Source organism: Neofelis nebulosa, chromosome 9 (genome assembly GCF_028018385.1).
Source record: "Neofelis nebulosa isolate mNeoNeb1 chromosome 9, mNeoNeb1.pri, whole genome shotgun sequence".
NCBI lineage: Eukaryota > Metazoa > Chordata > Mammalia > Carnivora > Felidae > Neofelis > Neofelis nebulosa.
Genome location: NC_080790.1, coordinates 15,683,825 through 15,972,182, shown reverse-complemented (window position 1 = coordinate 15,972,182; position 288,358 = coordinate 15,683,825). Strand labels below are relative to the sequence as shown.

General features: G+C 44.6%; 4 protein-coding genes and 2 long non-coding RNA genes across 29 annotated transcripts in view; 2 read left to right on the top strand and 4 right to left on the bottom strand.

The window, feature by feature from the left end:
• RHOB (ras homolog family member B) overlaps positions 1-219 on the bottom strand; it is a 2,365-nt gene extending 2,146 nt beyond the window's left edge. Inside the window, exon 1 of the mRNA XM_058682633.1 lies at positions 1-219. This exon is cut by the window's left edge and continues 2,146 nt beyond it. The gene's annotated coding sequence lies outside the window, so the exon portion shown is untranslated.
• A 25,319-nt stretch (positions 220-25,538) lies between these two features.
• Positions 25,539-37,972, bottom strand: LOC131484433 (b(0,+)-type amino acid transporter 1-like). Of its 12 annotated transcripts, none has more exons than XM_058682621.1 (6): positions 37,075-37,953; positions 32,375-32,508; positions 32,073-32,244; positions 30,578-30,702; positions 28,832-28,919; positions 27,963-28,322 (listed from the first exon to the last, which is right to left on the bottom strand). In XM_058682621.1, exons 1-6 carry the CDS (start codon positions 37,825-37,827, stop codon positions 28,089-28,091), a joined length of 1,506 nt encoding a protein of 501 aa, XP_058538604.1. In that variant the 5' UTR covers positions 37,828-37,953; the 3' UTR covers positions 27,963-28,088. The 12 variants fall into 12 exon arrangements, with proteins under 12 accessions (XP_058538603.1, XP_058538611.1, XP_058538605.1 ...); XM_058682624.1 differs by having other exon boundaries at positions 32,073-32,202; positions 37,075-37,949; XM_058682625.1 differs by having other exon boundaries at positions 28,114-28,341; positions 37,075-37,964.
• A 43,295-nt stretch (positions 37,973-81,267) lies between these two features.
• PUM2 (pumilio RNA binding family member 2) lies at positions 81,268-183,228 on the top strand. 12 transcript variants are annotated; one of them, XM_058682615.1, is made up of 23 exons: positions 81,527-81,595; positions 104,565-104,633; positions 105,567-105,691; positions 106,583-106,656; positions 112,253-112,374; positions 117,761-117,948; positions 118,508-118,677; positions 121,759-122,029; positions 122,269-122,362; positions 129,011-129,136; positions 131,935-132,077; positions 133,271-133,400; positions 144,096-144,239; positions 144,356-144,646; positions 148,816-149,052; positions 165,381-165,648; positions 166,738-166,867; positions 169,255-169,389; positions 175,900-176,037; positions 176,836-176,961; positions 177,447-177,568; positions 178,104-178,296; positions 179,982-183,228. In XM_058682615.1, the coding sequence occupies exons 5-23, from the start codon at positions 112,284-112,286 to the stop codon at positions 180,111-180,113; spliced, it is 3,129 nt and encodes a 1,042-aa protein (XP_058538598.1). In that variant the 5' UTR covers positions 81,527-81,595; positions 104,565-104,633; positions 105,567-105,691; positions 106,583-106,656; positions 112,253-112,283; the 3' UTR covers positions 180,114-183,228. The 12 variants fall into 12 exon arrangements, with proteins under 12 accessions (XP_058538595.1, XP_058538593.1, XP_058538591.1 ...); XM_058682610.1 differs by lacking the exon at positions 105,567-105,691 and having other exon boundaries at positions 81,462-81,595; positions 131,989-132,077; XM_058682608.1 differs by lacking the exon at positions 105,567-105,691 and having other exon boundaries at positions 81,462-81,595; positions 144,359-144,646.
• A 14,376-nt stretch (positions 183,229-197,604) lies between these two features.
• On the top strand, positions 197,605-220,967 carry SDC1 (syndecan 1). Its single transcript, XM_058682606.1, has 5 exons — positions 197,605-197,965; positions 216,444-216,525; positions 217,507-217,985; positions 218,573-218,708; positions 218,870-220,967. Exons 1-5 carry the CDS (start codon positions 197,900-197,902, stop codon positions 219,037-219,039), a joined length of 933 nt encoding a protein of 310 aa, XP_058538589.1. The 5' UTR covers positions 197,605-197,899; the 3' UTR covers positions 219,040-220,967.
• Positions 220,968-224,699: 3,732 nt separating this feature from the next.
• Positions 224,700-225,652, bottom strand: LOC131486168 (uncharacterized). The gene is made up of 2 exons (XR_009249214.1): positions 225,586-225,652; positions 224,700-224,928 (listed from the first exon to the last, which is right to left on the bottom strand). It is a non-coding gene; the product is annotated as an uncharacterized LOC131486168 (long non-coding RNA).
• A 26,635-nt stretch (positions 225,653-252,287) lies between these two features.
• LOC131484428 (uncharacterized) lies at positions 252,288-255,909 on the bottom strand. Of its 2 annotated transcripts, none has more exons than XR_009248245.1 (3): positions 254,822-255,909; positions 254,062-254,200; positions 252,288-252,635 (listed from the first exon to the last, which is right to left on the bottom strand). It is a non-coding gene; the product is annotated as an uncharacterized LOC131484428 (long non-coding RNA). The 2 variants fall into 2 exon arrangements; XR_009248244.1 differs by having other exon boundaries at positions 254,062-254,163.
• Between the last annotated feature and the right edge of the window lie 32,449 nt (positions 255,910-288,358).

The window sequence follows — 288,358 nt, the reverse complement described above, 5'->3', positions numbered from 1 at the left end:
GCGGGGGCATAGGGCGCGCCGTGGGTCTCCGCGCTGCTCCGGGGCGGTGGCCGCTCTTCTCGCCCCGGGCCCGGGGTCGGTGCCTTTGTGCGCAAACGGTGGCTCGAGCAGCGGAGCCAGCCGGGTCCCTTCCCCAGTTTCTATAGGTGTCGCCCGGGATACAAGAGAGCACTGACTACAGGCAGACTGCGGTGGCAGATGCGGGCTGCGGCCCTAGCGCCCGCTATTTAAAGAGTTCGGCCACTTTCTTAATATAGCCGCCCAATGGGAAGCGAGCCGACTGAGCTCATCGCTGCGGAGCTTGGCTCTGATTGGCCACCCGCCGCAGCCCAGGGGCGGGGCCGGCCGAGCTTGATTGACGGCCCAGGCCGCGGGGCTGGGAGAGGCGGCGACTGGGGAGTCTGCGCCTCCGCTGTCGCTGCGGGGCTCTGGCCGCACCAGGGTTCCCCCCTCCTCTTTCCCGCGTCCTGTTCGCAGCCAGCGCGGGCCCGGAGCTGGCGGCCGGGAGCCTGCGGGGCCTGGGCGAGCGGATCCGAGAGAGGCTGCACTTTGTGGGGCGTTGGCTCAAAATTGTCCCGCTTCCTTGCAAACTCCCAGCGGTGGCCGGCCCTGTGGGGGAGGGAGCGGCTCCTTTAAGCGGTTTTGTTTTTAAATAAACACACGCGCGCTCACACACACACACGTTTGTTTCCGAGCAAGGTTTTTTTCTTTTCCCTTAGAAGCGGCCCTTTCCCTAACCTACTCCGCCACTCCCAACTCCCCCCACCCTGGTACTCTTCCCTGGGACAGCCCTAGGTTTGGACCCAGAGACCAAAAGCTGACTGTGAGCTGGATGGTCCTGGGCCTAGCTTCTAGCTCTTCAAGTCCTATCGCCTACCCTCTTCCTGCCCCACCCTCTACACACACACCCCCATCTCTAGGTGAGGATTAGGGAAGGAGAGACCCGTGAAAAAGGAAGATTGAGGCTGGGTGCAGGACTTTATCTCCACTTGGAGGAAGTTACCAGGCAGCAAAAGGCAGCCTCAGCCAGGGGTTGCATGATGAATTAGGGTCCTGGTAGTAAGGCTGAGAACTGTCAGAAGTAAACAGTACAATAAAATCCAACAACCTCCCACCCCATTAGGCAAGAAGAGGATGAGGCCTGAGACAGGGGACAGAGAGGGGCAGACAGGGGACAGAGAGGAGCGGACAGAGGACTTGCAGGTGAGGACCCAGCAAGTTAGTCTCTGGTAGGGTGCTAGGTCTACACACCAGGACTTGATTCATCTATCCCGAACTCTGATCTAAAAGGACCTAAGGCAAAGAATTTCACAGGACAGAAGAGGGAGGGGTGGGAACAGAGGGAGGGCTTCCTCGAAGGAGGCAAAGCCTTAAAAAAGGAGAGAGGTAGGAAGGAGGAAGACATACTCTAAGAACAGGGAATAGCTTAGTGCGACTGCACTTGATGGAGAGAGAGAGTTGAAACTCAGGTGGAGGCTAATCATGGAGGGCTAAAGTACCAACTGAACAGATTGGGGCATATCCATTTTAGAGGCAGTGGGATGCTTATTGGTTTTTCAGCAAAGGAGAGACCCACACATCAGGACGAAGTTATGGCCTCAGGTTTCTGCCTCCCTGTCTAAGACTGGAAGCTGGTAGAGAGCCAAAATTCCATCTTCTCTCAGCATCTTGAAGACCTACCACAATGCCTGGCCCTATGCAAGAATCACTAAATGACTGTTGAGAATTCACCCAAATGCTCAGAATTTTCTGGGGGTCTCCTACCTCAGACTCCAGACTCCCCCTTAACAACCATCCAACCGAACCCATGCAGCCAGCTGTCACCAAGCTGTGGTATTTTCTCCTATGATTCATATTTTGAGGTCTGGGTCTCTACATGAACACCACAGATACAACAAGTCAAATAAGACAGTAGTGCCCTAACCCCTAGAGCCTGTCCCATAGGGAATATATTCAAATGCCCCAAAGGGCTTCCCTCATACTGGATAAGCTCCACTGTTCTTGTTTTCCAGATTTAAGGGACTAAATTGCCAACAAGTAATTTTTGCTCAGTAGGATCCCACGGGAGAAAAGAAGGGGTTTTTTGATCATTGGTTTAGGGCTCCCATCTGCAAATTTTTCTTCTTCCTTTCTTTCTTTTGCCTATTAAAAAAATCTTATTTTTTCTTCTTTTAGTCAAAACCGTTTATAGCTGTATTGTTTACATGGCTTTTCTTTGTCTTAATATAGCTTGGGAACCTTGGCTATGCTCTTAAGCTTCAAATATTAAGAAAATATCAAACAATTAAAGCTTTGTGCCATGTATTTTTTAAAAAACTGAAATACAAAGAATCAGGAAGAAGGATTCAATTCACTCATTTCCTGATTCTCAGACATAATATATGAGTGTTCCAAGCCTGAATTTCAATATCGCAATAATTTCTAAAAATACTCAGTTGGTAAATATGCCAAAGTAAACAAATAGAAAAATCCGCGCTCTGCAGCTACTTCTCTTCGTGGTATTCATTTTTACGTCCCGGAGACGTCGACAAATTCTGTGGAGACTGACTATTTCAAAGACTCCACCACTCACAAGATAAACTTTTCCAAACTAGGTGATGTGTCAAACTGACTCCTCCCTGCCTCCCTTCTCCCTTCACCGGACACTCCCATTGCCGGCAAGGGCGAGGATTCCTCCAGAAGAAGAATTCATTTTAAAAATTAGTTTTATTAACATATAGATCCACTGTATGGCAGATACCACACCAGTGAGAGAGGGAAATTATCCCTCAGACAAAGGGAGATGTTAATCTTTCTCCAATCTTCAGTTTAATTTGTTTGGTTTTCTTTTTTGTCCAGCATTTCCTACAGATCCTTTAAATCACCCCCCAACTGCTCTCAGACAAGACCAGAGACTGGAATGTTCATTAGATTTTAGTGCCACCTTGTGGCAATCTTAATGGGTTTTTTTTTTCCCCCTTAAAGAACCTTACATGTGTATATAGTACTATATATGTGTATATCTATGGTATGTGTTTTACAAGTAGATTCTTTAAGAATTCATCACAGATATATTTATACACACATATTAACTATTGTCATATACACTTAAGAAATTAATTCCTTCCATGGGGTGCCTGGGTCAGTTAAACATCGAATTTTTGATTTTGGTTCAGGTCATGACCCCAGGGTCCTGGGATTGCATCCTGTGGCTGGCTCTGTGCTGAGCATGAAGCCTGCTTAAGATTGTCTCTCTCTCCCTCTGCCCCTCTCCCCCGCTCACACGTGCTCTCTCTCTCTCTCTCTAAAACAAGCAAACAATAAATTTTTAATGTAAAAAAAGAAATTAATTCCTTCCTAAATAAACTTTTTTTTTTTTTTAGAGAGTGAGAAAGACAGCGCACATGTGTGAACAGGGGAGAGGGATGGGGGAAAGAGGCAGACAGAGACAGACAGAGAGAGAGAATCTTGAGCAGACTCCATGCTGTCCTACGCTGCTGAGCCCCACATGAGTCTCGATCCTGCAAGCCTAGAATTATGACCTGAGCTAAATCAAGAGTGGGACACTTAACCGCTTAACCAACTGAGCCACCCAGGAGCCCCATAAATAGTAACTTCTGAAAGAGATTCCAAGAAGGGCACCTAGGTGGCTCAGTCAGTTAAGTGTCCCACTCTTGATTTTGGCCTGGGTCATGATCTCATGGTTCGAGGGATGGCGCCCACATCGAGCTCCACACAGAGTTCTCAGAGCCTGCTTGGGATCCTCTCTTTCTCTTTGCCCCTCTCCTGCACTTGCTCATACTCTCTCTCTCTCTTGCTCTCTCTCTCTCTCTCTCTCTCTCTCTGTCTCTTTCTCTCACACACACACACACAGAATTAAAAATAAGCTTTAAAAAAAACTTTAAAGGAGATTCAAAGAAAGAGACATAAAGCTATGGAATTTTGCTAATTTACATAAAAAACGAATCTCTTTTGCCCTACATGTAATACACAGAAATGTAAAACAACTTCAACCACAAAAACCATCTTCTTTTTTCCCCCTAGTTAAGAAAGCAGTTGTTGGATATTCTGGTGTAATTAGAAGTTATGCTTATTTGCCAGCAAACATTTACTGGGAATCAACAATGCCATAGACATTCCTGACAGCATTTGATTTTTTATTTTTTTTTCCAACTTGAGGAGTACCTTCAAGTCTCTAGAAAAATTGTCAACCTTCCATCTCAGTGCAATGAGTTCTGAAAAGGGAAAGGCTCTTCTAGAACTACACATGCTATTGCAATATGGGAAAACCAAAGTGGTCCCGTCTGGTCCTTTTGAGCACATTCAGCCATGAATTACAGAGCTGAGCCTTCGAGCCGCTTTCTGAGGTCTCAGGTAAAAGCAACAGCAGGTAAAACATCCCAGTCCTGCCCTGGGATTGTGACCCAGTGCGACCCAGGCCTAACACAGGGAAGGCTGGGCTCACAGAACCACCATAGCTAAACTGTTAAACTTCAGAATGTGGCCATTGAACTCTGATAAGACACCCATCTGTCTAGCCTAGGGCCAGGTCAAGGCGAGTAGGCAGTGGGCAATGGACCACCTCCTAATCACCCTTAAACTGCACCGTCCAATCCAGTAGCCACTAGCCACATGTGGCTGTTGGACACTTGAAATGGTGCTCATGCTGCTGCGCTAAGTTTTTAATGTTATCTGATTTTAATTAATTGAAATTGAAATTGAAAAACTGATATTCAGGGTGGAGGAAATGGGTAGATGTTGGTCAGACAGTACAAACTTCCAGTTACTAGATGAGTAAGTTCCAGGGATCTAAGGCACGTGGTAACTGTAGTTAAAAATACAGCATTAATACTTGAAAGTTGCTAAGAGAGTAGATAATAAATGCCATCACCACAAAAAAGAAATGGTAATTATGTGACATGATGGAGGTGTGGCTATGGTGGTAATCATTTTGCAATATGGAAGTATATCACATCAACACTTTAAACGTGAACACCTAAAACTTACCCAATGTTTTGTGTCAATTATAGCTCAATAATGAAAAAGAAAGAATTAAGTGAGTTCTCATATGGACCACAAAAAAATAAAAAGATAAAACTGATATTTAATTCAGCTACTGGGAAACTTTTACATATGTTTGAAACAACTTAGCTATGTGAATCTACTTTTCCCTACTGGAAATTTTATAAACTCTAAATACAGACTGAGTATTTTCAATGAAAATTTAGCACCTGAATTAAGATGGGCTGTAACTATAAAATAAAAACTAGAATTTGAAGTCTCAGATTGAAAAACATGTAAAGTAGTCCATTAATAATTTTTATATTAATTACATATTGAAATGATATATTTTAGATAACTGAATATATTTTTAATATATTAGATTTAATATGTTGGATATACTTGGATATATAATTCAAATTAATTTACCTCTTTTTTATGGTTTTTTAATGTGACAACCAGAACATTTCAAATCTTTATTTAAATTTATTTATTTATTTATTTTGAGAGAGAAAGAGACAGAGAGCACGAGCAAGGGAGAGGCAGAGAGAGCAGGAGACAGAGAATCCCGAGCCGGCCCTGCACTGTCAGCGCAGAGCCCAATGCGGGGCCCGATCTCACAAACCGTGAGGTTATGACCTGAGCTGAAACCAAGAATCAGACACCCAACTGACTGAGCCACTCAGGCACCCCTAATTTTTTTTAATGTTTATTTATTTTGGGGAGACAGAGTGCAAGCAGGGGAAGGGCAGAGAGACAGACACAGAATCTGAAGCAGGCTCCAGGCTCTGAGCTGTCAGCACAGAGCCCGATGCGGGGCCCGAACCCACGAAGCTCAGGATCATGACCTGAGACGAAGTCAGATGCTTACCCGACTGAGCCACCCAGGTGCTCCATAATGTTTATTTATTTTTGAGAGAGAAACAGAGCACAAGTGAGGGAGGGGTGGAAAGAGGGGAGACACAGAATCCGAAGCAGGCTCCAGGCTCCGAGCTGTCAGTGCAAGACTGGTGCAGGGCTCGAACTCACAAACCGTGAGATCATGACCGGAGCTGAAGTTGGATGCTTAATTGACGGAACCACCCAGGCGCCCCACAGAAAATTCTAAATGACACGTGTGGCTCACGTTACACATGTATTGGATGGCTCTGCTCTAAAATGTCTACAAGTCCATGTGTCTCCCTAGCTACTCCCTCATGCATCATCTCAGGGAGTCACTTTTGTATGAGCCCCCTGAAACCTGTTAATCTTCCTATGGGTATACTTTCCTTTTATTTGTGCTAAACCCACTGCTGAGTTTTGTTTCATAGGGCCCAGACAGCTGAACACTGTGGTTGGGACAATCTGGAGCCTCCCTGTCCCCCTCTCTGTCACTGCTCTCCAGGCCAGGCACCCCCAGTGCCTTTCATCTACCCCCTGTAAATCAGCAGCCCCCTCCCTAATGTGTCCAACTCTCATCCCAACACTGGGAGGTGCTTTCTTGAACAATAGATGTGTTTGGCCTTTCTGCATGATGACATATTTTCCTTTCCAACAAAGAGAATCAACATCTAGTTCTTTTCCAATTTTGGTAGTAAAATAGAGGCTGTAGATTATTCTCTGGAACTCTCCTATCAAACCTCAATCCTCTCAGTTCAATTCAGCAAGCACGGATTGAAGAGGGGACTACAGAAGGGTAAGGAAGGACACAAAGGATAAGTAGGGCACAGAACCAACATGTAAAGATACACACACACCCCACTGGGGGTTGAGATATCACTAATACCTAATTGAAAGGTAGAGGTGACTTCACACAGGAAGTCACATTTGAGCAGGGCCTTGACAACCAAGTAGGATTTTTCCAGAAGAAAGAAATACCTCTTTGCACCAGCTAAAACATTGACTGTGTAACTATTGTGCAGACAAAGTTTCTAATCAGAGCCATTTGAGGAGAAGGGGGAAGTAGCAACAGGACAAGTAGAAACATGTTCCTCCTTCTATGCATGAGATTTGCCTGATAGTAACAGCATTGTGAGGTTTGCCTCACCCTGAAAAAGGGAGGGCAGAAAGGAAGGAGGAAGGTCAGGAGAACTTGCCATTATCTACTGCCCACATGACAAAATCCACCCTGGCAAATGCTGGCCAGGTCTGTGGCCTATGCTGGGAGGGCACATACATTGTTACATTAGCAAAAGCACATACATACATTGTTACTTTAGCAAAACCTATGGGAAAGTGGTGTGGCCACTCGGAGACTCAGTAAACCAAAGGGAGGGGAGCCTCACACCAGGAGGCTGGAGACCTGCTTTTCCCGGCTCCCAGTTCCTAGCTGCTCAGCTTGGGGCAGACCCTCCTTTCTGGGTCTCAGTTTCCCCATAAGATGCAAAACTGCAAGACTGGAAACTCAGGTGTCCACAGGGGTCCAGCAGGTCACATAACTGTGTGTAAGACACTGGGCAGTGGTGGGGCCTGGGGGGGCACCCGGAGAACGTGCTGTACTAAGTTATCAAAGTCCAGAATTGAAAAGCAAACCACTGCATTGCCCAGAAAAGGCACAAGCAAAGCAGGCTGGATTTGGCCAGAACCAGTTTGTGAGTCCCGACTAGATACATTTCATTTTTAATGAATCAAAGGAGCTCACCTAAAGAAAATAATATCATTAATCCTTTCATAAAGTGGAAAAAAAATGTATAAAGCAAAAACTCATTTTTATTTAATTTTATTATCCAAGACCTTTTCTTTGAATTGCTTAAACTGAGGTCCAAACGACAAAATATGCCGAAGTATAGAATCTAGGGAAATGTGGTCTTACATAAGAATAGTTATTCTAGGGAAGCCTGGGTGGCTCAGTTGGTTAAGCGTCCAGCTTCAGCTCAAGTCATGATCTCACAGTCTGTGAGTTTGAGCCCCAGGCCGGGCTCTATGCTGACAGCTCAGAGCCTGGAGTCTGCTTCAGATTCTGTGTCTCCCTCTCTCTCTGCCTCTCCCCCCCACTCACACTCTGTCTCTCAAAATAAAATAAAGACATAAATTTTTTTTTTTTTAAATAACAAGTTATTCTAGGAGCACCTGGGTGGCTTAGTCGGTTAAGCATCTGACTCTTGATCTCAGCTCAAGTTACGATCCCAGGATCGTGGGACCGAGCTCCACATCAGGCTCCACGCTGAGCCTGCTTCTGATTCTGTGTCTCCCTCTCTGTGACCCTCCTCCATTCATGCTCTGTCTCTCTCTGTCTCAAAAATAAATAAACATTGGGGCGCCTGGGTGGCTCAGTCGGTTAAGCGTCCGACTTCAGCTCAGGTCACGATCTCGCGATCCGTGAGTTCGAGCCCCGCGTCAGGCTCTGGGCTGATGGCTCAGAGCCTGGAGCCTGCTTCCGGTTCTGTGTCTCCCTCTCTCTGACCCTCCCCCGTCCATGCTCTGTCTCTCTCTGTCTCAAAAATAAATAAACATTAAAAAAATTTTTTTAAATAAATAAATAAATAAATAAACATTTAAAAAATTTTAAAAAAAAGAATAAGTTATTCTACGGGGCGCCTGGGTGGCTCAGTCAGTTAAGCATCATCTGACTTCGGGTGAAGTCATGACCTCAGGGCTCATAGGTTCAAGCCCTGCATAGGGCTCTGTGCTGACAGCTCAGAGCCTGGAGCCTGCTTCAGATTCTGTGTCTCCCTCTCTCTCTGCCCGTCCCCCACTCGTACTCTATCTCTCTCAAAAATAAACATTAAAAAAATTTTTTTAAAGAGGAATAAGTTGCTCTCACAACTGAGGGGTAATTAGCATTCAGTTGGGGGAGGAGGGAATGTTACCCTTTTGTAACATCCAGAGGACAATAACACCAAGTTTTTTCTCTTCCCTGTTTCCAGTCTTGAAAGCAAATGATCTAATCGAAGTATTTATACAGAGATGATTCACTTCTTGTGTTATCTTATGATGTCAGAATTTTGCAATAGGGAGGAGTTCAGTTCACAATGGCTTTCCACACTCCGACGTGGCTCCAGTGAAGATGTGCCTGCGGCTCTTCATAGCATGAGACAGAGCCTATATTAGGAGCCCCTGCTCAGAACCAGACTCTGGGGAGCAGACAATACAATCGTGAGGAGGCAGTGATGGATATGTTTCATCCCGCCATCCCTGGGCCTCTGCTTCCTCTCTAGCCACAAACAAAGCTGTTCCTCTTTAAGGATCCTCAATCAGAAAGGAGAGCATGGAGGGGTGCCCAGGAGGCTCAGTCGGTTAAGGGTATGGCTCTTGATTTTGGCTCAGGTCACAATCTCAGGGTTCATGAGATTGAGCCCCGCATCAGGCTCTGCCCTGACAGCCTGGAGGTTGCCTGGGATTCTGTCTCTCCTCTCTCTCTGCCCCTCCCCTGCTCCTGCTCGCTCTCTCTCTCTCAAAATAAATAAACTTTAAAAAAAAAAAAGGAGAGCATGGGAAAAATCTCTCTTTTAGACAACTCTCTTGGAACTGCTTCATCTTTGAAGTGTGGAGTTGTGTGATTGCTACTCTGCTTGGTCACAACATATGCTGAAGAAAGAAGTTGATCCATCTATAGTTTGGAAATCTCAGTGATATGCCTACAAAGTTCAATCCCTCATTCACTCCTTCATTAATTCCACTAACATGTGTTAGTTGCTTCCTGTGTGCCAGGATCTTGGTTTAGGACATAGCTGCCATACTTTATGGAGCTTACTTAGGGACTTAGCATATGTGACATCTTACAGCTGTTGAACCTCCGATGTCTCTATGAGGTAGAGGCAGGGCCTGAATCTGGCAGCTATGAAGTAATGGCAGCCGCCACTCTCATTCGATCATTTATTCTGCAAACATACTGGGTGCCAGCAGTGGGATACAGGAGGAATCAGGTAGATTGCCTGTTCTCAAAGGAGCCCCAGTCCATAAATATGAGTGGCAATACAGTACAACAGTCAGTCTAGTGTGGTAAGTGCTACAACAACTGGGCACAGGGGAGGGCCCTGAGGAGTTCAGAGAAGGCTTGAACTAAGTGGTATGTTGGCACTTTGGTGGCCTTCTATAAACCACGCCCCCTAGTGTTCACCTGCTTGTATGGTCCCCTCCCATGAGGAATCTGAGTTTGGCCATGTGACTAGATTAAGCCAATGGGACATCAGCAAGAATGATGCAGGTTGCAGCTTGGTGAGCGATTTTACACTGGGGCTTGCTTCTTCTTGGAAGCTTCTTCTTGGAACCTGGCTGCCATGTTTTCAGGATATTCAGTCTGCCATGTAGACAAATCCATATGGAAGAGAACTGGACTCCTGACCAACAGTCTCAGCCACATAAAGTATTTTTTTAATTTTATTTATTTTATTTATTTATAATTTATTTTTGAATTGGTTAACATACAGTGTCGTCTTGGCTTCAGGAGTAGAACCCAATGATTCATCTGCTACATAGAACACCCAGTGCCCATCCCAAAAAGTGCCCTCCTTAATGCTTGTCACCCATTTAACGCCCCTCCAGCAACCCTCAGTTTGTTCTCTGTATCAAAGAGTCTCTCATGGTTTGCCTCCCTCTCTGTTTTTATCTTATTTTTCTGTCCCTTCCCCTATGTTCATCTGTTCAGTTTCTCAAATTCCACATATGAGTGAAAGCATATAAGCATATGATATCTGTCTTTCTCTGACTGACTTATGGCACTTAGCATAATACCCTCCAGTTCCATCCTTGTTGTTGGAAATGGCAAGATTTTATTCTCTTTTATGGCCAAGTAGTATTCCATTGTATATATGCACCACATCTTCTTTATCCATTTGTCAGCTGATGGACATTTGGCTATTGTTGATAGCACTGCTATAGACATTGGGGTGCATGGTGCCTGACACATGCTACGTATTGGAAAACCGTTAGCTGACCTTCCTGAGGGGTCATCCAGCTTCTGCTTGTCCCGCCCCCTCCTATGAGCACATGCACACACAGTCCTCCACTGACAGGGCAGGAGAACAACAATTCCTCACTTAGACTGCCCTGAGGGGAGAAAACCCCTCTCGTAGCTCCTGGAAGCTGTGTCTAAAGTAACACAGGATCTGCTCCCTTGTCATAGGACAGCCCTTCAGTTCTTGGAAAATGACTCCCTCTCCAAGTCTGCTCGTATCTAGGTAGTTCTGGTCCCTATAACCCATCTCCGCAGGCTCTGGCTGCCTTCCTGGGAGCCTGGCTCTGACACACAGTGCTCTGCTGAGGCCCTTCTTAAGGGACATTCCTGAGGTCAGGTCACTACTCCAGGGATGGTCTCACCTTGCCCTTGCAGGCCTGCCAGTTCTTCAGGACGGAACAGTCAGATGGCCGAAGGATGAGGCCCCTCTGCAGAGGCACCGCCACCAAGGTATTCCAGGTGGAGTGGATTGTGAGCTGCCCCGGGGAGGCCATAGGGAGCAGAGAATGTGGAACACCCTGGATTCTGGCCAGCACCTAAGGGGAGGCCTGGGGAAGGTCAGGGCCCTTCGGTGGGCTCCCAGAGTCATGAGAGGACTGCCCAACAGTCCCTCCCATCTCTGAATCAACTACAGCAATGTCCCCGGTCACAGGTAGGAGAGGTGCTTGTGGGGGCACATCTCACGTGGGGAATGCCCTGCAACCTCTTGACCACAGTTGAACTCAGAATTTCCTTTTGAACTTTTGCCCCATGTTCTTGAAATTTAAACAAAGTAAAGAAGTCCCTAGGAATAATGACGCCAATGGTGACTATAACAGTCAGTATCATAAGGAATGGTTTGGGGACTTTGCATCGGTTACTGTTAAATTCTTGATGTGCATTATTTCATCTAATCTTACGACAAGCCTGAGCAAGATGCTATTGTGACAGGGACAAAAGGCATCAATATTCACAGCCTATTCAGTTGGCACTTCCCATTCACCCCTTTCTAGAGGATTCTGGGTTTGCCTGCTGGACCACAGGCTCTTTCCTATGATCGTTAGCGGGAAGGAGAATCAAAAGGACTGAAAGGCTGAGTTGACTTATATTTTTGAAGGCCTGGAAGCTTCTCTCAGAAAAAAAAGCAAGTTGTCCAAAAGGCCAAAGAAGTGGTCAAGAGAGAAGTGGAGATGAGAGAGAATTTGGGGAGAGGCAGCCATGAGGACAGAGCTCCGGGGAATTTGCTGGGTAAAGAAGATGTTTAGGAATTTCTAATTACATGTTTTGTACTATAGCTCCCCTTTGTCACTTTGGGAGATTTATATACATATTTACATTACTTTTCAAAAAAATTTTTGAGCAGGAACTATGTATCTTCTAGAAGCAACCCAGAACCGAGCTAGAACTGAGCCAGCCAGTTTTATTTGTGTTGCACTATTATTATCCCCACCATGTCGAGATAAGGAAACAGAGATTAGAGAGTTTAGATAACCTGCCTGGGGTTGCACTGCCAGTAAATGTCAAAACCAAATTCCATCGAGCAGTCTGTGCTGGTGGCCAGCTACCAGCTACCACAGTGGTTTAGAGGAGCATGAAATCTCATTGCTATTTCTAGGCTCGTCCAGGTCAAGGGTTTTACAGTTGCCCAGACCACACACAGAAGTGGCTCTGGAACTCTTGGGCTGCAAATACCATTTTGTTCACTCCCTTCCCCAAAGTATGTTTCCCAAATGTCCCCTCATCCTCCTTTCCCTCCTCAGTGACCCACACCCTCCCTTCCAGAAGCAGGCCTCTGGATGAGCTTCTCCACCCAGGCAGTGTCTGCTCAAGTAGACACTTCCTGATGTCTCCATCAAGCTTTGACCTTGTACTTTATATCCCGTGGCTGCCATGGCTCATGAGAGGCTGGCAGGACTCGCAGACAGGAAGTCCTGTCCAAACCAGTCACCCTTCTGTAAACATTTCTTGAGCCCACACTGGGAAAACAGCCCTCCCTGGAGGCAATTCTCTTTCTCTCTGAAACTTGCCCTGACTTAAAGCTCTATTGTCATAAAATAAAACTAAGCATGCCATGGGCCTCTTTATGCTGTATTACTTTGCCCCACGTGGTGGCAGGAGTGCTGCCGGGAAGCCCATGTGGAAGAGATCGGACTACGGTAAAGATAGAACCGGCTGGTCAGGAGAGTGAAGGAAGGAGGCTTTTATATTTTTATTGCATAATGGTTCAAGCATAAGAAAAATATAAAGACGGGGGCGCCTGGGTGGCGCAGTCGGTTGAGCGGCCGACTTCAGCCAGGTCACGATCTCGCGTCTGTGAGTTCGAGCCCCGCGTCGGGCTCTGTGCTGACAGCTCGGAGCCTGGAGCCTGTTTCCAATTCTGTGTCTCACTCTCTCTCTGCCCCTCCCCCGTTCATGCTCTGTGTCTCTCTGTCCCAAAAATAAATAAAAAACATTGAAAAAAAAAATTTAAAAAAAAAAAGAAAAATATAAAGACGAATACCTGCCACCCAGCCTTGCCAATCTTTGTATTTCCCACATACATTTTAAATCATTTTGGTACAGAAGAAACTACTGTGCACCCCTCCCCAATCCTGCTCCATAGCCTCCCTCTCTCATATATGTTGTTTAGTATCTCCATGAATACATTTATTCATTTATGACACGTGAATGTGTCCTAAAGATATATGGGAGTGTTTCACATGTTTTAAGCTTTTATACAAATAATGTTGTACTTTGCATAACTTCTGCAACTTGCTGAGGTTTTTCTGTTTTTTAAGTTTATTTATTTTGAGAGAGAGGGAGAGAGAGTCGGGGAGAGCGGCACAGAGAGAATTCCAAGCAGGCTCCATGCTGTCGGCACAGAGCCTGACGTGGGGCTCGATCCCACAAACTGCGAGATCATGACCTGAGCCAAAATCGAGAGTCAGACGCTTAACTAACTGAGCCACCCAGGCACTCCTGCAACTTGCTGTTTTTACTCGATGATTTGGTTTTTGAGATTTGAGATTTTTTTTTTTTTTCAAGTAGGCTCCACACCCACTGTGGGGCTTGAACTCACAACCCTGAGGTGAAGAGTCACATGCTTTACCTACTGAGCCAGCAGGTGCCCAGTACATGTAGTTCTTGCTCATTCACATTATCTATGTGGTATTCCATTTTGTGAATATTTATGCATCCTCTGTTCTTGGGCATTTGGGTTATTTCCAAGGTTTTTCTGATACAATTATTCAAAAGAGAGAGACAACAGCCCCAAATGGAGTCACTTGTGCTAAGCCTCATGTCAGCACATCAACACTTAACAACTAACCTAAATGTAGTTTCAGCCTCTCCCAGGAATGTAACCTTTAAGTTGTTCTGGAATTACCTGGTTAGCACTAGTGAAGTAATCTGCTCCACAGACCCTTTCCATCCCCCATAGGGAGGTCACCTTGCCCGAAACAATCCACTCTTTGCTAGAAACTTCCTTTTCCTGCCCCCTTATGCCTATAAAAGCCTTTCATTTTTGTGCAGCCTTTCAGAGCCGTTTCCTGTTTGCCAGATGGGATGCCGCCCAATTCGTGAACTGTTTTTTTGTTTTTGTTTTTTTATATTAAAAAAGTTTTTTTAAGTTTATTTATTTATTTTGAGAGAAAGAGAGTACAAGCAAGTGAGGGACAGAGAGAGAGGGAGAGAGAATCCCAAGCAGTCTTCACACTGTCAGCATAGAGCCTGATGCGGGGCTCAAGCCCACAAGCCATGAGATCGTGACCTGAGCTGAAACCAAGAGTTGGATGCTTAAACTTACTGAGCCACACAAGCACCTCTGGGTTTTTTTTTAAATATTTATTTATTTTTGAAAGAGAGAGAGAGAGGGTACACGCATGCCTGAGTGGGGGAGGGGCAGAGAAAGAGGGGGACAAAGGATCTGAAGCAGGCTCTGCACTGACAGCAGCCAGCCTGATGTGAGGCTCAAACTCATGAACCATGAGATCATGACCTGAGCCGAAGTCGGATGCTCAAATCGACTGAGCCACCCAGGTGCCTCTCAACTCATGAACTGTCGAAAAAACAAATTAGATCTTTAAATTTACTCAGTTGAGGGGCACCTGAGTAGCTCAGTCGCTTAAGCGTCCGGCTTCAGCTCAGGTCATGATCTCACAGCTCCTGAGTTCAAGCCTCGCATCAGGCTCAGAGCCTGGAGCCAGCTTCAGATCCTGTGTGTGTGTCTCTCTCTCTGCCCCTCCCCTGCTTGTGCTCTGTCTCTCTCTCTCTCAAAATAAACAAACAAAAATTTTTTAATTTATTCCGTTGAATTTTTTTTAAGAGAGAGAGAGTGTGTACATGAGCAGGGGAGGGGGGCAGAGGGAGAGAGAGAGAGAGGTTCCACACTCGTGGCAGAGCTGGACGTGGGGCTCAATCCCATGACTGTGGGATCATGGCCTGGGCCAAAATCAAGAATCGGAGGCTCAACCAGCTGAACCACCCAGGAGCCCCATCAGTTGATTTTTTTTTTTCAACACCAGCAATGCTGCAATGACCAATGCACTGGCCAACGGGATAGGCCAGTGTGTACACACAGAAGAGTTTCTAAGATATGGACCTTTGTCACAGGAAGGAGCTTTTCATATGACAAAAAACCTAGGTTGCATTTCAAGTTTAGAAATTGTAGCCAAGGGCATGTGAAATGGGCACGACGACTCTGCCTCCAGCTTCCACCTTGGGAGCCCCACGTCCTAGGTGAGTGAAAGTGGCCATCTTTCCAAGAATATGGTTCCTGACAACGCCCTTTCATCTGGACTCCATGAAAGACACACATATAGATGCTGCTATGAATCACTTATCTTGTCTGTTTTCGCTTTTGGATTTATAGTTGGAAATAGTGACATTCTGGAGTGTTCTCATGACTCACACTGAGTGTGACAGTGAGAGAGTCAGGAGGGAGGGCATGACTGTTTAGAGAAAAGGAAATGGGATCAACATGTGGAAGTCAGGAGGGCTGATGTTCCACTCGGCCATTTCTGGGTAATAAGCCACCCAGTAAAGATTTGTTGTTCTCCCAATCACGTGGGTTCCTCTGCTGGTCTCTCCTGGGCTTGCTCAGGCAGTTAGTGTCAGGTAAAGGATCAGCTGGGCAGGAAGTAGGCTTAAGAGGGTCCTACTCACATGTCTGGAAGTTGGTGCTGGCTGTCAGCTGGGTCCCCTTGATTCCCCTCCACTTGGTCTCTCGGCCTCCAATAGGCTAACCCAGCTTCCGTACATGGTGGGTTGGGCAGCATTCCAGGAGAGTCAAAGTGGATGCTGTAAGGACTCTTGCAGGCAAGGCCGACAATAACATCACTTCTGCCCAGTTCTATTGGCCAAAGCAAGTCATAAGGCCAGTCCAGAGTTAAGGGGAGGACAGGTTGACACTCTTGTTAGAAGGGCCTGCGAAGTCCTGGGCCATTGGAAAGGAGCATGGGATGAATTCTTCAGCCATCTTCGAAAACAATCTCCCATAACTGGGCAACTTGGGCAGAGATGGAAACGTAACAATGACCACAGAGATTTTAGCTAGAGTCTTGTGTGCAATTTCCACAGTAGGTCAGCACGATGCAATTCCCATCAGCCTGGCTTTCCTGGCTAGAAACAGGTTCACAGAGGAATAGAGTTTTAAAATTACTGATGTTGCTGATTCTTCTCTTCACCTGAAGGTCCGATAAGGAGTCTACCTTTAACTTTTGTGAATTAGTTCTTTGAATGACTATTTTTTAAGCACCTCGTGGGTACAGTGCATTATGCTAGCTGCTGGGGATATGACAGTGAATGGGATATGTCTGTTGCCTATTCTCTCAGAGCTTTGATTCTGTAGAAAGGAAAGAGGCATCAAACAATGAATTATGCAGTCAGAGATTTAATTACGATGGTACTAAGTGCCACAGGAGAAGCAAGGCGTGCAGGGAGAAAACGTAAGTGGGGGCCCTCACCAGGACCAAGTCGGAAGGAAGTCCTTGAGGAAGACACGTGAGCTAGTTTTTGAGGACTAAGGAGATTACATAGGCTAAGGGTGGGGAAGGGTGGCAGAAGGATATTTCAAGCAGAAGAAACAGTGTGTACTAAGGTCCTAGAGAAGGAACTGAGAAATACACAGGGAACAGGGAAAGGGGGACAGCTGAGCAGATAGGACTGGAGAACAAGCAAAAGCCAGACCACATGGGACCTTCTAGACCGTGTAGAGAGCTTTGGTCTGTCCCGGACTGAACTTGTTTCCCCTGCAAATTCGTATGTTGCAGCTTTACCCACACAATATGACTGTATTTGGAGACAGGGCCTGAGGAGGTAATTAAGGGTGAATGAGGTCATTCCGGTGGAGCCCCAATCCGACAGAACTGGTGATCTTATACAAGGAGGAAGGGACACCAGGAGAGCACATGACCAGAGGAGAGGCCACATGAGATACGCAGCAAGTCAAGGGGACAATCCTCCCCAGAAACCAAACCTGCCAAGATCTTGATCCAGGACTATGAAAAAAACACACTTCTGTTGTTTAAGCCACTCGGTCTGTGGTGTTTTGTAACAGCAGCTCTGGCACACTAATGCAGCGTGTGAAATACTGAGATTTATGCTCTTAAAAGATCATCCCGGTCACTATGTGCAGATGGATCCAAGGAACAAAAATTGTTACTTGAAAAGAAGTTGGAAATAAGGAAAGAAAGAGAGAGAGAAAGAGAGAGAGAGAGAAAGAATGAGAGAGAGAGAAAGAGGGAAAGAGAGAGAAAGAGAGAGAAAGAATGAGAGAGAGAAAGAAAGAGGGAAAGAGAGAGAAAGAAAAAGGAAGAGAGAGAAAGAAAGAAAGAAAGAAAGGAAGGAAGGAAGGAAGGAAGGAAGAAAGAAAGAAAGAAAGAAAGAAAGAAAGAAAGAAAGAAAGAAAGAAGAAAAGAAGTTGGGAGGCTATCACAGAGCTCAGGAAGGAGGTGAGGGTGGCCTGCATCAGGCTGTGGCAGGGACACAGATAGAAGCGACATGACCGGCATGACTGAGTGACAGAGTGACAGCCATGGAGGCCTGGCTTGAGGGGCACCAGGGAGATGAGAAACTGAGACAGCAGGTGTCCATTCTTTTAAGAAGTCTGTCTGTAAGGAAGGGAAGAGAGACAAGAAACAGATACTGGGAGAAGTGGAGTTCTGTTTTCTCTTTTTTTGTTGTTTTCTTTTTTTCTTCTGGGAACGTTTAAGTAAGATGAAAGAGACAAGCATTTTTTTTAATTCTTTTTTTTTAGTATTTATTTATTTTTGAGAGAGAGAGAGACAGAGTGTGAGCAGGGAAGGGGCAGGCAGAGAGAGAGGGAGACAGAATCCAAAGCAGGCTCCGGACTCTGAGCTGTCAGCCCAGAGCCCCACACAGGTCTCGAACTCACAAACTGCAAGATCATGACCTGAGCCAAAGTCAGACGTTTACGGACTGAGCCAACCCAGGCGCCCTGAGATGTTAGCATTTTTCAATGCTGATGGGAAGGGTCTGGTGTAAAGAGAATGCTGGAGAAGCGCTAGAGAGAAGACAGATAAAAGTGTCAAGTCCTACTGGAAGAGGCAGAGGGATCAGGGCCAAACCACAGATGTTTTATGAGAGAGACGATGAATGGATGAAATTTGTGTACAGGGGCACCTGGGTGGCTCAGTCAGTTAAGTGTCCGACTCCTGGTTTCAGCTCAGGTCATGAGTTCACGGCTCATGAGTTCAAGCCCCACATCAGTGCAGAGCCTGCTTAGAGTTCTCTCTGTCTCTGTCCCTCTCCTATTCACGTGCTCTGTCTCTTTCTGTCTCTCTCTCTCTCAAAATAAATAAATAAACTTAAAAAAAAAAAAAGGAAAAAAAAAGGTAGGGGGGCGCCTGGGTGGCTAGTTAGTTAAGCGTCCGACTTCGGCTCAGGTCATGATCTTGTGGTTTGTGGGTTTGAGCCCTGCCTTGGGCTCTGTGCTGACAGCTCAGAGCCTGGAGCCTGCTTCAAATTCTGTGTCTCCCTCTCTCTCTACCTCTCCCCCACTCACCTCTGTCTCTCTGTTTTTCAAAAATAAATAAACGTTAAAATTTTTTTTAATTAAAAAAAAGAAATTAAAAAAAACAAATGAGAAAATGAATGAATGAAAAGCTATTTCCTTTATGCTGTAAACTGATTGTTTAGAGGTTGGAGTGCAGCCGCCATCCATTTTCAGCTTACACCCAAAGAACCAAGGGAACCTACCCATGCAGCGAGCTTGGGCCACTTCGTCTTCCCTCCGAGGGTTGAGCGTCACTTAGAACCCTCCCTACAGCCATGAGCGGTTGGTGAGGGAGGGCACTGGTGCACCGCGGTAGGGGCCATGGGGTTTCTGGGTTCCCTGCTTGCTGTGCCCTCTGGTGCTGCTCACACTTAGTGCCACACGCACCTCTTCCATCCCACCGTGGATTGTTATGGGGCCTCTTCCACCTTACAAATGGTGGCTCTGACAGGACTCGGTTCATGACAGGTAGTTGGGCTGCATGGTCACTTGGTGTCCTGTGCTCAGGCATTCCATCTGTTCCGGGGCCCAGAAGCATGCCAGAAATTGTTTTTCAAAAGGCATTTAGTTCTTGGCCCCAGAGGGCATGGCGTTGCTCCAGAGTCCCAAAGGTCTGCACCGTGATCTTGCCTTCTGAGACCGGCCACAAACCCTACATGGCGTCTTTTCCCCCCACAGATCCCTTCATCACAATAGCATCTACTGGACCATACAGCCCTCGGGGCAGGGATGCCTGTGGCTGCAGCCAGCGTCTGCTCGGCCCAGCCGGCCTTCCCCACCCCTCTGCTGAGACATGATGCCCTGATGGAAGTGGCCAGCAGAATGGAGTGAACATGTACTCAGTCCCCAGAAGCCTTCTAAACACTTACACAGTCCCCCCCTTACCAGTGCCCTGTGGAGCAAGACTTAACCTCCTTGTCTTATAGATGAGGAAACTGAGTCACAGAAGGTGAAGACACTTGTTCAAAAAAGCTCCACAGTGTGAGATAGAACCAACAGGAATACGAGGTTCCTGCAAGAAGGCGATGGAAACTTTCAGAAACAGGGTAAACGGAGTAGAGAGGAGCACAGCCCAGCAGTGGGTGCCCATGATAATTCATTTTATGTGTCAACTTGCCTGGGCTAAGGGACATCCAGAAGCTGGTAAAACAGTATTTCTGAATGTGTCTGTGAGGGTGTTTCCAGAAGAGATTAGCATTTGAATCAGTGACTGAGTGAAGGAGATCCTCCTCACCAATGTGGCAGCTTCCAATCTGTCCAGAGTTTATTTTACTTATTTTTTTTTAACTAGGCTCCATGCCCAACATGGGACTTGAACTCACAACCCTGAGATCAAGAGTTGCTTGCTCTATGGGGCGCCTGGGTGGCGCAGTCGGTTAAGCGTCCGACTTCAGCCAGGTCACGATCTCGCGGTCCGTGAGTTCGAGCCCCGCGTCAGGCTCTGGGCTGATGGCTCAGAGCCTGGAGCCTGTTTCAGATTCTGTGTCTCCCTCTCTCTCTGTCCCTCCCCCGTTCATGCTCTGTCTCTCTCTGTCCCAAAAATAAATAAACGTTGAAAAAAAAAAAATTAAAAAAAAAAAAAAAAAAAGAGTTGCTTGCTCTAACCGACTGAGTCAGCCAGGCACCCCTATCAAGGGTTTAAATGGAACAAAAGCATGGAGGAGAGGCAAATTTGCTCTTTTCTGGAGCTGAGACAGACATCTTCTTCTGTAGACATCACCTGGTTCTCAGGACTCTGGACTTGAACTAGGATTTCCTGTTGCTCAGACCTTCAGGTCTGGACTAGCACTGCACCACTGGCTTCCCTGGGCCTCCAGATTGCAGTGAGCTGATGGTTAGCCTTCTCTGCCTTTGCCAATCTGGGATATTTGTAAGCCCAAATGTCTCAGACCCACTTCTAGGATAATCAAGCCAAACTGAATGTCCAGTGGAACCCACAAGGAACCCAGGAGCACATGAAAGAAGTCAGTCAAGGGCCTGGAGCACTGTCTTCTGCCCCCAGTGTTTGTTTTTAGATCAACAGCTTTCAACCTTTGATGACCATCTTGAACTTCCTGGAGGGTTTGTTAAAATCCAGACTGATGAGCCCCACTCCAAGAGCTATGATCCAATTGGTTTCATTAGGGCCCAAGAAAATGTGCATTTCTCATAAGGTCCAAGGTGACATGGTATCAGTCAGGGTTCTCCAGACAGGAACAAATAGGAGATACATATATCTGCAACAAATATCTATATGACAAATACGAGAAGGGTGCCTGGGTGGCTCAGTTGGTTAAGCATCCAACTTTGGCTCAGGTCATGATCTCACAGTTCGTGGGTTCAAGCCCCACATTGGGCTCTGTGCTGACAGCCCAGAACCTGGGGCCTGCTTTGGATTCTGTCTCTCTCTCTCTCTCTCTCTCTCTCTCTCTCTCTTTCTCTCTCTCTGCCCCTCCCCCACTCACACTCTGTCTCTCTCTCTCTCTTTCTCAAAAATAAACATTCAAAAAATTTTTAATTAAAAAAAAAAACAAATGGGAGATATACATTTCCTATATGTTCTAATAAGTCTCTCTCTCATATATATGTGAATATATATAAAGAATAATAATAAATATATATGCTGAGAAGTTCCCAAATCTGTAGTCAGCAAGCTGGAGACCCAGGAGAACAATGATGATTTGGGAACAAAGAGGGTGTCTGTTTCTGGATCATCACTTTCTTATATAGCAAGGTGGTCCTTCTAGCTTTACTTGTAATATGATAAAGTAGAAACAACTGAATATCCATGAACATTAGGCCAATAATACTAAACATCTATTAAAAAGAAATGTGTTAAGGGGGTGCTTGGGTGGCTCGGTTGATCGAATACCCGACTCTTGATTTCAGCTCAGGTCATGATCCCAAGGTCTTGGGATCGAGCCCCACATTAGGCTCTGCACTGAGATGGAGACTGCTTAAGATTCTCTCCCTCACTCTCTCTTCTGAAGCCCCTCTCCCCTGCTCACACACACACTCTCTCTCTCTCTCTCTCTCTCAAATTAAAAAAAAAATTGGGGCTCCTGGGTGGCTCAGTCAGTTAAATGTCCAACTTCGGTTCAGGTCATGATCTCATGGCTCAGTTCGAGCCCCGCATCAGGCTCTGTGCTGACAGCTCAGGGCCTGGAACCTGCTTTGAATTCTGTGTCTCCATCTATCTGTCTGCTCCTCCCCATTTCGTGCTCTCTCATTCTGTCTCTCTCTTTCTCTCTCTGTCTCACAAAAATAACATTTTTAAAAATGTTTTAATAAAAAAAACAAGGGGCACCTGTGTGGCTCAGCCGCTTAAGCTTCTGACTTCAGCTCAGGTCATGATCTCACAATTCATGAGTTTGAACTCCACATCAGGCTCTGTGCTGACAGCTCAGAGCCTGGAGCCTGCTTCAGATGCTGTGTCTCCCTCTCTCTCTCGCCCTTCCCCTCTTGAGCTCTGTCTCTCTCTCTCTCTCCCTCTCTCAAAAATAAATAAACATTAAAAATTTTTTTTTAAACAAGAAAGAGATATATTAATATAAAAAGTATTATGTAAAATATTTCTCCTACATTAACTGTTAAGGAATTTTTAGAAAAATCTATAGTACCCATTGCTATTTTTTTTTTTTTAATTTATTTTTGAGACAGAGAGAGACAGAGCATGAACGGGGGAGGGGCAGAGAGAGAGGGAGACACAGAATTGGAAGCAGGCTCCAGGCTCTGAGCCATCAGCCCAGAGCCCGACGCGGGGCTCAAACTCACGGAGTGTGATATCGTGACCTGAGCTGAAGTCGGACGGACGCTTAACCGACTGAGCCACCCAGGCGCCCCCCCATTGCTATTTTAAAAGGGATGGTGTTAGCATGTGCTTATCTGTGTGCATGGGGCCTATATCTCAAAGAAATAATCTGCTGGCTTTTGCATGTGTATTTATCTCCTTCTGTTTTTATTACAGGTACCCAAGGGCTGGGCTGGACAGTTTTTTCTTTCTTCAGTGCACACCTAAGCAGGAACAAAGATTCAAAAGCCCTCACAAGACAAAATTTCTTTTAGGTGTATTTGCAGAACCAGCTTTTCTTCCCCCAGAGGCAAAATAAGACTGTGACTATGGGAAGAAAGGGACAAAACAAGGGCAAGGGGTGCGGGGGGGGTAGCCAGGAGGAAAAGGACTGGGAAGACAGATGAGGAATCACTGACATGAGAGGGAGAAAGAGAGATGTCCAGGAGGCCAGGGAAAGGATGAGTTCACATCAAGTGTGGTTTCCTTGGCACCTCTCAAATTGAGATGCATCTTAATTGGTCAGCAGTCCCGGGTACTCGTACGACTCATGAACAGAGGAGGGATAAACAGTTAGTATGGGCTAGGTTATGCTGCAGTAATAAACATCCCCCAATCTCAGTAGTTTAAACAATAAAAGTTAACTATGCACACACTACATGCCCACATAGGGTTGGCTGGGGGCTGGCCCTCCTCCATATCGTTGTTATATCAGGACCCAGGCTAACAGAACACTTCCAGTTACCAAAACAGAAATGGAAATGGAAAATGCAGGAAATTGTGCACTGGCTCTTGAAGCTTTACCCTAGAAGGAACATACATCATTTCAACCCACATTTTATTGGCCAACACAAGTGCTGTGGTCACATCTAATTCCAAGGGGACAGGAAAATGCAGTCCACCATGTGGTCACAAGGAGAGCTAGCAATAGATAGTGAACAGTAGGCATGACTACCATAGTAAAGGACTTGGACCCCTGGTCTGGGGATGGAGATATGAGAAGAGAACTGCTTCCCATCAACAGGTAGAACTGAACAGGTTGTGATTTCTCTGATGAGCAAAGCAGCAGTGGACTCCACCATGTGCAGAAGCTTTCTAGAAGTAAACAAAGAAACTGATTCCACTGGAAATGGGGAGTGTGGAGTAAGAAATGTTGACTTTCACTTTATACCCTTTGTAATGTTTGAAGTTTTAACCACAGCTTTCATTTGTATGGGTTATTCTATGAGATTCAGGTTCCCCCATTCCCAATATTCAGCAGAAGACAGTGTAAATGGCCAAAAGGAAGTTCAAAGAATTGAGTGCTTATGATGGGGAGTAGCCATGCTCTGCCCCAAACTGAAACATCCAGATGTTTTTGGGTTGACCTAGGGTTAAAGAACACTGCCCTGTCTCCACCCCACCCCCACCCCCACCCCCCAGGAACTCAGCCAACATCTGCCCCACACATTTCCTGGAACTTATTGCTTCTCTAGAGGGAACAGCAAGGACTCTGACCCTGGGCCCCAAGACTCAGAACATTTTTTTTCCCAATCCAAAGGCCAGCATCATGACAATTACTATGCCATCTCTGATTATAGAAGGTAAGTAACAACGGAAGAAATCATGCTCATGACTCAGAGCAAGGAAGTCCAATATTCTCATCTCTAAAGAAATCTCAGATTTCCAGAGCACTTGGGTGGCTCAGTCAGTTGGGCGTCTGACTTCGGCTCAGGTCATGATCTCACAGTTCATGAGTTCGAGTCCCAAGTAGGACTCTGTGCTGACAACTCAGAGCTTGAAGCCTGCTTTGGATTTTGTATCTCCCTCTCTCTCTGCCCCTCCCTCTCTCTCTCTCTCTCAAAAATAAATAAACATTAAAAAAAAAATTTTAATTACAAAAAAAAAAAAAAGAAATCTCCTATTTCCATCTAAGATCATTCCCCTATTATTCTGGGGGCCCAGGAAGGGGTCCAGGGCAGAACAGAAGCTCAGGGAAGAAGTCCTGGGAAATTGCAAGGAGAAGGAAGCTGCCTTCTCAGACTCTGGCTTTGAGGACCCTTTGCACCATCACAACAGGACTGTGAGCCAAAAGCCAGTTGATTGGGGGAAGGATGGGAAGACTGAGTCACAAACTGAGACGTGGCCTAACTGGAGTGCACGACCCAAGGGCAAGCCTGTGGTAGTTCAGCCCCTTCTCTGCTTTCCACCCCTAGGCATTCATCCACTTCCAGGTGGACAGGACTTCTCCAGACTTGGGAGGTATCCTTCCTCCTTAGAGAACCTTCCCAGGACAGGGTCTGGGAGCCCAGGGCAGAGCAGGCACTATGGGGAAGACAGCCATGCATGCAAATGCTAAAAAACAGAAATGTCATACACGTCCTCATCATTCAACAGCTATTTCATTATTTTGATTCACCAAACGTTATTGGTCAGCAAGGAGCCCAGGAGCATGAGAGGAAACGAGGGATGGACAAACATGTCTAAGAACTAACCTTTACCCTCACCAAACCCAAAGCCCAGGAAAGAGCACAATACACAACCAAGCACTAGGGTGCATGGCCCAGTGAGGTTCATGAGAGACAAAGACACAGTTTGATGGGACCCAGAAGAGGAAAGTGATATGGAGAACAAAGGCAAAAGAAGTATGGGGCAAAAGTTAAATTTCCTTACAACTTGCAGCCCATTGACAATTACCTGGGACAGACAGAGTGACCTTCCTCTAGGAACTCAGCTGCTTCAATGTTAATACTTTGCTAGAGGCTAAAGGAAACCTTAGCAGGGCGCCTGGGTGGCTTAGTCCGTTGAGCATCTGACTTCGGCTCAGGTCATGATCTCGCGGTCCGTGAGTCCGAGCCCTGTGTCGGGCTCTGTGCTGACAGCTCAGAGCCTGGAGCCTGTTTCGGATTCTGTGTCTCCCTCTCTCTCTGACCCTCCCCCGTTCATGCTCTGTCTCTCTGTCTCAAAAATAAATAAATGTTTAAAAAAAATTTTTTTTTAAGGAAACCTTAGCTTGACATTAGCCTGAAGTTCAGGATCCTGTAAGTCTTCTTTAACATAGGAAAATCCCTTGGAAACTTCCTTTATCTCTAACTCTCCACTCCCTCTACCAATCCCACCCCCACCCCACAAGATATGTGTTAACAATCATCCTCCAAATATATGGCCCACTGATATACATCTGAAGTCTAAGTTTTTACTAAACAGTAGTAAATGACCCCTCAAGGTCTTGGAAACCTTGCTTCCAAATTCCTTAGAGACTTACACTATCCCTAACCCCCTCCCAACTTGAAAGTATATAATCAATCATTCTTCATAACCCCAGTGCAGCTCTTTCTGCCCGTGGGTCCTGTCCCTGTGCTTTAATACAACCAACCACCTTTTTTGCACCAAAGACATCTTAAGAATTCTTTCTGGACCATTTGCTTCTGGAGCCCAGTGTTTCATATCAGAAAGAACTAATACCTGTTCAAGGTGTTCAGTACTTTCCCTGGGGACTTTCAGCCTTATCCATGGCCTCCTTTAACAAGGAATGGGATAAAACCAACTTCTCGTAATTTTCTTTTCTCTAAAGTAGGCTGTGCTGCTGGGGGGAAGGATATGAAGATTCTCCTAGAATTTCAAGAACAGCACTGATAAAGAGTTCACAATTCAGAAGTGTGGTATCACAAAAAATAAATATTAAGTCTTTGTCCCCAGTTCCTGGCACACAACTCCCAAAGCCTTGGAATCTCTGGAGTGATGGGTATCTTTTGTATGCTAATGAGATGACTGGTGAGTGGGGACCCCAGAGAGATTCTGGAAGGGGGCTGATCTCCAGAAAATCCAAGACAGATGAGAGGGTTGGGACTTTCAACTCCACCTCCACCCCTGACTTTTGGGGAGGGCCAAGGGGCTACAGATTTAATTCAATCATCAGGGTCAATGATTAATCCACCTACCTCATGGAACCTCCATAAAAACCTCTAAATGACAGATTTTAGAGAATTTCCAGGTTGGCAAACACATCAAGGTGTCAGGAGGGTGACACACCCAAAGAGACCATAGTACAGAAGTGCCACACGCCTTCCCCCATGCCTTGCCCTATGCATGTCTCCCACTGGACCCTCCTGAGTTATGTCCTTTGTAATGAACTACTGATAGTAAAGTGTTTTCCAGAGTCCAGTGGGTCATTCTAGCAAGTGATCGACCATAAAGGGAGGGACTGTAACCAAGTTGGGCAGAAGCATGGGTGACTGAGGGACCCAATGGTGGTGACTGGTGTCTGCACCTTGTGCCTGAGCCCTTTAGCTTTGGGGATCTGCATTAACTGTGTCAGAAATGAACGGAATCATTGGATACCCAGTTGGTGTCAGAAAAAAGGAGAATTGGTTGATGGGAAAAGAAAACTTAACAGAAAGAGCTTGTGGGATCCTATTCTATGTCTGTGCAATAAAAGGAAAGCCCTACACAGTTGTCTAGGTGCAGCTGCAAGAGGAGAGGTGCTGAGCAGTGTTCCCTGCCCTCCTCTTTTCCAGTCCCTCCCCCATGGACTCACGAACTGCACCCCCAGCCTTTCTAGGCATTGTCGTCATCCTTCCTATCCCACATTCTCACCTGGGCAGCCAGCTCTCTCTGCCCCCTTGCCTCTATGTAGTCCTGGAACCACATTAGCCTTCCGGGGTCTGTTCTAACTTTTCATCCTTTCTTCTAGAAATTTGACTGCCCTCCCTTTTACCCAAAGCCAATAAAATCCCTCCCTCCCAGGAATCTGTCTCTTACTTCTTTCCCTGTTCAAGCCAGTTGGTGGTTTTAAACAGGAACTAAAGTATCATATTTCCCTGAACAAGGTTTGTCAGACCCAAAGGTTTTCCATTTGCAGGAAATGAGAACTCACTCAAACTCACCTGAGCCGAAATTGGAAATTTATTATAAGGCATCAGGTTGTCCTTGATGACCAAAAAGGAGGAAGGACCGGTAGATGGCAGTTGGGCTACAGAAGGTCAGAGACCAGAACTATAAAACAGCCAGGGACCCAGGCTGCTGTCTACTCAGGTCGTTCCCCCAGCTCTCAGGGACCACATAATTCTCACACCATTTCACTGTGTATCTTCATCCTTCTCTGCACGGGAGCTTTCTCTGCTTCTCTGCCCCCATAATGGAAGATGGTTCCACATACAGCCCAGGACTTACAATTCCTCAGATTAGGCAACCATCAGAATTCTAAATCCAAAATCCCCAAAGGAGAATGTATTTCATGCTCCTCACCTGGAATATCAAAAAACCACACCCAGAGAGGCAGCCATGTAATACCAATGTGGCTGTGAGATCCACCTTCACTGAAGGAGCAGTTCTTAGAGAAGGAGGGATGCTGTACTGGCTGGATACCCCCAAAACTTCACAACAGCTGTATTTAGCATTCCAGTTGCTCATTAAAATTATGCAGAGTCAGCCTATAGAGAAACTCGCAAGGCCACTTGTGTGGGGATAGAGGTGTCTGCAGCAAGGAGGGGAGTGCACAACAGTCCAGTCCTTTAGTCAACATTTTTAGTGGTTGGAGCAACTTCCAGGAGCAGCTGGAGATACAGGGTGGCCATCTGCAAACACCTGGGCTGGCAGTGGAAATAGACAAACAGGAAATAGACCGGGATGCCACTGAGCAGGAACAGGAAGATGTACAGGAACTCAATCTGGGGGTGGTCGATGATGGGTGCCAGCACCAGGTAGAGAGAAGCAAGGAGCATGATGACAGGGATGATGGTGGGGACCTGCAATGGACACAGGGACCTGGATGATGGAGAGGCACGGGATGTTGTGTGTGGCCCTTGGGCTCTGTCCCTCTTGCCTGCCTGCCTGTTGCTTTCACCTGGCACCAGCTCCTCTCTTCCAGTCACTGCCATCCTACCTTGCCTGGCCAGGGAAGCCGCCTGCCAGGTTACAAGGGGCCATCCAAGGATCAGGGGCTTTGGGACCCAGGCTAATCCTCTCTATGCTATGTGAGGATTAATCCTCCTACTATATGTGTGCATCCTCTCTGCATTTGTCTCCTGTTGTTCTCCCTCAGGGTCCTCCAGAGGAGAAATGAGTCCCCAGTAAGCAGAATCAATGCCTTGTGATCCAGATGTCCTCACCCCCAGGAAATATAGAAATTGTCTACCAAATATGACATCCTTTCTTACATTCTTTCTCCAGGCCCCAAACGGGGCTGTGGTCCAACGATCTGCTTCATGCAACAGCCTAGGGTTGCAAAAAGCCCAATGTTTATTCCAGACTCTACCTTGTAAGGTCGAGGAAGATTCTTCTTTTTTATCCGCAAGTACAAGAGACAGCCAATGGTGGTTCCATAGGTGATCCAGCCAAGGAAGCTAAGAGGCAAACATGAGCCACTTACTCCGAGGCCCTTCCCTGGGTGGGCCTGCAAGAGGGGCTGGCCTACTAGGTGTAAACCTGGGACAGAAGTGCAAGCTCATCAGGAGCCTTTCAGCTACCCCCAATTGTCCTTGTCTATGCAGACTTAGGAAAGAAGAAGGCAAGGCTGGGGCACCAAGAACAGGAATGCAATGGAGGGTATTCTTGCCTCCTTCATCTCCAGTCACAAAGTGACTCACACATACAAGCCCAGGCACCCACTTGGCTTCATATTGGGCCTTGTTTGACTGCCCCTGACTGGACAGAAAAGGACAATTTTCAAAGAGAGGGAGGAGCATTTGTGTGTCTAAAAACAGGAGTCTGGTGAAATGTCAAGGAAGCCTGTGCTCTCCTCAGGGACCAGCACACTCATAGCAGATGCTCCTACTTTAGAGTCGGTGACAGGATAGGTCACTGAACACCCAGACAAGTGCCTGGCCTCTGCCTTCCCCAGTGTGGTTAGTTGAGTGGCTGATATAGGTCCGATGGAAGCCTCATCTGACCCAGGAGATGGGATCCAGACCAGGCCATCTCTTGAGGCAGTCAAGACTGGGAGACATGGGGTCCTTGTTGGGATAGATCATCCCCAACATTCTCACTCTGTGCCAGAACACTCTCAGTTACATTCCCCAATCTCAGCCCAAAGAAACCCTGGGTTCACCACGGTTTGATATTATTCTCATCATATAATGATTTTATCCTTTCTCATGGGAAAAAGATAAAAAGAAAACCAGATCTGTTACTTAATGTTCTGAAGAAAGTCACATCAAGCATTGTATATCCTGTTCCAGAAGATTAATTATACTTATGACAACGAAGAAGAGAACACGCAATGCCTGAGAAATTGCTCTGAGAGCTCCCTCGGCATCCAGACGCCACACTTGCCTGTAAGTGTAAGGATGTGCCCACGAAACCTGTTTCAGATGAGGTCATAAAACCACAGCTGGATGGCACGACAGTCCATCATTTCTGCCCCAGGCAAGGTAATAAAGGGGGTCAGAATATGTCTCCATTTTGATGCAATCTCTGATTATACCTACCCAGCTTGGTTGTGGGTCTGCCCTAGGTTCAATAAAGATATGCTGGGTCAGAGTCCTGAGCACAGATCAGACTACAAAGGGAAAATCACACCACAGCCAAGGGCTATAAGTCGTGGTGAGTAAAGCCTGAAGATAGCTTTAATGTGATCTCAGCGACAGAATAAAGGAACAAGGAAGAATAAAAAATGACAAAGACAACACAAGCCTTTAACTTGTCTGCCTCTTGGTGAAACATTTGTCTCATTGAATTTTTGGAAATAGGACAAGAGAGGAGGGAGCCACTTTTAATTTTGGAAACATAACTGGGAGAGAATGGCTGAAATGTGTGTGCATGTGCAAGAGCCCTGAGCTCAGGTTTCCAGAAGTGTGCATGCATATCTTTATGTATATAAACAGGCATATATGTGATAGTTACACATAGGGGCTTCCAGAAGTGTGCACACACGTATTTATATACACACATGCATGTGTGTGAGTGTGCACACATAGGGGGCTTCTATATACATATGAGTGTATGTGAGTGTACGCACAAAGGGGCCATGAGATACCCAGCACGGGAGGACAGTCTCACTTGCCTCAAGAAGTTCACGATGGTGCTGAAGCTTCCTGGGATGACCAGGACCAAAGCCACTGCCGTGGTAAACATCAGGGCCGGAGTTGGTGTGAGGCGATGCACATGAACCATGGACAGAAGTTGGGGCTGGGAGCAAAGCCAGCTGTCAGGCAGCCGCCCCGCTAAGGGAGGCGCAGTAGGTTTCTGCCCTGCGAAGTTCCCAGCCCTCTTCCCCTGCCAAACTCACTCCGGACACCAGTGCGCCAACCTAATAGTCCCCAGTCCCCACAGCTTCAAGATGCAGGTCTCTGTGGCTCACCTGGGGTGAAAGCAGGCCCAGCGTACAGCTTGGGAGGCCGATCACTCCAGAGACCCAAAAAGCTTAGGACGTGGGCTAGAGTGTAGGGAGCTGACCCACGTGCCTGGCCAGGTTGTCCAACTTTCTATTGCTCATCCCCAAGACAGGAAGAGGGACCAGGGGTGGGAAGACAGAGGATGGGGGAGAAGAGGGTGGGATGGTTATGGATGGAGCATGGAATAGGATCATGGATTATGGTAGTAGACTGTATAAGCACTCAGCAAATAGTCCTCCCTCTCCCACCTCTGTAGGAGAAATACTAGGTACTTCCCCATCCATTGACTCTGGGCTTGGCCAATGAAATGTGAGCAGGGGTAACACAGCAGAGGCTCGAAATATACCTGTGTGGCTTGGCTTGGTCTCTTGAACCCCTGCCACCTGCTTTAGGCAAAAACATGCTTTGGCCTGGGTCCCTGAGACAAGAACAGACTCAGAGACCTGAATGAGAAAATCTGAACACGAACCCCAGGCTGAAGCAGAGCCACGACAGACCCAGGGACCGATGAGCAACATGAAGCATTTGCTGTTGTCAGCCCCGTAGATCTTGGAGTTGTTGTTCAGCATCATTGCTGCGAAAGCTACCAGAGGGACAGAGTCCCCAGGGGGAGGGGCCCTGAACGTACTCACCAGCTCGGCTCTGCTCCTGTGGCTCTGCCCCACTGCCCCCACACCATTTGCCCTACACAAACATCCCTATCACCTACAGACTCCACAGTGTGATCCAGTATGGTGACTCCCAAAACCTGGAAGTCAAAGGACTGGAGTTTAAATGGACATACTTGGGATGCTTGAGTCTCATTCTTAGAAGAAAAGAGGGTTAAGGTGCCTGGGTGGCTCAGTCAGTTAAACGTCTGACTTCAGCTCAGGTCATGATCTCACAGTTCGTGAGTTCAAGCCCTGCATTAGGCTTTGTGCTGACAGCTCAGAGCCTGGAGCCTGCTTCAGAGTCTCTCTCTGCCCCTCCCCAACTCATGCTGTCTCTCTGTCTCAAAAATAAATAAACACTAAAAAAAAAAATTTTTTTTTTTTTTAAGAAGAGAAGAAGGCTATGTCTTGTAGGGGGAGTCCTGGCTTGGGCTAAGTGCTAAGCTCAGGCAGGAGAAAGCTTAGCCCTCCTGCAGCCCCCACCACCTTGGCCAGCCCAGACCCCATCTCTCACCATGTGGCCTTCTCTCGCAGCCACATAGCACACGCGACTTCCACCGAAGAACATCCCATTGGCAGAGCCAAATGTCGAGAGTACGACAGCCAACGGTACCAGCCAGGCCCAGGCCCCCAGCACCTGGTTCCTAGGACAACAGAGGGTCAAGGGAAGGAACTCCAGCAGCAAACTGGAAGACAACAGCAAGGAAACAGAGCAAGCGAAACATCTAGAGGCAACTTGAAATATACACGGGACACTATCCTTCCCTAAACCTGATGTCTGCCCGGTGCCCGGAACACATCACTTGACTCACTCACCCCCAGCTCACAGCCATAGCATCAGAGGAAAGGATCTCGTTGGGCGACAACACTAGCAGGTAACTGATGTTGACCAGGAGGTACAAGCTGGTGACCAGGGGGATGGCGATCATCACTGCCCACACCAGGTTCTGCTGCAGAGTCCGGAAGAAGAAGCCACGTGTTAGGTGGTGAGTTCCTTCTCAGGCCCCCAGAACAGGCTCGTCAGTGCAGTGCTGAGCTCATCCTGGCCTCAGGGAGTATGTCAGGCCCTGGGGGCCACTCAGGCTGTGTGCCCCTCCTCCACGTGCTCACAGTCCATGGCCTGGATCCACAAACAACAGATGTGCTGGGAGGCCACGAGGGGCACGAACCAGTCTGAGCAGTGGAGATACAGAGGGCCTGAGAGGAGTGGGGGCACCCACGAGAACAGAGCACAGAGAAGGGACAAGGAAGTTAAAGATCTTCATTCTTGGCTATTCATCAATCTTTCCAGCTGTAATATTCCAAGACCACCATGACAACTCTGCCTATTTTCTGGGTCTCCAGGACTCAGGCCCACCCAGACTGAAGGCCATTTCTGCCAGGGGTTCCACTCTGACCCTCAGGCTCCTCAACTGGAAATTGGGGGTCATTGGGGATCTGTAAAATGGGACTTCCCACTGCTCTGCCTCCCTGCAAGGTATGAGGGTCAGCACAGAGGAGGGAAAAGGAAGGGCCTGGACATAAGGGCTGTGGGCACACAGAGCAGCTTATCCTATGGAGGCATTGTGCCACTCTGACCCTCGGTCTTTCAATAAAGGTACTGAGCAGGCGTCCAATAAAAATGGAGGAATAAATGAAAACTGGGTAAAACAGAGTGTACTCCCTCCCACTTCACCTCCTGGCCACCCTCCCACCGCCCCCCCCCCCCCATGCCCTGGACATCATTCTGGAGCCAGGAGCAAATAGAAGGAAGGAGTCTCCCTCTGAACCCACAGAACTCCATTCAACATTCCCCAAAGGAACACCTGGGTGGCTCAGTAGGTTAAGCGTCCGGCTTCAGCTCAGGTCATGATCTTGCAGGTCGTGGGTTCGAGCCCCACATCGGGCTCTGTGCTAACAGCTCAGAGCCTGGAGCCTGCTTCAGATTCTGTCTCCCTCTCTCTCCACCCTTCCTCTGCTCACATTCTCTCTCTCTCTCTGTCTCTCTCTCTCTCTCTCTCAAAAATAAATAAACATTAAAAAATTCAAAACAAAAACAAAAAACATTTCCCAGGCTTGGGCCACCCTGGATAGACATCTACACCTCAAAGCAGTAAACGCATGTCCACGACACCCCCGGCCTCACGCAGGACTTTCTCTAGATGTCCTTTGGCTTACCTCTTGAGGGGCAGGCAAGCACTGATGAGCCCAGAGCCTCTCCCCTCAGTACCAAACGGGACCCCAGAACCTGGTATTGCTGCTACTGACACTTACAACATGAAATGAAGCACAGAAGAGGTCATTCTGTTGGCAGGGAGGTCTTCTCCAGACTTGGCACAGAGCTGTCCCTGGGAGGGCTGAACCACAGTCCCACACACACCTCCTGGCCCACCACTAGGTAGGACCCTCCCCCATTTTAGCGTCTGCCTGGTTAGCACATCTTCTCTTCTTCAACATTATATAAAAAGCAATTTCCAAGGGTACCTGGGTGTCTCAGTCGGTTAAGGATCCAACTACTGAGCTCAGCTCAGGTCATGATCTCGCAGTTTGTGAGTTCAAGCCCCACATCAGGCTCTGCACTAAAGTGCAGAGCCTGCTTGGGATTCTCTCTCTCCCTTTCTCTCTGCCCCCACCCCGGCTCGCTCTTACTCTCTCTCAAACATAAATAAATATTTAAAAAATAATAATAAGGCAATTTCCAGAGCTTTCTGCCAGCCTGAGATCTGCCACAGAAAACTCTGGAGGCAAGCACAGGAGGAAGGGGGTACTGAGGGCAGAGTATTGACCTCAGGGCCTGTCTTCTGCCCTACTCAAACTTCCTTGAGACACAGAGATGCCCAGTTCTTTCTGGTCTCTGCGTTCCTGTTCACACTGCCTCTAAATGGCTGTTTTGCCACAAACCACATTAGCCCTTCAAGGGTCAGCTCCAGCCCTCCTCTCACAGGACTGCTGGACTGTTCTGCCTCATGAGTTCCAGCAGCAAGTGGAGACAGCACCTCAGCCAGCTTTATTATATCCTAGCCTCTGTCCCATCCTGTCCTGTCCTCTAAGGGCAGGGGCCGGGGAGGGTGACCAATTCGCCCCAGCTTGCCTGAGACTTTCCCGCTTTTCACACCAGAAGCCCTGCATCCCTAGGAAGTCTCCAGTCCTGGGCAACCTGGTCAGCAGACCTAGCAGGTCATGTGACAAATGCGTGCAAGTGAAGCCAGTAGGACAGCAATGGACTCTCATAGACAGTAGGTCCTCTCAGGTCCCCTCCAGCTCTCAAATCTGAGGATCTAGAGGCAAAGGAAATGGCCCCAACCACTGTTTCAGCGTGGCAGCTAATTCCTCATCTTCCCAGTCCTGAAAGTGTGTTCTGCCTGGGCCGAGAAGAGGCCACATGTAGCAAAGATGGGCAATGGAGCAGAGTCCTGGGTTCCCCCTACTGCAGGCCTTGCTGTGGGGTGCCCTCAGCAGGCAAGCACCCACTGTGCATGACCCAGCCACATGCCAAGTCACAGGAAAGGGATCTGACATGCTTTTGAATTCGACTCCTCTTGGACAGCCCACCGGCCAGCTAATGAGCTATGACAGCCAAGCCCCAGGTTGTGCCACAAGAACAGCGAGATTTCCTGGTTTCATTCTCAAACACCTTAACTCTTTACTCAAATTCCAGGGCACATGGGCATAACGCTGGCCCAGGTTTGGCATAGGATCTCCCGTTTCTTGAAAAAGAGTGTGAAACAAAGATACACTTAACATGTGCTTCAGAGCTCAGACTTAGAGCCAGAATTTCAATTGTCCATCATTCAGAGGCATGGCTTTGTTTTTGCTTGAAACCCACATTTGTTGGGGCTCCTGGGTGGCTCAGTTGATTAAGCCACCGACTTCGGCTCAGGTCATGATCTCACAGTTTGTGAGTTCGAGCCCTGCGTCGGGCTCTGTGCTGACAGCTCAGAGCCTGGAGCCTACTTCAGATTCTGTCTCCCCCTCTCTCTACCCCTCCCCTGCTCACGCTCTGTGTCTCTCTCTCAATAATAAATAAACATTAAAAAAAAAAAAGAAAGAAACCCACATTTGTCAAAAATGCAGGGGTGCCTGGGTGGCTCAGTCGGTTAAGTGTCGGACTTCGGTTCAGGTCGTGATATCAACAGCTCGTGAGTTCAAGCCCCTTGTCAGGCTCTATACTGACAGCTTGGAGCCTGGAGCCTGCTTTGGATTCTGTGTCTCCCTCTGTCTCTGCCCCTCCCCCATTCACGCACTCTCTCTCTTTCTCTCTCTCTCTCACTCAAATATAAATAAACATTAAAAAAAATGTTTAAAAAAATGCAGAGGTCAGCAAACTACAGCCTGTGGACCAAATCCAGCCACTGCTTGTTTTTGTAAATAAACTCTTATGGAGGCACAGCCACCCTCATTTGTGGCCTATGGCTATTTGCAACAGAGTTGAGTGATCGTGACAGAGGACTTGTGACCCACAAAACCTAAAATGTTAGCTCTTTAATCCTTTATGGAAAAAAATTTGCTAATCCATGCTCTATGGCATGGGAGCTTGTCTCACTCACCTTTGGACCCCCTTGCTCTTTCCCTGGACCAGCTCCGAGCCCAGAGCCTGGATTCAAAGAGAGAGGAGTCTAGCCCTGTGAACTGAATGAGCCCGTGCCCGAGCCCGTGCCCCTGCCCGGCAGCCCCAGCCCCACCCAGAGCCACCATGGACACACAGTAACCATTCACCTGAAATTACAGCTGTTTATGGCACTCCATACACAAGTGATTACGCCAGTTAATAACAGTTAATACCTTCAAGCCCTGCGAGGTAGATGGGACAGCTATTATGATCCCGTTGATAGGGAGGAACTAAAGCACGAGGAATTACATGCAAGAATAAAAACTAGGTCCCAGGACTTCTGGCTCTCACCCCGGTCTCTCTGTGCTCTGGGACTTCAGTCTCCAAGCTCCTCTTCTCCCCCCAGATTCTCCCAAACCCCCCTCCAGGGAGCCTCTGCTGAGAGGTGAGACATGTAATGGCCCCTGAGCCAGCCCCGAGGATGTAGAGGAAAAGACTCAGTTCTCACCCTCTGAAAATTAAAGGCTCCTGCAGGAAAAAAAGAAAACAAATAGCAACCTAAGCAAATATATTTATAGCAAAGAGTTAATTTCCATAGTAACTGAAGAGTCCAAATGTTCCAGCTATCAAGACAGATAACAAGCTGGGTCATCAAGCACGGCCTCTTGCTAGTGGTATGACCTCATAATCACTTCCCCCTTTCTAAGCCTCAGTTTTCCCATGTGAAAAATGGTGTTGATAATACCGACCTTGCCAGGCAAATGAGACCATGAGTGTGATCCTATAAAGTTCTGTGCTCACTTGGGAAGTTATTATTCCTCTAATTCCATAAATTACTTAAGGTAGACAGTGGGCTGGCATTCATGACTTCAAAAAGGGTACCCCCATTTTCAGCTGATTCCTCATGGTTTTAGCCAGTTCAAATAACAATAATTGGAACAGCTAATGTTTGGAGATTTCACCCTCTGAAGAAGTATTATGGACTCACCTTTGGATTCTTGAGCTCTTCCACCACATAGTTGACGTTATTCCAGCCATCGAAGGACCACATGCCCTGGTAAAAGGCCATGCCAATGCGCCCAGCCTGCTGTGTTGTGTTGTGGAAGGCAAGCAAAAAGGTTTCCGTGTGGCCCCGGCCCTGGCCCAGCACCACGGCCCCACCCACCACGATGACCAGCAACGAGAACACTTTGGCGACCGCGCACACGTTCACCAGCATGGTGGCCAGCCGTGAGCTCCAACAGTTGACCAGCGTCAGCAGCAGGATGCAGGAGGCAGCCACGCCCTTCAGCACAGCCTGGGGCATCAAGGAGCAGCCAGGGTAAAAGGGGGTCACGGCATACTCAGCGAAGCTCAGGGAGATGGCAGCAATGGCAGCTGGTCTGACCAGCAACACAAATGTATAGATAACCAGGAAGGCTGGCAAGGAGCCAAAGATTTGCAGGATGTAGGCATACTCCCCTCCAGATTTGGGAACCAGGGCACTCAGCTCAGCATAGCACAGGGCACCCATCATGGCCAGGAGGCCACAGCCTGCCCAGACCATAAGACTGGCTCCAGGGCTGCCCATGTAGACCAAGACCCCCTGTGGTGACATGAAGACACCAGAGCCAATCATACAGCCAGCCATCAGGGACACGGCACTCCACAAACCAATCTCCCTCCTCAGCCTTAGCCCCTCACCACCTGGCTCCCGTCCTGCCACCCCCTCACCACCATTTCTTTCCTGACTTCTCTCCATCTCAGGGCTTCAACAGTCGCTGTGTCTAGCTGAGCAGAAGCAGATACTCTCGTCTGTCTTGCGGGCTTCCTGCAGGGGTTAATGATTACAGCACTTGATGAAGTCTGAACCGGAAACCAGACAGCCAGGGCATGGCATTCAGCAGGCACAGAGCCTTCACTGATCGACCGGTCCCTGTCCAACTCAAACTCCAGTATAGGCAGTATACAGGAGCTGTTTGCCAGTGTAACCCAGGGATCAAGGAAAAGATCAAGGAAAGAGGGATTTTAGTAGAAATCTCTGCTGCCCAATTCCACAGCACTATGTGAGGAATAACAGTTGAACGGGTGTTCTGTGCCAACAATAAGAATGCGGAGCAATTACACATCAGGAACCTAAAAAAGTCTCTGCAATAGTTTTATCAGCCAAGCAATAAAACCCCTGTTTTATCAGGATTCCAATTAAAATTGCATGAGCGCTGCTTTAAGGAAGAATCAAGACAGTCAAAGAAGAAGATTCAAATAGTTCAGAACAGAGCTTTACCCCTACAAGGAAAGGACCACGTGGTTAGAAGCACAGTACAGGGTGTGGAATGGGATCCTGCATTCAAATCCCAGGTTTAGTCCCTCATAGTTGTGTGACGTTGGACAATATCTCTGAACTTCACCCTACTCATCTGTCAGTTAATTACAATACCCACCACATAGTGTTACTGTAAAGATTAAATAGCACAGTCCAATCAAAGTAGCTAGAATAGTAGGTGAAATGTAGTAGGCTTTCCTTAAACATTAGCCAATACTATCTGGCTAAGAGTTTCATTAGTTCCCTAGTTTTATATATATATACATATATATATGAATATATATTTTAAATATATATTTCATTGATTTATGAATAATGTTCATTTTAGGATATAGTTTATAACTTTTTTGTTAACTCTCCCTTATATTTTGATTTTGATTTATTTTTTTATATTTTAGATAGATAATGTGCATGAGCAGGAGAGAGGGGCAAAGGGAGAAAGAGAGAGAGGGAATCTTAAACAGGCTCCATGCTCAGTGCAGAGCCTGAGACAGGGCTTGATCCCATGAACCCAGGATCATGACCTGAGCTGAAATCAAGAATCAGATGCTCAATTGATCCACCTAGGCACCCCTTTCCCTTACACTTTCAAAATCTTGGGTTATAGAACCTTTACTAGGATTGTTATAGAAAGGTCAGTGGAACTCACTAGCATTTAGAGTAAAGATGCTGACACCCAAAGTGAGCAGAAAGGCACCTGTGATCTCCCAGACTGACCTAGCTCAAGTCAGCCATATGGGCTACTTGGATCTCATGTGCGTGTGTATTAATAAAGCCCTTGACAGATGTCACTGGTTCCTGGGGTGTCCATCTTACCTCCTCCCTTTGATTCATGGAAGCCTACTTGACATAGGTCCTCAGAAAATGTAGAGACATCTTCTTGAGAAAATCCCTGAAGAGGGGGCCCTCCAAAATTCAGAAGGAGGTCCTCCAAGATTCCTACACAGTACAAAGAGAGAGAAAAGGACAGAGAAGTAATTAAGGGCAGTGGGGGGGAACGGAGCTACAAGAATTGGAGGGAATGAAGATAAAAAAGGATAGAGTCCTGGAATCTCAGGAAAGAAAATCAGCTTCCTTCCTGGCAATAGCTAAGTAGTAACTAAGACACTTAAATGTCAATCCTCTTCTTCTCCAGGGGCTGTTGCTAGTGGATGCCAACTGCAATGTCTGAGAACAGTCCACAAGACCACCCTGACCTCTAACACTAATAGCAAGTTTGCAGGGTTCCAAGACTATCCTTACGTCCAATAATTTGCTAGGAAGACTCACAGAACACACCAAAAGCTTTTACACTCAGGTTATGTTTTATTACACTTACAGGTCCAGATTAAGGTCACTCAAGGGAGAAAAGACATAGGGAAGAATCCAACAGAATTCCAAACACAGAGCTTCCAGTTCTCTTCTCCCCGAGGAGTCAGGACATTGTTATTCTCCAGGCATCAATGTGTGACAATAAGCATATCATATTGCCAACCAGGGAAGCTCACCTGAGCCTTGGTGTCCACTCTTTATTGGGGTTCTATCATATAGACATGGTTGACTGCTCATGTGGCTGAATTCAGTTTCCAGCCCCTCAGGAGATCAAGCTGATATTTTATGACCCAAAGCCTCCATCCAAAAATCACATTGTTACTATATGGCTGGCCCAAGGCCCCCAGGCAAATGAAGACCCTGCAATCAAGCATAACATTCCAAGGGCTTGGAGATTACCTCCCAGAAGCTGAGGGCAAGGGCCAGACCTCTCTTTGGGCAAAGTTAAATTCTTTACTACAAAGATATGGATGTACCTGTGAGCTGAAGAACATTATGAGAACATAAAGATTGTTTTGAATGACTCATCTTGTCAAGTAGGGTGTCTAAAGAGGAGGACCCTAAAATTCCAGGCTAAGGAGCTGAGACCAGCCAGGAATGGGAGGGAAGAGGATGATGAGTAGGAATGAGTAGGGAAGGGCTCACCTCAAAGCTCTTCCTGAATGGAACTAGAGACTCTGAAGTTCTTTGGGCTTCAATTAGCAAATCCAACTGCCCTCCCAGAATCTGACAAGTGTGGTCTTCAGGTCCAAGGTTGGGCCTGCCTGTGAGGAAGGAATCTCTGAAGCAGAGTTGAGCCTATATGACATCCCTGTGCTGCGTCAGAAGTGATGGGGTAGCTGATGGACCCAGTCTGAAGCTCAGCCAAATGGATGTCTTAGGAAGAAATTCAGCACCCAAGAACCAGAGAGTCATGTTTTATACCACTGTGCATTCAATGGAATCTTTATTGGTTCCATTTCCCATGAGGAAAATGGGGCTGATGATTCTCCCACAAAAGTGTTCATGAAAATAAGCCAAAAGCCCTCATGTCCCATCATCCTATGGAGATGAATGAAGTTATGTTAACTTCTATTTGAAGAAATAATGGCTGGAAATTTCCCAAATTTGATCATTTATTTACATAACCAAGAAATTCAACTCCAAATGGAATAAACTCAAAGAAATACCCAGACACCTCATAATCAAATGATCAAGTCAGACCATGAGAGAATCTTGAAAACAGCAAGAAAGAAGCAATTCATCTTTTATAAGTATTCCTCAACAAGATTAACAGCTGATTTGTCATCAAAAACCATGGAGGCCAGAAGACAGTGACATGGCATCTTCAAGTGCTGGGGGGGGGCGGGGGGGCGGTGGGAAGGTAATGTCATCCAAGAATTCTATTTCCAGTAAAACTCTCTTCAAAATTTAAAAAAAAAAAAAAAAAATGAAGACATTCCGAGATAAGCAAAGGCTAAGATTATTCATCACTAGCAGACCTGCCCTCCAAGAAATGCTAAAGGGAGTCCTTCAGGCTGAATAGAAAGGGCACTAAGCAGTAACTTAAATCCACACAAAAAAATAAAGAACACTGGTAAAAGTATCAACATAGACAAATATAACACAATATTAATGATGTATTTTTTGTTTTTACCTCCACATTTTTCCTAATCTAATTTAAAAGACAACCACAAATGCTGCTAGGGCATGGGATATCTACATGAAAAAGAATTAATTTGCACCTCTATTTCACATTATATATAAAAATTAATTCAGAATGGATTGAAGACCTAAATGTGAGAGCTCAAACTATAAAACTCTTAGCAGGAAACTTAGTTGCAAATCTTCATGACCTTGGACTAGACAATGATTTCTTAAATATGCCACCAAAAGCGTAAGCTACAAAGGAAAAAGAGATAAATTGGACTTCATCAAAATTTAAAACTTGTGTGCATCAGATAGTGTCAAAAAAGTGAAAAGACAACCCACAGAATGAGAAAAAATATTTGCCAAACTTATACCTGACAAGAGTCTAGTATTCAGAATATATAAAGAACTCTTACAACTCAACGACAACCACAAAAACCCACAAACAATCCAATTTAAAAATGGGCAAAGGATTTAAATATACATTTCTCCAAAGAAGATAGTCAAATAGCCACCAACCACATGAAAAGATGTCCAACATCATTAGTCAATGGGGAAATGCAAATCAAAACCACAATGGGATAGCTTTTCACACTTGCTAAGATGGCTATAATTGAAAAACAGAAAATAAGAAATGTCAATGAGGATGCGGAGGAATGTAAACCCTCACACACAGTTGTTAGGAATATAAAATAGTGTGGCTACTGTGGAAACAATGAACAACTTCTCAAAAATTTACACATAAAGTTACCATATGACCCAGCAATTCCATTTGCAGGTATATACCCATAAGAATTAAAAACAGACATTCACCCAAAAACCTGTACACAATCTTTTTTTTTTTTTTTTTTGTACACAATCTTTTATAGCAACATTGTTCTTAATAGCCAAAAGGTGAAAGCAACCCAAATGTCCATCAATTGATGAATGGATAAATTCATCAATTTATGAATTGGTACATTCATACAATGGAATATTATTCAACCATTAGAAGAATGGAGTACTAATATATGCTATTACATGGATGAGCCTTGAAAGCATTATGCTAAGTGAAAGTAGCCAGACACAGAAGGCCACATATTATCATGTGACTGCATTTCTTTAATGTTTATTCATTTATTTTGAGAGACAGCACACATGCACACATGCCAGCTGAGAGAGAGAGAGAGAGAGAGAGAGAGAGAATCCCAGCAGGCCCCATGCTATCAACTGTCAGCACAGAGCCCGATGCAGGGGCTTGATCTCATGAATCATGAGATCACGAGCTGATATCAAGAGTCAGATGCTTAACCTACTGAGCCACTCAGGCACTGCATTTCTATGAAATGTCCGGAATAGGTCAATCCAAGGGACAGAAAGTGAATTAGTGGTTGCCAGGGGTTGATGGGAAGAGTTAATGGGGAATCACTGATTAATGGGAATGAAGCTTCTTTCTGGGGCAATGAAAACATTCTAGAATAATATAATACTGATGGTTGCCCAATATTATAGATATACTAAAAACCACTGAATTGTACCTTTAAAATAGTGAAAATGGCAAATTTTATATTATGTTAATTTTACCTTGATTTTTTTTATTTAAAAAAACAATTCACTGCACAGCTCTGGAAAGACTTTCCAAGTGAGGGTCAATCCCAAAGCCTGAGTTCAGTTGCCTTTAAGGGAAATCTGTCTCCGTCCTCCCAACACCAAGAAGTTCAATCTTCCCCTGTGTTTCTTTTTCCCCCAAATCCCCAAGGCGCCCACGGGTGCTTACACTGCTCTGTGAGCCAGCCTTCCTGTCAATCCTCTGCTCTGCTGGGAGAGCCAAAGAGCAAACGTGCCACTTGAAACCAGATCCAATGATTCCTCGCTTCCAGAGAGCCCCATCTGCTGGCCTTGGCTTTCTTCGCTGCATAATGTGCACTGACTGAGTGCCCAGAAAATACCATGCTGTGGATATGTAAAAGACTGTTCATAAATGCAAAGTTTTTATCCAAAACTAGCTAAATATTAACCTATCCCCCATGAGACACAACTGTACCCCGCACTGAGCCACTGAAGTCATGGGCCCTAGAGATGAGCTGATCCAATACCACCCTGCTCCCTGGTGAGGACACTGAAGTGCAAAGTGGGGCAGCACGGGGCCCAGGCCCCAGAGTCAGCTGGTTTCTCCAGCCATGCTGAGTGATGACCCCAGTCTCCATGCACATCAGGGAACCTCGCTCCCAGTAGAGCAGGTCAAGACCGAAGCAGCCATATCGGTGGCCCTTCCAGAGATTCCTCTCTTCTGAGCTTCAGTTACCTCTGTATCCTCTATGGCACTTATCACCTTCTCTCTCATTTTCCAATTGTTTACTTGCTTTTCTATCTCCCCCTCTGACCAGGTGAGCCCCGAGAAGGTCAGAAAAAGTCTCATTTGTTTCTATACGTTTTACCGTTGAGCCTAGCAAGAACGGTCAGGAAATGTTTTCCGGAGGGATGAGAGAATGAGGGAGCGAGTGAGTAAGTGAGTGAATAAATGAACGAGCAAATAAATAAATAGATTAGAGATAAGCTAATAAATGAGTAAAAGTCTGAACAAGAGAGTGTGTGAATGAACAAACTCCCGCTCTAAGCTCTGAATCCAGAGGTCAGTCTAAGGGCCGAGGGATTGGTCCCCGTGATCAGGCTGGGATTTCACAAGAGGGTCCCCTGGGCTGGTGGCGTGTGACTTGGAAAGAGCTTGTAGCGCTACACAGAACTGGAGAAGAGTCCAGGAGAAGCTGGGAGTCGAATGAGTCCCTGGGCAGAGCCCCCAAGGCTGCTGCCGGAAACAGTTTAGAAGAGGCTCGGCTAGACATTCTGATGACTGATTAAACCCTGGGATCTCATCAGAGGCTCACTGCACTGTCCCTGGTCTAGGCAGGATGGTTGCCCTTCCCACTCTGCCCATCCGTGAGCTCAGAAGGGCCCATGCCCAATGGGAAGTGTAAACAAGGTTCTCACTAGGTCCTTGCACACAGCACAGACCTTTCTTGCCTCCTATCAGTGGTCCTGATCACTGCTTCTCATAGCCTCCAGATGGCCCCACCCCTCTTCTCTTTCATATCTGACCCCAGCTACACAGAACCCCTAACCTGACCTGATTGAGAGAACAAGTCCTCAACCTTCTGACTGCCCAGCCCCCTGTCTATCCATTCCAGCCCCAGCCTAACCCTTCTGCACAGCTCTGGCTTGTGCTTTGGACCTTCCCAGAAGGAGCATAAGAAAGAACAGGTAAGAAAGATGCTAAAGCTATCCTATCTCTTCCACTTGATCAGAGCGTGGTTGCAGCTATGAAGCTGGCCTATGTGCTGTATGTGAGGGGTGACAGGAGGAGGCAGGGGTTTCAGATGGGGTCTGACTCTGGGCAAGCTCTCTAGTCCTCAACCTACTATTGTAGGGGCCGCTTCCCAGGTCATTCCATTTTTGTTCTCCTCACTTGGAAGAACCAGTTTTTCTTGACCTAAACGTGTCTTTAGAAATGCAGGTCCGGGCACACTGCTCAGATACAGTCTCTCTGAGCTGTGGTCACAAGGAACCTTTCAGGAATCCATGGGCCTCACAGACTCGGGCAACCAGGCCCCAGGCGAGGCTTCCAGGTGAGGCGGAATACAGCAGCCCAGGGACCAGCACTGCGCTTTGGACACCCTGCACAGTATTAGAGCCTGTTATTTCCAGGAAAAATCCTTTCAAAAACACCCTAGGACACAACCAGTAGGAACAAGATCCAGCCCCAATTTCTTAAGGCTCTGTGGACCTATAGCCCCATGATAGGGGAAGGGGATGTGATTGGCAATTCTGAGATCTAGAGGAGGTCCTGGCCTTTCTCTGGGCCTGGATGCCCCCATCTGTCCAAAGCAGGTACAGATGGCACCAGGACTTTATGCTTCAGCAAAGCAGGGCAAAGAAGCAGTTCCTGCCCTACCTACTATTGAACATGGTGTTTCCCACAGGACCTGTGAGTGCAAGCCTGACCCAGGAGAGGGACCCCAGGGCCTGAGAGTAATTGAGGTGCTTACTCTGCCCACCACCACCAGAAGGCAGAATTCAGGCAAAGGCTTGGAGGGTGGACACCAGGGTCTGGATTGCCAGCTGCCGCCCTCTAGTGGTCCAGGGGCAGAGAAGGAGAGACCGGGACAGAGGGAGGAGGAGAGAAGGGGAGAGGAAAGCCTCAAAAGATGGGCAGAGGGAGATAGAGAAGGGAAGGCATGGGAGATGGGGTGAGCTGAAGGGGAGAATGACCCCAGGGGAGCATCCTGCCTTCTGGGCTCCCCAAGCAGTCCATATTGCCCCCCCCTGATTTGTACATCAGCATGGAGAGCTCTATCCCAGTGAGTGTGACCAGGGCTCTCACTCAACCCCAAGACCTCGGAGTTGGGAATTCCTGAACTCACTGGTTTTTGCTGATCTTATCCAGATGACTCCTCCTGTGAGGCCCCCGTGAGCACCAGCTGCCAGATGGTGATCTCAGGTTTCATCTCTCCCTGACTTGGAATGCCCCACTGATTCCTCTGTTTTCCACTCCACTTTTCTGGTTTTGCTGAATCTGTATTTCTCCCTTGACCTTCCTCCAGAGCTGTGGACCCTATACACCTATACACCCCTCCTGCCTATCCCTTAAACACTGAAAACCCAACATGTCCAAAATGGGACTCATCACCTCCCCCAGACCTGTTGTTCTTCTGAGCCCTACCACATTTCCTTGACGTGGTAGACCTGGTTGATGGCCCGCCCAGATCCCCCTCCGGAGTGATGGGATTAGTTCCCCAACTACCAGGAGTGCTGGTGCCAGAAAGCCCTCAGCTATCAGTCTCCAGAGATTTCTTCTGCAGTCTGCAGGGAGCCACCCCACATAAGGCCACTCTTTTCCCAGGGAGGTCCTCATCCAAAGACGGAACAGCGTGAGGACATAAAGCCCAGCCCCGTTGCCTAAATCGGCACAGCTCTGCAGGATCATCCATGTAGGGTCAGATGGACTCTCTGCTGAGGCTGCATCCAGGCTCAGCCTTGCCCTCTTCCAGATCCTTCTCATCTTCCCTCCCTCAGGCGTTGCTCCCATAAGAACCTCCTAGTCAGCCTCTGGAATGAATCTGTACCTCGGAGACTTCCGCCCGGGGAACCCAGGCTGCAACACCTGCTCACGAGGACTCCAGCTCTGAGCTGTGGCTGACATCCATCCCCTTCCCCTGACCCACAACCCAGAATACCCGGCCAGTCCTCCCCTGCTGTGCCTCTCAGACCCATCCATATCCCTCACACCTACTGCTGCCACCCCAGGTCCTCTGCAGAGCCACTGTCCTTCTCAAATCCTTTCAGCACTAGGAGCTAGATGCATCTCTGGAGCACCAGTCTCCTCTCCAAAGCTGCATTTGAACTCAAGCCCGAACGCCTCACTTAGGCCCCCTCACCTGAGCCAGAGGCCCCGCTGCCTTTCCCTCTCTGGGCTCCACACTTGCTCCCTGGGTGGCCCGGTCAGGCCCCTCCAGATTCCCGGAGCAACGTGGGCGAAGTTTCTGTGTTATTGTCTCCCCTCTGAGGCTGGATTGTCTCCCCTCTGACGCTGCACTCATGAGGCCACTCCCTGGGCTGTGACAATTAACAGTCATGAGTAGCGCCAGGATGAATGAATCCCAGGCAGAGATGGGGCTCCTGCAGCAGAGTCACCAAACAAAAGCAGTAACTCAGGGTCACCCAGCCTCTTCTGTCCCTCTAACAGCCCCCAGGGCCCCAGGGAGCGCCCATGATGTGCCTGGGAGGCCCAGTGACAAGTGAGGATAAGACTGGCCGTCTCTGCCAAGTGGTTATCTTTCCACCCGGTCCCTGCCTCACCATCTAGACTTCTCTCTGTCTTTTACCAATGATTCAGTGACATTGACTAGGTGACATATTAATCCAATTAGCCCTTATGTGAAAGCAGGCCCATGGGTGCCAGTTACTCTCAGATTCAGAGGTTTTTCTTTCTTTTCATGTATTTTAGGTTTTCTTAGTTTCTAGCTTTTGGAAGTTTTAAAAACTTCGCTTTTAGTTTTGCTCCTTACGCTGCATTTTTAAAAGAACATGTGTTTGTTTGCTCTTTGCTCTGTACATTTTAAAATAGCATTTAGGCAAAAGTGTAAAACTCTGCCCTCTAAAAAAAATATGAATGGGGCACCTGGGGGGCTCAGTCATCAAGCGTCCAATTCTTGGTTTTGGCTCAGATCACAATCTCGCAGGTTCAGGAGTTCGAGCCTTGTGTCAGGCTCTGAGCTGACAGTGTGAAACCTGCTTGGAATTCTCTCTCTCTGCCTCTTACTCTGCTCCTACTCTGCTCATGCGCTCACTCTCTTGCTGTCTCTCTCTCAAAATAAAGAAATAAACTTTAAAAAAATAAAATAAAATAAAATAAAATAAGAAATTAATGACTATATGTTTTCACCTTCATAAATTACAGAAAATCTTGTTTTTAAAATTTTTTTTTTTCAACATTTTTTATTTATTTTTTTGGGACAGAGAGAGACAGAGCATGAACGGGGGAGGGGCAGAGAGAGAGGGAGACACAGAATCCGAAACAGGCTCCAGGCTCCGAGCCATCAGCCCAGAGCCTGACGCGGGGCTCGAACTCACGGACCGCGAGATCGTGACCTGGCTGAAGTCGGACGCTTAACCGACTGCGCCACCCAGGCGCCCCTTAAAATTTTTTTTTTTCAACATTTTTTATTTGAAAATCTTGTTTTTAAATGAAAAAGATGTCTATTTACAGATCCAAACTTTACTTTCAAAAGAATGCTTCATTTTGAAGTGATTTTCAAAGAGTTGTATGCTTCCCCCATTATTCATTTAATTCTTAGTGTTGCTCCTAAATATTTTACATTTATTCCCAAGGATCCTGGTGCCATGTTAAAATTAGGGATTAGAGTGATTTGCTTAAGAAACCTGGCTGCATTCTTTCATCCTTCACTTAGGAAAGGCATCCAAATAGAGGTCCTTTATATCAGTGAGCAACCAGACCAACATTTGGTGTGATCCTATTTGTTTCCGCCCGGGGAACCCAGGCTGCAACACACATGTACCTAACGCACACACAAACATATATACTTGTTTATGCTTGGAAATTTTCTGGAAGGATACAGAAGAAAATGGTAACTACTATTGCATCTGAAGCATGAGATTGGGAAGTGCACAGATGCTTCTGTGGCTGCTGACCATCTACTCGCAAGCATAGTCAAGGAGATATTTGGTTTCTATGTGGATACAGAATCAAATCTCAGTGACTGGTGCCAGCTTTGTGGTTGCAAAGATGCAGAGCATGGGGCATCCAGGTTTTTTTTTTTTTACGTGAATCACAGTTGAGTGGTCTATCCTCAAGCCAGCAGCTAGAATATTGATTTCCTTGGCAGGCCAGCTGTGTAGTGTTGTTATAGGGGAAACATTCCTGGGAGTTCAGCCTCCAGGCTGCCCCTCCTGCCCTTCCAACAATTTTGTAAATCACTCAACTCCCTGTATTAAGTCTGTTTCCACACCAGTTGTCTGGAGTCATTTCCGCTATCTGCAACCATGCATTGAAGTGACACAGAGAGAAAAATTACAAATTGCAGAGGAGCTCTTCATATAATATTTCCAGCACCACCACCCCCTTGTTTATTTCACCACCTGGGGAGGAACACAATGGCCCGACACAGATCTTGTCTCTGCACAGCAATACCGACCCCTTCCTTGTCCTGGTTTCTCTGCCTCTTCAACAAACTATTTTTATTCCTGTCTTAGGACTATTTGATTGCAAGTGACAAAAACTGTTCATTCAACCTCTTCAGGAAAAAAATATATATATATATTTATATATGTAAATTACATATAATATGTAAGTTTACATATATAATGTATAAATTAAATATATAAATTATATAAATTATATATTATATATTATATATTATATATTATATATTATATAATATAATTATATATAATAATATATAATTATATGTTATTTATATATTATATTATTATATATATATATATAATATTAGACACAACCAAAAAATAAGAAGGGCTGGGATGAATTCGTCTTTTCTCCTCTCTCTCTCCCTGTGTCTCTTTCATGCAAATCTCTGTATGTTAGCTTTTCCCTCTTAGACTGGGTGCCCCCACAATTGTGTGATTATGGCTGCTGGCAGCTCTTGGCTCATCCCATCACAATTTGTAAGAGAAAAGAGAGTGACTTTCCTCTCCTAACTTCAGTTTGAAAAAACCCTGGGGAATAATTCTGACTAAATTGGTTTGGTTCCTGGGTTTGTCCTTTAGATAAATCACTATGTCAAGAGAACGGACTAGCTGGATTCGAGCAGGGACTATTACTAGAAAAGACTAAAGGATGCTTTTTTTTAAGAAGTTTTTAAGAACCACTGCAAAGTGAACCATTGACTTCTAAACACATATACAACCCTGTGTGTGTGTGTGCGTGTGTGTGTGCGTATAAATAATGGTTATGCTTAAAAACCATGACTCTCAAATTAAAAAAAAGTTCACTCTGATGGATTCTTTCAAAAACAGCTGCAGTAATTCCTCCCTGTGTAGCCATGTTCTCAAATGGTCCTAGTGACACACTGGTAAACGCTTTTCTGAAAAGCGGGGGGTGGGGGGAGTGCTGGCTTGTAGCACTTGTCAATTTCTATGGTATAAATATTCCCATGATGGGGCCAATTTCAAGCTAGGAGCAGTTTTTAACAGCTGGCTTGCAAAATTCCTGGAAATTTAACAGCTGACTCTCAAGCTCTTATACCGCTGTGCCCTCCCATAGTAGTCCAGAGTGTGGCCGCATGTCCCTTCATGAGACAATAGCAAACTTGGAGTAAGCAGAGCCTTTAAAAGTGCTTGCATATCGAAGCTTACCCTCTCTCACTCCACCTGGGACTGACATCAACCAGGCGAATGCGCTGCATGGGGAGAAACACATAACCAAATGCCTTGTTTGCCCTGCCAGCAGCTAGAAATGAGAGAGGGACCACTGACTGAAGCGTTCCCAAACTGGAGGAAGGCCACAGAAATTTGAGTGAGCCCAGCCAAGAGCAGAGGAGCTGTCCTGGGGATCCAGCACAAATTGCTGACCTGCAGAATCATTGACTAATAAATGATTACTACGATCAGCCACTGCATGGTAAGGTGATTTGTTACCAGGCCAAAGCCACCTGATACACTTATCCTATTGCCCAAAGGGAAGCAACCGGGACTATATGCAGTCACTACATTCCACTGAGTTCAGGATCTCTTAGTGATCTCTGTTCTTTTCTGAAAGTTTAAGCTGTGGTTCATCATCACACAGCAACCTGTACAGTGAGAAATTTGATCACCTCCAAAACAATACTGGAGAAAAAACAAGATGTAAAGTCCCTTTCAGATAGGAGAAAAAGAAAAAGAAGATATCTGTATAACAACATTGTCATTCATTTTGGCTGCCCAGCATTTGAATTCCTTTTTATGTACAAGGAGTCCCTCCCTTTATGAAGCAGAGTTTGTATCCCACCATAGAAGCTACAGAATGTTCCTCATGGAACATTCCAGCATGGGTATGGGCACCCAGACATGGTTCCGCCAATCAGAAGCATTTACATTTTGAGTCAGAAACTTTGAAGCAGAAAACCCATACGGTTAGTAAGTGGTGACAGTGGTGGCAGTTCTAGGGACAGTGACCAAAGACAACATCAGTGGTGTAAGCAGCACAAGCCTCAGGATTTCTCCCTGAGGAGAATATCTGGAATATTGTTTCTGATTTAATATCCTTCAGGCTTTGTTTTTTAGTCCTTCCCCGTCCCCGACACACATAGCACTTTTACCCCCAGTTCCACAGAGCGAGCAAGCCACAGAGAAGCTCTGGGATCCAACTGCTGGGGTTTAAACCCGGGCTTTGTCATCCGTGAGTTATGGGACTTGGGTAAGTCCCTTACCTTCTCTGTGCCATTTCCCTATCCAAAATGTGTAGTTAATCATAGTACCAATCTCAGAGGTACTATTATGTTGTTATAAAGGTTGTGAAACGATTACGTGAATGTCATACTCAAAGAATTGCAAAGAATGCTTGGCAAAGTGTAAAGGTTTAATAAATGTTAGCTATTGTTATTGTTATTTAATATCATATTAATAAATTCCTTTTTCTGCGTAAATCAGTTCCTGTTGCTTGCAGCTAAGATCCCTGCCAGATACACTTAGTCACCAATCCAGAGTTTATGCCATATCTTGCTGAATAGGGACTATAACATACATGGAATTATTACATTTCAAATGAGCCACTGGTTACTTAAGAGTCCGTTGACCATGGGGATCCACTTTGTACAGGTCATCCATGGCCATTGTTGGGGTCTATACCACCTTAACAACAAGTTTGCTTTTGGTACAGGTGAGGGAACATGGCGAATGCTCTGATAGTCTGGGCAACATTCTGGAGCCACAAGAAGCCAGAGAGGATGTCTTGAGACACTTTGTCTAAAGATGCCATACCATCATGTCCACATTTCTTTAAAGGTCTTATTTATTTATTTATTTATTTATTTTTAATTTTTTGTATTTTTTAAGTAATCTTTACACCCAACATAGGGCTTGAACCTACAAGCTTGAGATCGAGTTGCACACTCTACCGACTGAGCCAGCCAGGCGCCCCTCCACACTTCCATGCTGGATCATGCTACCTTGCATGATAGCAAGGTTCTGCCTTGCATAATGGGGAAATTCTAGTACCTGACATGTTTCCCTGGGTCTTTCCCTTGGAAGATCCCCAAACCTATCTGGAGGCTCTCTTGACTCTACATGACTCTTGTTCTCACACATGTACACCTCTCACCACATGAATATTACTATGGGCTTTCCAAGGAGCAGACACCAAGACAATATTAATTGTGCAAAGAATGTATTAGGAGAAACCCTAGGGAAGGAAAATGGGGAAGGAGTCAAGAAAACCTGGAAGATACATCAGCCCATGCTGCAGGTCTGGCCTTGAGTGGAGGAGAAAGGCAAGGATAGAAGGAAAGTTGTGTGGAAGCAGCTTTGAGGTGCAGCTAGAAGGCAAGTGGACCAAGGATGTTGAGGAGTCCCTGAGCCAAGGTCACCTTCAAAGGAGTTGCACATCTCCTAGGAATGGACCTGCCTTGGTATCCCTGCCACACTCAGTAACTGGCTGGGAACAGCTGGGAGCATCACAGGCTTAGCAGAAATGCAGAGATGGGTTTCTGTGGGGAAAAAACAAATGTCCTTACCTTATGTCATTAGAAATTTAAATGATTTTTTTGCATGAGAGATCATGTGAAAAACAAAATGATCGAAAATGTGAAGAAAATAGGAACGAACCAAGAGACAAAAAAGTACTCATGTAGAAATAAAAAGTCTAAATGCCAGAAGGAAAAAGAGAAAGGGGTACCTTCTGGGAGAGAAGAAAGAGTGGGAAAGAGTGGAACTGGAATCCATAATATTTTGGCTTTTTAAACAATTAAATACAAATAAAGAAAAAATATGCCAATGAAGATAATTCAAAAAAAAAGAGTAAGAGAACACTATATACTACTTTTTGTACAAATCTGAAACTTAGGAAAAAATGGAGGACTTCTTTGCTACTATAACTTAAATAAATTAAATCAGAAGCTAAAAATCTTACAAGAAAAGGAGGGAAAAAAACCCCAACAGATCCAAGTGGCTTTACAGGAACATTCTGCCAAATGTCAAAGAAGAGATCATTTTTTTATGTTGTTGTTTTTTTTTAATGTTTATTTGTTTTTGAGACAGAGAGAGTCAGAGACAGACTAGGAGCGGGGGAAGGGCAGAGAGCAAGGGAGACACAGAATCCCTTTGAAGCAGGCTCCAGGCTCTGAGAGGTCAGCACAGAGCCTGACGCGTGACTCAAACCCACGAACCATGAGATCATGACCTGAGCTAAAGTCGGATGCTTAACAGACAGAGGTACCCAGGCTCCCCAAGAGATAATTCCAATATAGTGCAAATTTCTCAAAAAAAAAAAAAGGGGGGGGGGGAACATTGCCTCAATTGTTTTATGAGCTTAGGATAGTCTTACTACCAGCAGACAATAGAACAACAAAGAAAAAGTTTACAAACATGGATGCAGAATTTCTGAACATAGTACTAGAAAATTGAGTCTAACATTGTATTTCTTTATTCTTTCATGGCAAAATTAGCTTATCTCACCCATGCTTATTTCTAAATTTCAGAAAATCTCTTAATATAAATTATTTGCCATGTTAACAAATTAAGGGAGAAAAACATATTATCTCAACAGCTACAGAAAAAAAATATTTCCTACACTGTAATACTAATGCGAGAAAAATTGAAAGTAACTGAAGAGATCTGCTTTAGTCTCGTAATGTAAGCCTACAAAAACACCACAGTAGACAATGTACTTAATAACTAAATTAATGTACTTAATAACTAAATTCTTTCCAAGTCAGGAAGGAGACAAGAATGACTATGATCCCTGCGTCTATCAAGCATTGCACTGGAAATCTAACCATTGGAGCAAGGCAAAAATAAAAATAAAATTATAATAACTGAAAATGGAAAAACAAAATTGCCGTTATTCACAGGCAAGATGATTGTCTATATAGTGATGTGGGAAACAAAGGCAGAAGGAAATGGCAGATCAAATTAAATTTCCTTATAACCTGCAGCCCATTGACAAATATTTGAGGCAGGCAGCATACCACATTCCTCCAGGAACCCCCTCCCATCTTAATGTTAATGCTTTGCTAGAGGGAAAAACACCCTTAGCTTGACAATAGCTAGGCCTCCAAGATCCTCCAAGATCTTTAGCATATGAAAGTCCTTTCCGAAACTTCCTCTTGCCTCTACCTCCCCCAACTCCCAAGTATATAATCAGTCACTCCTCAAGATGCCGGGCAGCTCTTCCTGACGACGGGTTCCTCCCCATGCTTTCATAAAACCACCTTTTTGTACCGAAGATGTCTCAAGAATTCTTTCTTTGGCCGTTGGCTCCGGACCCCCACCGCTCCAAAACTTCATCATGTAGAATCAACAATTATTAGAACGAAGAGGGTTCAACTTAGAAAAAAAATCACTTTCTAACACACTAACACCAAGAAGTTAGAAAGTGTCATTTTGTTGCAGGATTTTTAACCTCAGTACCCAGGATTCGTTGTCCCACCGCTTTGAAAAATGAGGAGGTGGACACAAAATGAGCAGCAGGCAAAAGTTTATTAGTAAGAAACTAAGAAAGTAAGGGCAGCATGAAATCTCTCTTTACAGAGAGGGGACATTTGACCTGTAGGCAAGGGGCCTTGTTTTATAAGGTTCTGGTCATCTCCCCTTCCCTTCCCCCTCATTCCTTCTCAGATTCTGCCCTTACTGGCTGGATAATTCTAGATGCTGGGTGTCCTTTCCAGATTGGCTCTTTTCTATTGTGTGAGGAGTCCGACTATGGTCACATTGTCCCTCATATAACATAAGTTTTAAGGTTTACTTTTTTTAGTTAGGTATTTTGATTGTCAAATTCTTAAGGAGAACCTGAGGGGGAGTGGGTGGTGTCTGTTACATTCTTAAGAGGGACCTTCCACCTGAAGGGGTTTGCTGTAGTCAGCCGCTCCCAGCATTGTTCCAAAATATGTGTTCTTCCCCACCCAGGGGCCTCAGGTCCCAACCCTTCCCTCTCTGCCCATTTTGCCCTATCTTTTCCCAATCATTATTTGATAAAACACACCAATTGTCTCAGTAACTATTGCTGCAGTAATGCTATGTGACTAATCGTCTCAAACTCAGGCACTTGAAACAATGACCGTGCATTCTTGCTTGCACACCTAAAGGCAGGTGGAGTTCAGCAGATGCCCCCGGCCTGGCTGTGGGCTGGGGTTTGGCTGGGGCAGCTCTGCTCCTCTCTCTCTCACTCTTCAGAGACCAGTGGGCCACACCTGCGTTATAAGAGCATCCCTAAGACACAAGCACAAGAAGGCAAGCAGGAACTCACAATTCACCGCAAGACCCTGTCTCTATATTCACAATATTTTCTGTATTGTCGATGCTCTGACATTTGAGGGCCTTCCAGACTTGAGACACTGCTTCTGCTGGAGCTAGCTAATTCCTAAAGACAGTAAACACGTTGCCTGGGGGCACGCATCTCAAATGCAGGGTGACAACTTCCCTTATCTAAATCACCCTGGGGCCAGATACCAGGCAACTAGACACGCACCCATAGCCCAAAGGCTGCCAGAATTATTCCAACTAGCTAATCCTAAACTGTTTATTTACCCTGCCCTGCCTCGCCTTCATGGGGAAACCCCAATAAAGGCATGATCTGTGCCTTCCCCTCACTCTTTTCTGCCTCCTGACCAACACTGGTGCTTTTCCCTGCGGCCCTAAGTGGCATGACAGGCCCCCCTCTCCTGGCAAATGTAACTAATGCATTCTTCTTTCAATGGCATTGGTCTCTCCATGTCACTCAGTCACCTCCATAATTTAAAGTCCCATGGGTACAAATGAGATAGTGTCAACACTGGCACATTGTGACCTCTACCCAAGTCCAACATCAGTACCGAGGGTAGATTTTACTCCTCTTTTGAGAAAAACTGCAAAAACACAAAGCAAAAGTTTTGCTTAAGGGGAAGGATAAAGAGTGGGTCCGACTTTCGCTCAGGTCATGATCTCGCGGTTCATGGGTTTGGACTCCCCATTGGGCTCGGCACTGACAGTGTGGAGACAGCTTGGGATCCTCTCTTTCCCTCTTTCTCTCTGTACTCCCCTGCTCACTCTCTCAAAAATTAAAACTTTTTTCATGATGTTTACAGAGAAATGCATGCAAATTTATTCAAGGTATTTTAGAACTAGATAAATGGAGAAATATACCATGTTATTATAAACATTCAAAGGTATAAAAATGTCCATTTTCCCCAAATTAATCTATAATCCAATGCAATTTCAATCCACTCCAATTTGGGGAGAAAAAGAACAGGGTAAGGAGTCTGAAAAGCAAGACTTGCAGTAATTAAAACAGTGTGGTATTGGCATAGGGAAAGAAAGAACACAAAGAGCCACCCTGAGAGCCCAGAGAGGTACATATATGCACCTGTACAAACTTTGGACATCTGGGTGGCTCAGTCCATTAAGCGTCTGACTTTGGCTCCGGTCACGATCTCACGGCTCATGGGTCCCAGCTACGCATCGGGCTCTGCTGTCAGCGCAGACCCGCTTCAGATCCTCTGTCCCCTCTCTCTCTGCCCCTCCCCTGCTCACAATCTGTCTCTGTCTCTCTCTGTCTCTCTGTCTCTCTCTCTCTCAAAAATAAATAAATAAACATAAAAATAATCTTTAAAACAACAACAAACTTAATCTATGTCAGAAGTACATTTTAAGTTATTGGTGCTGGCAAATGGCTTAGCCATATTCAAAAATAAAATTTAAACATACCTCATAACATCACTTCTATCACATAAACATCACATCACATAAACATCACTTCTACATGGAAAGCACTGTGAAAAACTAACTTTTAAAATAAGAAAAAAAAAAGCATAGAAAAAAATCTTTCTGACCCTAAGTTAGGAAAATATTTTTCTTCCTTTCTTTTTTTTAAAGAGTCCCAAGCAGTCACCCACACTGTCAGCGCAGAACCCTGATGAGGGAGCGTAAGGCAAGGAGGCACGCCACAACCCCCACCCGGTGGGATGCTTGTGATATCCCTCAGGCACTCCTGGCTGCCCAAGGGTTACAGCAAGTACTCGGCGCCCAGGAAGAGATGAGCAAGGTGCACTCGGGGAATCAGAAAGGACACTATTTTGCACTGGGGCCAGCCAGCGCCGGGCCAGAGGAGTCACGTCCAAAGGCTGAGCCCTAAGCCCTGGTACGGGCCTTCTTCTATGCCTGGCTAGCTTCCGGATACTTGGAAACATTCTCTTGGCTGCACCGGGAGGCACTATCGGTTGTGCTTTGCAGGCAGCTGGCTGATGTGAGACGCAAGCAGGATTACAGAAGCCAAAAACATGCAAAGGAAGTATCCTGCCTCTGACATCTGGCTGGCACTTTTTTTTATCTGCTTTTGCTGGCTTTCCTTCTCACAAGGACAAAGGAAAGGGAAAGAAAACCAAAGGTTAACAGATACACTTCACAGTCATGCAGGACATGAGTCTCCATAGGTTTACAAATACCTTAGTAAATTAAAAGAAAAAGGCAATCTTATCAATAGCCTAACCTCCAGAAACCTATAGCCCTATCACCCTCCCCTCCATAGTGATGTGGGGAACAAAGACCAGAAGGAAATGCAGGTAAAATTAAATTTCCTTAAAACCTGCAGCCTATTGATAAATGCTTGAGGCAAATAAAGAGTATAACATTTCTCCCGGAACTCCCCACTGTCGCAATGTTAATGCTTTGCTAGAGGGAAAAACAACCTTAGCTTGACAAAAGCTAGACCTCCAGTAATCTGTGAGTCTTCTTTACCATATGAAAATCCTTTTAAGAAACCTTCCCTAGGGGCGCCTGGGTGGCTCTGTTGGTTAAGCCACAGACTTCACCTCAGGTCATGATCTCGCAGTTTGTGAGTTTGAGCCCCTGACAGGCTCTGTGCTGACAGCTTGGAGTCTGGAGCCTGCTCCGGATTCTGTGTCTCCTTCTCTCTCTGTCCCTCCCCAACTTGTGCTTTCTCTATGTCTCTCAAAAAATAGATAAATGTGTAAAAAAAAAAAAAAAAAAATTAAAAAAAAATTTTTTTAAACATTTATTTATCTCTGAGACAGAGAGAGACAGAGCATGAACAGGGGAGGGGCAGAGGGAGAGGGAGACACAGAATCTGAAACAGGCTCCAGGCTCTGAGCTGTCAGCCCAGAGCCCGACGCGGGGCTCGAACTCACGGACCGCGAGATCATGACCTGAGCCGAAGTTGGCCGCCCAACTGACCAAGCCACCCAGGCGCCCCCCCCCCCAAAAAAATTTTTTTTAAGAAACTTTCTCTTGACTTTATCTCCGCAAACTCCATAGTATATAACCAGTCACTCTTTACAACTCCAGTGCGGCTCTTTCTGCCCATAGGTCCTGTCCCTGTGCTTTAATAAAATCACCATTTTGTACCAAAGATGTCTGAAGAATTCTTTCTTGGTCCTTGGGTCCGGACCCCACCATCACCCCAAAACTCCATAAAGCCCGACACGGGGCTCAACCCCACAAACTGAAATCATGACTTGAGCCGAAATGAAGAGTCGGATGCTTAACCAACTGAGCCACCCAGGTACCCTGGAAAATATTTCTTTATAAAATAAGATCCCAAGTGTATTGATAAATGTTATTATATTTAAAAACTAAATTTTAAAAAATCAAATGGCACTACTGAAGAACAAGCCACAGACCGGGAGAAAATATTTCCAGTTCATCTGCCTGGCAACAAATTAGTTTCCAGATTACATAACATCTTTAAGTCAACATTTATAAATGAACAAAAGGAAAATAACCCCTGTAAACTTTGGCAGTAAATTCTAATTAAACAAAACAGGCAATTTGCAAAATAAGGGAGAGAAAATAAGTGGCCAATTAAAATGCTCTCCTTTAACAATGATAATGGAAACGCAAATTAAACTTTAATAAGAAAGATTCATTTAAAAAGTTTTTAAACTCTCTTGATGGAGACAGTAGAAAAAACAATCCTAGAACCAATGGAAAGTCCAACCGAGGTCTAGGTTTGGAGATTAATTTTTCATTAATCAGTTAAACATGCTGATTCTAAAGTTCTTATAGAAAACAGTTAAAGAAAAGAAGAATGGCCAGGTAAATTCAGAAATAAGAGTATGAGAAAAGATTAGCCCTACAGGATATGAAAATATAAAGTTAAAGTAACTAAAAGTATAGGAGCGTCTGGGTGGCTCAGTCGGTTGAGCTTCTGACTCCGGCTCAGGTCATGATCTCACAGTCTGTTGAGTTCGAGCCCCACGTGGGGCTCTATGCTGACAGTTCAGAGCCTGGAGCCTGCTTCAGATTCTGTGTCTCCCACTGTCTCTGACCCTCCCCTGTTCATGCTCTGTCTCTCTCTGTCTCAAAAATAAACATTAAACAAAATTTTTTTTAAATAACTAAAAGTATATTACTGGTAGAGGGACAGACATGTAGAACAATGGAACAAAATTAAAAATCCAGAAATAGACCCACATGTGGATAGAAATTTGATGATAAAGGTCTTCAGATCAAAGAAGGGAAAGATGGACTATTTAATAAATGCAGTTGAAACATCTAGGTAGTCATCTGGAAAAAAAACATTAACAAATATCTGTATTCTGTCCCTTATACCAAGATAAATAACAAATTAATCAAGTATTTAAATGTAGATAGAAAAATCCTAAAAGGAACACAAGAAGAATGGAAAAACTTGTTTTCATACCACAAAACCCAAAAGCCATATACATACATCTGTCTGAATCTAATCAGGTGACAAAAACCACACAGCAATTTTATTAACAGGAGGAAGTTAATAAAAAGAATTGTCAGCTACACAAAAGCATTGAAATGGCAAAAGAATAATGATTTGTGTGGAATAATAAGAAATATCTATATTGGTGTCTGCCCTCAGTTCCTGATAATATTTAGTCTTTGACCCTGGTTCCTTAAAATCACAAAATTCTTGTGATTTCCTAAGTGACAGGGTGATAGGAGTCTTACCAAGAGCTCCTAAATCCTTATCTTTTGTTCCACTGGGATGACCCTGGGGCCTCTGGCTGGGGACAGGTCACCAGAAAGACTAAGAGGATTAGAAGCTTGGAACTTCCAACCCCACCCTCATCTTCCCAGGAGAGGGTAGGGGCTAGAGATTGAGTTAATAATTAAACACACCTATGTGATGAAGTCTCCATAAAAATCCCTGAAGTATGAGATTCAGAGAGCTTCTGGAATGGTGGACACATCAACAAGCCAAGAGAGTGGAACACTCCAACTCCAAGCATATAGAAGTTCCTGCACTCAGAACCCTTCTGGATCTTGCCTTATGTACCTCTCCATTTAGCTGTTCATTTGTACACTTTATTCAACCTTTTATTATAAGCCAGTAAACATAAAGTGTTTTCCTCTCTCCTGTGAGCTGTTCTAGCAAATTATTAAATACCAGGAGAGGATCATGGAAACCTCCAATTTATAGCCAGTCCGAAGTATAGGTGACTTCCAACTGGCATTTGAAATGAGGACAGCTTTGCAGGACTGAGCCTGTGACCTGTGTAGCTTGTGTTAACTCCAGGCAGTTAGTGTCGGAAGTAAGTTAAATTGTAGGAACCTACTTGGTATCCTCCAAAAATCGGAGAATTATTTGGTGTAGAAAGTCCCCATAGGTATGGTGTCAGAAGTTGTGTGTGTGTTAGTAGAGGAAGCAGGAGTTTTATAAATAACGGGAAATATACAAACTTCTAGGAGACATACGATCCATAGACTCCAAATATGCATAAAGGCTACCAAAAGCTGATGAGTTCCCTTCATAATCTTTGCAAAGGGAATAAATTGTGGAAGTCCCTCCAGGTAGAGGGTAGAATAAGGAAGTAAAATGTAAAACAGCCCAGGGGCAACAGATTTAAGAAAACGCCAGCATGAAGATTTCCTTTAGGTAAGAGGCCCAGCCTGAGATGATAAATCAATATCCCTTGCATACAGTAAGGGCTGTGGCAGGAAGAAGGACAGCAAAGACATCTCATTGGGGAAATAAAACAACCAGTAACAATCAATGGAAGAAAAACAACAGAGCAAAACTCTGGCCTGTGGAGCAACCTCTGACAATAAGGTAAACCAGGGAAATTCAAAGGCAGCCAGCATTAATACAAAGGGAAAAGGAAGGAAGGGAGGGAGGGAGGGAGGAAGGAAGGAAGGGAGGGAGGAAGAAAGGGAGGAAAGAAAGAAAGAAAGAAAGAAAGAAAGAAAGAAAGAAAGAAAGAAAGAAAGAAAGAAAGAAAGGAGGGAGGAAGAAAGAAAATTGCAGCAAAATTTACCAGGTACGAGGAATCACCTGACAAAGCTGCCATGAAATAGATGAAAATTCTGACCACATATTTGGTCATGTGACTTAAAGAGGCTTCATGAAAAAAGACTTAATGAAGAAAAAAAAAATACAAAAGAGAAATATATAGTCCCAGAAAAGACATCGTGAGAAAACAAGACAAGATAAAACTTGATCTTACACATTTGTAGAACTCAGAGCAACACAGGTACAAGGACAAAAAGAAACATCACAGAATTCAAAGCAAAAGTGGAGGAGCACTGGGGGGGTATTAACATGGCTGAAAACGCAGTAAAAAACAAAACAAAACAAAAAACTAGAGCACTGAAATGGAACTGTGTTGATAGTGAAATGAAAATACCATTTTAAAATAAATCATAAAGGCAGGGGCACCTGGGTGGCTCCGTTGGTTAAGTGTCTGACTTCGGCTCAGGTCATGATCTTTTGTGGTTTGTGGGTTCGAGCCCTGCATCGGGCTCTGTGCTGACAGTTCAGAGCCTGGAGCCTGCTTCGGATTCTGTGTCTCCCTCTCTCTCTGCCCCTCACACACTTGTGCTCTGTCCCTTTCTCCTCTCAAAATCAGACGAACATTAAACAAAAATTTTTTTACAAAAATTTTTTAATCAGATAAAATAAATCATAAAGACATTGATAGATGAGAAGACAGGCAGTGGCGATGCAAGAAGTACGTAAGTGGAATCCCCTCAAAAAGGAAAACAAACCCAAGGAACTAGACAAGAAGTACAAGAAGAAGCAACGTGACATACTGTGTACCAAGGGGAATGGACACAACATGGTCCCTGCAAAGACATACCGGATGTTAAAAATAAAGGAACAGTCCCTCTTCCTCTTTCACTTCCTCTTTGTCCCCTCCCTTCTAATCAGTTCAGACAAAGCCATTTGGCGGCACCAGGCAAAATCGGCCTGCATCAGGGACGGAGAGAAAGGGCGCTGGCAACCCCAGAAGTAACGGTGCTGGAGCCTGCACAGAGAAAGGAGGACATGTGGGCACAAGAATACAATGGACTGGGGCGCTTGGGTGGCTCAGTTGGTTGGGCGTCCGACTTCGGCTCAGGTCATGATCTCACGGTCCGTGAGTTCGAGCCCTGCGTTGGGATCTGTGCTGACAGCTCAGAGCCTGGAGCCTGTTTCAGATTCTGTGTCTCCCTCTCTCTCTGCTCCTCCCCCGCTCATGCTCTGTCTCTGTCTCTCTCAGTAAATAAACATTAAAAATTAAAAAAAAAAAAAAAACAATGGACTGAAGGTTTGTGTCCCCTCCTCCCCCCAGATTCTTATGTTGAAATTCTAACCCCCAATGTGATAGTATTAGGAAGGTGGGGCTTTTAGAGATGATTGGGTCACCAGGGGGAAGCTTTCATGAATGGGATGAGTGCCCTGGTAAACAGGGAACTTCAGAGCTCCCTCACTCTCTTTCCACCATGTGAGGACACAAGGAGAGAGAACCCTGGGAGAGGGTCTCACCACACTGGACCATGTTTGCACCGTGATCTCAGATGTCTGGTCTCCAGAACTGTGGGAAATAAATTTTTATCATTTATACACCACCTCATCTGTGGTACTTGGTTATAGCAGCCTGAAGTGACTAAGACAAAGGGTGACCTGTCCTGGGATGCCACAGCTTCAGTAGGGTAAGGAGGGTACTACATGGGGAAGAGCTGGCTGGCACAGGGCGTCACAACCCAAGCTGGGTAAGGAGTGTCCATGCTGGAGGGCAGCTGCACCTGGGGTGTTGGAGCCTAAGTGGGTGGGGAGCGCTTCTATATGGAGGGGCAGCTGGGCACAGGGCGTTAGAGCCCAGGCAGTGTGCAGATGACGTCAGTGCAAGAAGGGAGGCTGTCCAGCATGAAGTGTAGCATCCTGACCGACCGTGACCTGCGGCCACAAGAAGCAGCCAGAGCAAAGGGGTCAGTGCATACTCGCACGGCTCAGGAGAGTGCAGACTATCAGGACAAACATGTAGGTGACAAGAAAGGCAGGCACCGCCCTTGGACTCAGGAACCAGTGCTAGGTCCACATAGCACACTGTGCCCAGCGTGACCAGCCTGCCCACACCATGAGGCTGGCCTCAGAGCTGGCCGTGGGGAGCACCGTGACAACAAACACATGAAGGTATCAGAGCAGATCGGGGACACGCCACTATGCAGGCCATCTCCATCCCTCCCCACTGCCCCACCACCAGATTCTTGGCCTGACCTTCTCTTACTTCCATTTCTTTCTTTACTTCTCCCATCTCAGGACTTCAATAGAAGCGGTTGATCAGAGGCAGATCAGAGGGAGCCTCCGGCAAGAGTTAATGATTACAGCAGCCCAAGAGCATTCAAACCAAAGGACAAGCAGAGTGCTCTAAAGACCTTGGTTCTGTCCTTGGCCCTGTGTCTGGTATCTTACTGACTCAGGCGTGCTTCAATGCAGAGACACCCACTCCCAGGACAACTCAGCCCCACGCCAATAACGAGAGGTTTCAATGCAATCTCCTGGCACCCACTCTTTAGGTTGGTGTAGAACTAGCAGAGGAAGATTCTGTACTTAAAATGTAAACTCCAAGCAATCGCAGATGAGAAGGCAGAATTCTTTTAATAGGCAGATCAGCAAAGATATCAAAGATATCCTTCCAGGTCAGACAGGATGCAGTGAGGGACACTGATAAGAAAGCCTCGGAATCAAGGATGAGGGAGATACAGACAGGAACAGAGAGGGATGTTTCCATCAGGCCAGGCACACCTGCATAAGGGTCTCACCAATTCCACAGTGTGAAGAGGTTGGATTTAATGCCAGAAGGACACTCTAGAAGACAGCTGCAGTAAAACTTTTGACCATGGTGGAAACATTCTTTACCCGTGCTGATGAATACAGCGGCACTAACTACCTGTGGCCAGAAGGCACTGGAGATGTGGCTAGTGCAACAGAAGAACTGCGTTTTTAATTTTACCTGATTGTCATTAATTAAAATATTTTGAAAGGCACTAGTGGCTAGTGGCTCCCATGCTGAGCAGTGCATTTGTATGGAACTTATGATCAGTGTATAACTGACTGCTGGTGTACTATGTGCTATTTTGAGAGAGAGCATGAGCAGGGGAGGGGCAGAGACAGGGGAAGAAAATCCTAATCAGGCTCTGTGCTGTCAGTGAGGAGCCCGATGCAGGGCTCGAACTCATGAACCCTAAGATCAGGACCTGAGCCAAAATCAAGGGTCAGAAGCTTAACCGACTGAGACACTCGGGCGCCCCAAGTCTGGCAGTTTTCAACTGTCTCAAATGATCAAAAAGAATTATTTTTTGTATCCATAAAATGCCGAGTTAAAGAACCCTTCTTAATTCATGTAAGTCAAATTTGCAGGGCTCTGGACTCATGTTTAGGCAAGTTAAGTGAACTCAGCTGCTAATTGTGGTCCAGATAGTGTGTCCAGAGTGGGCCAGGCACTCCCAGACAGGCATTACCAGAGCATGATAATGACCAGTTGCTATCTCGGTGTTTGCTCCTGGTGTGATGAAGGGGTTTGCAAATGGGTAAAGTGCCATGTAGACTTTGCAGTGGGGGGAGGATTCCTCAGTGGTCCCCTTCCTACCTAAATCTCCTCCACAAAACCCTATCGGACACATGCCAGAAAAAGCAGCGTGGTTTCCTATGAGTGGGAGGTAACACAGGGAGGGTAACAAAGATGGGGAAAGAAGGAAATAGATGGGAAATAAGGGGATAGAATGGGGTCACCAAGAAGGGTAAACTATCTTCTGTCTGAGGTAAGAAACCAGCTATTTTTAAGACCCCTTGGTGTTGGGGCACCTGGGTGGCTCTGTCGGTTAAGCATCAGACTTAGGCTCAGGTCACGATCTCACAGTTTGTGGGTTCGAGCCCCACGTCGGGCTCTGTGCTGACAGCTCAGAGCCTGGAGCCTGCTTCAGATTCTCTCTCTCTGCCTCTCTCTCTGCCTCTGCCTTGCTCACACTCTGTCTCTCTGTGTCTCAAAAATAAATAAACATTTTAAAAAAAAGACCCCTTGGTGAGGATTTATTAATGTGTAAACAACATGGTCCCCTTTGAACCCCAAAGGCTCAGAAGTCTTCTGGGACCTGTAAGCCCACAGAAAGATGGGGCTTTGAGGTGGGCTGAGCCCATAGGCCAGTAGGGCTGTTCCCCGAAGAGGCAGAGAGAAAGTAAGGTTAGAATGGCCAAGAAAATAATGGGGAAGGGGAAGGAGCCAGCTCAGGGTTTTCTTGGTGGAAAGGGACTGGGAAGGCCGAGGCTTAATCCCCCACCGTCTCCCACCTGTCATACCTAAGTTATTCTGCAGCTGCCGTGGGGGTCCTGTGAGGCATTGCAGGGTCCCCATCACTTGTGTGTGTTTGTCGGTGGGGGGGTGGGGGTGGTGGGGGCAGACCCTGCCTGTGGCCCTGTCTGCTCTCAGCAGTGGGAAGAGCAGCACCCACTCTGATGTGGGAGCACCTGAGGGTGCCTTATGGCTGTTTCCCCTCTGTAACAGAAACCCCAAGTGCCTCCCAGGAATCTTGTAAGTGCAACCCCAACATCCACATATCTGTCAGCCTATGGATGCAAACACAGTTACATTTGCATCAGTGAGTCGCATTTCCTGCTCTTGTTCCCACTTGCCCACTCTAGGCTCCAGGGCCCAACAAATTTCCCTCAAGTACTCTGGGCAGGTCTCAGGAGGTGTGTCCTGTGTGCTCAGAAACCCATCTGTCAGCTACAGTCAGCCATCAGGTGCTTTCGCGCTGTCCTCCCTCCTGCCCTGCGCCTCTCTGCCAGCGTCCCCGTTCACAGTCCTGCCGTGAGGGCACCTCATCTCTGCCTCATCATGAGTGCCGTTTGTGCAAATGCAGTGTCTGTCCCGGGAATGCCCTCTCCTGTTTCCAGAGCTGTGATGAAAGGTGCTCAGCTCTAGGCAGCAATTTCTCGGATTTTGTGAAATACTTTACTGCCTCCGTCCTGAAACAGCGCTGTTTGTTTCACCCAAATGACCAGACCTCAGCAAACTGTGGCTGCCAGATAAGGTCATTGAAGGAAGAAGAAGGAGGAGGAGGAGGAGGAGGACAGGGGGGAGGAGGAGGAGGAGGAGGGGAGGGGAGGGGAGGGGAGGGGAGGAAGAGGAGGAGGTGGGAGAAGAAGAAGGAGGAGGAGAAGAAGGAGGAAAAACACTTTAATGTTTATTTTTTTAATTAAAAAAATTTTTTTTGAGGGAGAGAGAGACAGACAGAGTGTGAGCCAGAGAAGGGCAGAGAGAGAGAGGGAGACACAGAATTTGAAGCAGGCTCCAAGCTCCCAGCTGTCAGCACAGAGCTCAATGCAGGGCTCAAACTCACAAACCATGAGACATGACCTGAGCCAAAGTCGGACGTTTAACCAACTGAGCCACCCAGACACCCACAACCTTAATTTTGAATACTAATAATAAATGAGGTCCCCTTCGGTCTGCCACCTCCCTTTTTCTGAGGTGGAAGGCCAGTTCAGCAGCACCTCACCCCAGGTGTTTTGAGGCCTTCGGGAATGCTCATGCTGTATGCGATTTACTCTTCCTGTCACTCGCTGGCTTCCCCTGCCTGGGGAACTGATGTTCAGTCACATCCCCAGTGTCCAGACTCTGCAAATGCTCTGGCCAGCCCTGAGGCAGGTCTGGGTTCTCTTGGAAGTGTCTTGTAATGAATACGCCCTGAAAAATACAAAGTGCTGTACAGACTCAGAGTTTGGAGTATTCTTATATAAAACCCGAAAAATCTATGAGCCCATAAGCTACATCTCTTCTCTGAATCAGACAACAGCAGTGCTGGAAGCACCCCTAGAGATGACCCAGAGTCGTTATACTTGTGAGGACAGCCCCAGTGCCACCACCTGGTCATGACCAGAACTCCCTGAATGGGCCAGACAGGGAGTGCCAAATTCTGGAAACCGGGTCACGTCAGCCTTTGCGTGTTCTTAGCCTCACCCAGCTGTTTCAGATGTACACCCGAGTGTTTACAGGTGACTTCACCCCCTCCAGCTGGCAGGGAGAAGACATCAGCAGGCTGGCCACTCCCAGAGTCCCAGAGGAAATCTGAACTGGCCCTGCAGCCGGTGCCTAGAGGTGAATGGGTTAGGCCAGCCGGTAAGACTTTGGGGTTAGCATGTCCCACAGAGTATTGGGTGGATCTCCCGATGCCCCCAGGCCTTGGCAGGGTCAGAACTGGCCCTGGGTATCAGAGCCTAGGGGCCAGCGTCCAGGACTGGGGTCCATTCTAAACTTGCAACATGACCGACTGGCTTAGAGTTTGGCCCTCTCTCGGCCGTCTCTTATCTCCACCTGATACCTCCTCACCCACAGCCCTGACCAACATCCCTGAAGAAACACCCCTGAAGATATGCCCTGAAGAAACGTATCTTGCTCCATTTCCTGCTTCTTCACCAGGCACAGCTGGCTTCCTTGCCCCCAGCAAGTCACAAAGCCAGTGCCAGGGGCAGGCTCCAGGGCAGCTGGGGGAGGGAGTCCATTAGCAGATGGAGCTACAGGTCTCCAGCACCAAACAGCAGGTGGTGGACAGGACTTTCTGACCCTTGGGGAGTTGGCAGCAGTTAGGAGAAGGGGCCGGGAACCCTCATAGTGAGGAGCCTCCAGAGGTGGTGGGAACCTCCAGAGGCTGCCAGTGCTTCCCCGGGTCACCAGCAGCCTTGGTGACACAGGTGGCACTGATCCCTAATGGAGTTGAAGAGGCGGCCCAGCGTCAGCATCCAGGAGGGAAAAGGAAGGCTCTGCACTGAAGGGGAGACCGTGGCACTCTCCTGAGCCAACGTGGGCCCCTCCCTGTGGCCTGTGGCCCAGCTCCCGGGCACCTTCAGCTCCTAGAACTGTCCTCTAAGACCTAAAATTGTGCTTGGCACCCAGCGCATGCTCAGCACACATGTGCCAAATGAATGGATGAATCAGGAAGTGAGGCCTGCTTTCCTGCAGTAGCTGGTTTCATGACAACACAAGTTGCCTGTGTGCGGTGGGACGATGCCCTGTCCCCCTCACTGTCTCAGCCCCTGTTCCTCTGCGAGAGCTCCACAGGACTGCCACAGTGCCCTCTTTGCCAGTCTCACTCGACATGGGCAGGATCAGGGCTTGGGAGGCCCCCACGATTCTCTCTTTTACTAGTCTGGGCAGAATCCTGCCCTCACTCCTGTCGGACTGGTTTGGAAGGCTCCATTTCACAGAGCCTGCCCTCCTAAAAAACAGCATCACAAACACCTCACAATGTCAACTCTTTCACAGTCCAACCTCACTGTCCTGGGGCACAACCAGAGCACATGGGAGGGGCAGTGCCCTCCTTGACCACATCTCCTCAGGAGTTCTGGAGGAAACCCTCATAAAAGCTTTTGGGTGGTGGTGCCCGGGGGGGCTCAGTTGGTTAAGCGTCTGACTTCAGCTCAGGTCACGATCTCAAGGTTTGTGAGTTCGAGCCTGCATCAGGCTCTGAGCTACAGCTCAGAGCCTGGAGCCTGCTTTGGATTCTGTGCCTCCCTTTCTCTCTGCCCCTCCCCTGCTCACGTTCTGTCTTTCTCTCCTTCAGAAATAAATAAACATTAAAAAAATGTAAAAAATACATACATACATACATACATAATGTTCCCCCCCCCCCCGCCCCGCCCTCCAAAAAATAACTTAGGCAAGTGTAAGTAGTTCCCTCCTGTGAAGAGTAGATCCCACTCTACCCGTATTTCTCACCTTACCTTCCCCCTGTCAGGCACTGCCTAGGAGCTGGGGTAGAGCAGAGAGCACAATAAAGTCCCTACCCTCCTGGAGCTTACATTCTAATGAGGTAAGAGGGACAATAGACAAATGAATAATACCTCAGTGTGGTGCTAAGTGGCAAGAAGAAAACTCCATCAGAGTAAAGGGATAGATACAGAATGGCTGGGAAGACATGAGTGTTTATCTGAGGAAGAGTCTCCAGAGAAGCTCTTCCTGATAAAGTGAATTTGAGCAGAGACCTGGAGGAAGTGAGGACGTGAGTGTGCGGGTGTATCTGGGAGGAAATGGTCTAGGCAGAGGAATTAAAAACACAAAGACCCTGAAGCAAGAGTGTCTGTTTTGTGTGAGGAACAGCATCCAGTGTGGCTTAAGAGAGGGCAAGAGGGGTAGATTTGAGAGGAAGCAGAGAGCCAAGACATAAATGTCATGGTAAAGGTTTTAGATTTATTCCATGTGACAAGGGAAGGCCTTACAGGGTTCCGAGCAGAGCAGAGACATGATCCAACTTGAATTGTAAAAGGAACACACTCACTGGCTGCTGGCTACAGAGTAAATCAGAGCTGGGTGAGGATGGGGGGCAGGGAGACAAGGCTATCCAGTGGTCCAGTTAAGGGATGATCATAGCCCAGACTACAGTGGGCATGGTGGAAAGGGTAGAAAATGGGCAGAATCTGGATATTTCCAAACGAACAGCCAACAGGATTTTCTGATGGATTGTATGTGCAGTATTAGAGAAAGATGAAAGTCAAAGATGACTTCAGGGGTGACTCAGAATGTTGATTTGAACAAACAGGAAGAATGAAGCTACCACTAGGAAGTGCTTTTAACTCTGGGATTTTGTACTTCTCTGAAAAGAAAATGAAAATCAGGAATCAAGAAAGGGACATGCCGAGGACCCGGATGCAATACTCATAGTCCACTAAAGAGGGTGACCCTGCAAATGTGCATGCTGATGGATATATAAAGATATGACATTGATGGTGAGCATGTGGGTGCAAATGCAGTGAGCCCAGGGCACATGTGGAGGGCATTAGTTGTGCATTGGGATATTTGTGTATCATAAGGTAAACCCAGACCGAATCTTGCTAAAGTAGCAGCTGGAAGCACAGTTATTCACCTTGTTTTGACTTCGTACTAGACCTTGGACTTGAATAATCCAAGAAGATTTATCCAGCTCTAATATCATCTATAGAAAAGCCTTGAGGCTTTATTTGGGACTTTGTGTAGACGTCAAAAGGACTAGTTTAGAATAAGGAGCACATACTCTAATGAGAACTATAATCAGTTTACTCTAAATTCTTGTAGACAACACAATATAAATGCTGTGCAGAAAGTTCTGATCTAGGTTTCTCCTCATTTAAAAGCTGGTGAAGATCCATAACTACTATAGCCAGGAGAATAGTCTCTTCCCCTCAGGTTTCCCCTGTCCAAGGATTCTTCCATATCTTCCTTTGTGGTAACCACACTGAGATTGTCCCACATGGTGTAGTTTGCTCTGGGATGTTTACTTCTTGTTTCATACATTTGTTACCATTCATGGCCTAGGATTCATAGTTTTTGCTTATGTCTGTATTTCAAGGGAGGATTTGCTTCTCTCTAATATGCTCTATAAAATGCTAAATGTTGGCTTTACTTGTCAACCCAAGAAGGCTACGTGATGGGGCAGCTCTCTTTTCTCTGTCATGCTATATTTTCTCTCTAGAATCAACTTTCTCTGTGAACTTCTGCAATGGGAGGGGTATTTTAAAGCCCTTTGACACACGCAGCATACCAGAGACCATGAACACCAGGATGAGTGAGTAGGAAATATTCATTTCCTCTTCTACATCAGCTAGAGGAAAAAACTCTGTTTCTTCATCTACTGCTCTCAATATTTCATTCTGGTCACCAAATGTGAGGGGAGAGGGGTTCCCACACCAAGCAATTCTCCAATTCTCTGTAGACAACAACTGGGTGTCTTACAATTCAATTTTGACACGATCTACCTGGGATTAGAGCAGACCCCACTGGTTAAGGACTAGTCCTACAAGACTTCACCCCCTCTCCCACTTCAGACACCAATTACAAGTCCAAGATGTCACATGTGCTTGTGATCTACTGGATATAACTCAGAGGTTCCTAGGTTCCCACGACACCCACCTCACATGAGATAATTTGCTAGAGCAGCTCACAGAATTCACGACAATAGTTTACTTACTAGATTACTGGTTTGTTATAAAAGGACACAACTTAGGGGCATGTGGCTGGCTCAGTCGGTAGAGTATCTGACTCTTGAACCCAGAGTCATGAGTTCAAGCCCCACGTTGAACATGGAACCTACTTAACAACAACAACAAAACAAAAGTGTACAATTCAGAATAGCCAGATGGAAGCGATGCACAAGACAAGGTATGGGAGATGAGATGTGGAGTTTCTCTCCTCTCTCAAACACCTCCACGTGTTCACCAGCCGAGAAGCTCTCTGAATCCCATTGTCTAGGGTGCTTATGAAGGCTTCATTATGTAGGCATGATTGATTAAATCATTGGCCACTGGTGATTAGATCGGCCTCCAACCCTCTCCCTGTCCTCTCCCCCAGAAGTCGGGGGATGGGCTGAAAGTTCCAACCCTCTAATTACCTGAATGGTTCTCCTGGCAACCAGCTCCCAGGTTAGAGGCTTTCCCAAAGTCACCTCATTAACATAAACTTAGATAGGGTCGAATGGGACTTGTTATGAATAACAAAAGATACTTCTATCTCTCATCTCTTCCGAAATTCCAAGGATTTTAGGAGCTCTGTGCCAGGAATGCGGATGAAGACCAAAAATAAATGTCTTATCATAAATCACTGTATTGCACTAAGCCTGCTGTACCACCAGGTTTTCAATAATATTTTGCAGATATTTCTCCTGTGGGAATGCATCTCTAGTTTAAGGACGAATGAGAAACTATAATCTACTTTCAAAATCTCTATTCCTGGCAGTCTATAAAGCAGAAGATACCAGTAGATTTTCCTTGACATCATGGACTGGTGGTAATTTATTTTTGAATTTATGAGCATTATTTGGCTCCCTGACTCACCGTGCAGCCTCAGAATCACCCCAATGGCATGCAAATTATTCTCTGGGAATTATGGAGGTGTGGCGTGTTTGTGATAATACCAAGTCTCCTGGTCCAGTTCTGCTCTCGCCTAACAGACACAGGACAAAGTCCTAGATTTCCCTGTGTCCAGGACCTACCCTTCTTATTTTAAGTCAAGGAAAGTCCTACTTACTGTCTCCTATGCCCAAATGGAAGAACTAGTCAGGTTTTCCCCCCTGAGAAACTGTAACAACCTGGGAAAACCCCATTCCCGTTCAGGGAAATGCCTTTGGCTCTTCTGCTACTATTCAGTAGGCTTCTCCTTCAGGGGGAATAGAACATACAAGGCTGTGACAGCACTGGCCTCATGCACAAACATTCAGAGAATATAAGCAAACAAACCCACAGCTACCACAGCTTCCTAGAACAAAACCCCAAATATACTGTGATTCAGATCCCCGCTGTTTTATTGCCTCTCATGGGACAACAATAAGTAGTTAAGGTTTAGCTAACAGCGGGGCCTTATTTTGTATAGGCTTTAGGAAAAAGGTGGGGATTCAAGCCTGCACTAGCAGTGTTGTTTATGACAATACTACCAGAATGACAGAAAGTACATTTGGAAACTATTTTGAGATGAGAAATAGAAGCTTTGGAGAAATGCTCTATTTGAGACTGGATGCCTCATTTGGAGAACAAGAGATTCTTTCATGTTTTGCAAGGTATCAGCTAAGAATATCTAAGAAAACCTTCCTCATAATTTTGAAAATGCACAATTGATATAAACCAATCTTCTACAAATTTATAATTTAAGAAATTGGGCTATGTCTAGGGATGCCTGGGTGGCTCAGTCAGTTAAGCGTCCGACTTCGGCTCAGGTCACGATCTCGTGGTTTGTGGGTTTGAGTCCTGCAATGGGCTCTGTGCTGACAGTCAGAGCCTAGAACCTGCTTGGATTCTGTGTCTCCCTCTCTCTGCCCCTACCCTGCTCACGCTGTGTGTGTGTGTGTGTGTGTGTGTGTGTGTGTGTGTGTGTATGTGTGTGTGTCTTTCTCAAAATAAATAAACACTAAAAAAAAAAAAAAAAAAAAAGAAAGAAATTGGGCTCTGTCCTGGAAAGGGAAAAGGAAGGAAAGGAAGCTTACCGTAGCTATGCACAAGCTGGTCAGGGCTCCTGCCTGGCTTTAGTACTGAGATAGGGCTCTCACAGACCAGACTGCTAGGATGGAACAGGACAGGAAGCAAAGTGGATGTCACCATGGTTAGCCACCTTCCAGGACACTCTTAGTTGACAGAACAAGCTGAACCCCATGAGAGTGGAATAAATCCTTGAGTGAGTAGCATGAGCCCTGGCAAAGAATGTTCAGGAGGATCTCTACTGAGCAGCCAGAACCTAGGTCCTCCAGCAAGCATCTAATTTAGTGCCGGATATGCTTGTTGCCTCCTCCACCAGGGTTTTCTCAGGCTACAGAAAAGTGGCTTAAAACTATACCTCGTACTCACACAATAGCTCTGAAGGGAAGACACATTGGTCCCAGAGAAGAGAGAAAGGTCACACTTGCTCATAGCAAAAGAAAGTGTGCCAGCTGTGCCTGTGGTAACCTTGAGGAACAAGGAAAAAAAAAAAAAGGCCTTTCCACTAGGCAATTAGGCAAACAAACTACAAGGGTCAAATAAAACAAACAAACAAACCACACCTCATACAAAAGACAGAGAACCCAGTCTGAGGAAAACCACAGTCAAAACGATATTCTACCCAAAAACTTGACCACCAATGTTCACAGCAGCATTATTCATAATAGGTAGCATTACCTTTTACCTTTATGAATAAAGCAGCATTATTCTTAAAGGTAAAAGGAAACATCCCAAATGCCCATTATTTGATGAATGGGTAAACAAAATTCAGTATATACATGCAATGGAATATATTTGGCCATAAAAAGCAATGAGGGACCAATGCATGCTATAGCATAGATGGAACTTGAAAGCATTATGCTAGGTGCAAGAAGCCATCACAAAAGACACATGTTATATGATTCCATTTATATGAAATGTCCAGAATAGGCAAACCATCTATACAGACAAAAAGTCTATTAGTGGGGCTCCCGGGTGGCTCAGTGGGTTAAGGGTCCAACTCCTGATTTCAACTAAGGTCATAATCTCATGGCCATGAGACTGAGCTCCAAGTTGGGCTCTGCACTGTCAGTACAGAGCCTGCTTGGGATTTTCTCTCCCTCTCTTTCTTTCTCTCTCCCTCTCTCTCTCTGCCCCTTCCCTCTCTCAAAACAAATAAATAAACAAACATTTTTTTAAGTGGACTAGTGGCTGTTTAGGGGTAGGATGACAGCAGAGTACTACCCTAAGGGAATGTGATCTTTTTTTGAAATGATGAAAATATTCTAAAATTGACTGTGCTGATGGTGTACACATCTCTGGATATCCTAAAACCCACTGAACTGTATACGTTAAATGCGTAAGTTGTGGGGTACCAGGTGGCTCAGTTGGTTAAGCGTCCGACTTTGGCTCAGGTCGTGATCTCACAGTTTGTGAGTTGGAGCCCCGCGTCAGGCTCTGTGCTGACAGCTCAGAGTCTGGAGCCTGCTTCGGATTCTGTGTCTCCTTCTGTCTCTGCCCCTCCCCGACTTGTGCTCTGTCGCTGTCTCTCAAAAATAAATAAGTATAAAAACAAAAAAATTTAAATGGGTAAGTTGTATGGCATGTGAATTATAGCTTAATAAACCTGTTTAAAAAATAAAAGCCAGCAATGTTGTCTAAGAGACTCATTTAAACAAAACAAAACAATAGACATAGAAAAAGTGACAATAAAGGTATGGGAAAATATTTTTTTTAAGTCACATTTTCTGCAAATACTTATGCTATAATATTTAATAACATAACTTCAATAAGTTCTAGAAGATGATGCATCGGTTCAGGACCAGTCAGGAAAATATTGGTTATTTAAATGGAGAGAATGTGGGGAATTGGTTAAGCTGACTGAAGGAGAAACATGATGAGGCAGTATAGAGTTAGTAACTGCAGGTACCACCCCTGGGGAAATAAAGAAAAGAGGGGGACATCAGCCAAACTTAGAAGCAAAAGAAGAGCCCCACAGAATTGGGACTTGGCCGTCTGGGGGAGGGGCACCCTGGTTGCTCTTATGACCTCAGGGGTTTGGAGAAGAGTCTCCAGAGGAACAAGGTCTTACTTCTCTGAGAAGGGGTGCTGTCCAGCCACTGCTTATTCCTTCAAGCAGGCTGATTCTTGGAGTGTGCAAGAAGTTAGAAACTGGAGCCACTGCTACCGTCGAGCTGAAGTGCTGCCTCGGGATCATTCTGACAGGAGTTAAAAGTGGAAAGACCAAGAGGCTTCTCCTGTCTCCCACCTTCCTGTCTCTTTCCAGGTGCCCACTACTGACAATGTCTAGCAGGTAGCCCGCTGGTGAGGAAGTATCATTTGCAGGGTCCCAATCTCAGCACCACAAAGTTTGGAGTTGGGACACAATAGATTAATAGCACAGCTGGTGAGAAAACATCAAAATGAGATGAAAAGGATGATTGAAGAGCTAAGGAATCATCGAAACTAACGGTGACACTGCACCATTGGCAATTTGGCTGAAAATTGAATTAATAACATGTAGAAAAGGCTTGATTTCATCGTCATGAATTCAGAAGAAAAAGACAAAGATATTAAAGCAATTAACAAGGAGAGGGTACATGTGAAGGACAAAGATGTCTCTTTCTTTTTTTTCAAAAATTTATTTATTTTTGAATGTTTACTTTTGAGACAGAGAGAGAGAGAACAGCAGAGGATCTGAAGCCAGCTCTGTGCTGATGTCAGAAAGCCTAGGATTCAAACTCGCGAACCGTGAGATCATGACCTGAGCTGAAGTCAGATGCTTAATCAACTGAGCCACCCAGACGCTCCCCAAAAACTTCTTTTTAATAGTGATCTTCTCATTAGCTTTAAGTTGTGCAAGGTGTTTCAAATAAGAATAATTCTTGCCCCTGAAGTAGAAAATCTATTCAAGGTCACAGAAAAAGGGGCACCTGGGTGGCCCTCTCTCTCTCTCTCAAAAATAAATAAACATTTTTTTTTTAATTTTTTTTTTTCTTTTCAACGTTTTTTATTTATTTTTGGGACAGAGAGAGACAGAGCATGAACAGGGGAGGGGCAGAGAGAGAGGGAGACACAGAATCAGAAACAAGCTCCAGGCTCCGAGCCATCAGCCCAGAGCCTGACGCGGGGCTCGAACTCACGGACCGTGAGATCGTGACCTGGCTGAAGTCGGACGCTTAACCGACTGCGCCACCCAGGCGCCCCCAAAAATAAATAAACATTTTTAAAAAATGGTCACAGAAAAAATATTCAGGGCTGTTATACAGAAAAATTTCCCAAAATGATTAAAGAACTTAATTTCAAATATTATATTGTAATACCAGGAAAATCTGTTAGAAACTGATGGACAGTGAGATATATTGTGGTTAAGACCTCAAACTTCAAAAGGCAAGAAAAAATTCTTAAGTAGGTTAAAATCAAATCAGCCTCAGACTTTTCCAGACTCTTTCCTATGAGCAGTATCAACAAACTCCTGGGACATGGCAGGGGTGCAGGACGGCAAGACTCAAGAACACTTGTTTAAGTTTAAATAAAATAGGAAGACATTTTCAAAACTTAAGGAATATGAGGCTGTTGAAAGACTGAGAATACACACAGATTCTTCCTACCTTCTGCCATCAAAAGATAGTCTGTTTCTTCATCTTTTAAATATGGGCTGGCCTCCTGACTCGCTTTGGCCAATGACTTGCAGCAGAAGGGACATTACTTGAATTCCAAGCCTGCAGCTTCCACTCTCACGCTGCCACCTGTGAACAAGACAAAGCAAACCTGCTGGAGGGGCTTCGAGTGCCTAGGCTGACCACCAGAACTGACAGATGCAGCCCTAGGCTCAATACCGGATGGCCAATTTGCACAGGTAAGTCCAGGAGAGATCAGCTGAACCTCCCAGTTAAACCCAGCCCAACTGACCACCCCCAGAACTGGGAGCTAGGAAATGATCCCTGCGGGTGGTTTGTAATCCACATAAACAAAGGCTAACTGAGACATGATGAAATCTACACAACCAAACCAAAATGAAGCTGGAAATGAAGCAGTGCACGATAAATACATTTAAATACTGGTTAAGAAAAATCGATAGGAAATGATGGATAAAAATAGAATATAAATATTATAAACCCTGACAAAGTGAAAAATAACGTGCACCAAAAATTAGGAAGTATGGGGAAGAGACAGGAGGAAGTGAAAGAGTGTTAATCTGTCTCTCATAGCAGGGAACTCAGTATGGCCAATAATGAAGCACATAGTTTTAAAAAGTTGCTCTGTCCTATTATGATTTTTTATCATTTTGTTTACCCTTTGAGAAACTTTTTATGAATCAATCTCTCTTACAATGAGGAAACATGCATCTGAGCAGTTCCTTCAGTTCTTTTGTTAAATTCAAGTAAGACCAGGTTCAACACTGTATTTTAAGAAAAATAGCATGTCCAGATTGAGTCTATTCCTGTCCATTACTCTATGTAGCTCTCTATCCATCCTTCTATATGTATTCATGCTTGTAATAACGGTATTCACATATGGATGTTAGTATTCTGTGATATTAAAATTGGGATGGTTTGAACTTTTCTTTATTTCTTGGACTTTTTATAAAGGGTTTATATTTTTATAAAAACAACAAAGTTGTAAAAAGATTTTATAAGAAGTTTCGTTAGTAGTCCCAGTGGAAAGGGGCATTTTCATAGGGAATGTTAAAATGGCATTATGCTCTAGATGTGGTGTATCTAAACTGGTGGTTCTCAATGGCTACACACTATAACCGCCGAGGAACATTTTTAAAAATTTCAATATCTAGGCTTCAGCCAGACCAGAGCCATTCAGTTAAAATCTCTGGGATGGGGACTGAGAATGATATGGTTCAAATGTTCCCCCAGGTGATTCTGATGTGCAACTCTGGCTGAGAACCACTGGTTTCAACAGGCCAGACAGCACATTCCTAAAATGTAATGCATGTTGCTGAAAAGTCCGGCCACTCATTCCACCCTATGCCTCTTCCAGAACCATAGGTACATTCAGAGGATCTGCTACTGAAGAAGACAGGAAGAATGAATACTCTGGGTAGGCTACTAGTGGCATAGGAAGCCTGTTGGCAGGAACAGGGGGCAAGATGCTTTCTTGTTTACCTCCAGGAGAGAGAACCTGGATTTCCCCTCCCCCCCCCCCAGATGCTGAGTTGGCACCTCTTGGTGTCTCACAGGTTTTAAATGAATGACACACCCACTATGGAACCAGTTCCTAACAAGTGAGATGGAATTATTGTGATTGGTTTACCAATGCTTTTTAAACTTTATTATATAGAGGAATTGCCCTGGAACCATGTTAAAATGCAGATTCTGATTCAGTAGGTCTGGAGTGGGGCCAAGATTCTGCATCTCTAACAAGATTCCAGGTGATTAGAATGGCTGTCAGGCATCAATTACATCGTCCACCTTAACTATCAAACACACCTGATATTTACAGTAGCTGAGGAGTGCATTCTTTCCTTGTAGGTGAATATACAGGAGAAGCCAATTATAATCAGAAGGTGCTTAATGAGCAAAGCCAGATTGCAAAGCATATGTGAAGGCACAGAAGCAAGAAACTGCTCACGTGCATGGTGAATCAGAAGCTGGAGGTGGGCGGAGTCAGATCACTAAAGGGCTGGGCTTTGATCTGTGTTCTGCTGAGCACAAAGCCTCTACAAGATTTTCCATGGGGAAAAAAAAAAGTCTTCTAGAGTCAATCATTTTGGGGAAGTATTGCACTCTATGCCCCTCACTTTGTTATTTACAATGCATAATTTGATTTTAAAGATGCTAAGAAGCCTTTGTCAAATAGAGATAATACCTCATAGGCAGTACTGGTTATATAATTTGTGGAGCCCAGTGCGAAATGAAAATTTGTCTTTTCCAAGAACTGTTAAGATTTTCTAGATGGCAGTGACAGAGCATTAAACCAGTTGTGGAAATCTTCAGACCTTTTGGGACTATGAAGTTCACATGCCCATGAAGTTGCCCTAGTCATGGAGATATTGGGAGCATTAAATGAAACAAGGAATGAAAAGTGGTTTAATGCTTGCATCCTGTATGCACTAAATAAATAATAACTATGGTGAACACACAGCTTTTAGTTAAAACCCTTGGTTGTAACAGAAACTCACTTTATCTAACTTAAGCAAAAAAAAAAGCAGAATTTATTGTAAGGATCCAGGCAGGTGTTTCAGAATCCAAGGGGAAAAGCAGCCAGCAAGGTACAGGAACAAAGGGGAAGAGAAGCATTATCAGGACTCTCTTTTTCTCTCTCAACTCATCTTCTCTGTGGGTTCCCTGTCCACACCGTGGGACAAATCAGCCCAGATTTACAGGTTCAAGAGACTTCCCAGAGGGAGATTGGGGTCTCTTAGTCCCAATTCCGCGTTCCGAGGAAGGGCTTCTGATGAGTCCATCTAGTTTTGCCTGGATTAAGCAACTATATATAACAGCTCTTCAACTAGTATTGGCTCAATGGAGGGGGGGAAGAAGGCAACATATGTCCATCCCAGTGTCTCCCATACTTAATTGATCATGAGACATTTCTTGAAGGAACGCCTGTTAGTAGTGACAGAACATACTTGAGAAATGCAGTTGTGGGTAACATGAAGCAATGAAATGGCCAAAGGAGAGGCATGAGAGCCAGGAATCAGATTTTCATTGCAGATGGCAGGGAGCAGAACTGACTGGAGGGAACAAGACTGAACACAAGAAGGCTAATTAAGACCCTGCTACAGAAATTCAGACCTGGGAAGCAAGGCTAGTATTAATGGGGAAACGGGGAAAAACTGTCTCCAGAAATATTTGGGCAGTGAAAATCTGAAAGGATTGGCAAGTTACTTATATAGGGGGAGGTGTATGAGAGACAAGAATGGTTCAAAGGATGAACTTAGGGATACTGAATAGGTCGTGGCACCGCCATCTATGGAGATAATATACGAATTGGGGGTGGCGGGTGGGTGTGAATTGTTTTTGATACGTTTGGTACCAGGAAGAATATTCAGGTGGAAATATCTAGAAGCCTGAAATTTGGGCCACAGGTGAAGGCTTGAGACGGATTTAAATCTCACACCTTGTTGGTAATTAAAAAACTGAAAAGCTCATGCATTCAGTACACGACTGTTAAACAGTCTCTCATGGCCCAGGCGCTGGGGGACACAACACACATGCATGGACAAGATACCCATGGTCCTTGCAGCCTCTCGTGTAGCTTACAGTCGTCCAGGAAGATAAAGTTCTTACAAGGCGCTCCGTTTCCGAAGTACAGAACGTCAGAGGGTTGTGCAAACAATGGAGAACAAATTGGACACAGTGCCTGTGCCTCTACCACATTACAGCTGTGTGCCAGGGGCAGACTCCGGGCGGGTTTCAAGCCTGGGATCACCACTACCAAAGCCAGGAGCCAGGATGATGGCACGGGTTTGGTCTCTAACTGCGAGAGGGAGGGAGGTGCGCTTGGAGAGCGCGGTTGATGAAAACTGGCGATAAGTGAGAATCACTGCCCCAGCAGAACGACCTGAGTCTCTTTTGTGTTTTCTCCGGCCAAGCGTTGCAGGCCGGCAATGTGCTGAGCTGGTTCCACTTGCCCAGGAGGAAACGACTAGAATGACAGTCCACGTAAGGGGTTCACTTTTCCATCCAAACTGCGTCTCCGTCGTCTTGCTGCGGGGAGTGGGTGAGGATGGAACTCAAGGGCCTGGGTTACTGTCCAGCTCCTGTGGGTGTCAGCACCCCAGAAGCTAAGTGCGGGGAGTACCGCGCGGTCGGAAGCTCTAACACCAGCACAGGCGGTTGGCGGAGAACAATGAGCTACCGGGGAGGAAGCGGAGGGTAAGCGAATTCGGAAGTCGAGGCCCCACGCGGGAAGACAGACGCGAACGCGGCGCTGGGCAACACGCCTGCGCCGCCCGAGGTTGGGAGCGCGTCCCCGCCTGGTGCCACCTCGGAGTCCAGAACCAGCTGCGAGCTCGCAAGGTGAGGGCGGGGGAGTGAACGCCTGAGGGACGGCCGAAACGCGCGAGCGCTGAGAGCGTGCGCACGCGCAGAGCTCCCGCCGGCCGGCGCCCAGAGCGCGGGAGAAGCGACGGAAGCCACAGAAAGGAGGCGCACCTCGGTGAGTGCTCCCCCTCCCCTTTCTCCCGGAGTGCCTTGCGCTCGCCCGGTGGGCGGGGGGGGGAGGGGAGGGGAGGCGGCGGTGGCAGCCATGTTGTTGTGAGTCTCTGTGTCTCACCCTCGGTACTTCGGTGGTTCGGAGGAGGAGGGGGAGGAGAAGGAGGAGGTGGGGTGGGGGGGAGGGAGGTAGGTGGAGAAAGAAGATATTGCCGCCACCGAAGGCGGAGGAGGGAAGGACGGCCAAGAGCGACACCGCCGTGTGCCCAACGGTCGGTGTCCCCGGCTGAGGCAGCGCGGCCGCAGCAGCCCCGTAAGTCAGCCCGCGCTTGCTTCTTTTCCCCGTGCTCTGGCACCGCAGGGGCTGGCTCCCCGGGCTTTGTGTGGCGGCCTCGGCTGGGGCAGCCCGCAGGCGGGAGGGCGGACGGGGCCTGCGGGCAGCCCGGGACGGCAGCGGCCTGAGGCCCGCTCGCACAATGCGGGGGGAGGGGTGCCGGAAGGGGGTGTGCGCCCGGCGGCGGCGGCAGCGGCGGCGGGGGGGGGGTGGGGGGGCTCGGCTCTCCTGCTTCCTTTCCTTCCCCACGCCGCAGCCTCGCGGCGTTGGGGTGCTGGTGTCCTCGGTTTCTCGGCGTTTGGGGTTAGGGACTGAGCTGTCCTCTCAGCCCTTGGATTCGGAAAGAGGGCAGAGGCCGGTGGATCCAGAGAAGTGTGCGAGTTGGAAGTGGGCGAAGAGGAAGGAGTGGGTTTATAAAAACAAGTGTGGGAATTCTCGTGGGCCCGAGTGTATCCAGGAAAAGCTTGCAGCAGACAGGTGTGGGTATGAAAGAGCGACTTGGGTTAGGCTGGTTAGGTGCCATTATTAAGGAACGTTGTGTTTTTGTTACTGAAACAGATTTCGACACTCAAAAAGATACATACATTAAAACGAAAGGAAAGATTAGATGCTTCAGACATTTTAGCAATAGTTTTGTGTCTGAATTGGGCCAGATTTTGGGAAAATGAATTGTTCCCAAACGCGTGTAAAAGTTGTGCTACTTCCGAAAACATACCTAGGGAAAACCCAATTTCCTTAACTTAGTCTTTTATTAAGACACATTTAAACATTTTGTGGGTTAGTATTACGGACACATTAGGTGTAATAGGACAAGCATGTTAAAGTCAGGTCTTAGGACTTTGTGAGATTTTTAACTTAAAACTGGTGACAGGGTTTTTTTGGTAAAGTTTTTTAGGGAAAGCTTTATTAGATGACTGTTTTAAACGCTTAAGAGAAATGTAGTATCTGTAAAGGTATATCGAAACAATTATAATAAAGGAAGTTACCTAAGGATTTTAAAGGCTTGTTTACTGCTTAGATTTCATGTTTAATAGGTGACTCTTCACCATGTGACTGGGAGTATCAGAGGATGATTTAAGGAATTCTGGCTAGGAATCCTGTTTAAAACACAAGGACAGATATTTTTAATTGGCTTAAGTTTCTGTCCTTAGTCTTTTAATATCCTGCTTTTTAAAGATAATTTGCTTCATCTGCATAGGCATCATAGTGCCTATTTTTGCATGAATGTCGTTTCAAGTCAAATTTTTGGTGAAATAAGTTATTTAGGATTGTCTTTTGGTGTCCCAAGGACAGTTTTTGTACCCACTAAAGGTTCACACGGATTTTAAAAAGTTAGTATTTCAGAATCTTGGGTCTTCAGCTTTTAAGTTCTTTTTTCTTGTTTGTACAAGTCTGGCTATTTAATCTTCAGGTTAGATTTGCTATTAAACATCTTCAAGAGAATTTAAACCTTAATTTTTATACATTTGAAAAAATTTGAGTGCAAGGTTCTTTTAGATGTTTCCATATTTAGTAAAATTTCAACTTAAAAGTCTAAATTACTACCATATTTAATTTGGTCATGCAAGGCTGTCTGCTTTAATAGGCCAATAATCTTAAGTGTTACAAGTATACAAACCAAACTATGCAGTCCTAAAGGTAATATTATGATTTTGTTTCTCCTAAACCTTCCATACTTGTTTATAAATCTTTCTGGTATTGTCTTCCTGTGTAGGTACTTATCCTAGTTAACAGAAGTAACTATGATCGGAGCTTTGGGCCAGGTGTGACCTCCAAAGCCAGTCTGGTCAGTGACCAGACTCTGTCTGCTTTTTATAGACATTGACAAGATCTTCATAATTTTTTTAAGTTTATTTTTGAGAGACAGCAAGCTCGCAGGCACAAGTGAGGGAGGGGCAGAGAGAGAGAAAATCCCCAGGCAGGCTCCTCGCTCTCAGCAGAGCCCAGTGCAGGCCTCCAGCTCAGGAACCTTTTGAGATCATGACTGGAGTCGAAATCAAGAGTCAGACACTTAACCAATTGAGCCACCCATGCGCCCCCAAGATCTTCATAATTTTAAGTGGAAGTTGGTTCCTGTCTCCTGAATTATTTCATAATTCAATGACCTTTAAACTTGTCGGTTTCTAACATAAGGGAAATACTCTATTTTTTTCATGTTCTTAAGTTTATGACTATTTTAAATATTTGAATGTATCTCATATGCCTTTGACTTGCATTCAGGTTGTGGCTGTTGTACTGATAGGTGTGTGATTAGTATAAAAATTGTTCTTGTAACTGGGTAAATTGGTTGGTGATGTATTAGATTTGCTGTTTTTACGAAGGCATAAAAACAGTCTGACTTGCTTCTGTTGTCCTAATTCTTCACTGTTGCTTTTGATGAACTTATAAGAAGGAACTGATCAAGTATGGCTTGTAGCCTCCTTCCTCTCTTTCTTTCTGGAAGTCTGCCCCCTGCAGAAAGCTCATTATTCTGCTGCTTCTTGAGGTGACCATGATAGATAGACTCTGCATCTTTTTGGAGGACCATCAGTTGTCCAGTGCTGCCTGTAACTGGGTCAGGATAATTAAGGGGTGTGGTGGTAGAAGCCCCACTGGCTTAGGTCTAAATTATGCTTTCCATTGTAGCTTGATCAGATATTGGATTGCTATCAGTCTCGTTCCTGTGTCTCACTTCTGAATTCTGATGTGGTGGAAAAAGGTTTCCTTCAAAAACCTTTCCTTCAAAAACCTAAACCTTCATTTAGAAGCTAATATTTTAATAATAATTTTTATATTTAGCAATATAGATAGAAGACATTTATCACTTAAAATGTATTACTTTTGTAGTGGGAAAAGTGAATTTTCAGAGCTGTTATTTTCGAGCCTTTCCAATGAAACTATTATATAGGTAGGTTCTTCTTTTTAGTTTCAGGTAGCAGTATGTTTATATACGTAAGGTTAATGTATTTTTGTCTTGGTGACTTTTTCGTCCAACAACTCAAAAGATCCAACTTTATAAATGAAAAAATTAAGACTTGCCTAATTAAACACAGTATCACCTTCCAGAGAGTCATTTTAATTCTTAATAAAATTGTGGAAATTTTTGTCTTTTGTTAACCTTTTTCTTAAAAATTTTATTTGACCTTTGCCTGGCTTCTTTCTGTACTTTAGAATTCTAAAGTGCTTTAAAGAATTGAAAAAGTATTGGTTATTCAAGCATGTTGGCAAAATCATAGTTTAGTGTATTTCACCTCTGCAAATTTAGCTGCTGTAATCCCATCCATTTTTAGTTCACAGATTTTCACTTATTCACTTCTCTTTGTAGAGAAAAGACGTTGGAGTAGAGTACTAGAAAACATACAAGTGTGTACACCTTATGTACATATCCCAGCATTTCACTAAAGGGAAAGTGTGAAGGGAGAATGGGTAGTTGGAATGTAAGAATACTTTTGACTATAAATGGGACAGAAAAAAAAAAAAGGCAGCCATTATCAGCTACCTGAGGCAAGTATTTGAACCACAAAGCCTCCAAAAATCTGCTTCCTGGAAGGGATTTGGTGAAATTGACTATAAAATGACACTGCAAAACCACCTATTCAATACCTGCTTAGGAGAATAAAACCTGCAACTGACTGCCAGAGTACATAAAAAATGGTGTGTGGCAGGGGAAGGGGGGAGAGAAGGCATTTTTTTTTTCACACTTTTTTGTAGTCGTTAAAAAAAAAATACCTATAAATATAGAGAACGTAATTTGAGGATAGATCTTTATGATTTCTATTAGAGTGGACATCTCATACTAAGAGTGCCAGTTTTAGATCTCAAAGTGGTGATCTGTGGTTTTAAGCACTATTGCTGAAAGACTTATGGATCAGTGGAATATTGTTTTGATTGTGTAAGATGCAACTGGTTGTATGCATTCAGACATTAGGGTAAATGAGTGGTAGAGTCAAGCTGACCCTAAGTGTAGGTCTTTGCTAGGTAGTCAAATAAGGTAAATTGTAGGTAGAGAAAAATATGGATAGTATTGTCTGGTTTTGTCAAATACCAAGAATTATATACACATAGGAGCTATTTATGTCTTCCATTTTGGTGACCAGGTCATTTATTAACATCTATGCAGTATTTTATCAACACTTTTAGCTTGACTAAATGTAATAAGTTTTTTGTAGTAATATCTAAGTCTTTAAGATTGATTTAACATAAGCAACATTAAGATTTGAAGTTTTGAGAAGATGATAACTGTCAGTTTTGTCTGTAGATGTTTTCTTGGACCTCCCTACGGTTGAAGTGTAATTGCTGAAAAGGGATCAAAGGGAATGTCTTTGGTACCTTCATTTAATCTCTAAATTATGTGGTTCCTATACTAGTAGGAATGGGAGTACTCTAGGAACTTGCCAAAGATAAATTGTTTGCTAATTTTTATTTTGAGTCTGCTTGAGAAGATACTCATGGAGTATTATTTGAGGAACATTCAATCCCATTTGTTACTCTGAATATTCTAGGTTGTATCCTGTCATCAAGCTAGACTACCAGAAACCTGAATACATTTTGAGATTTGCAGGCCTTTGATAATGCCAGACTTTATTTAGACATTGGTGGTATCAGATCCTTGTTATTAGGGAGTTTATAATACAGTGAAGAGGGGGGCGCCTGCGTGACTCAGTCGGTTAAAGTGTCTGACTCTTGATTTTGGCTCACGTCATCTCAAGGTTCATGGGTTTGAACACTGCCTCAGGCTCCCTGCTGACAGAATGGGGCCTGCTTGGGATTCTCTCTCCCTTACTCTGCTCCTACCCGCATGTGTGCTTTCGCTTGCGTGCCCTCCTCCTTCCCTCCTCTCTCTCTCTCTCACTCTAAGTAAATAAATTTTAAAAATAAAGTGAAGAGGAAGTTGATTAAACTGGTGATTACAGTGCAGTATACTAAGTGTACTGAGTAACACACGCGAGTGATGTCACAAAAGTGTAATGGGCTTACATAGGTCAGGAATAGCTGACACAGGGGTCAGGAATAAATAGCTTTCTATGCGAGGTTAAGTTGAGTTTAAAAAAAAACTGGAGAGGGGCACCTGGCTGAGTCAGTCAGTCAGTAGAGCATGCAATTCTGGATCTCAGGGTCATGAGTTCAAGCCCCATGTTGGGCTTGGAGCCTACTTAAAATTTAAAAATGAAAAAAAGACCTGGAGAAATTAGTCAAGATATGGGTAAATGGCATTCAGCCAGAGGGATTAGTATGGGTAGTGACCCTGATAGGGGAGAATAGCAGAACTTAAAGTGGAGGTAGGGAACATTGAAAAGATAGGACCTGGAGAGATAAGTAGGGGCTCATCAGATTTAAAGGCTTTTTTAAATTTGGTCATTCTGAAAGACTTTGGAAATCCAAGATTGTAAACTGGGAAGATTTAGACCATATTGTTTGGAACCTTTAAAGTATTGCTGTGGAATTGCATTCCCTGGATTGTGTTACAAATTAGGTACATGGTTTTCCTGGAGGAAAGCTGACTATAAAAAATGAGATTATGAAACCTGCATCTATTAAGAGAATGTTGTTGAGATTTTCTGTTACACTTCTGTGTCCTTGATATAATGTTCCATATAAGAAATTTCTTTGAAAACTTAGTGCTAGAAATAAGGTTGTCTATGAGGAATTGGTATGATTTTTTTTTCATGGATAATGAGAATCATATGTAATTTATTGTGTTTTCTCCCCTTTTATCTTTGTATCTTCAGAAGTTACATTTTACTTACTAATTCGCTACTAATATTTGCTTTGTTATTTTCCTAAGATTAGTTTTTGCTTTATTGTCTATATTTCTTCCTATGAGATACTTCATGCAGCTTTCAACACATTTTTATTTACCTAGCTACAGAGCAAATTTCATTTAAATTATGCTCAAGAATATTTCTATACAGACCCTTTTTTGGTATGTAACTTAATAGTCCTGGAAACTAACAGATTTCGTTTCTCTTTTCAGCCACTGCAGCAGTGTAGGCATTTGTGGTGGTGGTGGTGGTGGTGGTGGTGGTATGTGTGTGTGTGTGTTTTAAGTTTTTAATTATTATTTTTTTTTTTAGTAATCTCTACACCTAATGTGGGGCTCGAACTCCCAACCCAGAGATGAAGAGTCCCATGCTGTTCGGAGCCGCCCAGGGGCACCATAGGCAGTTGTTTTTTTGTTGTTTTTTTCTAAGCAACTTACAGAAGGTTTTTTACAACATCTTTAAGAAATTGGTTGGGTCATTTCACTTAAAGTTACTGAGATACAAGTGATCATCCACTCAAAGCTTGTTCTTGAATATTTGAGGAATTTAAAAAATCACAATTCATACTTAATCACCTAAGAGATTCCTATTTATTTGAAAGGTTTGTACAGCTCATATATTTTTTCTTTTACTATTCAGAGTAGTCATAGTAAACCAAATGTGTTTTAAAACTTAACTGTCATAAGTTGTGGCTTTTCCTAGACAAAAGTTTAAAAAGTTGAAATATGTTGTATAATTGGCTAAGCTTTCTTTTCTTGGAAATTACTAGAAATACTGCTTAAAATAAATTATTTTTTTTAACATATTTCCAGAAAAAAGTTATGATAATACTGGCGTAAAACTAAGCAGTTTTAACTGTAGGACTTACTATGTGACAATGAATTCTGGATTGACTGTATGCTCAGCTTGCAAAAGAACAAATGAGTACCAGGGAGCAGCATATCCCAAATGTAATGGACAGGGAACTTCTTATTTCAAATAACACTGTGAGTTGGTGGTTAAGGAAAACACTGGAAAATTCTAGTCTAAAGAAAAAAAATCCTTTTAAAATTGCATTAGAGTTTGCTGCTTAAAATGGTTTTTATTTTTCCTCAGTTGTCTCAGACCATGCATTGAAATGACTTCCTTTAGTTCTGTTACAACCTAACATTTAAGTTATTTCTCCTTGGTGCTATATTGATTCCAATTGATTATGTGTAACAATTGAAAATTACTAGATAATCATTTGAGACAAGTCTTCAGTTGTTGGGCATTCAACCTAGTACTAAAATGAACTGAAAATAGCACAGGATCACTTGTACTATATTCTGTGATAAAGTCTCTAAACTAATGCATTTAAACTATGTTAACATAGGACCTTTTAGGGTGGCTGGGTGGCTCATTTGATTAAGCATCCAACTAATGATGTCATCTCAGGTCTTGATCTTAGAGTCATAAGTTCAAGCCCCGTATAGGGCTCTGCACAGTGTGTGAAGCATATATATGTGTGTGTGTATATATGTATATATATATGTGCACGTATAAATATATGTGTGTGTATACATGCACGTATACATATATATATCTATACGTGCATGTATATGAGCACGCACACACACCTTTAAAGAAAAAACAATTTTGCTAGCTTCAGTGAGCCTTACAACACAAACCAAAAAAGCAAAGATAAAGCCAGTAGTAGTACCTCCTCTCCTACCAGAGTTAGGTGTTTATTTGGTCATACTGCACACAAATATATGGTCATATATATATTGCTCCTCTATTTTAAACTAAAATGGGATTGTGTGATACACCTTAGCCAACTTGGTATTTTTATTTAATATGGACATTTGACTATATTACTTATCAACTTGTAACATTCAGTGCATAGATTTTTAATTTGCTATACCATTTTTCTGTTGTTGAGTTTATGTTTAATTCTTATTTTTGAACCACTAGAAGTGGTGCTGCAGTAAATGTTATGCAGTTTATTTTTTTCTTGTTGGTGCTGTTTATGTAAGGTAAATTCCCAGAAAAATTCTTGTATTAGAGGATTTTATATTGATTTTTTTAAGTAAGAAAATCATCCACTCATACTAGGTCATTAATACTCTAGAAAACACTTATATTTTAATTTTATATATTATCTAATTTATTCTTCACAATAATCCTGTGAGGGGGGCATATTCTGATTTGCAAATGGGGAAACAGGACTAGAGTATTCAAGTGTTCTGAGTTCATTCAGCTAGTTCGGGACAAACGTGGAACTATATTCTAGATCTTTTAATTCATATTTATCTGTTACATCATGATGAATGATCCAAATTTTTTATTTTTTTATTTTTTATTTGGAAAACCATTAGGGTGTTTGTAGGTGTATTCCTTAGCTATAGGTGATATGGTGACGTGTAAGGGTCTCAGTTGTATCTGCACAGGGAAACATCATCTGGAGAACTTGCAAAAATACTAATAACAATCTATCCCTGTTTCTCTGCCCAGACTAATTTAAGGTTTAGATAAGTGGGAACTGAGAGAGAAACAGACAGATGGAGCATGAGCAGGGGAAGGGCAGAGAGAGACAGACAGACAGACAGACAGAAAGACAGAATCTGAAGCAGGCTCCAGGCTCCAAGCTGTCAGTACAGAGCCTGATGTGGGGCTCCCACCCACGAACCGTGAGATCATGACCTGAGCCAAAGTCAGATGCTTAACTGACAGAGCCACCCAAGTACCCCTTGGATTTTTTTCTATATATGCATAAATGCATTTATCTCATGCTTTTGAATGGATTCATACTTGATAACGTTATGAGTTTCCCTCTCTCCTTATTACATTATCCTGATCCTCTCCCTCATAACTGTTAACATTTCATGGAACACTGGTGTAACCAGAATAGCTTGCATGATTGTGTTGTGTTTTTTCTATCCTAATTATGATTTAGAGAAGTTTTCAAGTCTAACAGTTAATGTGATATTAATACACTGAAAATACCAATTAAATGCGATGGAAATTAAGAAAAAGATTGCTTGGGGATAGGTTTTGATGAAGAAAGTGGCATTTGAGCCAAATTTTGAGTTTGTAGAATTTGCATGTGAAGAGTTAGATGGCAAAGAGCTGTCCAGGGAACTGGAATAGTATAAGCAAAAGGATGATTGGGGAAAGCTTTTAGTTGTATAATTTACATACAAACTGAGGTTTATGCTTGGTTGGTATGGAAAAGAGCAGCATGGAGCCTTTGGAGTCTTGACAGTATCAAATCCTCTGCCATTTTAGTAGTTTTTTGTCTATTAGGATATGGAAATTGGTACAGTTTCCTTATTGTAAAGAATCCTGCTTTTCTGGATTGTAGTAAGAATTAGATACAATGTGCCTAGTATGATCTGTGGCATGACATTGAGTGTTAAGTAAATTTTGTTCTCTTTAGGGGGTGGTGTCTGATAAAAATAAGGCCAAAGACATTTATGCTTATTTGGAAATCCATTTTTTGGGAGAAAATTTTTATGTGTCCTTTGTCAAAAATATGGTTGAGGAAGTAATAAGTTATACTAAGTTTATACAGTAGCTTGGACCCTGAGTCAGTTAGCCTTGTGTAGGGTAACTCCCTTTACAAGCTGCAGTTTATAAACTTTTTTTTTTTTTTAAAGGGGGATGGATTCAAATTGTACCAATCCTTCAGGCCCAGCTTGAATACTACCTGCTTCCCATGGCCTTCTGTCGTGTTGTTATGTATATTAAACTTTATTATGGAGATTTTCTAACACAGAAGTAGAATAATGCATTGTATCCTCAGGTATCTGTCATCCATATTCAACCTTGGGTGAAATTTAACTTTTATTAATTTTTAAAAATATTTTTATTTAGTTTTGAGACAGAGACAGAGCATGAGCAGGGGAGGGGCAGAGAGAGAGGGAGACACAGAATCTGAAGCAGGCTCCAGGCTCTGAGCTGTCAGCACAGAGCCCGACGCGGGGCTCGAACTCACGTACCATGAGATCATGACCTGAGCTGAAGTGGATGCTTAACCAACTGAGTCCCCCAGGTGCCCCTGAAATTTAACTTTTAAACGAATATTTCAAAGCAAATCCCAGACAGCAGACCAGTTTAAGCATAAATTCTCTCACTGATGAGGACTTATTAAAATATACAATCCTCTCGGGGTGCCTGGGTGGCTCAGTCAGTGAAGCATATGACTTTGGCTCAGGGTCATGATCTCACAGTTAGTGAGTTCTGCCTGCTTAGGGCTCTGTGCTGACAGCTCAGAGCCTGGAGCCTGCTTCAGATTCTGTCTCCCTCTCTCTGCCCTTCCCCCGCTCACCCTGTGTGTGTGTGTGTGTCTGTCTGTCTCTCTCTCTCTCTCTCTCTCTCTCTCCAAAAATAAGTTAACATTTAAAAATATAAAAAAAGTAAACATTTAAGTACACACACACACAGTCCTCTTATATTATCACTAACAAAATTCCTGTGTATCATATAATACTCATTCCATATTTAGATTTCCCTGATTTTCTCAAAAAAGTCTTTTTTATAGTTGGTTTGTTAAAATCATGATTCAGACAGGGTTTACACAATATATTTGACCTTTAAGCTTCTGAATAATATTCTTCCTTTTGTCCTCCCCTTTAAAATTTCACGTCATAGATAATGTTAGTGAAACCAGGTGGTTTTTCCTTTTTTCCATATTCTCGATTAGACAATTACTTTCTTGTGTTATCTATTGACTCTTCTTTTATGTTGTGCATATTTCTGATAAACTAATATTTGGATCTAGCACATTTATTAAATTGAAGTTTAATGGTTTTTGTTTTTGAGGCAATAAAATTTCATAGGGTGGTGCTTTTTCATATTTCATTTTATTATGGGGCATATAATGTTTGCTTGTTCTACTTTTAAGATGATAGCATATTAAATCACAAATTAATGTTAATTTATAAATACTCCTTTTGGAGGGGGCTCATTCCATAATGTATCTTTGATATTTCACATGTCTCAGATTCATTAGTCATTTTGCATTGTCTGTTTTTATTCAAGTATGTCATTTTCATTTCCATCTGTTATTTGACCTCTCAAGTGTTATGTAAAAGTATCAGAAACTAGGATTGATTGAGGTTGATTGTGAAGATCTTCTGTAGGCAATATTTTGTTTTTCAAAATAAAAGAATTTCCTTAAGCAGTATTTTATTTCCCAAATGAATTGAGAAGACTTCATAAGGACTCAAATATATGGTGATTCTCCTGTGAGAGAATTTTAAGGAAAAAATATCTTGCCTCATATTTGCATATTTGTAAGTTAAATATTTATCCTATTTTGCCCCTTTGTGAGATTTATCCTCAAAGAGCTAAAGCAGTCTTGCACAGAAATATTTGGTAAATTTGTATTTAATGTCTAAATGCTGTAATTTAATTTCTAAACTTATTAGAAGATTCGAGGTAGGGTCTTTGAAGATTTCTGGTTTCTGGGAATCTATATTGATTTTTTTTTTTTGGCCAAGTTTCATGCAAAACTAAAACTTGACTTTTCCTTAGTATAGTTGAGTGAGAAATAATGTTCTTTTTTTCTTTTTAATTTTTTTTTTTAACGTTTATTTATTTTTGAGACAGAAAGAGACAGAGCATGAACGGGGGAGGGTGAGAGAAAGAGGGAGACACAGAATCTGAAACGGGCTCCAGGCTCTGAAATGTCAGCACAGAGCCTGACGCGGGGCTCGAACTCACGGACCGCGAGATCATGACCTGAGCCGAGGTCGGCCGCTCAACCGACTGAGCCACCCAGGCGCCCTGAGAAATACTGTTCTTGATGCTGGTAAAACAAGCACGTATAGTTATCCCGTGAAGTATGTGGACAAATAAGTATTAAATATCCAAAAAGGTTCTTGTGGTTCTTGGCTCAACTGCTAGCTAAGTGACTTGTCCAACATCACTAGAAAAGTATATGATTAAATTTATGCCCCCAGGAAAAATAAATTACTAGGTGTTGACAGTGATTAGTAGAAACTTGTAATGTTCAATCTTTGAAGACTAATGGTCTACTACAAATACTTAAGCCTGGATTTAGGTTTACCTTTGTCATGGATAAGAAAAGGCATTGCTGGAGTGCTTGGGTGGCTCAGTTGGTTAAACATCCAACTCTTGATTTCGGCTCAGGTCATGATATAGCATTGGACTCTGCCTGCCTAAGCATGGGAAGGGTATAGAGTGGGGGAAGAGAGGATTGGAAAGTGGGCTCTGAGCTGACAGCAGCAAGCCCAGTATGGAGCTGGAACTCAGGAACTGCAAGATCATGCATGACCTGAACTGAAGTCAGACACTCAACCACACACGTGCCCCAAAATGAAGATATTCTTAAGGACTTTAGCTCCTGTGTGTTTGCAGTAAATACCACTAATGTTCAGTGATTATGTTCATTAAAAACTATCCAAGGTGGGGCGCCTGGGTGGCTCAGTCGGTTAAGCGTCCGACTTCAGCTCAGGTTACTGTCTCGCGGTCCGTGAGTTCGAGCCCCGCATCGGGCTCTGGGCTGATGGCTCAGAGCCTGGAGCCTGTTTCAGATTCTGTGTCTCCCTCTCTCTGCCCCTCCCCCGTTCATGCTCTGTCTCTGTCTCAAAAATAAATAAACGTTAAAAAAATATTAAAAAAACAAACAACTATCCAAGGAGGATCACTACCAAGAATATTTCATCAACAGCCTAAGTTACTTTTTATATTGGCTTATATTTAATTTGGTTTTCAGGGTTTTTTTTGTTTGTTTTTTTTGTAATTGATGCACAAGATCACAATAGCCATCAGGTATTATAGGACTAATATGGAAAAGTAGTACCAGTGGGAAGTTGCTATCAGTTATTTTATGTTGAATGTCTTCATTGGTATAGAAAGTCTGAGGAAGTTCTTGTTCTCTGTCTCTCCATTAAAATTAGCATTATGTATTAATATGTATGAAGGCATTTATATACAGTTACTATCCAGATATTAGTTGATTTCATGATTTGAATTTATATTTCATCCAATACAAAATCTTTTTCATTCAATATATATTGAGCATTCAGATAGCTAAGACACAGTTCCTGGTCCCTTAGACCCCAGAGCTTAATTTCTACTATGGCCTTTAAGTAGAACTAATTATGATACTATGAATTAGTGTCATATCATAGTAGAAAGTGCTTTAGTACCATTTATTGTGGCTCTAAATGGTTTTCCCTCCAACTTATTTTTTATAGTAGACATATGGTGAGGAATTAGATCAGATGTCTGAGAAAAATTAGTATATATTTTTTTAATGTTTATTTTTGAGAGAGAACACAAGTGGGGAAGGGGCAGAGAGAGAGAGAGACACACACACACACACACACACACACACACACACACAGAATCCAAAGCAGGCTCCAGGCTCTGAGCTGTCAGCACAGAGCCCAATGTAGGGCTCGATCCCATGAACCGTGAGATCATGGCCTGAGCTGAAGTCAGACACTTAACTGACTGAGCCACCCAGGCACCCTGAAAAATTAATATTAATGACATAAATGTACTTATCAATGCATATTCTTGGTTCTTTACACAAACTTGTTAAACTTTTGAGTTATGTGCTAGTAAATATAAAAACTTAGAACTTAACCAGTATATCGTTTGAGGTTCTTTATCTGTTTTTCTCATGTAATTAGCAATAATGTTGCCTACAAAAAGTTGGTAATGCTGTTAGTTTTTTTTTTTAAGTTTATTTTGAGAGCGCGCATGCGTGTGCACGCATTGGGGGAGGGACAGAGAGAGAGGGAGAATGTGAGAATCCCAGGTTCCTCACTGACAGTGCCAGCCCAGTGCTGGGCTCCGGAGCCATGAGATCATGAGCTGAACCAAAAACAAGAGTCAGACCCTTAACCAACTGAGCCACTCAGGTCCTCCTAATGCTGTTAAATTTTAGAATTTGATGACACTGTTGTTTCCTTTTGTTAGGAAACAAAAGAACCTCAAAAACTTTAGTTCACACCTCAGTATTTCGCAAGGTCTTGGCCATAGAGAAGTTTCTATTATGTATCTTCTATCTGAGCCGATTCCAGTTGTTTATTAAAGGAAACAGTTTTGGGAGAGTTTCATGGCTTAATAATGCAAACAAAATTTGAAGAACCCCAAGCAGTACTGTGTACCATAACTCTTGGATGCACTTTCTTCAAGTTAACATAGTCAATTCAATATTCTGTAAATGCATGCTAGATACTCTGTTGCTTGTTAGAAGAAAATACTGTTTTTTTCTCCTATGATCTAACCATTCTGGATAAAATTGTTAAATTTATGTCCAGATTCTTTTCCCTTGCCACCAGATGGTATCAGCATTTGTAACTGTGTAGGACAGTAGATTCGCATTTTGCAAAAATTTTGGCATCCCACTTACTGATATTCATGTGACCCCTGCCCCCTCAACTTTATTATTATTAAAAGGAGATTATTGGTTTGAGAATTTAACAGTGTTTCTGTTCTGTTCTGTTGTTTTGCCCACTTTCTCCTCTCTTCGTGATTGAGATAAATGGTAACACCCTAAACTGAAAAGCTGAGTTTGATTTTGTTTGTTTTTTTATTTTTTATTTTTTTATTTTTATTTTTTTTGTTTTTTATTTATTTTTGGGACAGAGAGAGACAGAGCATGAACGGGGGAGGGGCAGAGAGAGAGGGAGACACAGAATCGGAAACAGGCTCCAGGCTCCAAGCCATCAGCCCAGAGCCTGACGCGGGGCTCAAACTCACGGACCGCGAGATCGTGACCTGGCTGAAGTCGGACGCTTAACCGACTGCGCCACCCAGGCGCCCCTGATTTTGTTTGTTTTTTTAAAGGCTTTTCCTCTTCTCCTATCTAATCCCCTTCATTTAAATGTAACCTGAAATACCATTCATTTTAAGAACAAAATATGCCTGGGGAATAGTATGAATGAAAAGGTTGAAGGCAAAGCTCTGATGCTTAACTTTTGGCTTGCTCATATTTTAGAGTGAATTATCTGCATTTGATTTTTTGTGGAGCAGTCAAGAAAGTAAATCCACTAGAGCAGAGGTCGGCAAACTATGGCCTATACTCCAGATCTAGCCCACTACCTATGTTTGTTTGGCTCACTCTCCAGGATTGGTATTTAGATTTGTAAATGGTTGGAGAAAAATTAAAAGAATAATATAACACAAATACTTGAAATTCAGGTTTCACTGTTCATAAATAAAGTTTTATTAGGACACATTCATGCTTACTTACTTTGATATCATCTATGGCTGCTTTTTGTGCTACAAAGGCATATTTGAGAACAGAGACCATATGACCTGCAAAGTGTAAAATGTTTACCATCTGGCTTTTTACTAAAAAAATTTATTGACCTCTGCACTGGGGCATAATTCACCACAAAAGTAAGAATGGATCCAAGAGACTTCCCACATTTATCTGGAGGTTCTTTAACTTATTGACCTCATCTATTTGGATGACAAATAAAGCCTGGAAGTAAGCAAAGAAGGGCTTCAGTAAAGCTTCAGTGCTTTAGTCTTGAGAACATTGCTTCTATGTTCCTTTTATTTTCTTAATAAAAATCTCCCTTTTTATTCATAGATTATACAGATATATTGTAGAAAGGTAATTAAATAGATAAATAGATGGGGAAAATGGTGTATTCTGATCACTTAAGGATGGTATGAATTTTGGGTGATTTCCTTTCAGTCTTTTTTCATTAAAAAAGTTTTTTTTTAATGTTTATTTTTGAGAGAGAGGGGCAGAGAGAGGGGGAAACACAGAATCCGAAGCAGGCTCCAGGCTCAGAGCTGTCAGCATACAGCCTGACGTGGGCCTAGAGCTCACTGACTGTGAGATCATGACCTGAGCCAAAGTCAGACGCTTAACCAACTGAGCCACCCAGGCGCCCCCCACCCCCCCACCCCAATTTTTAATGTTTATTTTTGAGAGAGAGAGAGAGAGAGAGAGACAGATGAGCGGAGGAGGGGCAGAGAGAGAGAAGGAGACACAGAATCTGAAGTACTCTCCAGGCTCTGAGCTGTCAGCACAGAGCCTGTCGTGGGGCCCGAACTCACAGACCATGAGATCATGAATTGAGCCAAAGTCAGACAGACGCTCAACTGACTGAGCCACCCAGGCGCCCCTGTCTAAGCATTTTCTTAATTGCAAACTCAAATATTTTTAATAGTTACGTGTTATTTCATTTTATAGATGTGTCACTTAACTATTATACGGCAATTATGCAGTTTATAATTTTGGAAGTCAGTAATCTGCAAGCAAAAATACTGCAAGCATGTTTATACATAGCTTTTATATATTTATATTTATTCTTAGGATTGATTCCCAAAGTTGGGGAAACTGGTTCAAGAGATATGACTCTCCCGACACCTGGGTGGCTCAGTTGAGCGGATCAACTTCAGCTCAGGTCATGATCTCACGACTCATGGGTTGGAGCCCAACATTGGGCTCTTTGCTGACAGCTCAGAACCTGGAGCCTGCTTTGGATTCTGGGTCTTCCTCTCTCTCTGCCCCTCCCCTGCTTGTGCTCTGTCTCTCAAAAATAAATTTAAAAAAATTTTTTAAAAATATGAATCTGTGTGTATGTTAAATTTTAAATTGCTTTCCTAAGAAAGGATTGTAACTATTTTTTTAATTAAAAAATTTTTTATGTTTATTCATTTTTGACACAGAGACAGTGCGAGTAGGGAAGGGCAAAGGGAGAGGGTAACACAGAATCTGAAGCAGGCTCCAGGTTCCGAGCTGTCAGTACAGAGCCCCATATGTGACTTCAACTCACAAACTGTGACATCATGACCTAAATCGAAGTCGGATGCTTAACAGACTGAGCCACCCAGGAGGTCATTGAAACTTTTTAGAATACGTTTTTGTGCGTGTGTGTTACAGGTAGTTTCCTTCTTAAAGCATGTTTTTACTGTTGTTAGTCTACCATACCTGGATATCTGAGGCTAACGGATCACTGCAAATTAAAAGCAACCTAATTAAAAAGGTCGGAAATAGCACCACTATGTTCAAGTCAAGTGATATTTATTTAGTTATTTTAATTTTTTTAAAGGTTATTTATTTTTGAAAGACAGAGCGACAGAGCATGAGCAGGGGAGAGTCAGAGAGAGAGGGAGATACAGAATCCGAAGCAGGCTCCAGACTCCGCGTTGTCGAGCTGTCGGCACAGAGCCTGATGCGGATCATGACCTGAGCCTAACTCAGATGCTTAACCAACTGAGGCCACCCAGGTGCCCCTCAAGTCAAGTAATACTTAAACTGACAGCAAGGCAGGAAATGCTAACAAAAGCAGCCACAAGAGACCTAAACACTGAGTTGCACAAGAGCCTCAGAAAGTATTCTTTCTAGAGTAGTCTGTTGTGGTGCTGGTAATGGATATTTGTTGAGTACTTTTTATTAATAGTTTACAAAACATTTTTGGATACATTATCTCATTTGATCTTCACAATAGATTAAGTAAGCTAAGGTTTAGAGGTTAGACAACTTGCAAAAGTCAAAATGTGAACTCACATTCTGTACCTAATCACATGCTATTTCTATTGTACCACATTGTCCGATATAAAATGTGTCCATTGTGCTTTCTTTAGGAAAGCAGAATAAGAAAGAATCAACTTTAAGGCCATTTCCATATCCTAAATAATAAGAATTTTAAGGTTTTGGCCCTAATGGAATAATTACTTTAATAAGGACAGTGTGTTCTCAGAGGATACAGATAAATAAGATGTTCCATGGAAGAGTGTTTTACAAAAAAAAATTTTTTTTTTTACATATTTTTTTTTTTTGGGGAGAGAGAGAGCGCGTGCGCAGTGGGGGAGGGGCAGAGAGAGAGGGAGACATGGAATCCAAAGCAGGCTCCAGGTTCTGAGCTGCCAGCACAGAGCCCAACGCGGGGCTCAAACTCAAACTGTGAGATCGTGACCTGAGCCGAAGTCAGATGCTTAACCAACTGAGCCACCCAGGCACCCCTGGAAGTGTTTTAATGACTGCAGTTGGTATGATCTTTGTACGTTGAGCCCTTCAGTGCTTAATATCATTTAATGCATTTAATGTATAAGTTGATTTAAAAGGCACATATTGTTAAGCTTGTAAAGCATATATTGATTTAAATTTGAAGCATACTTAAAAACTTAGCTGCATAATATTAGGAAGCCACTTTAGATGATTGAAAATATGATTCCTAATAACACATTGGCAATATTCTGTAGCTTCCAGATGATTGGCCATTAGACTTGGGAAACAGTTAATGCTTGGAAGAAGTTGAAGCTGTAATGGAATGAGAGATCTAGAAGATACAATGTAAAATACAAGGTTTAAGAGAAGGATCACATGTGAATCTAAGAAAAAGAATATAAAGGACGTATTTAGAGCAATATGCGAAATCCTATGAAATATTTATAGAATAATGAAATTGACTATATCTAAATTTAGGGAATTTTAAAGAAACATTTAGAAATCAAAGATGATTTAAGCAGACTAGACATTAGAACAAATTGTTTTGTGTTAAGATGGAGAACTTTGTGTGAATGAGAAGTGTGGAACACATTTGGACCAAGATTCCTTTATTTGTCTTGATAATTATATACATGTGCAAAATGTATATAAGTATATGTAACATCGTATTATATATATGGCTACAGAATTTTATATGTCTATGTATATATATTGTGTGTAAAACAATATTTTGATCTCAGTGAGTTTGTTTTAAAACCAAGAGCCATGGGGGCAACTGGGTGGCTCAGTCGTTTTGGCTCAGGTCATTATCTTGCAGTTTGTGGGTTCGAGCCCTGCATCACTGCACCAGTGCAGAGCCTGCTTGGGATTCTCTCTCCTCCTCTCTATGTCCATCCCCCACTCATTCACTCTCTCAAAATAAATAAACTTAAAAAAAAAAAATCAGTGTCTTGATGATAGGGCTAGAGTTCTTATAGTAAGTAATGGATGTGCAGGTAAATTGGTTCATCTACATATGTAATAAAACCTATAATGTTGAAATTTTTACTTTAAATGGGCATATGAATTTGAGAGAAATTAAGAGGAAAAAACAGTCCTTTATACTTAAGCACATACTTAGCATTTCTGGTGCCCTTCATTCCTTGAAGATCTGAATTTCCATCTGTTATTTCCCTTTAGCTTGAAAAAATTTTTTTAAGTATTTCTTGAGGTGGAAGTCTGTTCTAACAAATGTTTTTATCTAAAAATATCTTTTTTTTTTTTTTAAGCCAAAGCATATTTCTACCAGGTAAAAACTTCTAAGTTGGCATTTTTATTTCTTGTTTCAGCACTTTACAGTCTCTTCCTTTGTATTCTGGTCCCCATTGTTTGAAGTGCAAAATCAGTGGGCACTCATATTATCTTTTCCCCTTTAGGTAACCTTTTTCTTCTAGCTGTTTTCAGGATTTTCTCTTTGATTTTTATTATGGGTATGGGTTTTATTTTCTTTTTTCCCATTTTGCCTTGGGTTCACTGAATATCTTAAATCTATGAATTTTGCTTTCATCAAACTTGAAAGAATTTCTTTCTGGCCGTTGTTTCAGCAAGTAATTTTCCCACCTCATTTTCTCCTTTATTATTTTTTTTTCTCCTCTCTCTAGATTGGAAATCTCGGTTGATCTATCTTTAAATTCACTGACCTTTTATCTCCAATCTGTTACTAGATGCATCCAGTGAAAAATTTTTAAATATATATATTTTTAAATGTTCATTTTTTGAGAAAGAGAAACAGACAGAGTATGAGTGGGGGAGGGGCAGAGAGTGAGACACAGAATCTGAAGCAGGGTCCAGGCTCTGATCTGTCAGCACAGAGCCTGACGGCGGGGCTCAAACTCCTGAACCATGAGGTCATGACCTGAGCTGAAGTCAGATGCTTAACCAACTGAGCCAGGAACCCCTAAAGATATTTTTTAGTTATAGAATTTCCATTTGGTTATTTTTATAGTTTGCTTTCTTTGTTGTAATTTTGTATTTTTTAATTTGTTAGCATATTTTTTCTTTCATGTTTGTGTACAGTTACGGTAGTTGTTTTAAGATCCTTGCTAATTCTAACCGTTGGGTCAGCTTGGGCTTGGTCTTTATTAATTGATTTTTCCCTTTAGTCTAGGTCTCATTTTCCTGTTTGTACATGTCTAGTACTTTTAGATTGTGTTCCAGACTTTATGATTGGTACATTGAAAGTACTCTAGGTTCTGTTATGTTCCTATTGAGAAGGTTTTTTGTTTTTGTTTAATGGGGCTCAAACTCCAAATTCCTGTGACTTCTGTGGTAGTCTGTAGCAGACATTACAGACATAAGTCTGTAGCCTTAATTAGGCTGCTCAAAGTCTGCTCCACAGATATATAGTTCAGGGATTGTCTAAAAATCTGAGTAGAATTTATATACGGAATTTGGTTGTCTCTTTCCTGAGACTTCCATCTTCAGTTTCTAGCATCTTTGGTTGCTCCAAACTGTCCTTTGGTTCTTCAAGCTTTTAAGACTAGATTCTCTGTAGGAATTTTGGTGCCCACCTCCAATCCCAGGCCTGTTCTCAGGAGAAAAAGCCATTTAAAAAACTCACTCTTTGCCAGTCTTTTCTTTTAAGTGTAGATGATCTTCCAGTTTGGGTTTTTGGTTTCCATTGCCTTCAAATTGTTTTGTATTTGCCCAGAATTTGTAGTTATCTGCCGGAGTGTTTAGGTTAATAAGAGCTATACCTCTAATTACCAGGAAGTGCCTGTGACTCATTTAAACTCTTTGAGAACAGTGACTGTATTTTAACTCGTTTTTTCCTCAACAAAATCCAACACATTGAAGATATCTAGTAAAAGGTTCCTAAGTTAATGAAAGGATGAAATGACCTGTTCACTTTGTGAGAACTGTTAATGAATCCAGCTTTTCTAACAGGTTAAGAGAAATAGCTTATTTGCTATCCATATAGTTTTTTGATAATAGTATCTGTTCAGATTTGTTGCTCATTTTTAGATTGGGTTGTTTGTTCTTTTGTTATTTTGTTAGAGTTTTTTAATATATTTGGATACAAGTCCTGTATTGGATCTGTGATTTCCAAATATTTTTCTCCTAGTCTGTGGTTTTTTCATTATCATCAGTGTCTTTTGTTCAGCCTGTTTTATTGACGAAGTCAGATTTTTTTACACATTGGTTTTTCTTTTATGGACTCTGCTTTTGATGTTGATCTTACCTCATAAACACTAGGTCACATAGCTGTTCTGTTTTTCTAGAAGTCTTATAATACTACATTTAGATGTATGATCCATTAGTTTTTTAATTAAAGTGTAAGGTATGTGTTGAGGTTCACTTTTTTGCATATGGATATCTTATTTTTCAAGTATCATTTGATGAAAAGATTGAAGAGCTTTTTTTAATAGCTGACTTTTTTAAAGATTTTATTTTTAAGTAAGGTCTACACTCAGTGTGGGGCTCAAACTTACAACCCTGAGATCAAGAGTTGCATGCTCAGGGCACCTGGGTAACTCAGTCAGTTGAGCATCTGACTTCACCTCAGATCATGATCTTGTGATTCATGAGTTCAAGTCCCACGTTGGGGTAGCTGCTGTCAGAGTAGAGGCCACTTCAGATTATCCCCCTCTCTCTGCCCCTCCCCCACTTGTGCTCTCTCAAAATAAAGAAAAATATTTTAAAAAAGATTGCATACTTTACCAACTGAACCAGCCAGGTGCCCTTTTATTAGCTAAGTTTTGAATACTTACGTACCCTGTTCTCTAATTCACAGTAAGCCATGTGGCAGATGCTCCAGTTACCATCCCATGAAGAAATTGAGAGAAAACAGTTTAGGGTACTTGTTCAGAGTTATAGAGCTACTTACTAAGCTGCCAGACTATAATTTGAATCTAATTCTATTTCCTTGTAAACCACCTTAAGGAGTTTGAGCTTTATCTTTAAGTCAAGGATTAAGATGTAGGAATCACATGGACAAAGTACAGTTCAGAAAGATGACTGACTACATTTGGAGATTAGAGTGTATGATGGGAAGACAGAATTACAGTCATTTTAGGTAAGAGATGGTGGTAGTGTAAACAACCAAACAGCTGGAAAATGGTTAGATTTAAGTGAGGTAGGAGGTTGACATTAGTGATTGGATATTGGTGTAAGAAAGGAAAGAATTAAGCTGTAAATGGGGAAGAAGAATAAAGTTGGAATTTTGCCCAGGGAATGGGAAGGAGATATTTGGAAATTTTTAAGAGAGAAATTTGGCTTATAAATACAAATGTTTGAGTGAGAGTCCTAAGCATATATATAGTTTTCAAAGTGATGAGAGTGGATGAGATTGCTCAGGATAAGGGGTAGAGAGGATACCACCTTGGATAGAGGACTAAAGGAACACTAGAGTTGAAGAGACAAGGGGATCTGTGAAGGCTGAGAAAAAGCAACTGGACACGTTGGAAAGTAGAAGGAAAAATGATGAGAGAGAAAGTGGCAACGGAGAACATTATTACAGCAAGGGAGGGGTGCTTTGTAATGTCCAATACTATGGAGTCTTAAAGAGAGAGAACCTATTGGGGAAATTAATAGGATTGTATTGCAAGGCCTAAGAGCTGAAGGCTGTGAATTTGTAGTGGCTTCAGTGTTGAATGGTGTTCTCCAGCAGTACTTAACATTCGAAGGCAAAGGACCTTCTGACTCAACACATTGTCCCATGAATGATAATTTAAACTGTTAGAAATGAAAAGATAAGAAACATACACTTTAGTTTTAGTAGAAGGCAAAGTGAAAGGAGTTACTACTCTTAAGGAAATTTCAATATTTAATCGCTCCCACAGCTGATTAATTTATGTGTTTCTTTGAGATTGAACTGGATCATCACTTACATATTTTGAGGGAAAGTTTTAAATCAGTGGTAGAAGACCTACAAATAAGGAAGTGTTGAGAAATTTTGAAAAATATTAACTAAAGTAATGTAAAATAGTAATGTTATAATTGGAACAACATAAAAAACAGGCTAACTATACTTTAGTATTTGAGCTTGCTTCCTTTGTTACCTTCTATTTTGCTCAGCCATTAGTGGTTTTTCTTGGCACACAGAATAACCCACGAACCTTTGACCTCAGGGTTTTAATTTTAATGTAGATTGCTGTTAAGTGCTCTATTTAGGGAAATCTATCTTCATAGAGAAATCGGTTTTTGTCTATCTCTGCTCATGCTAATTGCAGTAATAGCAGCAATATAATATAAAAATACTTGATACAGTCTATTTAAATTTTTCTTTCTACTGATTTTTGTTTTTGTTCAACAGGTTTGATCTGTGGATGAAATGAATCATGATTTTCAAGCTCTTGCATTAGAATCTCGGGGAATGGGAGAGGTAAATACTTACGAATACTAAGAATGTATATACCTCACTTTGAGCCCTTAACACTTTTTTTTTAAACCATAAATATTCTTGAAAATAGTGTTTATGTCTTCCACATCATGTGGGTTTTTTAAATCTCAGATGATACACTTCTGTAGTTGTGGTGATTTTCACTTTTTTTTTTTTTAAACCTCTAGTAGTAATTTTTAGTGAGATTGTATCTAATTGATTTGATTGACTTGGTTTAGATAATGTTTTATATTTTGATAATGAACCATAATTACTTTGCTCAGAAAAGAGCCTTTCTTGATCCTTGTCCTGCTGTTTTATATATGTATGACGTTTGCTTTAGCCACACTTGATTGTTCACTATTCTCTCTTCCAAAAATCTCTCCTTGTTCACTGCTTAATAAACTTCTAATCCTCTACAAGACTGTACTGAGAAAGATTCTTATCTGTTGTCCCATTGCTATCTGCAGTAAAATTAATTACTTCCTCTTCTGACTTCTCCTAGATCTTTATACATACTTTATTACTTGTTACAGTTTGTTTTATATTAATCTTTTCTGTAGATTGTTAGCTTTGAATAAGTGGCACACAGTTAGCACTCTGAATTTAATAGATTTTATCAGTCCTGTTAATATATGATTTTTGTTGGGGCATCCCATTTAACTACACCATCACATAAATTAAGGAATAAAAAATGCTTGAGTTTTCCATATATCTAAAGAATATTTAGAAAACTAATTGATTATGAAAACCCTTGTGGTCACATCTTTATTTTGTCGTGTTCTGTAGTACTAACATAGTGTGGACTTTGGTAATAGAACATAACAGTGAACAGACATGAGATGTGTAATTAACTGCTTGCTCCCGGAGATTATTTTACTTTGGTAGATTAGCGACCTTCATGAGACTCACTCCATCCAATGCTGTGCTCTTCAGATGCAGAAAAAGAGTCCAGTCACTCCTCTGGGCCACAAGAGGGCACCCTGCAGCTAGCTAACCCTTCCCTTCTCCAGAACAGCGTTTTCCAAAGAGTTTGTCATTTTCAGAGGACTGATTTAAGGGTGAGTTAAGGTGCTTAAGCATAAGTATTGCCAAAGTACACTTGTTAGTCTAGTGTATAAGGTAAAATTCTGGTCCCTAAGAAAGGTTTGAAAGAAGGAATAATTTTTTAGTTAAACAACAACAAAAAAAACCCCTACACCTTCACTGCAGTGGCTACTTAGGCATTATTTACACTGTGGGTGTATAAAAAGAAATAGTTGAAAAAGGCTTCTGTTTTGTTCCCTGCTACTTGTTTTCTTTGGTCTTTAGAAAGCAAAATAATCCAAGTTTGAACAGTGTTTCAGCCTGATCTGTGACAAACTTGAACTCAGTGATTTCTTTAAGGGCAAGTAAAGCCACACCATTAACTTAATTCTCTTTAGACCCCGAGCACTTTACTCCTAGATCTACATTGTATATATGTTTACAGATTGGCTCATTTCCCCACTCCCCTTCTAAATAACACTTGATAAATGCAAAGACATCTTTGCAGTTAAACAAAAATGTCATGATCAGAAACAGTAGTTGGAAGAGTTTGGTTAGTTATTTGAGGGTGGAGGAGGTATATTTGAGGTTTTTGGAAAAGAGACAAGCTGGGTTGAACAGTATGTTAATCTAAACTTAAATCTAGGCCTTCTTAATGGAAATTTTAGATAACGCAGAATGAAAGTGGCTAGGGTTTAGACTGCCTGCTCTTTTGGGCAGATAACAGTAGGTCAGTGCTTCTATGACCTTCACTCAGTAGAAATGTATTTTTAAATAAGCTGTTATTCACTAATTAAGTTTTTTTTCTTAACAGTTTACCAACTAATTAATTCTGTTACCTCTAAGAGATAGCTAAGAAACCTACTCAGGTTTCTGCCTCTGGGTTCTCTCTCCCACAAGCCTTTCTATCTTTCCTCATCTCACAGGCAGCAGGGAACCTTCTGGGATTTCCTTCTTTGCCTGTCTCTCTCTCACCAGTCTTCTCCTCCTTTCCTGACAGGTGAGGTTTTTTGTTTTTGTTTTATCCCAGAATTCATTTTAATAAATTAAAAGTAGCCCTGAGTTTTTGGCTCTTGAGTTTTCTAAAATTGCTTGTTTATTTTTTAATGTGACATCCTTTTTTAATGGATTGCCCTATTCTTGACTTTTTCTTCAAAAATCAAATTTTCTTTATTATGTCTTAAGTTGTTGTAAATTTCTCATGTACAAATATTGCATTACATATAGGACTATTTTCAAATGTACTGGGTTTTGTAGGTCATGATGTCTTTACTGACCCACCATCAGAAGGGCAGTCTTTTCTACTTGGTCATCCAGAAATGGGAACAGATCTGTATTCATCCATTCATAAACTCATTCTTTCCATATTTTTCCATAGCATGTTTTTGTTAAAAGACTTACTGATTTGTATTGTGTCATATGGCTTTAAAAAGAACAAAGCTAATTCATAAGCGGTTGGACTCAGCTTCATTAATATAGTGTTTTAAAACTATAGTGCAAAGGCACAAATCTATTATATACACACACAGTATGTTCCTGTTTATTTTTTAAATAGGGGGAAAGATACCCCTGCCTGAAATTCTTTAGGGAACCTAGAATTTAATTTTAAATCCCTGCATTAATGTGTATTATTTAGGGAATAGTCAAAGCTTAGTATGATAAATAATGCCCCCTCCTTTCTTTTCTGACACAGTAATATTTAAAGAATGTTATGCAGTAAGATCCCAGGTGGTATGGTGAAGTGGAATGCTGGATACGGGAGGAGACTTCTGTTTTCTCTCCAATCTATCACTATCACTATGACTCTGAGTAAGATTGACTTCTTTGAAGACAGTATTAGGAATAACCTTTGTATGAGTTACATATATCTCTCAAATGTTCTAGCTCTGATCTGAGCTGTTAGGGATAACTGGAATAGAAGCCAGCTATTTGAAATAGTGTTTAAATAACAATCATAGTTTTATCTACAGAAATCTTTACCTTAATTCTTAAACTTTATCCACCATAATGAATGCCCATGTTATATGGGGTGAATATCATGATAATATAAACTTTTTAAAATGCTTACTTATTTTTGAGAGAAAGCATGCCATGCGTGTGCCTGCGGGGGAGGGGCAGAGAGAGGGAGAGAGAGAATCCCAAGTAGGCTCTGCAGTGTTAGTGCAGAGCCCAATGCGGGCTCGATCCCGTGAACTGTGAGATCATGACCTGAGCTGATACCAGGATTCGGGCGGTTAACCAATGAGCCACCCAGGCACCCCTAAGCTTTTTTATTATATCTAGTCGTGGTCTAATGCTGGTAATTTTCAGAAATATTGATGAATTAGACTATGATTGAAAAGAACCATCTTCCATGGCAGGTATAAAGAGAATGGGCTTTAGAATTATACAGGCGATGTGTTCAAATCCTATTGCTGCCATTTATTAGCCATGTGTGTAACCTTGGTTCTGATTCCTTGTGCAGGATGGGACGGTATTAGGCATCTATTCTTTGTTTCATGTCCCTCCTATGATACTCAAATGAATTGGAAAAAGAAGGCAAATAACTATAGATAAGACTTTTGTATTGAATAGTAATATCAGAGTCCTTTAAAATAATCAGCCAGTTAAATGTTGCTGGCCAGTTTGTTATGTTTTATAATAAATATTAAAAGGTTCCTATTTTTGTAGCAAAGAGATCTAATTTGTGTCTGCTATATGCTTGGTACTATTCTAAGCAGTTTACTTACGCTATTTCATTTTAGCCTCATTTCTATGAAATATGAAATATACTATAAAAGTATCGTTATTATTCTTACAGATGAGGAGATTGAAGCTCAGAATGGTTAACTGGCCCAAGATGGTATATAGTAGTGATTGAATAGCATAAACTGATGAGCGCCTTGACTATTTACAGTACTGCTTCCTATTGGAAGTGATGACATCTAATGGTTGTGGTGATTAAAGTATTAGAAATGGAGAAGATCTGGGGAAGTGGTATGATTTGAAAAAATGAAGAAGTATTGCTGTCTTTTATTAATAGAAAAAATTAAAGTCTGGAAAAGCGCCATTGTGGGGTTCAAGGGAATTACCTTGTCTTTTGTTTTCTACATACACATTTAGTTATTAGCATCTATGCCTGTCTTTGAAGAGAGTCACCTTAACATCGTAATTTGACCAGATAGTCCAGATACATATCTGGTGTCATGGCATAATTATTAATAGCACCCCCTTCCTCAGAAGTGTCCCAGTTTGGATATTACATGAACATCTTAATTTAAAACACCATATTGTAGACATAAAGCCTTTACATCCTATTAATTCTTGGGATTATGTTAATTTGGTTGGTTTTGTGATTTTTATGTAGTAATTGGTATTAATCTGAAATGTAAGTGTACCTCATAGTATAGATTCTTGTAGGAATTTATTACTTATTTTGAGGCAGTATGTGAAAGTGTTGACTGCTTTATTTATTTATTTATTTATTTATTTATTTATTTTTAATGTTTATTTTTGAGAGAGACAGGGACAGACAGGGGAGGAACAGAGAGACAGGGAGACACAGAATCAGAAGCAGGCTCCAGGCTCCAAGCACAGAGCCTGACGCGGGGCTCCAACTGACAAACCGCAAGATTGTGACCTGGGCCGAAGTCGGACGCTCACCCGACTGAGCCACCCAGGCTCCCCGTACTGCTATTTTTGAAGATGGAGAGGGCAAGCCATAAATGCTTCTTGAAGGAAAGAACTAGTAAAATGGTGGACAGTTTGGGGGATGAATTTGTATGTTCACCCAATCATTTCTGAGTTGGAAAGACAGAGGTGTAGGTTAACAAGATATACTGAGTTGCTTGACCTTGGTTTAAAGTTTTTGTGAAATTGGGAACGAATATGAAGTAGTACTGGATAATATATCTTGCAGATCTTTAAGATCTCTTAACCCTTGTTTTCTATAATATGCTTCCCCCTTTCTACTACCGTAAAAGAGTCTCCAGGGGCAAATCTCTAATTTTATTGCTATTGCAGCCAGTGTACTGCCTACATTTTTTTCCCCCTAAATGGTCTATCTTGAATTGTTGCCTTCCCCTGTATTCAGTTCATTTTAACTTTTCTTGGTTACAAGCTAGTAGTTTCTCTGAAAGTATTTCAAATCAGTGTCTAAACTGTCACAGAACGTTGTTTGTAGAATGTTGGTATAGGCCTTTGTTAGGAGAGGTATTAATTTTACTAACTCCTGTGCATGATAACTTAATAAATGTTTGCAAAATGAAGATATTCATAGCACAGTGTTTGGCAAAAAGTAGGCACATTGGATAAGTGCTTAATACAGTTTTTGTTTTTAATTTTTTTTAAATGTTTATATTTGAGAGAGACAAAGCACGAGCAGGGGAGGGGCAGAGAGAGAGGGGGAGACCCAAATCTGAAGCAGGCTCCAGCCTCCCAAGTGTTGGCACAGAATCTGACGTGGGGCTCGAACTCAGGAGCTGTGATATCATGACCTGAGCTGAAGTCGGATGCCCAACCGACTGAGCCACCCGGGCACCCCCTCTAGTTGTGTTTTAAAGCAGTAATTTATGAGCTTCTCTACTAAAGCACTACACAGAACTTTATCACAAAGACTTCCTCAAAGGGATTGTTATTTCTGTTACTTTAGGTTAGTTTCAGCCATTTCTGTGACTGTTTCTATTAAGTTTCTAAAACTTTACCCTCAGTTTCTTTGTTACTATTATTTTGATATTGAAACTTTTTTTCATGATGTATGGATAAAACATTTCTTTATTCTCTCAGAAACCAATTTTTAATGACATTTTAAAGTATTAACTTGGGTTTTGCTATGCATACATGTTCAATTATTTAAATATATCAAGTTGCAGTGTTTTAGTATTATCAACTTTACATTTTGTTTGAATATTTACATGAACCTTTTATAGTGATTTTTAAAAAAAGCGTATGAAGGAACAGAGGTTGCATTTTGCTGGATCTTTGTTAGAGCAGATTATTGTTTAAAATGTGCTTTAAGTAAAAATCATTTGCAGCCCAGGGTGATCCTAACATGGAAAAACTTTTCTTTTTAAAATTAGTAGAAGCTGGTTTCCTTTAAAATTAAATATATTTAGCAAAAAAAAAAAAAATCTGTAGATTGGGAACATGCCCAAATTGGACTTTTCCTCCTGCCTTCAGAGCTGCTTCTGGCTTTTTGTTTTAGTTAATAGTGCTACCATTTAGCTTATTATCCAAATTTAAAAAGTGTATCCTTTTTATTAATCCCTTCCCCATTTGTAATCATACTCATACTGACTGTGCTAAATGTCTCTCAAACCATGTTGTTTTTTCAGTTCTTTGGGTTAGTACCACCTGTTTTACTTCTACCATCTTGGCCCTGCTGTAATTCTGCTAAACTGGTTTCCTTGCCTGTCGTCTAGACTATCCATTATTCTTAAAGCTTATAACTTGAGTTGTTTTCTAAAACATAATGTCACTCTTAACCTCTCTGAATTCCCTTTACGTTGGTGAAATGTGCAATTTCTTAGCTTATCTTTAAGGCTTCTGAGAATCTGACCTAGAAAGTTTTACCAGCATTAGCTTTGACATTCCCACATCTGTTCATCCATCTCATACCTTGTTGTACACACAGTGCAGTTTATCAGGTTGTGCCTTTGTTCATGATTTACTGTATCTTCCTCCCCTTCTACTCACACTTTCAACCCTCCCCCCCCCCCCCCGTTTTATTTTATTTCTCAGACTCAATTCAGGTTTTACTACGTTCATTTTATTACATTTAGTTTGTATGTTTGTGAACTCTCTAAAAATAAGGTTACTATGCCTTAAGGAGACAAACACAGGTAAAAGCTTAGTGATAGAAGTATATACAGGTTTAATTATGAGCCCTGGAACACTGGGTACCTAATTATGGGCTGAGAGGGAGGAGATCTTAGGAGTACTTAACTTAAAATGCCACGTACAGAAAAACAAAACGGTCTGTACTTTTCAAACATCTCCCCAGTCCATCTTCTCTGAGTGTCAGGGAAAGTAGAGAGGAGAGGCTTGGATGAGTAATAAAGTATCATTAGGAATTAGCCAAAATGTACATATTGAATAATTTGTGAATCATTGTGTCAACACAGTTTTTATGTGCTATATATGTCACATACTTCCATTGAATAAGTGAAGTAAAAGTGAAAATATATTTTCTGCCATGGAAGCTGTGGGATAAGAGGTGATCCAAGGGCAGTATTTGGAAGTAAAGGAAAAGTTTTCCTTTTTTGTATAGATGTTTTTATTGTATTATCTATATTGAATAAGAAACATAGTAAGTTTTTTGAAAAAATTTATAAAGAAAATCACATGATGGTAAAACCTTTTAAAAAAGTATAGAAAAGTCCAAAGTGGATTTTGATTAGTGTTCAGGTCTAGAATTATTAGAGCCAGTACCCAAACATAAGTGAGGAGTTATTTTATCATTAACAATACAAATTAGAAAATAGTTCACCCTGAATTTTCCTTAGCATTGAAAACTAACTTGTACATGCCAGTGGTAAGTTGCTTTCACCTATGTAGAATTAGAATAAATTTGTAATCAGAATGATACTTAAATTAATCATTTTTTCCCTCCCAAATAGCTTTTGCCTACCAAAAAGTTTTGGGAACCTGATGATTCAACAAAAGATGGACAAAAAGGCATATTTCTTGGGGATGATGAATGGAGAGAGACTGCATGGGGAACTTCTCGTAAGTTATTGGTGTATGTGTAAGAATTATGAGTTTACTTGAAATTTTCAAAACCCTGTTAACCCCCAGACAATATTTGGAGCAAATTTGTGAAGTCTTTGTTGAAGATTTTGTAAGTCATTGTAATGCACATTTTTTGTTAATGCGCATTTTTTATTAGCCCTTATCTAATGATCTACTTAACAATTAGAAGTGTTTGTCACGGTGAAGTATGTTACAAAGTTTTTATTTGAAGTTAACTCTGGGGTGCCTGGTTGGCTTAGTCTGTGGAATGTGCAACTCATGATCTCAGGGTTGTGAGTTTGTTGGGTATAGAGATTGCTTAAAGATGAGATCTTTAAAAAAAATGAAGTTAACTCTGATTATAAAATTCTGAGTTCCCATTAAAAGACAACACATTAACAATAGGGATTTTCAATCATAAATTGTATTAGAGGACAGCGACTGATTTATCTAATTGCAGCTCAGTCTAGCTTTATTAGACATTTGCCATACCCAGAAAGGAAGTAAACTCTCTGAGTAAGGTAAATCCACAGAAAGGAAGCAGACTTTGAATGTTTTTGATATCCACAAGTAATGGAGAGAGACTTAGAAACCAAGAAACTGTTAAGGGAGAAGGAACTGGTATGAAGGAGTACAGTTCACGGAAGTAACTGTATTGATGGGTAAATTACAGAGCATGGCCTTATTCTTAAAGTAGTACTGATTATATTTTGAAATGTTTCTCATTAGTAAAATTTGAGATATATACACATGCAACTGTCAACATGTATTTTACAAATAAGTTTTCTCTTTTTATAACAATTCATTGCAGCTTGTGAAAGCTACACAAAATTACCAAATTAAGATCAAAACAAATTTCTGAACAAATTTCTGGATAATTATCAAATTAACCTTAAATTTTGAGTGTAAATTACCAGGTGTTTATTCTACAAATCATTAAAATACATTAAAAGGTTTAAAGTCTTTTATATTGGGAATGCAAGCTGGTGCAGCCACTCTGGAAAACACTATGGAGGTTCCTCAAAAAATTAAAAATAGAACTACCGTAGCAATTGCACTACTAGGTATTTATCCAAGGGATAAAGGCTAGCTGTTTCGAAGGGACACATGCACCCCAGTGTTTATAGCAGCACTATCAACAATAACCAAAGTATGGAAGGGCCCAAATGTCCATTGATGGATGAATGGATAAAAACGATGTGGTATATATGTGTATATGTATGTATATATATATGTGTGTGTGTGTGTGTGCGTGCGTGTATACACATACACACATATATATATAACATTACGTATATTTTATACACACACACACACACACACACAGTGGAGTATTACTCGGCAATCAAAAAGAATGAAATCTTGCCATTTGCAGCTACATGGATGGAACTGGAGGGTATTATGCTAAGTGAAATTAGAGAAAGACAAAAATCATATGACTTCACTCATATGAGGACTTTAAGAGACAAAACAGATGAACCCAAGGGAAAGGAAACAAAAATAATATAAAAACAGGGAGGGGGACAAAACAGAAGAGACTCATAAATATGGAGAACAAACAGAGGGTTACTGGAGGGGGTATAGGATGGGGGATGGGCTAAATGGGTAAGGGGCATTAAGGAATCTACCCTTGAAATCATTGTTGCACTGTATGCTAACTAATTTGGATGTAAATTAAAAAAAAATTATTAGTTGAAAAACTTTCATATTTAAATTTGTTTATTCAACTAAAATAATTGCTGAAAAGTTAGGTAGTACTAGATAATTTTAGTGATTAATAAATACTCTTATAGTAAAAATTGAGAAAGTTTGAAAACTTTAGCTATTAATTTATAGTGAAATTTTCTTAAAATACTGGGAATTTTCGGGGCGCCTGGGTGGCGCAGTTGGTTAGGCAGCCGACTTCAGCCAGGTCACGATCTCGCGGTCCGTGAGTTCGAGCCCCGCGTCGGGCTCTGTGCTGACAGCTCGGAGCCTGGAGCCTGTTTCCGATTCTGTGTCTCCCTCTCTCTCTGCCCCTCCCCCGTTCATGCTCTGTCTCTCTCTGTCCCAAAAATAAATAAAAAACCTTGAAAAAAAAATTAAAAAAAAAAAATACTGGGAATTTTCTTTGAAGTTTGTCGGTATGTAATATAATATGCCAGGTTTGGAGAATATGAAGGTAAATAAGATATTGCCCTCAAAGAATTTTTTTTTTTTTCTGGATTTGAATTAACCCATATTACATGGGTCTCATAATTTAAAGTATTCCATTATTTAGACTGGGACACATTTTTCCCACAAAAGACACTTTCCTTGCTAAAATTACATGTGCTTGAAAAGTTGAATGGTAGACATGTTTTGATTTTTGTTGTAAAGGTTGAGTGGTTAATTACTTTAGTTACCAGAACCAAATATTTTTTTAAAGCATTCCAAAGGAAAACATCTTGAGCACAACATGGTAATGAAAGATTATTTTCAAGATGGGTGGTTGGGAAATATTTTTGGTATGTTATATTTGGAGGATAGCTTGTACCAGAAGTAAAACATGTAAGCCACAAATTTATATATTTCTTTTAGTGTCAGATTTATATTTTGAATTTCTTATATCATTTCCTCTTGAAATTTTTTTTTTTTTTACGCTGTATGGATAAAATTCTGAAGATGAATGTTAGTCTTTACCTGGAGACATGTGAAAATTAGAAATGAATGAAAAATTTAGAAATTATTTTGTTTATAGAACATTTATTGGGGGGCGCTCAGGTGGCTCAGCCGGTTAAGCATCCAACTTCAGCTCAGGTTATGATCTCATGGTTCCTGAGTTTGAGTCTGCTTCTGGCTCTGTGCTGACAGCTCAGAGCCTGGAGCCTGCTTCAGATTCTGTGTCTCCCTCTCTCTCTCTGCCCCTCCCCTCGCTCACGTTCTGTTTCTGTCTCTCAAAAATAAACATTGAAAAAAAATAAAAAAACATTTATTGAATGCCAAGTATGTACAAATATGAATAAAGGAATTGCAGGAATAATGTCCTAAAGGAATTGTCAATCTAAAGATTCTTTCCATGACTGTAGGAGACTTTACCATATGCTTGGTTTCTCTAACTGAAACTGTCTTTTCCACCTTCATGTTTCCCTATTTTTTTTGCTCACTTTAACTCTTTACTCTTCATATCACTTCTTCTGGGATTCACTCTAAGATTGAGAAGGATTGATGCCCTTTCTTTATTTTTGCATAGTATCCTTGATTATTTTTACTGCTGCTCTTTTACTCTATTATGATTACCTTCTATTAAAACTATAATCTCTTTGAGGGCAGGTACTGCCATGTTTGTTCTAAGCACAATGCCTAATATGCAAGAGGCCATAAATCAACATTAGAACTAGTGAATGAATGGGTGAATGATTGAATGAAAAAAAATATAATGACTAATCTCTTGTGGATAAAGATACTGTAATGGAAGTGTTTTTATATGCTTTAACAAAAGTAGCAATCAAACCTACAGTTAATGAAGTGATGACTGAGTTCCTCCATTACAGTTCAGCCCTTTAAGGACTAGACCTCATACTGAATATTGTATATGATCACAAATGAACCAGAGGCAGCTCATTGGTTCCTTCTACAATTTTTTTTTTTGGCAGATCTAAAAAGTTGCCTCAACTGTTTAATTATAGTTGTATCCCATTTGTTCTCTAATCTTAAATACTGCTTTTCCTTTTTGTCCTAAAAACAATGTAGAAAGGGCACTCATATCAGGTGAATGTTTTTTTGTTAAAAATAAATGGGAAAGTTTTAAACTAGAAGGGATTTTTAAAAATAATCTTCAGGCGACAGGTTTTACACCAAGAGAAAATTCTGTGATATTAACTGATTTTTTTCTTTTTTTTAAGTTTTATTTATTTGAGAGAGACAGAGACAGCGTGAGCAGGAGAGGGTTAGAGAGGAAGAGAGAGAATCCCAAGGAGACTCTGCACTGTCAGGGCAGAGTTGGATACAGGGCTCAAACCCATGAAACCATGAGATCATGACCTGAGCTGAAACCGAGAGACCGACTGAGCCACCCAGGGGCCCCTGAACTGATTTTTTCAAACTTATTTGTTTGTGTTTATAGTGGTACAGCCTTGTGTTCTGAAATCTGTCCAGTACATAACTGAGCTTGAGGAGTGCCTCTGCCAATTTAGGAGTTATTTTTATTCTTCTAGGTTTTACTTTTAAAGGTTTTTGTTTTGAATTAGTATGAATCACAAAGAGAGCTTTAACATTTTAGTGAGATGCTTACAGGCAGCTGAGCCTTCACTTCAATGTTTGTCTCCCTTGACCTTTCTGGTTTGACTGGCTTCACATCAGCTTTTACTTATTTTTATTTTTATTTTTATTTTTATTTTTTACCAAATGGCTCTATCTGTATTCCCAAGAAATGTGCCTAGGCCAGTGAATATGAAGAGCCTTTAAAAAAAAATTTTTTTTAAATGTTTGTTTAATTTTAGGGGAGCGAGACAGAGTGTGAGTGGGAGTGAGGAGGGGCAGAGAGAGACCATGAGAGGGAGACATAGAATCTGAAGCAGGCCCCAGGCTCTGAGCTGTCAGCACAGAGCCCAACTAGGGGCTCGAACTCAAAAACTAGAGATCATGACCTGAGGCACCTAGGCACCCCTGAAGAGCTTTTTGTAAAGATTATAAAAACAATATGCTGAGGGGTTTTGTTTTGTTTTTTAATTTTTTTTTAACGTTTATTTATTTTTGAGACAGAGAGAGGCAGAGCATGTACAGGGGAGGGGCAGAGAGAGAGGGAGACACAGAATATGAAACAGGCTCCAGGCTCCGAGCTGTCAGCACAGAGCCCGACGCAGGGCTCGAACTCACGGACTGTGAGATCGTGACCTGAGCCGAAGTGGGACGCTTAACCGACCGAGCCACCCAGGCGCCCTTTGTTTTGTTTTTTTAAGGTAGAGCCAATAACCTTTTATTTATTTATTTATTTTTCCTGGGTTCTTTTTAAATTTAATTTAATTTTTTAAATTTACATCCAAATTAGTTAACATACAGTGCAACAATGATTTCAGGAATAGATTCCTTAATGCCCCTTACACATTTAGCCCATCCCGCCTCCCGCACCCCTTCCAGTAACCTTCTGTTTGTTCTCCATATTTATGAGTCTCTTATGCTTTGTCCCCCTCCCTGTTTTTATATTATTTTTGTTTCCCTTCCCTTATGTTCATCTGTTTTGTCTGTTAAAGTCCTCATATGAGTGAAGTCCTATGATTTTTGTCTTTGACTAACTTCACTTAGCATAATAACCCTCCAGTTCCATCCACATAGTTGCAAATTCTATGCTGAGTTTTTGTACTTCAATATATTAATGTAAATAAATTTTGGTTAGCTTAAAAGTACAAACGTGTAATTGTGTTCTTTCTTCCAAACAGACCATTCAATGTCCCAGCCTATTATGGTACAGAGAAGATCTGGACAGGGTTTTCATGGAAACAGTGAAGTAAATGCAATACTGTCTCCGCGATCAGAAAGTGGAGGCCTTGGTGTGAGCATGGTAGAATATGTATTAAGTTCTTCTCCTGCTGATAAATTGGATTCTCGATTTAGGAAGGGAACTTTTGTAAGTATTTTGAATAAAGAAATATTTAATAATTACTCAGTGGTTTTTTGGTTATCTTTAAGTCAGTTTATTTTTCTGTTTTTTCCCAAGAGCTAAAGGAAATTTTATAACTTATTGGAGCTCTTGTTTTCTTTTTTTGGCCACTTCCTGAAATAGATGAAATAGTAGAACCACTGGGAATATAATCTTAGCCATGTTACAAAAATCAAATTATATGAATTAAAAAACATAATTTGCAAGATTAAAATTGCTTACTTATGGTAGTGCTTGATGTGAATGTAACCGAACAAAATTATGCATTAAGTAAAATATTATCTCTTCTGTGGTGTTACTGCTCTTCCAGCCCCGCTATAGTTAAGGTTGCCTTAGCTCTTCTGTTATAAATCACTGTTTTGTGCTCAGTTTTTTGGCCTTTGATAAATTAGTTGATTATGAAAGTAAAATAAGGTTCAATGTTTTTGTTGTTTATGTGCACTATAGTGTAGTTTTAGGTCACCTTATGGTGCCTTTTTTTGTGTTCTATTACATATTCAGAATCAAACAGATTCTTTTTCTTCAGGGCACTAGAGATGCTGAAACAGATGGACCTGAGAAAGGAGATCAAAAAGGCAAGGCTTCTCCATTTGAGGAGGACCAAAACAGAGATCTTAAACAAGGAGATGATGATGATTCTAAAATAAATGGCAGAGGTTTGCCAAATGGAATGGATGCCGATTGCAAAGATTTTAAGTAAGACTTTAACTTTCTCAAGAAGAAAAGCATATCTCTTTAGGGATGATTACTGTTAGCTGATGTGGTTGATTTAGACACTTTTCCAATTTTGGTTTACTTTATTTCCCTTTGTACCTTGCGTTAATCCGGAAAAAGATTTAATTTTTTTATAAGGAATATTGATTATGAACCATTTTTTAAAAAATAGTTCAATAGAATAGTCTCTAAAACCGTGCCTTCCATTAAAGGAGTGATGTTAGACATTGCTGTTACCTTTCTGCTAATATGGTAGTCTAAATTTTAACTTTTTCCTGCCTGCTAAAATTTAGTGAATTTTAGGTTTAATCTGTGATTTTTCTTGGCATACTCCTCTTGGGGTTGCTCTTGAGCACCTTTTTTGTGGAGTTTTCTTTTTCTTCTATCCCTGTATTGTATCCCCCACCCCCCACTTAACTCTTAATCTTGGAAATGAGAAAACATAATTAGCTTAGGAGCTGTGACCTTTCTTGTTCATAAATACGAATTTGTGCTAATACTTAATATTCCTGAAATTAGGAAGTAGGGAACATATTAGAGATCTCAAAAAGTTAGTTTTAAGCTTAGAAGTCTTTAAGTTGTAACTTAGTTGTTTCTTGATGGCAATTAAATATTTTCTTCTAGCCTGTCTCAAATTAGCCAGTGTACCTTTACCTAGATATTAGAGAGTTGTTTTTTCATACTGAATTCCTATAACTTTATATTTCACTAATGAGATGCTGAAAATGAGCTGTTTTCTTTGAGGTCTTGTGAGCCACAGAATCTCCCTTAACTGAGTGTAATCATATATGTGGGTGGTATGCATTTACATTTATTATTGCCTTTAATTGTCAAAAGCAGAGTAACAATGTTTCCTAAAAACAGTGCCATTTGTATCTGTTCTAAGTGCAAAAAAGCATCCAAAACCAGTAAACCTCTTTGACGAGAAGTACATTTCATGCTTTTCAGTTTATTTTAGAGCCTTATCCTGATTGTGCTTTTCTGCAATTACCTAATCTGCGATTTAGCAAGGGTGTATATTTAAAACTGAGTTGATTATGAGCCCTTCAGAGTATGCATTTATAATTGAAGTGTTAATACACCATTAACTATAGCAAGAAAATAGCACCACTTGATAGCGTAATTCCCTTTTCTATTATATTCTCTATCACTATATTAGAGTTGTGTGTATGAAAGGCTATGCGTCTCCATATTAATACGGACTTGTACATTTATTAAAATTATAATTTTATTCCATTAAGGTTGGGGTATGTATTTAAAATCACTTACAAAATATTTTAGATACAGTATTGTATTTGATAGTATAAAAATGTGTCAGACATATGGCTGTGGCCATACAGTCACTATGCTCACACATCATTAATATGTACATTCATTGATACATCATCAGTATATAACCACTAGAGTGTAGAACTGAAAGGAAGGAGAGAACTATACCAGGCTTTATTTTTTTCCAGCTGATTTTTTTTTTTAAATATTCTTTAAAGAAAAAAAAATTTTTTTTTTAAGTTTATTCATTTTTGAGAGAGAGCGAGAGGGGCGGGGCAGAGAGAGAGGGAGGTGCAGAATCCGAAGCAGGCTCCAGGCTCTGAGCTATCGGCAGAGAGACCGATGCAGGGCTTGAACCCACAAACCGTGCTCAACTGACTGAGCCACCCAACCGCCCCTTTCTAGCTGATTTTAAAGAAGACCCTTTCAGTTTTATTTTTTTTCTTCCCATATATTCTGAAAGAAAAGCAAACCTTTGTGGAATATTCACATGAAAAATTATGTATGGTTAAAGGAGTTGCATTTAAATAAAATGCAAGTTCACCTAAGTATCTGGAAACAAATTCTTATAAGTAATTACTTGTAAAATGCTCTGTGTATGTTAGCAAATTTATCTCAATGTGAAGCTCCTGAAGTTGGGGGCAGAGTTACATAGATGTTAACAATTGGCAACGAAAGCCAGGTAAAATAGTTATTACCATTTATTTAATGTACTTATGGTTGAATATACTATGAACTCAAGCTTTCTAAGAACAAACTTACTTCTTGTGTGGGAAAGGATCTTGCGTAAAATAATTCTGTAGAAGAAAAGACATTGGTAAATGAGAATAGATTATATATAGAAATAAAGTTTAGATCATGAAAGATGTTGATAAAAGAGTCGATCCTTAATATTTAATCTTAATACATTTTTTTGGGAAAATTAAAGACGCTAGTTAGTAGAGGAAGTTGCTTTTTTGTATGTGGAAGTTTACTTTTCATTGAAGGGCATATTTAGTTTTTGGTAAATATGTTACATGTTTCCATTTCTTTCTGATGACTTAAACTGAAGCAATTTAGTGTGATAAAGATGGGTTTTTGAGAGCGGTCATAGAGGCTTTTCATAATTCCTTTTTTGTCCTCATTTGGAAAAATAAGTATAAGAAGATTATGTCTTTGGTCTCCTCCCTTAAGGAATTGAGGCCTGGAAGATGAAGTGATTTGCTCAAAATCATATTTAAAGTCGGAGTCCAGAGTCAGCCTTTGTCTTGGTTCATGTCCTTTTTTGTTATATCCCACATTTTACACTCTGAAGTCATGAAGGCCATCCTTTCTGGCCAGTCCCCTCCCCCCACCCTCCCCCAAATAGCAAGCAAGATTTTACGGGAAAATTCTGTACTCTTGGGCAAGACAGGAATATGGTAGGTGGATTTTGGTTTTGAGACTTCCCATGTTTGTCACTTGATAGGCTGCTATTCGTACTTATTTTGTCTGTGATTTGAGACAAAAGTTTCAGGTAGTCTAAGCCTGAATTGTGATATTGGGCAATTTCTTATCTGTAAAATTGAGTTATAGCTTTATGCTATTCACCGTGGAGAAAATAATCATTAGTAATATGAAAAAATGAAACTGTGTCAGTTCTTAAGACATTAAACTGGGGGGGGGGGTTGTAATAAAGTGGAATAATTAGTGACCTGGGGTGCCTGATTTGCTTTCTGTATTTTGCCGCCATTTGTTTTTCATGATTTTCCTACTTTCCATTCAGATTTGACTTACTACTTTTACTCATAATGCCTTTCTGTTTTCTTTATGTAGTCGTACTCCTGGAAGTCGTCAAGCCTCTCCAACTGAAGTAGTTGAGCGCCTGGGCCCCAATACTAATCCCTCAGAAGGATTGGGGCCTCTTCCTAATCCTACAGCTAATAAACCACTTGTTGAAGAGTTTTCAAATCCTGAAACCCAGAATCTGGATGCCATGGAACAAGTTGGTCTGGATTCCTTGCAGTTTGACTATCCTGGTAATCAGGTACCCATGGACTCTTCAGGAGCTACTGTAGGCCTTTTTGACTACAATCCCCAGCAGCAGGTAAAGCATGCCCCTTCAGTGAAGCTTCTCTGAATTATGTACCGGTGTAGCCTCTGGTGCTGTGAGGCATGGACATGAATAATAGGAGTGTTCTTAAATACTTAATGTTTTATAAATAAAATGTTTTTGTAGTTGAGAAAGTGATTGAAATATGTGTTTAAAATAATCTATTCTCAGCTTTCTAAATAGAAATTAAATGCTTTGAGACTAATCTTTGTTTTAAATATTTTCCCTAATAGCTCTTTCAGAGGACTAATGCACTAACAGTTCAGCAGTTAACTGCAGCTCAACAGCAGCAATATGCATTAGCTGCAGCTCAGCAGCCACATATAGGTGAGTCTTTATAAGTTACCATTTTGATTAGACTGTTAGCAACTCTTGTGTTAGTATTTATTAGAATGTTTTATTTTTCTATAATTGTATGGGGTTCTTGTTTTAAAACGTCTTCTTAAAAGAGTAATAGATTACATGGCAGGAGTAAAGATTAACTAGGGAAGAACTGTTTCTGATTTTTGTATCGTTAAATAAAAATGTATAATAATGATGAAAGCTGTCAGCACATAAGGTCAGTGTAAAGTTAAGAGAGTCAAACACTTGGAAATTCAAATGTAGTTATTTGTGTCTTTTGTCAAGTAAAAATGCTTATTTAAAAAAATGGTTTGGGAATCAATTCCAAGAAAATTCCTTAAAATATTTTCTTCTTCACTTCATTAAGTTATTTGGACTTTGACCTTTAGCCTTTAACATGAATTATTATTATACCTTTGTTATTGCTAGAGTCAAAGCATTGGTACATGTTGTCCATGTTGGGGTTTTTTATTTTTAACTTTTCAATTTGAAGTAATTCTAAATTTACATGGAGTTGCAAAGAGAGTACAGAGAGGTTCCCCACACAGCTTTCCCTAAATGGTTACATCTTACATAATCATAGTACACTACCACAATCCGGAATATGATATTGGTAAATGTATATGTATAGTATTACATCATTGTATCACATGTGTAGATTTATATAACCACGTTTATGCCTGGTTTTAGCTAACCTTGATTTATTTCTTGGTTGGAAAAGTTGTGAATATTCTCAACATCATAATCAGTGGAAGGGGGAGATATTTATTAAGTTGTTTCTCTTCCCTTACATTTGTATTGTTCTTTGTCAATCCAAGAAGGACATCTAGGTCCCAAATTTTATTTTTGGTTTTTATCCAAGATGACCACACATTTCTAGGTGACTTCTAATAGCACCATGCATTCTTTGCCTCCAACTTTCTTTATTCCTATACTTAATCCTTCCTTCTCATTGTTAGAAACATAGTGATTCCTGTCTACTAATGGACTAGTGTAACGCTTTTATTTATTTCTTTATGGTATGGTTTAATATATGACAGGCTAATAGTATGCCCCTTATTGCTCTTCCTTTTTGAAGTTTTCTCTTCTTATAAGCTTTTTTATATAAACTTTAGACTTCATTTATTTACTACCAGAACATTGGGTTAAAATTTTAAATTAACTTTGGGAAAATTGACATCTTTATGATATTAAGTATTCTAATCAGGACATGGTGTATTTTTATTTTTGTTGACATCTGCTTATGTGTTGTTTATGAGTGCTTTAAAGTTTTTATCATATAAGTTTGCATATTTCTTAATAAGTATATTCTTAGATATTTTATCTTTTACTATCATTGTAAATGGCTTTTATATATCTTTTAATTGGTATCTGTGAAAGCTCTTGATTGTAAATGCTAACTTCTATGAATACTTTCTAATAATTGAATCATTCTTGTGTTCATGGAATAAAAATGTATATATAATTCTCTTGATGAGCTCTTTCAATTGGCTAGTGTTTTATTTAGGGTGTTTGCATCAATAATGTGTATATGAAATTAGTGTTTACATTTGTATGTATGTTTGTTTTTTCATTTTTTTGGTCAGATTTGTCATAAAAAGAATTTAGAAATATCTCCCTTTGTAGTACCCTGGAGTATTTCAAGTAACATTGGACTTATATGGTCTTTTAAGAGACCATAAGGCAGAATTTCTTTGTGAAGCCATCTGGAAGACTATGCAATTAAATTTGAAAACCTGAATAAAATGGAAATATTTCTAAGCGTAATTTACCAAAATTGATCCCATCTTTTAAAAACATTTATTTTGAGAAAGAGAAGGCACATGAGCAAGGGAGGGGCAGAGAGAGGGTGGGGGTGGGGGAGAGAATTCCAAGCAGGCTCAACACAGCACAGAGCCTGACACAGGGCTCAAACTCGCAAACCAGATCATGACGTGAGCTGACACCAAGAGCCAGATGCTTAATGCACTGAGTCACCCAGATATAAGAATCCTACCTTTTAACCTTTGTTCCACAGTTAAATGTATTTATTGTTGACCATCACTCTTTTTATCCAAGTTTGACTAGTAATTTCATGGGTGTCTGATAGCCTACTTTAGAACAGCACTTTACAACAGAAATATAGTATGTGCCACATAGAGTTTTAAATTCTTTTGTAGCCACATTAAAAAAAAATTTTTTTTTAATGTTTATTATTTGAGAGACAGAGAGCAAACAGGGGAGGGGAAGAGAAAGACAAGGAGACACAGAATCGGAAGCAGGCTCCAGGCTCTGAGCTGCCAGCACAGAGCCCATCGCGGGCCTCAAACCCAAAGACTGTGAGATCATGACCTGAGCCGAAGTCAGCCACCCAACTGACTGAGCCACCCAGGTGGTGCAGCGGCGGAGTGGGTTCTAACCTTAATTGGGATTTCAAATTAACAATAAAAGCATGTATTTGGAAAATAGCTCCGAGATAATTGGGTCCTATTCCTAATGTATCAAAATTTTAAATGAGAAAAAGTTTTGCAAGATATTTTGCCTCTTTGATAGACAAAGAACCATAGATTAAAACAAAATATTTTTAATGCTTTATTTTACCAATGCTTTATTTACCAAGAGATTGACAACTCTTTAACAGTTTAGTAGGGGCACCTGGGCAGTTCAGTCTGTTAAGTATCCAACTCCTGATTTCACCTGAGGTTATGATCTCATGGTTCATGAGTTTAAGCCCCATGTTGGGCTCTGGGCTGACAGTGGGAAGCCTGCTTGGGATTCTCTCATGCCCCTGCCCCTCTCCCACTTGTGCTTGCCCACCACCCCCTCAAAATAAATAAACTTAAAAAAAAAAATTTAAATGGTTGGGTAATGTCCAAATTTGACAGGAGTGTGAATGGCATATTCATATATTCCTGATGGAAATTGGCACAACTTTCCTGGGGAGTAATATGGACATATTGGCCAAGAATTGGTGTATATTTTCCCATTTAAGTGAATTAAAAAAATTTTTTTAATCTTTATTTATTTTTGAGAGAGAGGGAGAGAGAACGCGCTTGAGCAGGGAAGGGGTAGAGAGAGAGGGAGACCCAGAATCTGAAGCAGGCTCCAGCCCGTGAGCTATCAGCACAGAGGCTGATGCAGGGCTCGAACTCACGAACTATGAGATCAAGACCTGAGAGAAGTCAGACAGTCAACCGACTGAGCCACCCAGGCGCCCCTCATTTAAGTGAATTTTTAAATTTTTAAATGTTTATTTACTTTTGAGAGAGAGACAGACAGACACACACACACACACACACACACACTGAGTGGGGGTGGGGCAGTGAGAGAGGGAGACACAGAATTCAAAGCAGGCTCCAGGCTCTAATCTGCCAGCCTAGAGCCTGACATGGTACTTGAACCTTAACTGAATTTTTATAAAGATAGGATGATAATGCAGAGACCTTGCATACTAAAAGAATAGTAAGATTATTATAACAAAAGATTGTGGACCATCTGACTATATATCCTTAATAGACTGGTTAAATCATGTATGTTCCTTCTGTATATTAGAAAGAATGACTTGATAGGTTACCTGTTGACATAGAAAAGGACCTATGGTTAATTGGAAAGTGAAAAATACATATTAAAGTGCCATTATAGCCTACAGTATATAAAATGTGTGACTGTGTGTGTGTTCATTTCAAAATTGAAAATGATGTATATACCTACGTGTATGTATAAACATAAATATATAAACACATTTGTATACACGTGCAAACATAAATATATATATGTAAAGTGTATTTGCTGTCTAGTAAGTTGTAAATATTTCTAAATTAATCATGAACTTAATAAAAACACATGAAAAACATTTTTTCAATAAGTTTCAGTATGTATCCATTAGGCTAAACTAATTCCTTTCCCCCCCCACATACCTGAAACTTTACTTCATATCTGCTTTATATCTCATATTTGTTTTATAACAAATATGGAGAAAACTATATTAAAATCCTCTCTAAAATTGAATAATTCAGTAGAATATAAGCCAACAGTCAGTAAAGATTACATGAGGACTTTGACTTTCCGTTTTGTAAACTCCACTAGTATTGGAGATCTTAAAAGCAAGCTTTTTAAATCATAAAATATGGAACATAAAAAAATTATATCCTGGCTTTGAGATTTTGTAGGGGTATGAGTAGGACATGAATACCACAACATCCATCATTTTCTTTGTGACAAAGACAATTTATGATAGAGGAAACAGGGAAATCTTGAAACCTTTCCCCTAGGGCTTAGTTAAGAATGCAACTCTGAGCAAATGATTTTTTAAATAGTGCAAGGATATTATTTAACTCTCTCTCTCTCTTTTTTTTTTTTTTCTAGTTTATTTATTTTGAGAGAGAGCCTAAGCAGGGGAGGGGCACAGAGGTAGGGAGGAGAGAGAGAATCCCAAGCCGACTCCCCACTTTCAGCACAGGGCCCAAGACAGAGCTCCATCCTAGGAACCGTGAGCTCATAGCCTGAACTGAAATCAAGAGTCAGACACTTAATCTAATGGGCCACTCAGGTGCCCCTGAACCCTCTTTTAGTCTTCCTTTATTAAAAGCAGAGTTTTGGGAGCTCCTGGGGAGCTTAGTTTGTAGAGTGTCTGACTGTTGATTTTGGATCGGTTCATGATCCTAGTATCAAGCCCCATGTTGGGGTCCATGCTGAGTGTGGAGCTTGCTTAAGATCCTCTCTCTGCCCCTCTCCCGCTTGTGCGTGCGCATGTGTGTATTCTCTTTTCTTTCTCAAATAAAATTTTTAAAAACTCATTTTTCAAATGGTTGTGCCTGTACATGAAATCAGTGTTGTGGGGTATGGCCACTAGTTTTAGAAATTAAATAGATTGTAGAAATTAATAAATTTAGTAGAAAATACTAAGTTACATGGAACTTTATAAAGATAAATTTTTTTTGATATTTTTGTTTGTGGCATGTATATGTATATATGGTCACTAGGTTGATGTGAAATATATTTCATATTATGGGTCACATTCAGAACATTTAAAAACTGCTATAATATAGTTAGAATGGAGTTTCTGAACCTTGATTTCAAGGTTTAGAGTAAGTGTTCCTTTTGAATTCTTTCTTTTAAGTCATTTATACCCACATGCTTTTATTCTCCTATTCTCCCCCTTAATCATGTTTTTATTTATTTTTAAATATTTTTAAGTAACCTCTACACCCATGTGGGGCTTGAACTCTCAACCCCAAAATCAAGAAATCATGTGCTCTACTGACATAACCAGCCAGGCGCCCTATTAATCATCTTGTAAATTGAATTTTTCTGAGCTCTTGTAACTTTTTTTTTTAATTTTTTTTAACGTTTATTTATTTTTGAGACAGAGAGAGACAGAGCATGAATGGGGGAGGGTCAGAGAGAGAGGGAGACACAGAATCTGAAACAGGCTCCAGGCTCTGAGCAGTCAGCACAGAGCCTGACGCGGGGCTCGAACTCACGGACCGCGAGATCGTGACCTGAGCCGAAGTCGGACGCTTAACCGACTGAGCCACCCAGGCGCCCCTCTTGTAACTTTTAAAACACCTCCTTTCCCATTATTTCCTCACCTTCCACTTGTTTTCCAGAAGAGACAACTCAAGTCCATACCTTACAGTGACTTGTATACACAGTACTTTCTTGATACCAGCAGTTTTCTTTAATAAGTACTGCAAACGAATATTTAAAAAATCTTCTTCCCTGCCTTTTACCGAATTCACGTTAGCAGTCATTAGATGCAGAAGTGGCCTTAAAGTCACAGTTCTGCCTAAAGCTCTTCATTGTTATTCTGTTGCTTTCTGGGTAAAGTCCAAACTTAACATGACCCAGGAAGGTGTTCACAGGTCTTCATTCTGATTGTAACTCCAATTTTGTCTTGTCTTGCCCTGCCCTACAACCCCACATCATCCTACCCACACTTTCTGAAGCTCACTAGGTACCCCTTCTCTCTGTGCCTATAGCTCCTACTATACTGTATTCTAATTTTCAATTTGTTTTTCTCATTAGATGGATTGATTTGTGAGGGCAGATCATGCCTTCCTCACTATTGAATTCTTAGCTCACAGTATAGCTTAATAAAGATTAAATTAAAAAATACTGGGGCGCCTGGGTGGGTCAGTTGGGCATCTGACTTTGTCTCAGGCCATGATCTCGCAGTTGATCAGTTTGAGCCAGGCTTCAGGCTCTGTGCTGACAGCTTGAGCCTGGAGCCTGCTTCTGATTCTGTGTCTCCTCCTCTCTCTGCCCCTCCCCTGCTTGTGCTTTGTTTCTCAAAAATAAGTAATAAGCATTAGAAAAACAAAAGAGAAACTACCGTTGAACAATAGTAGTTCTAACTCTAAACATTCATTGTGTGTCTGTTTTGCTAGTTCTACACAGTCCTTTCATATTTGGTATCATGTTTTAACTCTCACAAAAATCCTCTAAGATAAGTGGTGATACATCTATTTCCTAAATGAAGAATCTTAGAGTCAGGTGATGTTACATGCCCAAAGTCACTCAGTTAATCAGAGTTTGAACCACTATACGCACTCTGCTTCCCCACTCCAAATTCAGTGTAGAAATTATTTTACCTAATGAAGAAAATTATACTTTACATCTTCATTCATTATTTCTCCCCTTTTTAAAATACAGCTGGTGTATTCTCAGCAGGCCTTGCTCCAGCTGCATTTGTGCCAAATCCGTATATTATTAGTGCTGCTCCTCCAGGGACTGATCCATATACTGCAGCAGGGTTGGCTGCAGCAGCAACATTAGCAGGTAACTTATTGTTCATTCTCGTTGCTAATTATGGATTTAGTTTTAATTTTCTTACAAGTTGTGTTTTTGTCTATTTGGTGGGCAATTTGAAGTTCCTAAGAAAATCTGAAACACTTATCTAGAATCAAGTGACGTTTCCAGAGAGTTAGTTTACTATTTGTCCAGTTTTAATGCTGTAGGAAAAAGCCGAAGCTTGAGAACTTTTTCCTTTTGTACATAGTTGGTTTCCAATTCAATTTTGTAGTTTCAGAAATCTTACATTGCCAACCACAGATCTTTTTTCTGACCAGTTCCATCACCCACAGAGACAGTGCAAAAGTAAAGTTACTTCTAATGCAGTAAACTGGGGTAGGTACCATAGATACCCAGGTCAGGGAGAGTATGAGGTAAGGAGCTTCAGCAGTCTTGAGAGAATGAGTATCTAAAAAGTAAAGTTTATTTAGCAGTGTTAAAATATGCAAGCCGACTGAGGGGCAAAAAGGTGGCATGGAGTTGGAAAGCACTTAACTGTCAAAACCAGAAACTGCCACTCAAAGTCTAAAATGAAAACCAAAACTATACAAATGTTATGTATCAGTAATATGGCAGTAATACTGGGGAAAAATGTTTTTAAACCCAAAGCTGTATTTCTTGCTTATTTAAGTAGTAAGGACAGTTGTGTGCTGGTCAGGCACCATCCTATTGAGCCAAGCAAACAATTTGCTGATCTTCTGTGTAGGGTTTTGAAGAAGAGGTTGTTTTAGGTTGAGTTGGTTATAGAGACAAATGAATTAGTCTTAGGCATGGGTTAATGTTGGTTACAGAGGCAGGAACAGGGTCATGTCAGCCATAATAAATGTGTGTTCACTGGAGTGAGCCTGCCAACTGACTGACTTTCATAACTCCAGACTATCATGATTTTTAAACTTTGTTCAATGATATGAATTGTCACTGATGAATTTGACAATTTTAAACTCCACTTCTGGCAGTTATTATCCTGACTGTAGAACAGTCAGTCTTTTCCTGGGAGTTAGGGGACTTGTTTTTTATACTCAAGACTGTTTTAAGAAGTGAAAAAATAAATGTTAATTTCAAATTTAGTTTGATAGCTTATTTAGGAGACTGAAACCAACCTATCACATTCAGTAGATTTTAGTATTAGTATAGATCTGCACGTAATTCCATAAGGAGGGGATGAGCTTTCTTGGTGCCATTTAACTGGATGTTAGTATGTAAAATTCTGGTATATCATACAATCTATGGACTTTAAGGAAACCTTAAGAAATGGTTAGTTTTCAGATTAAGCATTCTAGGCATTTTGGATTCAGGCTTTCTAAGACCAGTGGTGTCCAATAGAAATATAATGTGAGCCAGATAATGCAATTAAAATTTTCTAGTATCTACATTATAAAAGCAAAAAACAGATGATATTAATTTAAATGTTTGATTTATCCCAACACAACCAAATATTTTAATATAATTAATATTTTTTTAATTACTAATAGATATTTTACTTTTTTTTTCATGCAAAGTCTTCAAAATCCTGTGTATATCATACTTAAGACCATATCTCAGTTCGGGCTGTCTAACTTTTTAATTCTTCAGTAGTCACAGGTGGCTTCTGGCTATTGTTTTGGGCAAAGAGGTTCTAGATAGATATTTGACTTTTGTTTTGATAATGTATTCTTCATAAATCCTGTTAACAGTTTTCATTGTAGATGGTGCTTAAACTATTTTCAGAAATAATACTTTAACTTTAAGTTTTTTAATGCTTTTCACTTTAGTGATTCAGTCAATTGTACTGGGCTTTATTTTCCTCCAAAACAAAGTGAATCCAAGAGTTTAACTTTTTAAAATATTAGATATATTAAAATTGTATCCGTGGAATTTTAGGCCATCTTTATTTTATCAATTAATAATCATGACATCTTGCTCATCAACTTAACGTGGAAATTATTGTGCATAATGCTGTTTATTCCCATAGAAGCAGATGTTACCTTGAATAACATAGACTAGAGCAAGCACACTTCATTCTATTTTTCCTAGTTTGCTTTCACATGTCTGTGTCCCTCTGTGCCTTTATATTACTTGGTTCTTTCTTGTCTTTACTCACTAGTTCCATTTTCCTAACCACATAAGCAGTGATGTTTCATTTGTTTTCATGCAATTTTCAGTTGCTTTGTGAGAATTGTGACTAATTGTTTCAAATATGAAGAATATTTTTAATAAAAACTTTAACTAAAAAATATTTTTAAATTCAAGGTTTACAATTCAAATACAGTTGTCGCAAGCTTGGTACAAGAATGTTCCAAAGTTTTATGTTGTAGATTGCAAATAAAAAGATAAAAGTGTTTTGTAATATTTTGGTAATTTTTTTCAATATTCAGAAAATAGCCTTTTAAGAGAATTTGAATTGAACATAGTAAATCTTGCAGTTTTATGAAGTCTAATGTTCCCTGAGTATATTATCTGTGTTTGCCAGTATCAAACCCATAAACTGGCATTCAGTAACTGTTGCATAGATGGTTAAGTATCCTGTTAGTTCATTGGTCTTTTTGACTTTAGCTTTACCATCTCCATTGAGGCCACTGCTGTCACTCCTGTTTCTCTTGAAGTAATCATAACCTGAATGAGACTTTTTCCTACTAGAATCAGGAAAAAAAGAAAGGATATAGCAGGTGTAAGTGGGTTGGGGATTATAAGGACATTTGCTTTAACTCGTATACAGTGTTCCTTTTTATGATCTAATGGTAACTGATTTATCTATAAAATGTAAGTAACTTTTTTTTTGGGGGGGCGGGGTGGGGTGTGGGGTTTAGGTCCAGCAGTGGTTCCACCTCAGTATTATGGTGTTCCATGGGGGGTGTATCCAGCCAATTTATTTCAGCAACAAGCTGCAGCTGCGGCAAACAACACAGCAAATCAGCAAGCAGCATCACAAGCTCAGCCTGGACAGCAACAGGTATAGGCCTGCCTTCATTAAATCATACCTGAAGAGTCCTTGAAATTCAATGAGTTCCTTGTTTTCAAGATGTGTGTCTTTTCATCTCCTCAGCATGTAATGTAGTACCTATATACAAGTATTGATTACATGGTGGTTTTTTTTTTCTAATTGGTATTACATGAATTTAAAGATTTAGGTGTATTCCATTTCTACATTTTTGTTATAGAAACTGTTGAAATCTCTAGCAGATATTAATTTTTCATCACCTTTTCAGGTGTGCTCATGTTCCTATCAAAGTAATTGTCACTTCATTTTCTTCTGGGTATTTAAATTACTATTTTAAATATTAACTTAATACATTTCTGACTAGAAAATGATTACAGAGTACTTTATATTTTTAAGCAAGCTGGAGAAAATTGAAAAGAGGAAATATTTTCACTACTGGTTAAATTTAATTTCTTCAAAAAGAAAATGTTTATTACAATGGTTTTGGTTGGTTTTGGGTTTTTGAAATTTCTGCTGCTTTTATGTTTTGATAAACCGTTTTGATAAATGTAGAAACACTATTGGTGATTTCTGACTTCTGATTGTCAAATTCTTCATATTTATACCAAAGAAGCAACTTACTGACAAGTGTAGTGTTACTTGGCAGTTAAATTTTATTCTAAATTTCCTTTATGTGGTTTATTACTGTATTGGTGTTCTGTTGAAGCTGTCCTTTGGCTCAGTCCTTGTAGATTAGACCATGGCACCATTTAATAAATTATTTTTCAATCTATATCTTCTTTGGGCAAACATGAAAATATACTACTTGACCAATACACCTATGTGTGAGGCTTATTTACAGTGAATACCGCTTGTCCTGAATTGTTCATCTATCTTTGTGAAATTAATATGATCTAAAATTTTGCCATTCCCCGCCCCCCCCCCCCAATAAATTTCTTTGGTAAGAAAAAGAGCACAAATACTAAAAATTACTTTTCGTTAGGCCTTCAAGAATCTCTAGATGTTACTTAATAGATTGTTCTAGTTGTCATGAGCCAGTGATTGTGTTTTTGATTTTAAGTATTTTGTATTTTTTCATGCCAAATCATCGTTTCATTGCATATAAATATGTTCGAAGAATATCCAAAGGCAATGTACTCTGGGATAAATTTATTTATCTGTTATTTTATAATTTCATTTTTAAGGAAATCATTTGTCCTTTGTAGGTTCTCCGAGCTGGAGCAGGTCAGCGCCCTCTTACTCCCAATCAGGGCCAGCAAGGGCAGCAGGCAGAATCACTTGCAGCAGCAAATCCAACTTTGGCTTTTGGTCAGGGTCTTGCTACCGGCATGCCAGGTATACAGTTAGTTAATTCTAGAAATTTGCATAGGTTTGAAATGTTAAATGTAATCACTCACATTGAAGAGTGAAAAAATCAGAACTATCTTTTAAGTCTTGCCTACCTTGCAAGAAGTTATTTAGAACTCAGGGGCCAATAGTTGAAATCTATATTTTTTGTGAGACCGCGATCGCGAACATGTACTGGAATTCTACGTACATCCATTTTTTCTTACTCTGTATATGGCATAAACTATAGCATTTTCTCAACATAGTCCAGAATTCTTGAAGCATGCTTCAAGAAGTAAAATCAGTTGGTTAGAGTTGTCATGATAAGACAAAACCTCTATGTGCTGTTGCTGCTGAATAAGAAGGTCATTTAGTTAATATGAGAAGTTTGCAGCTAAAATTTTCCACTGTTTCATTGTGTTTAGCCAATTTATAGTATTATGAACTATTGGTATCTATAACCTGATAGCAAGTGTATACTAAAATACACCTATGAAAGCCTAATGCAAAGAAAATGATAAAACTTTATTCCCATTACCACAGTACAACTTTTAGAAGGAGCCAAAAAAATAGATCTTTGTTGTGAAGTAGATTTTCATGAAACTAGATACAAAATTACAACTTTAAGAATAATGCAAGGACAATAATTTTCTTAAACCAAGAAAAGCACTTATGTTTTTAAAGTGAAATTTAAAGCTACATTTGAATATCAGTAGATAATGCGTCATTTCCTATTCTGTTCTCTCCTGAAGACTCACTTTCTCTCTTAAGTATCCGTTTTTTTCACTCTTAGTATATGAGTAATTATTCCTGTAACTGTATAGATTACTTATTAATGAAATGAGTTTCAGTTTCCAGTTAATTGTAATTTAGTTAAATTTTCAGATCATTTAGGAATCGTATTTAATGTATCGGAAAATATATGTGATTGAGGGTTTCTTGTATGTGTTACATGTGGCTGAATGCTTCTGTATGTTACTTTGAGAATTTCTATATTGATTACATTCATTCTGTTATCTCTGGGATTCTAAGGTCTGATTTCATCATCTTGTCTAGCCCACTGGCTAAAGAGAACATGTTAATATTATAGTCTCTGAAGTACAAATGATAATAGAACGGGAGTGTTCTCATTATTTTCTTTTTTTATTTTACCCCAGCTATGTAGTTGCTTCGGGGAAGCTGCTTACCTGAAGCCGTGAAGCTGAAGTTGTAGACACGTGGAAGGACATGGAGGCAGGGCTAAAAGGGAACTGAACTGAAAGTTTATGAAAGATAGTACTAAGACGGCTCTGGGTTCTTCTATTTGTCTCACACTTCTTTTAAGCCTGCCTCCATGATTCCTTTCAGTAACTCTAATATTAACTCAGTAACAATTGCAAAGTAAGACCTCCTCTTCTCCATCCTTATTTTTCTCAATTCTTTGGTGTGTTTCACCATATTGACTAAGTCTAACTCTCTACAATGTCTCTCTGTCGTGACACTAGCCTCTGTGATAATTTGTTTTCCTGGATTTCCTATCTTTTTCATTGCTTTGATCAGTTTCCCTTTCCTCTGTATAAATCCTTAAACGTGGAAGACAGTTACTTTGGACTAGATACTTTGGAATCAGAGGTGCCATATTTCCGTACAACCTAGTTGAGTCACGTTGGCCAACTTTTCTCTTTGAACTTCAGTTTCAGTATTGGAACAATAGATGTTCTTTTGTGTGTGTATGTGTGTGTGTGGGTGGGTGGGTGGGCGGGGTGGGGGGAGACTGTCTGCTTTCATCATTTCAGCTATCATTCCTATTCCAGTAAACTAATGAGTTTACATCTACATCTTGGACTCTTTTGAACATCTAACATATTTCTGCCTTTGTATTGGACATTACCATGTGTATGTTCCAGCAGTCCTCAAAACTCATAGTGTCAAAAAAAAAATATGAACTCTCTCCCAGATTTGCTTATCTTAATGTTTATTTTAGTATTAATTTCACTGTACTCTTGAACTAGAAACTTTTGGCTTCAGTCTCAGAATCCTCTTCAACTCTTGATTTTCTTCTGTGCTTCGCATTCAATAATTTGTCAGTTCTTGTTCATTCTATCTCATGTTCCCTTTCTTTTTCATCTGTGCTATTCTTGTTCAGCCTCTTTCTTAACCTCCCACTAACTCTGCCTCCCAATCTCTTCTGTTCATTTATCTTTTTTTATTTATCTTGAGATTATCTTGAGAGAGGGAATCCTAAACAGGCCCTGCACTGTCAGCACAAAGCCTGACATGGGGGGAGGGGGGCTGAATCTCACAAACCATGAGATCATGACCTGAACGGAAATCCAGAGTCAAACACTTAACCGACTGAGCCACCCAGGCGCCCCCATTTCATCTTGTTATTCTTCTTTCAGTTAACCTTTCAAAAATATAAGTTAGTTTTATACCATTCTGGTTCTTAATATTTTGCTTAAAAAATTTTTTTTAACGTTTATTTTTGAGAGAGTGCGAATGGGGGAGGGGCAGAGAGAGGGAGACACAGGATCCAAAACAGTCTTAAAGCAAGGCTCCATTGTGGGGCTCAAACTTAGAAACAGCGAGATCATGACTTGAGCCAAGTTGGACACCCAATCGACTGAGCCACCGAGGTGCCCCTTAATATTTTCAATGATCTAGTCCCAAACTACTTAATTGATAGTATCCTTCCATAGTCCTATGCTTTAACACACTAGACCATATACTACCAGCCAGAGATAACTTGTACTTTTTATGCCTCTAGCCCTAGCTAATGGTTTTTAGCTTAGAATACCCTTTTACACATTTTAAGGGAAATTGGGATAGATAGAGTTTAACATTATTATTTTTCTTTAACTCTGGTTTATAAACATTTTGTAATTAGCTTTCCTTCTCATCCTTCAGTATTCTTTGCATAAAGCCTTCCTGATCTTTCTTTCCCAGTATGTCTTCATCAGTAATTACTCTTCTTGCACCTTTCTTTAGTTCTTCTGTCTGCCTTGCATTTCATTTAGTTATTTGTGATTTCTCAATTCTGCCCTTGCTTTACCATGTTAAAGTTAGAAAATGTCTTCAAGTAGAACAACACTTTCTATTTCTCTTTGAACGGAAGTTAGTAGATCAGTGTCTTGTCTCAAAACAAAGTGGCATCTTAGAATTAAGGAGGGGTGCTGTGGCTCTGTCAGTTAGGTGTTTGACTTTGGCTCAGGTGGTGATCTCATGGTTTAGAAGTTCAAACCCTGTATCAGGCTCTTTGCTGTCAGCAGAGCCCGCTTTGGATCCTGTGTCCCATCCCCCCACTTTGTCCCTCTCCTGCTTGCATGCTTGCTCTCACAAAAATAAACATTTAAATTTAAGGACGTAGTACATTACCTCCTCTACTAGATTGTATAGTCCTTGTGGTTAGGGACCATGTCTTTTTTTTTTTTTTTTTTTTAAAGCCCCTGTGTCTTACCAGACTTTCTGTAAAGAAAGATAACACACAGTAGAAATTAGAAGCTTTTGAACTAAATGATTATGAAAATGCTACAAATTTAAGCTTGTCACCTACACCTAAAACAACACAGGAGGAGAATATAATAGGCTCAAATGCATACATTGGAAAGTAAGTTTCTATCTAGGAACTATAAAAGGAAGAGACTAAGCCCAAAGAATTTGTAAACGGAAACCAAATAATAAAGATGGGAGCTGATGTGAATGAAATAGGTGGCAAACATACAATTCAAAGATTTAAATTATCCCAAAAGTTATTTCTTTGAAAATACTAATAAAATTGATAAACCCCTGAGAGACTCATCCAAGAAAGATTTAAAACAAGAAGGCAGAAATACCAATACAGAAAAATTAAATAATCATTGGTGGCTATTAGGAACAATCTCACATTAACAAATTAGTGTAGATAAAATGGACAAATAACTAGAAAAATGTAACCAAACAGACTTGAGGATATATAAAACATCTGAGGTCCATTAACATTAAAGAAGTGAATTAAGTAATCAAAATTTCTCCCTTAAGATTTTAGGCCAACATAAAACTTCAGTGGTGAATACCAGGTATTCAAGGAGGAAATCATTCCAATTTTTAAGATCCTAGAAAATAGGAAAAGAAGGTCTGCTTCCCAGGTCATTTTATGATACTAGTATAATCTAAATACTAAAACCTGTCACATTTAATACTATCCCTATCAAAATACCACTAATAATTTTCACAGAGCTAGGACAAAGAATCCTAAAACATATATGGAATCAGAAAAGACCCCAAGTAGCCAAAGCAGTCTTGAAAAAGAAAAGGAAAGCTGGAGGCATCAGAATTCCAGACTTTAAGCTATCTTACAAAGCTGCAGTCATGAAGACAGTATAGTACTGGCAAAAACAGACACATAGATCAGTGGAACACAATAGAAAACCCCGAAATTATATGGCCAGTTAATCCTCAACAAAGCAGGAAAGAATATTTAGTGGAAAAAAGACAGTCTCTTCAACAAATGGTGTTGGGAAACCTGCCGAAGAATGAAAATGGACCACTTTGTTATACCATCACAAAAAGAAATTCAAAATCAATGAGAGACCTAAATGTGAGATAGGACTCCATTAAAATCCTAGAGAACACAGGTAGCAACCTCTTTGACATCAGCTGTAGCAACTTGTTACTAGACATGTCTCCAAAGGCATGGGAAACATAAGTAAAAATGAACTATTGGGACCTCCTCAAGATAAAAGCTTCTGCACAGCATAGGAAGCTGTCAACAAAACTAAAAACCTTTGGAATGGAAGAAGTCATTTGCAAGTGATATATCTGATAAAGGGTTAGTATCCAAAATCTATGAAGAACTTATCAAACCTGACACCCAAAAAGCAAATAAGCCAGTGAAGAAATGGGCAGAAGACATGAATAGACATTTTCCCAAAGAAGACATCCAGATGTCTATCAGATAACACAAAAAGATGCTTAACATCACTCATCATCAAGGAAATACAAAGCGGAACCACAATGAGGTATCACCTCACACCTGTCAGAATGGCTAAAACTAACAACACAGGAAACAACAGATGTCAGTTAGGATGCAGAGAAAGGGGAACCCTCTTGCATGTTGGTGGGTACGCAAACTGGTGCAGCTACTTGAGAACAGTATGGAGGTTCTTCAGAAAATTAAAAATAGAACTACCCCGGGGTGCCAGTCAGTCCAGCATCCAACTCTTGATTTTGGCTCAGATCATGGTCCCAGGGTCATGGGATTGATCTTTGCATGGCGCTTGTGCTGAGTATGGAGCCTGCTTAAGATTTTACCTCTCCTCCTTTCCCCCTCTCCCCAGCTCATGCATGTTCCCTCCTTCCCTCCCTCCCTCCCTCCCCCCCTCAAATAATAATAATAATAATATAGTAATAATAATAATAAAATAGAACTACCCTACAATCCAGCAATTGCACTACTAGGTTATTTACCCAAAGGATACAAAAAATACAGATTCAAAGTGGCACATGCACCCCAATGTTTATAGCAGCATTAACAGTAGCCAAATGTTGAAAAGAGCCCAAATGTCCACCGACTGACAAATGGGTAAAGAAGGTGTGTGTGTGTGTGTGTGTGTGTGTGTGTGTGTGTGTGTGTGTATGCACACACACACACACACACACACACACACTGGAATGTTACTCAACCATCAAAAAGGATGGAGTCTTCCCATTTACAATGACGTAGATGGAGCTAGAGTGTGTTATGCTAAGCGAAATAAGTCAGAGAAAGACAAATGCCATATGATTTTACGCATATGTAGATATAAGAAACAAAACAGATGAACATAGATGAAAGAAAAATAAAAGAAGGGAACAAACCATAAAAGAGATTTTTAACTACAGAAAACAAATTTGCTGGAGGGGGGTGGTGGGTGGGAGGGTGGGTGATGGGGATTAAGGAGGACACGTGTGATGAGCACTGGGTGTTGTATGTAAGTGATGAATCACTAAGTTTTACTCCTAAAACCAGTATTACACTATACGTTAACTAGAATTTAAAAAAAAAAAAGCTTGAAACATTAAAAAAAGAAACTTAAATATTAAAAATCATATCTGGGGCACCTGAGTGGGTCAGTTGGTTAAGTGTCCGCCTGTGGCTCAGGTCATGATCTCACGGTTTATGAGTTCTAGCCCCATGTCTGGGCTGTCTGCTGTCAGCACAGAGGCTGCTTCGGATCCTCTGGCTCAGCCTCTCTCTGACCCTCCCTCGAGAGTTCTCTCTGTCTCAAGAATAAGCATTTAAGAAAAAATAATGAAACCTGTCAAAGAGTATACAGAAAAGGAAAATTACAGGTTAATTACTAAATTCTAAAATATTAACAGCCAGATATAGCAGTATATAATAAGCAGGATAATAATATATGCTGAACAAGTTGGTTTTATCTCAGGAATTCAAGAAGTTTAGGAAGTCATATAAGGTCATTGCCACGTTCAAAGATTAAAAGAAAGCAATCACAAGAACTTCTCAAGAGAGGCAAGAAAAGCATAACAAATTTATATACTGACTCTAATAACAAGCCACTTCAACAAATTAGGATTCAAAGATAGTTTCCTTAATATGCTAAGGTGGAAATTGACACCCCCCCGTACCCCCAAATGGATAACACACTTCTGCTTTATGGGAAATAATTGGATTTTTTTTTTAAGACGGGGAAAAAGACAATGATTCCTGTTAACACTTTAGCATGTTGGAGATCCTAGCCAGTACTATAACATGAGAGAGAAATGAGAAAATTCTGTAAAGGAAGAACTAAAACTGTCAATGAATCTTTAGATCAGGTATTAGAATTAACGTTCTTGTTAAGGTTTTTGGATATGAAAATCAATTTAAAAATCTTTTCAGGGGGGTACCTGAGTGGCTCAGTTGGCTAAGCGTCCGACTTCAGCTCAGGTCATGATCTCGCGGTTTGTGAGTTTGAGCCCCGTGTCAGGCTCTGGGCTGTGGGTTGTGTCTATGTCACCCTGCCCCTTCCCTGCTCACTCACTCGCTCTCTCTCTCCTTCAAAAGTAAACATTAAAAAAAATATGAAATCTTTTTTGTTAACAGCATACTGTTTGAAAATGAAAAATTTTAAAGATACTTGTAGTAGTAGCAAGTACTTAGTACTAAATCTAACTTTTTAAAAGTATAAAGGAGACCTAAAGAGATATAGCTACCTTTGGTCCACTCAGCATTGAAATTTTTTAAAAATGTTTTTATGTTTAATGTTTTTTAATGTTTCATTTTTGAGAGAGAGACAGCGCGTGAGTAGGGGCAGAGAGAGAGGGAGACACAGAAGCAGGCTCCAGCCTCTTGAGTTTTCAGTGCAGAGCCCAATGTGGGCTGGAACTCATAAACTGCAACATCATGACCTCAGCTGAAGTCGGATGCTCAACTAGCTAAACCACCCAGGCTCCCCTTGACAGGTCAGCATTTTAAATGTGTCAGTTCTCCCTATAGTTTCAGTACATATCCAACTAAAATTTCTAATAGGTTCTTTCTATGATATTTTGATAGCTGAGAAAAAAATTTAGTGAAAATGCAAAGGATCCATCAAGATTAAGCCACAATACTCTTAAAGGACAAAAATAAGTAAAAAGACTTGCTCTGTTTTGACTTACTCTGGAGGAAGACTAATTCTAAAGCTACAGTTAAATTCTTCCCTGGAGAGACAAACCAGTGGGACCCAATAGAGACCCCAAAGATGAAATCCCCAAAGAAACGAATACCTAATTACAAAGAAACAGAACAAAGCAGTAGGGAGGAATGACTTGTTTTACAAATAAGATGAAATAAAATTGGTTGTTTTGGAAACAAAATGAAATTGAACCCCTGCCCTATCTTGTGTTCAATAACCAACTTCGTTTGGATTTTAGACAGAAATGTGAAAAGTGGAATTTTAAGGCTATTAGAAAATACAGGGAAATTTTGTTATAAAAATGAAATAATATTTGACATTATTACCCCAAAATTCACCATAAAGAGAATAGATTGTCAGGCTAGGGATGGAGAAAGATAATTGCAATATATTAAAACAGTGAAAACCTTTGGATACACATACGTATTTATAAGCCAGTAAGAAAAGGCAGCCTGGTAGGAAAATGAGTAAAAGACTTGAAAAAGCCTCTTCCAAGAGTAGCATATGAAGAGATGCTCAGCCTATTTAGTATGGGAAAATGAAACTCAAAACAACAACAAAATATTTCTGCATATCTTCCAGATCAGCCAGATTTAAAAGTCTGAGAATATAAAGTGTTATTAAAGTTACATGCAAGTGAGAACTCTAATAGCAAGGTAGAAGGAGTGTGAATTTACATAATCAGTGCATCAACTACTTAGATACATACCTTGCAGTAGAGAGATAAATCCACACGTTATACACCAGGATACATGTACCAAAATGTTTATAAGCGGTACTGATGATAGTGTCCCTAAATGGGGGAAGCAGTGTAAATGTGGAACGCATAAATGCATTTTCGTATCCATCCAACGAGCTGCTACGCAATAATGGAATAGTGGGGATGTATATCTGCATACAACCGCTAGTGAATCCTACATGAAAATTTTTAAATCATTCCAACCACATGAGTCTTAGGGAGGCATTTATGGGTAGTAGAGTAGTGTAGAACTCTAAGAGAAAGAGAAGATTGTGGTGGAGCAGGGACGTATGAGAAGTAAGGTGCTGGGCAGTTTTCTGTTTCTTAACTTGGATTGTGGTTAAATTTTTGTTGTTATTGTAGTCATTATACTGTACCTTTGGGTTTATATTCTCTGTGTGTTTATGTGTTTTATTTTACAGCAACAAATTTTAAGCACAAAGTATTGTGCTTTGCTGATAAAGTACATTTTCTGATTAAGAAAAAATTAGTCTCAGCATCCCCTTTTCTTTAGCTCCCCTCTGGCCCTCCTTACATCTAAACTCCTCAGAAGCATTGTCTGTACTTGCTTGTGGTTCTCCCATTCTTGACTGAACTCACTACAGTTTGGCTTGCATCCCTCATCATAATGACTTCATGTGTCTAAGCCATTTGTCAGTTCTCAGCTTCTAATAGCTTTTAGCATCATTTAACATTGTTGATCACTCAGTCTTCATTAGAATTATTTTTTCTTTGGCCTGCAAGAGACCACATTGTTACAGCTGTTCCTTCTTTTTTTTTTTTTTTTTTTTTTTTTTAAATTTTTACTTTTGAGAGAGAGAGAGAGAGAGAGAGAGAGAGAGAGAGAGAGCGAGCAGGGGAGGGGCAGAGAGAGAGAGAGAGAAAGAGGGAGCCGCAGAATTCGAAGTAGGCTCCAGGCTCTACGCTGTCAGCATTTAGACCAACATGGGCCTTGAACTCCCGGACCGCGAGATTCTGGTCTGAACCAAAGTCGGATGTTCAACCACCTGAGCCACCCCAGGCGCCCGCCCTGACTGTTCTTCTTCATCTCTTCCCTGGTTCCTTCTGTCTCCAGCCTCTTAATGTGAAGTACTCTGTCCATAGATCCCTTTTTAATTTTTCTTGGTGATTTCATTGTTTGTAACTCCAGCCTGGACCCTCTCCCCTAAACTTGAGACTTGTATATCCTATTTGACATCTCCAGTTGGATATTCATAATCTCTTCTCAAGATTTATCCCATTCATTCCGTGAGGAGTCAGCTTGGAAGCTCTGTATTCCCCCCCCCCCCCCCCCCCCGATTTTGCCTTATATGTGTGTTCGGCTGGTTCTTCTAATTTATATCTGTTTATAGTGAAACTAATTGCAAAAACAGTCAATTACCATATTTAATTAAAAACCTTTGCATGTGAAAGTGTTGTTAGTCTTGGCGGTGAAGGTGGTATTTAAACTTAAAATTATCAGTACCTTTTTGCAAATGGTTGTCTGAATGTTGAACCTGAGTCCTTGTCCTGTGTAAGATAGACTTTCTTAACATGACTTCTGGGAGAGGAGTAAGCTTTTCTGCCTTAAAAGTATCTCCTGTGTGTAGTTAAATTCTCTCCTGTGCATCTAGAGTGGTACTTGTTATATATTATCCCTGGAAGAATTGGCAAAATAGTCACTTTTCTCTTCAAAATAGTTACTTTTTGTTCTGTAGTTAAGATAAGGAATCTCCCCTGAGAAAAGCTTCTGTAGTTCTGAATAGTGCAGATTATCACCTGCCTTGTGCTTAAGGCTATAAAACTAATTCCTGTATGATTTTTATTCAGATTTTCACTTGAGAACCTTTACAAAAAGTGTAACCTTATGATTTTAAGGTATCTTTATATCATGATTTTTAAATGGATGCTTACGAAGGAAAAGCTGAGGGAATGCTGTTAATGAATCCCTTGGTTTAGAACTTTATTAAAATTGCATAATAAACCATTCTTCTAGTGTTCTGACCTCCTCACATCCCTTAGTCTTTCCATCCTCTTCTCAGAACTAATAGGTAATATTTTTCAAATATCAGTGCTTGATGGCCTATAGTTACATATCAAAGAATGTACCTTGTTATTTTGTGGTTTGTAAATGGAAGGCATCTCTTAAAATTTAGAGAAAACAGTTTTACTTACACACTATTACAGTTTCATACATTTAGTAAGTAATACCTTCTCAAATGTGTTAACTTCTCATATCATGATTATTTAAGGATTTCATATTGTATATAATTATATTTTGTGGTTGATAAAGACAAATGTGGGGGAAATAAATATGCATGTTTTCTATAGCAAATGTTTTCATTAGTAAACATTTATTTTACTATTATCTAGGCTATCAAGTACTAGCTCCAACTGCCTATTATGATCAGACTGGTGCCTTAGTGGTTGGCCCCGGAGCAAGAACTGGCCTTGGAGCTCCAGTTCGTTTAATGGCTCCGACACCCGTTTTAATTAGTTCAGCAGCAGCACAAGCTGGTAAGTGTAACTGATGTTTTCAGGGATAATATTTTTCTGGTGTTGTTTGAGATACTTTAAAAACAGAGAGTAGTCTTTTTGGTGGTTTCAAGAAGTATCTGAAATTTGTTTTCCAGCAGCAGCAGCAGCAGCTGGAGGAACTGCAAATAGTCTTACCGGCAGCACAAACGGTCTCTTTCGGCCAATTGGCACTCAGCCACCGCAGCAGCAGCAGCAGCAGCAGCCGCCGAGCACGAATCTGCAGTCGAATTCATTTTACGGGAGCACTTCTTTGACTAGTAGCTCCCAGAGCAGTTCTTTATTTTCTCACGGACCTGGCCAGCCTGGAAGTACATCGCTTGGCTTTGGAAGCAGCAGCTCTCTGGGTGCGGCTATAGGCTCAGCCCTCAGTGGATTTGGTTCGTCAGGTAAGTTGCCTTTTTAAGATGAGTGTACTCTGCTAAGTGGACATGAGGTATATGTTTGTTTTCAATATGAAGATAAATAATAGCTTATAGTGTAGAAAGGACAGGAATAAAATACCGGTTTATTTAATTTTGTAGGAAGAAAACTACCGGCTGCAGATCTTTAAGCATTTATGAATGTTTAGCTCACTTCAAGCAGCCCATCTTTTACTCAGATATAATACATTTTCCCCTGGCTTTAAGAATTATAATTTTTTTTTATTAAGATTTGTTTGCTGATTACTAGTTCTTCCTTTTTATGTACAAAATAATGTTTGAGGAAGTAAATATTTTGCCACCTTAAATTTCTAGTGTTTTAAAATAATAGTCTTTTTTGTTTTTATCAGATGTTTTATTCTTATTAAATGCTAGTCATTCATTATGGTTTTATTAGGTATAATATATAAAGTTAAAATACAGTGAAATATTCTGGTCAGAGGCCCCTAAGAAACTACCAATACGCTTATCTTCTACACTAAATAATTTAGCCTTTATCATTAAAAATTCTTCTAAAAGAATATTTCTTCCATAGCCTAGTTATATATATAATACTTAAAAATTTTAAATTTAAAATAGCTTCACAAAATAAATAATTTACCCACACACACTGATTTTGTAACTGAGAAATGACCAGGTGAAATCAGAAGAGGCCCACATTGACTTCCTGTTGACATACCTGTGTTATCAATCTCTGAAGTTTCCAGAGTGTTCAGGAAACCCTAGTTCTGTTGGTACAATTAATTGGCAGCCTTTTCTTCATGAGGGGCAGGGCAGTTTATTCAGATCGCAAGAGGTTTTCTATTTTTAGTAAAGTCATAGAATCTTTTAATACCTGCTTCTCGTCTGTTTTCCCACCACATTAAGTTATTTTCTTTTCTGGTGTGGAAAATGGCAAAACTAACATGGGCCAGTTGTTATTAAGTATGTTTGCTGGTTTTCTAAGGAAGTGACTTCTGAACTTTCAATATTCATATTTGTAAGAGGAATGATCTAAAATTGCTATAAACTTGTAGAAACAGAATCCTTTTGTGCTACAATGAAATGCAATAGGGAAATATCATACTTGCCTAACACCAAACTACCTAAAGAATGGGCACAAGAACTTCTGAGGGAAAAATCTAATGAACTTGGAGAGTCTTCAATCTTTTAATTTTCCTACTTGAATTTTTCATTCCTTTTGGAGTTCGGTATTTTTACCTCTACCCAGGCACTCCCATCGGACTCATTTTTTGTTCCTAATACAGTTGACAAGCATTTTCTCCAAATATCCAACATGCTGAAGAAAATTGTAAGAACATATAACTTAAAAGATAAACTTTGTAGGAATGACTAGTTTCTAAACTAGAGATTATAGACTCTAAATAATCCAGGAAAAATAGAGAAGAGCTTTGATAAACCTCATTTCCCCTTTTGTAATAATATATGTCACTGATGGTCTGGGATGGATTTGTAGACCCCCTTATCCACTTCTTTCAAATTCTCATTTGTCTCTCAGTTGTTAGGATCATTCCCCCCAGCATTCAGGAACCGGTTGGCATGAGCATTTTGTTCCCTACAAATGTTTCCTGCAGATGCCTCCTTCCCCAAAACTGGTCTTCTTCATGCCTCCCTTATTTATAAACATTGCTTACTTAATTTTGACTACCAATCTGTATATACCTCTGTTTTACCTTGCTTCAGAGGACATTAGCAGTTGCCACCCCTGAATGCCAGTAAAAGTCTTATCATCTTCCCCTTCCTCTTGGACATTTTGTGAGAGTTCATTCAAGTGCTACACAAGGGTACTCTTAAAAGAAGCCTACCCATTGCCGTTTCACATGATGGCAATCCCATACCTGTATGAAATCTAAAATGATAGTACGGTTATGTGCACATATACACATACAGAATCCTGTACACTGTCATTCTCTTACCTATATGATGCAATTATTAACACTTACAGTGTTATACCCCACCTTATATAACACAGTTAGGAAGCTTAGCCATTGTAATATGGTAATTAAATCAACCCTTCTATGACCCATTACTTAGAAAGTGTTGTTACAATTGAAAGTTTGAAATTTAACATGTTATATATAGTTGATAAATGATTAGTGACTCCGCTGTTGGTCTAGCCTTTTAGATCTTTTAGGTATCCTTTGTTTTCATATTTCACAGTTGCACTGTTGCAGATAATTTAGGCATATAGTAAAAGTTAAGGAGCCAGCTTGTTTAGGATTAAAATAAAGCTATTTCTGAATTACTTTTAAACGTTTGGCTTGGCCTTTCCTTTTTGGAGGAAGATACTATTTCATGTGTCAAAACTATGGTTTCTTTGGTTATTTGCCAGGGAAATGACAGTGCTACTGCTCTTATTAGAGAGCTGTTGTTTTTTTCCTTGTCAGTCAAATTGTTTTCTGAAATAAATAGGAATTTTAAGTGTAGCCCTGTATTTAGAACAATCACTTTGACAGTGTCCTTTTAAATTAGCATAGTTAACGTAGCATGTATTTACAGTTTTGCCAAAAGCAACTCTAGAAGAGGTGCTTATCACTTGAGTGTTTGTTTGGTTTTGCTACTAAAATGCATATAGTTACATAGTGTTCTCTTATTAGATGATACCTTAAAATGTGCAGTTTTCTATAAAACATATCAGTCTTTCAGAAACCACACTGGCTGGTATTAAAGGTTTACTAGTGTTTTAATATTTTGCCTCATACAGTAGTGTGAGCCTTGTGTTTTTCCTTTATAAGAGTCTTGAATTTGGGAAAACCAATGTAATTGTTTGCTATCTGTATTATAAGCTTAACTTGGTCTACCCATTATGTTCTCTGCTTAATTTTTCTCTTAATTTTTCATTGTTCTCTAATGACCTATTTATAATCGACTTGAGATTAGAAAACCAAGACCTAATAGAAACTTTAAAATTCTCTTTAAAAATGTTACCATATTGGTCCGAATATAGAGCTTGTTCTTTAAAAACCTGACAGGTTAAGAAATCTAATACGAAATTCCCTTCGCTATAAAAGATATTCAGTTAAAAAACAAACCAAAAAAAGGCTAGTGTTTAGAAATAGGAAAGAAGCACTTGAAAATGTGGGCTATAAGTGAGACTTAAGATGTGGGAGTTTTGGACAGCCCTTTTAAACACTTGGTAAAGACTGATTATCCGGATATGTTGATTACTTTTTTGAGTATGCATGGCTACATGGCAATGTGGTTCTGCCATTTTTTAAAAATGATTTTGTAGAGTGCTTAAGGAAAAAAAGGACTAAAGGGTTGAATTTGGGATTAAGTAAAAGGAATTCAGTATGTAGTTTAGGAAGGTATGTGATATGAGATAATTGTGTATTTGAGGGGGAAAAAAGGCTGATTTGTCTTCACTTGAGTAAAAGGCTCATAAGACCAGTAGTAGAATCTCTGGAATGGGAGATGGAGATCCTGAGGGGTAAGTGAAAGCATGTCTTTGGTTGTGACAACAGTAATGAAAGCCATCAATTGTCTAAAAGGAAGTTTACTTTTTCATATATATTTTGTAACTTAGTTGCTGATGGATAGGGAGAATGTGTAATTTGAAAAGTGCTGAGAAGTTAGTTACCATCTGTATTTCACAACTGACTGATATTCGGGCCAATATGGACTTAAAGGACTATGGTTTGAACACAAGGTAGAAGCCAAATTAAATGTGAATGGTGAGGGAAATGTATTAATAATCTATTTATCAGTGTAATACTTTCTTGGCATTGAGTTGAAGTCTAAGAAACTGATTCCAGAGATTAGGACACTACCAAAATTTAACGTTATTGGAATTTAATCTCTAGCGTCTCCTAAAGCAGACACCTTACAATTGTAGGGTTTATAAATCATACCAGGGTATTAAAGCACAGTAATCATATGTGTCAATGGTAAATATGTGTGAAATAATAAACATATGAGTGCTCTGTTAAGTATCTGGTTACTTTATTGGGGTGCATTTATACCCTTTTATGATTAATGAAAGTCAGTTTATATAGTTATCACAGTAATTATCTTCCCCATAATGTTTCTAAAAGTAATTATTGTGATCACTTCTGTTATTTCCCAGCAAGAGTTGGGGATAGGTTTTATTCAGTTAACACTGTATGTAATTAGGGTTTTTTTTATTTCTTCTTCAGTTGGCAGTTCTGCAAGTAGTAGTGCCACAAGGAGAGAGTCTCTATCTACTAGCTCTGACTTGTACAAAAGATCTAGTAGCAGCCTAGCACCCATAGGGCAACCATTTTACAATAGTCTGGGATTTTCCTCCTCTCCAAGTCCAATAGGCATGCCTCTGCCAAGCCAAACTCCAGGACATTCACTTACGCCACCGCCATCACTTTCATCACATGGATCCTCATCCAGTTTGCATTTAGGTAAAAAAAAAAAAACAAAACCCTTTTTATTTGTATGTATACATGTAAGTGTGTTTGTGTGTGTGTTTATAATATGTGTAAAATATTTAATGTTGGATAAAACATGCCAAATTGCTTTTGCTTTTAGATACTAGCCTTTTGAAAAAGTTCTACTTTCGTGAAAATTCAAAGTGAGGGTCTAATGTACAGTAAGGTAAAGACCCCTATTGTATCTTATGTTCCTTTTATGAAATACAGTGGTGTGTTTTTTCTTGTCTGTGCTTTTGATTTGTGTGTGTTTTAGATCATCTGAAAAGTCAACTGTTGAAACATGTTAGTAAAAGAAATTTCACTATCGAAAGTTTTTGCACATCTAAAGGAAAACATTAGTAGTCACATAGTTCTCAAACTTGAGATAGTTTACTACAATGGTTTTTGCTTTGGCCTTTGAATGCCTGGCCATTTTACCAAAGGGTGTATCAGGGTATATGAATTTAGTATGGTTGTGAGTTAGAGAATCTTATCGGTTTGGTCCATATACTTTTGAATACGTCGTTAGTTTAAGAAAAAAATGTTTTAGGTTTGTTATATCCTTGAATTTGGAGTATTTAGGACTTTTGTTTATATCTTTATATTAAAATTGCCCCCACCCCAAGATTATTGAGTTGGTGGTTACCCCTTTTCCTCTCCAGGAAGTATTTATTCATGTAGTTAGCAGCATATATTTGAAGAGATTTTGAATATCAGGCTGTGTATGAATCCTTATCTCTTCAAGGAAAGTATTTCATTGAAAGTAGATTTTGGATTTTTATAATTTTAGTTGCCTTAATTAAAACAGATTCCTTTTTTTTATTTTTATGTGCTTGGAAAGATTTAAATCAGCTTGCAATTTAAAAAGTAATGTTGCTGTTGTTAGCAAATATAAGTTAGTGATTATATTTGACTCCCCCATCATAAAGGTATAGCTATTTTTTCCTACAGCTCATTAATACATAAATGTCCATGTAACAAAGGGATCTTTTGTAGTGATCATCGTGTAAATATATGTCAGTGTGACGTGGCCTAGATTTTGAAAGACTGGTCCTGTGCCCCAAATTCTGGGTCTTTGCTCTTTTGTGGATATTAAATATATACAATTGATTAATTTATTTGGGAGGTGTCCTAAGATCTGCTGTACACTATTTGTGTAAATTTACCAGTTTTTAGCCTGACACCTTCATTTATCATCTCTTCTTGGTCATAAGGCTGATCAGTTCCTGATTTCTGTTATTTCTACTCAGACCCACTCACTTCCACCACCCCCATGTAAGATATGCCTTTGAAACTTTGAAATGGACACAAATATTTGGAACATAACAAACCTAAGAATAGGACTTTCATAATAGTTTTGTGTTTTATTTGTTAAGATTATATTTGTCATGTCCTGTCATTTTTTTATAGGTAAGTTTCAGATCAGATTCCTGTCAACTGTTACTGCTTATGTTGTGCTTTAGAGCTTGTAAAAATGGCATTAGTTATTCTACATAACTTGCTTAAAAATTAGAACATAATTTTTCGGGGCACTTGGGTGGCTCAGTTGGTTGAGTGTCCGACTTTGGCTCAGGTCGTGATCTTGCGGTTCGTGAGTTGGAGCCCCACATCGGGCTTGCTGCTGTCAGCCTGTCACCGAAGAGCCTGCTTCGGATCTTCTGTCCCACTCTCTCCACCCCTCCCCTGCTTGTGCTCTTCCAAAAAATAAAAAAAAATATATTAAAAAAAAATAAAATTTTTAGATCTGTCTCTATAATTAAACAGCAATCAAGATATTTTTCTTTAGACTATAAAGAACCCAGCTGTGTAGATGCTTAGGGAAGAAATTCTCATCAATTATGGGAAATAATCATCACTTGGGCCAGCATTTCTGTATTATAGCCTGATACTTTTGTACCCAGAGTTAAAACTCCATAGGTTTAGCTTCAGCTGGAAATCTGGTATTTTAACACACTTCTGATTGGAATTATCTGTAGGTGATTTTCTTTTGTGATCTCCCAGTTTCCTTTAGTTTTAGTTGTAGTGTGACTGGCAATGTTGTTAACAAGGACTGTATAGACCATGCCAGGGTGAAATAACTTAATAGATTTCATAAATTGGCTCTTTACATAGTGTTCACAGAAGTAATCTATCCTTTGCTTTCATCTGATTGAATCATAATGCAAGACTTACATGCTTTCTGGTCTAAGAAAATACTTAAATTGTATATCCTTCAGATGGATTTCTTCATGAATCAAGTTATCAAGGCAGCTGATTTAGGAAATGCCTGTGGAAATGAATTTGCATGTCTGTTTCTAGAAAACAGAATTAAATCTAGAGGCATGGTCTGGTTGTTGTTTGCTAGTTTGGGCAAGATAGTGTTCTGTATTCTTAGTGTTGCACGTTATCAGGAGATACGTATCTGGTTGTCTCCGTTGTGAGCTTGTCAGCCTGATCCACTTGATGGGCTTAGCAGCCTTCGGATAGTTGCCTATTTTATGAGTTTGCAAAAATGGTGATTCTCTAATTCTGTCATACCTTCTGCATTTATGAGTTGGAACTTTTCTCTAAAAAAATTTTCCCTCATGAGTTGTGAGGTTACACTGAAAATACATAGTTCATTTGGAGTCAGGATAATGCTTGGAATCTTTATTTTCTAACTTTGAGAATGAGTTGATACACTAACAGCTTGCTTGTGTTCTTTTAATCATCATTGTTACCTGTAAATTAATAGCTTTTGGGATTTCAGTCCATTGCGGTCTGGGAGACATCAATTTTATACTTTTTTTTTTTATCCAAAAATTTTACCATATTTGGCCATTTGGCACCCTTCAGATTGGCTCCATTTGACTACAACTTTTTGTTACTATTATTATTATTTCTTAAGGACAACTTTTTAAAAGCAGCACTTAAAATATAGGGAGTCAGAAACAAGTGGGAAAGAGCAAAGAAAAAGAAGAAATTTAAAATTAATGGTTTTTATCTTGAAATGGAAAGAGTAGTGTCATTCTGGGCTTCAAGTTAAGTGTTCAAGGTTAAGTGAATTATTTTCTCATATTACATTGATCTAAAACATGTTACTGATTTCTGATACTCTCATCTTTATGCTCATCATTATTAGATTGACATGGAATTTCCTGCATATAAAGCAACATTCTGTATTTTTATTTAATTTACGACTTGACAAAATAATGGCTTATTCCTTGTACCTCTTCATTTTTGAGCTGACTGATGTTTTTCTTAAGGGTATGAATAAGTGTAATTCAAGCTTTGAACTATATGAAATTCAGTTTATTGAAAGGGGACTGTCAGTTCTGAAAATTCATTAATGTCATGTATTCAGCAATCAAATTCAGTGCTTTAGCTTGTTATGGATTAGAAAATTTTATAACCTATTTTCTAATCACAGAAGATTTTTATATTAAAAACAGAATAAAATTGTTAGGATCATTTTTCCTATTAAGTAGATGTCAGCCTCTCTTAAAATTGCCAAACTTTGGTAGACTTTGTCAGCTCCTTCTCTTAGAATGAAATGTTTATTTTTTTAATTTTTTTTTCAACGTTTTTTATTTTTATTTTTGGGACAGAGAGAGACAGAGCATGAACGGGGGAGGGGCAGAGAGAGAGGGAGACACAGAATCAGAAACAGGCTCCAGGCTCCGAGCCATCAGCCCAGAGCCTGACGCGGGGCTCGAACTCACGGACTGCGAGATCGTGACCTGGCTGAAGTCGGACGCCCAACCGACTGCGCCACCCAGGCGCCCCAGAATGAAATGTTTAAATAAAAATTAAAACAAGTGTCACCCAATCGGTTTTAAGGCTGTGTGCAATTTTTCTGAGTTTTGTATGTGGTCCTTAAAGCAGAAAACAATGTAAGTTATTTTGAAGTTTTTACTGAAAGTACTATTATCTTTTAAGTAACAAATTGCCTGTAACTCAGTAGCATTTGAATAGTTTTCTAAAGCACCTTCATATTCATTATTTCATTTCATCTTAATTGTTAAGGTAGACTGGCTGAGCGATATGCTCATTAGAGATAAGAAAAGTATAGGTCTTATGTGCCCAAGAGACTTGCCCAAACCAGCAAATGATGGAATTGAGGCTAGAACACCATTCTGACTCCTGATACTATCCTTGCTTTTTCTGTTATGCTATTCTAAAATAAACTGAACAGTTTTACACAAAGTATATAAACAGTATTCTAATCAGTCTTTGAAACTGTGTACCTCACAGTGGCGTCGGTTATGTATTTTTAAAGTTGTATATAAGATTACTAAACTTCTAGATCCTTTCTTTCTCATTAGTTATTCTTGGGAATGTCCAAATATATTATCTACTTCATGAAATAAGAATATGTGTTAATCATAAGGCAGGCATCTCAGGAACTGGCTTTAGAGCAGCATATCCAGCTCACAACAGAACATTTACAGGTGCTCATGGCGATGTAAATTAAAGCATTGCTTCAAACCCTCTGGTGTTTCTAAAAGTCATTTTTATTCATTGATGGGTATAAACTATTCTATGAAGAAATTCCAAAATTATTACTTGTATGGAAGAATTTATTTTGTTTCTTTCATTTCTGTATACAAATTTATTGATCTTAGGTCTAATTTGGGATCACAGTGATTAATTGTTGCCCTTATATTTTATTCATTATCCTTTAATAACATTATCTTTGACTTTGTGGTTCTAATGAGTGAGAATATTATCACCAGTTAGTTCAGTTAAGATAATCTCAGGTTTAGAGCTAGCAAATACTTGATCTGAGTCCATGGTTCAGCATCAGAGTAATTTGGGAGTGCTTCTTTAAAGTACCAGGTTTGAGGAGGTGAACAATTTGGAAATATGTGGCAACAGTTTTTACTTATCACAATGATTGTAGGAATTCTGTTGACATTAAATATGCAGAAGCCAGTCTTACCATAACAAAAAAAGGTGGGGGGAGTTTTATCCCACTGAAATTTCCAATAGTACCCACAGGGAGAGAGGCACCTTGAAAAGAAATAATTCATAATTTACACATGACCTTATTCCAGTTCACACTTCCTTTTTAACTCTTAGTTCCTGGATCCCTGGGGGCTTCCTATGAACCTTTGACTTTGTCCTCTGTCATCTCCCTAATGCCTTTTTTCCTTCCTACCTTCTTGCCTTCCATTTATCTCAACTCTGCTTGCTATTGTGTAAAGTTTGGGAGAGGGGGATAAAAGCTTATAGATGAGAGACAAAGTAGAAAAGTCAGATTTCTTTTTGTATATGTTTTTATATACTCTTTTCCTCTTGATATTTCCCAAATTGAGCCTTTTCTTTAATTTTGCTGATTGTGTATCATTGTTTACTGTCCTTTTAAAGCTTTCCTTTTTGTCGGCCTTCACATTTGCATTTCAGCTCCCCACTCAATTAGTTTTTACCTTGTTTTCTTATTACTGAGGTAGCAAATCAGTCTTCATGCACCTTAAACATTTTAATCTACCAAGGTGTCACCTAGAATTTACATCATTGCATTGTTTATACACCAAACAATGTCCATTAAGTAAACATAGGATCAAAAATATAACCTTTGAGATATATGCAGATGTGCTTCAGTAGAGATTTATAGCTTTAGCCAAATAATCTTTGAAAATGAAAGCACACGTCTCATGGGGTGACATTGAAAATTGACTGTTATTGAAAATATTTTCATGTGTGATTGTTTTCTTATAATGTGCCTAGGAACAAATCTAATGTGAAAAGGTCAAGATCTTTACAAACTGTAAAACACTGGAGAAGTTAAAGCAGACAAATAAATGGATGGATATACCTTGTATGGGGGTGGAAAGACTCAGTATTATAAAGAAACCACTTTTCTTCTAGTTGATGACTAGATTTAGCACAGCCTCAATTTTTCAGGCTTTTTAAAGAAATTGACAATTTCTTTACGTTAAATAACATAAATGGGAAGATAGAGCTGAGAGTAGTCCAGACAATCTTACAGATCCAAGTTAATGTCAAAATATATTATAAACTTACGGCAACTAAAATTGTGGTATTGCCACAAGGATAAATAAGCCAGTGGAATAGAGCAGAGGATCCAGAAATAGACCTACTTCTTTAGGTTTACCTGATTTGTGACCAGTGGGCCGCTCTGGTATATTTGGGGAACGGTGGTCTTTTCAGTAAATGGGACTGGAGCAATTAAATATCCAAATAGAGTAAAGTGAACTTTGACTTCTTTCTCTTTCACACGATACACACATACAAATTTTATCATCAAAGAAATTAAGTAATTGGCTTATAGTCATGAAGTTAGTAAAGAACAAAAATCTTGAGCCCAAGATTTTTCTGGCTTATTACAGGATGTTGCACTGCTTCTCAAAGAATGCTTCTATTTCTGTCTAATATCTCTCTGAATAAATAACGGGTCTTTTCCTACTCCCTAACTTTAGAATTTTTGTGAACTTTATTTATAAAATTTTGGTAAAATATAACTTAGCCTGTTGTGAGTTGATGGGAAAACTGAGTTTGAATGTCACTATATTGGTTGCTTTATACTTTTTTACTTGCTAACAATTGGCCTTTAATCCAAATTAAATTTTTACTTCGGTAGTCTCTTCAAATATTTTATTACTGGTTTTTAAAACAGATAAAAGTCTTTATGTGATGTTTTAAATAGGATAGTAATAAACTTAATTTATGCTGAGATTAATCCTTTTTTTTAATGTTTATGTTTTGTGAGTAGTTTCATTGACCTACTTTTTTTTTTTTTTTTTTTTTTTTTAACTTTTATTTACTGAGAAAGAGAGAGACAGAGCATGAGCATGGGAGGGGCAGAGAGAGAGGGGGAAACACAGAATCCGAGGCAGGCTCCAGGCTCTGAGCTGTCAGCACAGAGCCTGATGTGGGGCTTGAACTCACAAACCGCGAGATCATGACCTGAGCCAAAGTTGGACACTTTACCAACTGAGCCACCCAGGCACCCCAAAATTGTGTGTGTGTGTGTGTGTGTGTGTGTGTGTGTGTATTTTATTTTTGAGACACACACACACACACACACACACACACAGTGAGAGCGGGGGAGGGCAGAGAGAGATGGAGACAGAATCTGAAGCAGGCTCCAGACTCTGAGCTGTCGGCACAGAGCCCGATGTGGGGCTTGAACTCATAGACTGCAGGATCATGACCTGAGCCGAAGTCTGACACCCAGTCAACTGAGCCACCCAGGCGCCCCCTCATTGACCTACATTTTATAATTTTTGTGTCTGATCAGAATTTTTACCTATTAATTTATTCAGACAATAATGACTACCTACATGCCAGACCCTTCTTGACTGGAGATATTGTATTAAGTCAAAAAAACCACTTGTTAAGTCAAACTACCCATCATCAAGTCAAACTACCTACCATCATGGAAGTAGTAGTTTTGTGTTGAATGTAGACCTGGCTACCAGAGGTTACAATGTAATGATTGTAATTCTGTTGCCTTATTGCATTTTAATTCTGTTTTATAGAAATATAATGATTCTCTCCATTAGAATTACCATCTTTCCTTCAGGGTTTTTTTGTACCAAATTTACCACTTCTGGGCTATTTTGGATTAGAAGCAAGAAAGGCCAGACCTTTCGCCACAACTATAAGAATGTTGAAATCTCAATAGATGTTTGGGTAATTGAATTTGAGGAGTTTTGTTTCTTTGTGTTTTATTGGTGAATGTATTCTGGGACACTTGCTACTTGTTTAAAAAATTATTTTACGTTCTACTTGGATTTCTACATTAAAGCATTATTTAGCTGTTCCAGTCAGTGTGTTCTCTGTTCAGTGTGTTAATAGGATCATACTGTTTAGAATACTGCACTTTGAAAGGGCTTATGACAGTTGTAGAGTTTTTATTTTTGTGTGTGTACATTTGGTTTGGTTTTTGGACATTAGGTTAGGTTTATTTTTGTCTGGGTTAAATCTTTCACAGTCCGTTTGCAGTTCAGCCCTCTTCCCACCACAGTAACAGCCCCATCAAGAGACAAAATCAGTGTGCCTATAATGTTTGTCTAGGATCAAAGTTATTCTTCCTGATACTCAAGTTTATTAAGCAAACCTTAACATTGCATAAACTCACTGAGTGATCCTGATTTTAAGAGAAAAACCCCAGGTCCTACAGTTTCCATTTACCCCATTCAGGGCAGCTGGTCATGAAGTCGCAACAGGAATATTTTACAAGAAATGCAGATGTAATCCATTGGTTTCTTAACTGTCACCACAAGTATTAACGAGAGAGGAAATGAGGTCATATCTGTGAGGGTGGTTTGAGATGTGCGGGGAAGATACTTAGCACCCACATGTCCATATGAGGCAGTGAGTGAAATTCACCCCACTACTTATGATTTTGGGGGCATAGTTTTTCAAGAGTCCTCATGTTCAGTTACAGAAGTAGTTTTCACTAAAGATTAAAGTTCAGGCAATTTTTAGAACCAAACAGAAACTAGCCTTTTTGTTAGAATAATGGGAATCAACAAGATGAGTTAGTAATAGAAATGATGTAATACTAGTCTGAAGACTATAGTTCATATGTTAAGAGCTCAGTCTGGTTATTTATTTTTTGAAGGCTTATTTATTTTTGAGAGAGTACAAGTGGGGGTGGGGAGCACAGAGAGAGGGGGGGCAGGATTTGGAGCAGGCTCTGCACTGACTGCAGCAAGCCTGATACAGGGCTTGAACTCCAGAACCATGAGATCATGACCTGAGCCAAAGTCAAGATGCTCAACGACTGAGCCACCCAGGTGCCCCTCAGTCTGTTTAAATGCTCTTTGATGAATGAGGGAAGATTATTAAATATCTTCTGTTGTGATGGTCTCCCTCTTTATATTTTTAGGAAGGTTAAGCTTAAGTAGAGGCTAAAAGGTCAGGTTACTTAATTGCATTTAGAGAAAAAATTGCAAGCAATAGAAATGGAAACAACAGATTTTTATTTTGGTTTATACTTTACATCTAATGTTTGCTTTATGTGTGGTCATAAGATGTACAACTTTAACACCTGACATTTTCATGCTGTTTGCTTTTTATATTAGCCTATTAAAATGGTGTGGAAGACTACACTTTTTTTTAAATGTTTATTTTTGAGAGAAGGAGAGCTTGAATGAGGGAGGGGAAGAGAGAGAGAGACACGGAATCCGAAGCAGGCTCCAGGCTCTGAGCTGTCAGCACAGAACCCAACACTGGGCTCGAACTCACCAACCATGAGACCATGATCTGAGCCAAAGTTGGACGCTTAACTGACTGAGCCACCCAGGCACCCTGGGAGAATACACTCTTAATTAGAATCTCATTAGTTTTTAAACTCATTGAAGCCTCAATCTTTTTCCAGTAAAATTTTGTGTCTTTATATTGCAAATATATAGCTAATAATCACTAGAAAAATTTTATGTGATTTATTCCCCGTGTCACTTACGTCAAGTGTATCCCAGATTTCAGAATGTCATATGACAGGGGCACCTGGGTGGCTCAGTTGGTTAAGCATCTGACTTCAGCTCAGTTCATGATCTCTCTGTTGTGAGTTCAAGCCCTGCTTCAGGCTCTGTGCTGACAGCTCAGAGCCTAGAGCCTCCTTCAGATTCTGTCTCTCTGCCCTTCTCTTGCATGGGCGCACGTGCTCTCTCTCTCTCTCTCTCTCTCTCTCTCTCTCTCTCTCTCTCTCTTTCTCTCTTTCTCTCTCTCTCTCTTTCTCTCTCTCTCTCTCTCTCTCTCTCTCTCACTTTCTCACTCTCTCAATATAAAATAAAACATTGTTTAAAAGTTTAAAAAAAAGAATGTAATGTCATACTGTTCTTCATGAGGTATAGTGGGGTATAATTAAAAGCTTTAAGTGGATTATCCAGGTATAATTGTTTTCAAAAAAACTCAGTCTAATTATTATTTATTCATCTTGAATAAGGTAGCTTTGCTAAGCCTGTTGTGTCACATGTGAAATGGATATAATAGCCTTGTCCCTTGTCCTGTTGTTAACAGTATAGCATATGTATTAGTTTTCTAGGGCTCCTGTAACAAACTACAACTAGGTGGTTTAAAACACAAATTTATTGTCTCATACTTTGAGGCTAGAAATAAAATCAAGGTGTTTTTAGGGCCATGTCATTTTGAAGACCGAAGAGGCAGTCCTTCCTTCCTAGCTTCTGGTGGTTGCTGGCCGTCCTTGGCATTCCTTGCCTATAGATGCATCACTCCCATGGCCACCTACATAATTACATGGCATTCTCTCTGTGTGTCTGCGTCCTAATTTTCCTTGTCTTACAAGGACACCACTCATTGGGTAGGAGCCCAACCTAATCCAGTATGACCTAATTTGAACTTGGTTACATTTGCAAAGACCCTGTTTCCAAATAAAATCAAATTCACAGGTACCAGGAGTTAAGAATTGAAAACTTTTTTGGGAGACTCAGTTCAACCCAGTATAGGCTGCCTTCTGGTTACCCCAAATTCCTCTTTGGCCCACGTGCAGAATACATTAATTCCAAGCCAGCATCCCCAAGAATTGTAACCCATCCTGTCGTCAGTTGAATGTCTAAAATCTCATCTAAATGACTCAAGTCTAAATCTCATCTTCTCTGTCAGGTGAGACGCCTAATGTGGTCCATCCTGGGACAAAATTCTTCTGCATCTATAGACCTATGAAACTTAGGAAATAAATCATCTGCTTCTAGAATATAGTAGTAGCACTGGCATAGGATAGACATACCCACTGCAAAAGGGAGAAATTGGAAGGAATGAAGGACTTACAGTGCCAAGCAGGTCTGAAAGCCAGCAGGGCAAATTCCATTTGTTTCAAGGCCTGAGAATAATCACCTGTGGCATGATGCTCTGTCCTTTGCATCTACTGCTGCCCAACCCCTGTAGCCTTTGCATCTGTGGCTCTGCTTTCAGAGTAGTTCTTAATTCATCCCATCTCTAACGCTTTCAGGCCAGGCTGCCAGTGTTTCTGTAGATACGAAATTCTTGAAAACATTGTTGTTCTCCCACTGATGTCAAGGGGCTGTCCATCTACACCCATTGACTCTGCATTCTCAGCATTCTGTCTAGATAAGCTAAGACTTTTCCAGATCATCAAGTGCTGGTTTTCTTTTGCTTAGCAGTTCCATTTTCAGGGGTGCCTGGGTTGCTCAGTTGGTTGAGCGTCCAGCTCTTGATTACAGCTCAAGTCAGCATCTCCGGGTTCGTGGCATCAAGCCCCGTGTCAGGCTCTGTGCTGACAGCATGGACCCTGCTTGGGATTCTCTCTCTTTGTCCCTCCCCTTGTGCACACATGCTGTCTCTCAAAACAAATAAATAAACTTAAAAAAATAAAAATAAACAGTTCCTTCTTCAAATTATCTTAATCTTATTTCACCATAAGCAGCCCAGACACCAGACCACACCTTTAGCACGTTGTTTGGAAATCTCAGCTAAATCTCCACACCAGTTTTGCTTTTCACCCAGTTTTGCTTTTTTAACACATTTCAGTTGGGTTTCCCCATTTCCAATAACATGTTTCTCATTTTATTCTGAGACCTCACTTGGAACATCTTTATAGCATTCATATTTCTACAAACATTGTTCATGACAACATACGTATTCTCTAAGACGGTAGCCGCTTTTGATACGTGCCTTATATCTGTCTGAGCCCTCATCAGAATTGCCTTTAATATCCACGTTTCTACCAACCCTCTCTTCAAGGCAATCAATTTAGGCTTTTTGTGAACACCTCCAAATTCTTTCAAACTGTACCCATTACCCAACTGCAAAGTCATTTCTTCATTTTTAGTCTTTTTTTTTTTTTTTTTTTTTAAATTTTTTTTTTTCAACGTTTTTTATTTATTTTTTTTGGGACAGAGAGAGAGCATGAACGGGGGAGGGGCAGAGAGAGAGGGAGACACAGAATCGGAAACAGGCTCCAGGCTCCGAGCCATCAGCCCAGAGCCTGACGCGGGGCTCGAACTCACGGACCGCGAGATCGTGACCTGGCTGAAGTCGGACGCTTAACCGACTGCGCCACCCAGGCGCCCCTAGTCATTTTTTATAGTAGCACATCACTATGAGTACCAAAATCTGTGTTAGTTTCCCAGGGTTGCTATGGCAGATTACCCCAGCTGAGTCATTAAAATGACAAATTTGGGGGGAGGCACAATTCAACACAGTATATAGCATTTTGTGCAGAGTTCACTTCTCAGTGTCTAATAAAGAATGCCCAATAAATGTTTCCTGCCTTTTTTAAAGGACCCTCAGTGTCTAACATACAGTATAATTTATGAATATTAAGTAATTAAATGGACTTTCTCAGGTAGGTGAAAAAAAACTGATTATTTTGAAACCATAAACCCTATTTAAAATGAGGTGCCAGAACTCAGGACAAAAAGGTCTGACCAATATTATCCTTTGAGGAATTAGACTGTCATTTTAGACTTTTTTCCTACCACTCTGTATCATTGATTCTTTGCCTGCTGCAACTAACTGGCCATCTTCGGTTATCATCTTACCATTTCCTGAGTTTTCTAGAGCCTTGTCTTCTGAAACCAGCACTGTCTAGTAGCCTATATGTAGTTGTACCCTTTTCAGGACCCCAAATCTAGGATTACCATTTCTATTTGATATTGGTAGTTAACAACCTGCTGTAAAATGAATCCTTGAATAATCTTGAATTCTAATTCATTAGCCTCTAAACTCTTCTTCAGAATAACCTTCAGAATATTTTTTTTTAGTAAAAATTATCCACTGAGGGTAATTCAGTAGGTTTTGAGTAAGTCTCCGGGAATCTGTATTTTCAAAAGAATACACAGGTCTGATAGGTTAAGCAGCTGCCATTCCAAATTTTCTGGACTTAGAAAAGAATGAAAAGATTAATCAGGTTTATTTATTTTGTGATTGTTACAGTTGTTACCGTTGTTTTTCTTGCCCTGTGTTTTTCCCAGTAATTTTATAATCTTTTTTGTTTTTGATTAATAATAGGAAGGATTCTAACACAATAGACTTCTCGAGGAAATTAATGAAAACTTATAAAATCATATTATTTCTACTAGGATTATTGTAAGATGCTTGCCTTCACTCGGTTGTCATGAGTGAACTTGAAAAATCCTTACACAAATAGTATGTAAAGGGCAGCACACTATTGTGTGAAGAGCTCTGTCCAAGAGTCCTGGCTGACTAGCTGCATACTGCATTTGGACCAGTCGTCTGTGACATTATAGCACAGATCTCCCTGTCCAAAATACATTCCTAGCCAAGTAGTGATTAAGAAGTGTAAATGCTAAGGGTGGATGTCAATGATGAATTGAAGACGGTTATCCCTTTAACACATTTGGTGCAGAAACACCTCTGTTTATGGACTACCATTAGCAATGGTATGACCTAGGTAGCCTATATGTGTGTTGTTTTTCATTAATTTTGGAATAATTTGAGACTTAATGGGGAAGTTGTAACACTGATACAGGAAAAAAAATTACAGCACACCCTTTATCCACATTTTCAAAATGTTATTTTACCATGTTTGCTTTATCGTTCATTTCCTCTCTTCCTCTCCCCCTCTCTGCATATTCATTCCCCTTCACATCCAGTTTCTTTTTCCTTGATACTTTTGAAAGGAAGTTGCAGACATACTGTCTGTCCGTTACCCATTAAATATATCCATGTATGTTTTCTGAAAATAAGGAAATACTCTTTTATATAACTACAATGATCAAAGTCAGGAAACAATGATATCATACCACAATAAAAAATAAATTAGCCAACTTACTCAAACTTTGCCAGAGAGAGACTGGAGAGAGTAAAGGATTAGGAAAGAGATTGATATGGGGACTCACATGACGCTCATTTGTCATGAATCTTTAATTTTCTTTAATCTTGCACTGTTTTTGTCTTTTATGACTTAAACATTTGTGAAGAGCATAAACCAGTTTTGTAAAATGTCCCTCAATTCCAAAATAGGTTTGGATGGCATGCTTTCAATATTTAGATAACCAGGTTTAAAATGTTCAGTGTATATTACAATTGGGTTTTAAATGCTTATTTAATTTGTGAAGAAAGAAAGGTACCCTGCCCTGAGTGAATTTTTTTGTTTTGTAAATGAAAATACTAAGTAGACTTCCAGAACTGAAATTTTGAGGTTTCTTTAAAACTAAAGGCAGTTACACATCATGAGACATTTTAAGTCGGCAATGAGTGCATCAGGAGTTTGGTGTTAGGGAGCTGATAGAATATAATCAAAGAATATCTAGACATGGAGAGATTCCTGTTAGGTATTAGAAGGTATGAAATAAAATTGGCACAGTCATTTCTGGGGGTAAGTATATATTTTGAATTTGGTGTTGAAAATCTTTAGTGCATTAAGGGTAAAGAGGTGTAGGATTGGGCCTTATGTTTGAGGTAAGGTAAGCAGTGGTGCAGAGACAATAATGAATAAGAGGAGGAGAAGTGAACAATTAAATTAGGGTTCTTCTAGGAAATTTGTGTGAGTAATAGATTCAGAATAAGGACTCAATATAATATTAGGCTGAAGAATTGAGAGGATGTACTCTAGCAGGATGCTTTAGTGTAAAGTGACCTCCAAGTGGCCTTTGAATGAGACTTTATAATTGTTTGTAAAAACAGACTGGAATGATATGCAGAGTATCCCTACCCTACATAAAGGTTAAAGAATTGTTAAAGATTTGAATGGGCTAGTGAACAGTTGATAGAATTGTATAATTAGAAATAATAGCAGGGGCTAGAGGGTTAAGAGTATCAAGGAAATCAAGACAGTATTAAAACACTGAATTCTTTCACATTTTGGATTCTTTGTACAGGAACACTGGTATGCGAATTTGATGTTAGTGGTTTTAGTGTATAAAATGTTCTGTTAAATTACACACTTTTAAGAAAGATAGTCTAGAATTGAACCTTAGGCAGTTAATGTTATATAAAATATTCATGAATATTAATGTGTACCCACTATCTGTCAGACATTCTTTTAGGTACCAGGGATCTAGCTTGTAGGTGAACATAATGTTGTGGCACTTACACTGGAAAGGGGACTGGAGAGTCCTATGAATTATATGTATAATACTCTGGGTGGTGGGAATCACAACAAAAGCTCGGGCATTGGGGACTGAAAGTAAAAGAGGAACGTTTTAAAGCAGTTCACTCTCCAGGATTACAGTTGTCTTACTTTTTTCCTTGTGCCTGTAACTCTTTTTGCCATTCAGTGCCTCTGTATAACTTCACAACTTTGCACTGACAGTGTGTCCTTGGCATCATCTCTGCCCTGTGGTCTGGATTGTATATATAGCACTCCTCTACTTAGAGATGATATATAATAGCTTAAAGCTGATGGTAGATTCTGTTTATCTGAGCAACTATATTTGCACGTTACGGTTTTCTATACATTTTTCTTTTTTAAAAGGACACTGTCAAGTACTTTTAAATGACTTTTGTAATAACAATTTCCTGCTTGTATTTTTTGTTTGTTTCTATTGACTGCCCTTTAATTTTCTTGTTTGGAATGGGATATAATAAGTTAAAGAGGCTTTTTATGTGTCTCAAATGATCAACATTAAAGCTCTAGGAAAAATACATTTCGTTTATTTCTAGTTCTTGTCAGTAAAATAATAGTATTTTATGGAGAGTATTCCTTTAAAATTTTTAAAATACTTTAAGATGTAATGGATTTATTTTCTTTAAGAAATGGTTTTTTGTGGCTTCTGGCTGGCTCAGTCAGTAGAGCATGCAACTCTTGATCTCAGGGTCATGAGTTTGAGCCCCATGTTGTGTGTAGAGTTTACTTTTTTAAAAATCCGTTTTTCTTTACATAGAGGTATATGTATTACCTAATGCATTTTTAAAAATACAGTCCAAAAAAGTACAGATTTAGCCCTCAGTGTTCCATGAACACTGCAAGTAAATTTCAGCCCAACTGTATTTCAGTGGCTTCAAATCTGAGTTTGCTTAGCTATTTGTAACCTTGTTAATAAACTGGAAATTTTGTTGGTAGTTTTAGTATTCTGGTATTGATATTAGTATGTATGACATTACTTGCTATAATTATGTTTTAAACTAAGCTTCCAAGAACAAATACAGCTTTTATATATGATATTAGGTGTTATGATTATGATTGAAACTAAACTGCCAAGAACAAATACAGGTTTATTTTTCTCATCTTTTCTAGTCTTTTTTATCCCCCAGATCCTGTAGTCACACACAATAAGTAAATGTGTGAGATTTTCCCTCCAGTTTCAATTTCCTGTTAAAACATATAGGAATTAGTGGTCAGTGGAGTGGTTATTTCTTTATTGATTGCATTTTAGTGTAAGTAACTCTTATTTGAGGAATGGCCTTGTCAAAAATATTTGCTGACCACAGCTGCTTTGTTGTAGGAGGCCTGACAAATGGTAGTGGTCGATATATCTCTGCAGCGCCTGGAGCAGAAGCAAAATACCGGAGTGCTTCAAGCACTTCCAGTCTGTTCAGCTCCAGCAGCCAGCTCTTTCCTCCTTCCCGGCTTCGGTATAATAGGTCTGATATTATGCCTTCCGGCCGAAGTAGATTATTGGAAGATTTCAGAAACAACCGCTTCCCAAACCTTCAACTTAGAGACTTGATTGGGCACATAGTTGAGTTTTCTCAAGACCAGCACGGTTCTAGGTAAGTGATTGTGGTTTAGGATACTGAGCACTGTATTTTTGCTTTGAAAATTACTGCCTTGTAGGAGTCTAAAATTTTCTTGACTGGGATCATTTAAGGAAATTTTTACAAAATAAAGGCCCAATAATGGATTTCTTCTTCGCTATTAGGACATATGATAAAAATAAAGGTTTTTAAATTATTTATGGTTTCCCAGTTTTCTATAATGAGAATACTTTTATAATGAAAATATAGGAGTGCCCTTTTTTTGGGTTATTTTTATTACATTGATTCTGAATACACTCAACTTTAATTTTCCTTTGAAAAGAATGCTCTGAATTATATTTGTGGAGGTAAATGTCCCTGATGTAGACCTTGTCTAAAAAAAATTTTTTAAAAGAAGGTTAAATGCTTTTGTGTTTGTATTTCTATAGATTTGTATTTGATGTGATATGTCTTAAGTTGAAACATTTCACTTTTCTTTTAGAAGAATTTGGTGACTTTGAACATTAAACATAATGTTCTCTTATAGTACTTATAGTACTCTTATAGTACTTAAGATACATGTAAATTAGTGTTCTTCTCAAGATAGAACACAAAAAGGAAAATAGAATTGTAACACATTTATTAAATTTAATTATTTTTTCCTTTTATAGTTTTATTTTATCTCCCTAAAGTTGAAAATTCCTTAAGAGTAGCACATGAACCTTGTGTCATTCACAATGGCTAGGAATTCATTTGTGTTTGATAAATTTACTTCTAAGGGTTTCTTTCATTAGGCTCTAAACTTAAATATTTAATACTATTATGAAAAATGTATGAATAACCAGTAAAATCTAGTTTTCTTCATTGATTATAATGCAGATTACAATATATCCAAATGTCTGCCTAATAGTTACTTTAAATTAAGGCATTATAAAGAAATGCTTCATAGCTTTTGCCTTTTTTGCTTTAAATTTGCTGTTCACAGTATTAAATGTGTTAGTACTATTCCTGGAAGTAATTTTATGTGTATATATGTGGGGGTGTGTGATACTCAAGTCAGATACAGATTTTGCAGGAGCCTATTTTCAATGTGCTGTGATGACATATAAAATGTTTCCTATATAGATTCATACAACAAAAACTAGAGAGAGCTACTCCAGCTGAGCGACAGATGGTATTTAATGAAATTCTACAAGCAGCCTATCAATTAATGACAGATGTTTTTGGAAACTATGTTATACAGAAATTTTTTGAGGTAAGCATATATACATATTTGTACATCCAACTATATTGCTGAATGCGTAGAAAAGTTCAGAAAGTTGGGTAAGAGTCATTTTCATATAAAAATATATGCACTTGGGAAAAAATATTTTGCAAAGTATGTATCTGATAAAGATTTCATATCCAGACTATATAAAGAACTAAAACTCAACAAGAGAAAGACAACCCTATTAAAAAATGGACAGGAGAGGGGTACCTGGGTTGCCCAGTTGGTTGAGCATCTGACTTGGGCTCAGGTCATGATCTCGTGGTTTGTGAGTGTGAGCCCCACATTGGGCTCCATGCTGTTAACTTCGTTCCCGCTTTGGATCCTCTGTCCCCCTTCCTCTGCCCGTACAGAGAGAGCTTGTACTCTCTCAAAGATAAACATTAAAATAATGTAACAGACAGGAGGAGCACCTGGCTGGCTCAGTTGGTGGAGCATGTGACTCTTGATCTCAAGGTTGTGGGTTTGAGCCCCATGTATAGAGATTACTTTAAAAAAAAACAAAAAAGAAAAGAAAAAAAAGAAAAATGGACAGATGACCTGAATAGACCTTTCTCCTCAGAAAATATACATGTAGCCAAGAAGCACATGAAAAGAAGCTCAACATCCTTAGTCATTAGGGAAATGCAGATCAAAACCACAGTGAGATTCTACGCTACATCTACTAGGATGGCTTTAGAGGGCCGGGGGGGAATAACAAATGTTGGTGGAGATTTGGAGAAATTGGAACCTCATACGTTGTCAGTAGTAATGTAAAATGGTGCAGCTGTTGTGAAAAAGTTTGGCAGTTCCTTCAAACTTTTCTTTTTTTGAGAGAGAGCACGTGTGAGCAGGGAAAGGGACAGAGGAAGAGAGAGAATCCCATGCAGGCTCCATGCCCAGTGGAGGTGGCATGAGGCTCAGTCTCATGACCTTGAGATCATGACTTGAGCCCAAATGAAGAGCTGGACACTTAACCACCTGAGCCACCCAGGCACCTCGGCAGTTCCTTACAAAAAAAACCTAAACATAAAAATTATCTTACAACCCAGCAATTCCACTCCTGTATACCCAAAAGAAATGAAAACAAGGACTCAAACACCGTTTGTTTCCGCATTATTCACAGTAGCCAAAAGGTGGAAACAACCTATATGTCCAACAGATGAATGGATAAATGTGGTATATGCATACAATAAGAATGTTATTCAGCCACGAGGAATAAAGTTCTGTTACATACTACATCATGGATGAAGCTAAGTAAAATAAGCCAGATGTAAAAGGACAAACATCATAGTGTTTTTCTTATATGAGATAGCTAGAACAGCCAAATTGATAGGGGCATAAAGTAGATTAGGGTTTACTAGGTGCTGAGGGGGGGGGGTGGGGGGGGTTACTGCTTAATGTATGCAGTGTTTCTGTTTGAGACAACGGGAATGATTTGGAAACAGTTTGTAGTGATAATTGCACAACATTGTGAATTAATGCCATTGAATTATGCACTTAAAATGGTTAAAATGACATTTTATGCTATATATTTTATCACAAAAATATTTTTTAAATATGAGCCTACTTTATTTTTTTTTTTTATTTATTTTTATTTATTTTTATTTATTTTTGGGACAGAGAGAGACAGAGCATGAACGGGGGAGGGGCAGAGAGAGAGGGAGACACAGAATCGGAAACAGGCTCCAGGCTCCGAGCCATCAGCCCAGAGCCTGACGCGGGGCTCGAACTCACGGACCGCGAGATCGTGACCTGGCTGAAGTCGGACGCTTAACCGACTGCGCCACCCAGGCGCCCCAAATATGGGCCTACTTTAAACGAGAAGTTTAGTAGTAATTTGATTAATATTTGAAAATATAAAGCATTGAGAGTAAATCTTAGATGAAGAAATTAGTGATAATAGTATAGTCTTTATTTACATTTGTTAGATGTGTCATGTATTTTGTATTTTAGCTAATTTTCAGTTTACAACTAAGTATCTCTGTTTTAGTTTTACTTAAGTTTCCTCCACAGTTACATCAGAATATAGTTTGTCTGAATGTAATTTGGTCTGAATGCATGGTCAGAAGTTCATTACGTTAAAGATGAGGGGATTTTATTTGTTTAAAATGAAATGTAATGCTGTGTACTTTAAAAGAATTACAGGTGATTAATATATTAGTAAAAAGGAAATTTTAGATAATGAGACTTAACCCCCCCATAAAAGTAATGCAGTTATTTCAGGCAGTTCTGGATTTATCTTAATTAGTTTTTACCTAAGTCCTCTTCCCTACATGATTACAAATTGTGATATTTTAAAAATAGAATGAATAGGCCGCAAACAGTGGGTTATTCAGGTTTAACAAAATTAATATAATGGTTATTTTTATTAATACTGATTTCTTTTCTATCAGTTTGGGAGTTTGGATCAAAAATTAGCTCTCGCCACTCGTATTCGTGGGCATGTTCTGCCTTTAGCTTTGCAGATGTATGGCTGTCGTGTTATCCAGAAAGCTCTGGAGTCTATTTCATCTGACCAGCAGGTAATTGTAAGTTAAGACAAACTTTTTGTATTTTATTCAGTTTTTAAATTATTACTTTATATTTCCCCAATTAGAATAAAATACTTTAAATAATCTGTCTCAAACAGTACGTTTTAATTACATATTATACTATAGATCTTTGATCTGTCCTCTTCATTCTCTTCAACATCTCTTCATCTTTAAATGAAGATAATTTGAGGGCCTGCTGTGTGGGAAGCAAAATGCTACACTTGCTTATTTGATTTCCTGTAGTATCAGGAATACCTTTATTGTTTCCAAAATGTATTTGGATTGTACCACTTTTTTTTTTTTTGGTAACCTTTTTTAAATGTTTGTTTATTTTTGAGAGAGAGACAGAGACAGACACAGAATCCAAATCAGGCTCCAGTCTCTGAGCTGTCAGAGCCCGTCGCAGGGGTCAAACCTATGAACTGGGAGATCATGACCTGAGCTGAAGTCGGACACTTAACCAACTGTGCCACCCAGGCGCCCCAGATTGTATTACATTTATAACCACAAGAATAAAATTTTCTTTTTTCAATACAGTGCTTTTTTTTTTTTTTTTTTTTAATTCCAGTTCACATAAAAACATAACGCTTCACAATTTGTGTGTCATCCTTGCACAGGGGCTATACTAGTCGTTGTACCATTCCACTTTTTTTTTTAATGTTTATGTTTGAGAGAGAGCGTGAGTGGGGCAGGAGCAGAGAGAAAGGGAGACACAGAATCTGAAGCCAGCTCCAAACTCTGAGCTGTCAGCATAGAGCCTGATGTGGGGTTCGAACTCATGAATCATGAGATCATGACCTGAGCTGAAGTTGGATGCTTAACCAACTGAGCCACTCAGGTGCCCCTGTACCATTCCACTTTTTTTTTTTTTTTAATTTTAATGTTTATTCATATTTGAGAGAGAGTGTGAAAGTGAGCACAGGGTAGAGGCAGACACAGAATCTAAACTGGGCTCCAGGCTCTGAGCATAGAGCCCGACACGGGGCTCACATTCAGAAGCTGTGAGATCATGACCTGAGCCGAAGTTGAATGCTTAACTGACAGAGCCACCCAGGTGCCCCACCATTCCACTTTTACTGTATATGCTGCTGAAGCAAGCACAAGTAAAAAAATTTTGTTTTATTTTTTCCATAAATCATGAATAAGACATTTTAATGAGAAAAATCTTAATCTTATGTTTCTATTCTAAGACACTCAAAACTAGTTTTCCCTTCCTATCCTTTTTTTTACGTTTTTTTTTTTAACGTTTATTTTTTGAGAGACAGAGAGGGACAGAGCATGAGCGGGGGAGGGGCAGGGAGAGAGGGAGTCACAGAATCCAAAGCAGGCTTCAGTCTCTGAGCTGTCAGCACAGAGCCCAACCCCGGGGCTTGAACTCATGAACAGTGAGATCATGACCTGAGCCGAAGTTGAACGTTTAACCAACTGAGCCACCCAGGCACCCCTCTGCCCGTCCCTTTTAGCTGCAACTTTATTTATAACATGCAAGAAAGACCAGTTTAAAGATTTTTTTTTTTTAAGCTTAAACCTTTTTTTTTTTTTTAAAAGGTTGAACAACCAGGCTAGCAAAAAGGTACTCAATACATTCCTTATATCAAACAAGCTAATATTTTAGTACAGTGTAACTATACAAAATGTATAAAATAGAGATATGTTCACAAAGGAAACACTATAGGCTCAGAACAGATTTGAAAAAACATGCTATTCTCATTGGTTATAGTAACTGTAAAATGATTGTAATGTTGAATCGGACTTAGTTTACAAAAAAGTCACACACACACAAAATATATATGTATATGTACATATGTATCTATATAAAGTCCCCAAGAACTATGGTTCCTGTAAAATACTAATAGCCAGGTACTAGTGTATAAAATGTGAAGTTCTGGGGTGCCTGGGTGGCTCAGTCGGTTAAGCATCTGACTTCGGCTCAGGTCATGATCTCATGGTCCGTGAGTTCAAGCCCCGCGTCGGGCTCTGTGCTGACAGCTTGGAACCTGAAGCCCGCTTCAGATTCTGTGTCTCCGTCTCTCTCTGCTCCTCCCCCATCCGTGCTCTGTCTCTCTGTCTCAAAAATAAATAAACATTAAAAAAAATTAAAAAAAAAAAATAAAATGTGAAGTTCTGACATTGTATTCATTTTTAGGAAACAAAAGAAAATCCAAAACCATTTTCATTACTGTTGAAAGTCACATATGTTAATAAGTAACTTAGCTATGGCCACTGTCAACTATGTACAGCTATATTTAAATTGAGCGGACAAGTGGATACAAAGCTTGTCAACTGGGACTGGCACAGTTAAGAGAACTGTACTGATTCTAGGAGAGGTCTGAAGACGTGAAACCACCCATCTACATAATTCACATTTCTGCCCCAGCATTACCCTCCCCCATAAGGTTTCACAAAATGCCAGTGCCCAGCAGGAATCACAATGCTGCAAGGTAAGAGTTTCCCCAGACTTCTTTGATGTTGGCCTATAGGAGAATATTAAGCATGCGTCGGCTAAACAAAGCAGTAAACCCACCCATCTGGAAAACTGTGGTGCACGGTTTCCTTCCATTCTGGTTGTACTAGAAAGTACTCCAGTTTTTAAATGGAGCCAGATTTATATGTTAGCTCTGTAAAATATTGAGCTACTGTAGCAGCAAATATGAAAATACAGAAACAAAACCAGTTTTATTTAAAAATTTATTTCTGTGACCTCAAAACAATCTTTTCCTTCTTATCTGTTTCCTGTAACCAGACATCAATTTCTTCAAAGGATAAAAAATTTAAAGCCAGTTGCATTCTATATGCCAATTAGAAATTATACACATAAAGTTCTTAAAACTTTCATTCAATAGGAAATTAACCTAAGAATTCTGTTAGTTAACAAGATTCACGATTCTTTTTTTTTTTTTAATTTTTTTTTTTTAACGTTTATTTATTTTTGAGACAGAGAGAGAGACAGAGCATGAACAGGGGAGGGTCAGAGAGAGGGAGACACAGAATCTGAAACAGGCTCCGGGCTCTGAGCTGTCAGCACAGTGCCTGACGCAGGGCTGGAACTCACGGACCGCGAGATCATGACCCGAGCTGAAGTCGGCTGCTTAACCAACTGAGCCACCCAGGCGCCCCAATTCACGATTCTTTAAAGAGAAAAGAGAACACCTGTAAATGGGAATATATCAAATTTTTGGATGGAAGAAGGCTTATTTTATTTTATTTTTTTTAATTCTTTTTTCAACGTTTTTTATTTATTTTTGGGACAGAGAGAGACAGAGCATGAACGGGGGAGGGGCAGAGAGAGAGAGGGAGACACAGAATCGGAAACAGGCTCCAGGCTCCGAGCCATCAGCCCAGAGCCTGATGCGGGGCTCGAACTCACGGACCGCGAGATCGTGACCTGGCTGAAGTCGGACGCTTAACCGACTGCGCCACCCAGGCACCCCGAAGAAGGCTTATTTTAAATCAAAAAAGGACTGATGTAATTCCAATCATACTCTGGGAATTTTTTGGTAATTCATCAAAATAATTTTTAAAATTATTTGAAATAGGCAAGAATATTAAGAGTTTGAGAGTAAATGCTGATCTGCTAGATTTTTGAAAATAAATTGTGAAGCATCACTAATTAGTGTGGGTTTCACGTGAAATTAAGCAGACCTTAGGAATGAAATTTATAACCCTAAATAGATAACTATTTTCTATATAACTAGCTTATGTATTACAATGAAACATAGAGTAAATGAAATAATTATTTCATTAAAGGTATCAGTAATTAGTAAATTTGGAAAGAGATCAGCTTTGATTCTTCACCCATACATATTATTGTATAATAAATCCCAGAATTAAAAACAGTCATAACATGTATGGATGAATATGTTTGTATGTGTGCATTAATCACACCATTGAAAATTTGTGAGAAAATAGCATTACTCTGGAGGAAAATCCTTAGTTTTAGAATAATTGAAGATATGTCACAATGGAACAAGATGAACAGATTTTGATTATTGTAGATGCTTACACAAATGCTTGATCCTAAGTCTCAAACTGGTATAGATAAAGATATTTTGGGCATGCCAGGGTGGCTCAGTTGGTTGAGCTTTCAATTTCTGCTCAGGTCATGATCTCACTGTGCCCTGTGATGCGCTCTATTATGACAGGTGAGAGCCTGGAGCCTGCTTCGGATTCTGTGCCTCCCTCTCCCTTTCTCTCCCCCTCCCTTGCTCATGCTCTGTCTCTCTTTCTTTCTCTGTCTCAAAAATGAATAAACGTTAAAAAAAATTTTTTTTAATGAAGATATTTTAAAGAATGAGATCTTGTCAATTGCAGTAACATGGATCAACCTAGAAGGTATTACACTAAGTGAAATCAGTCAGAGAAAGGACAAATACTGTACCTATGATTCCAGTTATATGTGGAATCTGATAAACAGAACAACAGACTCTCTCAGGCAAACAAAATGCACAAACTTCATGGGCCCTTAGAGCTTGAAAGGAGCTCATCTAACGGAACCCCCTTATAAAGAGACTGAGGCCCATAGTGACAGGGTTGGGACTCAAATCCATTTCCTTTGGAGTTCAAGTTCAGTACTTCTGAATGGCACTAATTCTTCCATGCCTTGCTCAAGTGGCAATTTGTTTCCAGGGTTGGAAACTCAATTCTGGGATCCCTAAAAGTGTACCTCAAAACTAACAAGAGAAGGAAGAAGACTTTTGGGACTTCACTGTCACATCACTAAAGAAAGAAAGTTGCCACCACAATAAAATTTCTTCATGCCTCCTCTTTGAGGACTTGGGTTTAGAGCTTTCTGACCTCAGGAGCCATGGTTGTGACCGTAGAGGTCTTAATAGGTCCTCTAAGCCTTGGGTCTCCATGGAAATGGGTGACCCATGAACATGTCTGCAGAGACATGCCCTGCAAGGATTGGCTGTCAGGAAGAAGGACCATGTGCTAAGTTATATTTGGGGGCTCAGACCTGGAATTTACGTCACTGCAGAACAAAGCAGTAGTTAAGCTGGGTAAATCCCATCAGTGTTACTTTTAAAATATATCTGGAATCTGACCACTTCTTTCCACTCCTACTGTGACCAGTCTAGTCTAAGATATCAGCTCTAGCTCAACTACAGAGAACAAGTTCTTGTGTGGATAGCAGGATGGGGAGGCAATAGGTGAAAGGGATTAAGAAGTATAAACTTCTGGTTATAAAATTTAAGTCACAGAGATGAAAAGTGCACCATAGAGATTACAGTCAATAATGTAATAACGTTGTATGGTGACTATACCTTATTGTGGTGCACATTGTGTAATGTGTATGATTGTTTAATCACTGTTGCACATCTGAAACTAATATAACATTGTTGGTTACACTTAATAAGTAAATAATAAAGACTTTAAATGTCTTTAATACTTGAAAATATAAAGCACAGGGAATAAGCCTTAGAGAAACCTGTTAATAATGGTATTGTTTGGATTGTAAACTAAGTAACATTTTATTTTGTTATTTAGTTTATAGTTAAACATCTGTGTTGTATTTTGGCTTAACAGAATTTCTCTACAGTTATTCAGTAGGTAGTAGGTAACTGGGAGTAGTGGGTAGCTGGGAGTTCTTTGGGTGAGAGAGATTGTAAATGTGAAAACCTTACTAGTAAGCAAAGAAATACACATGAAAGGGTCATTTTTCCTGGTTAAATGAACAAAAATCTAAAATTTCCCAAAGATTTGTCCCTGAAGAAAGTATCACATAATAAAGAAAAGTTATATTAAATGAGTTCTTTAATATAAGCTCATTAAAAAAAGAATTAAAATGTCTGTTTTCTTCCTGTCATTGAGATAATATGTGAAAGTCACATAGCCCTTAAGTGCTTAATTCCTTACCCTTTCCCATGCACTTAATAGACTCATGTAGGTATTAAAAATAATTTGAAGGAAAGGGAGTGCTAAGCAGAGAAAAAGTATAGAATTTGGAATTATTTGTATATGTATATTATAGTCAGCTGAGAAAGTTGTGTGGAAGGTATACAAAGTGAAGAAAGTCATTTAAATATGGCAGGTTCAGGATCCATCCCTAGGCTTTTTTTTTTTTTTTTTTTTTAATTTTTTTTTAAACGTTTTTATTTATTTTTGAGACAGAGACAGAGCATGAACAGGGCAGGGGCAGAGAGAGAGGGAGACACAGAATGGGAAGCAGGCTCCAGGCTCTGAGCCATCAGCCCAGAGCCCGACGCGGGGCTCGAACTCACGGACTGCGAGATCGTGACCTGAGCTGAAGTCGGACGCTTAACCGACTGAGCCACCCAGGCACCCCCCCCCCTAGGTTATTTTTTAACAAGTGTCATTTACATTGCAGTCCTACGAAATGTTTTGGTAACCATCTCAATTTCTGTTTGGAGGGGCAGGGAGTATGGATTTTAAACTTTGATATCTACAATATTGCCAACACATTTTTGAGTATACTTTTGTACTCTTTCTAATCCTGTTAACGTTTCTTGATGAGGTAATTTTTTAAATGTCATCTTCTCTTTGCAGAGTGAAATGGTAAAGGAGCTAGATGGTCATGTACTGAAATGTGTGAAAGATCAGAATGGAAACCATGTTGTACAAAAATGTATTGAATGTGTTCAGCCACAGTCACTACAGTTCATCATTGATGCTTTCAAAGGACAAGTAAGGTTTATTTTTGTCTTCTAATTAGCAGGGCATTCTTTTAGCATTGGAGTGTTAACACATTTTTCCTAAGTCACAAGATTATAATACCCAGTAATGACAGACAAAAATAGGAGACAAAGCTGAATGTACAGTGATTTCTGCCTCTTTAATAGAGTGCGTCAATAGATAGCTTCATTTTTTTGAAGCTGAAAAATGTGGAAATAAAAGTTCAGTTGTATTACTTTGTTTTGTTTTTAATTTTTTTTAATCTTTATTTGTGAGCAAGAGAGAGAGTGTTAGCAAGGGAGGGGCAGAGAGAGGGAGACACAGAATTCAAAGCAGGCTTCAGGCTTGGAGCTGTCATCACAGAGGCCAATGCAGGGCTTGAACTCATTATCCGTGAAATCATGACCTGAACTGAAGTCAGACCCTTAACCGACTGAGCCACCCAGGCACCCCATCAATTGTATTACTTTGGGATCACATCTATTAGAAACCCAACAGTGTTCTCCAGATTTTCGGGGAGAAGTAAAGGAGGGAAGAAGACTTAAGAGTGTACAGTAAAACACAGAAAATAAATATCAATTAGTAACTAATACATATCTGGTTAGGTTCCTTTTGATCAAAATATCTGTTAGCTCCTGAATTGAGCACCTCACTTTCCAGTCTTTACCAATAGGATGGTAGTCATATTAGAGGTGACTCCCCACCCTTCTATTTTAGATTAATTCAGCATGTCATCAAAAACCTGTCTGCCTCATAGAACTTTCCAGAAATGCCAGATAAAGTAAATGTATTTCTTGCACTTGTCTTAAGGTGTTTGTACTTTCAACTCATCCTTACGGCTGCAGAGTGATCCAGCGCATCCTCGAGCATTGCACTGCAGAGCAGACTTTACCTATCTTAGAGGAACTCCACCAACATACAGAGCAGTTGGTACAGGTATGAACTCCGTAATAGTTGTCAATGTTTATGTGTTTCTGACAGTGGTTCAGAATATAGGGAAATGTAGGGGCGCCTGGGTGGCGCAGTCGGTTAAGCGTCCGACTTCAGCCAGGTCACGATCTCGCGGTCCGTGAGTTCGAGCCCCGCGTCAGGCTCTGGGCTGACGGCTCAGAGCCTGGAGCCTGTTTCCGATTCTGTGTCTCCCTCTCTCTCTGCCCCTCCCCCGTTCATGCTATGTCTCTCTCTGTCCCAAAAATAAATAAAAAACGTTGAAAAAAAAAATAAAAAAATAAAAGAATATAGGGAAATGTAATTTTTCCTAAATTAACACACTGTAAAAACACACAGTAAGACAAAAAAGCTTCGTGTATTCTCCTGACTGTATACTACTGGATCTTCAGAAAAATAGTATCTTTCTAAAGAATAGTCATTATTTTTAAGGGGTGACTTAAGGAAAGTAATTTTTAAACATCTGTACTTAGGATCAGTATGGCAATTACGTTATTCAGCATGTCTTGGAACACGGTCGACCTGAAGACAAAAGCAAAATTGTTTCTGAAATCCGAGGAAAAGTCTTAGCCCTGAGTCAACACAAATTTGCCAGGTATTGCACTATTTTCTAATTCCAAGGGTCAGTTCTTTCAACTCTTTTATTAGTAAACAAATGCGTGTAGAATATGACATTCAAATATATGTTTCTTTTAGTAGAGGGAAAAAGCACATACAGACTATTCCTTTTATTCTTGAAGACTCCTCATGACAAATCCATCTGCCTATGTATATTCCATTTTTGAAGTCTGTATTCAGAAAATGATTGGTCTCCCCAAACCTATAAATGCAAATTAGTTTAGTGCTTATTAATGAAAGTCTCAGACCTTACTAATGACTTAGTCTCTAGTTTCCTCTTTGTAATTTTAATTTTAAGAGGCATGTAATTACACTTGTGAATATCCAGTATGGGTTACTCTATAATACTAATTCTTTTTTTTTGTTTGTTTTTGAAAGTAAAGGGTAAGAGAATACCATCTTCACTCTTTTGTCTTCCAATGTGTTAAGCAAGTTCTTTTAAAACCAAGGGAAATTTACTATAAAGGAAAAAGTAACAAAATAATTTTTTGTGTATATACTTGAATTTTTAGCAATGTAGTAGAAAAGTGTGTTACCCATGCCTCCCGTGCCGAGAGAGCTTTACTGATTGATGAAGTTTGCTGCCAGAATGATGGTGCTCACAGTGCCTTATACACCATGATGAAGGACCAGTATGCCAATTACGTGGTTCAGAAGATGATTGATATGGCTGAAGCTGCCCAGAGAAAGATAATCATGCATAAGGTAATACAGCTTATAGCACTTAAAATAGATGATTCAATTTGTGTGACTTTCAGGATACAATTTTAACTTCCTAGGTTTTAATTTCCTCATGTGATGTAACTGGAGAAAAAAAATCTAAAATCAATGGATAACCTTTGACAAATGTAGGTATGGTGTACCCTTTTATTAAAATTCTTAAAGTAATCTCAATAAAATCAAATTTATTTTTCATCTATTTAACCTGCCTTTAGCATTGCCCATCCCCATCTTATTGAGATATATTTGATTTGCCATGATACATGGGTTGAACATTGATTTTAAAATCTAATTAGGTTTTCTCACTAATGTAATGCATTTTTCTAAAGAGAATTTGGGGTTTTTTTTTTTAAAGCATTTTTCTAAAGAGAATTTGTTTTTTTTTTTTGTTTTTTTTTTATCTCTGTCTTCTCTCTAGAATCTAGCTCATGAATTTCCATAGGAAAACTTAATGTTAAAATGAACACTAGATGTGGGGGTTCTGTGTGGCTCATTCAGAAACTTGATTCTGGCTGTGGTCATGATGTCACAGTTCCTGGGATCCAGCCCTGCATTGGGCTCTGTGCTAACAGCACAGAGCCTGCTTGGGATTATCCCTCTCCCTCTGCCCCTTCCCTGGTCGTCCATGGGCTCGCTCGCTCGCTCCAAAGAAAAACTTAAAAAAAAAAAAAAAAAAAAAAAAAAAAAAAAAAAAGAAAACCCACTGGAAGAAATACTATATACTCCATGTTTTTGTAAATTTATTCATTAAGAAACCAGGGACAGATACATAACTTCTTTGGACCTCTTGTCGTATAGAGAGAAGTAGATCATAATTTTTTTTTACCTTTTTAAAATTTAATATTTCTGCTTAAAAGTATATACATAGAAAAATTGTCAGTCTTCTTTTTAACAATTACATTAACCACTATCATCTTTATGACATTTGGATTGTTTCCAGGTTTTTAACTGTCATAAGCAGTGCTGTATGTGAATGTTTTTGCGTGATTAACTGTTTTGTAGGATAAATTCCTAGATGTGGAATTGTGGGGCAAGTATGTAAACATTTTACATGTTGATAGACACAGCCAGGTTTTGCTTTAAAAAAATCTGTACATGTTTGCACATCTATCCAAGATATAATAAGAATGCCTGTTTTGCCATCATCTCATCAATGCCAGTTGTTATTTATAAACTTTTTGCCAGTCTGTGTGGAAGATAATGATATGATTCCAATGAGTAGTTTCATTTACATTTTAAAAACTATTAGTGAGATTTTGAACAATTTAAAATCACACATCACACATCTGATTGCTCATTTATGTCTTTTGCTCTATTTTCCCTATTGAATTTTTGTCTCCAACTTAAGCTAGAAAATTCTGCCTTCATCAACTTTTAAAGAACTTAATAATTCACTCGTGACGCTTCCCTGCTATGTTTGGAGCCCCGTCTACTATTTGCATATGTAACAGTTTAGAAGTAGTGGTTTGTTTATTCATTGGACAGTTTTGAGAGTATAATTGGAGAGATTGAGTAGGATGAACTACTTTCGAAAACAACTTTTCTTTAAAGGATTTGTATATTAAAATTCCAGTTATTCTTTCTAAGTCACCCAGATTTAGGAGTGCTTTTTTAAGAAACCAGAAACCAAAGTCACTTAGATTTACTTAAGCAGATTATTTATTTTTCAGATTCGACCTCACATTACTACTTTGCGCAAATACACATATGGGAAGCATATACTGGCCAAGTTGGAAAAATATTATTTGAAAAATAGCCCAGATCTAGGGCCTATTGGAGGACCACCAAATGGAATGCTGTAAAGGAAAGAGAAAGAAGATGATGTAACCATGTGAAAAGAATGTTTCTTTTGTGAATTATCAAAACACAACTCAACTATGAATCTTCAAATTTTTTTTTAAAGCAAAACTATTTATTGACTTTATTCATCCATTTGTAAATTTTTTAAGGTTCTTGTGTATATTTGGGGGGCTGGGGTGGTGAATTATAAATTATATTCAGCCCTGAGTGGAGACCTATCAGATTGGATTGCTGGCAAAGCACAGAATGCCTGTATATGATGTAACTATCAAAAAAAAAGCTGTCACATATTTTGTAAATTTTTACCTTGTAAAGTCACAAAAAATAGTTTTTAAAGGAAAAAGTACAGTATTCTTTTAATAAACTGGCTTGCAGTCTGGTAGGTCTACGGACCCCACAGCACAACAGGTTTATAGAGATGTATATAGAAATATAGTCCTTATTTTTTTTTTTTTTGTCCTTTGTGTGAAGCCTTTTATAACCAATTAACAATCAACTGCATAAATATTATTAATATTTTAAAAAGAAAGTTAAGTTGTATTTTGGTAATTCACAAACTATCATGCAAATAAAATCTCCGCAAGTAAGATAAGAATTAAATGATCTGAGATGAAAGAACTTACATTATTTACAATGGATATGGTTTTAATACAAATACTGCCCTAAAATGTCTCTGGCAATGTACAGAAGTATTGTATATACTTACATATGTAATTGTTGTAAGAGGTAAGAAAAAAAAATCATGGTGACGCTTCCATTCAGTTAAGTGCACTAAATGAAAAGTTAAGTCCCATTTTAACTTTTCAGTTTGGTTTGCAATCTGAGAAAGAGTAGAAATTTGTATATTGTTTTGCTTATAGGATTACAAGGACATGTTGAGGAAGTGTTGAGCTTTATTTTGCTTTTTCATAGTAGACTTTGCAAAAGTAGGAACCAGATAGAGGTGAAAAGGGGCCACTGAAAAGTGAATTTGATAGCTCAACATTTAAGCATGACTACATATTCAGATAGCTTTTTTTGCTTCCTATAAATATATGCATTGTGTGTGTAGTAATAGATGTAAGTTTACACTTTAAAAGCAAATCTTGTTTCAATGTTTATTATAAAAGCCTTGCTAATTTAGTAGTGATGCTTTCCTTGGTTGTACAGGTGTACATTTGTAAACCTTCATGCTGTAAATGGAATTTGTTTTATCTCTTTGGGAAACATTTGCATTTTAGTGTACATTTATGTCCCTGCCCTATTTGACCTGGCATATAGTGTTGTATAATGTAAATTTATTTCTCCAAATCGAGAGTGATTTTTTAAAAATTTTTTATCTTTATATGGTTTCAGAAGTATGAACCAGCTTTCTTTTTATTATTGTGGGAAACATTTTCTTTTATAACATAGTTGTTGACTCTGTTAATATGGACATACTAGGATTTGGATCACTTTCAAGAAGTCAGGGTATTGTGCATAATAGAAAGTATTGGACTGAGATTTTTGGTTACCATGGAGGCCAATGCTTTTTCCATCTTATTAAATGTGATGTGACTTTTTTCTTTGTACAGAAGAGTACTGTATTTTTGAATAGCCTATTCCCAAGTAAGAGCAAATCTGTATGATAACATTTTTTTCTCTGGACATAGGACATAACAGTAACATGATGTACATTTACAAGCGGCCTTATGTACATTTCCCAACAATCTTTTTAAGGCAAAATTGTGACCATATGTGTATAATTAAAATCGTTTTTAATCCTTTGCCTATGAAAATATTTTGGAAAAAAAAACTTGCTTTGTATATTCAGTTTCTGAAAGATAAAGAAAGTGCTTTGTATTTTGTTGAAGTCAGTATTTTGTATAAAACCATTTATGTTGACCCACTTCTGTTTAGTGCTGACAACTAATGAACCATGCTATCTCTTTCGATTGAACATGTAAAGGATTTTTTTATTAGAAGTCTGCAGAAGAAAAGCATTCTTCTGAGCACAATATTGAATATAAAGGTTTTATCACTTAGCTGTTCTTATCATGAACCTAAAAATAATGGCATAAAGTTTGGGGTGCCAGGCATACTTTTTCATGTTTGACTTTGAGTTATTCTAGTTTTCTAACCCAACATTCCATGTTGAGTCCATTACATCCAACCACTTGTCACTGTCCCCTCTCATAGTCCTACTGGTTCATCAGCATGTCCCAGTCAACAGTGGCAGTGCTCCCCCCACCCATACAAAGCTGCTCTTTTCCCGTCCTACTTTGTTTTGCCAGCCTCAGAGTGTCTTGGCCCTGTGTCGAACTTTTGCTCCCAGTATCCACTCACAGTCGTGAGCTGATCATGATCCAAATCGTCCTTGTTGGAGATTGATAGTGACTTTCCTGGATTTGCACAGTTGAATTCCTGGCTTTCCTTTGTCCTGCAAACTTAGAAAGTCTTGGGGATAGTTGGGAAACTGAACCTTCTTCTTGGGGTTTTGATGTTCCCATGTATCCCAGTGTTGACACCCCAATCTTCCCAATACTTTGGGGCCTATTCTAGAAAAATATCTGTTCTAGAAATTTTACAGTCTGCCATTTTGGTGTCCACCTCTCTGATTCCACCATTTAATAAGTTGGCATGGAGTTTTGCTAAACTCTGACATTTCAGAATAAAGAAACTTTAATTGGGCAGAACCACTTAGACTTCACTCTTGAGTGTCTCCTTTTGATAATGGATTGTTTCTGGACCAGTTTGTCTAAGTCCTGGCTCTTCTTGGTTCATATGAAATAATGTTATCTTCACTTTGTATATTATGTATAAATTAGAAAATGAAAAATGTGTGAATAACATTGTATGAAATAAACCTGGTCTTGTGTTTTTCTCTAGATAAAATACCCTTCTGTACCTCAATTATAATTCAGATTGCCCATTCAAGTTTACTCTGATTTAAGGAAAAGAAAATATTTTTATCCCATGGATGCTAATCTGGGGCTACTGATTACTCTGATGATATTCGTGTCTTTGATTAGTATTCAGGATCTCTAATTACATAGAGTGATTACACACTTCATAGGATGAAACTTTTAGGCTGTTTACTTGATAAAATGATATTTCTTCAAGGTTGTTTTCAGGATTAAATTAAATCACTTATCTTTACCTATAGGTGTTTGTTTCCTTTCCACATGAACTTTTAGAAACAGTGTTGTTTAAAGGAGAAGTGCAGTTTGCGTTCAGGCATGGATTTGGAATTTACCTGGTGATTCATAAACTTTGTGAACTTGTGTGTGTTAACTGATCTAAGGCTCACATCTGTACCATGGGTAGTACTACTTAGGTCACTGATTTTAAGAATTGAGACTATCTTAAATAGATACATAGAACCCAATTCTCAACTAATGCTAATACTATTTCCATTCACCTCTCCCTTCTATAGCTGTTTATTTTAAGCCATACGGATAATTTGATAGAATCCAGAGCGGAGGTCTACATAAAAATACATGGGAAAAGGAATTTTCATCATACACATTGTGCCAGTTTTAATTGTATCTTCGTCTGGTTCTGTTCTGAGCTGAAAGCAATCCCTCTGGAATTGTTGACCTATCCCACATCGTAGTGTTGAAATTAAAAGACCCTTGAAGAAATAAATATTACATCCTCCCACACTAGCTTACTGACCAAAGAAAAGTCCTAAAGTGACCTTGGCAGTAGTCGTTCCATTTGCCCTCCTGACAGTGATTTTTTCAGGAAGGTTGGGGTTCGGGGGAGAAGGGCAGAGGAACCCCAGAGGAGCAGTGTTCACAGTCTGTCTTATCTAGCTAACTTTAAAGGGCCTAGCCGATGTGATTTGGATGCTCCAGACGGTAAATTCCTCTGTGAACACAAGTGAGAAGGCCGGGAGCATGGTGTCACCAAGGCTCACTTCTAGGAGGCTGCAGGGCACGAGGGAGTCTCCATTTTCCGGTCCCTAGGGTGAGTGTAGGTTGTGTAATCTTGGGCAAACTTAACCCTTTAGGCTTCTGTGTTACCATCTGTAAAGTAGGAATACTGTCCTGATTGCCCACAGAACCTTGAATCTGAGAAGTACTTGATGGTAAGAACCTACGAGAACTGTAGGACAGATCCTACAGGAAGCTCAGAACTGGGTGGAAGTTTTATTGAATGTCATTTCCTCCATATCCTGTAGACAATTTCTCATTTCTTCTAGGTTTCAATCACAGAACTTGTTTTTCTCTAAATATTTACCAGGAACTTAAACCCTGTATTCCATTTGGTAGTTGAAGGAAGAAATTGGCTAGGTTGAGATTAATTCAAGTTTTCTTGGGCATCCAAGTGTAATGGTTCAGGGTCTGGACTCTGGAATTAGGTTTCCCAGATTCCAAATCTTTAGCTTTACGTAGTTAGGCAAATGACTTCATCTTTTAAACCTCAGTTTCCTGATGTGTAGGTAACGGAAGTGAGACCTCCCTCCTAAAATTGTGAGAATTGGATGAGATAGGTTCTGTGCAGAGGCAGTGAGTGACTCCTAGTGAGTTAACAAAACTGTTGGGGGCTGGGGGGATATTTAAAAAAAATTTTTTTAAGTTTATTTTCAGAGTGCAAGCAGGTACGAGGTAGAGGGTTAGAATCCCAAACAGGGTCTGCACTGTCAGTGCTGAGCCCGTCGCGGGGCTTGATCCCAGGAACTGTGAAATCACGACCTCAACAGAGATCAAGAGTTGATCGCTTAACCAACTGAGCCACCCATGTGCCCTAATTGATTTAAAAGTAGCTTTGCGCTGATATGTCCAGCTTCCAGGATGATAATAAGGAGTTGTCACATCCTTGAGCAGTGGAGTGACAGGTGCAGTGCTATAGAGGACTTGCCCACAAGTTGGGCAAAGCTGTGGAAGTAGTGGGAAACTGGAGAGAGGCCAAAGTCGGCAGTGGGAATTCCAGTTAGGAGTTCCATCACATGGCCAGCTCCCACAGCACCTAAGTCTCACCCGAGGCCTTTTATGGGAAGAAGCCCTGAAAAGATGGGTCTCAACACCTGGTGGGTCCCTTGTACAGCAGGGGCTAGGAGGAAAGCGTGTGGACCGCCCTGGAGGAGAAGGGGGATGTTTGGGAGCCTTCCCTGCCCCGACTTTGAAAGTCCCATTGTGACCTACAAGACACGTTCAGTTGAATAGAATGTACGAGGTTTCACTGAAGAGAATTCGAAAAGGCCAAAAATGTATCTTAGAAATACATCTATTGGGGCGCCTGGGTGGCTCAGTTGGTTAAGCGTCTGACTTTGGCTCAGGTCATGATCTCACGGTCCGTGAGTTCGAGCCCCGCGTCGGGCTCTGGGCTGATGGCTCGGAGTCTGGAGCCTGCTTCCGATTCTGTGTCTCCCTCTCTCTCTGCCCCTCCCCCGTTCATGCTCTGTCTCTCTCTGTCTCAAAAATAAATAAACGTTAAAAAAAAAATTTTTTTTTTAAAAGAAATACATCTATTTAGACATATATCTTAGACACGTTTAAAATACACTTCTTAACTCCTAGGTTAAAGAACTAAACTAATTTGGAATAAACCATTTGGGCCAACTTCAAAATGAGTAATAGTGCTATATATCAAAACTTGGGAGATTTGGGCCAAAGACCAGAGAAAAAATATTTAGCTAAGAAAGTCTGAAGATCAAATTTAAGAAGCTAGTAAAATAACAAAATTACCAAAAATGGTAGAAGGGATTAATAATAAACTTCACAAAAAAGGAATAGATTTGATTGGTTAAAAATGAGACATGCTTGGGACGTCTGGGTGGCACAGTCGGTTAAGCGTCAGACTCTTGATCTCAGCTCAGGTTGTGATCTCAAGGTTTGAGTTCAAGCCCTGCCAAGGGGCTCTGCACTGATGACACGGAGCCTGCTTGGGATTCTCTCTCTCTGACCCTCCCCTGCTTGTGTGTTCACTCGCTCGCTCTCTCAAAATAGATAAACATTAAAAACTCTTTAAAAAAAAAACCCACAAAGTTGAAGGAAGGTCTCACATGGCCTGATATCAAAACCTACTGTAATCAAAACAGTGTTTGGATGTTAACCACACATTGTGATTGATCATTTTGCAGTATATACAAATAACTGCATGTTATACACCTGAAACTAATATACTGTTATATGTCAATTATACCTCAATTTTTCACAGAAATTTGTGGTACTAGATAAAGACAAACATACAGATCTATAGGAAAGAATAAAGAGCCCAGAAGTAAACCCTTGCATATATGGTCAAATGATCTTCAACATTGAATGCCAAGAACATGCAATAGGGAAAGGAAATGGTGTTGGGAAAATAGGATATCCTCTTGCAAAAGAATGAAGTTGGACCCTTACTTACACCAAACACAAAAATTGGATTAAAGCTCAAAATGGATTAAAGCCCCAAATGAAAGACCTAAAACTATAAAACTCCTAGAAGAAAACATGAGAAAAGCTTCATGGCTTTGGGGTTGGCAATCATTTTTTGCATATGACACTAAAAGTTCAAACAACAAAGCAAAAATAGATAAGTGAGGCTGCATCAAACTTAAAATCATCTGTGCAGCAAAGGGAATAATCCAAGTGGAAAGGCACTGAATGGGGGAAAACGTTTGCAAATCATGTATCTGATACGGGGTCAATATCCAGAACATACAAAGAACTACAAGCCAAGAAGAAAAAAAAACCCAACCGGATTAAAAACTCAGCAAAGGAAGTGAATTTCTCCAAAGATGATGTACAAATGTCCAACAAGCTTATGAAAAAAGATGCTGAATATCACTAATCATTAGGTAACCACAAATCAAAGCCACAATGGGATATCACTGATCATGGCTACTGTCAAACAGAAAATAGCCAAGTCTTAGGATGTGCATAAACTGGAAGCCTTGTGCCCTGTTGGGAATGTCAAAGGGTGCAGCTGCTATTGTAAACAGTTTGGCGATTACTCAAAATATTAAAAATTACCATATGACTCAGCAATCCTTCTTCTGGGTCTATATGTTTAAAAGAATTGAAAGTAGGGGGTGCCTGGGTGGCTCAAAGCGTCCAACTTTGGCTCAGGTCATGATCTCACAGTTCATGAGTTCAAGCCCCACATTGGGGTTGCTGCTGTCAGCACAGAACCCGCTTCAGATCCTCTCGCCCCCTCTCTGCCTCTCCCCTCTCAAAAATAAACATTAAAAGAAAATTGAAGTAGGATTTTGAAGAGATATTTGTATGCCCGTGTTCATAGTAGCATTATTCACAACGACCAAAAGGTAGAAACAATCTATCAATGGACGGATGAATAAACAAAATGTGGTATACATACAATGGAATATTGTTCAGCCTTAAGAAGGAAGGAGAGAGAGGGAGCGCACGCAAGGGAGAGGAGCAGAGGGAAAGAGAATCTCAAGCAGGCTCCATGCCCATGTAGGGCATGGATCCCACAACCCTGGGATCATGACCTGAGCCAAAATCAAGAGCCCACGCTCAACTGACTAAGACACCCAGGCGCCCCAGGAAGGAGGTTTTGACACAGGCTGCAACATGAAGGAACTTGACATTATAGTATGTGACACCACAAAAAGACATACTGTCTGATTCCCCTCATATGAAGTTATTTAAAGTAGTTTATAAAAACAGAACAGTGGTTTCCAGGGACTGGGGGAGAAGTAAACAAAGAGTTACTGTTTAATGGGTGTAGAATTTCAGCTTTGCATGATGAAAAAGTTCTGGAGATCTGCTGCATAACAATGAGTGAGTATACTTACTACTGAAATGTACACCTAAAGATGATCAAGATGGCAAAAAAGAAAAAAAAAAAAAAAGGTTGGGGGATCAAAGGAAAAAGAGGAGAGTCAAAGATATAACCTTAGGGGCACCTGGGTGGCTCAGTCAGTTGGGTGTCCAACTTCAGCTCAGGTCATGATCTCACCGTTCCTGAGTTCGAGCCCCACATCGGGGGCCTGCTTCGGATTCCGTGGCTCCCTCTTTCTGCCCCTTCCCTGCTCACACTTCCGTCTCTCTCAAAAATAAAAATAAAGATTAAAAAGAAAAAAAAAAAAAAGATACACTCTTAAAATAAAGGCATGAGCCCAGACTGTTTAAAGGGCAAGTTCTGTAAATCTTCAAGGAACATATAATTCCTAGTTTATATAAAATTTTACAGAGTGTGGACAACAGTGAAAATTTCCCAGGTTATTCTACAAAACTAAAACAACCTTGGAGACAAAACAGAACTATAGTGCACACAAGCTATAACCATGAGCTATATTCATTTATGCAGAATTCCTAAGTCATGTGTAAGGAAGTCTTACCATATGACCTATGCTCCTAGCTATTTACCCAAAAATGAGTTGAAAACTTAGGCCCACACGAAAGATGGGACACAGATGTTTACAGCAGCTTTATTCATAACTGCCCAAATTTTGAAGCAAACAAGATGTCCCTCAGTAGGTGAGTGGATAAACAAATGGATACATTCAGACAATGGAATATTAGTCAGCAATAGAAAGAAATGAGCTATCAAACCGTGAAAGGACATGGAGGAAACTGAAATGCATATCGCTCAGTGAAAAGAAGCCCATCGGAAAAGGCTGCATACCAGATTCCAACCATATGATGTTCTGGAAAAGGCAAAAAACTATGGAGACCGTAAGAAGGTAAAAGGTTGCCAAGAGTTGTGGGGATGGGGTGGGTGGGGAGGAAGGGATCAGTAGATGGAACAGAGGGGATTTTTAAAAATTTCCCCCCAGTGTAGTCATTTCCAGCTGGCAGCGGTTTCACCTGGGGAGAAAACAAGCTGTCCAAGTTAAGGAAGGTCCTTTCCAGTCTCCACGGAGGTCAGTTTTGATCCTGAAATCATGAGCTGGTACTATAGGCAACAGCAGCAATAGCTGGAAAGTATAAAATAGTTGCTATATGCCAGGTGTCAGGTGCTCCACATATATTATCCCATCCCCCCTCAAAACGGTGTGAGGAAGGGACTAGTCTTAGATGCCTTTTACAGATGACAAAGCTAAGGCTTAGAGGGCTTGTGTGACTTGCCCAGGGAGGCAGGGCCAGAGGTCAACTGCAGTCTCATGCCAGAGCCTCTTGGAAGTCGACTCCCACAGGGCCCAGGAGGTGGTGAATGTGCTAGAAATGCATACATGTCGTGAGTCGCGGCTTTAGCTGGTCCTTGCCACAACGGGATGGGGGTCCAGTGTTACTAGCTCTTCTGATTCTTTTAGAAAATCCAAAATCTGGATTCGTACGTGTGATTTCCTTATGGAAATGTCTCTTTTTAGAAAAACACTGTAAGGGCAAAACATTGCTACAGGCCAAATGCAGCCCTGGGGGCTGTTTGGTGTGCAACCTCTGATGAGTACAGGGTTTACCTTCTATCTGAGGAGAGAACTTGCCACACGCAGGCACTACACGCACATCCCTGCACCCACATCACACCCTGCCTTCTACGGCCCCGGCTGCTGTGAGCTCCTTCCCCTTCAGAGCCCACCCCACGTCTCCCCTGGGGCCTTGGAATGCCTAACTTCTCCAACAGTGCTATTTACCAGGCCTGGTGCCAGGGGGAGTGCTAAGTGCTGTCACAACGAGCTGAGTTCAGAAGGCTTAGGCGCGCCCCGGGCCCAGGTCGCAGGGGAGGGGGCTGTGAAGATGAGTTTCTACACACCTTTCCCAGGTGCACCATCACAGCCCCAGTGCCGCTAACGTGTGCCGGGCACCGTGCTGAACCTTTCACTGTGCTTCTCTCCTTTTACGCTCCCAACACCTCTCTGAGTAGGTACTAGTATGTCCCCAATTCATAGGGGAGCAAATCAAAGCACAGAGAGGCTAAGTTACTTGCTCGAGGCCACACAGCTAAGGTGGTCTAAGAATGTGGAGGAGGAATTGCAACTGGTGACCGCCTGAGATGGTGGGGGTGAGAGAGACAGACGTGGCCCTCAGCTTCCCCGCCCCTAACAACCTCGGCACAAGCGCCCCTTGCCGACACGGGGCTGAGTCAGGGAAAGCCCTTTGGCTTCTCTGAAGCCGGGTCGTTGGGAGGCGGGGACAGGCTGCTGTGGGCCGAGCAGCCCCGCCCCAGGAAGTGGCTCAGGATGAATCAGTCTGGTGGCACCTGGGAGGGTGAGACTGGTTGGCATACCTGCCTGCCTGAGAGCTTCCTGTCCAAGCCTCCAATGAAGGCTACTGCAGAGGTGGAGCCGGGCAGCACTGCAGCTCTGGACACATTTATCAAATGAATGAACTACCGTCCACCTTCCTCAAAAAAAAAGCTATCTTTATAGACAAAGAGTCCTCAGGTCCTCCCTAGGGTGGTGGCGTGGGTAGCATCAGATGATAAACACGGTCCCCCAAGGGGACGGCTTTGGGGAGGGAACTCTGGTTTGGACGTGGAAATTCCAGTGCTATTTACAGAGGATGTGTTTATTCTCTTTTTTTCTCCTGCTGACATCCTAGCAAATATCGGACTCAACTTCAACGGCAAGCAAAACTATACATCAGAAATGGGCAGGTCGCATAATGGTGAGGCAGGGCGTGGGGATGGTGACAGAGAAGCAGGACGTAGAGTCCAGGATGCTCACAATCCCCCAGGCACCCAGTGTTTTAGAGCCGCCTGAGCACAAAGGTGCCAACAGTACATGTAGTTACACAGTTCCCAATATCCGTGAAAACAACATGTAAGTTTCATGGAAGAAACAAAAATTTCCCATGGGCCTCTCATTCTTCGTGTGTCACTTTGGACTCCAGCACAGCCCCACTGAGGACTGGGGTGAGGGCTTCCTGTGGAGCCCCCTCTGCATGCCTGCCACCTGCTGAGCGTGGTCCCCAGCAGTGTGAGCAGAACAGACTGTATGGGCTTCAGATTCTGAAAACACCCCATTGCGTGAACAGCCTATTTCTCATCAAGACTTCTTTCGGGGACCGAGGTTGTTAGGTGACTTGAGTCAAATCCAAAATTTAAGACAGTCCAGCACTGGGGAGCTGGTGGGGTCGTATCATGGGCAGCATCTTTGGAACTATCCCCCTCTCCCTCCTCCCCCCACACAACTGTCCTCCCCACACTCTCTTGGGTTACATGCAGGAGGCCAAATTGACCAGAGTATTGTCAGAGTTAGATTCTCTGGCAAGGGGTGGAAAATCCAGGATAACAGTTTTTGAAGCAACGCAGAGGTCCATCATCCACACGTGTGTATGGGCAGGGCAAGGCTGGTGTGCCGCCTCACTGGCTGGGCACCCGACGCTCCTAACCTGGTCCTCTGCCAGGCATGGTCTCTGTTCTCAAGTTCACTTCCTGTCCAAGATGACTGCTCCAGCTGTAGCCATATCTGCATCCCAACCAGGAGGAAAGAAAAAAGGAAAGAAGGAACTGTTCTTCCCTTTGACGCTCCCTGAACGTATGTACAACCGTCTCTGCTCGTTCCCTGAATGTACATATGACCATCTCTGCTCATGTCCCATCATCAGGCAGCTACATAGAGCTGTGGTGATGCTGGGAAAGAGAATCTTCATTTTGGATGGCCAAAGGGCCAGTTGAAATTTAGGTGTTCTTTTACTGAAAAAGGAGAAGAAAACAAATATAGGAAGCAACGAGTGGTATCTGCTCAGGCAGTCAGCAATAAAAGGCTCCATGTTTCATAATGGTAGGGCCATTCAAAATCAAATGACAACGAGATATTTTACTTGCAATCAGAGTGGCAAAATATAAAAGGCCCAATAAATGCCAGGTCATACAGAGGATGTAGAAAAATGGGCACTCTCAAAACTGCTATGGACCCTTTTGGAGAGCAATTTGCTTAGAGAGATTAGAGCAATTCCTAACAAACTCAATATATTTGTACCTTAAACCCAGCTCTATCTACTCTTAGAGAAAGTCTCTGCACGCACTCAAGGAGAAAAGCACAAGAATTGATTGCAACATTGTGTATAATATTGAAAAACTGGAAACAACCAAATGTCCATGGATAAACAAACCGTGGTATATGCATACAATAAATGATAATGCAGCAGTTAAGATAAGTGACCCAGAGCCGCCACATGTATCAACATGGCTAAAGGAGAAGACTCCATTGTAATGTTTCATTTCATACAAAAATAATAAAAAGAGAAGAAAGAAGATCCTGTTCAGATTAAACTGAGTGGTAGTCACATAGGTCTTCATTATATTATTATTTTGGGGGGATTGCAACTGAGGTGGGGTTCTTTTGCATTCTTTTTTATCGTAAAATATACACAATGCAAAATTTACGATTTCAACAATTTTAAGTGTACAACTCAGTAGCATTAAGTGCATTCATGTTGTGCAACCATCACCACCTTCCCTCTCTAGACCTTTTTTCATCTTCCCAAACTAAGACTCCATACCTGGTAAGCAATAATGTCCCATTCCCTCCTCCCTTCAAACCCAAGCAAAGACCACTGTTCTATTTTCTGTCTCTATAAATTTGACTACTTCAGAAACCTCACATAAATGGAATCAGACAGTATTTGTCCTTTTGTGACTGACTGGTTTATTTCACTTAGCATAAAGTCTTCAAGGTTCATCAATGTTATAGCATGAATTGGAATTTCCTTCCTTTTTACGGAGGAATGATATTCCCACTTTATGTTTACACCACATTTTGTTTATCCACTCATCTGTCAGTGGCTACAAGGGTGGCTTCCACCTTTTAGCTGTTGTGAATAAGGCTGCTGTGAATACAGGTGTGCAAATATTTGTCTGAGTCCCTGGTTTTAATTCTTTTAGTATAGACCCAGAAGTGAAATTGCTAGATCATATGGTAATTGTTTTTAATTTTTTGAGGAACATTATTCTTTATTATATGTTTGAAATGGTCCACAATAAAACAATTAACTGTCTTTAAAATGTTTCATTACAAGGGGCGCCTGGGTGGCTCAGTTAAGTGTCCGACTTCAGCTTAGGTCATGATCTCGCGGCTCATGGGTTTGAGCCCCGCATTCGGCTCTGTGCTGACAGCTCAGAGCCTGGAGCCTGCTTTGGATTCTGTGTCTCCTCTCTCTGCCCCCTTCCTGCTCACACTCTTTCTCTCTCTCTTTCTTAAAAATAAATAAACATTTTAAAAAAATGTTTCATGACAAGAAGTTACTCTGTCTTAGTAAAAAGTTGTGTTTTTACCATGTTGAAGTAAGAATGCCCTTACACGCGTCTGATATTCTTTGGGAAGTCCTTGACATTGGCTCCCCTGAATTCAAGCCCCTTGAAGGTTAATCTGCACCCATTCTGATACTCAAGCTCTGCTTGCCAGTCATGGCTTCAGGTGGGTGTGGAACCAATTCCGGCCAGTGAGATGGGAAAAGAAGCCACCTGGGTGGCTCGGTCGGTTGAGCATCCCACTCTTGATTTCCGACTGAGGTCATGATCTCACAGTTCGTGGGTTGGAGCCCTGCATCGGGCTCCGCACTGACAGTGTAGAGCCTGCTTGGAATTCTCTTTGTCTCCCTCTCTCTCTGCCCCTCCCCTGCTTGCACCTTCCCTCTCAAAATAAATAAACTTAAACAAAACAAAAAAAAAAAAAAAAAAAGAAGTGTAGGGGAGATGACCTCATTTCTGGACGTGGCTGTATTAGCTGAGATGGCTGGAAACACTTCAGCCATCTTGCCACCAGGCTGAGGGTGGAGCCACACCAGGACGGTGGCTGTTTTGGTTGTACCATTAGTAATGCAGATAAGGTACATGCAATAAACGTCCTATTATTCTAGCTGCTTGAGGGGAAGCTATTAGGTAAGGTTAAAAACAGCTCCACTGATTTAATAAATAACTTCTAAAGTAAAGAATTAAACAAGTAATATGTATATATTGTCATTTAATAAATTAATATTATAGAGTAAACTTAAAAATTCTCCTAGAACTGTCCCCACCCCATTTTCCTCCCCTATAGGAGAAATGTATTATGTATAATAGTCTGTACATTACACACATGTTTTTCTTATAAGAAAATTGTGGCCAGACTATATATAGATCACTCTTTAACTTGCCTTTTTCACCTAAAAACAAGCTTTGAAAAATGTCCCATGTCAAGACTGCTTTACTTAAAAAAAAATTTTTTTTTAACGTTTATTTATTTTTGAGACAGAGACAGAGCATGAACAGGGGAGGAGCAGAGAGAGAGGGAGACACAGAATCTGAAACAGGCTCCAGGCTCTGAGCGGTCAGCACAGAGCCCGACGCAGGGCTTGAACTCACAGACCATGAGATCATGACCTGAGCCGAAGTCGGACACTTAACCGACCAAGCCACCCAGGCGCCCCAAGACTGCTTTATTTTAAAAAGTGTTGTATAGTTTTCCACCATGTGGGAATATCCACATTTATTTCATTTCTTCTTTACTGATGAACATGTAAACATGCCTCTTGGGACACTGGTGAAAATACTTCTGAAAAATAAATTCACTGGGGCAGAGTCCCTGAGTTGAAGGCTAAGTCCATTTTATTTTATTAAAAAAAATTTTTTTTTAAAAAGAGAAAGAGAGTGCGTGTGTGCATGCTACGTGCACACAAACAGGGGAGGGGCAGAGAGAGAAGGAGAGACAGAATCCCAAGCAGCCTCCATGCCATCAGTGCAGAGCCCGATGTGGGCTTGAACTCATGAACCGTGAGATCATGACCTGATCCAAGATCAAGAGTCGGACGCTTAACCGACTGTGCCACCCAGGCGCGCCAAGTGCATTTTAAGCTTTGACAGATGCCAACTTGCTCAGAGGATTCCTGTGCCAGTTCAGGTGTCTCACGCAGTGAAGGGCAGCCGGTGCCCGAGGTACCACACGCACCACGCAGGGCCGGCCTCTTCTTGCCTGCTCTCCACAGGCTGCCCCGCCTCCAAGTGGCAACAGGTGCCCATGGGAAGAATGAGAGAAATGGGGTGGGGGAGATGCTGGCCCTGCCTTCCCAGAACTTTCTCTTAGTGGGAAAAGGAAGCAACATTCAAGGCAGTTCTGATTCACCAGGGATGATACTGAACATACTTAATAAGCCATGTTAGGAACACAAGTCAGGATGGAGACCCTGCCTTAGTCCCTCCATAGGGGAGGCTAGAAGCCCCCTGCTCAGCCAGACATTAACCCTTAAGATGTTAGGTGTATGAAGACTTGGTGGGGCTCCCAAGGAAGGGGCCGATGAGTACAGCAGGGATGGACGGCCATACCTGTGCATATGTACTGATGTTGCTGTCACATTCCAAAGGGCTGTATCTCTGAGGCAGCTTCTCAAGGAAGAGGCTTTCCTGCAGAATTTGGACTGGGGGAGAAGCAAGCAGGGGTCGGCTGGGCCAAAGGCAAGCCCCGACCTTCTAGTTCCCTTCTTTCTGTACATGTTTCTTTGGGATCCCTCTGTTGGGTCCTTCCTCTTCCTAGTCTGCCCAAAGAAATACACATTGATCTGGGGCAAATGCACCGTTGGAAAGAAACACTAAACTGGTGATTTTTGAAAAGACTCCATCAAACCCCTCAGACCCCAACTTTCTCGATTTTGTGCAGTAGACAAAAGCAGGATCCTGAACTGACCTATTTTCCCTCCACATTGGGTTGAGAGGGCCAGAGAACTAACCTCAGACCCGTGGAGCCAGCCCCTGGGAGACACATGGATTTTCTACTAAAAGGGCCTTTTAACCCAGCAGGACTCTCTGAGCTCCTGGAGAGACCCTGCCTGGTGCCATGCTGTTGGACGATCCGTGATGCCAGGCACTCAGAGACCCTGCAGTAGGCCCCAAGAACCCTGATAAGGATCTCTTATCCCCCAAAGACAAAGCTGAGGAAACAGAGACCTCAAAACAGGAGTTGCCCAAGGTCAAACAGGGATTCAGGGAAGGGGCAAAAACAGGGCTATGTTGCTGTTCAGGGGCCTCACCTTTTAGTGCTCTGACAGGGGAGTGTGGCTGAGATGGGGACACAGGAGGCTGCATAGTGCCTGGAAAACCTGCTGGGTGGGTGGAGAACCCAGGGCCCACAGTGGATGGTCCTGCCTGTATAGCCCAGGACCCAGGAACGTTTAAACCATTTATTTATTTTTTTAAATATTTTTTAACGTTTTATTTATTTTTGAGACAGAGAGAGACAGAGCATGAACGGGGGAGGGGCAGAGAGAGAGGGAGACACAGAATCCGAAGCAGGCTCCAACTCACGGACGCGGGGCTCGAACTCACGGACCACGAGATCGTGACCTGAGCTGAAGTCGGACGCTTAACCGACTGAGCCACCCAGGCACCCCACGTTTAAACCATTTAAAGAGAAACACTGGAAACTGCTGAGAGGCCAAGACACCTCAGGAGAACTTTTTGGTTCCCAATTCAGGCCAATTGAGGCCTGCCCTGCCCACTGCCTGCAGAAGGTGGGTGAGGAGGATGCCATCTTTGGTCTCCAGGTCCAGGTACAAAGGTCATTTGGCGCCATCTCTCCTGCCTACCAGACTGCAGGCAGAGCCTGGCAGCTTCTTCCCCTTTTCCCTCAAGGCCATTTGTGCGACACCCAGAGGCCTTCCACAGCCTTCTTGCACCGAGGTGGCTGACTGGTGTTGGAAACCCTGAGGCCTAGGACGTCTTAGGGACTCACGAAGGAGCAGGAACTCAAGCGGCCCTCATCAGATCCGCTGGCCAGAGGCTGTCTGCCCTGGGAAGAAAGCTGTTTATTTTTCATTTTAGCTAAGAGGACGAAGGGAGAGGGCAGTCTTCCATCGAAAGACACAAAAAACTAACTTTCTTTCTTTCTTTCTTTCTTTCTTTCTTTCTTTCTTTCTTTCTTTCTTTCTTTCTTTCTTTCTTCCTTCCTTCCTTCCTTCCTTCCTTCCTTCCTTCCTTCCTTCTTTCTTTCTTTCTTTCTTTCTTTCTTTCTTTCTTTCTTTCTTTCTTTCTCTTCTTTCTTTCTTTCTTTTCTTTCTCTTCTTTCTTTCTTTCCTTTTCTCTTTCTTTCTCTCTCTTTATTTTTACAGCCCGTCCTGAGCATGTACCTCTGTTCAAAGTAAGGCCCCAAGTTTCCACCACTTTCTAGCGTGATGGCAGAACGCGAGGGCCTGTGGGAACCTGTACTTGGGGAAGTGAGGACGCAGGGACCCCTTTGGCAGTCGAAGGAGAGGCAGGGGAGGGCTCCATCGGTTTAAGGCCCCATCACCCCGGGGCCCCGCACAGCCCGTAAAGCTGTCCCGCCGCCGCTGGGATCTCGGAGTCGAACACACCTGGAGGACGCTGGGTGCCCACGCCCAGAGGGCGCTGTAAGATTGGCGCCCACGGTCGAAGACCGACGCCCGCTCCTCCCGCCCCTCTCACGGTCAGCGCCCCCAATATACTGAGCCAGGGCGGAAGGCGGTGCCCCGATCCCGCCACCCGGGAGCAGCGGAGCTGAAACGCCACTCAAAACAGCCTGTGGGAACCACAGCTCGGGAGGAAGGCGAGGTCCCCCCGGCGGTGCGGGAGGGGGCGGGGATGGGGGCGGGGCCGGGACGCCGGGGGTGGGGCGTTCCAAGGGGGCCGGGCTGGGTGGCTCAGAGGGCGGGGTCCTAGGGGGTGGGGACTGGGGCTGGCCCCGAGACTAGGCGAGCTGGGGGTGGGGGGCTAGTTTTTGCAACGGCTAAGGGCCTGCGGGTTTATTATAAGGCGGAGCTCGGCGGGAGAGGTGAGGGCTGGAGCCGAGCCGGGCGGAGAGGAATCCAGAGGTAGAGAGCGGACTGCAGCCGGCGGATTCCGCAGCCCTCGCCAGGGACAGCCGCGCGCGGGGCATTGCCCGAAGGGTGCCGCGCGCAACGACCCGGCGGAGCCGGCGCGGAGCCCCGCGCAGTCCGTACCGCGCGGCGTCGCCGCGATCCCCGCAGCCCGCAGCGCTCCCGCCGCCGGTCCGGGCAGCATGAGGCGCGCTGCGCTCTGGCTCTGGCTCTGCGCGCTGGCGCTGCGCCTGCAGCCAGCTCTCCCGGTGAGTGCGGCCCGGGGCCGGGCGGGGAGCGGCGGGAAGCCGGTGTTTGCAGACTCGCCGATGCCTCCAGCGGCACGTGGAGGGGGAGGGGAAGCGGGGACTTGCCTTCCCGCGCTAGCCCGGCGGGCCCGGGGACCGTGCCCGCGAAACCGGGGTCCCGCTCCAATTGCCTCCGCCGTCGGTGGGCGCCGCGCGGGTTCCGCCGCTACGGGAGGGGGGCTCGGGCGCCCCGCGGAGAGGAGCCTGTGCGGGGGCCCCGCGCTCAATTATGTGAATCGGATCCCCGTGCGCTGGTGCCCACTAGCCTGCGGCGGCTCCCGGGGTCGCGAGTTCCCATCCAGTTACCCCTGGCACCGCAGCAGCCGGGGTCCCCGCCGGCGACCCGGGAAGATGCGGTGACCGCGGCCACCCGCAGACCCGCCGAGCCCGGGCTCCCGGCCCCTTCGGCTCAGGCAAGTTTGGGAGCAGCGGGGCCGGCGCGTTGGCAGAGGAGCCCCGGCCAGGGCTGCGCGGGGGTCGTGGTGGCCGCGGAGGTGGGATCCTCGGCTTCCCATCGGCTGCCCTAAGGGAGCTGGGCAGAGCTGGCAGCGGGAGGTTCCGCGAAGTTGGTCCCGGAACACCGGAGCCCCGCAGGAACCCAACTTTGGGGCTGCTGAAGTTGTGTTGCCCGCTGAGGGGTGCGGGCGGTGCTGGGCACGGCCAGGGAGGGCTGCGGCTTCCCCGCGAGTGGACCCCGGAATGGCTCTTCCCCTCCCCCGGCCTGGCTTTGTGCTGTAGCCGCGCGGAGGGAAGGCGGGTCCCTTGGCCCGCCCAGTGGAGCTGGGGGGAAAGAGGGACAAATGTGGAGCCCTTGGCTGGGGGAGGAGGCCTTTGGGTAGGACTCCAGCATCCACCTTTGGCGAGGGGTGGGTCCCCTCTGAAGAGGGACCTGGCCGACAAAGAGCATCCCAAGGGCCCCCAGAAAGTGATCTCCCGCCCCCGCCGCCGTCCGCTAGCCCGCCTTCCCCAATGGGGGCGCTTTGTTCTCGGCCCCTGTAACCCTTTCCTGGGAACCGCCCCGCAGCGCCGGCCCCGCCGTGGGCCGGGACCTGGGCCGCCGCCAGGTGTCAGCGCTGGCCGCCGGGTGTCCACGTCCACTCCCAGCCCCCACACCCGGTGCTGGAGTCCCGGGGCCCTCCCCGCGGGCTGGGGCGGCCATCCCCTGGGATGGAGAGGGGAGGTGTGGACCGAGCGGGGGTCTCTTCCCCTTCCGGAAGTGGCGGTCTCCGGCTACCACATCTGGACTGCTCTACTTCCCCAGCTCTTGGTGAGGGAGGCACGTGGGCAGGGAAGGATCGCAGGAAGGGGGAGGGGTGCCGGGTCCTCCACGGGTAATGTGGCATCTGCACAACTCTCAGCAGTGCCGACCCTCTGTAAGCGGGTCCCTCTACAATAATAGAAGCTACCAGCTGTTGAGAGCTTTGGGGTATTTTACAGGGTCTGGCTCAGGTGAGGTGTTTCCCAGGCTTATCTGTGAAGTGCCCCCCCCCCCACTTTTCCAGGCGACTGTTGTGTTTGGAACTATATTTTAAAGTACAAGGACAGGGTCCCTGATACTTCTTGCATTGCTGATGAGTTGGATGGAGGTGGGGGGCAAAGGGTGCCAAATCTGGGGGAGCCATGGGGACAGATAGGATTTCTGAGCTGAGTCTCCAGTGCACTCCTGGCTTTCAGATCCAAGAAGTTGGTATCTGGCTTCTTCTCTCTTTAGAGTTGCAGCTTGGTAGGACTCAGATTGTGCCTTGACTCATAGTTCATACTCTGGAGAGGAGAGTGGAGATGTGTGGCTTAATTCGGTGGTCCACCTAGCGTTACCTGGATACTCCACTCTCTACAGGTCCAAGACTGGGCCTCAGCAGAGACTGCCGAGGTGGGGTTCCCCCACCTATTTCCAGCTAAAATCAGGAGTGCGGGGTTTGGTTCTTTTGCCTGCCTTGGTTGAGGCTGGCATTCTTATAAGCTGGGATCCCAGAGTGCCTGTTATATGGGGGAGGCAGATGGGTTGTGAGATTCTCTGTGGACTGTGTTTCCCAGAGTCTCCTGTGTACTGGGTAAGGGCAGATGCTGCATTAAGAGGCATTATTTCTTGCCTAGAAACTTTGACACATTACAGAGTGCTGGGAGGCAGTTGAGTCTCAAAGGGGAGAGGAGGGAAGGAGGACGGCTTATTAGAGTGTGGTGGTAGGAGGACTTCCTGGAAGAGGTGGCTGAGCAGAGCCTGAAAGCACTAAGCTTTGGGGTCAGGCGTTGGCTTGGAGCTTAGGTTTTCTTTTTTCCTTTTATAAAGTTTAGTTTGTTTTCTCTTTCCCAGACCTGCCTTTTCCCTCTTACAGTGGGTGTCCATGTTGGGTTAAAAGTGGGGGCATAAGGTGGCATAAAGTCCCCGCCCCCTCCCCCCTTACTAAAAGAAACTAGGCAATGGGGTTTGCCTAAAATAGGAGGAGGTGTCTACAGGTTGCAGAGATCTGGTCCTCTCCCAGGGTTCACTTTGGTCCCAGTGGGAAGCAGGTCAGAACCCCCCTGGGGACCAGCGAGGTAGGGTGTGATCGTCGGCACCTGATTTTGAATGGGCAAGAGAAGGCTATTAGGGCAGAAGTTTGCTTAAAACCACTCCCAAGAGACAAGAACAGGTTTGTCTGAAAAGGTTTCTGTGTGTGTGTGTGTGTGTGTGTGTGTGTGTGTGTGTGTGTGTTTCCTGTGGTCTTTTGTTTCTTCCATGCCAGAAAAATTGCTTGTTCTGGAATAGTTATTTGCTGTTTTCCTCTCCTTCCCTTTTCTCTTTCTTGAAAGGCATAAAATCCCTTTTTGCCCTAATTATGGGGGCCAGTAGAGACATTTTCCTAAGGCCTGGTAGGGTGGGTGGGGGTTGGGGGAGGCGCTAAGTGCCTCCTCTCCTCCTGGGCTCAGAGCCTTCTAGAGGTGATGTCACTCCTGGCTTCAGGAGGGTGGGAGGGTGGAGCTGCTTTAAGTCTCTACCTGTGGCTCATGGTGGGTTCCAATAAAACCTCATTAACCAAGATTGGTGGGGAGAGAGATGAGAAAGGAGGGAGGCCTGGAAAGAATTAGTGAAAAGCTTGAATTTTGTAGTATTTTATAGAGGAATGTTTCCTATTGCAGTTTCGGATTCTGAAATCCCTTGGGAATGAGGTATCCTTGGCATCCAGGTTTTTTTTTTAGTGAGCTAAGAATCCATATTGATCTCAACTTTGGGCAGGACTCTCTACAATATTTATTTTCCTTCCTTTATTAACAAAAGAATACTGGGGCGCCTGGGTGGCCAGGCAGTTAAGTGTCCGGCTTCTACTCATGAGTTCAAGCCCCACATTGGCTCTCTCTCTGCTGTCAGCACTTTTTCTCTCTCTCTCTCTCTTTCAAAACAACAACAACAAAAAAAAAAAAAAAAGAGAGAGAGAGAGAGAGAGAGAATACTAAGCATAATTTAATCTCAAGATGCCAGCGTCTTCTTCATGGTTGTCACTGTGTTAGGTTAGGCATTTCTGTCCTGGGTTTCTTGAGCTCTGAAGAGCATTTTGCCCCTTGCTGGGTGCCCCCAGGGTTGGTACCTTTTGAATTCTGGTTTGCTCTATTTCTCCCCTCATCCCTGACAGCAGCCAAAAGTGACAACTGTGGGCCTAAGTGTAGCAGGCAGCTTTTCTATTCAATTCTAATTTGCACTGTTCTCCAGTAGTACTAAGAAACTAATCAGATATGTCAGAATGATTCCTAAAACATGAGTTTTCAGTGCTGAGTGAGAGTTTCACTTGTGAGTAATGTTCATGATCTGTGATATGTGGAGTGGTGCCTCCATGGACCCAGCTGGGACCTCAGCAGTATCCCTGATAGTACCTGGAATAACGCAGGCTGTCAAAGGGCATGCTTACAGGCTCTCTCGGTGAACAGGTGTGGATGATCTCTGGGAGGAGGCACCTGTGACCCTGTGTTCCGAGTTTCTCTTCCTGGCTTGAGTTGTAAGTGACTCGAGGGTCACAGGTAGCCTGGACCTGGTGAGGCTAACTTATAAGTCTCCATTGGAGGGGCCCTTACTCTTAGCTTGGGTCCTGTCTCCATCGTGTCACCATGTTTTATCTGGGTTGAAGTGCATCTTTCTTAGTGCACGAGTACTGTTTGGCTGGCCAGAAACGGCTTTGGATTAAGTAGAGCTCCAGGACCAAGTCTCAACCCTGCCACTAATTTACCATGTAATCTTGGGTGAGTCACTTCACTTCCAAGTCTTGATGTCCTCTGTAAAGTGGACATCATACCTGTTCTCCCTGTCCTTTGTCATTTGCATATTCATTTCATAATGAGTGCTTGAAAGTGTTTGGAAATAAAAGCGCCAGAGGAAAAGTTAGCTATCCATATAATTAGAGGCGCCTGTAATTGGGTGCTGATTATTGAGTGTTCAGTGCTTTTCTTACCTTCTTATCTCATGTTTAAGCCAAACCTTTACGATGTACGTCATTGCCCTCATCTTGTGGATGAAGCCTATAGAAGTAAGCCCCTCTAAGGGGCCGATGTGCGAGAAAGGATCTGTCCATATGCGTGGGCGTATGTGTATGGCATTAATGAACTGATGGACTGTCAAGTCTCCCCAGTGAAGCCCAGCATAGGAGGCTCGCTGAAACTTGTGAGGCCCTATGGGTATTTGCTGTTCCATCCTGGAGAGCCATGGGTGTGCATACTTTGGATGGAGAGGGCACTGGGCTGGGCTGAGCTGGCCTGAACGGTGCCTTTAGGTGAACCCTGAGCATTGGCAACATCCTTGGCTTGGGTTGGGTTCACCCAGTGGTTTAGGGACGGGCAAGAGTTGCTCCCTGGAGCCTAGGTCAGGAGACAGTGAGCCCATGGGGGTAAGGTGGGGTGTGCTCCCAGGTCTGATACCCGTGCAGGGACCATATATATGTTCTTGGCTTGTGCAAAGAGGCCTGATGGGGCATTCCATGTTTGCATGGTGCCTGCGTGCTTGTCCCCAGGGCAACAGCCAGTCTGCTGTTCATCTTAGGCACTGGGGAAACACTTTCAGAATTAGTAGATACTTTTCAAAGCTGGGGAGGTGGGCACCATGGTATCAGCCAGATGCCCAGATACCCAGTACTCCTGGTTCCTGTGCTGGGTTTCCCACCTGGTCCCCTCCAACACTAGGTCCCACTGCAGAAGCAGCCCCGTAAAGAATCAGTCATTAAATGATTTCTAGTCCTGGAACCTTGGTAGTTTTACAGAACACACTGTTTCCTGATTTCTTCCTTCTTTTCAACAACCAATTTTGGAGTCTTGGGTTGAAAGCCCATCCCCCCTTGAGGGACTGCCTAAATGTGTCTAGGGAAAGGGAATGGGATTAAGGGAGTCTGTGGAAAGAGGGCTTTTGGCGCCAGGATCCTGTGCCCTGGAACAGATTCAGCACGGTGTCATTTCCCTGTCAGCTGTCCCAGGGCTTTCCATGCGAGGATGCATTCTGGAACCTCCCTCGGAGCGGGCTGTGGGTGCCCTGATGATGCCGAGGGAGGGCAGGCATGGATGCATCGCTCAACACAAGGAGGCACATTTGAGGCCACTGAGGCAAGACCCTGCACCTGGGTCGCTTCAACTCGGCACCTTCGAATCCAGGAGACCTGGGAAGTCTCCCGCATGGCCCCCGGGATGGCCGGCTCTATCTGCGTGATGGAGATGCTTCTGCCTGACCTCAGGAAGCTTAACGTTGGGTGGGCAGTAGGCACTAGGAGTCCCCAAAAGAATAACCTTTCTAGGCCCTAGATGGGGCGCTTAATTAGCTCCCCTGTTCTCAGTGCTGTGGGGCCCAGAATGAGCCGGTGGCGGGCAGGTGAGGGGTGGCCTGAGGGGAGGTGGGCTAAGCTCCCTCCTGCTGCCTGTCAACACTGTGCAGGTCTGGCAGGCCAGGACGTCTGGAAGGCCATGAGTGTGTGGAGGCAAGCTCATGGTGGGGGGTGCAGTGGGCAGTTTTGGGGCTCGGGACCATTGGGTGCGGAAAGGGGAAGGCTACTGGCTGGACCTGCTCCTGGACTCAGTTGTCTGCCCCGGGATGTTTCCTGTTGACTCATGAACTTGAAGGCTTTCAGATGCATCCCCTTCTGCCTCTGGAGCTTATTGAGGGTCTCTGTCCTCCTGGCATTCATTTACGGTTCCAAGGGCTGCCTGATTCTATGGAGAGGCTGCTCCAGTGCTGGGAACGCTCTTGTGACCCACCTAGGGCTGCGGCCCCACAAGAGGCTGTGTGCCGGCTGGTGGGCCTGCAGGCCGGGTTGTAGCTACAGCTGAGCTTGGCCTGGGTGGTCTTGACTCTGTTTCCTCATTGGGCTTTCCTGCTGGGTAGGCTGCAGCCTGAGTGTCTTGGGAAACCTGGTCACCACCTGTCTGCAACTTCCTCTTCAGAAGCTGGGAAGCAGTCTTCCTCTCTTCTTTTCTGGTGGATTCTCCCCTTTTTAGCTTTAACCCTGATGCTCCTCCATCCCTGGTGTTAGGAGTCTATGGAGGTTATTCCTACAGAGAAGGATGGCTAGGACACTTGTCCTTCCTGGTCCCAGGTTGGCCCCTGACTGGGTTGGGCAGGTCTTTGTCCCTCTGTGCATCAGTTCCCCCATCTGTCCCCTCTGGGGCCTACTTCCTCTTCTTCAGCTCTGAGACCTTGTCCTGGGGAGGATGAAGGTGGTAATGGGGGACTTGGCCGGGGCTTAGGGTCCTCCACCATTATTCTTCTGGGGACTCGAGGAGACACTCACTGCCTGAGGAGTCATCTGTGGGGGTGGGGGTCAGGGCAGGCTGCTTGGAGGAGGTGGCCTTAGAGTTCAGTGTGGGAACCAGAGGTGGACAGAGGACGCTGGGCAAGGTCAGGCCTGGTGATGCTCTCTGCACACACCCAGGCATCCTGGCCCCCTGCCCAGGTCCGCTCATCAGCAGGAGCGGAAGCCGTGTTGGGCAGGTTGGGGCAGTGGGGCAGGCAGGCATATTTATCACTTCACTTGTTGGCTGAGTCATGGTGCCAGGCCCACAGATCCACCCAAGCAGCCTTGACCATGAGCCCACTGTGTGCCAGACAGGGTAGGGGAACCCAGCAGGACTAACTAAGGCTCTGATGCCTGCCTTCCAGCCTTGGCCCTCCTCTTTTCTGCTGAGTGACTTTGTGCAAGGGCCTGTCTTGGCCTCAGTGAACCCACCTATGAAATGGGAGGAGGAAGCAGAGAAGCGTAGGTAACAATCATGCACTTGGTGTGTTTGTGGTATCCTGTGGTTGTGTCACAGGACTGGTGGGAATCAGGGCCGGGCCTGTCTCTGTTCCCGGAAGCATTCTGCTTCAACCCTTGGGGGTCATGAGCCCTCTTTGGCTTGACCAGATTTAAAGCCCAGAGCCTGGTGCCTGCTGTGTGCATTGCCTTGTGCAGGTGGGGAGCGGTCCACACCTGGTCCAGGAGCACATGCAAGAGAAGGTGGCCATTACTGGGACCAGACAGGAGGGTTGGTCCATGCAGATAGGCCAGAGGGGCAGTGACAGTAACGGTCATTCACTGAGAAAGGGTTCATTCGAGTCCCACAGTACAGCAGTTTCTAATCAGGAGCTCAGGCCATAAGGCAGGTCATGTTCTGGCCAGGGTAAGTGTTAGGGGAGGTAGTCTCCAGATGGGGGCAGTGGGAGTGGCAGAGGCTGCCAGTTTTGCTCTGGGACCATTCTTGGGCCGCACTGATCTCCCCGGGTGTTAAGAGAACTGTCCCACACAGTGATGTTGAATTCCTAGTCTTTCCCACTCAGGTTGCCTTTCTGTGGCCACACCGGCCCTCTGCCCCCTACAGCAGACCGAGGAGATGGAGTGGTGGGGCCTGGGTGCATAAGGAGGGGACTTCTGGAGGGCCAGGTGCACTCATCGACTCCAGACCTAGCACATGCTGGGCACTGGGAGGCCTTGGGGGACTTGAGGACTGCTGCTTCCATGCCACCTGCGCCACGGTGGCTGCTGATGCCCAGGGCCTTGCCTGCCCATTTGGGGACTTGATTGTGCCAGTCCTATGGCAGGGGTGCAGAGGCAGCACTGGCTCTTCTCTCTGCAGCTTGTCAGCATCCCTGGTGCCCAGGAAACTATCTGGGGCCTTGGAGTCCCATCTCTGGGGAGTGTCCCCGACGGGTATGTGATCAGGTTTGGGCTCGCAGGGCCCCAGGCTGCGGGTGTTTCAGGAGCCTCTGAGACTGTTGTAGAGGCTGACGTCAGTCCCCCTTCTCCCAGAGAGACATGCTGGGGTGTGGCACCACCATCTATGGTGACCGCATCTCCTCCAGGGCGCAGTGCAGGCATGGTCTGGGCAGCAAGACCTCCGGGCTGGCCAGGGCCAACGGGTTGTGGGCCAGACTAGGAGAATGGGCACACCTGCACTTGGGCGGAAGGAGCCGCCCCAGGCTCTGCCCCTGCCTCTCCGCCCACCCCCCACAGGGTCTCCAGAAGTAAAGGGTGGGTGGGGCTGGGGGAGGGGCATCCTTGCAAAGTTTCCCTGGGGTCTCCTGGTTGTTGTAGTAAGGTCCTGGGACAGCCCTGAGTCTGTGTCCTGCGCCCTTGGAACTGTGGGAGGAGCAGAGAGGCTGTGGCCTCACCCCTCTCCCCTCTACCTGTTTGGGAACAGGGTCATTCTTCAAGACCACTCTCTAGGGGCTGGGGGGCAGGGGGGATGTCTTGGTCCACCTTTCCTCCCACTGTGAGGGCAGCAGCCTGAGCTGATTGCTTGGGTCTGCCTGCCTTTGGGGTAGTTACTGGGGCCCAGTCTGAGGTCCTGAAGCTGTGGGGCTGGGCAGGCCAGCTGGGATCCAGAACTGGCTGGCTGGTCAGCCTAGGTAAGTGTCACGGGGACTGGAGAGGTGTCATGTGGAGGCTGGGAGGAGCACAGGACATGGAGATGGGGCAGTCCAAGTCATTACCAGACTCCATCATATCCTCCCTGAGTACCTTGGGCATGTTTCTTCACTTGCCCCTAAGCCTCAGTTTCCTCGGAGGGCTTTTGAAAAGGCCCCAGGAACTAATGTACGTGGCATGATTGAGAGTCCCTTCCTTACCTGGACTCAGAGGAGCAAGTCTGAGGGAGCTTTGGGCCTGACTCTGTGTAGAGAGTCCCCTGGGGAGCATCCCCCCCACCCCGCCCCTGTGGCTGTGACTGGAGGAAGGGGTACAGTCTGACCTGGCCTGGGTGTATAGTTACTTCATGTGAATGGCTGGCTGGTCTTACCCCAGTGTGCTGATGTAATAGGGCCTGAAAACATGGCTTTTGCCCCTTCTCAGAAATGTGAGCCTTCGCTGGCAGGCCAGACTTTGCTCGCCTCTGCCTGAGCCTCTGCCAGGGGCTGGCTCCTGACCCCGGGGAGGTGTGAGCTGGGCTGGCGGGCGGTGGGGGGAGGCCAGACACCAGGGCACCTGGGCCAGGGCTCAGGCCAGCCGAGCAGGGCCCTGGGACTGTAGGGGACAGCGGCTTGTCCCCAGAACGGCCGACTGAAGGCTGTCCCGGCGAGGGAGCTGGGTGAGGCCAGGCTGCAGGATGTGGGGGGAAGGCCTCACTTCTGTGGTCCTTCTTCCTTCTGCACTTTCCCCTGTGCCACCTCCCGTGGAGACGATGGCTCTTTTCTTCCTGAGGGTAAGAGAGCCACGTGGCCCCCACTGAAGGGTTGTTAACCGCATGCCTGCTGGATTGCCTGGCCTCAGACCCTCTCCCTAGCACTTCACTGGCTGTATGCCCTGGGACAAACTGTCCCCTTTGCCTCAGTGTCGTTATCTGGAGGATGGATACGGCACTGGAATCTAAGGTTATTGTGAAGATTAATTAATTCGGCTAAAGTGCTTAGATTAGTGCCTGGCACATAGCACACAATACATATTAGCTGTTTTTTCCCTAAGGCCTAATTCAGGTATTTCTGTTTTTCCAGTAACCCCCAGCCCAGGTTATATCCTTAGGTGCCTACTCCCACCCCATGACTGTCCCGGAGCCCTGGGCAAGGTGTTGTGGCTACTCCACCTGCTGGGTGACTCCGGGCTCCCGAGAGCCCCCCGAGCTGCATGCACAGACACACCGTCTGCTGTGTGCACATGCTGCTGGTGCCCGGGAGCTCCGCGTGGGGCGTTTGAGGCTCTGTGGGCCTTTCAGCCATCAAGAGGCCCCTGGTGAATGTTAGGGTGACAGTGAAGGGGCCTAGTCTACTTTGCTGCCTTTGAGGTGGGATCCCACTGGGAACCTGGGGAGCGAGCCCAGCCGATTCAGACCTGGTCTTCACAGAAAATTTTGCCTTCTCTTGCAAAGGCCAAAACTCCATTCCGCCGTGGTACCCCCGGGGGACTCCTTCAAGGATACTCTGCCCTTCCCGTGTCATTGTCTGGGCTTCTACCTCAGTGCCTCATCAGTCTGACTTGAACTTTATCCCAGAGGCAAGTTCCCAGGCTGGCCCATTATTCTTCTGTATGTGGGAGGAGAAGCCATGTATGTCTGTGGCTCAAAGTGGGAACAAAGGGAATTTAGTCTGTCTTTCTTAGGTATGGGGTTGGCTGGCGACCACATTCTGACACAAGTTAAAAAATGTGCCCTTGGCATCTCTCGGCCTCTCTTGCAGTCCTTTCCCATCCTCCAGGGCTCCTACCCACCCCCAGTGCCCCCGTTCTGGAATTAGCTGCTCCCCTGTATAGAGCTGATTTATACTCTAGGGTGAGCGTCTAGCACCCGATAGTTTTACCAGAGGCATTTTAAAGGGGACACTGTGCAACTGCAGGGACACTGATTGGATAAATTTGGGTGAGGAAGTGCCCCCATCCCTGTCTGTGTGCACAGCTGGAGCCCCGGCTGGCTGCAGGTGTGTCCAAAGCTACTAGTTTCTGGCCCTGTGAAACTTGAGGAGACTTTATTTAGACAGAGCTGGGGGAGGGTATCTCTAGAAGCCCACACGCCAGAGGTGTCAGGCCCCCAAGCCCGGTGGCATCTGGAGGTTAATCAGCTAGAGAGCAGTTCAAGGGGCCCCTGTGAGGGTGGCTGGGGCATCCAACACTGAGCTTCTGGTCTTTGCCGCCTCATTAGGACAGCCAAGGCTTGGGAGGTACAAGGCTCTGGAGGCCTCAGCCGCTCCCTCTGTCCTCGTGGGGTGCCATTTGCCATCCCAGAGTCCCCTTTCTTTGGAACACCTCTAACATCCTGCCTAGGCCATAACCCCCCTTGGGAAGCTGAGGGCAGTGACACCGAGTCACTGTGATCAAGTACCCTTCTCCCTATTTGTCATGGTGGGTCCTCCCCCTGCTGAGCACTGTGTTTGTGGGCCACAACCCCTCAGGTGGGCAGTCCCCTTGACTTCCCAACCATAGACTTGGAACCAGGAGCACCCTTACTATCACCTATTGTACCGATGGGGAACTGGACAGAGATTCTTATCCAATGTCATCCAGTAAGTTGGGAACAGAGAGCCCAGGCTATAACCAGGTTTTCCTGGTATTGGGTTCGGTCACTTTCCCCTGGCCACCCCTTGTCTGACTCCCAGGGCAACCCTGGCCACAAAGGCTGGCAGGACCGGGCTGGGCAACCTTGCTCCATGCCCGGTACAAGGCTCTTGGAGGTGGGGAAAAGCAGAGGAACGGGTCTTCCGGCTCTGCGGCCCCACACCCAGCCCTCAGCTGGGCCCAGCTAAGTCGAGTCCCAGCACGTGAGCCGTGAGGCGGTGCCAGCTCTGTGGAGGGGTGAGTATGGGGGTGCTGGTGGCAGTTCTGACCTGGCTTGGGCACTGGGGCTGGCACTGACTGCCAGGACCCTCACCACCTCAACACAGGTCTGGCCTCTCCAGGTACTCCAAATGGGTAGAATGGGGCAGGGCAAAGGGCTCTGCAAACTTGACCTCCGGTTTCCCATCTGTAAAGCCCAGTATGGATGCTGCCCTGTACCCCAGCCCTACCCAGGAATCCCCCAACTGGTGAGGTCTGTGTCTGAGTGGCAGGATGGGGACAGCTCCAGTGGGTTGTGTGTGTGTATGGGGTGAAGGGCACATCCCTGGGAGGTCCCCTGAAAGGTGCTCCCCACAGTGGAAGTGCCGATGGGGGCTGAGGGCCTACATGCCCTCATGGGTGCTCAGGGTGAAGGCAGAATAAGCCCCCGTCTCCCACCTGCCATTCCCTGGGCCCCTGCCGCCCTGGGCCATGCCCATCACACCCTCTGCAAGTCTAGGCTTGACTTGGTTTTGGTAGAGAGACACGGAGCTGATAAATCACTGTGCCTGTCAGGCCGGAAATGCTGATCCTGTCTGAAGCACTGGTGGGGCCCCTTCCTCCTGGGAGTGCCTAAAGCAGGGTGGATTTCAGGGTCTTGAGGCCAAAACTGGGGGAGATCTGTGCCTCTCAGTGGCCTAAGCATGTCTCCCTGGCAGCTCCCAAGTCAGGAGAGAAGACTTCAGAGAGAAAGTGATTTATCTGCTACTATCCTGATATCCTGGGCAGAAGGGGAGCCTGGTGTCTTCCTGGGCCCGGGCCCACGGTCCTGCCCCTTCCACCCAGCCTGACATGGCCACCCCTATACCACTCTGGCCCTGCTGACAAGGAGTTGGGGCCTCTGCTCCCAGGTCCCAGCCTAGCCTGTCAGAGCACTAAGGGAGTTTAGGGTTCTCCCGCCAAGCCCCTTCTGTTGTCTAGAGAGAGGCCGAGAGCTGCCCGGGTCAGCAGTACTGGGCAAGGGAGCAGTAGAGCTAGACCTGCCCTGGGGCAGCCACCCTGGTCAGGCTCTTTCCCCCTACCACCCCTGGCTCTGCTCCTCCTCTTGAGAACCCTTGGTCCAAGATGCTTTGGGTTTGACCTGCCTGGGCTCTCGGGACTGTGCTTAGGCCATGTTAGCCAGGGCTATAGGAGGGGGTACAAATGATCCCCCAGATGAGGAAAGCAGAGTTATGTTTATAACTGCCATAGGGCACCAGGGTGTTGGGTGAGCTGCAGGAGTGGGGTGGTGTGTTCTACAACGTTCTCTAGCCCCTGTGACCCCTACCCCTGCCTCCCATTCAGGCAGGTTCCCCTGGAAAACTGCACAGTGGCTCTGCAGCCCCTGCTCCCCTCCCTGGTGGGCCCACCCTGGGAGATCCTGCTTGCTCCTGCCAGGTCAGTGCCTTGGGCCTGGGATACCAAGGAGGTCCTGCAACTCTGGGCAGGCAGGACAGAGGCTCAGCTTTGTCTCCCGTTTCTCGTACCCCTAGGAACCAAAGGGGTCATGCCTCTAGAAGTTCAGGGTTTCCTTAGCTCCATGGTGAGGCTCTTTTACAGACGAGGCAGGTACTGGGATGTACTGTTTGTGGGGAGTGAATGCATCAGAAGTACAGAGAAATGTTCCAGAGCCTTCTTGGATCAGTTTGCCCCTAGCGCTTGTTTACAGGGCTCTGTTGCTATTTGGTGCCTCTTCTTTGAACACTGCACCTGAGTGAGAGTCTTGGGACCTTTGTGGGGATTTGCCTTCCCCAGCACCCAGGCCCTGGGCAACTCTGGGTCAGACATTTTCCTGTCCAGACTATTGTTCTCCAAGTGTAGTCTGCATACCACCTACAGGACCCGGGACCTTGTTCAACATCAGAGTCCTGGGCCTTTGCCCCAGATCCACTGTATCAGCCTCAGGGATGGAGCTCAGAAGACTTCTGATAGTCTCCTGCTGATTCCTAGGGATCCTGAAGAAAAGAGCCCATGGTCTGGACAAAGGTGATGCTTTGGATTTCACCTTCGGTCAGTTTGGCATCCTGATGCACAGGCAGGGGGGTAAAGGCTAGGGTCCTGCAGCTGAGACCTCAGACCCCAAGAGTTATGAACTCTAGGTATATGGGGGGTGGGGGAGGGCTCTGCCCATTTACCTTAGATCCACAGTTCTGACCAAGAAACTGAAAGGGTAAAAATTACTTTAAAAAATGTGACTCTCTTAATCCTCCTTACACGATACTATACTTTGACTTATTTTTTATTTTATTTTTGTTTTGTTACTTATTTTTGAGACAGAGAGACAGAGTGCAAGTGAGGGAGGGGCAGAGAGAGAGGAAGACACAGAATTCAAAGCAGGCTCCAGGCTGTCCACAGAGAGCCCAACACGGGGCTCGAACCCACAAACCGTGAGATCATGACCTGAGCCCAAGTCAGACGCTTAGCCGACTGAGCCACCCAGGCGCCCCTCGATACTGTACTTTTAGCAGTGTGTTGGTTGAGAGAGCAATGCGATCCTGTGAACTCAGTAACGTTTTTTAAAGGATTTGTGCTTTAGCCATCACTTAAGTCAGGCAGCAGGTGACACATGTCAGTGATTCAGGGTGTGGGTTGGAAACCACAGGTCCAAAGGGACCCATGGGCTGCAGTCGACGGGGTGGCGGGAGTCCAGGGAGCAGGCGGACAGACAACGTCTTCCATCAATCCAGAGTTAGAAGTGGCTGGGTCCACCGTCCTCACTTGAACCTCACTGAGAGGCATCCTGACTTGTGACACTGCTATGGAGTTCTTGTCCCCAAGGTGTCTTCGAGGGATGCTGCCTGGGTCCCTTGGGTCCTTCGGCTGGCCAGGGCAAGCAGGCTACTCAGATGCAGGCTGCGAAGGAGAGTGGCCCTCTTTATGGCCAGTGCAGGGTGAGGCTTGAGGCTGTCTTCTTGACAGCTTCTTGAAGCTCTTCTCCCAGCCCTCTGTCCTTGGGAATGGCGGGTGGCAGCCTGATGCAGATTCCCAGCCCCTGGCAGCTCTGACCCGATGCTTGTCCATGCCCTCCCCTGTCAACCTGTGAAGTCTGGGCTGGCATTGAGGTCCCCTCGGCTGCTGGGGTAGTGGTCAGGAATTTTTACTCCGTGATGCGCTCATCTCGTGGCTCCTGGAGCTTGTGGCTGTGTTGGAAAGACAGGCATCTTAAAATAGATGGGCCAGAGGGAGAGGGACGTAGGTGAGCAGAGCACGTGGCACACTGCTCCGTGGCCTTGGGCAAGTCCATCACCTTGTCTGTTTCAGTTCCTTATCTGTGGGAGATGCTAATCTCAAGCCTGTCTGCCTCAAATAGAAGGGTAAAGGTGGAAAGGGGTGGAAAGTGTTTTCAGTGTCAGAGAATGCCTCAGTTTTTCATACCTTCTTTCCTGATCTGCTGGAGCCCTGACCCCAGGTCAAAGCCCCTCAGGGTTTTGATTTGTTATATGAAAAGTGGATTTTCCTAGGATTTGCAGAGGTTAAAGGGCCCCATTAAAGGTATGAGCTGGGCGCCTGGGTGGCTGAAGTGTCTGACTCTGGGTTTCGGCTCAGGTCATGATCTCACGGTTTGTGAATTCAAGCCCAGCATCAGGCTCCACACGGATACTGCAGAGCCTGCTTGGGATTCTCTCTCCTTCTCTCTCAGCCCCTCCCCTGTGCAAGCATGTTCGCTCTCTCTCAAAACAAATAAATAAACTTTAAAAAAAAAAAAAGAAAGAAAGAAAAAAGGTATGAGATGGTTGGCCTTCACCTTCTCAGGCAGCTTGAAGCAGGTTCCAAGGTGGGCCCACCTGTCCCCGAGCAGCTCCGAGCTGTGGCCACATGGTCTGGGAAGGCCCCAGGTCAGGCAGTGCTGAGGAGAGCCCTGAATGAGGCCTTGGGGGCAGCTGGCCACAGGCTCTTAGCACAGTGGCCTAAGTGAAACTGGAAGTCTCACCCAGAATGCTGGAGTCAGCTGGCACCTAGTGATCCAAGTTCAAACTCAGCAGTTTCTGCTGATTTCCTCCCCAGGGAGCTGAGGCCAGCACAGGTTCAAGCTGGAGGGGATTGGGAGGTCACTGCAGCCCTTCCCCTGATGGAGACCCAGCCCTCAGAGGGAGGGGCTGCCCCCGAGGCCAAGGAGCTGGTTTCAGTAGAGAAAGCGTTTGCTTAAGAGCTTGTTGTGTAAACAAGATCGCCGAGGGATAAGCTGAGTAGAGTTGAGGGAACAAATTGTTTTTAGGGACCGGGCAGATCCAAAGTCTTATCAAGTGGTGAAAGAGGCCCAGCTCTTGGGAAACTGCTAACCTGTTGAGGCTTCTCCCTGTAGGTGAGAGGCCGGGCCTCCCTGGCTTTTGCCTCCAAGGGTGACATGGTCCCAGTGCATGGAGTCCTCTGTAGGCCTGCATCCCCTCATCTGTGAAACAGGAGACTCTGGTTTCTGCTGGCAGATATGGCTCTCATGACAGTGTGCAGCTGAGGCTGGTCTGGCCGGGCCCTGACTCCGTGCCATGTTGAGCAGCATCTCTAAGGGATGGAATCAGTGCATTGGGAAAGGTCGCTGCTGGTCTCCTAGGGCCTCCTCAGGAAAGCTGAGGGAAGGCAGAGGCAGTGGGCAAGAGGGAAGTGGGGTCTCAGTAAGTATGGGTGGGTGGGGGTCCCCTGAATGCTTGGGCCTCCCCTTGCCCCGCCAGACTGTTGGAAGCAGTCCGCTGTGGGCCTGGGATGGGAGCATGTGGGGGTGAGGGGACCCACTCTGCCTGCCTGGTGGGCAGTATTCTTTGCTACGGAAGGTTTAGGGGAGGCTTCGAAGCTCGGTGGAGACAGGACAGGTGTAGGAAGCACCACCTGGGGACAGTGTAGACAGGATGTGGCCTGCGGTGCAGGCAGAGGGCAGGGACCGTGCCAGTTCATTTAGATGGGCCGTGACAGCTCAGACAGGCCCTTCTTGGGCCAAAACCTTTTTCTTCGGGGGGTGAGGAAGAGGTAGGGTTTGGGTTTTGTACTTTCAGAGGAAGCTCAGTGGTATTTCTAGCCTGGTGGTTTCTACACATGTCTGAAGCTTCCCTCCTGACCTGAGCTCCTGGAAGCGGAGGCTCCACCTGGGCCAGCTCTGCCCCAGGCAGCCTCGGGAGGCCAAAGGTCCTGTCCGGCTCTCCTTGCTCTGCTTCCTTCAAGGGTGAAACTCCGTGGCCTGTGGCCAGGATGTGGCGATGCCTCTCCCGCTGCGGAGGCCCACTCCCCGGAGCCCAGCCTTGGGCGGAACCTGCCTCTGACAAGTCTGCACAGAGCCTCCTGTGAGCTGGCTCCCTCCTGCCTCTCTTCCACCCATCTCTGCCTCTCTGCCGCCTCCATCCCTAGGCAGGCGCCAGAATCCTCTTTCCCGCGCTGAGCCGCGCTGGCTCCCCGGGTTAGAGCAGTGGCCCTTGTTGGTGGGGAGTTTATTGCACGCCAGGCTCTCTTAGGTTCTTTATGTGTATAACCTCCTTGAATTTTTGCAGCCATCCTGAATCGTAGATATTACTACTGTCTCCATTTTACAGATGGATAGACTGAGGCCATAAGAGGTTTCGTGATGTCCTCAGGGCCACGCTGGGTACTCTGAACTGTGCTGCTTTGCCTCTTTGTTCATTCTTTGTTCTGGCCCCTGACACTGGGGCCCTCGAGATGGGTGTATCACGAACTCATTTGGGTCAAGGTCGTGTTGCTGAACGGACACTCATCGCTACCCTTCCTGCCACCTGGCTTGTTGGGTCTTCTCTTCTCCAACCGCTGTTCTGGAACTAGTATTTGGGAGCTCTCCGTACCCCCACGCCGCCCTCCTCCAGCTTTCCGCTCAGGCCTGCTCGGCCGTGTGTGGTGCGCCCTGCCTCCTCCTAGCCCCGCTCTCTGGGTCTGCTGGTGCAGCTCCTGTCTCAGGAATTGGGGAGGTGTTTGCACTCTGGCACCTGCAGCCTCTCAGCCGGACCAGGCAGACAGCATTCCTGGGACAGCTGTTTGTACACGGGGTCCATTCCAGGCTCGTGGCTCGTTTGTCGCCACCTCCTGAGTGCAGGGCCTCCTTTAGATCAGTCTCATCTGTCGCCAGCCTAATGGGCACCCTGTCCTTCCTTCCCCAAGTGGGTCTGCGTCCTGTCCTTCCTGTGGATGAGAAAACAGACCAGGTGTGGGAAGAAGCATGTGTCCTGCGTGGCCAGCCCTGCCTCAGCACAGACGACTTACCCGTGCCCGTCCCTGCCCTCACCCCCCCGTGAGGCCCTCAGTGTCCATACCCTGGTGCTCAGCATGCTTTGGAATGTCTCTCTGGAGTCAGGGTGTTGGGGGATTGTTCTTGAGGCTCTTAAACCTGTCTTGGCCCCTGAGGCTCCCTGGCCAATGGCCCCAAGACCTGGTTTTCAGTGTAGGGTGAGCTGACAGGGTCCCATTGTGGCCACAGCCTGTGTTCCGAGTAATGGCATCTTCTGTCTGCTTTTCTGAGAGGTCTGGGGCTCCCTTACCAGACTGAGCCTCTTGGGACAAGAGCCCTGCCCCCCTCAGGTGTTTCTGCACCCCTAGTACCTAGCACAGGGCTGTGTCATCATAGCGTTCAGGGGTGTGGGGGGGGGACCAGAGGGTGGCCCTGAGCTGTGGGTTCCAGAGCCACACACAAGGGTTTCCTTCCTGTTCTATATGTGTGTGGTGGGGGAGCTCACTCAGCTGTCTAGGACAGGGACCCCAGAGTAGTAGGGCCTTGGCCAGGCCTCCACTCATACCCTTTTCTGATCCTTTTCCAGCAAATAGTGGCCACAAATGTGCCCCCTGAAGATCAGGATGGCTCTGGGGATGACTCTGACAACTTCTCTGGCTCAGGTGCAGGTGAGCTGACATGGGGGCCCCATCCCAAGATGGCAGCGGGCCATGAGCTGGGGGTGGCGGTCAGGCAGCCCCCCAGCAGGGTCTGAAGGGTGATGTTAGGGAAGAGAATGGGGTCCACGCTGCAAGGAAAAGGCATGTATGGGTTGCGGGAGTGAATGTTGGGGTTCCAGGAAGCCCTGGGGACTGCCTGCTGCAGACAGACTTGGGCTCATCTTCTCTCTACTCCCTGGGCAACCTTTGGAAAGGTGGACTTCTCTGAGCCTCTATTTCCTCATCTGTAAAATGGGAATATGTCTTGACTTCGTACGATTGTTGGGAGCTGTAAGGTAACATAAAGCCTGGTGGCATGTAGATCTTCCATAAATGTCCCTTATCTCCCCCTATTTCCCCTTTCCCTGGGGGAGTGAAGTCCTTGAGCTAGAGGTGGCCATGGAGGCCTCCCAGAGGAGGTGTTCTTGACCGGGATTTTGGAAGAGGGCTGAGGCCATCCGTGGGGAAAGTGGCCGAGGTAGGGGCCTGGGAGCTGGAAGGTAGGATGCAGGCCTCTGTTCTTGGGTGGGGGGGGGGAGGCTGAGCCTTTCTGGGGAGAGGGCAGGTGGAACAGGGAGGGGGCCAGAGAGGAGTGTGCACCGGGGACAAGGCATTCAGGCCCTGAGAGTGCCCCCACCCAGGGAGCGAGCTTCATTAGCCACAGGAAAAGTTCCTTCCCAGACGGCCTTGATGTCTCATGGTTCCAGGGACCAGGCTGTCCGCAGGCACGTGCAGCAGAAAAGAGCAGCTGTCCTTGTCCATTTTCCAAAGCTGAGTTTAGCCTCAGCTCGTTCTGCCCTGGGGAAACCACTTCTCACAACAGGGTTCGCTAGGCTGGCCTGGGAGTCAGAGCCGTGGGCCCTTGTCCAGGCCTTCCTCACTGCGTGAGCCTGGCTGGGCCCGAGGTCTGGGCGTCCCCCACTCCAACAAGCTCTGCCTCTGGGCCTGCAGGTGCTCTGCAAGATCTCACCTTGTCACAGCAGCCCTCATCCACCTGGAAGGGCACGGAGCTCCTGACGGCCGTGCCCACGGCCCCAGAGCCCAGCGGCACAGATAACACCGCCACCTCCACGTCCATCCTGCCGGCTGGAGAGAGGCCTGAGGACAGAGAGGCAGTGCTCCCGGCAGAGGTGGAGCCTGGCTTCACGGCCAGGGAGAAGGAGACCACCCACCCACCCGGCGAGACCACGCCACAGCCGACCACTCACCAGGCATCAACAGCAAGAGCCACCACGGCCCAGGGGCCTGTCACCTCCCATCCCCACAGGGACATGCAGCCTGACCACCATGAGACCTCAGCTCCTGCAGGACCCAGCCAGCTCGACTCTCACGCGCCCAGCGTGGAGGACCGTGGTCCTTCTGCCACTGAGAAGGCTGCTGAGGATGGGGTCTCCACTCAGCTCCCAGCAGGCGAGGGCTCTGGGGAGCAGGTGAGTGCTCACTGGTGTCCTCTGTGTTTCCTGGGACGTTAGTACTGCTGGCTTGGTCATCTGGCACACTCAACACCCTGTGCCCCTTAAGCGTGTCCTGTTCCCCGCCAGGAAGACAGGCTCACGCGGTCCCACCTTCCCCCTGCCTCCAGGGCCGAGCCCAGAGCAGGACAGACTAAATATGAGACCTGAGCAAAGGAGTCCTTCAAGATCCCCTAAAACAGGGCTTCCCAAACTTAAGCAGGGCCCCTGCTGCGGGGCAGGGGAGAAGCCCTACCAGGTCTTTCTTTAGATCTTAGAGTCATGGTCATTTTACACTTTACATTACAATGAGCCTCTTTATTTTCATATAAATACAAGTGCTTTGTCTCACTTGCTGTGATATCTGCCACAGTCCAGCCAGGGTCTGGTGTGATGTGGTGAGAGGTGTCCCGCTTTGGGGTCCCCGAGGGCTGGGTTGGGTGTGTCTGAGCTGGTGGCAGCGGTGACCAGGGACTCCTGAGCTGCTTCTGGGTTTACAAATAAAACTGGATGCTGCTGCTGGTGGTGGCCCTCCGCAGCCTGCAACTGTCCCTGCCTTCCCGTAGGACTTCACCTTTGACATATCTGGGGAGAACACAGCCGTGGCCGCTGTGGAGCCCGACCAGCGGAATCAGCCCCCAGTGGACCGTGGGGCCACGGGGGCCTCCCAGGGCCTCCTGGACCGGAAGGAAGTGCTGGGAGGTGAGTTCCTTTCAGGTGGGTGGTAGGGGGGGTGCATACCGCTGCTTGGGGGTCGGGGCGCTGGAGTGGGGCTGAGCGCGGCCACCTCGGGGGCTGCCCGGTGTGAGGGAACTACTGCCTAACTGAGCTGAGCCGGCCTCCCTGCCCACCCCCCCCAACAGGGGTCATCGCTGGAGGCCTCGTGGGGCTCATCTTCGCCGTGTGCCTGGTGGGTTTCATGCTGTACCGGATGAAGAAGAAGGACGAGGGCAGCTACTCCTTGGAGGAGCCGAAACAAGCCAATGGCGGGGCCTACCAGAAGCCTAGCAAACAGGAGGAGTTCTACGCCTGACAGGGACGGGGCTCTTCCTGCCCCTGCCACTCGCTAGGCCCCCACTTGCCTCTTCCACGAAGAACTGCAGGCCCTGCCACCATGCCACCTCCCCGGCTCCCTGCCCACGGACTTCCGGGGCACGCTGGGGGCTCTCCTCTGCTTCTCTGACTTCTGCCTGGAGACTTGGGCGCAAGGGCTTTCTCGCACGTGACTTTTCTGCCACCGCCAGCACCTGGCATCTCATCATTCTGACTCAGTTTCTCCAACCTGGAGCAGCCCCTCCCCGGACCCGATTCTGGAGACAAAGGGGACCCTGCTGCTTTGGACCTGGATGGCCCGCTTGGCCGAGGGCTGGCCCATCTGTCGCACTTGCTGGTAGAGACCAGTGGTCTGGGGGCACATTTCCACCCTTGAGTGGCAGGGAGAGGAGTTCGGAGCTCCATCAGAGCGACGTTTTGCGGGGAGGTCTCATTTAGATACCAACTTGTTTTTGCACATGTTTCCTCTAGTTTCTTTGTTCATAGCCCAGTAGACTTGGTTACTCCCGAGGTAAGTTAAGTAAGTTGATTTGGTTACCCCCATCTTGCTTCCCTAATCTACGGCGAGGAGACAGCATCAGGGTTAAGAAGACTGTTTTTGTTGTTGTTGTTTTGTTTTTTAACTAGGAGAACCAAATCTGGAAGCCAACGTGTAGGCCTAGTCTGTGTGTTGTCTCTGAGTTTGTCACTCACGTGTGCAACAGGGTATGGAATGTCTGTCGGGTGGCCCCATTGGGGGGCTGGCTGATCCTGGCAGCCGTGGGCAGTCACGTCTGGAGCGGTCACGCTTGTGTCCACGGACTCGGGGCCGCTGCTGTGGCCCAGGCTGCCGCGATGTTGAGCTGTGTGAGGACGGAATCCCGGCACCTCAAGCTGGGGACCGAGAAGAGAGGACTGTGGGGTGAGCGAGGTGGTAGTGGCCCCAGAGAATCTCCTGAAGACCGAGCCCTTCCTTTGGTGCTGTCTCTGGGGCACATTTTCTTCCAGAAGGTGATGAGAGGGGCCTGGGCACACCTGGCATGGAGCTGCTCCACGTACGACCACGTTCACCTCTGATTAGCTCCTGTGGCCCTGCCCCCTGGGCTGGAATCAGGAATATTCCAAAGAGAGATAGTCTTTTGCTTTTGGCAAAACTCTACTTAATCCAATGGGTTTTTCCCTGTACAGTAGATTTTCCAAATGTAATAAACTTTAATATAAAGTAGTCATGGGAACTCTACTTGCCTTTGCCTCTTCTCTCTGTGCTGGCTGTGTGGACCAGCCTTTTCTCTAAACACAAATGGTATTGGGAAACTTGGCTAAAAACTCTATGCCTTTATCTTTCTCGTGGGGAGGGATGCTGCGGCCAGAGTCCCTCTGATTTGTTTCCTTTTTGTTTTTCGTCTTTGCTGAAATTCTGCTGGAGGTCGGTAGGTTCAGCCAAGGTTACATAAGGCCTGATATGAATTTCTGTGTTGCCAACCTCGACGCACTGTCTCCTGAGTGGCTTACGAAGCTTTGATGGCTTTGGCACAGCTTTACCTGAGGCCATTGGCCCCGCAGAAGCCTGGGGCCAAGGCCTGCTCTCAGACACCTTGGACAGACCTCCTCTCACACCTTCGCTAGGACCAGAGCCTCCAGCCCAGTCCTCCTGGGAACTCCCACGCTCGCCTGTTTGACAACGTCCCGCTGCTCTGTTGGACGCTCCAAGAGCGGGGCCATCTGTGACTCTGAGATGCTCCGCCAAGCAAAGGGAACCCATGCTCTGTGTTCCATACTGAGACTTTCTGCCCGGAGTGTGTGATTGGACAAGACTCGGGGGATGGGGAAGGGGTCTGTGACTGCTCATCTCTGCTCCTCCCTGGGATGGGCTGAGCCTGTGGCTGGGCCCATTCATGGAACTGTAATAAACAGCACTTGTCATTTTGGGCTGTGGCGGTGGTTGAGTCTCTTCTTGGCCTGGCGATGTCCTTCCCTGTCACTTTCTTGGAGAGAGACTGGTTCTGGGCTGTGATGTGCCTCGGTGGGGAACAGTAGGATCAGTGCCAGTCCCTCTGCAGTGAGGGAGTGCTGTGTCCCCCCTCTGTCTGGCCTTGGTTGTCCTACTTCCTCCCAGGGGTCTCTGTCTCCTGCCCAGATCGTCCTTCTTGCTCTCCTAGATCCTTCCCTACCTTGTGGACACGAGAGCTTCCTATTGACTGAAAGTTTGCTAGCTACTCTGTGCACTCATTGTCATGCAACACCTGAACGCTCCCCAGCAAAGTGCCAAAAGCCTAAAAATGTCTACATGGAAAAACTACAGTGAAAATTTTGGAAGTCGAAAAAGCACAATGCATGGCAGGAGCCCAGTGTCCTGAGGGCACCTGGCTGCCCTCCCCTTAGAGTCCCATCCAGGCTGCCACCCAGCCCCTCAGCTGCCCCTCTGTGGCCGGTCTCCCTGCCTGGGGCTCCTGGCATCGGAACCCCTGGCTTCAGGTGCTATCCTGAACCCCAGGTGTGTCCTGGGAATGTAGAGCAAGAGGGACCATTCCTTCCAGGGCCCTGCACCTGTGGGTGGAGTGGGGACAGCAGGCTCTGGGTGGCATTGCAGAGTGAATTATACTTTCCCCGACATATCGTGCTCAGTGTTCGGAGGCTGAGACAAAGACCTTAGCTCATCCATTTGTTCTACGTTGAAAACACTGAATGCCTATTTTCTGCCAGCCCCTCTTTACAGTTGTAAATAGGCAACTTGAATATTAACACTTCTACTGAGCTCACTATGGGCCAGGGGCCGCTCCACACCACACCTGGGTTACTTCATCCAGCACCGACAGCTAACCCATCTCTGAGACCTCACTACCGTGTGCCCCCTTCACAGACACAAACTGGCACACAGAGGAAGCAACACGTCAGTGAGCAGCGGAGCTGGGTTTGGACGCAGGCAGCCTGGCCCCCGAGTCCACAGTGGGCCGTGCACACACTGAAGGCAGCACTAGGACTGAGAGGGCTCGACGTCCCTTCCACATGGGACCTGCAAGGTTCCAAGACCCAGCGTCCACCTGCTCCCATCATCTCTAAATGGCAGAGCTGTGCCGCTGCCCACGGCTTCTCTTGCTCTGCTAATTCCCTTTCTGGGTCTGTGCTCCAGCGTGTGGTGCTCCGTGCTTTGGCCGTGGGGTGCTCCGGCCGTGGGGTGCTCTGTGCTCCCGCCGGGAGCACCCCCGCCAGAAGGCATTACCCAAACAGGATGGTGCCATAAAACCAGGTTCACTCAGTGAACCTAACAGAGAAGTGAAAATGTGAAGGGGGTTAACATCGTATTCAAGTTTCTCAGGCACCCCAGCCTCAGGGGATTTCTCCCTGCCCTTCTCAGTCCTTAGCTTGCTGCCCTGCTTCCCACCACCTTGACCCCCTTCTCCCCTCTTTTCTGCGTTTCCAAGACTCCCCCTGCCCCCCTCTGCTGGGAATGGAGCAAGGAGTGATGTGTCCTTTTTTCCTCACCTTTACATCTCACCGTGGTGCGCTTGGCCATGTGTTCCTACGTTGTGTGGGGATGAGGGCTCCTTGAATTTTCCACCAAGAGTTCTTACAAGGTCTTTCCTCAACTGACGAGCGAGCCATCTCCTAAATCGATTGTCACCTTCTTAATTTAAGCCAGTTTCTGTTTTAAATTGCACTTTCTGCCTCGCTTGCCTCTCAGGTTTGCTCCAGATCACAAGGTTACCCTGTGCCTTCACATCCAGAACAAAGATGCTCCGTGCTCCTCTCAGGGACGTCATGGTAGGGGGCTCAGTGTGGGTAGGTTGGGAGAGGTACCCAGAGGTGGCACTTGAAGGACAGAGGCATCTCAAATGGGGGTGGGGGTGGGAGGCATTTCAGGCAGAAGGTCCAGCTTTGGCAAAAATAGGGATTCAAAGGGCGCCTGGGTGGCTCAGTTGGTTAAGCGTCCGACTTCGGCTCAGGGGTCATGATCTCGAGGTCTGTAAGTTCGAGCCCCTCGTCAAGCTCTGTGCTGACAGCTCTGAGCTTGGGGTCTGCTTTGTATTCTGTGTGTCCCCCTCTCTCTGCCCCTCCCCTGCTCTCGCTCTGTCTCTCTCTCAAAAATAAATAAACATTAAAAAATTTTTTATGGACTCAAGAGGCTTCATGCTGATGAGGCACGAAAACAGGTGTGGGAAGAGACGATGCTGGAATATGGCGAGAAGACACCTGCAACTTCTCTGCGGGTCTTTGAGGAGTGAGCAGATCCGGGAACCAGAGGGATGTGAGGCTGAATCCCGGGACAGCAAAGAGATGGGGAGGAGGAGCTGGGTTTGAAAACTTGTTCAGAGGTGAAACCGGCAGAACCTGTGAGGCCTGTCCCCACTTCACTGGGCCTCACCTTGCCCTCCCCAGGTGCACTTCTCACGTGGAGTGAAGGTTGTCCTCTGAGGGGGTGGTCATGGGGGGCAGAGGTGATGGAAGCCCACTGCCTGGCCTCAGGGGGGTCGTCTGATGCCACCTCCCAGGTTGGCATTTCTGGTAGGTGGACCCCAAGAAGCATCTGGGGAAAAAGTCTTCTTTTAAATGGGTCTGCAGGGGACTACCACGCAGAGAGGAGTGTGGGGCTGTGCCCCCTGCTCCGAGGCTCGCTCTCCACCTCTGTCTCCGTCAGCACCCCCCCCCCCATCCCCCTTCTCTCCAGCCTGGCACAAGAGCGAGGCAGCCTGGCTGCCTTGGAAGACCTGAGCTCTGGTTCCCAGAGCTGCAGAAGCGGAAGGGGAGGGCCCTGAGCCAGGGGACCCTCGAGGGGCTTAGGATCCTGCCAGCTCTGCCTGGCCTGATCACAGCTCTCACCTGGCTTTCTCCCTCCACGCCCCCCCTTCCCAGCATCATAGCACCCTGTCACCTAGTGCCTTCTTTGAGCATCACCAGCTCTACACCTGCTGGCGGAGTGCGGGGGTGCGTGTGAACGCACTCCCAAATCGGGCCCTTGGCCGTGTTACCGTATACCTGCTTTGCTTCAAGCCTGGGCTCACAGCTCTAAGGAGAGGCACGGAGGCCTCTGTGCCCCTGAACTTCTGGGTTACTCCTCTTGGCACCTCTCACCACATCACCTAGGTGTGTGCTTCCACATTGGCTTCCTGCTACCCTGGGTGCCTCCTGCGGGCAGACGCCTTATTATGACCCAGCATGAGGCATGCGCTCACTGCAGAAAGGGAGTCTTTGCCTTTAGGGTGCTCTCTGTAGCCACCTGGAGCTGCTTGCTGTCTTGCTCTGAAAGTCAAGCTCGAAGCTTATTCACGGTGCAAGGCACCCCCGCACCCCACAACAGAGGCTCACATTAGAGATGGACGATAGCTGGGGAGCACGTGGAGCGCCCGGAACTCTTCCAGGCGGCTGGAGACCGTGCCAATGGACGCATAAATTGCGGAGCAGAATCTGACGAAGAGAAACCTGTAGCTTCCTTCTAATCCAAGCGGAACGAGGGCTCGCGTCCGCTGGAGGCTTCATTCACCATACAGAGCCCGAACATGGAAACAAACCCCAAACAGGACAATGGAGAACTAGATGGTGACACGCTGATGCAGTGGAATACTCCTCCGCAAAGAAAGGACCAGCTGCTGTTCCACGTACAACATAGATGAGTATCACAGGCAATGCGTTAAGCTCAAGAAACCAGACACAAAAGAGCTCCGATGGCATGATTCCATTTATATAAAGTTCAGGAACAGGCAAAGCTAATCGATGGTAATAAAAGCCCGTGGTGCTTCTGCTGAGGGTGTGGGATTGGCAAGGCAGGAACATGAAGGAAGCTCCTCTGGAAGGTTCTCTGGCTTGATGTAGGTGGTGATTACAGGGGTGTATGCATACGTAAGGCAATCATCAAGCTATATGCTCCAGATGAGCGTATTCTGTGTATGTTATTCTGCAATAAGAAAGTTAAACTGGGGAGGGAGGCTTTTAAAAGGGCTTCTGAGATTCTAATTAGTTCCTTTAAACCCCACTGTAGCTTTTTCAGCAAAAAAACGAGGGAGGCCCACATGGCCTACGTTTTCTTCGGGATCCCAGAGAATTCTAATTTATGGGCAGAGAGGCCCAGAGCTAAAGCCTTTCCCAGCCGTGGGCCGAACAAGATCAAGCTGGCTGCCTCCCGGGTCGGCAGCCCGGTGCAGGGCCCGTGCGCCGACCAGGAGGGTGGGCACCTGGCGGAGGCGTCCCGATGACCCTCGGCCCGGAGCTGCAGCCGGACCCCGCGCCTTCTCTGAGTCCTGGGAGCTACCCGGCGCAGCGGTGTTTCCAGCGCTTAGGGCCGGGAGCTAAGCCGCAACTCCGCTCCAGGAAAATATTTGCTCAGGGACTTGGCACCACCAAAGAGGAAATAAAAGCCACCGTGGAGTGAGCGGGCGGCGCTGCTGCGGGTTGCTTTGTCTGCCCCTGCAGACTGCCTCGGCGGGCTCTGAGGCCCCGGGATCCAGCCCCACTAACAGGCCTGCTCGAGAGCCGAGCCTGGGTGCCAGCTGTGCGTTCGTTCATTTCAGGAAATCATCTGTCAGTTCCGTCAGCAATCGCTGTTGAAACCCACCGTGTGCCAGGCATAGAGCTGGGCCCTGGACGCTGTCGGTGAAGCAGGGCCTGTCCTCACCTTCCAGGCCATTGTGAGGTAGTGATGGGGGGGGGGGGGGGGGCTGACGGGCGGAAGAGGCCTCACGGCGGCGTGATAGGAGCTACGGCCTGACAGAGGTGAGGCCAGGGTGCTGGGGAGCCAGCCAGGCAGGGCGAGACGGTGAGCAGCGGGGGAGGGGGCATGGGCAGGCGCCTGGTGCCAGGCTGAAGGAGGAAAAAAGCAAAATTAAGAGGCAGTTGGAGGGGCTGAGTTTTCCAGGTGGATGGAACAGCATGGCCAAAGGCCCAGAGGTAAGAGAGAGCAAGGGGCTCTGGGGCGTGGAAAGCGGATGGGGCTGGCTGTGGCGGACCCAGGAGTCGGGAGACTGGAGGGGAAGCAGCCGCTGGCGCCAAAGGACCTCCCAGTGAGAGCGCAGGAGCATGGACTTTATCCCCAGGGCAGCAAAAGTTTTTGTTTGTTTTGCAACATTTAAACACATTGATTTTGATTCTTTTTGATATAGAAAAGTACAAAGAAGAAAACTAAATCGGCCTCAAATCCCACCACCCAGATAATTCCCGATGACATTTTTAAAAGTAAAACACGCCGTGCACACGATCAGAAATCCAAGCAGAATAATAAAGTACGCAGTGAAAAGAGAAAGCCTCCTCCTCCACACCTGTCTCTCTCGCCAAACGCAATTTCATTTTGGAGGGTTTTGGTGTGTGCTTCCAGAAATTTTTCCATGCATATACTTGTGAGGATAAGCCTATGCTTTTTCAAGAGTTGCACCCAAAGGAATGGTTCCAACCGTGGACATCTGTAGCTCCTTTTCCCGACTCAGTGTCACCTTGGTCCCTCTGCATTCTTCTTAATGTCTGTGGAGCATTTCGCAGTGTGGACAGAGCATTAGTGACTCGACTCTCCCCTCCTGGCGGGCATCTTATTTCCAGGCCTCTGCCCTGGTGAACACCCTGGGAGGAAGCCTCCCCACACCTCCGTCGTACAGCAGGTGTATCATACATGACGAAGTGTTCTGAGTACAAACCGTGGGCCCCTTTCTAGCAGTGGGTCCTGGATGGAAGGCGATATCCCTCACGATGACCCTCCAAAAGTTTCACCAATGTGCCACACCTGTCACCATACCCACACGACATGTGAGAGACTCCTAGACACACCCCCCCCCCGGCCACGTTACCACCCATACCCACAAATTGTTCCATTTTCTTTCCCCCCCCGCTGTGGTGGGAGAGGAAGACAGTATCACATGCTTGATTTTCACTTATTGAATTGTAAATGCAGTTAGGAATCTTTTTATATGTGTTTGCTATTTGTATTTCTTTTTTCATAGGACAGCTGCTTTTTCATGTTTTTTTGGCATGTTTTCCTAATGGGCCTTTTGTCTTTTCCTAATGGATTGGCATGGGTTCCTCATGTGCCAGCGATTTTGAGGGAGCAGACTGTTGGGTTCTGGTGTCCGAAATATCCCTCTGGCGGCAGTGTGAGGGACAGAGGCGGCGGGTCAGCTGGGAGGCCGGTGCAGGGGTCCCTGTGAGAGGTATAGGGCCTGGAACAAGCGGCCTTGGGGAAGGAAGGTGCAAAGACATTCAGGAAGGAAGACCAACAGGACGAGCCAGTGGATTGATTTTTTGCACAATAGTCCAGGGCACCTTAGGGTCAGTGAAAACAAACAAACAAAAAAAAACCCCTGACGACATTGCCAACTGCCCTCCCCAAAAGTTGTGACATAGAATTCATACTGATAAGACACATAGTTAGGCCTGAGCCCCCACGGGCCACCTGCCTGGTTGTTTGTGACCACCCCCCCGCCCGCCACTGTGTGGAGCATGGAGAGGTGGGGTGACCAGGAGGTGGGAGGTGTCAAGGATGGTTCCCAGGTTCCCACTTCAAATATTATGGTCCCATAAACCATGGAAATGTCTCAGAAATTCCAGTATTTCAGCACATAGTTACCGATTGACCCACATCAGTCAGCGTTAGGCTGAAGTGATCCAGAGTCCCCTAAAAGGGAAATAGGGGTGCACTGGGCCTCAGCAGGTGTGTTGGGAGGTGTGGGAGGAGGCACGGGCTGATGATGGCTGAAGAGGGATGGGGGTGGGGAGGTCCCCGAGTGGGCTCAGGCTTCAGGGTACCACTCCCTTCTCTGGGCAAAGCAGAGGGCCTGGCGCACAGGAGGCACTTTGGAAATATCCACTAAGTCAAATTGGTTAATATTCAAATTTGTGTTAAGGTCAACACGAGTGGAAAAAGAGACAGAAAAGGAAATGTAATTTTTTTCTTTTTCTTTTTTTTTTTTTAAATTAAGATCTATTTTACATACAGCAAAACTCACTGTCGTACAATTCTTCTACAAACGCAAGCAGCCATGTAACCACCATCACAAATGCACCATAGGTCAGTTTCAGCACCCTGAAAACTCCCCGGGGCCCCTCTGTAGTCGAAACCCTACTCCCTACCCAGCCCCTGGCAACCGCTGATCCGCTTTCTGTCCTGACAGTTTTGCCTTTTCCAGATGTCCTGTAAATGGAATCATATACCATGAGCCTTTTGGGTCTGGCTTCTTTCATGTAGGAGTCTGCCTTTGAGCTCCATCCAAGCTGTGGGTACAGCAGGCTCCTTTTTATTGCTGAGTAGTGTTCCATGGTATGGATATGGTGACTTCACTCATAATTACCCCAAACTAGAACAACCCAAATGCTCTTCAACTTTAGGATTTCCTCATTTCTAGATTCATAAATCAGTACTTCCTTTGTCCAAGTTCAAATCCAGAAAGCATGGTCCTTGTTGCCTGAGGGAGAGAAGTTACCTGTGAGAGCCTGCGGGTTCACAGATACCTTTGTCTAGTAAGAGAAAGGACCTTTTCCTCCAGGCCCATGAACTTTGAACCTGGACAATAGGATATTGACCCCCTGCTTGCTCCTTGACCCAGGCAAAGCTTTCACAACCACATGGGGCAGCCCAGATTGGGGCCTCCCACCCTTAAAAGCAGCAAGATGCTGAAATCTGCAGGCCTGGGAGGCAAGGAAGCCTGAGGCCCTGTGGGAGCCTCAGAGGTGGCCTGTGCGGTGTCACTGGGCTGCCTCGCCCCCTCCCTCCCCCCGCCACGGGCAGTCTGGACCCCAGAGACCTTGCCAGGGGAGCAACTTCAATCCTGAACCTATCGAGCCCTTCCTAGGACAGAAGCCCTGGCCGGCCAGGACCCACACTGGCTGGCACACCTGCTCCAGCAGCCCCAGGTCTGAGGGCTTCCGAGGGCGGGGGCTCTTAATGCTCATGTCAAAGTGAAGGTGGTGTGGGGGGAGCAGGAGGTGTGGTTACCCCTTCAGAACTCATGGAGAAGGCAGAATGGCATGATGGTTGAGACAAAGACTGGAGCAGAAGCCTGGGCTCAAAAGCCTGGTTGTGCCATCTACCGGTCACGTGATCTCCCTCACAGGGTGTCCTGAGGACTCAGTGAGGTATTAGGTGGACAGCATGTAGTCTGTTGCTGCCTTGTGGTAAATAATAGACACTGTGGTTAAACCAGTGACAGCATCACAGGCTAGCAAGGTGCAGGAGCCTGAGTGTGGACATTCACCAGCTAGTGTTCTCTCCCTCTGGACACAATTTCCCAGTCCCCTAGGATGTAGCCGTAGGTGAGATCACCCCTCACATCTTCCAGAACTCTGCCAGGGCAGGGTGACCTGACCTGGTGATAACCACACCCAGGGGCTTTGAGGATGCAGATCCCAGCACTCACCCTCCTGGGAGGTGGTCCCCACAGCCTGAGATGAGGGGCAGAAGTTCTACACCAGGCCCGAGGGGTTCCCGATGCAGTCGCAGCCAAGCCTCCCTGGTGGCTCCAGTTTGGCTAATCGTGAGCCACAACAGAACCTGAGGCACGTGGGTTTGTTCAAGTTCAACTAGTGGCTGGCTGTCCATAGTCCGTAGAAGGAGGGAGAATTTTATCAACTCTTCTCTGTACCACGGGTCCTCAAGGCTATTTGAAATGTTGATATATTTTTCTTTTTTTAAACTAGGATGTTTTGCCATATCAGGTGTGCCTCCGCTGGACCTCACTAGAGAAGTCTCGTTTCCTGGTGTGACAGACAAACCTCTGTCAGGCATCACAGTGCAGACACAGAGCAGGGATTTGCTGTGAGCAGCAAGGCCACATCATCACTGTTTGCGAGGTGGGCCTAGCTGTCCCTGAGATGCGCCTGTCAGCTGCTGCTCAGCGCAGGCTGGCCGCGCCCTCCCCGGTGGGGCTCCCACCCACAGGCCAGGTGTCACCACTCTCAGCTCCTCCTATTCTCCCCAGGTCCTGGGACTCAGTGGTAGTGCGGGTGTCATTATCGCTCCCATTCCACACGTGAGGACGCAGGGCTGGAGCTGCAGGCACCCTGTGCTCCCCCGCCCCCATCCCAACTCAGTTATGTGGCCCAGGGTGGGGGCAGGAGAAGGGCTGGTGGAGGAGGAGGTGGGGAGTTGGCCTCTACGCCCCTCTGGGGCCAGGCCCAATGGTCAGCCCTCCTCAGCCCTGTCTTTCTGGCCCCCTTCCTCACCTGCACCCACAGACACACCAGGTTTCTCCCAGGAGCCAGAAGCAGGCCCCCACCCTGCGGAGGACGGGCCCAGAGCCTGGGAACTAGCTGCGGGACCCGGAGAAGCTCACACCTCCTCAGGCCTCCGTCTCCTCATTTGAAAAGCAGGAACACCAGTGCCTACCTTCAGGTTCAGATAACACTGTGCAAGGGATATTTAAAAATTCCACCTCCTGATTATTAATAATAGCTACTATCTACACTGTGCCTGGGATGTGTCAGGCCCTACACACACCTACCCTCTAATTTTAGGGACACAGAGTGGCACAGTGGTGGCAGCAGGAGCTTTGGAGTTACACCCCGCTTTACTTACTGTGTGACTATCAACTCCTCAGAACCTCAGTTTACACATCTGTGAAATGGGGCTAACAACTCCAATCTCATAGGGCTATGGGGGGATTATGGAAGATAATGTGAGTAAAGTGCCTTTCCCTGTGGGCACTTTGCAAGCATTCCATCAATAATAATTATTCCATCAATAATAATAATAAGATGTTACTCTTATGTTCACAAAAACCCTGAAAGGCAGATATAACCACCTCCATTTTACAGATGAGGAAACTGAGGCCCCACGCCATTACTTGGTATAGCTACTGAGTGGCCACGCTGACATGCGAACCCAGGTCTTTCCCCCCCAGCCCTTCTCATACCATCGCTGCTTCCCGTCTCACCCATTCTGGTCACAAAGGACCACCTGGGCAGGACCTGGGGGAGGCTCATCCAGGCAGAGGCTGCCCCGTTAGCCCCTGAGGCCATTCCCAGGCATGGGAAAGGGTGGCCTCCCTGAAATGCCTGGGTGCTGGTGTCAAAGTCAATAATGATAGACTGCCCCACAGGAAACCATGGTCACGAGGATACAAACAACCGGGAGAGGCGGCAGGTCACTTCAGCCCCAGCCCCAGCCAGCATTGCACCCCTCTGTGCCAGGGGGCAGGCTATGGCTGGCACCTGGTGTATCTCAGACCCAGGAGGTAGACGGATGCCCCTTCCCCCAATATAGGCCATGTCCCCTGTCCCTCTCCTGCAGCTCTCCTAGAAAGCTGGCCAAGAAGGTGGCACTGGGCTCTGCTGGGAAAGGTCCCAGGGAGTGCCTTGGATCCCCGGGTAGCCCCTCCCCTGGAGCCCTGGGCCCCAAGCTTGCTACTCCACGAATCTCACTCCCTCAACTCAATCTTGAGGCCTCTTCTGGATCAGGGGCCGAGACCCAGAGACCCAGAATATAGCAGTGGCCTCTGCAGAGACTTCAGTTTTGGGGCAAGGACAGAGATGACTCAGCACCATATTCTAGGGTCACAGAGGAAGGGCACTAATAGGACGTGGGGAGTTAGAGGAGACATCCTACAGGAGGAAACATCTGAACGGGGTATTAACAAAGGAGCTGGCCAGGCCAAACAGGAGAGGAGTGTTTCTGGCAAGTGCTGGGTGCACTCGGGGACCCACGGGTGCCATCTGTGTGCAGTGTCTGTGTCAGGGCTGGAAAAGCGGTGAGAGATGAGGCCAGAGGGACAATTAGGGCCAGGAGAGGTGGACTTTGCATCCTCAGTCAAGGGTGAAGGGGTACAGGAGCTGAGGCCAGCTCCTCCTGACTTGTGAATGCTCACTGGGCACGAGTTCAGTGACTCACACTGTTAGTTTGAAATTGGCCGTGGTGGGGATATTTACACCACGGGAACTGGTAAGTGCTATAAATCAGAGCCAGTTGTTAAAAAAAAACAACAAAACAAAAAACCACACGCACGCACACTCACACGCACGCACACAAAGGGCAGCCTTTGGTGGATTTCAAAGTAAGGGCATGGGATCATTAGCTTTGTTCCACAGAAGGATGCCCTGGCTGTTGCGGTGTGAAGGAAGGGTGGATGGGTGGAAGGGAATGGGCTTGGAGCCTGGAGCTGGGCCTGGGGTGACCTCCCGGCTAGGTGGCGGGAGAGGACAGGCCCCGCTGTGTGGGCACAGCCCCGGGGGTGTGTGTGCAGGATTGGGGAGCTCCTTCAGCCTTCCTCAGCCAGAGCCTGAGAATCCGCAATAAAACCCTTAATGGGAAACACCTGGGCTCTGCTGGCCGGGGCTGCGAGCCGGGGACGGGAGGGTGGGCGGTTGAGGGTGAGCACAGAGGACCTTGCTCCCCATCCCTTCCCTTGCTCATGCACCAGCTTTTGCAAGTGTTACACTCGACTCCCTGGTCCTGGGCTGGGCGAGGATGTGAGGTGCTGCAGGAGATGCAGGACAGGTCACAGGGCCTGGGCCCCCAGTGATCACCTGAGCCGAGGTGCTGGTTGTGTGGGTGCCTATTCTATGCAGGCTTTCAGTCAAGGTCACAGATGTCAAAGCTACAACCAGGCGAGGTCACATGTCTTTCACACAGAGTCCTGGGGGGTGGAGGTGGGGGCTTGACTGGTGATGTTGCAGGGAGGAGAAGGCTGGTGCTCCCGCATCCTGTGCCCTGCCAATGACCCTGTGATGCAGGGGGGAGGGAGTGTCTGAGACCCCAAACGGGAGACTTGGCTGATCCTAAAGCTCCCTGGGGCTTCCTTGCCCAGCCTGGCCTTCAGATCAGAACTGACCCGTGGGCTTTAGTGCCTGGAGATGGGGTTGTGGGAGGGGCTGGGCTCCAGGCCCCCACCCACCCTTCTCTTGAGGGAGGGACTGACCGGGCAAGATTCGCCTTGGGTGGAAGGCACGTGCTACCAGGCAGCTTTTCTCTTTGGCTTCTCAGGACAGTTCGACGCTGGCCCAGAAGTGGCCATGGCGCTCCCAGGCCCTGTGGGAACTGACTGAGCGCTTGGACTCCCGGCTGGAAGCGCCAGTCGTCCCCAACCAGGTGTGTCAGAAATTGGGAAAAAGACGTTCTGGCATCAAGGGGATGCCACTTTGTGAACTGAGTTCCCACCTGTCGTGTAGCTTCCAGACCCTCCTCCCCACCCAAATTCTGCCCAGGGATGGGCACCAGGGGCACACAGCGCATCTCTGTGCACATTAGAAACAGCGTCTCCTCTGGACTGATCCAGCGCTTCAGGCAGAGGGCAATGTGAATGGACCTGGCCTTGACTGTAGTTAGAAAGGAAGACACTAGCTTCAAGCAGACACAGCCCTTGGGCAGTGACCAGTGTGCACAGACACAGCCTCAGGGGGACACTCCAATGGGCAGGAGGGGGCTTCATTTGCACACACAACTATACCTTCTCTGCCCCTCCCGCATCCATGGGCCACCCCAGACCCCCCTAATAAATGGTCCTGAAAAGGATGGGAGGGACCTGTAGGGCAGGGAGGAGTGCCACGAAGGCAGAAATCCTTACCCACTTCAAGGGCTGTGGGAGGTGTAGCCCACTCTAACCGCCCCCCCCCCCCCCCAGTTCTGCCCCAGGCTGTTTCCAGGAGGGGAAACCCCACACTCCTTCTGGGCACCATGTGGGGAGGGAGGCCTGGCATCTGGGGATGAAAGGCACAGGACCAGCTGCGGCCCCAGTCACCCCTCCAGGGTTTCCCTCTGGTGTCACGTGCTCCCATCTGGCCCCCACCCTTCCTCCAGACACGCGGAGTCAACAGCATAGCCATAAATGCTCCTGGGTAGAGGAACTGGCCTTCCCAGCTAGGCTGTTGGAGGTGGTGCCTTCATCCCAGCCCTTGAAAGCCAAACCCCCTTCCACACCCTGGCCCTCTTTAGGACATCGACTCTTTAGGGTGCATCCTCTGGGGAGGGAGAGGCAGGATCCCGGAGCTGCAAACCAGCAGGCTCAGGGGCACACTCCAGATCATGGGCGCATTCCTTCTTCCCGGGCCTCAGGTCTCCTCCGTGAAAGTTGGGTCATGGGCAAGTGAGGGGCAGAGCTGGGGTTGGAACCCAGAACCACAGCTGCCAGGCCTGCTCTCAGCCAGAGGATTTGTGCCGACGGCGACAAACTCCACGTGGGTCCTTTGGGATGCAACCGGCCCCTCAGCACGTCTCCACATACACGAATTTCTGACAATCACAAAACTGAGGATTCTTAGGGTTCTTGAGGCCATACCCTTAAAGCTGAGGTCCAGAGAAGGGGAGTGATTTGCTAATCAGAGGGGGAACCAAGACTTCTTGCGACCCCTTGCTCCCAGCCAGGTGTCTTTCCTCCACTCAGGTGGTTGTCTAGAACCCATCTGGTTAGACTGCGCATACATCTAACCTGTATTGTGATTGGGGCCTCCTTCCCACCGGAGGAGAATGTCTCTCTGGAGAAGCAGAAGCGGATGGGCCTTCCCCCATGACTATAGCTGTCACATGAGGCCACCCTTTCCCTCTGTCCCCAGTTACTGACTCACAGAACAGTAGTTAGTTCCTCGAAGAGAAAGGAGCAGTGGCCAGTGACCAGTGGGAAGTTGTTGAGAGTTCTATGGGAGCCAGGTCCCAAGTTTGTGCAGCTTAGAAGAATCTGGGCTGCTGCCTGTGCAGCCTGGGGCAGGGCTGCGCCCTCAGGCAGGAATTCCTGAGGCCAGCAGACATGGGGAGTGGACAGGGGAGGGGGCAGAGGGGCTGTAGCTGAGGACTTGGCCCATCACTGAGTTCCTACTAAGTACCTACAAGATGCCCAGCCCTAGACACCCCAGTGGCACAGGCTGTTAGGGACCCCACGGTCCTGCTGGGAAGACACACATCAGACTCTGAGCACTTGGCACTCTGAGGTGACTCCAGGCCCTGCAGGAGAAAGGGGATGAGGAAGAAGCCTGACGAGGGCTGTGGGTGTCAGGGAGGGCCTCCCCGGCTGGCCTAGAAGGATAGGATTTCTGATTGGGAGGGGTCTAGAATTAAGAAAAAATAAAGAACTAAGAGACCTAGTCCCGTAGGGGAAGTGAGTTGATGGGGGACCCCAGCCTTTCTAGGCGTTGCCTCAGTGGGTGCTGGTTCTCCAGGAGCAGTTTCCTCATAGCAGCCGAGGCCACAGCAGGCCACCCCTTGGGCATGATGGTGCAGGGGACTGTGATGGCATGAGCTCCAGGAGTCAGGGGCCACCCTTGGCGCTTGATTCCCAGCACCCCCTCCTTGCATGGGGAAGACGTCCTATGAGGGCTCAGGAAGAAGGGTTCAGCTCTGCCCCAGGCGGGTGAGTTCAGGGTGACCCCAGGCGGGGAGCTCAGACAGCACATTTAGTGTGTCCCCACCCATACAGCACTGCCTCCTGTGGGGAGGCAGCTTCTCTGTGGCCTTCTGGATGCTCCCTTGTCCTGTCCTGTCCTGTGGCCTTCCCTCCCTCTTACCTGCTGCCTCCCCCAGAGGGCCACCTGCACCATGGGCAGCCACCTGGAGCTGGGACCACACACGAATGGAGCCAGCCTCCTGGAAAATAAGAGCCCCAGGATGGACATTGTGGCTTCTCCTCTCTGTCCCTCCTCCTCTTCCCCCATACTTTTCTGGCCTCTGCTTCCCCTCATTACTTTCTCAGCAGCTGCCCTCTGGTTTTAAGACTGCCAGCACACACAGGGTGGGCTTCCAGGAGGCAGTGTCACTGAGCTGGATCCTGGAGTGCTAGAAGGATCCATCTGTAACTCTAGAAACTTCCAGCAGTTTCTAGAAGCCTTCCAGGGGAGGGCCTGAGGCTGTGAGTGGAAGCATCTCTTCCCTTTATCACCCACCCTTACTGTGACCCACAAATTCTCCTCAAGCACAATGGGGGTAGGGTGCAGGTTTAAGCAGTGGGGACAAGGCAGGACTAGACTGAGGCGTTCTCAGTCTGTGGGACAAAGAATTTTGTCTGTCTGGGGGGATCTGCAGGTGTGGGACAGCTGCCTGGGGACACAGCAGGAGGATTTAAAACCGAGAGGGAGAGAAAGACACAGGAAGAGGCACAGAGAGAGAAGGGGTGAGGCCATCTCTCCTCATTGCCTCCACAATCTTGAACACAGGAGCACCCCTGACTCTTATACCAGTGTCTCTGTTGCCAGATGTCCTCCCTTCAGCTTTTTGTTGGAGCTCCTCGTGATTTTAGTTGGGTGGTGCCCACCCCAAAGGGGCTTGTCTCTGTGCTGTGCTGTCATGGAGGCTGAGCCAAGAGATGGTGTTGTAGCCCAGTGCGCTGCCCGGAGGGACAGCTAGACGCTACCTACTCATGACAGTTACAATACTATGCCCCTCCCTGACCCTGCCACAGAGACTGATGACTTCCCGAAAAGGGGTTAAATGGGGGATTTGTGACATGGAACATTTGATGTGACCTGAGAACTTCCTATTCAAATGACCCCTGGGACTCCTAACCTCTGAAAGTGTCCCACGCAGTCAGCATGAGCCCCGAGGATCATACTTCCCGAGGCAGAGCTGTCTACAGGCTGTGACTACCCTGGGGGAGGGGGAAGCACCAGAATCCAGGCTCCCCTACTCTGTAGGCTCATCTGGCTTTTTGCTACAGAGGCTGCTTGAGGCTCAGGAAATCAACAGGGGAATCCCAACAGGAAGCAGATCTTCCCATCAGAAGGTGTTCCCGACACCCCTCCCCCTCCTCAGGGCACTTAGGAAAATGGATCCCGAGTAGAACCTTGGGATCTGCTATCAAAATGCCCAAGCCCTAAAGCCCCCCAAGTGTGAAACTGCCTAGGGCTCCTGCTCAGGGCCGTTTGGGGGCCTCAGTGAGCTTCTTGAGAATACCAGATCAAACCCACTCTCTATAGGGACCCCTATGTCACCATTCCTTACATGAACTAGACCATGAGGGATAGGCAGGGGACTCATTTTGGTGTTTCTCCTCTTCACACCAAGGAGTTCTTGAGAAGCTTTAATCACGGTGGGCTGATTCTTATCATCAACGTTCTTGTTCAACACTGTCTTGCGTGAGTGGGGATGTCCATGCGTTTTGTTAAGAAGAAATCTCTAGCAACTGATTTCTATGGAGACTTGCATTCCTCCAATTCTGTAATACCCTGGCTATTCTGCTATGTGATGTGGAGCCCCTAGGTGTAATTTGAGCCCAGGGGCTACAGTCTGAGCCCAGGGCATACCTCAGTCTTAATGAGGAATTTTGTGGTAGAAACCTGCTTCTTGCATGAAGTTTGAGCTGAAAATGGATTGGCAGAGATAAAGATACATGAACTTCTTGTATAGCATCATTCCATTCCATCCTCTGCCCTGACCCCTGCAAGTGAATAACATAGTTTAATTACTTCATGCCCACTAAGGTGTAGGTTCAATAGCTAAGCATCTAATGGATCTTCTGGAAAGCTTAAGTCTTCAGCAGTTGCCAGTATATCAGAGAATAACGATCCAGAAAGCAGTGCTCAGTCAACGAATACCCTATCCTCTGCACAGAGCAGTGCAGGACCTAAAGAGAGGTCCCAGGCCTGATGGCAGAACCAGGAAGGCTTTCTGGGAAAAAAGGCCTTCCTGGGTGTTTCAAGGTTTCAGCATCACCTGGTGAGTCAGAGCAAGGGGCTGTCTCATGGGCCCTGTCTCAGCCTCCTAAGGCTGAGGTCCACCCAGCTGTTCCTGTTAGCGACATGACCATCCAACTTGACCAACCAGTTGGTCAGACCTGGGTTGCCCAGAGCATTAGCTGTCTGCCTGCTAGGCTGACTGTGAAGCAATGTGGCTGAATCAGGCCTTGACTAGACACTAATGAATACCAGATCTGTGGACTGGGGCTAGAGGTGGTGGGGGTAGGGGGCTTAAAGGCGGGCCAGCCTCTCAGGAGGAGACATGGTAATTCATCATGGGCAAGTGGAGAGCAGCGTTGTGCAAACCACTGCCCTCTCTAAGACCATGAATCTAAAATGAGACTCGAACTGCCCAGTGTTCTGCGAGCGAGAGAGAGCAGAGAAGCCCAAATACGCATCCCAGGAGAAGGTCTAGCATGACTGTGGTCAGAAAGATGAAGAGGCAAAACCAGAGAATGTTTGATTTCCTGGGAGAGGGAAAACTGAACAGTGACTCAATTGAGAAATATTCAATCAAGTATTCGTTTGTGGAAGGACACTGTAATCAGAGGCCAGTGCAGTTATGAAGGAGATAAAGCCCTAGGGAGGTCTGAAGGAGGTACCCCTCCCCTTGCTCCCCAAAATGTTCCAACACCAGGATCCACCCTGGAAGAAAGCCTGGATCTGACCTCCTGTCTCCTACAAGCCACAAGAGATGGATAGTTAAAAAGATTTAAACCAAATACTGTAAAACCTTGGATCGCAAGTAACTTGTTCTGCAAGTATTCTGCAAGATGAGCAAATATTTCTTTAAAAAAATTTTTTTTAATGTCTATTTATTTTTGAGATAGAGAGAGACACAGAGTGTGAGGGGGGCGGGAGGGTCAGAGAGAGAGGGAAACACAGAATCTGAATCAGGCTCCAGGCTCTGAACTGTCAGCACAGAGCCCGACGTGGGGCTTGAACTCACAAACTGTTGAGATCATGACCTGAGCCAAAGCTGGCCGCCCAACTGACTGAGCCACGCAGGTGCCCCAACAAGCAAACGTTTCTAATAAATCTTAACTTGATAAGTGAGTGATGTCTTGCAATACAAGTAGTATGTGACACTGAATGTCACATGATCACAACTGAGCCAATGGTTCTCTCTCTCTCTCTCTCTCTCTCTCTCGATGCAGGATTGTGGGGGATCATCTCTCCCATGCTCAGTTGCTCAGTCTCAGGCCGTGGTGTTTGGCAGAAATCAGTGATTTTTCAGAATGTTGGAAGGTGCCCACAACCGGCACCACTTTTTTTTTTTCTTTTTTTTGGTCACTTCAAAGCATATGGACAGTCCTTTGCTTTTCCATGCAAGAGTAAGCTTAGGAATGTTTTGCTTCATTCTAGGTCGGGCTGCCTGCAGATAAAGACCCTTTCCTCTGCTGCGTTATTACCAGTTACATTAAATACAGTATATGACAAGAGTTTATTTATACTGCACTGTAGTCAACATCCGTGCAAGTGTATTCAATGGCCCCTATGCAGAAAAAGATTCCACTGAGCCAACAGATAGCAGTGATTCCATTAGTGATCGTGGAAGTCGTCCTATACGATAACGCTCCTCTCTCCTGTCTCCCCTGTACCAGCCACGAAGGTTTTCAAAGGTAAGTGCAGGTTACTTTCTTTTTCTTTTCCTTTTGTATTTTCTTTATTATTTTATACTATATGGCAGTATTGTAATCATCTTTATATGAATATTTTGGGGTTGTGGAACGAATCATCTGAGTTTCCATTATTTCTTATGGGGAAATTTGCTTTGATATGCAAGGGCTTTGGAGTACAAGCATGTTTCCAGAGTGAATTAAGCTTGCAAACCAAGGTTTTAGTGCATATCACAAATGGAGGTGCCTCATCATGTTCAGCATCCCTGGCTGATGGGCAAAAGTGTCCCTTGTCAATATTACTGGCTGGTGGCTCTGTCTTTATTTAACTAATGGCTCCTTTGGGGACGGAGTCTTCCTGGACCTCTCCTGAGGGCCCCAGCATCCCCTGTCACTCCTTCTTGCTGAGTCCATGCATCTAAGTGCCTTCTTCCTGAATCTAAAGGGCCAGCAATCATTTATGCATTGACGCCTTTCGAAGGCTCCCCGGCTATTCCCAGTGTGGTGGCGCATCTGGGGGAATGGAGGGGTCATCGCTAAAGGTTGGGTAGAAAATCAGGGCTGCAGGAGGGCTGGGATACACCTGAGCACCCAGCCACCTGGATGTCCTGCAGGCATCACTTCAAACTCATCATTTCCATTCCAAATGGCTGCCTCCCCTCCTGGATACCTCCTGGGTATCTCCATCTTCCCAGTTATCCAAGCTGGAAATGCAAGATGTCCCAGAGACTCCTCCCTGTCCTTCACGCTCTCCGTTTGACCTGTTTGGCTTCTTTTTTTTTTAAAGATTTTTTTTTTAACGTTTATTTATTTTTTGAGACAGAGAGAGACAGAGCATGAATGGGGGAGGGTCAGAGAGAGAGGGAGACACAGAGTCCGGAGCAGGCTCCAGGCTCTGAGCTGTCAGCACAGAGCCTGACGCGGGGCTGGAACTCACGGAGTTCGAGATCATGACCTGAGCCGAAGTCGGACGCTCAACCGACTGAGCCACCCAGGCGCCCCTGACCTGTTTGGCTTCTAACTCTGTTTTGGTTCCAGCTCTTCCTCCCCCACCCCCCACCCCCCCACCCCCCGCCCCAGCCCCAGATTATTGCTTCATCTTCATCAGAACGACAATGGTCTCCTAACTGGGATGTCTCTCCAGTCTCCCTCTCTTTGAGTCCATCAGCCAGGGTGCACTCCAGTTCGGACAGCCAGAAGAATTTGCAAGCATGTGAGCAAGGGGTAGGAAACCGTTGAGAACTGGTGAGGTCAGCCAGGCTGGTGCTGTGGCTTTCCCCAAGGGGTGCAGCCAGTTTGCGACACCCTGCAGGGAGCTGATGCCTGAACCTGCTTCTCCTGTCTCCCCCCACCTTCTGCAGGGGCTCCCTGTGGGAAGGTAGAGATGCCCATCAGATGTTGTCCACACAGGTTCATCTTCCCAGCCCAGGGCAGCGGGTGGAGGGTGGATCTAGAGGGCAAGTGGAAGGTATTCACACCAATGCTGACCCATTCTTCACATGGCCACCAGGAAGATGTTTCCAAAATCCGCATCTGAATAAGTTGCCACCGAAAAATTTGAGAATAACTGAAACAATTGTATGAGTTAATAAGGACCCCCCCCCTCCCATCCCCCACCTCAGCAGACCAGATTCACAGGACTTTTAAGGTCAACGCCAGTGTTCCATTTCACTCTGTAGCAGCTGAAGCTCAGAGAAGCAAACACCTGGGTCTCACAGCCAGGGCCTGGTGACACTGGAGCCCGACCTGGGGCTGACCCTGCTGTGACAATACCTGCTCTCAGGGCCTTCAAGGCACCCTAGGGGTGGCTCCAGCCCCCCTCAATCTTGGCCCAGCCTCATTTCACAATCTTTGGGCTCGTGGGCTCTAGCCAATCTGCATAACTAGCTCTCCAAGCCTCCATACTCTCTCACCTCTGTGAGCCTTTAGGGCAGAGGTTGGCAAACTGTGGCCCTCAGCCAAATCACTCCGCACATGCCTGTTTTTGTATAGCTCATGAGCTAAAAACACCTTTTATATTTTAAAAGACTGAAAAATCTAAAAGAATAGTATTTTGCAGTGTATGAAAACTGCGTCACATTTCAACGTCCTTAAATAAAGTTTTATTGGCACACAGCCATGCCCATTTGTTCACACACTGTCTGTGGAGGCTTTGGGGCTCCCGTGGCAGAGTTGAGTCGTGGTGACAGAAAACGTATGGCCTACAAAGCATCAAATATTTACCATCTGGCCCTTTACGAGCAAAGTTTGCCAACTCCTGCTTTAGGGTGTTGCTTTTTGACATGTTACTTAGTCTTTATTGTGTTTGTGTGTGTTTAAATTTCACCTGTAATACATAAAAATGTGCTCACTATAAGAGATTCAGACCAGACAGAGGTATGGGGATACACGGCCTCCTGTCCCCATCTCCTCCCTGGGGTTGTGGGGGTTGCTCGCTGCTAACATCTCCCAGCCTTGCAGATACTAATTCTTCTGTTGGGGTTGCCCCATGCTGCTTCTTGACAGACTCCTATTCACACCTCAGGCCCAGTTCTGCCACCATCTGGTTTAGGAAGCTGCCCCTGGCCATCCCTTTCTCTTCTGTGCTGCTTCAAAGGCAGCAAAGCACTGGTGCGGCTTAGAACACTGGTGCCCGGGTTTGAATCCTGGTCCTGCTACTTACATCCTTGGGCAAGTTACTCAATTTCTGTTTTTCCCTCATCAGCTATTGTGCGGGGCATATCTTCCTGTGAGGCTCATGGCATAGAAATCAGTAAATACATGGGACCTGCTTAGAACAGGGCCTGGTACACAGAAGGTGCTGTTTAGGAGTCAGAGCAGCCAGGACAGGCCTCCATCGTGGCAATTCTGACCCGTTCTCTGCCATTTGTTCATGTGCCGGTCTCTCCCAGGAGGTCACATGCTCTGAGGGCAGTGAGCATATTCTATTCTCTTCCCCTCTGTCCAGCCCAGGTGCTGAGTGAACAAATGAATTTGCTGTAAGAAGGCTGGTGGGAGGGGCCCAGCTGAAAGGCTGAGACCTGGGTTCAGGGCAGGGGGGTGGGGGTGGGTGGGGGAGGGTTGATTTCAGAGAATACACAGGATGGCCAACACTTGAGTTCCCCGAGGTGACTGGGCAGGTGAATCTGGGACAAGGACGAGCTTACCCTTTGTTTATTACTGAAAAGTTTTTGGAAAGCCTCGGGGTCGCCGTGTCCCTAGATTGTGAGGAGAGGCCAGGCAGCCCAGTCAGGCCCAGGCCTTGCTTAGTGCCCCCACCCCCGGGGACTGTAGGTAGCTGGGGGGCCATTCTCTGAGGGGCATCCAAAAGGCTGACTGACCCCTCATGTCAGCCAAGACACCTCATTGGACCAGCAAGTAATGGACGTCCTGGAATATTGAAGAAGAGAAGTGGGAGCAGGGAGAGGGTCAGCCCTGTCTATGGCACCCACACCTCCCTTCCAGCTTCAGAGAAAATTGCCTTTCACTCCTCCACCCTGCCTCCCACCCACACAGCCCAATCCCATCTGGCCTTCTGAAGCAGCAGCGAAGGCAGACCTGACCCAGGCACAGACTTTATGCAGGACAAAGGGCTTTCGTGCTCCATTCAACCAACAAACAGGCCGGGCCGCAGGTGAGCCTGGGAACCAGGGCGTGGGCATAGCAGTGCATCTCGAGGCAGACTTGGCCTGATCTGAATGTGGGTTCACTACCATCACCACTCCAGGAACTAGCGAGCAACTGGGGAAGGGGCCCTGGGGGCGGTGTGGGGGTAGGTGCACCATGCCTGCAACATGCATGTGCCTGTGCTTCCTGCTGTAGCAAGGACAGGGGAGGAGGTGCACAGGAGCTAGCTGTGTAGCTCCTTCGGCCAAGAGCCTGAAGCGGGGGTGGAGGGCCCCCAGGGGGAGCTACCGCCTCCTCTGGTCCAATCTGGGTATACTGTTCCTCGGCTGGACTAGAGGGGATGGGCTTAGGTGATACGATTTGAAAAACACCTCCAGCAAGGCGGATCCCACCAATCCCTGTGGCTGGAGTCTACTGATGGGACCCACAGGAGCCCCCAGAAGAAGCCCCACGAGCCGAGGCCAGGGGCACGGGATGTGGTGGAGGTCCCTTGCAGCCAGGCTGTCCCCTGTCCTTCCCAGGGCCGTTTCCCTAGCTTCTTGGAGCCTGCCCGGCCCTGTGCCCCCCCCCTCCCCCCCGGGCCGCCCCTGAGCCGGGCAGGCGGGTGCGGCAGCCGTTGTGCAAGGGGTGAGCTCACCCACGGAGCCCGTCCCAGCCTGCACTAGCCTGCCCACTGCAGTTAATCATTGTTCAAAGGCCCTGGCAGGCGAACGAGCTGCTGTGGAGGAAGACATGATGGGCAGGGCTACCCCTGCCAGGGCTCCGCAGAGCTCCCCCCGCAGGCGTGGGCTGGAGCCTTTCCCCAGGATCCCATAGTGAGCATCCGAAGGTGGGCCTGAGACCAGCTCTCTGAATTCTCTAGTAGGAACTCAGCAAATAGGTTGAATGCATCAAAGAACGTCTCTTTGCCAGTCTCCTCTCTTAGAGTGATCCCAGAGCAGTGGGGTGGCAGAGAGAGGCTGGTGGGTACCGACGTCAAATGCCTTGGTTCAAACCACAGCTCTGCTGCTTATGGCTGTGTGACCTTGGCCAAGCGTCGCCATCTCTCTGGGCCTGATTCCTGGACTATGAAAAAGATGGTGTTGTTGCCGATGATGACGATGCTTTCCTCCGAGGACTGTTGTGAGGAGTAGGGTATACATAAAGTGCTTACTGGGTCAATAATGCAGAAACCCCAGCACCCAAAACCAAGATGAAAACACTCATCACTGGGCTTGGCTAATCCGCAAGGGGAAGCCAAGAGGCCACCAGGCACTGGGCTGGGCTGTTTGTGCCCATTGTGTAATCACCCCTCACGTGGTCCCTTGTGATTTAGGCAACTGTCCCCACTTCCCAGACAAGGACACTCAGGCTTAAGGGAGTGAAGCCACTACCCGCGGTCACTCGGTGTGGGTGACAGAGCGGGGATTCCAGCCTGGGTCCGTCTGTGCCCAGATCCTGAGTTGTCTCCTGCATTGCCAGGTTTGCAGATCAAAGATGCAAATCCGAACTTGCCAGGCAATTAAATTCTGCCCACACTCATTGACATTCTCTGTCCATGGGGGCGGGGGGTGGGGACAGGGCGAGGGGGTTCTGGGCTGAGTTCTGTTGTGGGAAAGACAGAGATCAGCAATACCCAGCCCCAGCCCCAGCCCCATCCTTGGACCCAGAGAACCCCAGATGGATGAGGAGAGGGCAAGAGCCACATGCAGTCCCTATAGGATCCCAGTGCTACTGTAGGCTATGATCTGGGGAAACTCAGAACCCCTGGACAGGCAGGGCTTGGGGGGGTAGCTGGTGGGAAAAGGGCCCGGAAGCAGCAAACCGGTTTTGTTTTGTTTTGTTTTACAGGATATTTGTTTGTCATGATTTGGGGAAGGGGAGCTAATAGGATTATGGGAGACCTAGAACCCCTTCTCCCTCCCACCCCAAGCTTCCCCGTGGCACAATTCCTGGCCCTAATAGAGGCAAAGACGGCTACAATGGGCTTGTACCAGAGATTTCCACTAAATAACCCTGGCAGAAGAGCACGGGCCTCTGGGGGGATCTCGGCCCCCTGCAGGGACTCTTCTGACTGTGACAGAGGTGCCCATTGAGGGAACTTGCCTTTGGGCCAGTGGGAGCATTTTGGGGGCTCCGAGCCCTCACACCGTGGCATTAGCAGCTAGGAAATCTCCATGTGAGGCATGTAATCTGAGACCTCAGGAAAGAAAGGGCCCTGAGGTCAACAAATGCAGCCCAGAGACCTCTGGGTGGGCATGTGTATGTGTATGTGTGCACGTGTGTTGAGGACTGGCTAGGACGGCAATGCTTCTCCTCCGAATGGTGAAGTTAGTGGAGTTCATCTCGTGACAGCTCTAGAAAGTTCTCTGTGGACCCTGCAGCCTCCCTCGGTGTGCTGGTGTGCTGGCATTCTTCCCCTGCGATGCCCACCCCTTTCCCCACTCACTCGGTGGTCCCTGCCCTCTCCACCTCTCTCCAGCCAAATAGGCTTTTCAGAATATGCTCTGAGAAGCTCACACCCCCTGAGCTGTTGATGACTGAAAATGAGGCTTCTTGAGTGGTCCTCCCAGCCACTCCCACTGTTCACTAACTGCCCCCTGCCCCTAAATGCAAACCACAACTTATGATCAGGGAGCCTAGCTGGGGGCAGGAAATGTGACGCTCAGGAGCCAGGCCCCCTGGCTTTCTAGGACATTGAGGCAGCCTGTTCCTGCCTGACTGCTGCTGGAGGCAGATGAGAGGAAGCTGAAAACCAGTCTTGGCCACCATGATGAATTCCAGCCGCAGAGGCCAGACTCAGGCCACAGAGCTCTCCTGAATGTCTACTGTCCTGCCTTGGAGGCCCTGGGCACAAAGAGACCATTCCTGGCCATGGTTGAAGCCACAGATGTAAGTGTTGGGAGATGTGGATGAGACCCCGGGGGGTTGGGAAAAGGTGTGATACGTGGTGCTGGTGCCAGGAAGGTACAGGGCTTTAGAGACGCTGAAGGAAGTGGAAAATGTCCATTTATCCTCTGCTCACACAGCCAGCATCATCCTCCTGACCTCAGCCAACTTGGCCATTCCCTGATCCTCAAGTTCTTAGGTCAACATTGCTGTCACCAAGGATTAGGTGTGGCTATGAGTCTTTAGGTGATAGATTGTTATAACGAAAGCAAATTTCAGACCAGATTCTGCCACAGTGGCATATTTTTAATAGCGAGTAGGCACAAAAATGGTCATTTGACCCTGTCTACTAAGCTTGGGGGCATCCCTTTCCTTTGTCTTTAGGTATGCCAGCAAACACGTGCGTGAAAAGTTCAGTGCCCCAAAGACAAGCCTATGTTCTGTCTGCCTGAACAGCCCACCTTCTGGTTGGACCAGGGACAGAATCTTCTATTGATGTTGGGAGTTGGTTGGGGCTCAGAGAGAGACCCAGAACCACATGGAAACAGACCCAGAGCACTAGTCCATGGGCATGAGCCATTTATCCAGGTTTGTGGGATTCTTCTATCTTGTTCAAGTAAAGACAGGTGCATGTACCATCTTTCCAGCCAAACACATCTCTTGAATATCACTTACTTCCCCAAAGACAAAGTATCTAAAACACCTTCCCATGCTAACTAATGAATTTTGGGGAGTGGATTTAGGTAACTATATTTGAAGCCCTTACTTGCCGCTCCTACAGTGTGAATTTCTGTGAGTGTTTGTTTACTAATCATCCTTAGAGCACAAATTACAGTGAACACACACCATCCTGCCTTCACAGATTGGTGCTTTAAAGTAAATTGTAGACGTTGTCACTAGCCCAGGTCCCCCAACCTTAGCACCACTGACACTTTGGGCTGAATAATGCTTTGTTGTGGGGGCTGTGCTGTGCTGTGCACCGCAGAATTTAGCAGCCTCCTTGGCCTGTACCCACCCCCACCCCACATGGTGACAACCCAAAATGTTTCCAGACATTGCAGACTGTTCCCTGGGGACAAAATCCCTCCGGGTGAGTGAACTAGAGTGACCATATTTATTGTCCAATCTGGGACACTTTCTTGTTTAACTTTTTATATCAGGAAATTTCAGGGGCACCTGCGTGGCTCAGTCGGTTAAGCATACGACTCTTGGTTTCAGCTTAGGTCACGATCTCATGGTTGGTTGAGTTCAAGCCTTGCACCGGGTTCTGAGCTGACAGTGCAGAGCCTGCTCGGGATTCTCTCTCTCCCTCTCTCCCTGCCCCTCCCCTGCTTGCTCTCTCTGTGTCTGTCTCAAAAATAAATAAACTTTAAAAAAAAATTAAAAAAAAGAAAATTTCAAACAAATATCAAAATAGAGAGATTAGTAGGTTCATTAGCCTCCATGTATCCACACCAAATCTCAAAAATTATTAACTCAGCCAATTTTGGTGTCATCTCTGCTCCCATCTATCCCCTGCTGCCATCCACCCCGCAGATTATTTGGAAGCAAATCTCAGACAACATTCATCTATAAATATTGAAGACCATATCCTTAAAAGATAACAACTCTTTTTTTTAAAAAAACGTAACCACAATGCTACTATCATATCTTAAACAATTAAAAATAATTCCATAATAGCATAAAATATCCAGTAAACAAAACCAGAATGGTTTTGAAAGTGTAAGAGGGAGTTAATGGAGATAGCAGGCATAAATCGGGACCGTCCCAGAAAACCAGGACTGAGCCAGGCACACTGGAACATTCGGTTTCCCTAAATAGAACACTTCTAATGCACATGTCTCAAAAGTCACTCCCCTGCTCAAAAACCTGCAAAGGCTCCCCAGCGCTGAAGAACAAACTCCTGACTCCAGCAGACCCCCGAGGCCCTGCTTGCTCTGCCTTGTCCTCCCAGTCCTTCTGCCGCTGCTGCTGAGGTTATATCTGGTGGGCAAATCTCCCAAGAAGGCCAGCCCGGCTCCCCGCTGCCCAAGGTCCTTGCTGGCACATGGGGCAGGGGGCTGTGCCTGCAAGAGGCGCTGGCGGTGACCACGGTGCGGTTTCTTTTATCATGTAAGTTCTAGCTGTCCCTTCCAGGCACCTGAATTTGAATGTTGGCAGAAGTAGGATGTTTGATGTTTTCTGTAAAAAATGTTGTGGGCTAGAGGTGCCTGAATTCCTTTTTTGTCCCTTTTTTCACTCCTTTCTTTTTTTAAACATAAATCCTGGGCCTACTTTGCTCTGGAGGGACTAAAACAACTCATTCCTGGATGCCAGGGCTCCTGTCCACGCTCAGCCAAGCTGAGTGAAGGGGTGTGGAGCTGCGGCTCCACAGGGTGTGCAGAGGGAGCTGCTGAGAGAGGTGGTGCCCAGTGCAGAGGGACAGACAGACAGACAGGCAGAGTTCAGCTTCTTTGACCAGAGTCAGCCCTGCTGCTTTCTGGGAGGGACTTCTCAGAGCCTGGGGCTCCCAGTGAAGGGGTCCTATCCTCTCTGCCTGGAAGAGACAGAATCTCTCTCCTTTCTGGCAAACTGAGCCCCCCCAGCCAGGCTTGCTGTTGCGACCCCATCTCTGCGTGCCTCTACAAACCTCTTGCAGGTTGAATTTGGGGGCTTCTGGCAGAATGCAGCTCTGAAGAATGATAGCAAAAGCCATACTGCTTGCAATGAAACTAGAAAATAACCAGAAAACCCTTCCAGATCCTGCAAAGACTTAATCCTCAGCTCTGTCTCACCCCCCGTGCCCAGGACAGGCCAGAGACTGTCCTTGCAGTCCCTGGCCATCCACCACCAAGATGCCTTCAAGATCAACCTTGCCCTAGTGCTCCCAGAATTCCATTTCCTGGCTTTTCCCTGACTAGATGAGTCTTTCTCTTTCTCTCTCTCTCTCTCTCTCTCTCTCTCTCTCTCTCTCTCTCCAGTGAGGAGGCCTTTTTGTCCAGATCCCCAGCCAGTCTGCTGTAGTGCCCAGTGCCTGGCCCAATCCTTGTGTTGACCTGTGGCCCAGGTCACCAGGTGTCCTTTTGGTGGGCACCCTTCTGAGCCCTTGGAGTCCTTTCCTGCAAGCACACCTTCACTCATTTATTCACTAAATAAATATTTACTGAGGACCCACTATGTGTCAGGCCCAGGAGTAGGTTCTGGGGACATGTAAACGATATAAACCAAACCTCCTGCCTCATGGGCTCATACTCAGGAGGGCTTTACACCCAGGCCACCATGACGAGTGTTCATACAGGGGTTGGGATCCCTTCTCTTCTCAGAAGCCCTTGAATCCTTATGAACAGGATCCCCCTCTTCCCAAGGGACCAGGTTTACAGACCAAGGGGCCTGAAGATAGATACCTGTCCAGGTCAGGCCACAGAAGTTTGCAGTAACCCCTTACCCTGGGCAGTGGGTGTCTCCAGCCCCTACATTCATGTAAGAGATGGATCTATCACGTGGCTTTTCTCTGAGGAAAGGAGGCCCCGTTCAACGTGACTTGCTCCTTCTATTGGAGGAGATAGGAGCATGTGCGTGAGTGTAGCAATGGGGATTTAGGCTTCTAGGAGCAGTCTGGTGAATTCCATGAGGATTTTATGTGGCTTCTCAAAGGATTCTATGAAGCTTCTACATGGATTCCATTAAGATCTCACAAGGATTTTACGTTCATCCACAAGAAATATACATGGATTCTATAAAGACTCTAAGAGATTTTAATGTGCCAAGCGCTGATGCCTTAAGTATGAGCTGGAGGAGCAGGCCTTTGCTCTCAGCTGCGCCCCATTTGCCACAAATGGGCTTTCACTTCCTCTACCCCCCCATAAACTGTAGCATTTTTCTTTTCCACTGGGCTCCTTCTTTTGCTCTTTACAGAACTAATTTTATGAGATGAATTTAAAAATGAATCCAAGGGAAACCCCAGAGCAGACAGACGCAGTGAGCTTGGGGACATCCTCTGACATCAAGACTCCAAGGCACATTAAAGATGCCTTGAAAAAAACCACAGTGCTCGCCCCCTTCCGGGCCCTCCTGAGCCTTTCTGGGCTGCTGTTGGACCCAAAGACAAACTGCCCCATCTCTGACACCAGGAATAAAGTCACATTTCAGAGGACATCCATGTCTGTCCTGGTGATGAAGGCCAGAGGCTACCGGAAGGCAGCCAGATTCGCCTGCAGCCCCCAGCCGGCTCCCTTCCCCAGCTAGGTTTTTTGTCTGCAAAGCTTTCTGGGGTGTGGGCAGGTGGGTGGCGCTTTTGCTGGCCCCACCCCAGCTGGGCCTTGTGTTGGCACCCGGTCAGCTCCTTGCAGGTCCCCGCAAGCCCATTCTCTGCCCCTGAGTGGTGGGGACAGCTGCAGACAGGCCTCAGGGCTGCCCGAGAGGGCCAGGAAAGAGGACCTGGGCCTGGGGGTGGGCCCTGCTCTGGGCCACTGGTCTTTCAAGGCCTCCTCTATGACCCACTCCTCCGCATCTGGCTCACTTCCAGAGGGTTTGAGCACTGCCTCTCATTCCATCTGACTTTCTTCAGTGTTGTAGCAGCGTTTTCTGGTGATGATGAAAATATTCTATGTCTGCACCATCCACCACATAACCTCTGGCCAGAGGTGGCTGTTAAGCACTTGCAATGTGGCTATTGTGTCTAAGGAATGGAATTTTAAGTTTTGCTTACTTTTAATTAATGTCAATATAAATTGTGAAATGTGGCCAGTGGCAACCAAATGGAGAGTGCAGCTTGTGAGCAGGGACTTGTTTGGTCCCCGGCTGTTCTCCTTCTGACAATGCCTTCCATAGGCCAAGGCTGACTCCCCTTCTGTCCTCCTGAGCCTTTCTGGGCTGCTGTTGGGCCCAAAGACAAACTTCCCCATCTCTGACACCAGGAATAAAGTCACATGTCAGAGGATGTCCACGCCAGCCTTTGGGGACATTCTCTACCCTCAGCAGGCCAGCAGTAATTCAGCATCCCCACGTCACGGTGATATTGCAGTGACCCCACAGAAGTTCTGCAAAACACCCTGTCAGAGACTTGTAATATTCCTGTAGGAACTTTGCAATGACCATACCCAGAATGGAGCACTTCTGGGGCACCTGGGTGGCTCAGTTGTTTAAGCGTCCGACTTCAGCTCAGGTCATGATCTCAGGGCTCATGGATTCGAACCCCTTATCGGGCTCTGTGCTGACAGCTCAGGGTCTGGAAACTGCTTCGGACTCTGTGTCTCTCTCTTTCTCTTTGCCCCTTCCCTGCTCACACTCTCTCTCTTTCTCAAAAATAAATAAACATTAAAAAAAAAAAAAGAATGGAGCATTTTTCATGTACCCATATCAGGTGTTTCTTCCACCTGCAACGAGCTGACTTCTGTCTGTGTTTGTCTCAGGCGTCCTGGTCATTCAAGGCCTAGTTCCACATCCGTTTCCCAACTGAATGTGAGATTTTACTCTCTTGCTTTTTACAGCTTCACTTGCTCTCTGCATATCCCTTTCTTTCCTTCTTTTTTAAATGTTTATTTATTTTTTGAGGAGGTGGGGAGGGGCAGACACAGTGAGGGAGACAGCGCTGTCACAGCAGAGCCCCATGTGGGGCTTTGACTCATGAACTGTGAGATCGTGACCTGAGCCCAAGTCAGATGGTCAGTTGAATGAGCCACCCAGGAGCCTCTGCACATCCCTTTTTAAAACTTCTGTCAGTGTTCCCAGTGGGAACACTCCACTCCCACCACTGTATGGCACAGACGAGACCTTCACGGCTCCACACCACGGCAGGACTTCCGGGCAGCACGGCGTCACCCCACCCCCACTGTGTCTGAGGTGTGCTTGAGCGTGGGTCGCACCTGCTAGGTACTGCTGCTTTCTCTCCCGGCAGGCCCAGTGGGCATCTGACCCGCCTGCTGGCACCTTTGTCACTTGCTCCTTCTGCTTCCGCTGCTCAGGTGTCCCAAAGCGGGAGAACACTTGAGGCACCACCTCGGGGCTGGGCCACACATCGAGGTCCTCTCTCCTTCGAATTTGCACCACATTTTGTCACCTGGGCCTTAAGGCAAGAAGCAGCTGATGTCCAAGCTGTAATAAAGCTCGTTATTTCAGGAAGAGAAAAAGAAACAAAACTCTTTCAGTTTTTGTCTGTAACCCTTCTGTAACCCTCTGTAACCCTTTAACAGCCTCAAAAACTAGCCCAGGGGACGAAATGGGGTGAAATCTGTCCCTGGTGCCACGTTCTCCCCACCCCTTAACCAAACTCTTCTTGCCCTGGAGGTTCCCCTTCTTCAGCACCATCACCTCTCCAAATGAATAAAAGAGGAAAAGAAAACTTTTGGGCAAGGCTACTCACCTAAAAGGATTCCCGTAGGAATACCAAAGAAACTCGCTGTCAGTATCACCCAGCGAGTCTGTTTAGGGGACCCTTCCCTTTCCATCCTGCAAATGTGGGATATTCCACTTCACTCCAGCCCTAAGTACAGATCAGGAGACACGGCCAGAGTGGGACCTGCTGAAGGTCATGTGGCCGGTGCCAGGGACTGTACCACAAGTTTCCATGTATAAAGCCTCTCTGTTTTCTACTACACACAGGCTTCTCGACAGCAAGGATGAGTGGGGGTTATTTATTGCAGAGCCAAAGGACTTTTCAACCCCTCTTTCCCCTGCGGGCTGGCAATGTTCACATTCCTCCCTCACATGTGATCGGAAGGAAAGGAGGGCTGGGACCCACCATACTACCCCTCGCTGTGTCAAGGCCAAGAGGACTCTTGTTCTGCGGTGTGGCTGCCCTGGGACCCTGGCCAGTCTGCTCCTGGGCATGAGGAGACCGGTGGCTGCTTTGAGGGTTCTGGTTTTGTCCTTTCAGGCCCCAGGAGGCCATCCACATGGGGAGCAGGAAGGGGACTCCTCCTTTACTTCCATGTGATGTCCTATTGACCCAGCACCATGGTGGTACCTGCAGAGGAAAGCCCCAGAGCGTGACCACAAACGAGGCCTTCCCCAGAGCCCCAAGGTTGGGCCCCAGGAGAGGCCTCCAGGGTGCCGGGCAGGTGCGGGGTCAGGAATGTGCTCCTGGCTGTGCCCTAGCTGCCCTGGCTGTGGTGGCTGTGCTGGGGGCGTGTGGAGTTGACGATTGATTAGCCTGATTTGGGGTCACACTGGTTTGCTCCCCAGAATTTACTGAGATATCCTCGAGCAAATTCTTTTAATTGTTAAAACTGAAATATAGCTGACACACAATGTTACACTGGTTTCAGGTGTACAACACAGTGATTTCAATACTCTGCGTTATGCTGTGCTCACCACTAACGTAGCCGCCATCTGTCACCACACAACGCTGCTACATTCCCTACCTTCCCCAGCTGTGTCCAGTCCACTAATAAACCCATCCAAGGCATTCCTCATTTCTATTAGTGTTTTTGATTGTTAGCATTTCTATCGGTTCTTTCTTAGACTTTCCATTTCTCTGTACGTTGTCTGTTCTTGCATGGTGTCTACTTTATTCTTTTGAGTTGTTAGCATCTTATAGATGTTCAAAAAATTTTTTTAATGTTCATTTTGAGAGGTAGAGAAAGAGAGCATGAGCCAGGAGGGTGTGGGACAGAGAGAGAGGGAGAGAGGGAATCCCAAGCAGGCTTCACACTGTCAGCACAGAGCCCAGTGCGGGGCTTGAACTCACAAACTGTGAGATCGTGACCTGAGCCGAAGTTGGACACTTAACTGACTGAGCCAACCAGGCACTCCTATTCTGTCTCTTCAAACTGTGTTTTGTCTTTTAGTATACCCTTAATTTTTTCTTGACAGCTGTATGATTCATTGGGTAAAAGAAATTGCTATAAGTATGTCTTTAGTGATATGGTTGTGACGCATGGAGTGAGGGGAACATTCTATAGTCCTGTGATTAGGTCTCCATCTTTCAGCGAGCCTATGCCTCTGGGCTGTGAACTTCGCAAATGTTTCTCCATTTTTTCCTCCCCGCTTAGGTGGGACAAGATGGCTAGACTGGGCTGAACTGGGTATTTCCCTTTTCCTAGGTCAGTTAGACTCAGATAAAATCCCCACAGGTTAGGCTGTGCTTATCTGGTTCCCCCCAGGGCAGGGTGTGTTAAGAGGAGCTTTCAAAATGGTTCCTTTTCTCATCTCCCTGCTGGAAGCAAGTTTGAGGGGATTTTTCTTTCCTTTTCACTGTGGAAACCTGGGAGGTCTTGGAGATAAAACTGACAAAAGCCCCCCCCCCCCCCCCCCCCCCCCCCGCCAACCGGGTCCCCTGTAGTTCTTCTCTCTCAGGCTCCAGCAATCTCTCTGGTCCAGTCCCTGTACCAGCACTGCCCAGCACTGCTTCCAGTGTATTCTGGAAGCTGCACTGTGTTCACGGCACTCACCTGTCTGTCTCTCTGGTTCTGGGGGCCATGGTTTGCCCGGTGACCCCACCTCTGAAGGATCTAGGAAGGATTGTTGAGTGTTCAGTGTTTCCAGCTCTTTACCTGTTGTTAGGAGTGGCCACTTGTAGCTTTTTACATGCTGGACGAGAAAGAGGGAGTGCCCACACAATCTCACAGACATGCGTTTTTATATGTGTGCACTTTTCCCCCGAGAAAATTGTCCATAGGTTTCATCAGATGCTCTAAGAACTCTGAGCCCTTTGTCACTGAACCAGGTGGTGGATAGAAGGAAGGCTTGGTCTTGGAGCCGTGGCTTAGAGTTCTCACCCAATTCCAAATTACCGTGTGAATTCGACAAGCCACTTTATTCTAAGTGCCTCTCTGAGACCAATGTGGGGCCCGAACTCATGACCCCAAGATCAAGAGTCACATGCTCTGCTGACTGAGCCAGCCAGATACCCCAACTAAGACCCTCTCTGAAACGGGACAATAACCCTTGTCTTGCGTGGTGAGTTAAAAAACACGTTCACAATCATGTTCACACGTTCTTTGACATGCTTCCCATCAAAAGACTGAATCTAATTGTCCTCCCTTCAATAAGGGGCGGCTTTGAAGACATGCTTCCAATGAATAGAGGCAGGAATGATACTATGTGGCCCCCGATTCTAGGTCAGAAAAGGGGATATGGTGTCTGCCCATCTTTCTCTTGCCCATGACACTTGCCCCAGGAGCCCCGAGCGCATGTAAAAAGTCTACTTACCCAGCAGCTGCCATGGAGAAAGGTGTGTGTGAGGAGTCCCAGCTGTTCCTGCCCCCAGCCGTTGGCTCTTACCAGGCCAGAACCAGGCACGTGAGTGGCCCTAGGTGATGACTGAACTCGGCCTTCGAGCTGATGCCCAGTGGAGCAGAGACAAGCTGGCCCTGCTGAGCCCTGCTCACTCTGCACATTCCCAGGCAAAGTAAATGTGTTTTGGGTGGTTAGTTCTGCAGTGTTAGGTGATAACCTGACACCCTGCCTGTCTTTGAGGGATGTTGTAAGCCCCTCCCGGCATAATACCTTCCACGTGGTAGGCAGTCCATGAAGGTAAACACATGTGATCTGGAAACTGGGCTGGTGTGAGCGACTGTTGGTCACGGGACAGGATAACCTGGTCAGCCTGCTGGGAGCTTTGTTTAGCTAAGTCACTCTGGGTTTTCCGGAGGGGCAGAGTGTCAATCACCCCAGCCCGGCCAATTGGCTGGTTCCTTGGAGGGGGGCCTGTGTCCCCAGACCAGAAACAGGCTCTGTGAGGGAGCACTGAGAGGGAGGGTTTTCTTTTTCCTGTTGGCTGTTGCCCATGACAGGCTTCCCAGGAAGGGATGGAGGGAGTGAGGGGGGGTCTGGGAACTCTGGGCTGAGACCGGGCTGGGTGATGATGGTGGTCCCCACAGGATCCACAGCCTGCCCTTCTGCCCTCTGGGGTCTGTACTCTCACCCAGAGGCTGGGACCTGCCCTCTGTGCCTCCTGGACCAGCTCTGCATTCCGTTACCCTTGCTCCCCAGCACAATCTGTGTGTTGCTCCTACTCTCCACAACCAGGAAGACACTGTATTTCATTTACTCAGTAACCCCAGAGCTTAGTACACAGGCTGTACTAGGCGAGGTGTCCACTCTCTGTGTGTTGAAGGTCTCTGAGCATCTCATCACATAGCCTGGGACCAAGGCAGGGGCTGGCTGTGAGATGAAATGGCCCCACCAAAGCTTGCTGTGCTGGTGGCAGAAGGACCGGAGGGGGAGCCCCTCTCTGCCTTCCCAGTAGGGAGAGGAGATCCCGAGGGGCAGCACTCTCACCTCCAACCTAGCTCTGAGGTCCCTGTCTGCTTTGAGCCCTACTTTCCATGATCAATAATGTGCCCAGCACTGCCAGTCCTACAGGACGGGGGCCCATGGCTGGGCTTCCCACTAGCTCCCCACTCACTGCTCCGACGTGCGCTGCCTCCTGGGCCAGCTTTCTGGATCCCCTGCCTGGTCACAGCTGGCAGAAGGGGCCCTCCCTCTTCCTGCCTGTCTCGTTCCACAAGCCATAGTCTGATATCAGTTCTGTTTTCCCAGAAAGGGGTTTGCCCAGACCCAGAACTCAGAATCCACGTGAAGAGGCTACCGAAGAACAGGCTGAGTCGTCTGAGGCACTGAGACCCTGAAGGAAGCAGCGCTGGCCGCCCCTGCCTCTCTGCCAGCCTGCATTTCCTATTAGACATAGGGCTTTACAGCAGGAAGGCCTGCCTGCCAGGGCCTCTGGACCCCAGGGCCCTGGCTGCTCCATCTGCCTGCCTGCCCTGGGCCTGGATATCTGCCCGAGCAGATGCAATTTAACTTGCTGCTGCAGAAATATCTATAAACCTTAGCTGTCAACATAAAAGCAGCCTGTCAGACCCAGGACCGGGCTGTGGGAGGAGCCACGGGCAGCTGAGTCAGTCTCCACGTGGAGGCTGGGACTCTCACACATGCATCCTTTCCCCCACCCGTACCCCCCACCATAAGATGCCTTGGCTTGAGGTCATGAAGCTACCCTGATGCAAAAGCAAGCCAGCCTTGTGCTGTGTGACACGGCCATGCCTCAGTGTCACTCCCAGGCCAGAAGGGCCCTGAAGCCACATGCTTCAGAGACAGGGATGGCATCTTCACGAGAGTGGGGTGTGGCCCGTAGCTAGAGCAGCAAGAGTGCAAGTTGAATGCCTAAATCAGGGCGAAGCAGGGAAGCAGGGAGGATGACATTCCCCTGGCCGTGAGGCCCACACCAACCCCTTCCCGGGGCCCTTGTTCACACAGGCATGCCCAGAGATTGTGAGGACCAGGGCCCTGGCTTTCCCTGGGGCATGGACTTGACTGTGGGCATGAGGGGGACACCTCAGGAGAACAGCTCTCCCGAGGGGGCTCTGCTGCTTCCTCTGGGTCCTCCGCTCCTGGCCCCCCTGCTGCCTGGAATTGCCACACAGCTTTGGGGACAGGGGAGGTGCAGCGTGGGGGGCGGTACTTTATAAGCTGGGGAGGGTTTGCTGTCCTGGTTCAGTGCTGGTCACGGGCTCCAGTGCTCCTGCCTCCCTGCTTGCTCTGCAGTGCTGGTGACAAATGTTCTCCGAGCCTCTCACTTTCCTCAGTTGGAAAGCTAACTCATGCTCAGCCTCAGGAGGCCGGGCAACACGATCTGGGCAGGCTGGCGGTGCCCACTGTGCACATGTGTCCCCAAGTGGTGGGGCGGGTTTTTTCTTCCTTCCTATGCTGCCCACATTTCTTCTCCTGCCCACACCTGTATCCCTGGCACACACCAAAGCTGGGTTAATAAATGGGGCATTGAACTCAAGGTGAAGAGAGATAGGGCCCCTGGGCACGATTTCATGCTGGCTACATGCTGATAGGTGGCCCACTGTGGCAATGCCAGTGGGTTGTTTATCCTGGAGAAGTGTAGCTGTGGGATCTGAGGTCGGACTCCCACCCTCGGGCACAGTTCGAGTGAGAACAGATGCAGCAGAATGGCTGACAACACAAGCCAGTGGTCAGGGGACAAGGGTCAGTGTGGTGCCAGAAGGGAGAGGAGCCAAGAGCCTGAGTGGCCGTGCCAGGGGACGGAAGAGAGAGGCCCGAGCGGAAGGGGGGCTTGCTTCCCTGTGATGTGCAAGAGGAGGGCGCTGTGAGAAGAAAGGGGTGAGTGGAATGGCGTGGAGGGACAGGACAGATCCCCTTTCCAGTGAGGCCTCTGCAGAGGCTGGTAGACATTACCCAGACATAAATGAGTGGGTTTGCTTCAGGCTTCTGTGTCTGCGCCTGATGGACAGATAGAAAGGTGTGCAACAATAAGGTGATTAACAGCTGACATCGGGGCTGGACATGGGGGGTTGGTGTACACGTCTGTGTGTGCACATGCACACACACACACACACACACACACGCGGGTGAGCTATGCTGGAGCCAGAAGTTCTGAGCAGGGTGGGCAGTTATTGCTATGTCCTTCCTGTGTATCCATGGAGCCACAAAGGAACAAGAGGATCTTTCCGCCATAGAGGGGCTTCAGTCTGTCTGGGGAGGACACACCCACACCCCCACACCCACACAGCAGACACCCAGGGGATAAGCAGTACATGAGTAAGCACTGTAGCGGCTGTGTCACCCTGGTCTGTGTGTGAGTAATGGGGCTAAGCAGTGCCATGGGACAAACAGAAGGCACACTGGGCTCACGAATCTTTGTTCTTGGCCTGGTGTGAATCAGAGTCGCCATTTTCCAGACATGAGGACCCATAGATTTTTGAGGTCTTTCTCCCTAGAGAATGTGAAATTCTCCTGCTGTCTCGAGTGAATTCCATTTAAACCCATCTTTCCTGTAATACAAATGGCAGACGGTGTCAGCCCCCAGAAGATTCGGAGAGTTTAAGTGGGGTCTGCTGTAAAGCACAGAAGCTCTATGGGAGGGGTGGGAATCAAGTATCCAGGCCTGTGTAGTTACAACGACGTCCTCCTGCTGGGTGCTACTGGGTAGACTGCTGGGAGCGACCAGTGAGCTGGCCTGTCATCCCAGAGATTGGTTGCAACTCTTGGTTTGAGGTGTCCCCCACCCCCTCAAAGAGCTGAGGCAGCAAATGGAAGTGAGGGGGGCATGTTTTGCTATAGTTGACACTGTGTATGTGTGTGTGTGTGTGTGTGTGTGTGTGTGTGTGTGTGTTAGAGGGTGGTGGAGGGGAGGGATTGGATCTTGCTCAGCATGGCCAGGGAGGGTGGTAAAAGGACACGTGACACATCCGGAGCTCCCTGTGCCCTTCTATGGACAGAAGAGTTTCCCTGGCCTGGCTCAGATGGGGAGGGGGGAGGAGGTGAGGGAAGGATGCATTCAGCCCAACACTCATAAAACCTCTTTGTCTGAGTGTTTATGGGCCCAGGTCCCTGTGGTAAACCTTTAAAGTCACACAGGAGACTCCCGTGTGTTCATAAGATCCTTTCTGTCTATAATATGCTGCCCCAGCGACACTTCCCTCCCAGGCCACATCACAGCCACCGGGAGCTGGGGAGGCAGGAGACTGGAGAGTCCAGGGGTCTGTCCCAGGGTTGGGGGGAAATGGGGGCTGGGGGTACAGTGCCTGGGCTGGAGGCTGCTCCTGGGCATAGGTTCTCCAGCCCCCCAAGGGGCTTCCTTATTCCCTCATTATCTTCTGCCCAGCTACCTTGATGACATCCAGGTTCCCCACGCTGTGTCTCAGCTCTTCCTCATTCCAGGGAAAGCAGCTGAGATGGAATCGCCAGATAAAACAAACGTTGCTCAGTTAAATTTGAATTTCAGTTAAACAATGAATAATTTTTTTTTTTTTTTTAGTACAAGTATGTCCCAAACTCTGCATGGGATATGCTTATCCTATTCATTGTTTATCTGAAATTCACATTTAACTGAGTGCCCTCTGATTTTATTTGTTGGATCCAGCAACTTTAACTTGAAGGTAACCACAGTTTTTGTCACAAGTCATTGAGAGAGCCCTTTTTGTGTTCCAGGCAATGGGCTGAGACTTTGCATATGTTATGTCATTTAAACCTCACCATTACCCCGCACCCCAAACTTGGATGATTTACTTACTACCTTAAAGATGTTTGCCATATCTTTTGCACACCAGTTGTACTATTTTTTACTTATTTTCTTTAGGTCAAATTCTTTTTTAAAATTGTATTTATTTATTTATTTATTTATTTATTCATCTATTTATTTTTAAATTGGTTTCATGTCCAGCACTGAGCTGAGCCAAGCCCAACACAGGGCTTGAACTCAGATCAAGACTTGAGCTGAGATCAAGAGTCAGACTCTCTCTTTTTTTTTTTTAGATATAATTTATTGTCAAATTGACTAACATACAGTGAGTACAGTGTGCTCTTGGTTTGGGGGGCAGATTCCTGTGGTTCATCCCTTACATACAACACCCAGTGCTCATCCCAACAAATGCCGTCCTCAGTGCCCATCACCCATTTTCCCCTCTCCCCTGCTTCGCCCCCATCAACCCTCAGTTTGTTCTCTGTATTTAAGAGTCTCTCAGGGTTTGCCACCCTCCCTCTCTGTTCGTAACTATTTTTTTCCCCTTCCCCTCTCCCATGGTCTTCTCTTAAGTTTCTCAAGATACACATCTGAGTGAAAACATGTGCTATCTGTCCTTCTCTGACTGACTTACTTCACTTAGCATAATACCCTCCAGTTCCATCCACGTTGCTGCAAATAGCATGATTTCATTCTTTCTCATCGCCAAGCATACACACACACACACACACACACACACACATACATATACATACATATACATATACTATATATATATATATATATATTGTATATATAAACCACATCTTCTTTATCCATTCATCAGTTGATGGACATTTAGGCTTTTTCCATAATTTGGCTATTGTTGAAAGCACTGCATAAACACTAGGGTACAAGTGCCCCTATGCATCAGCAGGAGTCAGACTCTTAACTGACTGAGCAACCCAGGTGTCCTTCAATTTCTTCTTCTTTTTTTTTTTTTGAACTTAAATCTACTTATGCTTAAAGGAAATTATAACTGGTAGCATTTGTTAGAAATAGCTGCACAATTAAATGTAGTGTTATCATTTTATTGTTTGCATACGGGGAGATTTGGGGCTGAGGTATTCTGAGATATTTTAACTACTGTTTGAGAGGTTCCAGGCTCTCACTGTGACTGACACTGTTATCTACAGCCTTCTCACACCATCTTTCTTGCTGGAAGAACCCTCCTCCTCCTAGGGAGGCTAGACACCCTATACTTTTCCCAGCCTCCCGTCAGCCAGTATGGAATTATGGCCCAGCTGTGGCCACTGAAATCTGAGTAAAATCTCCTGGGAGCTTCTGGGAGAGATTTACTTCCCTGTTTACAAAATAAACCCCAGAGGGGGTGCCTGGGTGGCTCAGTCGGTTAAGTTTCTGATTCTCGGCTGAGGCTCAGGTCATGATCTCATGGTTTGTGAGTTCGAGCCCCGAGTTGGGCTCTGTGCTGACAGCGCGGAGCCTGCTTGGCATCCTCTGTCTCCCTCTCTCTCTGCCCTCCCTCGATTGCGTGTGCGCTTTCTAAATAAGTGAGGAAACAAACCCTGGAAACAATCTGAATGCCCATCAAAGAATGAATGGATAAAGAAATGTAGTATATGCATACAGTAAGGTATCCTGCAGGCTTAAAAAAGAAGGCAGTCCTGTCACATGCTGTAACATGGGTGAACCTTAAGGGCGTTGTGCTAAGCGAGACAAGCCAGGTACAAAAAGACAAATACTGCACGTTCCCAGTTATATTTATATAACTATCTAAAGCAGTCACAATTCTTAGAAACAGAAAGTAGAATGAGGGTTGCCAGAGGCTGGAAGGAGGGGGAAATAGGGATCGTTAGTTTGGTGTAGTGTTTCAGTTTTGCAAGATGAAAAGTTCGAGAGACTTGTTGTACAAGAATGTGCATTCGCTATTGTACTATGCACCAAAAACTGGTTAGGATGATAAATTTTGTTAGAGATACTTTTTACCACAATAAAAAAAAAAATTGGAATTAGATGGTGGTGATGGTTGTATAACCTTGTGACCCACTGAATGGTTCACTTTAAAAAGGTTATTTTATGTGAATTTCGTTTCAGTTCCACACTTGTGTATATGTCTTAAAGCAAACAAGTTGCGACTACCCTTAATGTCTGTAAATAACATTAACGTGCATGTCTTAAAGTATAAAGACATAAAATGGATGTCTTTAGGCTATATACTAATCCTGACCTGGCGCGGGGGGGGGGGGGGGGGGGGGAAGGGGGGGAGGCAGCCATTTTGTAGCTGCAAAGACACATGCCTAAGGACTAAGCCAATAAGGTGAGGAGGAAAGATTAAAATAATGTGGACCTTTAATGACTTCATTATGCTGCTGAGCTTTTCTGGAACGGCCTTACCCTGTAAGGTTAGGTGAGCTAATGTATTTTCCTCATCGTTTTATTCACTTTTTTTTTTTAATTTTTTTTTTTTTAACGTTTATGTATTTTTGAGACAGAGAGAGACACAGCATGAACGGGGGAGGGGCAGAGAGAGAGAGAGGGAGACACAGAATCGGAAGCAAGCTCCAGGCTCCGAGCCATCAGCCCAGAGCCCGACGCGGGGCTCGAACTCGCGGACCGCGAGATCGTGACCTGAGCCGAAGTCGGTCGCTTAACCGACTGAGCCACTCAGGCGCCCCCTTTTTTTTTTTTTTTTTTTTTTGAGAGAGAGAGAGCACATGCAAGTGGGGGAGGGGCAGAAGGAGAGAGAGAATCTCAGGCAGGCTCCATGATCAGCACAGGACCCGATCCCACAACCTGGGATCGCCACCTGAGCCGAAATCAAGAGTCAGATGCTTCACCAACTGAGCCACCCAGGTGCCCCAAGGTTCATCATTATTTAAAGCTATGTCTACATACTGTGTAAAATAATCGATTACACCACCCACTCTCTCCAGTGATAAGCGTTTTATAACTTGGGGAACTTTGTAAGATTATTATCTTTATTTTTTGGATGAGAAAATAGCTCTGGTCACAAAGTTATAGGAGCTGAATAACCTTCGTGTACTACAGAAAACCCTGAATTTGCATGATGCAGCTGAAATGGGTGTTTCGGGTGAGGAAGAGCAGGGCGGAGTCTAGCCCCAGTCTTCCTTCCCTCTGCGGGGTTCTCTGTCTGCTTCCCTCTGACGTCTCTACACCCCGGGGACACTGATTCTGCACTCGTTTGGGTGCTCTTTCCCTCAGCCTCCTGACTCAGCGAGATGGGCTGGGACTCTTCCCGACACCAGATGACTCCTGAGTGAGACAAACACAGGAACAAAGAAGCCAAGTGTCATGCACACGATTAAGCTCCCCGCCCCCCACCCCGGCACACTTGTGATTCACAGAGGTGGACTCCCAGCATTCTCGCTTCCCAGGCTCCCAGACCGCCCCTCCCCACATCCTGCCTCACAGGGTGGCTACTTCAGAAGCTGCTGGCCAGGCCCCTCAATTCCTGCGGTAGGCCTGCCTTCCCATAGTAGGTGTCACCCTGCACCCTGGTGCTTGCGGGCTGGTCTCCTTCATTCCTGGACCCCTTTGCTGCCCAAGCTAGGAATTGAGTTGTTTTATTTTTTTAACTTTTTTTTTTTAATGTATGTATGTATGTATGTATTTTATTTTTTATTTTTTAAAATTTACATCCAAATTAGCTAGCATACAGTGCAACAATGATTTCAGGAGTAGATTCCTTAGTGCCCCTTACCCATATAGCCCATCCCCCCTCCCACACTCCTTCCAGTAACCCTCAGTTGGTTCTCCATATTTATGAGTCTTTTCTGTTTTGTCCCCCTCCCTGTTTTTATATTATTTTTGTTTCCCTTCCCTTAGGTTCATCTGTTTTGTCTCTTAAAGTCCTCATATGAGTGAAGTCACATGATTTTTGTCTTTCTCTGACTGACTAATTTCACTTAGCATAATACTCTCCAGTTCCATCCATGTAGTTGCAAATGGCAAGATTTCATTCTTTTTGATTGCCGAGTCATACTCCATGGTATATATATATATATATATATATATATATATATATACCACATCTTCTTTATCCATTTGTCCATTGATGGACATTTGGGCTCTTTCCATACTTTGGCTATTGTTGATAGTGCTGCTATAAACATGGGGGTGCATGTGTCCCTTTGAAACAGCACACCTGTATCCCTTGGATAAATCCCTAATAGTGCAATTGCTGGGTCATAGGGTAGTTCTATTTTTAGTTTTTTGAGGAACCTCCATACTGTTTTCCAGAGTGGCTGCACCAGCTTGCATTCCCATAACTTTTTTTTTTAATGCTTATTTATTTATCCTGAGAGAGAGAGAGAGCACACGTACGTGCAAGTGGGGAGAAGGGCAGAGAGAGGAGAGAGAGAAGCTGAAGCAGGCTCTGCACTGTGTAGAGCCTGATGTGGGGCTCAATCTCATGAACCGTGACTTAGTCACCCAGGTGCCCCTAGGAATTCGGTTCTAATCTGGCTTCTCCATACTCACTTCTCACCTCTCACCTTGTCCTCGAGGAATGGTCAGTGGCCTCATCGCCATTACCAATACCATGGTGTAATGACCCTTTAACCTGTTACTAATCAGGGCATCCACTTACCAGGTTGGACCCTTGGACCCACATACAGTAGACCTTGGTCACAGAGCCAGGTAGAAACACAGGCCTGGCCTGTGAGAGACAAGCTGCAAAGCAATAGGGAGGGAACAGGGGTGGGAGATAGGATGGGGGAGGGGAGATAAGGGGTGGAGAGCTGTAGTTAAGTCTTCATGGAGCCTCTCTGAGGGGGAGGACAAGTTAAACCAAACCATGAGCTGGGTCCCCACTCAGGAAGTGAGAGACCCCTCAGCTCTGCTGTTCTCCCCACCCTCCATTCCAGAGCCTTCCAGGCAGTTCTGGATGCTTGAGGGGACAGAGGACTTGCATTTGGCCCTGGGTTCCCCTCTCTGAACTCCAGTCCCTCCCTTTTCACATAGAGGTTTCCATAAAAAATTCCTGTGTGTATCCTGTGGGAACATCTACGTGAAAAGGCTTTGTTTCTCCATGATAGTGACCAGTTTGAAAATATATGTGAAAAAAGATCCTGTTCACCACGCAATGAAAACTCACAACGTATTTTCTTAGGAAAAAATGAGAGGTTTATCTGGAGAAAATCATAAAATTTAATAATGGACATAAAAGAAGACTCAAACAAAAGGGGGTTGTACTATATCGGGAAATCTCTTCCTTGTGAAAATGTCCATGGTGGAAATTATCTATAGTTTCAGTATAATCCCAATAGCCATCTAATTAAAATCGACAGTTTTATTATTATTCACATGGGAGAAAAGATGCAAAAGACTGTTTTGAAGAGGAAGAACAGTGACGGGGACCGTATCCTGCCAGATATCAAAACATATTGTGGGGGCACCTGGCTAGCTCAGTGGGAAGACCATATGACTCTTACCCTCAGGGTTGAGAGTTCAAGCCTGTGTTGGGCGTAGAGTTTACTTAATACACAAGAAAAAATATTGTGAAGTTATAGAATTAACAATGATATAAGAATAAATAGACAAATAGACCAATGCAAGAGAACAGTGAGTGCAGAAATAGGCCTGTGCATATGTAGGAACGTGGTATGTGATAAAGTTGGTATTTCAAATGAGTGAAAAAGTATTCAATTAAAAGGGTTGAGAGAAATGAGTACAAAAAAAATGAAAATCAAGTTTGCACCTTACTCCACACAATTCATAATTTAAAAAAGAACCTCTAGATTACTTAAAGAACAAAACATTTTTTAAAAACTACAAAAGAACAGGAAAAAATAGGAGGTTTTTTTAATGGTTCTGTGATTAGTAAAGCTTGTGAAATGCATAAGCTTTTTTGCAGATAGAGACAAATTATCCTAAAATTTACATGGGAATGTCAAGGAACTAGAATAGCTAAAACAATTTTGCAAAAGACAAGTTAAGTGAGCATCAATCTACCCAACTTTCCAGGCGCTATGCAGCTACAGTAACGAAAGCTTATGTTTTTGATAGGGTGATGGACACGGATCAGTGGGACAGGGCAGAAAACCCTGAAACAGACCCACACAAATATGCCCAATATGAGTTTTGATTAAAAAAGCCAACGCAACCCAAAGGAGGAAGGAAAACCTCTGAAACAAATGGTGTTGGGACAACTGGACCCATCCAAAGCAGAAAAAATGAACCTCAATCTAGACCCCGTAGCCTGTGTAAAAATTAACTCAAAATGGTTCATAAACTTAAATATGGAACACAAAACTATAAAACTTTTAGGAAACCAAACGAACATAAAAGAAGAATCTTTGGAATTTGGAACTAAGCAGAGTTCTTAGCCTTGATACCGAAAGCACTCTCCATCAAAGGGAAAACTGATAAATCAGATTTAATCAAAATTAAAAACTTTTGCTTTGTGAAGAGATGCCTGGGTGGCTCAGTTGGTTAAGCACCAGACTTCAGCTCGGGTCATGATCTCACGGTTCATGGGTTAGAGCTCCGCGTCGGGCTCTGTGCTGACAGTTCAGAACCTGGAGCCTGCTTCAGTTTCTGTGTCTCCGTCTCTCTCTCTGCTCCTCCCCTGCTCACGGTCTCTCTCTCTCTCTCTCTCTCTCTCAAAAATAAACATTAAAAAGTTTAAAAAAAAAAAAAACAACTTTTGCTTTGTGAAAGACCCAGGAAAGAGGATAAAAAGATAAAGACAGTGTGTGTGGGGGGATATTTGCAAAACACTTATCTCACAAAGGACCATCATCTAGAATACATAAAGACTTTTCAAAACTGAACAGTAAAAAGCCAAACCATTAAATTAGAAGGTGGGCAAAAGACATGAACAGATATCTTACTGAAGAGAATATCCTAGTGGTAAATAAGCATATGAAAAAACCTTCCACATTCTGAGCCATAGGGAAATGCCAATTAAAACCACAAGAGAGAGCATTACACACCTATTAAAACAGCTAAAGGAAAAATAGTGACATCAACTTCTGACCAGGGTGAGAAGAACTTGGATCTTCTTGGATGTACTTTGCAGGTGGGGAGGTAACCACAGGGAAACTGGTAGTGTCTTAAAAAACTAAACATGTAACTCATTTGACCTAACAATTGCATTTCTCGAACAATCTGTACACAAATGTTCCTAACAATTTTATTTGTAATAGCCCCAAACTTGAAATAACCCAGATGTTCTTCAACAGACAAATGGGAAGCAAAGTGGGTGTACCCCCACCATGGGCTGCTTCTCAGCAATAAGAAGGAGAAAAACTATTGACACACAAAACAACTTGAATTGTTCTCCAGGGAATTGTGCTGAGTGAAGAAAGCCAATCCCCAAAGGTTACATACTGTGTGATTCCATTCATAGAACATTCTTAAAATGACAAAATTGTAGAAATGGAAACTAGATTACTGGTTGCCAGAGTTAAGGATAGGGCGGCAGTGGGGTGGGGAATAGGGGAATGAGAGGTAAATGTGGCTATAAAGGGGAAACATGGGGGCTCTTTGTGAGAGCTCTTTACTGTACCAGTGTCAATGTCAAGGTCATGGTAATGCCCTGTGGTTTTGCAAGCTGTTACCACTCAGGAAGAATGGGTAAGGGATACATGAGATCCTCCTGTACTATTTTTTTTCAACTGCATGTGAATTTACAATTCTTTCAAGGCTAAAAGTTGAGTTAAAACAACTACAAAAAGGGGCGCCTGGGTGGCGCAGTCGGTTAAGCGTCCGACTTCAGCCAGGTCACGATCTCGCGGTCCGTGAGTTCGAGCCCCGCGTCAGGCTCTGGGCTGATGGCTCGGAGCCTGGAGCCTGCTTCCGATTCTGTGTCTCCCTCTGTCTCTGCCCCTCCCCCGTTCCCCCGTTCATGCTTTGTCTCTCTCTGTCCCAAAAATAAATAAAAAACGTTGAAAAAAAAATTTAAAAAAAAAAAAAAAAAAAAAAAACAACTACAAAAGAGGGGCACCTGGCTGGCTCAGTCGGTGGAGCTGGAGTGTCTGACTTTGGCTCAGGTCATGATCCCATGGTTCATGGGTTCGAACCCCATGTCGGGCTCTGTGCTGACAGCTTGGGGCCTGGAGCCTGCTTTGGATTCTGTGTCTCCCTCTCTCTCTGCCCTTCCCCCACTTGTTCTCTCTCTCTCTCTTTCATAAATAAACATTTTAAATAAATAAAATAATAAAATAAAATCTTTAAAAAAACCCAACAACTACAAAAGAATTAGAAGAAAACAGAAGATATTATTTTTATGGATTTGTGACAGGGAAAGCTTGTGAAATAAGATACTCAACACAGAAGCCATTGAGGAAGGGATATTAGTAAATTCAACCACATCAAAACACACCAACAAACTGAAAACTAGAAACCATCTAAGGGAAATCCTTGCAACAGTCACAATACACACAAAGAAACAGGACAAAAGCTCTGAAAGGACAATTCACATGAGGAGGAGTCCAAATGGTCAAGAAACTTAGGAAAGGGTGTAATAGCTCCAATAATAAAAGGAATGTAAATTAAAACGATGGAGGGGCACTTTTATTCGCCCAGCCAAACAAAATAGAAAGTTGGATTGCTGTAGGACTGATGAAGATGTGGACTATTCTCATATTCTATTGGTGAGAGTCTAAATTAGTAGAATCACTTTGGAGGGCAATTGAAAGACTCTATTAAGCTTTAAAATGCCCTTACCTTATGATCCAGTAAATCCTCTTCTGATACATTCCTAGAGAAACAGTCCCGTGGTAAAGGGCCCTTACTGGAACTTCCCTTATCATGGTGAAGAGCTGGAGATGACCTCACTGCCCATCACCAGGAGAATGGTTACACAAACCGCAGAGCCTCACTTCTGTGTGTAGCACACTGGAAGCAGTAAAGCAAGTTGCCAAATAATGCGTAGAGAATGATAGATACCGCTCCTGCACACACACACACACGCACGCACGCACGCACAATTCCTAGAGATAATTTTCATTTTAAATTCATGACCACAAACCTCAAATGATCATGCAATACAACCTGGTAATCCTAAAATGTTTCCCTGCTAAGTTTATTTTCTCTTTCTAAAATGACTATTTTGTGTCTTCCCCCTCCTCCTGTCTCTCACATCCCCCACCCACTTTATTTATTTTTTAATGTTTTATTTACTTTTGAGAGACAGAGAGACAGAGCGTGAGCGGGGAATGGACAGAGTGTGGGGGAGACACAGAATCCGAAGCAGGCTTCAGGCTCCGAGCTGTCAGCACAGAGCCTGATGTGGGGCTCGAACTCACGAACCGTGAGATCATGACCTGGGCCGAAGTCGGACGTTCAACCGACTGAGCCACCCAGGCGCCCCATTTAAAAAAATTTTTTAAAAATGTTTATTCATTTTTGAGAGACAGAGAGGCAGAGTGCCAGCTGGGGAGGGGCAGAGAGAGAGGGAGACACAGAATCTGAAACGGGCTCCAGGCTCTGAGCTGTCAGCACAGAGCCAGACACGGGGCTCGAACCCACGAACTGTGAGATCATGACCTGGGCCATAGTCGGACTCTTATCCACCTGAGCCACCCAGGCACCCCCATCTCCCACCCACTTTACATCTAGCTGATGACCTTGCTCAACACTTGACACCCCCCCCCCCAACCGCCAAAAAAAAATTAAAAATAGAATTACCATCTGATTCAGAAATCACACTTCTGGGTGTATACCCAAAAGAACTGAAAGTAGGATCTTGAAGGGATATGTGCACACCCACGTTCATGGCGGCATTATTCACAGTAGCCAAAAGGTGGAAATAGCCCAAATGACCACCAACAGATGAATGTATAAACAAAATGTGGTGTATTATGTATAATGGAATATTATTCAGCCTCAAAAAGAAATGAAATTCAGACACACGCTACAATGTGGATGAATGAACTTTGAAAACATTCTGCTGAGTGAAATAATCTAGACACAAAAGGACAAATATGGTCTGATTTCACTTACATGAGGTACTGAGGATGGGCAAATTCACAGAAAGTAGAATAGAGCTTCCCAGGGGCTGGGGAGAGGGAAGATTGGGAAGTTACTGAGTAATGGGTCCAGAGTTTCTGTTTGGAATGATAAACGGTTCTGGAAATGGATGGTGGTGATGGACACCCAACACCATGCATGTCCTTAATCCCACTGAATTGTAAAACTAAAGGTCAAGATGATAAATGTTACGTTTTGCGTATGTTTTACCCTCTCACACCTACAAGAAGAGTGAGGGGATTCATTATTGGTCTTTCTTCCTGACCAGCAGGACCCACTGGACCACTAGGGCGGGGTTAAAAAAAAAATCTACCTTGTTTTCAAAGCTATCCCCTCCTTCAGTCGGCACCAAAACAGAGGTGAAGAACAAGGCCCCTGGCCCCAGGAATCGGTAGCTGTGTCAGATGATGGGTGTCTGTGTCCTCAGTGACCACCAGCTGCCAGCCCCTGTACCCTGGGTTCTCCATGCTCTGTGCTCTAATGAGTCCTGCCCATTTCCAGGAGGCCCGCAAGTATTTGGAACCACAGAAGACCCAGCCTCCCGTGCTTGCCAGCACACCCACAACCAAGATAGTCCCTGTGTAGGCACAGATGACAAAACTTTTGCCAGCAAATAGGAAGTGGCAAATTAAAAAAAAAAAAAAAAAAAAAAAAAAAAGGAGGTTGTGAGGGGAACTTGCCTGTAAGATGATGGCTTGCTCCAACCCCGTCTCTGGCCTCCACATGTCCAGGCTTTAAGCCCACCCCGTGCAGCTGAGGTTTGCCAGGCAGACCCTGCCGACGAAACCATGAAAACGAAATGGCCTTTGGCTCCTCCGAGTTTATACGTCCCTCCAGACTCCCACAACCCACATCTTCTGCCTGCCACCATGTGCTTTAGGAAATGTGCGAGCAATAAATCAAATGAATCTCATGAAGGTCCCCTCACTTAATGAAGCACATGCACTCCATCAAAATGGCTACAAGGTGATGATGGGCTTTTAAGTGAACCTCGTTTTCCCACAGATTTTCATTCTGAAATCAGGAGTATGTTCTTCTGGAGAAAAATAATTGCCCACGATTTAGACATGGTTTTTTTTTCAGCTTTATTGAGGTATAATTAACAAATAAAATTGTATATATTTAAAGTGTACAACATGATGATTTGATATAAATATACATTGTGAAATGATACCCATAATCAAGTTAATTAACACATTCATCACCTCACAGTTACTTTTGTGTGTGTGTGTGTGTGTGGTGAGAACACTTAATATCTACTCTTAGCAAATTTCAAGTATACGCTACAATATCATTGACTATATTCCCCAAGCTGTACATTAGTTCCCCAGAACGTATTCATCTTATAACAGAAAGTTTGTAGCCTTTGACAAACATCTCCCCCACACCTCTGGCCTTGATGCCACCACTCTACTCTCCGGTTCTATGAATTTGACGGGTTTTTTTTTTTTAGATTCCACATAGAAAGTGATACCATATGGTATTTGCCTTCTCTGTCTGACTTATTTCACTTAGCATACTGTCCTCCAGGTGTATCCACATTGTTGCAAATGGCGGGGTTTCCTATTTTTAGTGGTTGCATAATATTTCATTATATACATTGCATTTTCTTCATCTACACATCTGTCAGCAGACAATTAGGTCATTTCCACACCTTTGCTGTTGTGAATATTGCTGCAATGAACAGTTCCTCTTTTTAGTAGCTGAGTAGTATTCCATTATACATATAATATAAATAATAAATATAAGTGTATTTGCTTCAAAGTATACGTAACGCTGGGAGTACAGATATCTCTTTGAGATACTGATTTCATTTCCTTTGGATATAGGCTCAGAAATGGAACTGTCGGATCATACAGTAGTTCTATTTTTAATTTTTTGAGGAATTTCCATACTGTTTTCTGTAATAGCTGTACCAATTCACATTCCCAGGGCTCCTTTTTCCCATCTCTTTGCCAACATTGATTATGTCTTGTTTTTGTTTGTTTGTTTGTTTGTTTGTTTGGATAATAGCCATCCTGAACAGGTGTGAAATGATACCTCAGTGTAGTTTTGATTTGCATTTCCCTGATGATTAGTGATGTTGGGCACCTTTTCATATACCTGTTGGCCATTTGGATGTCTTCTTTGGAAAACTTTCTATTCAGGTCCTTTGCCCATTTTTAAATCAGATTATTGCCTTTTTTCTCTTTAATATTCATTTATCTATTTTGAGAGAGAGGGTGGGGGGAACGAGAGAGAATCCCAAGTAGGCTCCATGCTGCCAGTGCATAGCCCAACACAGGGCTCAATCTCACCAACCATGTGATCATGACCTGAGCTGAAATCAAGAGTTGAACACTCAGTCGACTGAGCCACCCAGGCGCCCCACTTTTTTAAAAAATGTGCATTTATCTATTTTGAGAGAGACAGAGAGAGAATTATTGCCGTAAAAAAATTTTTTTAATGTTTATTTAATTTTGAGAGAGACAGAGACAGAGTGTGAGTGGGGGAGGGGCAGAGAGAAAGGGAGACAGAATCCGGAGCAGCCTCCAGGCTCTGAGCTGTCAGCACAGAGCCTGACACGGGGCTTGAATTCACAAACTGTGAGATCGTGACCTGAGCCAAAGTCAGACGCTTAACCAACTGAGCCACCCAGGCCCCCTTGCCTTTTTTATCTGTTGATTTCTGACCCATTTTTTTCTCAGTTCCTCTGAGTACTTTATTACCAAAATAGCTCAGAAAGACTTGACCTCTCTAAGACATCCTTGGCTATTTACACATCCGTCACAGACTTACTGAATACCTATAATACAACTGTCACTAAGAATATCATGGTGTAGTCCTTGTCTTCATGGAGCTTATAGTCTTGTGGGAGAGTCAGACATTAGATAAGCATATATATATGTATATCTATCTATCTCTCTATATATACACAGACATATATACATATATAATAAAGAAAGAAAGGTAGGTCAGAAATCAGAGCATTTAACAAGAGGGATGTAACCCAGAGAAAACTAAACTGAAGAAGTAAAGTGTGAACCGAGGTCTGATATATTATTCATTCATTCATTCATTCATTCATTCTCTCTATAGCCATTTATCAAATGCCGACTATGTTCCAGGCACCATCTAGGCTATGGGGATGCAGTGAAGAGCCAGCCAGCCAAAGTCCCTGTCCTCATGGAGCTTCCCTCTAGTCATAGTTCATGAAGGAGGTTGGGGTCATGAGAAGGGCAGTCAGAGGGAGAGCAGGAACCAAGGGCCTGGGACAGAGAGGAGCATGACACTCTCAAGAGACAGCCATGTGCTATTTGGCCAGAGCTCAGAAAGGGAGAGGCAGTTAGAAAAGAGGCTGAACTGATAGACAGGGGCCCAAACCAGAGCCTTGTGACTTAGGATGCCAGTAATGCAATTGCTAGAACACATCAGTGTTAATGGTTTCATTCCCAAGCACACCCCCTTGGTTTCATGCCCGTTGATGATGGCGGCTTGCTCGACTTGGCAATGTGCTGATTGCTTGGGACGTTATCTGACCAGCTGGATTTTGCTTTCCCACGTGCATGTGTAACAGATGGCAGCAGCCTCAGCAAGCCGGCCACCATAAGATGTATTCATGGGACACCCACATTCCCTAGAATTTGTGTGTATGTCATTCCTTTGAGATCTTTCCACTTGCTTTAACAATGCCACTTACTAACCTGTGACCAGAAGAGAGTTATACAACCCCTCTGGGCCTCAGATTCTTTGCTGTCCTATGGGGGATAATACTCCCTCTGTTGTGGCGTTGATGTGACGGCTCATTGGATGAAATGTGACAATGTCTGTGGAGTTGCCCAGCACCTGGGTGCACTCAGTAGAGGTGCATCACAAATGCTATTTCCTCTCATTTACTCCTATTCATTTTGGAGTTTTGTTAAGTGAATTTCTGTTAAGCAAGTGGTGTCTATTCTCAAATTACAGTCAACTGCTATTTTCCGGGGCAAGAGGTTATTAGCAAGGCTTTCTCTTGAAATGGTTCAGGACCAGCCAAGGGAGATGGTGTAGAGAGTACTTTTGAGCTCTAAGGGTGAGACTTCATCCTGTAACAAAGAAGCAACAATGATCAAATCCAGGCCTTTGTCTTCCTTCTTTCGAGGGGACCAAAGTGACGCGTGCGTATGTATGCAAGATTGTGCCACGTGACCACGTCAGTGCTTTAAAGCTGTTGCCTCTAAACGCTGGTCTCAAAACAAAATAATTGCATACAGACATTCCTTTTGATCACATTCTAATACCGATTTACAACTCTGCTTCCTTATAACCCCAAAGAAAGCCCTAATCATGGAGCGCATACCAAAAATTAGAATTTTGGCAGTGTAGAAGAGGGTGTCTGTAAAGATGTATTTGTGCAGGGGCAGTGAGCAGAGATTTACCAATGTTTAGTTCTCCTTCCCCAAATTAAGCTCTCCATGTGGCTAGTGGGATATTTTCATCTGAATGGCTCAGTTGAGCACTGGAGGCAGAAGACAATTTTTTTGCGGTTTGCTAGAGGCCAGGCAGTTTTTCCATTCTGTTCTTTTATTATGATCGTGATTACTTCATTACCTACCCCTGATGGGGTTTCTTTGGGTCCCAGTCTGTTTTTAATAAGAAGCAGACTAAAAACAAAGTTTTGGTTGTGTTTGAAATCTTCAGCTCTTTTTCTGAAATAATAGGTTAAAGAATTTTATTTGTCTTCTGAGGTTCTGAGGTTGGCTCAGAAACGCCCTGACCCAAGTCCTTTGTGGAACAGGGTGATGGCACTTAGAATACCACCATTAAATGCAGATTCTTGGTCTCAGCCTCCATCCACTGACTCTGAAGTTCCAAGGTGAGGACCAGGAAACCGCACTTTTACAAACATGTCAGTTGATTCTGGTACACTAATGGTTGAGAACAGAGGAAAGGAAGAAGAACCCATCAGCAGTATTTCTTTTTAATTGCGATATGATCCAGATGCCATAAAATTCACCATTTTAATGTGTACAGTTCTGTGGTTTTTAGTATATTCACAAAGTTATGCAACCATCGTGATCCAATTACAGAGCATTTCTAACTGTCCCCCTCCCCCAAAGAAACCCTGTACCTATTCACAGCTAGCCCTAATCTCCCCCTCCCCCAGCCTCTGACAACCACTAATCTCTTTTCTGTTTCTGTGGATTTGCCTCTCCTGGATATTTCATGTAAACGATCTAATTTATGGCTTTTTGCGTCTGGCTCCTTTCACTGAGCATAATGCTTTCAAGGTTTACCCTTATTGCAGTGTGTTAGAATTTATTCCTTTCTTCTGCTGCATAATACTCCACTGCATGGATCTGTCATGTTTTGTTTATCCATTCGTCAGTTGATTATTAATCAATATTTTCTGAGTGGCGTTTATGTGAAAGATGGTCTGCTGGGCTGCCCAGAGGATGGAAATGGGTTGTCCAATAGTGCAGGGGTTCAAGGTTGGGGGAGGACAGCATCTGGCACGAAGCAGAATGAACGAATGAACGAATGAACGAGAAGCCACACACATCGGGAAAGAAAGTTAACTTGGAGGGGCCGCTGTGTCCAGCCAGGTGGTGGGCAATGCTGCCCATGTGACAGTCACTCAGCCTGGTGTGGGTCTTTACTGTGGGTTGGGTCTGGGTCCCGACATCCCAGAGATGAATCAGTTGCAATCCACCCCATGGAGCTCACAGGCCTATGAAGAGCTCAAAACATGAACCCAAATTACATCGTAATACAGGGTAGCCACGGAGGGAGGGGCAGAGGAGGATGGGGGGTGGTCCCCTTCTAGCTCAGGGGCTGGAAAAAATGAAGGAGGAGGCAGCATTGGAAGTGGGCTTGGCAGTGTAAGTAGGACTTAAATGGGTGATTGGCAGTGAGAGCAAGTTACCAAAAAAGTCAGAGACAGAAAAGTCTGACATGAGCTCGGGGACAGAGTTCCAAGACACTTGTTTTACTTGGGTCAATTGTCTTGAACCCTGGCTGCACATCAAAGTTGCCTGGAGGCTTAAAAACAACCCGAAGCCTGAGCCCTGCTCCTAGAGATTCTGTCTTAATGAAATTGCTTGAGGGTCAGCCCAGGCAGCAGTATTTATTAAAAGCTCCCCAAGTGATTCTAATGAGCAGCCAGAGTCAGGAACCACTGACTGGGAGCATCCGAGGAGAGACTGTTGGACATTAGCCTGGAGCGTTAGGTTGGGAGTAGACTGTAGACAGCTTGGTCACATCACTTATCGTCCAAACTGGAACACTTCTTTTGTATGAGAGGAGGTGCTATTAATCATTGTGCCGGGGCAGCAAGTATAAAGCAGACCGTCTCAGACAAACTGGACTGTATGGTCACCTTAACCACAGACGGCCCTGAATGTGAGCTGTGGGATTTGAACTTCACCTCATCGCAAGTGGGAGCCATTGAAGGTTCTGGAGCAGAACTGACACCTAATAAAACTGGTGCTTTATGAACATTAAGGAAGTAGGTTAGATAGATTGGAAGAGAGAGGCTAGAGGCAGGAAGGCAAAGGAATCTGGGGGGAGGATTGACCTGGGACAGCAAGAAGGCAGGTGAAGTGCTGGAATGACAGGGGTACCCCCCAAGACCACTCCAAATACATCTGTCGTTTAAATAAAAGTGGTGCACTTGCTGGGCAGTTGCTGCTTCAGGGCAAGTCCGTTTCCCGAGTCATTGCCTCTTTCTACATGAAGGTAAGAAGTTGGGGGGGGGGGGTGGCGCGGGATAGTCAGGCTTCCCTAGTGCCTCTCGTAGGGAGGTCCTCTGACAGCTGTTTGCCCAGTTGCCCTGGCTCACTTGTGAACTGTGAGAGCCCCAGGAAGGCTACCTCTGTGCCCTGCCCCGGCCCTGCTGCGTCTAGGCACTCCCTTGAGAGTTTCTACCCTTGGAGAGACCCTAGTCCTTCTTTCCTCCAGCTTCTGGGTCAACACTTTCTCTCTCCCTTTGTCTCCTGCCTTGTAGAGCTCGTTAGGCAAGATATACACCTGTCCCACCCAGCCTGAGGCCCCAAAACTGGGTGTGTTTGACTGTGAACCTGAGAGTTTGGGCCAGCTTCTATGCATAGGTGATCCTCTTCCCGGAGGCTGGCACCCTGGCAGGTGGCACCAAGTTGGGCCCCTGCCCTCCATGTCCTCTGACCCCCCAAAAACAAAAAAATGGTGGCCCAAGGGCCGGAGTGGGGGACGGAAGATGTAGACCCTCTCTACCTCCCCACCACTGGGCTGTGCTCTCTAGCAGAATGCAGTGGGGCACCGGGGGCACCCGAATGCCGAACATGTGGCCCACACGTGGGGCGGGATGTTGGGAAGGGGAGAGGAAGCAGAGATAGGAATGACCAGCTCCCAGACACTCCACCTCTTCATTCCCCTCTTCTCCAACCTGGGGAAAATATATTTAATTATCTCAAATAATCTCAGGCCATCAACACATAAATGCCTACGAAACTGCTCCCCACTCCCTCCATCGTGCACTGCATTCATGATGGTGGCCGAGGAGGGCACGCTGACTTCAGGGACTGTCCCAGCCCAGCTCCTATCATGCCCCGGAGTTGACAAGATGCCGCCCTGCCCCAGATAGCAGGGGACAAAGTGTCGGTGCCTTTGGCCTGGAAACAGAATCCTTCCTGCCCTTGGGCCTGCGGGGTACCACAGCTGCACCTAGAGCCTAGTAAGTAGTGCTGGCAGGGCCTCCCTGGGTCACATGGCCTGGGGGCTGGGGCCAGAGGGCAGCCGGGTTCCTCCCAGCAGGAGAGGAATTCCCAGAGCATCAGTGTCATCAGTGTGAGGAAACTGCCTCGCGATACAATCTTCAGTGCTCGAGGCTGGAGCTTCAGTCTCTCAAGAAGTAAGCAGATGGTCTTGGTGGCCTTATCTGGAGAATGGGCATATTGCAAATTTGCTGGTTCCAGGTAGTTTGCCAGGTCAGAACTTTCCCTTCTTTTTTATTTTTTTATTATTATTTTTTAACATCTATTTATTTTTGAGAGACAGAGCACAAGCAGGGGAGAGGCAGAGAGAGAGGGAGACACAGAATCCAAAGCAGGCTCCAGGCTCCAAGCTGTCAGCACAGAGCCCGATGCGGGGCTCGAACCCACGAACCTTGAGATCTTGACCTGAGCCGAAGTCAGATGCTTAACCGACTGAGCCACCCAGATGCTCCAGAACTTTCCCTTCTTTTTAATGCAAGTTGCTATGGGCTCCTTCTTTGTCTACACAACTGGGTAAGAATTGACGTCTTTGTTCAGGACCTGTCCCATGAGTGGCCCCTCTTCATGGTGCATGGGTTAGGCTATGAGCCTTGATGTCCCTGGAGAAAGGATGGAGCAGGTTCCTGGGTGGCCTGACAAAGGCAGGCTCCTCTAAGTGCCTGTGTGGAGGAGCAGAGAGATCATTTGTTTGGAGCCAAGGAGCATCTGGGGACAAAGGGATAGAGACAGAGGCCCCTTCCATGTTGCAGCTGGAATCCCTCTGAGAATGTGCCCCTGCAGGGGAAGCCCCCTGCCCTCAGGGAGGGGGTGCGGTGGGCACCAGGAAGAAGGGGGCGGGGTCAGAATTGGTGACCTGGCTTAACTCTGGCACCTATGTGCCTGGGCCTGGGGTGTGGCTGAGAGTAGAAGTCCCCCTGTGCTCAGCTGTCTCTGCTGTGGTCACACTCCGCTCAGGAACATGGCTAAATCCGGAGGTGTGAGCCACAAGAGTTTTGGGAACCTTGGAGCCTGGTGCCGGGCACCTCTGTGAGCCAGCAAAGGGCAGATCCCAGCAGTCTGCAAGACCACTGTTCACAGAGACACGGTAGTGCTGTTCCAGAAGCCGCGGGAATTGGGATCACTTGATTTTTCAGTTTGTCTCTGCCATTTGCAGCCAGAATCGCTCCTAGGACTGAGTATCTCCCCAGTTTCTGTGGTGGTGGGGGTGTGGAATAGTGGGTGTGGTGTGGGATGAGGTTTCCTGTTCATATGGGCATATGGAGCTCAAGCAATTGTTGAATAAATAAAAGTGACTGAATTTTTGCCCCAAACTAGTGAAGTGTGTTTGCTTAGGAAAAAGTCCAGAAAGTTATACAACAAAAAGTCATTAGTCATTGCCTCTAGCTGGTAAGATATCAGGTGGTACAATTCTTTTTTTCTTTTCCTTTATCTGTATTTTCTATTTTTTTCTCTACTGCAAAAACTCATGTAATTACTTGAGTTATTAAAAACACTTAAAAATTTTTTTAAACATTTATTTATTTATTTTGAGAGAGAGAAAAAGAGAGAGAGAGAGAGAGGGAGCATGCATAAGTGGGGGAGGAGCAGAGAGAGGGAGACAGAGGATCCAAAGCAGGCTCTGTGCTGTGAGCACAAAGCCCAATGTGGGGCTTGAACTCACGAACTGTGAGATCAGGACCTGAGTCGAAATCAAGAGTCGGCTGCTTAACCGACTGAGCCACGCAGGTGTCCCTAAAAACACTTCTAGAGTTGTTCAAAAAATTATTATGATCTAGAGTTTCCAAAGAAGAGTTATGTTTTATCTGTTCTCATCTATCTCTTCCAGGAGGCAGGAAAGAATACATTACGTTTTGGAAAGATCTTTCTTAATCACGAATGTTTAAAACAGAGAAGTTAGGTGCCTACTTGTGTGTGTTCAATTGTCTGGAGAAATCAATGAGCAGAATCCACAGAGCAGAGCTTGACCTACAGTGATGAGGGAGACTGAGTCACGGGGGACTAGTTAAAGGGGCAGAAGACAGAAGATGCACGTGGGGCCAGGTGTGGAGCACGGTTTCCAGGTCTCTGAGGACTGGAGGAGCCAGGGCCCCTAATGTGCAGAAGTTACAAGGGGTGACCTGTGAGGCAGGCCGTATAAGGAAGGTCTTTCCGGTATGGCTGCCAATGGATGTCTTGGAAATGCTGTAATGAAATGACTTCAAACTTTTAGCTGACAAAGATGTTTTGCCTGCATCTGATTATGTCATCTTTTTTTGAAAAATAAAGTTTATTTATTTAGTTTGAGAGAGACAGAGACAGCGTGAGTGGGGGAGGGGCAGAGAGAGAGGGTGATGGAGAATCCCAAGCAGGCTCTGTGCTGCCAGTGCAGAGCCCGACTCAAGGCTTGAACTCACGAATCCATGACATCACAACCTGAGCTGAAACCAAGAGTCGGACACTTAACTGACTGAGCCACCCAGGCGCCCTTGATTATGTCCTCTTCAACATGACAGAAGGGTCAGTGAGGACAGACAGTGAGAAGACAAAAGGTAGGACAGCTGATCCAGCCAAAAGGCTCCACAGAGAGAAGAGTTCTAGCATGTGTGACACCAGCAGTCACGGCCAGTTTGGGAGGGCTGGGTTCTAGCTGATGTGGACATGTGGAGACGGTACAGGTCCAGCTGGTACAGGCATGGAGGAGGCAAGGGAGTGTCCAGCTCAGAGCAAGGGACCTTGGGGAAGGGAGGTGTGATGCTCAAACACTAGCCCATATAATGCATTTGTGCAAATTAGAAAAAGGTGCCCCGACTGGATGGATGCCACCTTGCATGAGGAGACATGGGTAAATGCAGTGTGGGCTGGATTTTACCCCTCTGTTGACTCCTTCAGACAGCTGCCCTTGCTCAGTAAGTGGCCTGTGCAGTCGTACATGGGGGCCCCGGGCAGCAGCCCGCAGCACAGTTATGGATGGCTGTTTGTCCACCAACCACCTCAGCCAGCACTGGGGATAAAGGAGCAGGATGTGGCACCCGTGAGGAGACCAGCCCCATGCATGGCATGACCCAGTGAAGTAGGCTGAGGTCCAGGGCAGAGTTCTAAGGCCAATAGTGAGTTGGAGTTTGAGTCGGGGAAACTGAGGCAGCATCCTATTTGTGTGGACAGTGGCAACAATGCAGGCAAATGGCTGGAGGATGTGCCTCAGGCTCACCCTGGCCTTCGGGGCACATCTCTGGCAGTGAGACTCTTTCCAGACCCCTCTGGAACATCCTGCCTGCAGAAGTCCTGCCTGATCACAGCAAGGGCAAGCAGGGTGGGCTTGCAGGAGGTTCGGTGAGGCCCACTGGGGCCAGGACTGGCAGGTACTGACCAGGTACCAGACCCACTAATCGCTTTTGCTATTCTTTTTTTTTTAATATGAAATTTATTGAATTTAATATGAAATTTATTGGTTTCCATATAACACCCAGTGCTCATCCCAAAAGGTGCCCTCCTGCTTTTGCTATTCTTTATGGCAGGAAGAAGATCAAACTTGAGCATGTATCCAAATCATCTGGAAAGCTTACTGGGCCCACCTCCATGTGTCTGATTTAGTAGGTCTGGGGCAGAGCTGGCGGATTTGCATTTTGTATTTCTAACAAGTTCCCACGCGAGGCTGCTGCTGGGGGGCCAGTGACCATACTCTGAAAAGCACCGCTCCCCAGGCTGTGCTTACCTCCTGAAACACAAGGCATGCTCTGGGGGCTGGCAGACCTTTGGCTCCTGTCTTCTTCTCCTTGTCAGCTCCGGGTCCTTGGAGGGTCCCTTTACAGCATTTCTCCAGGCCTTTGTGAGGCTGCACTCAATCTCCTCTTCCTGGTAGGATCTTACACCTGTTCCTTCTATTCTCTACTTTGAAGCAACTGATCTCTCTGAAGAAGTGGCCACTCCCCACTTTGGGCAGTGGTTCAGGCCAGGGTGACCCTTTGATCTCCTGCTGCTCCTGGTGCCTCTGTGCCCAGGGGCAGCCATGGACCCTGGGGCGTCTGGACCCTGGTTCCAGGCCTTCCTGGCTGGGTGTAAGGGCTATGAGCTTAGTGACTGAGAGAGCAGTGATTCTTTCCCCTGACGTCCTGGGGGGAGCCCCAAATCAGCCTCTTTTGGTGGAAGAGCCAGGTTCAAAATGCATTACCGCCTGTGAACTGGAATAAACTGGTATCCTTCTCAAGGTCCCAGGTCCCCCCGACTCTAAAGGGAGACTGCCCCAGATTCTCCCTAAGACCCATCCCAGCTCTCGCATTCTTGACTCTGAGGAGAAGGTGGATCAGAGGAAAAGAGGGTTTGCTGGAAAGGGGTGGGGTGAAGGTGATGTCAGCTGCGGTGAGCTGGGCCTGGGAAGGCAGCGTGAGTCACTGGGCATGAAAAGGAGGGGATGGGGTGCCAGGGCAGGTTTTAACGAGGAGTCATGTGGTCAAACTGCTGGTGAGGAGGCTGGAGCTGGCTGTGGGGCTGAGCACTGGGGCCAGTGAGGCGGCCGGATGGTGCCATGCAGCCTCTGGCCCAGGGTGCTAGGCCCATGGGCCACTCCATGGCGCTGGCTGGATCTTTGAGGCAGTGATGGCTGCTGGAGCCCTGACCCAGCTCTGTGTGGGGACTTAACAGGAGGCCTCCGCATAGCCAGGCCCTGCTGGGAAGTCTTACTTGCAAGGGGCCTGCCTGACCCTCTTCACTCTACGCTCCAGTCCTGGGGTCTCTTTACGTGTGTGTGTCCCTGTTCCTCTGCCAGCGCCTCAAAGGCAGAGACCAGGAGCCCCCTCCCCCCCGCCCCCCTTACAGCCTCCTGCACAGCTTAGCACAACGCAGGGCACATGGTGGGGACTGACAGGAAGGCATCTCTCCAGTTTAGTCCAAAAGCTACTTGGAGAGAGCATCGGAGGCTGAGGGTCTGACTGGCCCTGCTCCTGCCCATCCCTCTTCCCTTTGTCCCTTCTCAGCCCTTTGCAGCTTTTGCTGAGACCCCTGGGGCTTTGCTGTGCTTGTCACTATGTGGAGACGGGTGGACCACATCCGGTGACAGTATGTCAGGCTCTCAGGCTCACAGACCAGGTGGAAGCACTCATGCTCCAGCAGCTCCAAGACTGATCGGCCTTGTGGCCTGCAGCTTGAGCTTCCCTCCCGAAGGCCCTGGCTCATGGCTCCCAAACCTTGCTCAGGGCTCCAGCTCTGCCACACACTTGTGCTCTTCATGTCCCTTTTCTTTTCCATTATTGGCTTCCTCATCCATAAGTTCAGAGCAATTGTTCTGGAATGACCAGGTTCCCTGACACAGGGCAGGTGCTGCACCCATGGTTTATTGTTGCTGTTACCGAAAATCAGGAAGGCAAGAGACCAAAGGTGCTTTCGTCCTGAATTCCTGGGGGCTGGGCTGAGCTGGGTCCAGAACCCTGGGGAGATGTTTGGTAGGTGCACAGGCATCTTCGGCTCTCGAGAGAAAAGAAGGTACTGGGAGGCAACCAGAGGTATGTATGTGTGGTGGGGAGGGGGGACTCCAAGTGGACCATGGCTCGGGGAGGCAGTGCCCCTTAGAAGGGGCTTCTGGTCAGGTGGGGGCTGGTTTGGGAGGTTATCTGAGGTCACAGGAAATATCTGGAATCTATGGGAATGGGAACTCAGGTCAAAGGTCACCTCAAATTAAAATTTAAAAAGCCCTCTGTATGAAGGGAATCAAAGGCAGTAAAGACATTGGCTCTTCCGGAGTCTCCTGCACCCAGATGTTTGCAGTTAAAATTCTTGTGGGGGCAGACAATGGGCACTGAGAGCCGCTCTTGAGGCCCCATGGGGCAGAGCTGCCCAGGGGATGACTGCAATTCTCAAGTACCCTTTAGGACACTCAGTGCAGGTTTTACTGAGCAAGCTGGTGCTGTAGGGGGGATGGAGGCCTCTGGAGTCGAGGGCCCCTCTGCCCCCCCTTGCTCTAGGCTGGCTTTTCCCAGAATGAAACAGGATCCAGGATCCTGCTCTGGTCTGAGCCAGGACAGCTTATTAGCTGGAGGCCCAGCTCCTTCAGATTTATGGTCTGGAGCCCCTCATCTGAGGGCCAGGGTCTTTTGATCTGAGCCCAGGGTTAGGGGCAGGGGATTCCTGGGTCTTAATTGGCATCAGCCTGGCTGATGCTGACCAGGACTCCGATCCAGCCCTAGCCGCTATGGCATATGCTGATTGGACATGCGGAAGTCTGGGAGGAGGACAGGGCTTTGGTCCTGCTCTGGGGCCTCATGTGCAGAAAGGCCAGGAGTGAGAATTAACAGCCCTGAAGGACCTTCTTCCTGTAGCAGCCCCCAGACTTGACCCATCCCTGACCCCTTCCCCTTCCCTCTCTGACCTCACCCGGACTGAGTCACGTCCTTCCTCGAGGGGTGGCCCTGTGCCTGGCCCCGAGCTGGGCACTGTGAGAATACAAGGACAGTCAAGCAGAAGCAAAGTACGCTCCCAGCTGAAACTAACAGACAAAATATAGGCCGTGCTTTGAAGTTCCTCAGCCCGCAGTGTCCGTTTGCATGAGTTTTATTATGTTTTGTTCTTTTGTTTTGCGGCTAAAATACCCCATATATATGGGATACTTGGAGACAGAGAGACTTTGGGGACAGGAGGGGCAGGGAGGAGAGCAGGGAGGGAATCTAGCTATTTCAAAACCTAACGAAAAGGGTCAGGTCTTTTCAGATCTGTGGCCCAATAAATTCTCTCTGGGCTTCAGTTAGATGGAGCTCGCCTTCTCTCCTACACAGGGCGAGTAGTGAAGAACAGAATTAATGATGGCTCTGATGAACACGGACATTTTTCTCAAGCATCGGTAGGGTATCCCATGCCTGTCCCACGCTGGGCCTTTGTGAAACTGGCAGCAGCTAGGACAAGGCTTCCACACTCAAGAGTTGACTTTAGTGTTGGGAACCCAACACTCCAAAGCGAAAGTTGCTAGAAGATGCTGTCATTCCGGGCAGGGAAGGCAGAGGAGGAGAGATCAGGTCGGAGTTGGCAGCTGCAGAGGGCAGGAATGTGGCCAGACCTCAGGGACAGCAGGTCCACGTGGCCCTGCTGGCCTGGAGAAGCCTCAGGAACAGGCTGAGGAGAGAGATGCCACTGTGTCTCGGGCTGGTGACTCAAGCAAGCCACGCTGGCTCTGGGGAGACAGAATAGTGTCTCACTCATGAAAGGATAGTTTTTTATTCCTCATGAAAGATGGATGAGGTTCTCTCAGGCAGAGCAAGGAGGAATGAGGATATCAGACAAGGGATCGAAGTTGTGATTCAGGCAGAAAAGCAGGGCATCAATGCACCAAGGCTTGAGTCCATCTATATGTAGGGTCTATTGAAGGTCAACTGTTCTATGATGCCCTAGTTTTGTATTTCTTCAAGTCCTCCCTCATCTTCCCTGGTCACTTAGTGTCTTATTTCTGTTAAGTACTAGATGCTTCCTAAGGGTTGTCTAAGTGGAGAAATTGTTCCTTGAGTGTATGGCCAGGCAAAGTGAGGGTGCATCCCAGACCACGTTTTCCAAGCTGAAAGAGCTCTTGCTTTATTGAGGCATAGCTTACACATAGCAAGATTCACCCAGTTTAAGCCTATAGTTTAAGAAGTTCCACCAAATGGAAATAGCCATATACCTATCACCAAACAAGATACTGAGTATCTCCCCACAAAATCCCCCCATGCCCTCTTCTAGTCAGTCTCCAACTTCTCCTTCCCCCCTGAGGCTTCCACTAAATGGCTTTCTAGAGTTATAGTTTTGTCTTTTCTGGAGTTCATATACATATAACTGCATATGTAGCGTTTTGTGTTAGTCTTCTTCCATTTATTTATTTTTTAAGTTTATTTATTTTAAGAGAGAGAGAGTGTGTGTGTGTGTGTGTATGAGAGAGAGAGAGAGAGAGCGAGCCAACTCCAGCACAGACCCTGACTCAGAGCTCAATCCCACGAACTGAACCTGTGAGGTCCTGACCTGAGCTGAAACCAAGAGCCAGATGCTTAACCGTCTGAGCCACCCAGGTGCCCCAGTCTTCTTTCATTCAGCTGCTAAATTTTTGGTTAATGCTCTTGCTATTCACCTGTGTTGTTGGGGTACTTTACTGTTTTGTTCCTTTCTGTTACTGAGAGTCACTGTCTGTTCGTGAGCTGATGAGTGTTCCGTTTTCCCATTTTTGTAGATGATGGCTGACACCGCAGGGAGGTTGTGTGTGTGTGTGTGTGTGTGTGTGTGTGACACCAAGGGCCTCTCTTCACTCTGTCACCCTGCCCAAATGGGGCGGGTGGGAGGGCAGCTAGAGCCCGACCTCACAGCACCACAGGACCCCAGGAAGGGTGGGAACTCAGGAACTCGAAGGTTGGGTGTTGAAGGGACTTCCTAGGCATCTTTAGCAATAACAGCCACTGTGATTTAAGAGCCCGTTCTCTTCGAGCATCTCCAGTCCTCACTGAAGCCATGTGGGGAGGGCTCTGTTCTCACTTGACTGCTTGAGCAGACTCACTCACAGAACCATTGGGGCCAGTTAGGATTCGGGTCTCCTCAGTTTGTGGGCCTCCAAAGCTGCCACTTCCCCACAGTCTCCCTGACAGGGGTGAGGTAGGGTTGTCCTGGGAGTTTGGGAGGTCAGAGGCCGTGAGACCTGCAGGGTCAGGGAGGCAGGTGCAGACACTCTGAGGTTGGTAAGGACCCTTCTCAGAGTCCCATGTAACTGCTGGTAGGAAGGCTGTCTGCCTCCAGGGCCTGCAGAGGAGGGCGGGAAGTTCTCCTATCTCCTGAGAGCGAGCGGAGAGCGCTCCTGACTGCCCTGGGGTGCCTGAGGTGAGCTCTGAAGTGGGGTGGGCGGCAGCTTTGGAGGAGCTGAGCACAAAGGACAGGGGACACATGGGCCTTCCCGCTCTACCGCCAGGTTCCTGCCTGTCCCAGGGAGTCTGAGGAGCGAGGCCACTTCACGTGGGTCTGAGAGCCTCACCCGAGGCAGCCTGGGAGCACCTCCTGAAGTTCTCTGCTCAGCTTATGATTCTTTTCATGCTGCTCCATAGGGGCAGGGGGACAGGAATGGGGCCGGAGGTTCAGAAATCTGAGCAGTCTCGGCTCTGCCACTATCTGACTGTGATTGCTCCCCTCTCCTTTCTGAGCCTCAGTTTCCCCATCTGTGAAAGGAAGCAGTTTTAGAGACAGAGGACAAGAGTGCTGTCCCATCTGATTCTAGATCTCTGTGGAGTGATCAGTGACTCAAAGAAACTGAAAGTGAGAGGACCCTCGAGGGAGGCACAAGGCACTGGCCCTCCACTCTCTGGACACTCCGGGCCTCTCCTGGTGGAGCCTGTCTGAGGAAGGGGCTTTGCTCTCCTGCCAGGGCTCCCCGGGGCTGCAACGAGGACCTGGTCCCCACCAGACAGCAGGTGGAGAGGGGGCAGGTGGGGAGGAGCTGCAGAGGCAGGCTGGGCCGGAGCAAGAGCTACTCCATCGAAACCAGGTCAGCCCTATTGCAGCTCCTGACTATTATCCCAGTGAAACTGGGAGAGCGCGCACCTGGGGCCATTTGCTCAGCGTCCCGGTTTTACGATCAGGGCGCCTGAGCTGAGGAAAACATGAGTTCATTCCCGCTGCCTCCGCCTCTCTGAAGGGCTGCCTCTGTGTGGCCCACGCCAGCGCCTCGGCCTCCGCAGCCTGGCCCGGGGGCACCACATCCACGGAGCGGAGCGAGGGAGGAGGTCGGCCCCGCCTCAGCCTGAGGGCCACGGGAAGGCGAACAGGCTGCCAACACCCCAATCTGTCCACGGGAACACGTGTCGTGCGGTGGTGGGCCGCGGGGGCCCCCCTGGAAGCAGACGCACAGGAGGACAGAGCCGGCCCCCTCTCTTCCACATCCCCTAGCACCGGTCTCAGAGCTCGGGACGTGCAAGGCATTTCTTTCACCGACTGGCCAGAGTTAAAAAGGCACAGGTGACTCCTACCTCTCCTATTTCCGGAATGTTCCTCTGGAAGTTCTCAAACACTAGGGCATCCTAGAAGGGAGCCTTCTCTTCTTCCCTTCCCCTCCCCCCACTCCCTACCAAGCCTCCCTTTTCTGCTCTGGGCTCTGACTCCCTGTTGTTACACCAGAGCCCCCAGCCCCTAGGACTGGGATGCCACAGGAACAGATAGACCTCAGGGAAGCAGTGCCTACTTCCCGAAGGCTTTGTGCACATCTTGGCCCGGCAATGCCCTTCGGTTGTCATTTAAGGCTGTTTCCTGCCCGTCAGGCCACAGATGTTCCCAAAACTCTGGCTGCACTTGCCCCCAGACCTCCTAGCAGGGACCAGTTGTGCTGGATGTCTCAGAGATTTGCCTTCAGACTCAAAATGCCATGCGGCATACAGAAAGCCTTTCTCTGGATCTGTGCCACAGCCTCCATCAGCTGCTCCAACACAGCTGTCTTCAGTCTCTGGTCCCTCGGTCAGGGGTTGGGAGGACACAGGTAAGTGGGGTGTGGGCAGTGGGGTGGGTTGGAAGATGGTAAGACCAAGGCTGTGGTCCTGGTTCCTGGGGGAAAGGAGACACCAGGTGAATGAAAGGTGGGCAGGGCAGCAGGGACATGGAACAGCTAGGGTGGTCTCGGAGGCCTGGTCCCAAGGTAGGAGCTTGAAGCCAGGCAGGACCTGAGGATCGGGAGCCTAGAGTCAATGGGCAGCCCAACTCTCCTCACTCCTGTTTTCCTGGCTGCTGCCTTGGGCATGAAAATAACTACCTCCACCCAATAGCCCCCCTCTACCCTTCCAGTAGCGTTTGTCATGTCTGTGGCCTTCCTGCATCTTTTGCACACGCTTCCTATGTCTGGAGAATTTTCCATATGGTGAGTCCTTCCCGGTTAAGGTCGAAGCCAGAACTTGCTCCTCTGCCTGCTGAGGGGAGGTACTATGACCAGGCTCTGCTGTTTTCATGTCCCTGAATGGGACTTGTAGGGGTCCTCCACTGGAAAGCACGGTAGTGGAGGCATCTGGCTCTTCTGGGCAGCAGTGGCAATTTCTGGGACCATGCCTAAAGCAGGGCTATGTATGGTGTGGTGGCGCCATTTTGTCTTCTCTGGGCAGC

What these genes read in the sequence shown, in the direction of transcription:
- PUM2 (XM_058682607.1), top strand. Translation starts at nt 104,583, where the DNA reads ATGAATCATGATTTTCAAGCTCTTGCATTAGAATCTCGGGGAATGGGA. An exon ending in TTCTCCTCCTTTCCTGACAG is followed by an intron (nt 106,657 to 112,252) that starts GTGAGGTTTTTT and finishes CCTCCCAAATAG; the next exon opens with CTTTTGCCTACCAAAAAGTT. An exon ending in TTCAGCAGCAGCACAAGCTG is followed by an intron (nt 144,240 to 144,355) that starts GTAAGTGTAACT and finishes TTTGTTTTCCAG; the next exon opens with CAGCAGCAGCAGCAGCTGGA.
- SDC1 (XM_058682606.1), top strand. Translation starts at nt 197,900, where the DNA reads ATGAGGCGCGCTGCGCTCTGGCTCTGGCTCTGCGCGCTGGCGCTGCGC. An exon ending in CTTCTCTGGCTCAGGTGCAG is followed by an intron (nt 216,526 to 217,506) that starts GTGAGCTGACAT and finishes CTGGGCCTGCAG; the next exon opens with GTGCTCTGCAAGATCTCACC. An exon ending in CCGGAAGGAAGTGCTGGGAG is followed by an intron (nt 218,709 to 218,869) that starts GTGAGTTCCTTT and finishes CCCCCCCAACAG; the next exon opens with GGGTCATCGCTGGAGGCCTC.
- LOC131484433 (XM_058682620.1), bottom strand. Translation starts at nt 37,827, where the DNA reads ATGGAGAGAAGTCAGGAAAGAAATGGTGGTGAGGGGGTGGCAGGACGG. An exon ending in AAGAGCTCAAGAATCCAAAG is followed by an intron (nt 32,509 to 37,074) that starts GTGAGTCCATAA and finishes CGGACTCTGCAG; the next exon opens with CAGAACCTGGTGTGGGCAGT. An exon ending in ATCTTCCTCGACCTTACAAG is followed by an intron (nt 28,342 to 28,831) that starts GTAGAGTCTGGA and finishes TCCATCATCCAG; the next exon opens with GTCCCTGTGTCCATTGCAGG.